General features: G+C 41.4%; 3 protein-coding genes and 1 long non-coding RNA gene across 4 annotated transcripts; 3 read left to right on the top strand and 1 right to left on the bottom strand.

Annotated features, from left to right (window-relative positions):
* Positions 1-19,466: 19,466 nt before the first annotated feature.
* Positions 19,467-20,505, bottom strand: TAS2R38 (taste 2 receptor member 38). The gene is given in 2 exon segments (XM_058723475.1): positions 19,467-19,731; positions 19,733-20,505. Coding segments are annotated over 2 exon segments (1,002 nt in total). The 5' UTR covers positions 20,470-20,505.
* Positions 20,506-35,245: 14,740 nt separating this feature from the next.
* On the top strand, positions 35,246-127,514 carry MGAM (maltase-glucoamylase). Its single transcript, XM_058724037.1, has 48 exons — positions 35,246-35,577; positions 51,003-51,129; positions 52,725-52,822; positions 60,911-61,031; positions 62,265-62,374; positions 62,928-63,079; positions 63,671-63,842; positions 66,070-66,169; positions 68,296-68,408; positions 68,933-69,058; positions 70,357-70,488; positions 70,652-70,768; positions 72,714-72,827; positions 73,920-74,004; positions 75,587-75,704; positions 76,826-76,997; positions 78,540-78,656; positions 79,209-79,363; positions 80,673-80,757; positions 81,499-81,555; positions 82,060-82,184; positions 85,458-85,546; positions 86,212-86,261; positions 87,737-87,904; positions 90,874-91,026; positions 91,365-91,565; positions 93,554-93,708; positions 94,689-94,857; positions 95,112-95,208; positions 96,811-96,923; positions 97,948-98,073; positions 99,017-99,145; positions 99,406-99,516; positions 99,837-99,899; positions 105,299-105,433; positions 106,209-106,296; positions 107,369-107,507; positions 108,344-108,477; positions 108,610-108,644; positions 108,738-108,854; positions 112,357-112,505; positions 113,117-113,201; positions 113,832-113,888; positions 121,268-121,392; positions 122,283-122,371; positions 123,884-123,933; positions 124,704-124,874; positions 126,592-127,514. The coding sequence occupies exons 1-48, from the start codon at positions 35,464-35,466 to the stop codon at positions 126,673-126,675; spliced, it is 5,592 nt and encodes a 1,863-aa protein (XP_058580020.1). The 5' UTR covers positions 35,246-35,463; the 3' UTR covers positions 126,676-127,514.
* Positions 127,515-135,579: 8,065 nt separating this feature from the next.
* MGAM2 (maltase-glucoamylase 2 (putative)) lies at positions 135,580-221,520 on the top strand. The gene is made up of 48 exons (XM_058724036.1): positions 135,580-135,710; positions 140,200-140,305; positions 144,458-144,537; positions 152,519-152,639; positions 152,745-152,854; positions 153,402-153,556; positions 154,408-154,579; positions 156,845-156,944; positions 157,705-157,817; positions 159,315-159,440; positions 161,521-161,652; positions 161,742-161,840; positions 164,222-164,335; positions 165,691-165,775; positions 168,410-168,527; positions 171,699-171,870; positions 172,631-172,747; positions 173,461-173,615; positions 173,743-173,827; positions 174,950-175,006; positions 175,820-175,944; positions 176,807-176,895; positions 177,694-177,731; positions 179,876-180,043; positions 181,232-181,387; positions 182,528-182,749; positions 184,849-185,003; positions 186,485-186,653; positions 187,187-187,283; positions 187,728-187,840; positions 188,243-188,368; positions 189,909-190,037; positions 191,460-191,567; positions 193,309-193,371; positions 194,180-194,314; positions 195,873-195,957; positions 197,022-197,160; positions 199,095-199,228; positions 199,508-199,542; positions 199,643-199,759; positions 200,320-200,468; positions 200,586-200,670; positions 201,321-201,377; positions 201,801-201,925; positions 204,023-204,111; positions 213,045-213,094; positions 216,393-216,566; positions 217,899-221,520. Exons 2-48 carry the CDS (start codon positions 140,200-140,202, stop codon positions 220,374-220,376), a joined length of 7,827 nt encoding a protein of 2,608 aa, XP_058580019.1. The 5' UTR covers positions 135,580-135,710; the 3' UTR covers positions 220,377-221,520.
* A 13,718-nt stretch (positions 221,521-235,238) lies between these two features.
* LOC131508859 (uncharacterized) lies at positions 235,239-241,659 on the top strand. Its single transcript, XR_009260181.1, has 3 exons — positions 235,239-236,190; positions 241,066-241,133; positions 241,553-241,659. It is a non-coding gene; the product is annotated as an uncharacterized LOC131508859 (long non-coding RNA).
* Positions 241,660-251,920: the final 10,261 nt, after the last annotated feature.

Below are 251,920 nucleotides of genomic sequence, written 5' to 3'. Positions count from 1 at the left end.
ATTAAAATATGGATTTTGGTAATGTATTATTTTAAAGTTTATTTATTTATTCATTTATTTATTTTAAAGTAATCTCTATACCCAACGTGGCCTAGAACTCACAACTCTGAGATCAAGTCACGTGCTCCACCAACTGAGCCAGCCAGGTGTCCTGGTAATGTATTATTTAATATACATATAGTATTTAAGTATAAACATATATGATTTAATTAACAATTGACATCTGTAATCCTTCAGGTAAAGTGTAGTGGATATGAAAAAAAGTTTTAAGTTAGTCCTGGGTTCCTGGTAACTTTAAGTTAGTCTTGGTTACTGCTTCTGCCATTTACTAGCTAGGATGTCCTTCACTAAGTTCCTTAATCTCTTTCTATTTCTTCATTTAGTAATAGGAGTAATTATAGTAAATGCCAGATAACATTGTTGTGAGAATTAGCCAAGGTAATGCTTACAATTTTATTAGCATGATACCTGTCACCTTGATATAATTTCTTAGTACTCTACCTATTTTGTAATGTTGACATCAAAAGCTTTTGGAGTCCACAGCCCATTTGGGAAGATTACTGGAAAGGGCCTTCTAGCTGCATGGTTGTAAGGAAGGTGTCATACATTGTTCTCTGAAAAAAGATGAGATCATTGTAATCCTCAATCATATGTTATAGGCTGAGATAAAAGATTTTCTGCTTTGTGGGTCCAATTAGACATTTTTCCTCCAGACCAACCCCTAAAAATACAGGAGAAAGTCTTTCTTAAAGAAGAAAACTGAGTTTAATGGGTATAGAGTTTGATTTTACAAGAAGAGAAGAGCTATGGAAATGGATGGTGGTGATGGCTGCACAAAATTATGAATGCACTTACCAGTGGTCAAGGTGGAAAATTTGATGTATATTTTACCACCATTAAAATATTGAAAAAGAAACCCTGAAGTGTGACTTTGGTAGTCTTCACATGATATTAAGGTGAAAATGCAGTCTTTAGGATGTATATTATGCAATATGATAATTGTCTTTCTAAGACAATGGAGTCCCCTGTAAACTGAAAGCACCAAAGAGATCAGGGAGATAGAAAGCCTTTCCCATACCTGTTTTTGGAAAAACTTTGAAGGGGACACAGTATATAGCTAAACAAGGCTTCTGGGTGTACTCTGGGTGTGTTGGGGGGAAAATAGCATGTGTGTGTGTGTGTGTGTGTGTGTGTGTGAGAGAGAGAGAGAGAGAGAGAGAGAGAGAGAGAGAGAGAGAGAGAATTGAAATGTATAGTCATTAACAGCTCTTCTAAGGAAGAACAGAAGTAGGGACAATGGAGTATCCCTTTCCTCAGCTTCCAGGATCAATGATTAAAGCGGCCAGAGTATGGCACCAAATAGATGGATTGCCTGTTTTCAGAATCTACACCCTGTGATGACAATGGCAGCAAAAATACCAGTGACAGTGGGGACTGTGACTGCCCTCTTTGGACTGATAAGCAACCATGGATATCGTGTGGAGGTATCTGGGAAGGAAATCTAGAAGAAGGGGCTCTTATGATTCATTGCTTGGTGTTTTGGAGTAGTATCAATATGACCGTTTACAAAAATGACTACATTTTATACCTCACACACAGAAAGACAGACGAATCCTGTCTCTTGAACTTTATTAGGCACATATACATTTAAATGTATGTATGTCCCTCACTCTATATTGCAGGAATTCTTTCAAGCAGTTTAATGAGAAAACTTGGAAATTGAAAGAGACCTGTTGTTTCCTCTTTTCTTCCCAGTCCCAATCTTGAAAGGATTGTCAGTTTTTACTGCCTCCTCTCCCTTGCCTCCCACTTCCCTTGCCTCCTCAGCTCACTCCAGTCTGAATCCCACCATGACTACATCATGAAGTAATGATTCCTACTCAATAGTTAAATGAATACCATTTGGTCTTCAAATTTCCTGATCTTGAACAGGGCCCCACAGCATCTTCTGTTGTATACTTTTCCTTGGCCTCCATGACTCCACATTCTCCTGGTTTCCCGTCTTTCTCTCTAGACTCTCTTTACTTTCTTCTCTGCCTATTCCTAAAATTATATATTTATCCCTCTTCTCTTCCAAGTCTCATGGTTTCAGTCACCATGCTCATGAAGATGATTCTCAAATCTTCACTCTGAATTTCAGATCTGTGTATCTTTTGACTAGTTTCACTTTTCACTGAGATGTTCCACAGACAATCTGGAGTCCGCATGTCCCTAAATATATTAATTAATTTATTAATTAACTCTCTTTTAAAACACATTCATCCTCTTATGTTCTCTGTCTCAGAATGTGAAGATCATCTATTCAGTTTCCCAAATCATAGAAGGTGGGTCTTCTCCTTGGCTCCTCTCTCTCTTCCCTCTCTCTTCTCTTCTCTTCCCATCCACTCGAACTCCACACCATGATGATTCTGTCCCCTCAAGTGTGTCAGACCTGTGTTCTTGTCTCCTTTTTCACAGCTTCCCCTTGCGGTCTCACCAGCTCTCCCTTCCATCTTCTCGACTGTCTCCAAAAAACCCTCTCACCATACTCTTGCTTCAACAGTTCACTCTGTAGTCAGGATGATTTTTCTAAAATGCAGACTTGATTAGATCATTTCCCGGATGAAATGTGTGAGTAACTTTCCGTTGCTGTTAGCATAAGGTTTGGGTTCCTCATTGTGGTCTATGAGTCTTTGTGTGTTCATTATTGCAGCAAATGTTGCTGAGTGCTTGCCATGTGCCGGACATGTTTCTTGGGATGTGCGTTCTGGTTTTTCTGTGCATCTCAGGATACCACATCTACCCATGCACCGTCTGCTAGCAACATTACACTTCTAGTTCTTTATTCACTCTCCTGGATCCATGTCTTCACATATTCACCTGACATATATTTATTGAGCACATAATATGTACAAAGCCGTAATTGAATCACCTCACCTCTCCCAAGGACATATACATTCTTATATATTCTCTTTAACTAGATAATTTTGACTCATTCTTTGAGTCTAAGGGGAAATGTGACTTCATTCAGGAAAATCTCCCTGATTCTCCTTTCTTGGGTTTAGGTGCCCTTTATCTGTGGACTCATGATATCATGTCCTTTTTCCCTGAGGGCTAAGGTAAAGGCATGATAAAGTACTTGTTTGCTTCCCCTGCTAGACTCTATGAAGTCATGAAGATGGGGCTGAGCTTATTTTCATCAGCACCGGAACCCTGGCATATCCACAGTGTGTGGAACACTGCACTGTGGCATTAGGCTTCTAGGCTTGCTGGATTTTTATCATGTACTTGTGGGAATGTGGTAGGGCCTCTAAAATACTTTTAATCAGTTAAAAATTTGTGTAATATTCTTTGTGCAAATTAAGTCATTTTCAATAAGGATAATTTAAGAGCCAGACCACCTCTGAAGCTATTGATTCCTGGTTAGAAAATGTCATATCTTACTTAAATAACCATCCTGAAGTATGGATTGTGACTATAGTACCTCAAATGATAACTAACCACCTCCTAGTTTATATAGAGTTCATTTATGTTCACATATATGTTACTAATACTGTGTCATTTTAAAGTAAATTGCCACTCAGACAATGCAAGCCCCAAAATTCATAGAATGCATGGAATAAGTCTGCTTTTGGAATAACAAGAAGAATCCTCCATTAGAACAGTATTATGTATACTCAAACCTGAAGAGTCAAGAGCTGGAGGTGAGGGGCGGCTGGAGAGCCTGGAATGGAGAAGATTTAGAGCCTCTGGGAAGGTTGTCAGGTTCTGGAACCTACCAGGAGCAGCATGGAAACCCTAACAGTTGGCTTCCACTTTGTGCAGTGACTCACTGAATAAATTAGAAGTCGTGCTGCAGAGGACAGTCATCCAATTGGATAATGAGGGCATTTCTGCATTACTAGCAAGCTCCCATGGCACAATAAAAAAGCACTATACTCAGTGGTTAGATTTCTGCTCAGGTTGTCTCTAGTTGGGCAAAACAGAAGTGAGGAGGTAAAAATAACTTTCTCCATGTTTCTTCATCAGACCCTATAAAATTTGACCCTTTCGATATTGATCCCATCCCATTGCGACCTTGAATGTGGGAAGGACGTCCTCATCTCCCACTTCAGAGTTTAACATAGAGGAGAATACAGTCACTCAAAATAAGTGAACCTTGTGAAGAAAGACATGCACATCTGTCTGTGCCACAAAGTCCTTAGGAGACACAGGAGATGCTGGAAAACATCTCTCTTGTGTTTTCATTGAAATTTTAAAGAACACTGACTGGTCCTATAAAAAGAATGTGCCCTAATATCGTGAAATGGATGAATAAATGCTTTGAGATGTATTGGCTGATGTTTGAAGCAATTAGTGGAGTGAAGGGTTCCAAATAGCAGATTAGATACTGCAGAAAAAGAATGAGAATATTTGAAGATAGTACTAAAGTGTCAATTCAGAATTCATAGAGAGAGGGAAAAAAAGAAAGAAATGTGATTAGAGGAGGAAGAGGATGTGGTGCTGGATCTAACAGAACTGTTACATACACTGTGCCTTGCAGAAGAGAGAACACAAAAACTTAATAATAAATATAAGAGCAGCAATAATCAAAGAAATTGTGGAAGAAATGTAAGCAAAAAAATAAAAAGCTGAAAGTTACACAAAATCAATGAAAAGGGATCCAAACCTACAAAACTGGGGATTTCTTTTAAAAAGTGTAAAATGAGGGGCACTTGGGTGGCTCAGTCAGTTGGGCGTCCGACTTCGGCTCAGGTCGTGATCTCCTGGTTCGTGAGTTCAGCCCCGCGTTGGGCTCTGTGCTGACAGCTCAGAGCCTGGAGCCTGCTTGGGATTCTGTGTTTCCCTTTCTCTCTGCCCCTCTCCCACTCGTGCTGTCTGTCTGTCTGTCTGTCTCTCTCTCTCAAAAATAAATAAACATTTTTTAAAAAGAGTAAAAAGAAAACACAGTCTAGAGGGCTTTGGGTAGAGAGATCTATGAAAGAAGTAACATACTAGGTTTGTTTGGGATCTTTGTTTAAAAAAACTCTAAGTCCCAGGAGATCATAAATCAACATCTAGAGTTTTGATGGGGATGCTCAGGAACTAATAGAAGTGAAATACATGACAGAGTTTAACTTAAACTTGCTCATGGGATATGGTTGGTAGAACTCCACATTGGGAGAGCCCAGAGCCTGTCTGTGGTCCCTGGGGTCCAATCCTAACTGATGGGAAGCCTGATAGGAGGCAGGAGTCTACCCTTCTTTCTAGTCTGGAAACTCAGCAACCTTCAGGAGAATTTCTCGGAGCGATGTTCTTGTTTTGTTACCCTTAATAGAAAAATGACACCTGAATAGAATAATTCACCATTACATTCTGGGTTATTCGACCCGAATAGCACCTTCTTAAGAGCTTCTCTCATGGTTCTTAGTCTCCTGTGAGCAAGTGCTCAAGCAGAAAAAAACGCTTTCACACCACATAAGAGAGAGGTTGTGAATTGGTAACACAGGTGGTCCACAGATCGCGTTCAGCATGTGGCTATATTGTGTTTGATTTGTTCAGTGTTTTAAGAAACTTGAGCCAACATTTTGAAATTTTGGAGCTTTCAACAGATAGCCAGGTATCTAGAAGTTCTTATGCTGCTGAGAGCACAATCCCACAAAGGGCAGTTGGCTGGAGGCTAGAGCAGGAGTCTGCTGACTGGGTCTGTCTCCAGTCTTGCCACCGAGGTGGCGAGAATCCAATTGCCATTGTCTTGCTTGCAAAGCTGTTTAGTGTTTCTTTTGTTTTGTTGTTTTTTTTTTGTTAGAGTAGAGCAAGAGTCAGGCCTCTACTGAAAGAGGGAAAACAGGATGAGGCCACATGCTTCTAGAAAAATGGGAGAGAATGCATTTCTTTGTGAAAAGTAAAATTTTCTTAAAAAGAAAATTAAGTACTGAAAATTTGAAATACGGCTTTGCCAAAAAAAATGTAAGAGACATTACAAAACAAATCAAAGAACAATTGCTATATAGAAAAGATATATGATGAAAATTCAATGAACTGAAAGAAAGAACTAGAATTTCCACAGGATTAATTTCTGAATGCAGATAAATTAGGTGACGGCTCTTGTAAAAAAAAAAAAAAGTGGCCATAAAATCTTTTACAATGCATTTCTGAAAGATTGTCTGTGGAGAGAATGAGAAATTATAACTTCTACATAGTCAAACATTCACGAATACATTATAGCCAGAAATACTGTTATATTCAGAATATTGAAGATAGCTGAGAATTTGCTGGATAAGAATGAAATAATCCATAATATTTTATAATTGCAGCTGATATAAACAAACATGTAAATGATAATTCCAAACAATAGCTATATTTACCTGTGGCACTGAAGAAAAGGTTTTGTACTAAACCAAACCTATAACATAAATATATCATATTGGATATAATATCTTAAATAATAAAAAGTACAAATTGAAAATTCAAAATGTTTAATTATTAGATTATGTTTTCATAATTTTATAGTGTTTTTGATTCGGAACTTGAGGCCTAATACTTTTTCTTCTACAGATTACAATTTCAGTTTAATTTTGTGCATTGAGATTTTAACCAGACGCAATATTGAATTGGATTCTGCTTCATAATGGAAAATAGTTGTTTTCAAGTAGATTTTTAAAGATATGAATAGAATGATAGCTGAACGATTTTGAAGTCAGAGAACATATGTTGAAATTAATCTTTTATTTTGTAACTTCAGAAATTTATTCCATGTCACCTGTTTCACTTCTGAAAATTATTGGCATAGCAAATAGGCTAGATTATTTAGTGTTAAAAAAAGTTTTCCAAAATCAGACTTTTTGTAGAAAGAGTGAAGCTAATTTATACACTTGTGTATCTATACATGAATGTTCCGGCAAAGAAGTGTCCAAGATGTTTGAATAGCTTGTAATGCCAACAAAAACAAAGCTGAGTCTTTGGTGCAATCTTTTAAAAAAAATGTATCTTGTTACGTTTCGTGTGCACAAAGAAGAATAAGGAAGAATATAATGAATGCCCATCTCCTAACCCCAGAAATGAAACATCAGAACATTAAATGAAAGTCCTTTTTGTACGCTCACCAAGAAAGAGCATTCTGTTTCACTTCTGCCACCAGAAACCACTCTCCTGAATTTGATGTTTGTGATTCTTGCGTATTTTTTCATACTTTATTACACACTTATTTAACTCTATATAATATGTGGTGGTGTTTTAAAGGTATTTAAGACCTACGTAAATAGTATCATAATGTACCAATTCTCCTAAAACATGCTTTTTACGTTTGACAGTATGTTTGTGAAGTGATCCGTGTCCAATTTCGTATACAATTGCATACATATATCACAACTTATTCATCCGTGCGTCTATGAAGAGACATTTTGGCGTTTCAAATTTAGTCAGCTGTTGTAGCTGAGATTTGAAACTGTCAGGCATTGTGACTCTGGAATATTCCCTAACTGCACTACAAATTGTAACTCTCTATGAGTTTGTATCCTAGAAGCAAAGAGTGGCTAGAGAAAGCATCCGTACCTGATATTTCTTCAAAGTCATTGCTCGAAGATCCAAATAGAAAATGAAAGAAAAAAGATGGTGCAGTAGAAAATCCCAGGTTCATTATGCCAAACTAAATTCTGTGTATAAACAATTCCTCAGTTCCATCTAGTGTTTAGACAAGCCTCAGAGGCCCTCAAATTCACCTCCCCCAGGGAGCCTGCTAATCATTCCAACGCTGGAACGTTTGAGATGAATGCTGGAAATCCTTAGTTCGTAGATGGGTGGTTAGGTTTCTTACGTTTCCTGCGTGTATGTGTGCTTTCACTTATGAAGATTTCCACTGCCTTGCTGGCCAAACTGGAAGGTGCCAGGAGACCTTAATTTTGTTTGCACTTGGCAGATGCTAATCTTCAGCAAAACAGGGAAGTGCACACACTTTGTCCCAGCTCTTTTTCGGTTTCCCCTACCTCCGCTTTTGGTGTGAATACCCCTCAGCTATATCAAGAAAAACTGCTGACTAATTAGGAGGAGAAATTATCTAGGGTGAGAGATTTGGGGGCGTTTCCACCAAGTACTTACAAAAGGAGTTGTGCATATTTAGGGCCTCCTTTGTATAGAGAGCTTAGGGTGGACTCCTATACCATCATCTCCTTCTCGCCCCAATTCCTTTTGAAAGCATGATAGCTTCTCAGGCAATATTTCAGTGAGTGGCACCATTAAATAAATAAATAAAGTTTATTTAGGCTCAGTCATAAACATGTTAAATTAACTACGCATTGTGAACGAAATAGACAAAATAGAATAAAATGTATTATGAAAGAGGCCCCGTGACTATTTATCTTTTTTTCTTTCGATTACTGAAGTTAATCCTCTGTTATTTAGATTTCCCACTGAGTCTGAGCCGGGACATTCTAAGAATAATGCTTTTTTCTTCCTGGTCCACAGCTAACTGAAATGTCATACCTTCTTTCTGTGTCTGTTCGTGGACTTACTGGTTCCATTTATAGATTGTGCATCACACATTGTATCATAGATCTTTGGGTTGCAAGTGTAAGAACTTCAATCCGAACACATTTAGACAAAAGTAGTATGTATTTGGTTTTTTTTTTAATTTTTTTTACATTGATTTATTTTTGAGAAACAGAGTGAGACAAAGCGTGAGTGGGGGAGGGGCAGAGAGAGAAGGAGACACAGAATCTGAAGTAGCCTCCAGGCTCTGAGCAAGCAGTCAGCACAGAGCCTGATGCGGGGCTCGAACCCACGAACTGTGAGATCATGACCTGAGCCGAAGTCGGACGCTCAACCGACTGAGCCACCCAGGCGCCCCAAAAAGTAGTATGTATTTGGCTCGTAGACTATGATAAAGGATTTCACAGTCAAACCTAACCAGGGCAAGGATGTAGTTGGACTTTGGAAACATCAAGAATCAAATAAAACCAGGTTTTGCCATTACCCACCTCTTGTTTGTGCTCATTTCTGCTTGGAACGGAATATGGCAGGAAACTAGCCATGAGAAGTTGCTGGATTTCATGTCTCACAAAGTTTTCTTGGATCAAGTTTAAAAGGTCCAACAGGTAGACTGTGATGGGCTTGGGTTCTTCAAAATGCGCTCTTCAAATATGGTCAGGAGCAAGGATCCTGGTGCACATCGTAGTTGTAGCATGAGGAGCAGGTGGTGGAGGCAGAGAAAGTGCCAGGAAGGCAATGAACAAAAATCTAGTCCATTCCAAGTATCCTCACTACCTCTTATCCACTTGCTCCTCCCATAAATTTACGGCCTCCAACCTTGACAGTATGTTTTTTTCTCTACCTTTATAACCCAATTCAAGATTTACAGTTTTCAGAATAGCTTCCCTTTTGATGATGACAAGTCTATTGGTTCTGTCTTCTGATCTGAATTTCAGTTCATTTCCAAAACTAAGCTGGTGTTTTCCAATTAAATAACATGATACCAACCCAGTTGCAGTAAGTTCCACACCACATCTACCATTTTCCTCAAATTCAACCCCACTTACTTTCTCAACTTCTTTATTTTTGTTAGTTATATCCTATTACAACACACTCACACACTGAAAACTTTGATTCTTCCTTGTCTATCAACCACCATATCAAGGTGCTAGTTGATGATGTTTTTCAAAAGGTCTCTCATATTTATTCTGTATTCTCCATTTGTACTACCACATCCTAGTCCAAATCTCTCATTGCAGTTGAAGTTCAAATGGTTCAAACCCTTTGCCTGCTACTCTTTGAATCAATATCAGACAAATCTTTATAAAATCACTGCTGTGATCACATCACTTCCCTATTTAAGGTTTTTTCATAACCAGTCACATGAACAGCCTCAACTTGTGAGTCTTGGAGAAGATATTTGTACGCTACACATGTGTTAAGGGATCAACATGCAAAATATAAAAAAGGATCTCGTGCAACTCAGTAGCAAAAGAATAAACAGCCTGATTAAAACAATGGGCAGAGGTTCTCAACATCACTAATTATCAGAAATGCAAATCAAAACCACAATGAAATGCCATGTCACACCTGTTAGAATAGCTACTATCAAAAAGACAAGGGGCGCCTGAGTACCTTGGTTGATTATCTGACTTCGGCTCAGGTCATGATCTCACAGTTCGTGAGTTAGAGCCCTGCACTGGGCTGTGTGCTGACAGCTCTGAGCCTGGAGCCTGCTTCGGAATCTGTGTCTCCTCCTCCTCTCTCTCTGCCCCTCCTTGCTTGTGCTCTCTCTCTCTCTCAAAAGTAAATAAAGAAACTTAAAAAAAAAAAAGCTGGGGTGCCCAGGTGGCTCAGTAGCTTAAGTGTCTGACTCTTGATTTCTGCTCAGGTTATGATCTCCCAGTTCATGAGTTGGAGCTCCTCATGGGCTCTGTGCTAACAGTACTGAGCTTGCTTGAGATTCTCAATCTCTCTCTCTCTCTCTCTCTCTGCCCCTCCCCCACTAGTTCTGTCTCTATCTTAAAATAAATAAATAAAATAGAAAAAAAAAGACAAGAGCTGACAGATGCTGGTGAAGAGGTGGAACATTTGTGCGCTGTTGGTGGCAACATGAATTGGTACAGCCACTGTGGAAAACAGTATGGGGGATCCTCAAAATGTTAAAAGCACAACTACCATATGATCCAGCAGTCCCACTTTTGAGTATGCATCTAAAAGAAATGAAAATAGGATATTGAAGAGATACCTACACTTTCATGTTTATTGTAGCATTATTCACATTGGCCAAGATATGGAAATTACCTAAGTATCTATTGGTGGATGAATGGACAAAGAAAATGTAATATATATTACTCAGCCATAAAAAAAAGAAGGAGGCCTTGTGATTTGTGACAATATGGATGGATCTTGAGGGTATTATACTAAGTGAAATAAGTCAAAGTCAAAGGAAATTACCTAAGTATCTATTGGTGGATGAATGGACAAAGAAAATGTAATATATATTACTCAGCCATAAAAAAAAGAAGGAGGCCTTGTGATTTGTGACAATATGGATGGATCTTGAGGGTATTATACTAAGTGAAATAAGTCAAAGTCAAAGGAAATTACCTAAATATCTATTGGTGGATGAATGGACAAAGAAAATGTAATATATATTACTCAGCCATAAAAAAAAGAAGGAAGCCTTGTGATTTGTGACAATATGGATGGATCTTGAGGGTATTATACTAAGTGAAATAAGTCAAAGACAAATACTGTATGATCTCACTTACTTTTAAGATCTAAAATCATTGGACTTATAGAAACAGAGAAGATTGGTGGTTGCCAGGGCTTGGGGGTAGGGGAAATAGGGAAGGTGTTGGTCAAAGGCTACAGACTCTCAATTATAAGATGAATAGGTTCTGGGGATCTAACATGAAACATGGTGACTAGAGTTAACAATATTGTGTTCTGTACTTGAAAGTTTCTATGAGAGTAAAGATTTAATACTTGTACCATGACCAGAGAAAACAACAAAATGGTAATTGTGTGAGACAAAGGAGGTGTTAACAAATTTTATTGCGGTAGATATTTTGCAATATATATGTGTATCAAATCATCACAGTGTACACCTTAATATTACAAATGTTATAGGCCAATTATATCAATAAACCTAGGAGAGAATACAATATATTGAAATTTGTGAGATATGGCAAAACATATTTAGCAGAAAACTTAAAGCCTTAAATGTTTATGTTAGAGCAGAAAAAAAAGATTTAAAATCAGTAATATAATTCTCTGCCTTAAGAAGCTAAATCAGGCAGAGAAATTGAACCTACAAAAGTAGGAGGAAGAAAATAGTAAATAATAGGAAATAATGAGTAGAAGAAAATAAAAGTAGAGGTAATAAAATGAAACAAGAAGTTTATTCTGGGAAATATTATCAATAAATTGATAAATCCCTAACTAAAATGATGAATTCAAAAGAGAACAAAAGTTACCAAAATTGAGAATGAAAGAGAGGATCTCAAAACAAATGCTACAGACATTAAAATGATAATAATGGGATATTAATCACATTTATGGCAATAAATTTAAAAACATAAAATAGACAAATTATTTGAAAAATATAACTTAAAAAAATAGACACAGTAAGAAATAAAAAATCTTGGTAATACTATGTAAATTAAGTAAATTATAATTATAATAATTTGGAAAACCTCCCTGAACAGAAAATTTCAATCCCATATGATTTCTCTGATTAATGCTACCAAATATTTAGGGAAAGAATAATACCAATTTTACACAAAGTCTTCAATAAAATTAAGATGGAGGAAACATTTCCCCACTTGTGTTATGAGGTCAGAATAACCCCAATACCAAACTTGAAAAAGGTATTAAGAATATATAGAAAGGTTAGTATTCTTCACGAACATAGATGCAAAAATTCTTAATATATTAGAAAGTCAAATAGAACAACACATAAAATAATAATACATATATAATACATTATGACTAAGTGAAGGCTTATCCCAGGAATATAAGATTGATTTAACATTTAAAAATTATTCAGTGTAAATCTTTGTTTTAACAAAGTAGAGGAGAGAAATTATACAATCATCTCAATAAATATAGAAAAAACTTTTGATAAATTCAACCCTTATTAATAATAAAAACTCTTAACACACTAGGAATGAAAATGGTCTTTCTTAATCTGATAAATGAGAATTGTAAGAGATCTATAGCTAACATTGTACTTAATGACAAAAATACTGATGTTTCCCCCTTAAGATCAGTCATGAGGCAAGGATGTATACTCATGTTACTACTAATCAATATTGTATTAAAGATCTCAGCCAGTGGAATAAGGTAGTAAATGAAGGGCATAAAGATTGGGAAGGAAGAAGTAAAACTGTCTCTATTTGCTAATGACATGATTATTTAAGTATAAAGTTTGAAAGAATCTACAACTACTCGAACTATAAATTAAGGAAAGTCTCAAGATACATGTTTAGTATACAAGAATCAATTATATTTTATATACTAGCAGCAAATAATTGAAAAAGGAAACTTAAAAAATTCCATACATGATAAGATTATAAAATATTAAGTACTTAGGGATAATTTTATCAACAGATATGTAAGACCTCTATACTAAAACCTATAAAATATTTCTGAGAGAAATTAAAGACTTAACTAAATGAAGAGATATATCATATTCGTAGATTATCAGACAGTATTTTTAAGAAGTCACTACCCCCAGATTGATATCTAGATTTAACACAATTACAATTCCAACAGGCATTTTTTTTTCATTTTTACAAATAAATTAATAGTGAAAGTTAGACCTCCTCCTGACCGATTTGGATGCCTTTTATTTCTTTGTGTTGTCTGATTGCAGAGGCTAAGACTTCCCATACTATGTTGAATAACAGTGGTGAGTGGACATCCCTGTCTTGTTCCTGACCTTAGGGGGAAAGCTCTCAGTTTTTCCCCATTGAGGATGATATTAGTGTTGGGTCGTTTATATATGGCTTTTATGATCTCGAGATATGCTCATTCAATCCCTACTTTCTTGAGGGTTTTTATCAAGAAAGGATGCTGTATTTTGTCAAATGCTTTCTCTGCATCTACTGAGAGGATCATATGGTTCTTGTCCTTTCTTTTATTGATGTGATGAATCACGTTAATTGTTTTGCAGATATTGAACCAGCCCTGCATCCCAGGTATAAATCCCGCTTGGTCATGGTAGATAATTTTTTTAATGTATTGTTGGATCCAGTTGGGTAATACCTTGTTGAGGAGTTTTGCATCCATGTTCATCAGGGAGATTGGTCTATATTTCTCCTTTTTAGTGGGGTCTCTGTCTGGTTTTGAAATCAAGGTAATGCTGGCTTCATGGAAAGAGTTTGGAAGTTTTCCTTCCATTTCTACTTTTTGGAACAGTTTCAAGAGAATAGGTGTTAACTCTTCCTTAAATGTTTGGTAGAATTCCCATGGAAAGCCATCTAGCCCTGGACTCTTGTTTTTTGGCAAATTTTTGATTACTAATTTGGAGGTCAAACTTTCACTCTTTGCAGATGACATGATACTCTATGGAAAACCTAAAAGATTCCACCAAAAAACTGGTAGAATTGATTCATGAATTCAGCAAAGTTGCAGGATATAAAGCCAATGCACAGAAATCGGTTGCATTCCTATACACCAACAATGAAGTGACAGAAAGAGAAATCAAGGAATTGATCCCATTTACAGTTGCACAAAAAACCATAAAATACCTAGGAATAAATCTAACCAAAGAGGTGAAAAATCTATGGACTGAAAACTATAGAAAGCTTATGAAAGAAATCGAAGAAGACACAAAAAAATGAAAAAAGATTCCATGCTCCTGGATAGGAAGAACAAATATTGTTAAAATGTCAATACTACCCAAAGCAATCTACATATTCAACGCAATCCCTATCAAAGTAACACCAGCATTCTTCACAAAGCTAGAACAAATAATCCTAAAATTTGTATGGAACCAGAAAAGTCCCTGAATAGCCAAAGCAATCTTGAAAAAGAAAACCAAAGCAGGAGGCATCACAATCCCAGACTTCAAGCTATACTACAAAGCTGTAATCATCAAGACAGTATGGTACTGGCACAAGAAAAGACAGATCAATGGAACAGAATAGAGAACCCAGAAATGGACCCACAAATGTATGGCCAACTAACCTTTGACAAAGCAGGAAAGAATATCCAACGGAATAAAGACAGTCTCTTCAGCAAGTGGTGCTGGGAAAACTGGACAGCGATATGCAGAAGAATGAACCTGGACCACTTTCTTATACCATACACAAAAATAAACTCAAAATGGATGCAAGACCTCAATGTAAGACAGGAAGCCATCAAAATCCTTGAGGAGAAAGCAGGCAAAAGCCTCTTTGATCTTGCCTGCAGCAACTTCTTACTCAACACATCTCCGGAGGCAAGGGAAACAAAAGCAAAAATGAACTACTGGGACCTCATCAAAATAAAAACCTTCTGCACAGCGAAGAAAACAATCAGCAAAACTAAAAGCAACCGACAGAATGGGAGAAGATATTTGCAAATGACATATCAGATAAAGGGTTAGTATCCAAAATCTATAAAGAACTTATCAAACTCAACACCCAAAAAACAAATAATCCAGTGAAGAAATGGGCAAAAGACATGAAAAGACACTTCTCTAAAGAAGACATCCAGATGGCCAACCGACACATGAAAAAATGTTCAACATCACTCATCATCAGGGTAATACAAATCAAAACCACAATGCGATACCACCTTACACCTGTCATAATGGCTAACATTAACAACTCAGGCAACAACAGGTGTTGGCAAGGATGCGGAGAAAGAGATCTATTTTGCACTGCTGGTGGGAATGCAAGCTGGTGCAGCCACTCTGGAAAACAGTATGGAGGTTCCTCAAAAAACTAAAAATAGAACTACCCTACAACCCAGCAATTGCACCACTAGGCATTTATCCACGGGATACAGGTGTGCTGTTTTGAAGGGACACATGCACCCCCATGTTTATAGCAGCACTGTCAACAATAGCCAAAGTATGGAAAGAGCCCAAATGTTCATTGATGGATGAATGGATAAAGATGTGGTGTGTGTGTGTGTGTGTGTGTGTGTGTACACACACACACACACACACACACACACACACAATGGAGTCTTACTCGGCAATCAAAAAGAATGAAATCTTGCCAGTTGCAACTCCATGGATGGAACTGGAGGGTATTATGCCAAGTGAAATTAATCAGTCAGAGAAAGACAAAAATCATATGACTTCACTCATATGAGGACTTTAAGGGACAAAACAGATGAACATAAGGGAAGGGAAACGAAATAATATAAAAACAGGGAGGGGGACAAAACAGAAGACTCATAAATATGGAGAACAAACTGAGGGTTACGGGACGGGTTGTGGAGGGGGCATGGGCTAAATGGGTAAGAGGCATTAAGGAATCTACTCCTGAAATCATTGTTGCACTATATGCTAACTAATTTGGATGTAAATTGTAAAAAATAAAAAAGAAAATTTAAAAAAAAGAGAAGAAAATTTGGAAAAATCACCATATCTTGTTTTAAATTTTACTATTGATCTACAGTAATCAAGAAAGGTGAATGGAACATAATATAGAAACCAGAAAATCAGAAAGAGATCCGTGAATACATAATCATATGTTTTTCAAAATAGGCAGTAATTCGGGGCGCCTGGGTGGCGCAGTCGGTTAAGCGTCCGACTTCAGCCAGGTCACGATCTCGCGGTCCGTGAGTTCGAGCCCCGCGTCAGGCTCTGGGCTGATGGCTCGGAGCCTGTTTCCGATTCTGTGTCTCCCTCTCTCTCTGCCCCTCCCCCGTTCATGCTCTGTCTCTCTCTGTCCCAAAAATAAATAAAAAACGTTGAAAAAAAAAATTAAAAAAAAAAAAACAAAATAGGCAGTAATTCAATGAAGAGAGGGAAGTCCTCAACAAATGGTACTGGAATACCTGAATACACTTATGGAAAAAATAAAAAGTTCAACCCTGCTTAACATTAGATACAAAAATTAATTCAAGATGAATTATAGTTGTAAATAGAAAAGTGAAAACTATTAAAATTCTAGAGGAAATCATAGTTGACTATTTTTGCACATTAGAGGCAGGCATATATTTCTTATAGAGGACATAGAAAGCACTAAGTATGGAAGGAAAAATATGATAAATTGGATTTTTTTTAAATTCAAAATTTCTGCCCATCAGAAGACACCATTAAGAAAATGAAAAGGAAAACCATAGTCTGGGTTACAAGTGTCACAATACATGTATCAGACAAAGGGCTTTTATCCAGAAAAACAACAACAAAAACTATACATGTTATGCACACACCCACACACACACACACACACACACACACACACATGCTACCAAATTCCCACCAATTAATAAAAAATAATAGAAAAAAGTCATCAACTATACTTAATGCATTTTGTAAAGGATCAAACAAATCAAAATTACTTTATAATGGAAGATATACAAATGGCCCAGAAACATGAAAAAAGTGCTCCATATCATTAATTATCAGAGAAATGCAAATTAAAATCACAATGAGACATTCATTAGATTGGCCAGTTCTTCCCACTAGAGTGGCCAAAATTTCCAAAGACTGACTATACCAAATGCCTGTAAAAATATGGAACAACTCTCTTACATTGTTGATGGGAGCACAAAAAGCTAGAGTCACTCTGGAAAACCCCTTTGCAATTTCTTATAAAGTCAAATGTACACCGACTTAATGACAAAGTAATTCTGCTCCTAGGTATTTAAGAGAAATGAAAAGATGGATTCAAGAAAATTAAGAAAAAAAAAACCCAACTTTATTCATAATAGCCCCAAACTGTGACCAAGACAAATGTTCATCAGTAGTGATAGATAAACAAGCTGTAACTCATGCACTATTCAGGATGAATCTCAAAAACATTATGTGGAGCAAAAGTAGCAGAAATAAAGGAATATCTTTAGGATTTATACAAGAACAGGCAAAACTAATCTATGTGAAGAAATTAGTATAGTAGTTGCCCATAGTGGATGGGGATTGACTGGAAGAGAATACTAGAACTTTCTGTTCTGATTAAATATTGATTATCTTATTTGGAGTGTTGGTTACTTGTGTGTATATGTTTATCAAACTTCACATCATATTCTGTTGTACATTTAGCATCTGTGCATTTTGCTGTATGTAAATTTTACCCAAAAATGAAAAAATACTATAAACAAATAATTGAATTCTAGTTATTCATTTTGCTTTTTGGAGTCCTATAGGATAGCAATTCCAAAACCATTTTTCTCTGTCTTCTAGGCATAACTGAATGAGAAAATATATCGAGCATAAATGGAATATATTTCTCATGGTTAGAGAAGGGAGTTACAAGTATGTAAAACGGAAAACTAAAGTAGACTGTGTATTACTGGATTGGAACTGGAGGTATCTGTATGGGGGAGTGGAGGGAGAGAGAAATGGGGTGAAATATAAATAATGAGTGAGTGTGGGCAACTTACAACTTTTCCATGAATTTGAAATTTTATCAAAATATGATGTTAAAAATAAAGCCAGGGAGAGGAGTAAAAGGTAATGGAGACCGGTATAAATTCTCCAGAGAGAAAGAAGGAAAGCAAAGTAAGAAGGGATGTCCTCTACTATTGTATGATTATACTTCTTCAAGTATGGAAAATGGAATGAAAAGGCCCACAATGTAGGTCCACAAGAGGGTCTGACATCATCCAGCTCAAGAAAAAGGGCATCGAGAACAGTGGTTCTCAACATTGGCTGCACCCTGGAATCACGTGGGGAGCTTTAAAGTGATCCCTGGGTTCTACCTCTCGAGATCTGATTGAATTGGCCTGGTATGTGGCCTGAATGCTGAGATTTTAAAAAGCTACTCAGGCAATTTTAATGTGCAGCCAAGAGTGGGACCCCTGCTTTTGAGGGAAACTAAAGAAAAGAGACCAGACGAAGTTATCAACTGTTTAGCCCAGTGGAGGTGACAAAAGGTTAGTTAGTTTGGGAGAGTAAGTAGGGGGAGGAATTAGGTGCCGGAGAGGAGGAAGCAGTTCCTCAGGGGTACCCACAGCCAGTAGAGCTACAAGCCTCTGTGGGTGACCTGCCATGCCTTTGAAGCCTGTCAAGGTTTATCTGTCTTGTTTATCTTTTTCTCTCCTGAGTCTTGTAGGATCTGATTTGAGGAGCTTTCCTGGCTAGGTTCCCATGCAGGCAGAGAACTCTGAATGTCCACAAACATGGCTTTTTAAGGCAGGCTGTTTTGGCAGGTTCTCATGCTTGGTGACAGGCAAAGCATTATGTTCAAGGGCAAATAGAGAAGAGCCAGAAGGCATACACCAGGGCTGGTGTCCAGGGCACCCACCAAGCAAATATCTACCTCTCTTCCCCTCCCCACCCTCACTATAAAGCAGGTTGAGTGTGCATTTCTTCAGCGGTGTATTTTTAGACAAAGACCCCTGTTCTCTGATTCATGTAGGAGTTTTGTGTAGTACCTCTTGAAGCTGAAGCAACGACAATTGATCTTCCACGTCTGTCTTTTCGTATTTTCTGTTTCCAAACTTCCGAACTTGTGGAGTTTGAAGAGGGTTATGTAATTGCCACGGTAGTGAATATTTTCCAATATTAAGTGAGCACCTGCTTTAAGAAATAGGTCAAAAGCCAACCATGCTATCTTGGGGTTTAGATATTATTTGGGAAGAGGTGATTTCTCATAGTTTGGTTCATACCAAACACTAATGAACTATAGTGTACAAAGCATTTACACTGAGTACCTCACCTCTCAATTTCACTCATTTTATCAAAACAAACTTGGGGAACTTGTGCCATTCTTGACTAGGCCATGATTAGAGCTTTGATTCTTTTATTCCACTCTGGGTGAGTTCACTGATGTAAAGTTATGTTTACGGAAGAAACTGGAATAGCTTTCTGAAGGCTTTCTGAACAATCAGAGGCATATTCATGAAGAGCTCATTTCATCTCGTGTCTGCTTTCAACATAGGTCTGGAGTCCTGGGATCTGCCTTGTGGTCTGCCCCTATCTTTAGGCTGTTCTGAACCCAGAGTAGAATGGTCTCCACAGCTCTCCTCAGCTTGGCATTGCCTGAGATCAGGATTGCTGCATGTATCGAAGGACAAGCTGCTAGGATCCCCACACAGATCATTACCCCGATCTTGTTGTGCCACAGCATCAGTAAAGGCACTGAAACGAGGGCAGCACAGAATGACACCGCATAGAGGCAGAGAAAGGAGACGAGATCTGAGGGCTTTGATATGGGCTTCCAGGCTGGGGTCGCGGGAGTCTTTGGTTTTGGCCCTCATTGTCCTCATGTGCCTCCCCAGGGAGACAATCAGCACCCCAGAAGAAACCAGAAAAAATAACAACGACGGGATGGACACCAGTGTGCAGAAGATGAAGGAGTGATAGAAATTGAGTTTTGCAATTTGCAGATTGAATTCTGTATTATTCACGAATAGCATAGTTGTGAATGTGAAGCCAGATCTGCTAAAAAAGTCCCCCAAACAGATGGCGGTGCAGATACAAGAGAAAAACATTGCACCCAGGAGCATCTGGGGGACCTTCCGGGAGACCCAGCTTGCCACACAGTGCAGGAGGGTGTGAGAGAAACGGGCAATCTTGGAGCAGCAGAGAAGACTGAGGCAGGTGGTGAGCCAGAGCCCAACTTGGTTTGTGATCATCCAGAGCATGATGATGGTCTGGTAGCTGAGGCTCAGCGGATCTTTCACCCTCTGGAAGTATGTAAGCTGGATGGCATCCAGAAACAGCAGCCCATGCAGGAAAAGCCGGGTGAGGCTGAGACTCAGAAGAATAAGATCACAGTTGCTCAGTGGCTGCTTCCTCACCACATCCCAAAAATTCACCATGAAAATGAAGGTATTGGCCAGGACCCCCACTGTAAATTCCAGGATTGAAAGGAATAGAAATGCACTCTTGACTTCATAGGACACAGTTATGACAGGAGTCAGAGCCAACATGATGTCTCTTCTTACTTGGTTAATCTAAGTCTCACATACCCCCCAGCAGAGAAGGGTCAGTGTACATTACAAGCCAGGACTTCTCCTTCACAAAGCATCAGGCTTTTGCCCTGGATCAATGCCCAAGTGAGTGCACAAAAAATTCGGCCAGCAAACTTAGAGGGATATTGTTGCTTTAGAATATCTCTTGGATACACACAAGAGCTCATTGTAAGAGTAGAAGAAGGACGGTTCTTTCTCTTGGGTGATGCAGAAGCTTTTAATAAGCCTGGGTGTGTCTGTACAGCAGCCCTCCCAGAGGGCCCTAGCATAGCATCAGGGATGCAAACAAGACAGGGTCTCGGTTTCCCAAGTCCAGTTTTGCATGCCCATCTGGACCTGCATGGTAGGAGAAGGGAGTGGGATTTGCTTATGGGTTTGAAGGGGACTGGCAGCAGGCAAATCGTATCTTCTTGATGAACTAAGGTTGGAAATGGTGCCTCTTTCCATTTGCATGCCTTCTTCTATCATCTCGGAGGAAGGGCTCTTACCATAGACTCTGTTTTTAATGTGGACGAATGCACAGTTCCTCCCCAGGCATCCGCACAGGAGTTGTGGCCAAAGATTTCGTTCAAGCATCATCCTCATTCTAAGCCCTGGGCTGGCAACGCACCATTTCCATGAACAAGGCCAGCAGCTGCCATGAAGGGAGAGGGTCGGGGGTGATCTGGCCTGGATTATTGCAGAAGCCTTTTAACAGCTTGCACTGTCTTTGTCCCCACTCCTTTACCCCGGACAGCAACGATAGTGATCCTGTTATAAATATAAGATCATGTCATTGCTCTGTCCAGGCCTTTCGGGACCTCTGATATCCCTCACCATAAAAGCGAAGTCCTTACAGTGTCCCGTGGGTCCTGCTGTATACCTGTATACCCCTGATATCTAATCAGGGCCTCTGTCCCTTCTCGGATGTTATTTGGGGTACTTGCTTCCCCTTTTGCTCCACTCCAGCCATATGGGCCTCTTTCATGGTCTGTGAACTCACCATGCACGCTCCCACTCACCAAGCACGCTGCACACTTGAACTTTCCATTGCCTGAATTGCTTTTCCTCTACTTACTCAGGTGTCTCAGTTTCTTCTCAAAAGTCGCCTCATCAGAGGGACTTCCTTGATCATCTTAGAAGTGGCATTACTTAGCCACATCTTGAATGCTTGTTATCATCGTTAACCCTATTCTATATTCCTGCATATACTCAGTTATTTATTGCCCTCTAAAACTACAAGCTTCATGAAGACACGTAGCAAGGACCCAGTACATATTTTTTGAATGAATGAAGTGTCCACAAATTAAGCATTTATTAGTCTTTAACATCCCCGTGGATTGTTAATCTAGTTTTAACATTCCCAGGCATTATATTCTAACATACACCTAACATACTTGGCTGTAATTTCTGACGTTGTAGCTTTCTCCCCTTAAACATTTTTTTTAGTGTTTATTTATTTTGGGGAGACATGGAGACAGAGTGCAAGCAGGGGAGGGGCAGAGAGAGAGGGAGACACAGAATCCGAAGCAGGCTCCAGGCTCCGAGCTGTCAGCACAGAGCCTGACGCGGGGCTTGAACCCACAAAGCGCAGGATCATGACCTGGGCTGAAGTCAGATGCTTAACCAACCGGCTGAGCCACCCAGGCGCCCCAATCCCCTTTTAAACATTTCCACATATTTGGTGTGCTTGGGCCTTCTGGCATCGCTAATTGTCCTTGATCTCTAAAGGAATATGAACTGATTTTATGATTGCTTCTGCAAGCTCTGTAAAAATTCAGCCTAGTTACTCAATGAAGATTTGGAGAACTGATCACTTAGAGACTGGATGTTGTTTTATAACACTTCTGCCTGATCTGGTGCTTCTTCTTCACTCTTACAAATATAACTTTTCCAGTTCTTTTTATTATTGTCCTTCTTGCCTCATCCAGTCACTCCCCCATGTTGTGGAGTGGATGATGGGGAAAGGAAAGGAGAAGTTGAATGGTTGGTTTGCAACCTGTCGTATTGTAACATTTCCTCTAAGAGGTGGACCCTTTCCACTTCTGCTCTACTGTGTGCTCCCAGCCTCGTGCCTCATTGTCCCTTTTTGCTAACTTTTCACAGCCTCACTCTGGGAAGACTGCTCCTGTGAGTGGGCTCACAGTTGCATAAAGCACCCTTGAGGAGGGGTGCTCTGTGCTGAAACTGTGGAACCAGGCGCCTGTGGAACCAGCCTCCCTAAGGTTGAGGACTGGCTCTGCCACTTACCCTCTGTGTGACCTTGGCAAGTGATGGAATCTTCTGTGTTTATCTCATATGAAACGGAGATGACAATCAAAATAACACCTGCCTCAGAGGGTTGAGAGGATTGCCTGAAGTGACACATACATCATGCTTGGCATCATGCGTGGCATAGGATGTTTGATCAGTAAATGTTAGTTATAGGACCACCATACTGCCTAGCAATCACTCTTCTGAATATATCACCGAGGAAATGAAGTCGGTACCTTGAAGAGGTATCTGTGCTGCCATGTCCATTGCATCATTGTTCCCAATAGCTGAGATATGGAAACAACCTAAGTGTCTGTCAGTGGACGGATGGATAAGGAAATTGTGGCATATGCATATTATGGAGTATTATCCGCCTTAAAAATGGGGATCCTACCATTTGCAACAACATGGATGAACCTGGAGAAAATTATGTTAAGTGAAAGCAAGAAAAACACTGCGTGATCTCACTTATATACTTCACTCTTATAAAAAGAGTTGAATTTATAGAAGCAGAGAGTAGATTGGTGGTCGCCAGAGGTGGAGGATGATGGGGAGATGTTGGTCAAATGATAACCTACTTTCAGGAAGTATGGAGGCTGAGGACGAGTCTCCATGTCTCCAATGTCTCCAGATAATTGGACAAAGAAATGGGTGCCAACAAACCAGAAGAGTCCTCCAATCACTGCCATTTTCCCAGAAGTTCAAACCAGCTTGAGATCCAGAATCCTTCTTGAGATCCAGAATCCAAAAGCAAGGAATATATATTATTCATGATTTAACAGCTCCCACCACGAGGGGGTGACAGACCGCTGTGAGGCCTGAGAGTCCTGGCTTGCTTACTATGCCAGCTCAGCCCAGGCATTTCATATTGCAAAAACGTGGCCCCATATTTTACAGAATTGAAATTGTTGACTCTACTCACTATTTTATAGGAGGATGAGTATAAGCTCACAGTTACCCTGTGAAGACCATAATGCCACTTCCATTTTATTTTATTTTATTTTATTTTATTTTATTTTATTTTATTTTATTTTATTTTATTTTTTTATTCTATTCTATTCTATTCTATTCTATTCTATTCTATTCTATTTTATTTTTGAGGGAGAGAGAGTGCAAGTGGGGAGAGGGGCAGAGAGAGAGGGAGAGAGAATCTTAAGTAGGTTTCACACCCAGTGTGGACCCCAACATGGGGGTTGATCTCACAATCCTGAGATCATGACCTGAGCTGAAATCAAGAATTGGACGCTTAACTGACTGAGTCACCCAGGCACCCCACTACCTCCATTTTATTGACAAACCAAGTGGAGTTTCAGGAAGGTTAAATTCACTATATCTGCCAGGATAACTAAAGTGCTAAGTGAGGAGCTGGGTCTCCAAGTGTAGATGTTCTGACTTCATGTTTGGTGTTCTTTCCGCTAAGTCCAGCTACCAATCTGTAGAGCAGGGAGCAATGGCTATCCTTATTTGAGTAAAATGCCTGGTAACATTCTTTCCAACCTGAGCCCTATTTGAATGGGCTTATTTTGGGGGATGGCTGCTGAACCCTTGTGAAGTGCCTTGTGAAGGGTAGAGGGAAAGGAAGAGGGAGGGATGAACTATCATCTCATTCTAAAGAAAGATAGGACAGTTGAGCCTGGTGGGTTCATATCTCAGGAAACCACTATTCTGGGAGGGAAGGGGGTGGGGGAGATCTCTATAGGCTCAGTTAAGATCACTGAAAGAAAATGTCCTTCTTCCCAGGAGGTTAACAGTGCTATCACCAACGTATAAACATAAATGAAATTCCTCAGAATTTCAAGTAGAGCTGGGCTGAGGCTGTCCTTGATTCCCTCCTATTGACTTCCTATATCGTCTTTGCTTCCATACCACCACTCTGTCCACAGCATTATTATATCACTTACCGTATTTATTAAACTATGTGTTGGTTTACAAGTGTGTGTCCCCAATTACACGGAGTTATTCAAAAGCAGGGATTATATATTGTTCATTCTTTGCTCCTCATGGCACATGACACATGATTTTTGTTCATTTATTTGGCCATTCGCTTTAAGCCCAGGGCAGTGATGTGATCAATTGTGCTTTCTTATGAATATAGTATGTAGGCCTTGCTTGAATGTAGATGAATTCACTGAAGGAATTCAAGCATGTTTCCTGCACTGAAGATTAAAGGCTGAAAGTCTCTCACAACCTGGTGTGTAACCATTCAGGAGAGCACTCATCCTAAGGGAAGAAAAAATCAGGCGGTGGAACTTGACCCAGTGACAACTGGAGCCACCAGAGTGCAGGCAGGGTTCTGAGCGACATGGTGTTTGTCATGAGACCTTGTTCCCCATCTGGTCTTATGCACTTCTGTCTATCCAAAGGGTGTATCAAGCAGTTTCTTTTAGCCACGAGAAGTCAAGATTCATTCCGGTGATCTCCAGTGATGTGAGTGTCCTATGAGTTATACCAGGCCAGGGAGATCAGCATCGGCAGAGAACTTGTTGGGAATGCAAATCTTTGGGCCTTACTTAGAACCACTGAACCCAAATCTCGAAGGTAGAACCCAGAAATCTGTGATTTAACTAGATGTTCACCTGATCCTGATGCACACTCACATTTGAGAACCCCTGGGATAAAAGGGCAGAAGGGATTTCCCAGAACACCAGCAGTCGCCACACCTCAGAGTCTGGAACATGGCTCAGGCACTGGAACTCTATTCAGAACCCATGTTGTCTTAGCACCAAGAATTGCCACTATCTTGACTGCTCCACCATAGATGAGATTCAGACTGTTAGAAATTGAAGACAGGTGCTGACGCTTGTAGATGGCACATAGCTAAGAAAGAACCCCAGGAATTCCCAGACCCAGCTCTGCCAGTCACTCCTATTCCGTGAGAACAGCAGTGAAATGGGATGGAGGGTGTGTATTATCTTATTAAAAGCTAGACCAGCACCCGAAGGCTCCCAAGGCAGAGCTGTGTGGTGCAGGTTGGACTGGAGCACAGAGTTGACTTAGGCAGGGTCCACATACTCGATTTGCCACCGTGATCATGGTAGATATTGCTGATTACCTACGCTTTTCATTACCAGCAGGACCCCTGTGTTACGGGGTATGTCAATATTCCTAACTAAAAGTAAATGACACTTCCCCTCTTTCTTGTAGATAGGAGTGGCATTTGGGAATCATGAAGAAGTGATTGGGTGGGATATTTTAGAAAACTTCTGTTGTCTTTTCTTCTTTCTGTGCCAGCATTTGAATGTTATGGTCAGAGTTCCAACAACGAGGGAAAAGCCAAGAGAATCGCAAAGCTGTCACCCTGAATTTTTTGAGTACTTGGAACCACACCAGCAACTACTCTGCTCCAGGCTTCTCGTTCTGTGAGAAAGGTAGTCTCTTTATGGTTTTAAGTCATAGTGGTTGAGACAACTTTCCTGGAAGATGAGTGCCACGATTAGCCAATAAGCTGCCTGCAGGCAGGGCCCTGGGAATCTCTTTGCCCATCTAGGCACGGAAGGGAGGGAAGGTCACCCTGCCTCTGTCTGGGTGCCTTAGTCACGAAGAGGCAGAAAACAGGAAGTTCAAGAGAGGAAGCAAAAGGAAGGATGTCTCTACTTCCTGCATTTTAAAACCTACTTTGTCTGCTCATAGTTGTCAAGAGGATGTGGGCAGAGCGGCACTGGTGTGGGGAGGGAAGGTTCAAGATGGTCTCACTATAGCTCTTATTTCTGAATCTCTGTCTTTACATTTTGCTCCTGCTACTGATTGATTCTGCTGCAAGTCCTCTCTCTGCCTCATACTCAGGAAGGGAATCTAAGTTGTCTTGTGATCACAAAGCAAGCCACTTCACAAGAGGCCGGTTGAAATAAGGATTAGCTGTGTTTGGGTTATGTGCTCATGCTGGGAAGCTGGTACCACCATGGGGTCTGGTGATTCAGGACATATATAAGATGGCTTTCCTCAGCAGGGACCTGGGGAAGGCACTCCTTTGGAGGGGTCTCTGGGCCCGTCTTCAACTTCACTTTTGCCCACTAAAATGAATTAAGGGAGAGGGGGTTTTAAGTAAAAGCTGATGGAGCTGTAAGGCATTAAATGAGAACGAGCCCAGTTCTGTTGCTCTGTAACACAACAAAGTAGGAGAATATTGTTCGGCACTGGCACCTAGCAGAGATGGGGGACGTTGTGGGCATGTTGCTTCCCGGAGAGCAGAGCAGACAGGGAAGCATGTGGAGATAGAGGCTGAGCCAGAGAGAGGGCAGCAGTGACAGAGAGAGCCTGTGCACGGCTCTAAGACATTGTCAGTGCCTTTAAGACATTTCCTGTGGCTTTCTTTTCACCCGTTTTCCCTCGGGGCGAGGGCCAAGGGGGAGGCATACTTACTAGGATCTCATCACAGGGGGACATTTCTGAAGACCTGAGTATTTTGTGTCAAAAAATATCATGCAAATTTGCATGCTATTACTTTATCCTGTCACTTTTTTCATAATTCAAAATACTGATCCAAATTATTTACTCTTCTCCAGCGCTCCTGGACTAAAATGGAATGTCCGAGAAAAGCATGTTCTGTACCTCTCAGCACATCACCACATCAACCTAGGTTGCATGTGTCCTGATGTAAAAATACAGTTCTGTGGGGATGCCAAACAATTCAGAGACTTTGTGGAGATTTCAAGGTGATTATTACAAGTGGTTGTAAAAGCCAGAACCACACGGATAGTAGCAGGGTACGTTTTGACTGGAGTGGGTCGGGATTTTTGGTGCAGATATTTACACAGAACAAAGGGAGAAAGTGAGAGCCTGCCACAGCAGGCCCAACGCAGGCTGTGTGGTTGCCAGGCAAGGAAGCGCCCAGAAACCGTCTGGAAGAAAGGACGACGACGACGGTGGGGGTGGTGGTTGGTAGTAGACGAGGTGATGGTAGTAAGAGCCGAGCTGACATTTTGGCCAAGAAGCGGGAGTATCAGGTGAGATTCAGTTGTACCTTGGCTTTCACAGAAATGGGAAAAATTGTGGCACCGAGTCTCTGCTGTTCCTTCTTTGGATTTGAGTGGTCTCTTATTTCTGCCACTCTCTCCGTGTTATTCCATCCCCTTCTGGGTAAGCAAGCGTTTTCAGTGAAGCTTTCGTTTCTCTCTTGATAACATGACACGGCCCCACCGACTTAGTGCCCAGTGCAACGTGATTCAGACTCTGTGTCTAAAACCCTAATTTCGGGGAGAGGGATTCCACTGGACCAGGTTGGGTCAGCTGTCCAGTGCTGTGACCGGTGGGTCGGGGTGATGCTGGGCTCCCTTGCCGGTGCGGGCAGGTGTTCTCTGGGCCTGGGGCAGGGGGGCCGTGGTGGAGACCATGGGACTCTCTAGTACAATATTTGGGCTTAAGGAGAAGTGGCCATCTGTAAGGTAAGGATGGGTAGAATTTGATAACCGATAGGATCCGAGATGTTCCCCTTTGGGAGATGTGGTCGAGGATGAACTTGGAATTGGTTGAATGAATGAATACACATTTAGTCTGAAAAAGAAATTTCTGTATTTGCTGAAGTATTTACCGACTTCAGAGCCTGTGAACGTCAGACTCCTGTATTGTTTATTTATTATTTTATTTATTTTATTTTATATTATTTTTGAGAGGGAAAGAGATAGATGGGGAGGGGCAGAGACAGAGGGAGACACAGAATCCGAAGCAGGCTCCAGGCTGTGAGCAGTCAGCACAGAGCCCAATACGGGGCTCAAACTCACGAACTGTGAGATCATGACCTGAGCGGAAGTCAGACACTTAACCGACTGAGCCCCCCCCAGGTGCCCCTGGACTCCTGTATTGAGATGAAATTACTGCAGGTTTGACTGTGCCACTCTTTGACCTTTACCGAGTCATTTTTCTTCGTGTCTGTTTCCTCATTTTTTCCTTGGGGATTAAAATACCTGCCCTATCACATGGGCTTGTTGTGATGAGAGAAATAATGCAGTTTAAAGTGCCCTGAGAACTACTCGGCGTGACGTAAATCGACGCTTTACGACTCACACGTGAATAATAGGTCACGTATTATTCCTAACAACGCCCTCCTTGGACCCACACCTGCGTGCGCACGTGTGTCAAACTGCTGACTAATAGGTATTTCCCAAGGGAAGGAAATGCCGTAATGCTCAGCACTGGTCACTTGTACCGCCCCCACCTTTCCTCTGAACACTTCTGAGCAGAGAAATCACTCCTACTCCAGCCAGGAGTTTTCCCACCCCCCCGGGTAGCCTCTGCTGTGAAGAGCTTATACTTGGAACAAAAGAAGGAAGACCAAGGACAATACGACAAAAGAGGTACAACTTAAAGCTTGTGGCTGTAGTGACCGTGAGAGACGACTTGTGACAGGAAGGATGTGGATGGCATGTGCTTGTGAGTGTGAGTGCCCTAGTGTGTGCGTGTGTGTGCACGGGGGGCGGTGGTCCTGTAGAACAAAGTTCTGGGCTAGGCCTGGCTTTCCTCCACCCTCCTGGGCCCTGGGAATGTGTGGGAGCCAGTGGTCCATGGAGGGAAGAGCCCACCTCTTCCAGCCCAACCCTCCCGTGGGGTTCTTCCTGGCGGCTGGTGGACTGGAGGAAGAGGATTTTGTTTCTTGTTTTTTTAAGGGGGGGGGAGAGGCACAGAGAGAGGGCGGGGAGTGTGTGTGTGTGTGTGTGAGTGAGAGAGAGAGAGAGAGAGGGAGAGAGAGAATCCTAAGCAGGCTCCACGCTCAGCCAGGAGCCCAATGCAGGGGATCCCATGACCCTGGGATCATGACCTGAGCCGAAATCTAGAGTCCAAAGCTCAACTGACAGGCCACCCAGGTCCCCTGAGGAGGAAGAATTCTAAACAGAATTGAAGCTAATGCCACTGCGTGTTGGATTTTCTTTGACTTTATTTTCAGAAAAGATCAGTTAGGGAGAGACTGGAAAACTGACACTGGATGTCAGGTGCTGACTATCTCAGCTTAGGCTCAAAATAATACCATGTCATGCATATTGTCCCCTCTAATTTACAGAGAATTAGGTAACTAGGCTTCAGAGGATTTATTTTTTTTTTCAACATTTTTTTTTTAATTTTTATTTTTGGGACAGAGAGAGACAGAGCATGAACGGGGGAGGGGCAGAGAGAGAGGGAGACACAGAATCGGAAACAGGCTCCAGGCCCCGAGCCATCAGCCCAGAGCCTGACGCGGGGCTCGAACTCACGGACCGCGAGATCGTGACCTGGCTGAAGTCGGACACTTAACCGACTGCGCCACCCAGGCGCCCCGGCTTCAGAGGATTTAAATGAGTATAGCAAGTAAGTAGAAACTCTGATAGTCAAGCCCAGGCTAGTTTGATTCCAAACACTATGCTCTTTCCAGGACGCCAGATGGGGGGAATCACGAAACCACCATCTCAAGATTTCACATGGAAACACTCCCCAAGAGATGACTTATCTCTAGTCAAACACTGCATGCAACTGTTTCAGATTAACGAGCTATCAGGGATAGCTCTTACCCACCCAGTTTATTGCTGCAAAATACAAGCGGATGCATATCTTGTTTTCTATAGGATTTTCTTCCAGGAAGGGAGAATCTGATAACGCGTTCAGTGCTAGGAAGTTGGAGACACACACTATCGGTGCTCAGCTGTCTCTTCTTAGGGCTGGCTCTGATGGAGCCTTTGAGGGAACTCAGCCAGTAGGGGCTTGATGAGCGGCTAGCACTCTGCAGAGCTCTTAGAGGTATGCACGTCTATAAAATAGATCCATATACTTTTTTTTTAAAGGAGGCATTTTCTTTAATTTTTTAATGTTTATGTATTTTTGAGAGATTGAGAGAGACAGAGCATGAGCATCAGAGGGGCAGAGAGAGAAGGAGACACAGAATGCGAAGCAGGCTCCAGGCTCTGAGCTGTCAGTACAAAGCCCGATGCAGGGCTCGAACTCACAAACCACGAGATCATGACCTGAGCCGAAGTCGGATGCTTAACCGACTGAGCCACCCAGGCGCCCCATGGATCCATATACTCTTGAACGTACTGTTACTTGAGTAGTTCAGAAAAGGGGAAACATACATCAACATGAATTGAGTGTTTAGAGAAATTTCGTGGGAAGTGAGTTTAAACTTGGCTTTGCAATAAGAGCAGAGTTTACAGGAAAGAGCAGGAAAACAGGGGACAAGGATATTTCAGGTGAAGGCTGTACCACATATGCAGAAAGAGCCGTGAGCCAGGCTGATTGGTGAATGCTGAAAAAAATATCGGAATGGTAGAATCGAGAATGAACAAGTGACCCTAAGGAGAAAGAGGCGTGTGAAATCTATCCTGGGGAACAGACTCTGACTATTTTAGGGTTTAGGAGAGAAGCCAGAAGCAAGTGTTTCGGGAAGGTCAGCACGGGGAGAGACAGGTGTTCTCATCAGTATCGGCCAGGTGGTTGACCACTCTCCTGATCTTTAGATCTCTGGGCGGTAGAGTTGCCCATTTCTGTGTCACGCCAATGGACAGGCAGCTTGTGCAGCTTCCAGAGTTCACTGCTGACACAAACTTGTCTGTTTGGAGGTGTGGGGGGACTAAATATCCTAACCAGAGATTTAAAGGGACAGATACTCCAGCATTGTGAGGCCTGGGCAGAGAGCTCGGAAATCTATTTCATGCTCTGACTGCTCTGGGCAGTTTCCTATCTGTGATGGTTCCCTGTGGCTCAAGACTAGAATCTCCACAGTGCGACTCCAATGCGTTTTGCCAGTAGTGTCCCTGACTTTCCCGCAACTGTCTTCGCTGGCCGTATCTTTTTGCTGCGGTTTCTAAAACAAGTCCTGTTCCTCCGAACCTCTGAGCCTCGCGTATGCCCATCCCTCGGCTCAAAATGTCTTTCCTTCTTCCCTGCCCACTCCCATCTGTCCATGCCTCCGCTTTCTTTCTCGTCTCTCCCAATGGTGTACTTAGTCAGTGCTGTCTCGTCTTTTGTACAGTAGCCACTTGACTTCCTACATTCTCCTGGCCATGAGGTTATGGGAACACCGCTCACATTCACGTGCTAGTGCGGGTTGGAGCAGACCGCCTGGGTTTGCATTGCGGTTTCACCTGTTGCTGGTTACAAAAGTTAGGGCAAGTTGCTCTTTGTGTGTCTCAGGTTTCTGGTCTGTGAAACTGGGATGACAGTTGCTCCTTCAGAGGGTGGTGAAGAGGAGGAAATAAAAACCCTGCATGTGAACCCTTTAACATAATGCGTAGGATCCAGGAAGCATGCGTGTTGCTGCTATTCTGATAGTGTCTTGTTTATAGCACACATGCACCTATCTGTCGAATTGGCCTGTGTTTTGGAAGTGGTCGGCGTTGTGTTTTCAGGGGGTGGAAGCAAGGACAGGAGGTGATGAAAGTCTAAATAAGGGTTCTGTCTAGGGAATGGGGGAAGGGGAGGAGGTCTTGGCATCACGTTATGGTCCCTGTATCTGCACGGCCTCCATGGCTCCTGAATAGACGTGTTTTCCTGACATCCTCAGGCCAGGTAAGGCTGTGTCGCTAGGGCAGCAAATGCCTCTACGCACCATGGTCCTCGTACCTCAGCCTGGCCTGAATCATCTCTTTTGTTTTCATCCAGAGGCTAAACTTTTATTTTTGATTTTTTATAGTTTATTTATTTTGAGGGAGAGAGAGAGTGTGCACACACACATGCACATGAGTGGGGGAGGGACAGAGAGAGGGAGAGAGAGAATCCCAGGGAGGCTCCGCACTGTCAGCGCAGAGCCCGATGTGGGGCTCACGCTCATGGCCCATGAGGTCAAGACCTGAGCTGAAGTCGGACGCTTAACCAGGTGAGCCACACAGGTGCCCCGGGGCTAAACTTTTAAACTGTTGCAGTCAGGCAACGACATAGATGTCAGTATGTAGTACAGGGCCTTGTGACAAGTAGGTGCTTGATGAGTTTTCTTTTTTAAACATCAGTGAGTACCTACGGCATTCAGAAACCTGATTTGGGAGCAAAGGAGGTATTGGCAGAGTTGAAGGTTGCCTTGGGTTGGGAGTGCAGGGTCTGGGCTCCAGTCATGGCTGTGAAGATGCAAAATAATCTTAATAAATGTGACTGGCTTAGTGAGTAGTTATTAGGTAACACCGAGTCTTCTACTTGTATTATAGCATTTGTCTCTCTATCTCCTTCTAATGTGACTGAATAGGATCGTTTCCGGCTTCCTGTAGGTTGAGGACATTGAGGCCTGTGCGGCTGTGCGTCCTCAGCCAGTAAGCAGACCTGGGCTTGGAATTCAGGTTTGCCTGATGTTGTATCTGGACCTTCTGTCACTACGCTTATGCAAACCTCACAAAGTTCCTGGGCCCCAGGTTCTTCATCTGTATAATGCGGGGATGGTAGCTGGTGTTCCTTAGACATAATACCAGATGCCCCAACCCACCTGGTCCCTAACACTGAGCAGACAAGCATTCGGATGGCATTTCAGGCCCTTGCTGCTGTGGGGCCGTTGTGAATCTCAGCCACATAATGTAGACAGAAGGCCTTGGTGCCCCGCAGGCCTCCTTGCTCCTTAGTTTCCCTTCCCTTCCTCTTTTAACTCTAAATTCTCTGACTCGGTGATGCCAAAGGAATATGGTAGGTGTGTGTTTCCCAAAATCTGGTCTTCAGGCTTCGTTGGCTCCTGACATTTCTCTGGTGGTCAGTGATGAAAAAAATAAGGACAAGTAAGTAAACTGTTCAAAAAGATAAATTGAGGGGCGCCTGGGTGGCGCAGTCGGTTAAGCGTCCGACTTCAGCCAGGTCACGATCTCGCGGTCCGTGAGTTCGAGCCCCGCGTCAGGCTCTGGGCTGATGGCTCGGAGCCTGGAGCCTGTTTCCGATTCTGTGTCTCCTTCTCTCTCTGCCCCTCCCCCGTTCATGCTCTGTCTCTCTCTGTCCCAAAAATAAATAAAAAACGTTGAAAAAAAAAAAATTTTAAAAAAAACAAAAAGATAAATTGATTCCATTTTAGTAGTCTATGTCCCCTATAAAATGGCAATGATCATAAATCATGACTTTAGCTTTTCCAGGTGATAGGCACAATTTATAGATTTAGGTCTAATGGCCCAAATTTTTCTGAATTTTCACTGGTCCATGAAAGCAATTAATTGTCTAGGAATCTAGGAATAACAGTTGGGTGGGGTTTTTTACACTCTCTATGCTGAAGAGAATTTTTTTTTTTTATTTCCACCATGTCACAGACTGAGATTTTTGTAAACTTAAGATACAAATGACTTACAAGAGAAAGGAAATGAAAAACCAGGCATACACAAACACCCACTCCATTTTTTAATTATTAGGGTCAAAGAACATAAAATTATTCTGTCATATTACAGCAAAGCCTTCTAATTTTAGTACTTATTTCCTTGGGGACTGGCAAAAACAGGCTTATGGGTCACACTTGGAGGGGCACATTTGAGGGGGGGATCTGCCAGGAAATTTTAGAGCAGCGCTCTAAAATCCTGGGATTCGTGGATATAATTCAGATATAATTCATGGATGTAATTCAGAAAGCAAGTGAACTTAGAAGGGGCAATATTTATGTATTTTTTTCTTTGCTAAAATCCAGCTAAAATTTGTCTTTTAAGTATAAAGTGAGGTCACAAACATGAGTAGTGTTAGAGGTACCTAAGAATTTGGTTCCAAGAGAAGCTGTAGTTACTTTTGTATCATGTTTTGACCACAATCTCAAGATACTATTTATACTTATCACTGTTTTGAGATTGTGATAGCGGTTAGTCCTCTTACTAGATTTGTTAGCTAATATATCATTAAAGAAACACATGCATTGTTATATTGCAATTAAAAAAAATCCTCGGGGTGTCTGGGTGGCTCAGTCTGTTGAGTGTCTGACTTCGTCTCCGGTCATGATCTCATGGTTTGTGAGTTTGAGCCCCGCATCAGGCTCTGTGCTGACAGCCTGGAGCCTGCTTCAGATTCTGTGTCTCCCTCTCTCTCTCTGCCCTTCCCCTGCTCTCTCTCTCTCTCTCTCTTTCTCTCTCTGTGTCTCTCAAAAATAAACATTAAAAATTAAAAAAAAATTAGTAACTAATTCAATCAAATCTGTTTTCTTTGTATCCTTATGTATTTTGTCTCATGCTTTTGAAAATATAATTTTAGGGATGCCTGAGTGCCTTAATCGGTTAAGCATCCAACTCTTGATTTCAGCTCAAGTCATGATCCCAGGGTCATGGGATCGAGCCTCGAGTCAGGCTCTGCACTGACAGCGTGGAGCCTGCTTGGGATCCTCTCTCTCCCTCTCTCTCTTCCCCTCCCCTCTTCAAAATACATAAATAAACATTTTTAAAAAATAAAAAAATAAGGATGTAATTTTAAGAGAGGTTCCCGGAGGCACCAGACTGCCAAAGGATCTCCATAGCATAAAAATGCTTGCGGACAACTCTTCTAGAGACCAGAGAAGACTATTCTAAAAACATTTTCAAAATTATTTCCTTCAAATCACAAATCAGAAGGTTGTGTTAGTGAATGTCAATGGGACACTGAGATGGTTTCTGTTTTGCTTTTTATCATCCACTGGTTGAGTCGGTCTGTGTTCTCTCGCAAGGCGCCTGAATGTGCTCACCTCTGAATGTACATTCGGCACCTGGAGGGGTCAGAGAGAGTCAGGGCAATCACGTCTTCCTCCAGGTTCTTAGGGATGTTCTTGGAGGAAGACCATGATTACTAATTAACTAGCAAATCTGATCTTGCGAATGAAAGCTGGACAGTCATCTGCATTTGAAACCCCTTAGCATGGACACAGTAACCACTCAGCAGGGCTGTGACTGCACTCTGTGGACTGTGCTCCTTGTTTCTCTTACTAGACCATCCTTCGGGAGAGTGGCAACAGTGGTAGGAAGTGATGAGGTATGTTTGTGAACAGTGTGTTTATTTATGGCTCTAGATGTGTGTGTGCAAGTGTGTGTGGACTGGTGCTGATCTCCTTTAGTCAGACCGTCCTTGCCACTGATGAAACACAGAACTACACAGCAAACATAATTACACAAACACACACTGAAAACAAGGTTCAACTCATTTAATTTTTTTTCTTGCTCTGTGTGTGTGTGTGTGTGTGTGTGTGTGCTTGCGTGCATGTGTGTGCCTTCTTCTGGACCAAGGCTGGGTCTACAAGCCCTACTGTAGCTAAGCCTTTGTGCATGTGTGTGTTGTGTGTGTGCATTTAGGGGAGGGTGATGAAAGAACAAATACTCAAGGTAGCAATTCTTCCTGATTCAGGAGGTGAGGTGGGGGAAGGGAGGCAGAGGGGTTAGAATAGAGTCCATCAGGACATTCCTTCTGGAAGGATGCTGAGTTGTGGTTGAGCGGTGGTAATTAGAGAGTCCATTGTGGTCAGGAAATTGAGAAATCTATTGCTACCTCCATGAGTTGGGTGCCTCAGTGATGGAATAAAGAATTATTCTAGGGAAGAGTCCAGGTAGTGTGTGAGTTACAGGGGCGTGGGCAGGCGTTGGTGTGCGGGGGGCTGTGGGGAGTGTGAGAGACTTCCTGTGGAGTCAGAGAGGAGGCACAGAGGGGAAGACACAGGGCCTGCGCTGGCAGCCTTGTGTGAAACAGAACGAAGTGCTGAGGGAAGGGGAAGGCGGCAACTTGTTGCTGATGGTCTCTCTCTGGTAAAGCCTGAAGAAAGCTGGGTCCTCACTGGTGCTAGACCCATGTGGGCATTTCCTGGTTACTGAGGTGGGAAGGAAGAGTTTCTGTTGGGGAAAGAGAAGGAGGCCAAGATCAGTTGCATGGGCTCACTAGAAAAGGCTACCAGTGGTCCCTGATATGGGGTCCGGACAGTGGCCTTCATGTGCCAAAGGGACCTCCCGCTGTCCACACTGGCTATTGCTCTGATGTCATGTTGCAGAACAGTGAGTGCACGTGTGCTGGGCCGGGTGGGAGTGAAAGGGGAGGGGTCTGTGGTTTGTTGTGCTGGGCAGGGCCAACGTGTATCAGTGACCACATGATGCGCAAGGACATTCTGTCCTTTACCCCACTTTTAAGACAGCTCATCACTATTTCACTCATGCTTAGACACGCGATGTCAGTGATGTTTTTGTTGTCAACCATTCCCTTGTAAAATGAGCTTTGATGAGCTGATAAAGTTACTTTACAAACTGCTCCATAAGCGTGGAATACCCGTGAGCTGGTGGACTTGGAAGAAGACAGTTTCCATTTAAAGTGGGTTCAGGAGTTAGCTGCAGAAGGTGACGAGGCAGAAAAGCCTTTGCCCACCCTGGTGCTGGGGTCATGGTAGGCCATATCTATCTTCTAGAGATGATCCCTTTGTGGTTCAGATGGGGAAACTGAGGCCCGGAGGGGTTAGACAGTAGCTGGGAGACAATGAACCAACCCAGTAAGTTTTGCCCAGAAATTTTGAGGAATAGCCATGCCTGGCTGGGCTCCTCTTTGAAAATTCTCAGTCTCTATAAAACTAACCCTCTCTTTTCCACTCGACCTCTTGCCTTGTGTTATCAAAGGATTTTTAAAAGAAAGGCTTAGATCATCATATGCAAATTCAGACACTGTATTTGGAAAATATGACAATAGATTATCCGGTTTTCTGGAATTACTTTTGATAGCTATTTCAATAGTTCAGGCCCCTACCTTGTTTAATCTACCTGCTTTGCCTAAATAGTTATAACAGCAGGAAAATGACCTTTGGCAATTATTCATATAACCAGTTTATTTTATTTTATTTTTGAAATGTTTATTTATTTTTGAGAAAGAGAGAGAGAGAGAGAGCAGAGGAGAGACAGAGAGAGAGAGAGAGAGAGAGAGAGAGAGAGAGAGAGAGAGAGAGAGAGAGACAGTGGATCTGAAACAGGCACTTCACTAAGAGCAGAGAGCCAGGTGCGGGGCTCAAACTCATGAGCCGTAATATCATGACCTGAGCCGAAGTCAGATGCTTACCTGACTAAGCCACCCGGGCACCTAATATAACCATTTTAATTCAAGAGGAAACAATGACTGTTGGAGTCTGCACAGTTTACGTACAGTAATCATTTGGTCTTTGCAAGTGAGCTCCTCTATGAGCAGCCTAATTGAAACTGCAACCCTCACCCCCACCTTCCTTATCTTCCCCCTTCTCCATTGCACTTACCACAGCCTGACCTGGATGACAGGTGCACTTGTTTATTGCATCTTTTTCTAACCACAAGAGCATAAGTCCCATGAGGACAAGAAGCTTTATCTGTTGTGTTTGTTGTCGAACCAGCTCCTGGAAGAATGCTTGGCACATTGTGGGAGCTTAATAAATAATTGAGGAGTGAATAAATACACTGCAATCAGATCTAGCCTCCCCCCAAAGACATAGCATTGATAACTTGATGATGAATAATTATGGAAAGTGTGCATCAGCTGCTCGTTCTTGGTCTCATGGAGAACTCGACAGAGTGCTGTGGGCCACACCCTTAAAGTGAATTGACTTCTATGGATGCTTACAAAAGCACTTTTGAATCCCCCAGGTGCTGTGGGGACTGAAATGTTGCAGAATTTTTGTTTCCTTTTCTCTCCATAAAGCTTCCAACCCCATGATTATCTCGGGAAGGACACAGCTATCTCTCATGTACCTCCTCTTAATTTAGCAGCCTTAATTATTCAGAAATACAGAAGTTTCCTGCATTGCTTGACATTTGGAATCAGACTCCCTGGTTTGAAGCTGAGCTCTGAGCGCTGGACCTTGGGCACCGTAACTTCTATCAAACTCACTTAACTATTGGTAACCTGGAGATAATTACAGTCCCTCCTTGTAAAGTGGTTGTGAGGACTGATGGAAATAATGCATGGAAGTATTTAGCCTTGTACCGTGCACATTCTGAGTACTTAGTTAATGACCCAGATACTGTCTGATAAAACTGCAATCTCACAAAAAGCCTGAGCTGGTGTACAACATGGGGCGTTATAACTTAGACTACAGAGTAATGGTTGAAAATCTGGCCGTGGAGTCCAAAGGCCAGTGTTGAAATTGTGGCTTTGCTTGTTATCCGCTGTGTGACATCAGGCAAGTTATTCGACCTTGCTGAAATTTTAATTTCCTCATCTGAAAGTGGGGCTGTCACAATAATTAACTTGGAGATGTCGTGAGGATTTCATGCAAAAAATTATGTAACCTTTTAGCACATTCACTCAATCATCATTAGTTATTTTTATCATGATTATCAAATTGCACAATTTTTGTTATGTGGAATAAAATATTTAAAGATTGATGACAGACTGCCAAATAACAGGTTTTTTTTAACATTTTTCTTTTTAAAGCAATTAAAAGCAATTTAAATTCCTCTCTTACTGTATTTGCCTTTTGCCATTTGTCTAGATTTTGTTTTCCTAAGTTGCATTCCTAAATTAGATTATAGATTTCACCATCAAGATCCCTGTGATTCAGAAAGTAATATCAGCTAGAAGATGCTGAAGGTTTTTTTTTTTTTTCAATAAGGTTTAAGGAAATGTTTCTCTTCTATAGGGAGAAAATAATTATTGTTGTTCCAGGGGTGCCTGGGTGGCTCAGTTGCTTAAGTATCTGACTGTTGATTTCACCTAAGTTTGTGATCTCATGACTCATGGAATGGAGCCCTGCTTCAGGCTTTACACTGAACAGAGTGGAGCCTGCTTGGGATTCTCTCCCTCTCTCTCTCTCTCTCTCTCTCAAAATAAACAAATACTAAAAAAATTATTATCATTGTTCCATAGAACAGGTAACCATATTTAAATATATGACACAAAAAGACTTTTGATAAGAGGCAGAAAGATTTATTTATTTATTTTTATTTTTTTTTCAGTATATGAAATTTATTGTCAAATTTGTTTCCATACAACACCCAGTGCTCATCCCAAAAGGTGCCCTCCTCAATACCCATCACCCACCCTCCCCTCCCTCCCACCCCCCATCAACCCTCAGTTTGTTCTCAGTTTTTAACAGTCTCTTATGCTTTGGCTCTCTCCCACTCTAACCTCTTTTTTTTTTTTCCTTTCCCTCCCCCATGGGTTTCTGTTAAGTTTCTCAGGATCCACATAAGAGTGAAAACATATGGTATCTGTCTTTCTCTGTATGGCTCATTTCACTTAGCATCACACTCTCCAGTTCCATCCACGTTGCTACAAAGGGCCATATTTCGTTCTTTCTCATTGCCATGTAGTACTCCCTTGTGTATATAAACCACAATTTCTTTATCCATTCATCAGTTGATGGACATTTAGGCTCTTTGCATAATTTGGCTATTGTTGAGAGTGCTGCTATAAACATTGGGGTACAAGTGCCCCTATGCATCAGTACTCCTGTATCCCTTGGATAAATTCCTAGCAGTGCTATTGCTGGGTCATAGGGTAGGTCTATTTTTAATTTTCTGAGGAACCTCCACACTGCTTTCCAGAGTGGCTGCACCAATTTGCATTCCCACCAACAGTGCAAGAGGGTTCCCGTTTCTCCACATCCTCTCCAGCATCTATAGTCTCCTGATTTGTTCATTTTGGCCACTCTGACTGGCGTGAGGTGAGATCTGAGTGTGGTTTTGATTTGTATTTCCTTGATGAGGAGCAACGTTGAGCATCTTTTCATGTGCCTGTTGGCCATCCGGATGTCTTCTTTAGAGAAGTGTCTATTCATGTTTTCTGCCCATTTCTTCACTGGGTTATTTGTTTTTCAGGTGTGGAGTTTGGTGAGCTCTTTATAGATTTTGGATACTAGCCCTTTGTCCGATATGTCATTTGCAAATATCTTTTCCCATTCTGTTGGTTGCCTTTTAGTTTGGTTGGTTGTTTCCTTTGCTGTGCAGAAGCTTTTTATCTTCATAAGGTCTCAGTAATTCATTTTTGCTTTTAATTCCCTTGCCTCGGAAAGATTTTTTTAAATGCAAATGATACATTATTCAAGAAGTCTTATTATCCATGCCTATTAATTATCTATTGCTGCATAGTAAATTACTCCCAAATTTCACAGCTCAAAACAAGAAATATTTTTTATTTCACAGTTTCTATGGGTTAGAAATGCAGGAGCAGCTTAGCTAGGTGGTTCTGGGTCAAGATGTCTCATGAGGGGCGCCTGGGTGGCGCAGTCGGTTAAACGTCCGACTTCAGCCAGGTCACGATCTCACGGTCCGTGAGTTCGAGCCCCGCGTCAGGCTCTGGGCTGATGGCTCGGAGCCTGGAGCCTGTTTCCGATTCTGTGTCTCCCTCTCTCTCTGCCCCTCCCCCGTTCATGCTCTGTCTCTCTCTGTCCCAAAAATAAATAAAAAATGTTGAAAAAAAAATTTAAAAAAAAAAAAAAAAAAAAAAAGATGTCTCATGAAATCGTGGCCAAGATGTTGCCAGGGGCTGTAGTCATTTGAAGGCTTGACTTGGCCTGGAGAACCCACTTCTGAGATGACGCCCTTCCTTGGCTATTGGCTAATGGCCTCAGTTTCTCGCTGGTTGTTGGACCTTCTCATAGGCCTCCTTGAGTGTCACTATGACGTGGAAGCTGGCTTCTCCAAGAAACAAACCAAGAAAAAGAGCAAGGAAATGATCCAAGAGAAATAGAAAGGAAGAAGCTGTAGTGCCTTTTATAACCTAGCCTTGGGAGTCATACACCATTCCTTCCACCACATTCTGTTTGTTAGAAGTGAGTCACTGAGTCCAGCCTACTCTCAAAGAGTGAGGGACAGGGGATTTGACTCCCTTTCTGAAGGGAGGAATATCAAAGAATATGTGGACTTTTTAAAAAAAACCACCATTATCAGGGGCACCTGGGTGGCTCAGTCAGTTAAGCACCTGACTGGCTCAGGTCATGATCTCGCGGTTCATGAGTTCAAGCTCCCCCATGATCTCGCAGTTCATGAGTTCAAGCTCCCCCTTGGGCTCTGTGCTGACAGCTCAGCCTGCTTCAGATTCTGTGTCTCCCCCTCTGCCCTCCCCCATTCACTCTCTGTCTGTCTCTCTCTCAGAAATAAACATTAAAAAAAAAATTTAAAAACCTACCATATCGTAATTTTGAAAAATAATGAATTTTATTTTATTGCAACACTTTACTCACTCCTATCTATGGATATTTACACTATTCTCAGTCTTTTGCTGTTATATATGTTTCGTATCAGCCGCAGTGAAAAACCTTGATCTTACCTCGATGTGCAAGTGTATGTGTGAGCTAAATGTGTACAAAGGAAATTCCAGATTGAGTGTACGTAGTTTTAATAGTTTTTGTCAAATCTTAATTAAGTATATGGTGTTTACGGTTTGACTGTGGGTACAATGTCTGGGTACCTTTTACTTCATAGTGTCTCACATAGTGCGTTTATAAACATTGGAGAAACTTAACATAAGCAATCTCCTATCTCACAGCTACTAGCAACCACCAAAGGGAAGAAGACACAACCACTCAGATAGGCGTTCTGATAACTCCTGTCCTTGCCAGTGGACATGAGATCACTCTTTTTTTTTTTTTAATTTTTTTTTCAACGTTTTTTATTTATTTTTGGGACAGAGAGAGAGACAGAGCATGAACGGGGGAGGGGCAGAGAGAGGGAGACACAGAATCGGAAACAGGCTCCGAGCCATCAGCCCAGAGCCTGATGCGGGGCTCGAACTCACGGACCGCGAGATCGTGACCTGGCTGAAGTCGGACGCTTAACCGACTGCGCCACCCAGGTGCCCCGAGATCACTCTTTACCTCACTAGCCAACTTCATTATATCAGGCATGGAAGGTTATTAATTTTTATGGAATTTTATATGCAAAATTAATATTACGGGATACCTTATAAGGCCTTTGGGAGTGTGAGGTATTGGGGACAGAACAGGTAAGAAAGATTGGAGTTGGGTAATTTAGTTTAGAAGAACCAAAGTCATCCTCATAGGGAAAGGTACAGCCGCTACATTTCCTTTCACAAAGTAAGAGGGCATTATATTGACAAAGAGCAATTTCTTTTTATTTTTTTTAACGTTTATTTTTGTTTTGAGAGAGAGAGAGAGAGAGAGAGAGAGAGACCTTGAGTGAGGGAGGGGTAGAGAGAGAGGGAAACACAGAATCCAAAGTAGGCTTCAGGCTCCGTGCTGTCAGTACAGAGCCTGACTCGGGACCCAAACTTGCAAACCATGAAATCATGACCTGAGCTGAAGTCGGATGCTTAACCGACCAAGCCACCCAGTGGCCCCAATAAAGAGCAATTTCTCATCAGTGTATAGGAAGCGAATCCTCTTGTCATTTAACCCTTTGGTGAAGGACCGTGGAGAATGTGGAGCTTGCATGTGGAGCTTGCTGATTGGGTAGAGAATGAGGCTACAAGGCAGAATGAAACAGTAAGTTTCAGATTCCCGAGCTGGGAGAGTTAGATTGAGGCCTGAGGGAAGAAGAACCGGGCTGTGCTTTTTGAGTGAAGCTAGCATGATTTACAAGACAGCATGGGAGAGGAGCTGTGGATGTGGGTGCAGAAAGTGGGTCTTGAACGGACAAGCCTGACACTTTGCCTCCCATTGTTTCCTCCTGACTTCGTGCACCTGTGACTCAGGTAGTGCGTGACTCACCCAACACGTGAGGCTCTAAAGCGCTTAGCAGCTAGGAGGGTAGATCAGAAAGGGTTCATAAAGACAGGAGCCAGGTCGTGAAACACCGAGTGAGATGCGCTGCCGCACTCACTGAAAATGGGGTGAACGTATGTCTTAGGAACATCCTGCTTCTTACCCAGCACCCACTATCTTCTCTAAGGCAAATAATAACATAATGACATGTAATGTTTTTAAATGTGAAGTGTTTATTTGATTTTCACAATAAGAAAATGATGATAGGTAATAATTACAATAGGTATTGTTAGCTTCACTTTTTACAGATAAGAAAACCAAGACTCAAGGGGCACCTGGGTGGCTCAGTCACTTAAGCGTGCGACTTCAGCTCAGGTCATGATCTCACGGTTTGTAGGTTTGAGCCCCACATCGGATTCTGTGCTGACAGCTCAGAACCTGGAGCCAGCTTCGGATTCCGTGTCTCCCTCTCTTTCTGCCCCTCCCCTACTCACACTCGGTCTCTCTCTCCTTCAAAAATAAATTAGCATCAAAAAAAATTTCAAAGAAAACCAAGACTCAGGACTATTAGGGAAATTCTTTTGACTGTGACAGCAAGAAATGGTAGGGCAGGAAGTCAAGCTCCAGTATTCTCATGCCCTATTCTGCATGTTCTTTGTTCTGAGAAGGAGAACTTGGGGATAAGATGAAGGAAAATACTAATGAAATATTTAGCAATCAACCAGAGAGTAAAATATTATTGATCAATAAGTATTGATTATGCAGATTCTACCAGTAGATACTTAAGGAAATAAAGAGGAAGAAGCAGGCATAATTTTTATGCCCTGGGAGCTCACACTTTGAGGAAGAAAAGGAGAAGAAAAGGGCGTGTCTAAGGAAGTAGACACACCTTTGGGAAGAACACCTTCAGAAAACTTACGTGCTTGACCACAAATGAGCTGGGGGTAGAGAGGGTACATTGACATACTAGGGGTGTTTTGATGGGGTTGATAATTTCACAAGGGACCATCCATCCCTTAAGACTCCCTCCAGATGTGTTATTTGGTTTTTTGTTTTTACAGTCTCCAACTTAATATTTGTCCCATTTTTCACCATCCTCAATTTATACCTGCCATTCCTCCTCCCACCCTATAAGATAGTGTCATATGATATTATTAAATACACTGATCAACTCAAAATTCCCAACGTGATTTTAAAACAGTAGTGGAGGGAACTGAATATCAAACTCATTTGGGGAACTTTTAAAACCTACCCAGAAAGGTTTAAGATGGTAGACGGATCATATGACTTTACCTGTTTTCCTTTCCAAACTTCCACTGATATTCTTATAAAGATGTACCAAATGAAATGAGTCTGTAACAAAATGGAAAAAGAAAAGCAGACATGACCGTTGTGCTGGGTATAGCAGAGCAGAGACTATCTCAGCTCATAATCAGCCTGAGGAAAGGGGTCTGTAGAGTTGGAGGCAGTTCTGCACAGAGAGATCACTGGGCCCTGAGCTAAGAGTAGGGGGGATAGAGCAGCAGAGGGGTATAACCAGTGTTCAGCTATGGTTGGACTTAATAAACAGGCTGTGAAGAGCATTATCTTCCAGAAAGTGGATTTACTAATGTATGTTTTCCTTATAAAGAGATGGTTTCCAGCTATTTTTTTTTATGTTTACAACTCATATGAAGGCTGTTATTCATATGAAAAATAGTTACAGGGGCGCCTGGGTGGCGCAGTCGGTTAAGCGTCCGACTTCAGCCAGGTCACGATCTCACGGTCCGTGAGTTCGAGCCCCGCGTCAGGCTCTGGGCTGATGGCTCGGAGCCTGGAGCCTGTTTCCGATTCTGTGTCTCCCTCTCTCTCTGCCCCTCCCCCGTTCATGCTCTGTCTCTCTCTGTCCCAAAAATAAATAAAAAACGTTGAAAAAAAAAAAATTTAAAAAAAAAAAAAAAAAAAAGAAAAATAGTTACAAAGGTCATATGGAGAGGGAATGGCTGTATATTCTGAAAAAAACCTCCCTAGAGATATTGATTATCTCTCTTTAATACTTCAAAAATGGTTGATTAAAAGAAACCTTGACTTGGATCCTTTTGTAAAATAAATAACTGCATTCCAATTTATATTATTTTTTATATCCATTTCTTTCTTTTTCTTTTTTTCACTTGGATTCCTGCGGTTACTGGCAAGATTCCTGGGATGAAGGCGCATGGTTTCTCATTTTGTCCCTCATTTTATCCCTCAGGAAAGAGGAATGAGGTCCCTGAAGTGCACCTGTGATATAGAGCATCTTATAGTGTTGTTTCCACTCAGTCTTGCTCCTGAATCAGCAAATACTCATTTACAGCACCTGCCAGGGGCATCCCATGAGGCACTGTGGAATTCTTCCCAACATTTTCCCCATCATAGAGCACAGAGAAAATGATGGTGGCATCATTAGGTAACTGAAAGGGCTCTGGATTCCCAAAAGAGGCAACTCTCAACAGGAGAATGGCCCAGTCCTGGACTCTCTATCAGTGCCCCCCCCGCCCAACCTGTCAACAGAACCAGGGAGTCAGTATCTCTGACTGTCAGGCTGAGACGGATAACTCAGGGAGGGGTGAGATATTCTCACTCACTGGCCTCTAGCAGCTTAAAACTTAGGAAAGGAAGACAGATTGTCCTCAGAGTTATGAGTATAGATACAGATAGATTGCTTGGGAGCAAGAGAGGGAGGAAGGGTTAATTTTAAGTCCCAGAGGAGATGTTGTTTGAACTGAAGAAACACGATTCTTGTAAGTGTAGAAGATAGGGTTGGGGGAGGGTGTGGGTTTTGCTGTAGTCATGAAGAGAAGCATGCCTTTGGAGTATAGACTTAGAGTGAATTTCAGCTCTACTGTTTATCACTGCTGATAAGTTTTATACCTTTCTGACCTCTGTTTCATTGCTCATAAAATAGAGATGAATAATACCTGTATTTCAGGATTATAAAGGTGACTAGTAATGTTTGGAAAATACCTGGAATACAGAAGCCCCAAAACCTTAGCTAGAGTGATTATTAAGAGTTAGACTATAGGGGCGCCTGGGGGGCTCAGTCAGTTAAGCATCCGACTTTGGTTCAGGTCAGGATCTCATGGTTTTTGGGTTCAGGCACTGTCAGTGCTTGGGATGCTCTCTCTTTCCCTCCCTCTCTGCCCCTCTCCTACTTACTCTCTCTCTCTCTCTCAAAATAAATACATAAACCTAAAAATAGATTTAGACTACAGATGATACCATTTCATCTTGTAAGTAACGGCAGCCATTACAAACTCATGAAGCCTCAAAACCGCTGGCCTTGCACATGGAGCAATTCATTCCTATAACTTAAGGGGATACAAGAAACTAGTTAGATCAATGAAACTCATTTTAGAAATTATTCCATCATACCATCCAATGTGACAATGGATTCGTTCCCTGCTTCTATGTGGGACCTTACAGGGAAATTTCTTTTTCCATTCTGCGTGATGTATTGATTGTAACTCATCAGCTGCACTGTCTGTTGAGTGACACATTTCTGCATTATAGTATGGCTCTACAGAGTTTCTCATGCTTTTGAAGCAGTGCTGTATCTGTGTCTATAGATGTACATTCTCACCCAAAATGTGAAAGACAGAGTGTGCCCTTTACCTAAGAGGCAGTGAGGTCATAAAGACAATCCTTAAGGTGGAAGTCAGGATCCCTAATTGTGCCGTGGACTTGTCCTGAGCCTTGGGAGTGTGTCATATAAACACATAGACCACCAGTCCTTCTTTCACTGGTAAAATAGAAAATTAGCCTGGTCATTCTCATGTGTCAGTATTGTTGCAAATATAGAATGCAACATCCTGAGTAGGATGTTGCTGTCTTAGGTCAACAGATAGGATATTGCTGTGGTTCTCAAAACTTAGCTCAGCTAATGGCATGAAATGTCAAGCTTTCCCTTTCAAAGACAGCAAACATTATTTAATAAAATGCCATTGGAATTTTACACAAGTGGCCAAAAGATACGACTTAGTTAGTGTTCAAGAGAGAATAACAAGAGAATAGTAGTAGCGGGTCAGAAGAAGGAGGTGGTAAATGCAGTGGCATCTGGGGTAACCCTGGGAAGAACGTGGAGTGGGTGACCGGGGAGTTATGTTCCTTGCTACTGATGCCACAGCTCAAGCCAGAATGAAAATTGTCCTTCACAAGGGACAAAGTCCCACAATGGAGGCACCGAGGGAAATTTCTAGAAAGGACTGTCTGCAAGGCATAATCCTCATCTGAACATGCACATGGTGTTTAGCTCCATGTCAGGAAAAAACCTTAAACGTGGTCTGTGCGTTTCTGGTCTAAGGGAACCTGCTCAGAGACCCAGTGACAGTGCCAGTCACGGTGGTTCCTGCTTTAACAGCTGCAAGTTCTTCCTTCCTTTAGTTCCTGTTTCTTTGTCAACATACTCTTAGGAATGTGGTATTTTATTTTTTATTTATTTTTTATTTTTTATTTATTTTTATTATTATTTTTAAATATATGAAATTTATTGTCAAGTTGGTTTCCATACAACACCCAGTGCTCATCCCAAAAGATGCCCTCTTCAATACCCATCACCCAGCCTCCCCTCCCTCCCACCCCCCATCAGCCCTCAGTTTTTTCTCATTTTTTAAGAGTCTCTTATGCTTTGGCTCTCTCCCAGTCTAACCTCTCTCTTTTTTTTTTCCTTCCCCTCCCCCATGGGTTCCTGTTAAGTTTCTCAGGATCCACATAAGAGTGAAACCATATGGTATCTGTCTTTCTCTGTATGGCTTATTTCACTTAGCATCACACTCTCCAGTTCCATCCACGTTGCTACAAAGGGCCATATTTCATTCTTTGTCATTGCCACATAGTACTCCATTGTGTATATAAACCACAATTTCTTTATCCATTCATCAGTTGATGGACATTTAGGCTCTTTGCATAATTTGGCTATTGTTGAGAGTGCTGCTATAAACATTGGGGTACAAGTGCCCCTATGCATCAGTACTCCTGTATCCCTTGGGTAAATTCCTAGCAGTGCTACTGCTGGGTCATAGGGTAGGTGGTATTTTATTTTTTATTAGGACATTTGCCATGTTGCTGGGCTCCATATCTGGACCGATGGCATCAGTATCCATCCCGAGAGCAGTTCAGCTGCTCTCAGGGCACAGGTCTCCCTTTATCTTCCCCTGGTATGACAAGGTTGAATGAGTGAGGATGACTTTGCCTAGTCCTCCCTTATTAGTGAGAGGATATTTCAAAGCCTACTTTATGCTCGACCTCTGAAGATGAAGGATTTAGAGTTTGAATTCTATGAATCTTTAAGACACAAATTCTGACTTAAAATACTGTCCATAATTAGCGCCCCAACAAGACCAGCTTCATGGTTGTCTCCAGCATGTAGTTTGTTTGGTAGGAAGCACTGAACTGGGGATCACAAGCTGCTGCCTCAGACTCCACAGAGGGAGGGTACCATCTGTGCGGGAAGTTCTCTGGTAGGAAGTTCTGGAAGTTAGATGTATTGAGGAGAAGGACACTCAGTTCCAAGACAGCTTACAGTGGCCATCAGTTGATAGGTATCAAGTCCTTTACGGTCTGGAAGGCAGTACCTTGAGTCGAATCTGATGGAGATCAAGAGTGGATTGGAAGAAGGGGACAGGAACAGGTTGAAGTGAGTTTTGAAGATCGAGGTTGTGGTAAGCTCAAGAATATTCTATTCGTGAGGGACCCACCAAGAGCTGCCAGGATAGGTACAGTAGCCACAGAGAACTACATTCAGCTGTTTGGAAAATTTGGTTCTAGTCCTTGACCATGTGACTCTGAACAAGGCGCTTTGCTTACTGTGCCTTAGTTTATTTATGCATAAAACGAAGGGGCTTGAGTAGCTATTGGCTCCACTTCTAGTTTTTAACTTCATGGACACCATTTCTTAATAGAGTTTGCCTAATAAAATGTGTTTATTACAGTTTATAAGCCTATAATAAGGTCACTGTTTCTGAAACATACTTGCATATCAGAATTATCTGTGGAGATTTTTTTTTTTTTTTTTTTTTTAAATCAGGTATCTAGGCCTTAACCCCAGAGATTCCAAATGCTGAACATCTGCTTTAAACTGCTGGGCAAAATATTTTAATCCCTAGTGAGGATTTATAACAACTTTAGGCATAGGTAAATGTGTTCTTTCTGTATTTGTTTGAAATTGACCATTCTCCCTGGGAATTCAGAGATAGCCACCTGGTCAGGATGACCCATCAGTTATATTCAGTTGTAGAATTCAACAGCTCTCATCCAAACTGTGGTTTCTAAATATTGTTCCCACTGAAAAGAACAAAGCCTCTTCAGAGACATTTGATTTGAGATTGGGGGCAGGAAATGTGCAAAATGAGCCTAGGTCATCAGTCATAACAGAGACAAGGAAACTATTAAAGACTACCAGCAACCAACTTGAAGAGACTCCCACTGGGTAAAGATGAGGCAAAATGAGCATTAATGATAATAATATCAATGTGTTAGTATAGATGTGTTTCAATCCATGAGTTCATAAAAATATTGGACAAATATTCTCACTGGTCCTCTTTGGAGGTTGCTAGGGCAACAACTCCTTCTGAAAGCCAGGAAATAGAGTCAAATGTTGATACTACCTCTCCTATATGCACTGAACCTTTATGATCCAAGTAATAGATGAGGGGAAATTTCTCTCTACAGTAATATTTTATCCAGTACATAAAGAATGGTAGAATTATAGTATCGCTGTCACAACTAATTGAATAATGGGTCTAAGAAATGCTCGCCAATGGCTATTAATATGACAAAAGGAGAATCTGCTAGATTTTATGTGTCTCCTGCTGTGAGCCATTCTTGCCAGAAAATCAAACCTGTATCTGGTCAAAACTCTAAATCTGATCATTAATTTACAGGAAATATAAGAGTAGAGAAACTGTTAGTTTATGGATGCAATCTATAAAATCCAGATTGTGGGGAAATCAACAGAACAAACCTGTTGATTAAAAAACAGTTAACAGACACAAACCAATTACAATATATAAATCTTGCTTGCATCCTGATGAAAGTAGAACAAATTATAAAATATCACACAAGGAAGGAAATTTCAACATTGACTAGATATTTGCTGATTAAGGAATTATTTTTAAAATATTTTTGGTATAACAACAGTAAGTTATTTGGCTTTCATGAAATTTATTTGTAATGCTTAAATATTAAAGAAAAAAATTTTAAGTAATCTCTACACCCATCATGGGGCTCAAACTCACAACGCCGAGATCAAGAGTCTCACGTGCCACCAACTGAGCCAGCCAGGTGCCCCAATACTTAGATATTTTCAGATTAAAAGCCATCTAAGTAAGATTTGCTTCAAAATAATCCTGAGTTAGGGAGAGAAGTAACTGGAAATAAAGACAAAATGAGATTGGCCATGATTTGATCATTTTTTTTTAACATTTATTTATTTTTGAGACAGAGAGAGACAGAGCATGAGTGGGGGAGGGGCAGAGAGAGAGAGGGAGACACAGAATCCGAAGCAGGTTCCAGGCTCAGAGCTGTCAGCACAGAGCCTGATGCGGGGCTTAAACTCCATGAACTGGGAGATCATGACCTGAGCCGAAGTCAGACACTTAACCAACTGAGCCACCCAGGAGCCCCTGAATTGGTCATTTTTAATCCAGGTGATGGGTACATCCATAAGGGTTTGTGAGTTACTCATATTATTTATGTTAGATTTAGATTTGAGCTTTGCCATTAAAAAATTACCAGGTGTATATTAAATAAAACTCAAATCTTAAATTCCCCCCTCTCCTTATTTTTGTAGATGGCAAGAAAGAAGTTGAAATATTTCACAAGTTTGGAGCTTATGCTCAGTGTTCTTCTGCTTGTGGTGTTTATCATCACTATTCCTCTGTTTGTGCTTTCAGCCATGGATTCTTCAGAATCTAAAGGTAACAAGGAACTCTGGTGTTCTCCCTCCGTGCGTTCGTTGCCCTTGTCAGAGCAGTAACCTCATAAATGACAGGGAAGTGATGCTCTCCTATACACTGGTGTGAGTATGTGTGAGTGTGTGAGTTTGTGTGTGTGTAGGGGGAGGGGGATGTGATATGTGCCTCGGTGAGTCCCTGACTGAAACTGTGGCAGCCACTTAGGTATTCTCTGTAGGCCTAAGGTGATACTTTTATTTCCCAGTTAGCACAGTGCAGGATTCCACAGCTGACTCTTGAAATAAATTTACTGAATTGCATTGAATAATTCTAACTTTGTTAACAATATTAATTAACCCTTACTAACTAATTACCCCTTATGTGCAAGGCAATCGGGTAAGTATATAATCAATTAAAATATTTTAGGCCAAAGTTCTGTTCTTTAAAAAATAACAACTACCAGAGTTATTTAATTAAAAGTTTATTGAGCTGTCTTAGTGTGAAAGAGGGGCTGGAGTGTGCTGAGTGGTTCATCTAGGAACAGCTTCTACGAACCAAGTGATGAAAGGTTAGTCTGTGGCTAGAAGACTTCTCTGCCCCTCCTACCTCCATCCCAGCCCTGACAATTTCTACTTTTGTGGGGAGTTAGAGCAAATGATCTCAAAGGTTGCTCAACTCTTAAGATCCTATGATCTCGAAGATGGAACCAAAATCCTTATGCAGAAACTGGCACAAATATGGAGTTCTCTTAATCCACCACTTTTGAATTGGAAAAGAAATGAAAGCTAATGGAAAGCCTCACTGTTTTGTCTTAATGTCCTTATTAACATTGTAGTGACCTACATAAATCTGACTTCCTTATTTTAGAATGCAGTAAATGTGTCTTTTTTTATTTGACTGAGTTTTAAATCTGAATCAAGGCGCTTGGGCAGATCCTAACTGCCAGTTTTTAGATTGGTGGCCTCCCTTTACATTTTTTGTCATAGGAGGCTTTTATATTTACATAAGTATGTCACCACTCAGAAGTATTCTATGTTGAGGGAATGAACGCCCATTGACTGAGCCACCAGAATTGAGGTTATGATGATTAGGGCAGTGACATTCAAGACAACCACATACACTGGACATGTCCTGTGTGCAAACCTATTGTGAACCAGCTGCTGGGGGTGAAAATAAAGGACCAGAGCAGTCTGCAGATGTTTCTGTTCAGGGGCAGATACTTAATACTTTAGATTTTTCAGGCCATACGGTCTTTGCCAAAACTACTTAATTTTGCCATGGTAGCACAAAAGCAGATAGAGATGATACATTAAAAAATGGGTGTGGCTGTGTTCCAGCAATACTTTATTTAAAAATCAGGCTGTGACCTGATTTGGCCCACAAGCTATAGTCTCCTGACCCCCAGACTGCAGAAGGTGGATTTGGTTCTTAGTAAATACAGTCGGCTAGAACAAAATGAAGCTTTCTAAAGTGAAAGTGTACATTTCAAGGACATCGGCGTGAAGCCCAATCAGCGGAGTTCATACCATTGGAGGCGTTGAGAACTGTGACGATACCGAATGCCTGTGATATTAGTTCTGTCTGATGGGCATTTTATATTTGTTTGTGGGATATCCCAGATCCTGAGACAACGAGTACCACCCCGGGTTCTGCTGAGTGCCCAGTGGTCAATGAAGTGGAACGGATAAACTGCATCCCTGACCAGCCACCAACAAAGGTTTGAATTATGGATCTTGTTTGCACTTAAGAGTTTATGCCAGTGGGTAGTTTCTGCTGTTGTTTATTTTTGTTGTTTTGTTTGTTCGTTATCTGTGTGTTGCTCCCAGAGAATTGCTTACATTGTAGCTACTGGTGCCTCAGGCAAACGAATCCTGTATCCATGCTTGTATGGCCGTACAGCTTTGGGAGAGGAAGAGCTAGAAGATTCCTTTGTGTTGACAGATTAAGTTAAATATGAATTTCAGATAAACCATGAATGCATTTTTAGTATAAGGATGTCCCATGCAACATTTGGGACTTATTTATACTAAAAATCGATTTGTCTTTTTTCTGGGCAGCACTGCTTGGTCACTGGTTCTCTCTCTCTCTCTCTCTTACTGCCTCTGTTTCTCGCCTTTCCTCTGTCTCTCTTTCTCCTGTCATGATTCCGAAAGGTTATCTAGGATCTACAATAAAAAGTCATACACATGCATAAAACATTATTTAAAATAAGGACCAAGTTTTAAGAGCCATGTTTGGGATGGATGAAAACAAATACCAGGGTAAGATAGTGCTGGCATCTCGGTATTTACCTTGGGGCAGTATTTCTTGATCATCTGCTGAAGTCCTGTTGAATATTATGATTATAAAATTCATTGTATGCACTGCGTCAGTCGCTTTTCACATTGAGAATGAATGACAGCCAAATGCAGCCATCTGAGTGAAGTCCACTGATGTCAAACGGCACATTTGTATCAGGCACAGATAGGATGCCCGCTGCATGTGATGCTTGGGCATGTGGCACTCTCACGTGTGTCTGTCCAGCCATCCTGTGGTTTGTACACTGGGCTAATCTGTGATGCTCTTGAGAATGGCTGTTTTGGTTTATCTGAAGGTCCTAGTACCAAAAGACATTTTTCTTTTCTATTTTTTTTCTCTCACACTTCTGGAGGCTAGAAGTCCCAAGTCAAGATGCTGGCAAGGTTGGTTCCTTTTGAGGGCTCTCAGGAAGAAGCTGTCCATGCCTCTCTCCTAGCCTCTGGTGGTGGTGGTCAATCCTTAGCATTCTTTGGCTTGTAGCTACATCACTCCAATTCTGTCTCTGTCTTCACATGGCTTCTCCCTGTGTGTGTGTCTGTGCTCAAATTTCCCATTTCAAAAATACTTGGCATATTGGATTAAGGGCTTAATCTACTCCAATATGATCTCACCTTAACTAATTACATCCGCAACAATCCTATTTCCAAATAAGGTCACAAGATGAAGTAGTAAGGATCAGGACTCCAACGTGTCTTTTTTGGCAACATAATTCAGCCTATAACATGGCAAAGTCACATACATGGGAACTATGGAAAGTGGGAATTGTTACAACTTTAGCCTTTGGTGTTGACTGACTGACTGGGCATAGATGCTGAGTCAGTGAGAAGCAACGCAGCATAGAAACCGACGAGATCAGCCATAAGATGTGATGGACTGGGGTTGAGGGGAGTGGGAAGTTAAGGCAGAGAAAGGAACCAGAGCCGGATAAGTAGCTTGGCCTAGAGAAGATGTCTAAGATTGGAGCGGAGTGATGGGATAAAACTAGTCAGGAAGTCCAGATGCTGTGTTGAAGGCAAGAGAGAGATCCAATCTGGTAGATAGCTCAGGATCAGGAGATCCCCTGGACAGGACAATGCAATGTTCTGACCAGCTGTCACAGCACTGAAGGGCAGCAGCCTGGACAGCAAGCCTGCTAAGGTAGGAAATAATTCCAGTTAGGCCAACCTCCCTTACCAAGACTATCATAGTGTTCAGTCCCCTTCATCTGGCATCTTGCCCTGGCTGAAATGACCTTGACCTTCTCTTGGATTAGAAAAGAGAGTTGCCTGCTGGGAGTAGGAAGAAATGAAGCTGAACAGAAAAGGCTGATTTAAATTTTAGACGACCTTGGAACTCGGATAGAGGAAGTTGAGTTTTGACGTGATACACAGCAGCGGGGAGCCACGAACCACCTCAGGCTGAATGGAATCATGTCATGAGAAACAAAGAAAAAAATGTAAAATGCAGGAATAAAGGACAAAGAAGATATCAGGGATAAAGAAGAACCAGAGCACTCTGGTAGAGGGCCACGTGTCATAAAGTTCAGCATTTGGGTGATAGGTTCAATTAAATTAAATATTTTTCTTTTCATACATTCTTGTCGAAGAGAGAAGCCGCATAAATAAATAACTGGAATATAAAACAACAGATCATAAGATACAAAAGAAATATGATGAGGACCACAGAATAGAAGAGATTATTATAAAGGAGAAGGTGACAATATGGAATTAAAGATGAGTAAGATTTTGACACATGTGGGAGGAAGGCAAAGTGAATTCGAGATAGAAGAGGCATGTGAACAAAGTAACGGAAGAGGAAATTGTGGGGCACACACGTGGCGTATCAAATGGTCCAGTATGGCCGAGATACGGGGTGGGTGCCAGGGAGAAGATAATGCCTGAGACTGGAAGGTAGAGTAGAGCTTGATGAGAGAGGACCATGAATGTGCTGCTTTGTTCATAGGAATGGGAAGTTGTGAGCTAGATAGGCTGCACCTAAGCGGGATGTTTGGCACACTAGGTTCGCAGAAAGTTGACCCACACCCATTCACTCGACCCCGTTACACTGTGCTGGGAGCCTCATTGCTCGGAAGCCCACTAGAAGACGAAGGCCTCCTAAGTCCGTTCCCTCTCCTACAACACCCCAGCTTGTCATTGGTTCTTGAACTTTGGATGTCATTACTGCCTCAGGAATGTTTCTTTGGTGTTTTATTATAAAAACTTTTAACAAATTCTGGGGTATCAAGATTATAGCTCAATAAAATGAACTTTGCCTTTTTCTATATATTGTGCTCAAACAAATTAATCCATGACCTTGGCATTCATTCCTTGGCCCACTCCTCTTTAGCTCAGCTGGAGAAAAATGCTCTGGGAGTATTTTCAATGGCCTGTTTTTTCATAGGAGGTATATCTTTGGTATTTTGTTGCATGTTTTAAGTATCCTCGTGACGATATGCTGCTCTGCACTGTTGTTGACAGGCCGAGTCTATGGATAATGATGTATTTGTATAATGTACAAATTAAAGGGAAGTATATGGCTGTATGGAGGAAAGAAATTATGAAATTATGAATATGACACCAGACTAGCAGAAGTTTCCATTGTTGAGGCCATTGCTGTACCATTTTATCGCTCCTATCTCTTTCTCTCCCCCAGGGTTACTTATAAAGAACTATAGTAGATTTCCCTTCAGATGATTCTTTGTTGTAGACCCCCTTGTTTTTCACTCCCAATAACGAGAGGGAATCCTATGAATCTATTTGTGAAACCACATGGAGTACTCTTGGGAGACATTTTGGGAGAGAATGAGCTCCAGGAGACCCATCCGTGAGTCTCAGAGGAAAAAAAAATACTACCTAGTCAGTATTATGTCTGGAAATCATGATAATTTGGCTTTATTCTTTTTTTTTTTAATTCTTTTATGTTTATTTTTGAGAGAGAGAGAGACAGAGACATGAGCAGGGGATGGGGAAAGAGAGAGAGAGGGAGACACAGAATCCGAAGCAGGCCAGACTCTGAGCTGTCAGCACAGAGCCCAAGGTAGGGCTCGAACCCGTGAACCATGAGATCATGACCTGAGCCAAAGTTGGGAGCTTAACTGACTGAGCCACCCAGGTGCCCCTTGGCTTTCTTCTTTTCCATCTTACAAAGTGTCTTTTTTTTCTTGGCCTATTGTGTTGTTGAGACCTTCAATATACTTTTAATTCTAGAAGTCACCTAATATATTTTTTTTAAATGGAATGTTTTTGACATTTTCCCATTTAGTAACATGCTTATTGTAGTTTTTTGATAGATACCCATTATCGAACTGAGGAAGTTACTTTTTACTCCAGTTTGCCAAGAATTTTATCATGAAGAGCTGGTGAATGTAAATGACTATAAGGTGTACTTTCTTTAATAAGTTATTGTGGTGAATTACAAAAGTGGATTTTCTAATATCAAAAGATCCGTGTATTTCTAGAAGGAACACTACTTGGTCATTACTTAATATATTGCTAAGTTCTGTTTTTAATGCCGTGTGTCCTTTTTCTTTTAGGCTTTTGCATTTGTGTTTATGGATACAGCTGGGCCCTAGTTTTCCTTTTTCTTTCATGTCTCATTTAGGTGTAAAATATCTCCTTCTTTGTTTCTTTTCTTGCTTTTTTTTAAAGACTACTTTTTTATGTTTATTTATTTTTGGGGAGGGGAGGGGCGGGGGGGGGGGGGCAGAGGACCTGAAGTGCAAGCTCTGTGCTGACGGCAGAGAGCCCGATGTGGGGCTCAAACTCACAAACTGTGAGATCATGACCTGAGCCAAAGTCAGATGCTTAACTGACGGAGACACCTGGGCGCTCCATTCGCTCACTCTTTTAATTGTTAAGAAACATCGAGGTTGGGGGAGACCTCAGTGAGGACTTGGGTAGAGCAGAGCTTGATCAGGTCTTCAGCAGTCCTCGGCATCTGGTTTCTCACCATCTCTGAGTCAACCTCAGTTCTCTTTGTGTTGGTGCAGGAGCCTGTATATATCCATCATGTAAAAAGTAAACTAAGTGGAAACATCTTTCCTTTTTTTGTGTACTTTGTCCATTAATTACTGAGGAGGCTCTTTAAAAATATTCCATTTTGTACTATCTTCTTCAGTTTTGCCTCGTTAGAGTCTTTAAAACCTTTCTGTACATATGTTCTGTAAATATGTGAAAAAAACTTCAGCGCATATCAAGTTTGTGATGTCATATCTCCCTGGAGCCTTTTGTCATTATTTAGTGACTCTTCTCCCTAGTGGTGCAATTTTACTTGAGGCCTATTTGTCAGGTGTTGCTGAAGTGACACTAGCGTTTGGTTAGCATCCTGCTCACATAACCTATTTCTGCCTCTTTTATGTACTTCCATGAGCTTAAATTTTAGGTGTGGCATTTCAGCTGAATTGATTTCTAAGCAGTCATCGCTGAATTTACTTCTGTAAATTTAATCTGTTTTTGTCTTTTAAGTTAAGTTTTTAAAGCACATGATATTTGACCTAACCCATTTTTTCCTAAGGTCTCATTTTGTGTTTTGCATTGGTTCTGTTTCTCTATGTCCTGCTCCCTACCCGTTCCCTACCCCACCCCCCACCTGCATGTTTTCTTTCCTTAGTTTTTGCATCGAGGATTTTTTTCCCCTGAGCTTTTAATTCTGTATTGGAAGTTACACGTGTTTTATTATTTTGTCAGTGCCTCTTAAGCTTAAATCCTCACATCCAACTTAAAGGACGTTCGTGTCTTTGATCTAATTCTTCTTTTTAGGGTTTTTCAATCCTATTCACATCATCAGTTTTCATAGCTTCTCTTTACAACTATTTTCCTAGGTTTCACATCCTTTCTACTTTCTTATTTATGTGCATCAGGCTTCTCTTTATGCTTCTCGTGACTGCTTGGTTCCACTGCAGGAACTGCTGTTTTCAAGTTGGCCAACAGAGACTGTTCACTTTTCTGGCTACTGCAGCCAATTCTTTGATCTTTACCCTTTCCAGTTCAATGAAGACATTAAGTGCTGGGAAGCATGCAAAAACCATTCTGTTTAACGCCCTTTTCAGCACCTTTCTCTTTTCCTGATGCACCGAGGCTTCATCTGAGTGGACTTGGAAAGGAAAAAACAAAAAAACTATTGATGGAAGTTGGGTTTGCAGTGACCCTGATCCCATAGCATACTGTCTGCAGATAGACAGTTTTCCCTTCCTTAAATTGGTATCCACATAAAAATAAGCATGGGGGCTCCTGGGTGGCTCAGTTGGTTAAGCATCCAACTTCTGCTAAGGTTATGATCTCGTGGTTCATGGGTTCAAGCCCTGAGTTGGGCTCTCTGTGGTCAGCGCAGAGCTCACTTTGGACCCTCCGTCTCCATCTCTGCCCCTCCCCCACACTCTGTCTTTCTCTCAAAAGTAAATAAATACACTTAAAAAATTAGCATGTCCGCTCTGGAAAGCAGTGTGGAGGTTCCTCAGAAAATTAAAAATAGACCTACCCTATGACCCAGCAATAGCACTGCTAGGAATTTACCCAAGGGATACAGGAGTACTGATGCATAGGGGCACTTGTACCCCAATGTTTATAGCAGCACTCTCAACAATAGCCAAATTATGGAAAGAGCCTAAATGTCCATCAATTGATGAATGGATAAAGAAATTGTGGTTTATATACACAATGGAATACTACGTGGCAATGAGAAAAAATGAAATATGGCCTTTTGTAGCAACGTGGATGGAACTGGAGAGTGTGATGCTAAGTGAAATAAGCCATACAGAGAAAGACAGATACCATATGGTTTCACTCTTATGTGGATCCTGAGAAACGTAACAGAAACCCATGGGGGAGGGGAAGGAAAAAAAAAAAAAAAAGAGGTTAGAGTGGGAGAGAGCCAAAGCATAAGAGACTGTTAAAAACTGAGAACAAACTGAGGGTTGATGGGGGGTGGGAGGGAGGGGAGGGTGGGTGATGGGTATTGAGGAGCGCACCTTTTGGGATGAGCACTGGGTGTTGTATGGAAACCAATTGGACAGTAAATTTCATATATTAAAAAATAAAATAAAAAAATAAAAAATAAATAAATAAATAAATAAATAAAAAATAAAAAAATTAGCATGTGATTAGATCTAATTGTTCATATATCTAAGCAAGTGCTTTTTGTCTTATCATTTACAAAGCATGGCCATGTTCTCCTGGCAACGTGCTTCACAGAAACTCAACCGGGAGTATAGGAAAAAGGCAACGGATACCAGAGAACTAAGTTTTGGTCCTTGCCTTCTCAATAGCTAACTAAGTAACCTTTGGCAGGTCAGTTCACCTCTTGAACCTCTGTCTGTCTGAGGTTCTTCATCTGTAAAATCTGTGTAGTGGGATGTATTAGTTATTTATTGCTTTGTGACATTATCCCCAAATTTAATGGCTTAACACAAAAACAATCTTTTCTCACATTTTTTTTATGGTCACAAATCTGGCTTTAATGTAGCTGGGTGCTTTTGGCTCAAAGTCTTTTAGAAGACTGCAATCAAGGTGTCTGCTGGGGCTGTGGTGTAATACTTTTCAGGTTCATTCATGTAATTGTTGGCAGGATTGAGATCCTCCAGTGTTGCTGGATGAGAACCTCAGTTCCTAGCAGGTCATTGGCCAGAGACCTCCCTTAGTTCCTTCCCATGTGGTTCCATCCACAATACGTCTCGCCTCCCAGAGTGAGGGCTCCAGTAGAGCAAGGGAAAGAGAGCAAGCAAGACAGGAGACATCATCTTTCTGTAAACTAATATTAGAAGCAATATCCCATTATTTTTGTGCTGTTCTATTAGTTACAAGTCACTAGGTCTAGTTCACACTCAAGAGGAAGAGGTTTCTTTGTACTTGTTTATAGTTAACTTGGTTGCTTCTCTCAAATAAATTAGTTGAAGTGAGAAAGGGATTGCATTCATTTTAGTCTCCACTGGATTCTGTCTTTAATTGTGGTATAAGGCAGGCACTTTTCTTAACTAAAAATTAGACTGTATTTGGGTTTCAAGGAACAATTACTTTCTACCTTTGGGGACGTTGAGAGATTATCTATCTATCTATCTATCTATCTATTATCTATCTTTCCATCCATATACCACACACACACACACACACACACACACACACACAATAGATGTGTTTAAAAGTCAAAGAAAACTGATTTGATTTCAAAGCTTCTGAATAAAGCAAGGTCCTTTTTCTGAAAAAGCAAAACCAGTATAAATGAAGCTTCATTTGTAATTTTGGGTTACTGGTGATATACCTATATTGTAGTTTAGGATATTTAAATAAATTTATCAGTTTTGTTGTGATGGCAGATATGGGACTGCATTGCATTCCCTATATCATTATATAATAACACTAGCAGGATAGGACATTGGCCATAAAAATTAGTCTTTGAGTACAAGGTGTGCATTGACTGAGATATGGCACAATGTCTCTAAATATCATTGTAAAACGAGGTTAATGATACCACAAGCTGAAATTTTATTTGTAAGTGATAATGTTCTATAAATTACTTGACAAATCTCTTATTTTAGGCCACATGTGATCAGCGTGGGTGCTGCTGGAGACCGCAGGGGACCATAAGTGTGCCCTGGTGCTACTATTCTAAAAGCCATGGTTATCAAATGGAGGGTGACCTTGTAAAAACAAATGCAGGTAAGCCAGACAATGAGGCAGGAGCTCCAGATCCTCTGGACGTTGGCTCTGTTTGCAGCAAAGGAAAGCCTTAGTGGCATGCAGAGTATCACCCTGCACAGCCACGCGACTGCAGGTGACAGAAAGTGGGCACTGCTCTAAGGCAAGGGTGACGATCCCTTTCGGCATCAAGAAAAAAAAAATCCAATCTTGGGAGTTAGAAGGCATGTTCTATTCCTGGCTCTACCTTTATGTCCCTTGGTAACCTTGTACAAACATTGTGAGCTCTTTGGCCCCCAAGTTTCTAACTTTTAAAGTTTGTTTGTTTGTTTGTTTGTTTGTTTGTTTGTTTAGAGACAGAGACAGCACGAGTGGGAAGGGGCAGAGAGAGGGAGAGAGAATTCCAAGCAGGCTCCGCACTGCCAGTACAGAAACAGACATAGGGCTTGAAACCATGAACTGCGAGATCGTGACCTGAGCCAAAAATCGAGTCGGACGCTTAATGGACTAAGCCACCCAGGCGCCCCCAAGTTTCTAACTTTTAAAGAGAGGGGTTTGAACTTAGTAACCTCTGAGACTGCTTACAACTCTAATATAACGTGATTTTGCTGATATGGAAACAATTCCAATTTCATACACATTTTATGTCAATGTCAGTATTTATGAACTAAACACCTTCTCTTCTTTCTCCCACCCTAAAATGTAGGGATACTAATGAACATTCTGGAGGTTAACAGAGGGTGACTACTTTGGGGAGGCTGTTAGCATAAAGGAAGGAGCACATTGCCCCTCCAAGGCTCTTGGCCTGATGGCCTTTACTAATAAGGTCTCAATTATCACCTGCCTTATCACAGAACCTGGGACATGGCATCAGTGTATATGATCACCTGTAATGTAACATGAGAATAACTGAGAATGAACAGAGTATATATATATAAATCGAAGGCCAAGTGTGCAAAGGGTATATGATTAACACAGAATGGCTGATGGACTGATTGAAAGAGAATTAGGCCTTTGCATGGGAGATTTCAAGCAGATTTTGTAAGAGAGGCATGAGTTTTAGAGGGAAGTGACAGTACCCAGATTCACAATCTGGCCCAAGGTAATATGTGCGTATGACAGGTGTATATCTATCTCTTCCCTTTTAAGAAAAAAAGGCCAACAGTCCGTTTGACATAAAGCTTAATTTGTATTAGCTATTGTTTGCTAGTTTACACAGACAGCTATGTAAACCTTTTCCCCTCTACATACTAGGATTCACAGCCCAGTTGGACAGGTTGCCTTCTCCATCCCTGTTTGGAAATGATGTCAACAGTGTCCTTCTCACAGCAGAATACCAGACAGCCAACCGTTTCCACTTTAAGGTTGTGATTTCTTTATTCTTTAAACATCTTTTTGAAATGTTCTTGTTCTCTACCTGATAACCACAGTTACTACAAAATAGGCAATGCTGCTAATGGAGGTTTTTTTCTCTACTGACATTATTCTTACCTAGTACCTATATGTTGAAGGCATCTGTTGCCTTCCTTCAGTGTGACTGCCTCCTGAATATATTTTACAGAGTCAACTGGTAAAACCTGGCTTTCATATATGTGTCCTTGAGACCATGTGAAATGTATTCAGGAGGGAAAAAGGAAAGAATTATCACAGCTGTGCAAACTCTAGAGATAGTCCTTCTCTGTAGACTTACAATGTGTATTTCTACCAAAAGACTAACTTCTGCCCAAGTGTTAACCATTTGACTTGGTAATATAATGGGTACATCTACCTCAGACATAATGCCATTTGGATCAGTTCCTGAGTTCAGTACTGTGAGCATAGACATTGGGGAGCACTGCTGTTGGTAGGGAGGCTTCTATCTTGGAAATACTGAGAAGTTTCCATTTTGACTTTCTTTTCCTTCATGTCTCTGGCCAGTTGACCGACCAGAGCAAGGACAGGTACGAAGTGCCCCATGAACATGTGCAACCCTTCAAAGGAAATGCTGCTTCTCCTTTGACCTATGAGGTTGCTGTCTCCAAACAGCCATTTAGCATCAAAGTGATCAGAAGAAGCAATAATCGTGTCCTGTAAGTTTTGAAAACCTTCTGGGGATCAGAGTAGGAAGGACGGGGGGGAGAAGGTTTGCAAGCCTGAGGAAGAAGGGTACATGCATTTCACATTCCTGAAGGTTGTAAGCCCACTGTTGGTGAACAGACTGTCTCCAAATGTATACTTTTGTCCGCCTTCCTCTCTCCTCCCCCTCCTCCACCTCTTCCTCCTCCTCCTCCCTTCTTTTCTTGTTGTTGTGGTTATTACTAAGCACTTATTATAGGCCAGGCACTGGGCTGTGTCCTTTTTTCCATTTTTCCTGCTGTGTGCTCAGTTTTTCCTCTTTATTTCCCCCTTTCCTCCATCCATCTGACCATGTGCCCACCAGTAACTATTTACGGAACATCTATTATAATGTAAAAATAGTATTTTGGTCATGCAGTAGGGTGTCTAAGGGAAAAAGAAGTCCTGATCTCTTGGCATCTATGGGAAAAAATCACAGAAGGGCAAATGGGGCCAGTTAAATAGGGGATATTGAGTCATCAAAACATAGAGGACACTTTTCTAAGAGGTCGTGTCCTTTCCACTCCACTTGCCCACCTGTCCCTGCATTTTGCATCGACGTCTAGGTTGGACTCAAGCATTGGACCCCTCCTGTTTGCTGATCAGTTCCTGCAGTTCTCCACCCGACTGCCCAGTCCTAACGTGTATGGTCTGGGAGAACAGGTGCACCGACAGTACCGGCATGACATGAATTGGAAGACCTGGTCCATGTTTGCCAGGGACACAATCCCCAATGGGGTAAGCTCTCAGGATGGCCCCCTCTGCACTGAAGGTCATAGACTCATCCTTGACAGTCACTGCTAGCAGTGTAGGATGATAGTTGAGTGAGACTCTGGGGTGAGGCTGTTGAGGTTTGCATTTTGACACTGCCTGCCACTCACCAGTTTTGTGGTTCCGGGCAAGTTACCTGTACGGGTCCTCAGTTTCTCATCTATAAAATGGGGGGAATATACTCCCCTCATAGGGTTGTGATAGGAATTAAAGGAATTTATAGATACAGAGTCTCTAGAACAGTCTGGAGAAAGGAGATCATTGAAATGATTGATTAAGTGATTCTTGCTATATAGCATCTCTATTTACCGAAAGAACTCTAAAAACATATGTCGAATTTATTCCATTTAACAGGTGAGAAACTGAGGCTCAGAAATAGCCCAATGTTTAAAAAAAAGTTTGAAGTAACAAAAATAGGATCTCATCCCTGGCCCGTCTAATGGAAAGCCCATGCCCTTGTTCTACCACATGCCTATCAGAAGGACAGAAAAGGTGATGAGTCAAAGCAGCTCATCCATCTGTGAATGACTGGTGATGGTTATCTGATGAAGACCCTCAGATCCTTGCTACTCAAATGGGCATCACCATGTGAGAAATGTGGGCTCTAAGCTCCCTCTTCCATCTATTGAATTAGAATCTGCATTTAGGCGTAACTGGGTGGCTCAGTTGGTTGAGCATCTGACTCTTGATTTACGCTCAGGTCATGACCCCAGAGTCATGGGATGGAGCCCTGTGTTGGTCTCTGTGCTGAGTGTGGAGCCTGCTTTGGATTCTCTTTCTTCCTCTCTCCCTCTTCCCCCCACCCCCCATTCCTGCATGTGCACTCTCTCTACCTCTCTCTAAAAAACAAAAAACAAGAAACAAAAAACTGCATTTAACTAACATTCATATATAATTTCTTTCAATTTTTTTTAATGTTTATTTTTGAGAGAGAGAGAAAGAGCACAAGCTGGGGAGGGGCAGAGAGAGAGAGAAAGAGAGAGACATAGAATCCAAAGCAGGCTCCAGGCTCTGAGCGTCAGCACAGAGCCCAATGCAGGGCTCAAACTCACAAACCACGAGATCATGACCTGAACCAAAGTTGGACACTTAACTGACTGAGCCACCCAGGTGCCCCCAATGTAATTTCTATGCACACCAAGTTTTGAGAACTGCTTTTCTAGAGCAGTGATTTCAAGGATGACTACACATTGGAATCACCTGGAGACATTTAACAAACTCTCCACCCACAGTAACTCTATTTTAACTGGGCTAGGATGCAGCCCAGGTTGAGAACTACTGTTCTAAAGTCTTAGAAAATCAGCTTAAGTTCTCAAGTCTACTGTTCTGAAGACTGGAAGACCAGCTATCTTGAGTAGAGCTCGATCTAGTTGCACGTTAGAAAGATGTTTGATTCGTATTAAGGCTTGATGGACCTTTTGCAGATGTGGTTAGGTTAAGCCTCTTTGAGAGAAGAGACCTTCTGAACTACAGCTTCCAAATTCTTGTTCTCCCACATTTTAACAGATATCACAGGCTTTCACATTTCTACTAGGTAAATGGTCATAGCTGGCTCATTCAATAAAAGAACTATAATTCACTTGGCTGACATCAACTAAATGTAGACTTGATATTTTATTTTATTATTATTATTATTATTATTATTATTTTAATCTTTATTTGTGTGTGAGAGAGAAACAGAGCATGAGTGGGGAGGGGCAGAGAGAGTGGGAGACACAGAATTGGAAGCAGGATCCAGGCTCTGAGATGTCAGCACAGAGCCTAATGTGGGACTCGAACTCGCGACTGTGAGATCATGACCTGAGTGGAAGTTGAATGCTCAACCGACTGAGCCACCCAAGCACCCCTGAACTTGATATTTTAAAGATTTATTTGTTGGGGTGCCTGGGTGGTTGTGAGTTCGAGCCCCGTGTCAGCTCTGTGCTGACAGCTCAGAGCCTGGAGCCTACTACTTCAGATTCTGTGTCCCCCCCGTCTCTACCCGTCCTCTGCTCATGCTCTGTGTCTCTCTGTCTCTCAATAATAAATAAGCGTTAAAAAAACAAAAATTTAAAAAAAGATTTGTCTCTTCTTTGACCTTGAAGTCCCTGTCAATTACTCACATGATTAACACTGATTTCTTAGGTCATTTCCAGCCATTTGCAGTTTAGATTGTTAGATGGTAAATTTTTTATTTTTCATTTTCTTTCTGCAGGATGGAACTAACTTGTATGGTACACAGACATTCTTCCTCTGTCTTGAAGATGCTAGCGGATTGTCCTTTGGAGTGTTTCTGATGAATAGCAATGCCATGGGTAAAAAACCAAGGGAATATTCATGAAAGAATGCGTAAGAGCAATTTTCAGGCCTGTGATAAGAGCAGTGGAGCCCTTTAGGAATGGCTGAACCACAGCTCAGGGGCTATGTTCTCTGATCGTCTCTTCCCTACTTCATTACCGATTGTTGTATGGTAGCCACGAATAAGGCTTTCTCTCCTAGCTTATGATTTTCCTGAATCTGGTTGCCTCTTTTGGAATATTTTTCTATTATAGAGTTAGAACAACTAAGCCTATTATTCTATAATCTACTCAGAGGCAGTTTCTACCAATTTGTTCTTTTCCTTCTTTAGACTCATCCAGTATAGTGGTTGATATAAACTCTGGTAGGAAACAGCCAATTGCCCTGGGCCTATGATGACAGTAGCAGGGCCTAACCAGGGAGCTACAACTGGGCAGTGAATATTTCATTTAGATAATCCAAAGATAGCAAGGTGAAGTGGAATGGCAAGGTCATCCACAGTAAGATCAGTTTGTTTAAGAAAAAACATTGTAACATCATAGGACTCCAAGAAGTCTGCTAGCTTCCCCATCTTTAAAGGTTTAGACTGGATCATTGGTTCCCAACTCTTTTTTCTGCTTGTACCAGTAACAGTGGATCTCAGGGGTCATGAATCAATCACTACATGGGAAGAGGAGATGTGTTAGAATTTTCCAGGGTTGATGGTATTGATCCCTACCCTCTTCTCAACTGAATCAATGGACCGGATAAGAGCTGCTCAAAGCATGGCCCACCGCTCATTCACAAACTGAGTCTAGAAATGGAAAGTAAACATTGCTGTAGCATCCAAGAGCATGCATGAACCCTTTCCTGTTAATTTTCACACTATTTTACAAAAGCATCAGGTTGCAAAGAATTAGAAATTAAAAAGTAAAGCTCTGATCCTTTACTACCAATTGTTTGAGACCCACTCTAGGTGACCTAACATGATTCTAAGATACCTAATAGTCTAAGAATAGACTGAGTTAGTGCAGGGATTGTACAATTATTTCAGGGTGTTGAAAGGAACCAGAAAACAGGTTGAGTGAGGCTTAAAGGGAAAGGTCCCAGGATCCTAGATATTCCATGTGAGTTATTCTTGTGACCGAAGAGTACATTTCAGTAGATCTTGAATGTTTTTATTCTTTTATTCCTAAATGCAAACCAAGGCTATGGGGAGACTTCACCTCTGAGAACAGTGACTGGGGCTTAGAGGGATTTTGAATTTATAATATAATCTCTGACTTTTTTTTTTTTTAACTTGGCTTTTGCTTGATGTGAGATTAACTGAGGCTAGTACCTCAGTGTATCTAATTGGGTTCCATAGCTGCAGTGATGATGGGGCATGGGGTGGGAGCAATGTGTTTTGTAGCTGTGAATGTCAGAGAAGAAAAACTTGTCCTCTTGCCCTCATCAGTGTGGTATTTGGGGGCCTGTGAATCAAACTGACAAGAGATGGGCTAGCAAGAGAAAAGACAGTTTATTTACATGTGCAACATGGGAATACAGAAGAATGCTCAGCCAAGAGTAACTCAGAGGGGTGTTTAGAACTTGGGGCTTCTATTCCACCCTGATACATAAATGGGAGGGGAAGAAAGGACACTTATGAAAAACCAAAGGACTTTTTGGAAAGATAATGAACCCTTAGTGGGAAGATAGAATATTCTTGTGACGATGTCTGCTTGGGTGTGGTGCCGAAGTTTTGTCTCTCCACGGGTGGGAATTTATGACAAGCGAGTTATTCTGGAAGCCCTGCTTTTTGGTTGATAAGGGATTTCGGAAACTCAAGTGTTTTCAGCTTGAAATAACTTCTGTGCTACAGTGGCTTATCTGGACCCTTTCAAGAAATTGATTGCTTTTTCATGAAAGCCTGAGTCCTGACATAAGGAGTGAAGACACTCTAATCACCAATTACTGAGATCTGTTCTCAGAACAAATGGTTTGCCTTTCCCGTGCTGTGAGGGCAGACTCGATCAGCAGAAGTGTGCCTCTTTGTATACAAAATTTGAGGCACTGGATTCACTTTATTAATATTCAGATGATTGAGGATCCTGCAGTCTAAAACTTTGTAATTAAAACTAGAGTAAATTCTAATATTTATTTTTTTCGCTTTTAATCTTGCAAGAGGTTGCCCTCCAGCCCGCCCCAGCTGTCACTTACCGCACCATCGGAGGCATCCTCGACTTCTATGTGTTTTTGGGAAACACTCCAGAGCAAGTTGTTCAAGAATATCTAGAGGTAAACTTATGATATCATGATTATGACTGAGGAAATAAATCCTAAATAGTACAAAGAAAAGTAAATTTAATAGGCAAGCACAAAAAATCTGCTATTATAAGTCGCTGCTGTAAATCTGCAACTACAAATTGACCCTCCCTTCAATGATTTATAAAAGGGGCTAGGAAAATAGACTAATATTCTAACATTAGGAAATGGTATCTTGGGAAATGGAATATGTCTTATGCCACCCAATCAATGCTTACAAAGTTTTGTTTAAAATAGAGCATCTGCGGGGTGCCTGGGTGGCTCAGTCAGTTAAGCACCTGACTCTTGATCTTGGCTCAGGTCATGATCTCATGGTGGTGAGATTGAGCTGGGCATTGGGCTCCCCACTAGGCATGAAGACTACTTGGGATTCTCTCTCTCCCTCTCTTGCTGCCCCTCTCTTGTTCCTGTACTTGCTCTCTCTCTCTCTCTTAAAATAAATAAAACTTTTAAAAAATAGAGTATTTGCTAACTTTTATTTCACATACTTCTATCAGCTCATTGGACGGCCAGCCCTTCCCTCATACTGGGCACTTGGATTTCATCTCAGTCGGTATGATTATGGAACCCTACAGAGCATGAGAGAAGTCGTGGAGAGAAACCGTGCCGCACAGCTTCCTTATGTAAGTAAGGCTTTAAACATCTTCCAGTAATGAAGGAATTCCCTTGGGGAATAAATAAAACTGTTTATACTGTCTCCCCCTGAATTTTTTTTTAAATATACAATACAAAGATTTTTATCTATTCAGAAGGCTAGACATTTTGTTGGGCTAGCCATTCCTTTAAGGAACTAGTTATTTTTAGTAGGAAATAGTAGAGACCACAATTTTGGAGTTAGGAGGCAATATGTTTGTCTCTGTTTTTCTTTAAAAAAATTTTTTTGATGTTTATTTATATTTGAGAGAGAGAGAGAGAGTGCGAGCTGGGGAGGGGGAGAGAGAGAGGGAGACACAGAATCTGAAGCAGGCTCCAGGCTCCGAGCTGTCAGCACAGAGCCTGATGTGGGGGGCTCGAACTCACAAACCATGAGATCATGACCTGAGCCGAAGTCAGATGCTTAACCAACTGAGCCACCCAGTCACCCCAGTCTCTGTTTTTCTTATAACATTTTATTAGCAAAACTTTCTTATGACTTTCTCTATTGACTACATTTATAGAATGTGTTTTTATTTGAATTCTCAAAGGATTTCTTTCCCTAGTTTAAGTGAGCAAAAGTGCATAGTACATACACATGATAATAGCATATTTTTATATTTTGGGTGGTCACATCTGAATGTATCTGGTATATCATGGAGAGTGAGGTTTTTCAAGAGTGAGGTTTTGCAATGGGAAAAACCCAGTAGTGTCTGGAATAACACTCCTCTCTCCCCAACCCCAGATACATACGTCCTAGAGCAAGAGTCCATTTCATTCCGGGCTCCACTATTTTCATACAGGCCAAATTAGGAAAAAATAGGTGCCAAAGAAAACTTGAATTACGAGAGAAGCAATGAAACAAAATGTGGGGCAGTACAATGTGGGAGACATGGGACAGACAGCCCCTTCTTCCCCCTTGTCTTGTGGATGGCGTAGGATATAGGTATGGATATGTTTTTGATAGCCTTAGTGATTTGTTGTAATTGTTGTGGCTTGTTTGTTAGAATGGCTTTTAAGGCCAGAGGGCCAGGCAGCAAGGTCAGATGATGCAGTTAACCTGATTCCAGGGGTGGGAGTCAGGTCTTAGGGAAAACAATGGGTCCTCTGTTTTTGAAATTACTATTGGAGGAAAAGCACCTAGATGCCAGGGACCGATCCAGAACCCGGTGCAGGGCACAGCACAGAGTCAGTGTGTATTGTGGATAATAACAATGATAATAGGACTGAGTCATTCGAACAGGGAAATTCCTGAGCACAAGGTTGTGGACTTTGTGTATTCTTTCAGGATGTTCAGCATGCTGATATTGATTATATGGACGAGAGCAAGGACTTCACTTATGACCCAGTAAATTTTAAAGGCTTCCCTGAGTTTATTAAGGAGTTACACAATAAAGGACAGAAATTGGTCATCATTGTGGTACGTGCCACCCTCTTTGTCCTCCAGGTCAGGTGCTTGCTCTTCCTTGTCGTTACATCCACCTCCCTCTCCACCACCCACCCCCCCCCGCCCCAATTCCCAACCTCCTTTCTGTGCCTCAAGCTTGAAGCTGGGTCCTTCATTGTATTTTTCCTCTTCTTAGGATCCAGCCATCTCCAACAACTCTTCCCCAAGCAACCCCTATGGCCCGTATGACAGGGGTTCAGATGCGAAGATATGGGTGAATGTTTCAGATGGGGTGACTCCGCTCATTGGGGAGGTAATTGAATGGGGGATATGGGGGCTGGTGCTGGCACAGGGGCTGTGGCAGTGTGTGTGTGTGTGTGTGTGTGTGTGTGTGTGTGTGTGTGTGTGTAGTTGTCTTGTTGGACACTTTCAGATGCCTTATACACATGGTGGGGATAAACTTGCCCCTGTCATCTCATCCCCAGACACCTACCAGCCATCTCACTCATGCATTCCCCTCACAGCCAAGTCCTTTAAACAATAGCCTGCACACTGAATACCCTGTCCTCACCCTCACGCCCCTTCCCTCTCCAGCTGACTGTAGGTGGCTGTCCTCCCCTCCATGTCACTGGTGCTGCCCTGATGGATACCGCCACATACCTCCTAACTGCCAGATCCAATGGAACCATTTCATTCCACTTTGTACTCTGTTTCTTTGTAGTATTTCACCAGTTTGACTACCTCTGCCTCAAACTTTTACTCGTCCATGTTTTCACAAGGGTGTTATCTGTTGGTTCAATTCCTTTCTTTTTTTTTATTTTAGAGAGAGAATGTGAGTGAGAGCATGGGAGAGAGAGAATCTTTTTTTTTTTCAATTATTCTAAAGTTTATTTATTTTGAGGGGCGCCTGGGTGGCGCAGTCGGTTAAGCGTCCGACTTCAGCCAGGTCACGATCTCGCGGTCCGTGAGTTCGAGCCCCGCGTCGGGCTCTGGGCTGATTGCTCGGAGCCTGGAGCCTGTTTCCGATTCCGTGTCTCCCTCTCTCTCTGCCCCTCCCCCGTTCATGCTCTGTCTCTCTCTGTCCCAAAAATAAATAAAAAAATGATGAAAAAAAATTTAAAAAAAAAAAAAAAAAAAAAAGTTTATTTATTTTGAGAGAGAGAGAGAGAGAGAGAGAGAGCGCACACATAAGCAGGGGAGAGGCAGAGACAGGGAGAGAAAGAATCCCAGGCAGGCTTTTTGCTGCCAGCATGGAGCCCAATGCAGGGCTCGAACACACGAACTGTGAAATCATGACCTGAACCGAAATCAGGAGTCAGATGCTCAACTAACTAAGCCACCCAGCACCACCTCCCTCCCCCACCCCCCTCCCGAGAGAAAGAATCTTGAACAGGTGTCACACTCAGTGTGGAGCCCGATGCATAGATCATGACTCTGGGATCATGACCTGGGCCGAAATCAAGAGTTGGATGCTCAACCACTGAGCCACCCAGGTGCCCCTCTGCTGGGTCACTTTGTTTTTGTTTTTGTTTTTCCTGCTGGTTCTCTTCTACTGCTTCTGTTGACCCTGTGTCAGAGAGAAAGCAGATAGCAGGGAATACAGAAGAGGAATTGATGCTGCAAACCCACAACTTGTAACAGCTCAGTTGACATTTCAATGGGACTCTCCCACATTTACCATCCTGGGCCTGGGCCTAGACAAAGTGAGTGGGAACGGTGAAGCAGAGGTCAGAGGTGAAGATTAATGAGATAGATGATGCTGGGTCCATGGATTCAATCATTTAGGTTTTAACCATTTTTTATTATTTATCTATTTATTTAATTATAATTTTTTAATTCTTATTTATTTTTGAGAGAGACTGAGAGTGTGTGAGTGGGGGAGGGACAGAGAGAGACACACACAAAATCCAAAGCAGGCTCCAGGCTCTGAGCTGTCAGCACAGAGCCCAATGTGGGGCTTGAGCCAAAAACTGCAAGATCATGACCTGAGCCAAAGTCAGACACTTAACTGACTGAGCCACCGAGGCGCCCCAAGGGCTTAACCATTTTTTAAAATGTGTTTTTCCACAAGTGACCAATCACATCCTCCTGATGTTTACTCTAAGTATCCAGAGTGCTTCACATTCCTAACTGGAAAGAACCTGTACCTGGACACCGTGATTGCCATGACCACATTAGGAATCTCTGCAAAGTGCTCTATTTTACTCTATATTCATTTAATTGACTCTGATCAATATTTTTTTCTTTTTCTCCTCTAGGTCTGGCCTGGAAAAACTGTGTTTCCTGATTATACCAACCCCAACTGTGCTGTTTGGTGGGCAAAGGAATTTGAGCTTTTCTACAAGCAAGTGGAGTTTGATGGAATCTGGATTGTGAGTTCTTAATATTTTGAATATTTGGTGACTAATGTTCACACGGCATGTATCTATATCATTGAGTCAAGGAACACACTGGGAATAGGAAGAAAGGAAAGCACATATGGCAATAATTCTAATATTCCCAATCCTAGTACGTAAATAATCTTACCAAAACATGTAGCTTAGGACCTAAATCAGATCATTAGATCTGGAAGTAAACTCAGAAACTTGTTTTTTATTTTCTGAATCCAGCTCTTCTTTTAAAAAGGAATGAGCTGAATGAAGTAAAAATAGGTCATAGATGCCTTACGTTGTCACAAAGTACACAGATTGTTTGATTGCCAGTTTGGGGCTCTTTCATTTGGACACGTTGGACAAATTGGCCAGAACCAAAGCACCCAGGTGCATGACCAAACTATGGCTGTGGTAAGGACAAATGTCATGTATAATACCAAAGGAAACCAAATGCAAAGCAGCAGATGTTCAGCAAAACTGGGGGAGCTCTAGAGCTAAACTTTTTTCTATTTATAAGAGAAATGTAGAAAATTCTAACAATACGGAACGCTAAAAAGATGACAGCAAAAACCCTCTAAGATGTTGTCAGCCAAAGACATCTATCATCGACATTTTGGTGTGTGTCTTCCCGGACAGCTCACTTGCCCATCTGTTGGCACAGGCTCTCCCCCTCACTGTCTCCAAATAGGTATTTGTGTGTGTGTGTGTGTGTGTGTGTGTGTGTGTGTGTGTGTGTGTATTGATATGTGTGTGCATTTGTAACTATATTTGGATATATAGAGAATGTGTAAGTTGATATATATGGAATCATATAAATTGAAATCTTTTTTTGCCTAATGTTTTTGGAAATCTTTCATTTTTTTTTGTAATTATAGACATACAGCATTTTGAAGGGATTTTGATTACCTTCTCTGTGAAGCCTTCAATGGGTAGAGAAGACAGGATCATCTATTTCCCTCCATGTGCATAAGGACCTCTTCAAAGACAAAATATCTGGAATCATTTCTCTGAATCCTCAAAAAAAGGGGAAGGCAAACATCAGTACAACATAGTTACTTTTCCTTAGTGGTAGTTTTGTTCTTTGTTTTGTAGGATATGAATGAAGTTTCCAACTTCGTCGATGGTTCTGTTTCAGGATGTTCCACAAGCAACCTAAATTACCCCCCATTCACTCCCAGTAAGTCTTGGTGGTAGTGTGATTAAAGTGGCGATGCATAGTTGGCATTTTTAATTCATAAGGATAGATATGAACAGCCTGGCAAGGGAGTTTGGACATAAATCTGCATAGGCAGGGGCTAATGTGGGTAATATATACAGGAAATTAGGAAAGAAAAATTGAAGCACTCCATCCTTTCCTGAATAAGGTATAAATTTGAAGGGGGCCATCTAGTCTTTCCACCTAAAGTCTGAGCTGTTTCTAGGGGAAGGTCAAGAGAAGATACAGTGCAGAAGCCAGAGGCTAGTGGTTAGTTTGTGTTGCTCTCGAGTGCATACGCCCGAAGGTCATCAGGACTTAGCAGAGAGAGACCAGGTAACCAGGCTTGGTCTGTGGATGACAGTGAAGTTTGGTGACTTCAAGAGTGTGAAGAACAGACATGAACCATAAGGACGAAAAAAAGCCAGAACCCATGGCCTTGAAGGTCAAAGTCAGAGTCAGTGAATATGATGCTGGTGAGCTCTGATGGAACTTTGAACACCACCATCGCTCAGGGTATGGCCCCAGAATTATGGCATTTATCATAGTTTGAAGAAAGCTAGAGGCTCACAGACACATTTCATCTTGATTAAGGGAAGAATGAGGTGCTAGCATTATAGTGTCTTAGGAATACTTCCAATCTGGTGAGAAAATGGGAAAATGGGGCTATCTGGGTGACTCAGTCGGTTGAGTGACTGACTCTTGATTTTGGCTTAGGTTGTGATCTCATTGTCATGAGATCAAGTTCTGAGCTGGGTGTAGAGTCTGCTTAAGATTCTCTCTCCCCCCTCTCTCTTTGCCCCTCCCAGCTCGCTCTCTCTCTCTCTCTCTCTCCCTCTCTTTCAAAAAAAGAAAAAAGAAAAAGAAAAAAATAGGAAATTGGGGCAGATGGGCCAGGAACTTGGGTGGGGGAGCTACAGAGTTAGCACTTCATTCTTTTGGTGACAGAAACTATTTATGTTTTAGTCTAAGGGAAATATGATAATCAAATGGTTTTAGAAATATTAATCTGACATTAGTATGAGTATGAATTAGAAGATCAGTCGATTGGAAGTAAATAAGTTATTAAGAAACCATTGCAGTAGTTAAGATGCAAAGGTAATTTGGATCAGAGTCAGAATGGTACAATGGGAGCAGAAAAGAACGGGCGCATGAAAGAGATTGGGGAGTCAGCCTTCATACTATCTTGTCTGAAGACAAGGGGTGAACAATGAATTTACTCTTTCATCCAATATTTCTGTTCTCGAACCACATAATTTGGCTCGGTTTGAAGAATTCAGATTCACTCTCAAATCTAATTGAATCCTCTGGCTTCCAGATGCCTGCCTGTAGTCACATGAGCACCCGGGGTGGAAGAATGTGCATGGGTCGGCACAATTTATTTATATATCAGAGAAACTACTGCAAATGTATAACCCTCTGGTAGTGAGGAAGTGGTGTGATCATTTACAGGGTGGCCACAATAAGCCCCGCCCAGAGTGCCACCATTTCAGGTTCTGCAGTAGTCAAGGAGCAGGGAACGTGCATCTCAGGCTCTCATTGACTGCTCCCTCTTTTGCCCCAGGAATCCTGGATGGGTACCTGTTCTGCAGGAGCCTCTGCATGGATGCAGTGCAGCACTGGGGCAAGCAGTACGATGTCCACAATCTGTACGGCTACTCCATGGCGATTGCCACCACACAGTAAGGCCCCTGTTGCTACGACTCAATACACCATGAAATTATTGATCGCGTTAGGTGCCAGCTGCCAGGGTGTTGTTTTTAAAAACTCTGAAAGATAAATATGGTTATTAATACTGAATGAATGGAGAAACCACCTGGCCCATAGGGAAGAAGAAATCTGATAAATATTTGTGGAATGTATAAAATAAGAGAATGGATGAATAAATAAATGAATGAATGGATGGTTGGAAGAAATAAAGAGAGGTGACTTGACCAAGGGCAAATAGTTGATACATTGTAAAAGCAAAATTTAAACTCAGTTTTGCATGAGTCCAAGGTCCATCTATTTTCCTCTGTGCCACACTGTATAGACAGGAGGGGATGTGCCTCAGGTTTTTAGATACTGGCTTAGCATCCTTATACATTGCTGTGTCCACCTTTGTGTATAGACTCAAATTCTACAGTGAGGAAAACGTCCTGAGAATTGACTGCACTTATTGTAGCTATGGCATCAGGAAGCCAGACTGAAACCACATTCAGTCATTAGCAAAGTCATAGCATAAGTTTAGCCTTCTTGAAAGATGTTTAAAATATTATAGAGTGAGTTTTTAATATATGCATAGACTTCTAAAATATAGATGATATATATTTATAGTTACTTATAAAAGTACACACATGCATCTATACATTTAAAATGTCTTTATACTACAAAATTACGAGTGAAGTGTTTCTACTTTAAAAGAATTTAAGTTCTAAAAGGCTGTTCATAAATTCATTTTTGTGTATGTTTAAAATCACACAGTGTGAAAGATCCATGGACATACATCTATGTAAAGGTAGATTTCACCTTTGTTCCATAAAAATTGTATACCTCTAGTTACTAGCCTTTTCGAGGCTGCTTTAAAAAATCTTGGGCATTATGGATTTAATAATGTACATAAAACACCTTAAGACAAAGCAAAACAAAATGTAAACATACGTAAAGGTGCAGCCTACTTCCACAGCAACTCTGACCCTACTAGGAAGGAGCTGAAAGAGAATGAGGTATGAACTTTTGAGATCCTCGGCATTATCACTGTATCTGCTAGGTTGAGACACGCTAAGGTCACACACTGACTACTTAAGCATTTCTCCCCTTCTAGAGCTGTCAAGACTGTGTTCCCTAATAAGAGAAGCTTCATTATAACCCGTTCGACCTTTGCGGGATCTGGCAAGTTTGCAGCCCATTGGTTAGGAGACAACGCAGCCACCTGGAATGATCTCCGGTGGTCTATCCCTGGCATGCTCGAGTTCAACCTTTTTGGTATCCCAATGGTGAGTCCACGTCCCAACCTCAATTCCCAGAAAGACTCATCCTAGAAAATTTTCAAAGTGTAAAGCTCACCTCTCCTACCCTTCCTGGCCCAGGGATTTAGTGTCTTGAGAACAATGGCTTCATCTACATCAGTATGACTCTGATACTACAACATTCTTTCCTGCACTATCTTATTAGGATAGAAAGTACAACCTTGAAGTGATATCATTGGAATATTTTTAAAAAATTTTTTTTAACGTTTATTTATTTTTGAGACAGAGAGAGAGAGAGAGAGAGAGCATGAACGGGGGAGGGGCAGAGAGAGAGGGAGACACAGAGTCTGAAGCAGGCTCCAGGCTCTGAGCCATCAGCCCAGAGCCCGACACGGGGCTCAAACTCACGGACCGCGAGATAGTGACCTGAGTTGAAGTCGGACGCTTAACCGACTGAGCCACCCAGGCACCCCCATTGGAATATTTTTCTATCAAAGTATAATATACACGAAAAAGTACACATATACTTAAGTATACAGTTGATGAATTTTACAAGCTGAACACATCTGTGTATCCAGTACCTAGACGAGAAAACATGACATTGCCAGGTCCCTAGAGGTGGTTTTGACATCTTTTAGTTAAATTCAACATATATATTTATGGAGCTCTTACTGTGTGCAAGGTATTAAGGTAGGTATGCATGGTGAGGGGGAGAGAAAAGCATAAATATAGTAACAGAAACACCTTCTATTTCCCCTGAAAGTTTACAAATTTTACATATATTTTATATATATATTAAATTATGAATGTTTGTATGTTTATATAAATTTATATGTATATAGGTAAGCTAGGGACATATAAATTAAATGTTGAGGGAGATCCTGAGAAAGAGACTTACTAATCCTGACAGAATTACAAGAAATAGGGAGTCAAGGAAGGGAGTCAGGAGAAACTTCATGCAAAAGGTTGCACTTGAGTTTTCCCTTGAAAAGTGGGTTTATGTTATCAGACTAATGGGAAGGTCATTTTCAGATTGAGAAAGAAACAGGAGGCAGAGCAGTAAGGGGGCGATTGATGTGGCTCTAAGGATTGGTTTGTAGGACTGGAGTGGTAAGTGATGCTAGAAAGGTATGTTAGAACCAATTTTGAGGAGCCACCAGCTCAGCTGTATGGAGACCCTGGAAAGTTTTGAATAGGTGAGTGATGGAACCCGATTTAGGCTTTGGAAAGTTAATTCTGATAGTGGTGTGGTCAAAATAATAATATCAACAGTATTTCTCATTCTGTTCATCAAAAAACTGTTGCATGTCAACTGTTTTACTTACAGTATCCACACTACAGAATCTCATAAAACTCCGTGTAGCTAATTAACGGCCACTTTAACACAGGGAGGACGCTGAGGCACAGAAGGGTTGAGTAGCTTACAGTCATCTGACAGTAAAGAGTGGACATGGGATGTAACCCATTTCAGATCACGCTATATAAGCCTTCTCTGTAAAAGTTGGCAAAGTTCAGTGGGAAGCAGGATGATGGAAGTGAGGTGTACATTCTGTCTGTGTGTCCCTCCAGGTCGGTGCTGACATATGTGGCTTTGCATTGGATGCCCCTGAGGAGCTCTGCAGGCGGTGGATGCAGCTGGGAGCGTTTTATCCATTTTCCAGGAATCACAATGGCCAAGGCTACAAGGTGAGGCTCCCAGGAGACACGATAAGTTTGGCACACGTTAGAGCTGGGTCTGTCCGCATCCTCGCCAAGACATCTGTTGAGCCGACCTTCTACCTGGTGCTTCACTTAGCCTAATTTGCAATTAACCAGGACCTCCGAAGATGCGCCATTAAAATGCCCTGCTGTCACAGACTCTGCTATTTGCACTGCAGCAGTCAGAGAGATGGCGAGTCTGTGAAGGTCTTTATCAAACGTCTGTACGTTCAATCTACATTGCTCATTTTGTAATGAGAATCAAATGGGGGAACTACTTAAAAACTATTGAAAAGGCAGTCTGCTGCGAGAACTGTCCTGAGCGTGATGGAGGTGGACAGGCTGCAAGGTGAAGAAGGGCACTTACTTGGTGAAGTGATCTCCCCCTGCCACCCGTACCACTCAGAGGCGAAGCTGGTACCCTAGGCCCCGGGTCTTTCAGGAACAAAACTCTTGGTTCTGATGAATGGTGTCTGGAGTTCTCCAGTTGCTTCTGTCATTCTAAGCTGGATCATAATCGCAACCTTTCCTTGCTCCCAGGCCCAGGATCCTGCCTCCTTTGGAGCTACCTCCCTACTGCTGAATTCCTCCAGGCACTACCTTACCATCCGCTACACCCTGTTACCCTACCTCTATACCCTCTTCTATCGGGCCCACAGCCGGGGGGACACGGTGGCCAGGCCCCTTCTGCATGAGTAAGTTACCCTAATCCAAAGGGATTTTGCTTTTTTTAATTTTTCTTAATGTTTACTTATTTTTGAGAGAGAGAGAGAGAGAGAGAGAGAGAGAGAGTGCAAGCAGGGGAGGAGCAGAGAGAGAGAGAGAGAAGGAGACACAGAATCTGAAGCAGGCTCCAGGCTCTGAGCTGTCAGCACAGAGCCCAATGCAGGGCTCAAACTCATGAACTGTGAGATCATGACCTGAGCCGAAGTTGGTAGCTTACCTGACTGAGCCACTCAGGCGCCCCCAAAGGGAAATTTGTTAATGCAACTGGTGACATGGACTGTTTCAAAATATTGGAGTGAACAGTGAAATACTTCTATTTTTAATATAGATAGAATAGTCCATTGGTATTTGCAAGGCTAGTGCTGCCTACGTACTGTTCCCGAGGTATATTTAAGTGTTTTAGCCTGTTCCCTTGGGGATAGAACTAGACCAACATCAGGGAACTTTGGGATCTTTTCTTTGTTCTGCCACCAGTGAACTCTTTATCTTAGACAAATCATTAAAGTTCTGTCATCCTTCATTTCTTGATTCCTAGTTTAAAGGATTTGAAATCTTGAACAGGATGGTCTCTTCTGTAATGCCTTATGTTCAGGCCCTGGGATGAACTTGTCATTTACACAAAAATAAGAATTTTACAGAGGATTTCTAGAATTCCAGAATTTTTACTGCCAGCCAATCCAATGAGCATCTCCAACTTAACTCTACAAAAGGGCACGGAACAGTCTTTCCTTGTCAAAATTCAGTGAACTCCCTTAAGTATCTGATGTTCTAGACCCTCAGGCACATATCTTCTATTATGATTATTATTATTCCTATTATTATACATTCATTATTTTGAATCAGTTTTTACCATCTCCTGGAATTCCCTGTTAAAATAAGGCAGCTACCCTACAAGAGACTTGAGTAGGATTTTATTATTTGCTATTTGTTGTGATTACATCCAGTTCTTTCTTGATGGTCAGCTGAAGCTTTAAGATGTATTGCTTCACTTTCATTGTATTTAAAGGGGCATATGGCGAATAGACTTCAGTCTGGACCCTGCCTAGCATATGTCCTGGAATAAACACCTGTGTCCAACCAGGGGGAAGAAAAGGAGGGTTCACGGATTGGGGGACGTGGGTCTGTCTGCCACAGTGGTGGAGGCAGGGGTCAAGTACATGTCCCAGAATAATTTAGGGGGTTACCGCAGGCAGGCAGCCTGCATGTTTTAGACAGTTGTGGGGAGAGTTGTCAGGAAACATTGACCCAGATCTCTGTGAACGTCTCTCTGATCTCCAGGTTCTACAGGGACAGCAACACGTGGGATGTACACCAACAGTTTTTATGGGGACCTGGCCTCCTTATCACTCCAGTTCTGGAAGAGGCAAGTGACCCACAGAGGCACACAGATGGCCTCCACTTCTGTTCCTGCTGCCCTCCAAACTCTTCTCTTCCTGGAACAATTTATCTTCTTTTTATCCCAAGCCCATTTCCAGCCTCCATGGCTGAGTCGGCCCTGAAGACAGTGTGCTGAGGTTTGGGGAAATTGGGGATCTGTTACTTACATATTTTTTTCTATGAGTCTTTTTTCTTGACCAAGAGTCTAACCAGGGTAGAAGCATCTACTGGGACTCTGTGTTTAGGGACAGTCCTGTTCGTCATTACATTCTCACAGCTCCTTGAGGTAGAGGCAGAATGGAGCAGGGGACCAACACCCTCTCTAAGGTTGGATGGAATTGAGGTGTGATCTCTGCCTCTTCCTCTTAGCACCTTGTGGTCTGGGATGGTTCCTCGGCTGGAAAGGTGAGATCATGAGAGTACCCGCCACTGGGGACAGTTGGGAGGATTTCGTGAGTTAATGTAAAGCTGGAATTTTTGCCACAACGTGTATTTCAATATTATTATTATTCCTAATGGGATTCCACTGGGATTTTTCTTTGGGTTTCCAAGTTATTGCTCCTATTATTCCTATTAGAAGAAAGGCACGGTTTGATAACAGAGAAAAGAAAGGCTGTTTTTGCTCTCTCAGTATATGGTTCAGAAGCTCCCTTGGGAATGCTAAGAAATCCATCTTATACCCTTCAGAGACTGGGCCATGAAGAACAACAGTTTGTTTCAATTTCAGGGTGCAGAGAAAGTGATGGCTTATATGCCCGATGCCATCTGGTATGATTACGAGACTGTAAGTAGCTTTGACTTTTCTTAAACTCCTCATGACCACAGCTGCATAGACAGGGTCCCTCCCTGGAGACAGGAACATCTATCCATGCACCTAGGAGTGTTTTTGCCATGTTTTCTGTAATTTCATAGCATAAGTCACTTAATGTCAGTCATGATGAGATCCGGAAAAAAACCCACTTTTATATACTTTATTCAACAGTAAGATAAGGGCAAATGGCAGAGGGTCCAATAGGGAATTTCAGCTTGGTCAGGAGTCAGCTGACTTGTTTAAAACTGTCAGTTCATCTGCTGTATGTGAACTGGTGTAAATGCTCCCCCAAATTCCTAAGTGATGGCAAAACCTGTTGCTCTTAATTGTTTTTCCTTCCTCTCATTCGATTGCCTAACTAGACAGTAACTCAGCTGGGTGGAGAAAGAGGAAGCTGTAGATAACTCGGCACCTGGAGAAGAGGGGGGGCATGGATGTGCTGTCGTAACAGGTGCTTGATTTGTGTGCCTGCCTCAGGGGGCCCGAATGAGATGGAGGAAGCAAAGAGTGGAGATGGAACTTCCTGGAGACAAAATCGGACTCCACCTTCGCGGAGGCCATGTATTCCCCACACAACAGCCCGCCACCACCACTGTGGTCAGGTACAATGCGGCGGGAGTTTCCTCTAAGGGGGGTGCTGCTGATAAAGTTGGTCATTGCCGTTCCCATCTGTTGCCCAGGCAGAAGATGCTGAAGCTTTATGTGGCGCGTGGGGAGGAAGGGGATGGGGGTGGGGGGTGTGGTCATCAGACACTGTGATTTACAAGAAGTTGTGGAAGTTGTGGTTTACAAGATGGATGTTGAAAGAATTTAATCCCTGTTCTTTAACTTTTTTTAATGTTTATTTATTTTTGAGAGAGAGAGAGAGAGAGAGAGAGAGAGAGAGAGAGAATGTGAGTGGGGGAAGCGCAGAGAGAGAGGGAGACACAGAATCTGAAGCAGGCTCCAGGCTCTGAGCTGTCAGCACAGAGCCCAATGCGGGGCTCGATCTCATGAACGTTTTTTTTTTTTTAATTTTTTTTTTTAACGTTTATTTATTTTTGAGACAGAGAGAGACAGAGCATGAACAGGGGAGGGGCAAAGAGAGAAGAAGACACAGAATCGGAAGCAGGCTCCAGGCTCTGAGCTGTCAGCCCAGAGCCTGACGCGGGGCTCGAACTCACAGACCGCGAGATCGTGACCTGAGCCGAAGTCAGACACTTAACCGACTGAGCCACCCAGGCGCCCCTCGATCTCATGAACCTTGAGATCATGACCTGACCCAAAGTCAGAGACTTAAACGACTGAGCCACCCAGGCGCCCCAATCCCTGTTCTTTCTTAAACCGCTGCATTTCTCCTCAAAACACACTGACTGCTGGGGTGGTCATCCTTCCTGGTTTTCCCAGGATCACTTCAATTCTAGCACTGAAAGTTTCGTGTCTTGGGAAGCCTCTCATTCTAGCAACAGGGGTCTGTTGATCACCCTACCTGGTTGGCCAGATCACCCATCCATCGTGCTGTGCTCTTGACTCATTCATCCTCATTTCTAGGGACAACGAATCCACGTTTTATTCCCCTATAATCTCAATTCCCCATTCCTTTCCTCCCATGAGCCATTTCTTTCTTATGATGCAAAACAAGGTCCAAAAATTATTTATTCAATTCAAATCACCCTCATACCCCTGTTTTCTCCTTTATAACTGTGATTCTGAAATTATAGATTCCATCTGTACTAAAGAGGTACACAGCTCTATCTGTCTCTAAAAGTATTAGCTTATTTATTTTTAACAGACTGGGCGTTCTTTGGAAGTTAGAAACCTTTCTTTTCCTTTGAACTTTCCTTACTACCTTAATTTTTCAAATTGCAGCCTTTTTTTTTTTTTAATGATACTTCTACATCTAATACCAAATGGTTTCCTTTTCTCTAGCCGTTCAGCTTCAGGCTATTCTGCATGCTGATACTAAAATTATCTTTCCAAGATGAAGATTTTTGACTTGTTGCTCCCCTGCATGAAATCCAGACTCTTTCATGAGTAGGGTGTTCAAGGCCAATCACAATCTGGTTCCAAGTTAACTACTGTGCCTCCTGATGCATCGGAATACACGCCTATGGACCAGCCACGCCCCAAACCTTCTGGTCCTCAGACATACCCATCTATCCAACTGTGTTTGGGCTTCTGCACTTATTACCATCTCCAACATCCTTCCCCCGTGCCTTCTTAACGACTCTCCAAAGATTTCATCTGCAAGATATCTTCCTCAATTCTTCCAGCAGAGGGAGTGCTGCCTCTCCAAACTTTTTAAATACTCTTTTGTATACTTTTAATTATTTTTTGCTCTTTAGCTGACTTTTTTTCTTTCCTTAATTTTTTTTAATGTTTATTTATTTTTGACAGAGAAAGAGAGACAGAGCTTGAGTGGAAGAGGGGCAGAGAGAGAGAGGGAGACACAGAATCTGAAGCAGGCTCCAAGCTCTGAGCTGTCAGCACAGAGCCCGACGAGGGGCTTACAATCCATGAGACAGTATGATGTGAGCTGAAGTTGGACACTTAACCGACTGAGCCACCCAGGCGCCACAATCTTCTTAATATTTTAAGCATTTCAATCATAGTTACTTTATACCTTGTATTTGGAAATTCTATTGTCTAAAATCCTTTGGAGAATCCAAATTATTTTTCATTGCTTTTGCCAACTTTCTTTCATGCTGGCTTATCACCTTGTGTGTTCCATAATTTTTTTGTGTGTTTCAAATGTAGTGATCTTAAGGATTCAAAAAAAGTCCCTCCAGAGGGGATTTGGCCATTTCTTCAGTTGTGGGTCAGAACTTCTGTCACCTGAGGTCATCTTAAGCTCCCTTCAAAGACCATGTGTTGGATGGGTCTTTTAGGGTGTCTGGTGTCCTTCAGATTATCTAATCCACCACTCCTGGAAGTCTTCCAACTTTTGTGTCTCTCTTTACTTTCTGCCTGGATTATTTAGTGAATATGTTTAATCTTCCTTATAATATTTAAGGTCATCCATCAATAGAGTTGTGATCTATTTATCTTTGTGTCTCTTGGACTTGCTAACAAATGAAAGCTACTTCATACATGTGTGTTGAGTGAAAGCAGGTGATTTGGTTGATAACAGAACCTGACTTGCTCAGGGCACAGTGGAGGGCTGACATGTGAAAGAAGAGAAAACGTGAGGTCAGTGATGGGCCAATGGTATCAGGAAACGGGGAGGTAGTCCAGGAGAGTCGTGAAATAAGGAGGGATTCCACATGAAATGGCCCTTTCCCCCTCCTTCTCTATGCCCACCTACTTCACCACCTTTCTGAGTCATGTTTTGTGCTTCATACTCTAAATTATGAAGCAGAGAACTCTAGGGTTTGATTTTGCTCTCAAAATGAAATAATAATGAATAATCAAATTAGGAAAGTTGCCATTAAACTTTATTGTATTTTGTTGCTTTCTGAGTCAAAACGGTTCTTAGGCAGGGAAAACAAATATATCCCCCCAACCATAATTAATACTTCCCCTGCACGAATCATCTCTAACATTAGGCTGAACCAATTATTGTCTAAGATCTCTTTCTCTTCTAATAGTCTGTTTTCTAAGGAATAGTTGCACCAGCAACTTTTATAGTTGCTATTGCAGGGATTTTGGCACCTAAATTCTGGCCTCCTACATAGATGTGTATTGCTAATGTTTGCAGTATTTCTGTCTCCTGTGACGTTATTGATTCTAGAGAAAGATGCGCCCGTTGATTTTGCTTTTGTGCCTGAAGAAGAGCCAAGCCATTTGCTGCTAGTAACCTTTCCCATGTGAAATCTCATGGAAACATTCCCATCTCTTTTGGCCAAGTTCTCTGAGTCTTTAGTCTTTATCTCCCACCTAAACCTTGTTTCCCACAGTCGACGGAACCCTCTTGGTCTCATCATCGCCCTAGATGAGAACAAAGAAGCCAAAGGCGAACTTTTCTGGGATGATGGGGAAACTAAAGGTAGGTACTATTAGGACAACCTGCATCTGTGAGTTACATCCTCTGGCCATTCAGCCGTGGGAGAAATCTCACCAGGCACAGCAGCGTTAATCAGTCAAGAGGAGGATTTTGGTTTCAGTTGCACTGTTCACAGCTAGTGGTAGGTGGACCACAGATGGAAGGAAAACACATTTCTACCTTTTAGAATGCTTCCATCAGACAAGCAGTATATACAGGCTCTCATTTTATTGTCAACAGGCATCTGAAAGAGATGTTTTCAAGGCTGTTCCTGCCATTCACTGTAGATCTCTTCCCCAAAAACGCTTCTGTACAAATATCAATGATATGAAACATACCCATGCCGGTGAGTCAGAGTGAGACTATATTCTTCTTATGTGCCTGACTCTGGCCATGCTTCTTAGCACATTTTCCTGGCTCCAGTATACTAACAACTCTTGTGACTCAAGCTTAGGAAACAGATTCACTTGGGGCATATGCCTTAGAAGCACTTGGAAGGGAATCTTTTCAAGGGCAAGGTAGGAAGGAAAAGGGAAAACAGTGGCCTGGCCTTGGAGACTGTTTATAATCTTGCCATTCTCAGGATGTAGCTTTCAGCACAACGAGGGTGAAATCTGTTCTTCTGGGTGGGCAGGCCAGAGGTTGACTCATCTTTCTCTCACTTGCAGATACTGTGGCCAGTAAAATCTATCTCTTATGTGAGTTTTCTGTCACCCAAGTAAGTAGCATATTTTTATGAATCTTAGGTGTGAGCTTTGTCTGACAGTTAGCTCATGTATGTTTGTGTATGTGTGTAATTGTATTCGTAGCTTCATATGCCTTTATGACTGTAGAGCACATTTCCTTTTTTTTTTTTTGAAAATAAAAGAAATTTATTTTTTAAATTATTTTTTAAGGTTTTTTTTTTTTTTTAATGTTTATTTATTTATGAGAGAGAAAAGGCACAAGCAGGGGAGGGGCAGACAGAGAGAGAGAGAGACATGATCTGAAGCGGCCTCTACTCTGACAGCAGAGAATCCGATGTGGGGCTCAAACTCACAAACCGTGAGGTTATGACCTGAGCCAAAATCAAGAGTCAGACACTTAAACGACCGAGCCATCCAGGTGCCCCTATTTTTTAAGTTTTTATTTTATTATTCTTTAAATATTTTTAATGTTTATTTATTTCTGAGAGAGAGATAGAGAGACAGAGAGAGAGACAGAGACAGAGCATGAGTGCGGGAGGGGCAGAGAGAGAGGGATACACAGAACCTGAAGCATGGTCCAGGCTCCAAGATAGCAGCACAGAGCCTGATGCGGGGCTTGAACCCATGAACTGTGAGATCATGACTTGAGCCAAAGTTGGATACTTAACCAACTGAGCCACCCAGGCACCCCTTAAGTTTTATTTTAATTCCAGTTCACATACAGTGTTGTATTAATTTTAGGTGTACAATATAATGATTCAACAATTCCATACATCAACCAGTGCTTAGATGAGTGCATTTCAACTTATGCCTTAACTCCCAACATTGAATTATCCATGTTAGTAAAAAGAGCAATCATATGGATAAATCAAAGCCATCAGCCTTTTAAAATACAGTTTAAAAAAATTTCTCAGGGCACATGGGTGACTCAGTGGGTTAAGCATTTGACTTCTGCTCAGGTCATGATCTCGCAGTTCTTGAGTTCAGACTCCGCATTAGGTTCTGTGCTGACAACTTGGAGCCTGGAAACCCCTGTCTCTCTCTGTCTCTCAAAAATGAATAAGTTTTTAAAAAATTTGGGGCGCCTGAGTGGCTCAGTCGGTTGAGCGTCCGACTTCGGCTCAGGTCACGATCTCGCGGTCCGTGAGTTCGAGCCCCGCGTCAGGCTCTGGGCTGATGGCTCAGAGCCTGGAGCCTGCTTCAGATTCTGTGTCTCCCTCTCTCTCTGCCCCTCCCCCGTTCATGCTCTGTCTCTCTCTGTCTCAAAAATAAATAAATGTTAAAAAAAAAATTTTTTTTAATTAAAAAAAAAATTCTCTGTGCATATGTGTGTTTCTCTCTCTCTTTTTACTCAGGGAAGTATTAAAATAAGTTTGTACTCCTCGAGCACATGTGAGTAGAGACAGCTAAGAGGTATTCAAAGCAGTTTTGGGTATTTGGTCTAGGACAGAATATTTGAGTGCCTTGACAATCTATCAGTGGATCTTTGTGCTTAATTGTTTTGCAGAACCGCTTGGATGTGAAGATTTTGCAGTCAACCTACAAAGACCCCAATAATTTAGTATTTAAAGAGATTAAAATTCTTGGGATCCAGGAGCCTAACAATGTTATAGTGAAACACAATGGTGTCCCAAGTCAGATTTCTCCTAATGTCACTTATGATTCTAACCTACAGGTAAAAATTCATTTTGTGGAGATAGTTTATCAAGAATTTATAGCTTATGGTGGTGCTTCTTGCCAAGGTCGCCTGGGTCCTGAAGGACCAGGGCACATTCTGAGGTCTGGAGTGGGGAAGAAGAGGGTTAGGAGAGAAAAAAAAGGAGGCAGTAGACCTGAGCTAGAATAGATCAGGGAGGTACTGAGGTACTGGAATCAGATAAAATGGCCTTTCCGTCCCTATTCTTGTATTTGCCCCTCAGTCTTCTGTTCTCTCTGACTGGGACAGAAGAGCAAAGTGAGGAGTGTGGGGGACAGGGTTAGAGGGAATGTGGGTCTGGCCACTGGTGGCTGAAGCAAGAAAGGCAAAGTGGGAGGTGGGATTCCCATTAATTAAAAATTTGAAGTGCATTTTTTTTTTTTTTACTGTGTTCAGATATAAAAACTTTCTCCAACACATACATTCTAAAGAAATATTTCAAGTCAAAGAATCTGATAAACCTAGCTAATGCTGCTTATTTGGTTAGAGAATATTAAATAATAATAATAAGAAAACCCCCACCACTTTTCATCAGTTATAATGAGACCTGATGCTTTTGAGCAGATTGTAAGCAGTTCCTCTGGTATCCCATGCTATGAGGAATCCTTCCCCATCCTCCTTCACTCCAGGCCCTGTAGGTGATCTGGGACTGGGGGCTGCTGGGTCAGCATGTTTGTGGGAGATCTTCCAAATTTGGAGTAAATGCGTAAATCTGGTATTCTCCTTTAATGTTGTATCGATGATGTTGGCCATTTTGCCTTACAACATATATTGAGGATGCCTACATTATGAAGTTAGAAATAAAGTACAGTTGACCCTTGAACATCATGGGGAGACACTGACCCTCCCACACTGTCAAAAATCTGTGAATAACATTTGACTCCCCAAATCCTTACTAATAGCCTACTATTGACCAGAAGTCTTACAGATAATATATGTTATCAATTAACACATATTCTGTGTGTCATATGAATGATAAACTGTATTTTTACAATACAGCAAGCTAGAGAAAAAATGTTATTAAGAGAATCATTCAGAAGAGAAAATACATTTACAGTTCTGTACTGTATTTATTGAAAAAAGTGCACATGTAAGTGGACACGTGCAGTTCAAACCCATATTGTTCAAAGGACAACTGTATCATATGGTTAGTTATGTGGACGGCACCGGGCAAACCATTTGAAGAGTGCATATATGAAAACAAACTCAGTAAATATTTGTTAAATAAGTTAATTAATGCAAGAGCAAAGCAATTCTTATTGCTTGAATTTTGGGTGGTGGGGAGACACAATTTGTACACATGAAACTACTGGGCAGGGGACAGGCAGTCCAAAGCAACACAAAGGAAATGTTCAGTTGCAGTATACCTAATTTCAGTGTCAAAGCCTAATGGACTAGCTGAGCAAAGCCATTGGGGAAGTCAGGGTTTGAGCTGAACTTTGAACGATGATGTATCAGGTAGAGATTCGTTCATCTACAAGTGATAGGCAACTGAGCTAAATGGGACTTTAAACAAATTGGAATTTTCTTCCTCACACAATAACAAGTCTAGAAAGTGGTCAGCTGCTGGCGTTGGTTCATTGGCTCAAGGCTGTCAGGGTTGATTGGCCAGTAGCAGAATAAAAGAAGAGGCAGGAAAGAAAAGGTGGAGGGAAGGAGCAGGCCCTTAAATCTGGAAGGAAACTCTGGGCCAGCAACTCCCAGTGGACTTGGACTTACCTATGAATGGCCACAGCTATGTTACATGGATTAAAAGGAACTTAATTAGGAGCTTAAGTTCCTTAATCAGGAACTTTAATATTCCAAACTGAAATAGTGAGTAAGAAAGGAACTCTTATATAAAGGAAGCGATTAGCCATGCATTCCACAAAAGGGCACCATTTTCCTAGAAAGAGTATTTGCCTAGATAACGTATTCAAAGTTGAGATGTCAGAATAAGCCAATCTAAGGATTGAGAATAGCCTTACATTATTTAGTCTGTGAGTATTGTATGACTAGAATAGGGAAGAGATCAGCTTGGACAAATAGTGTGTGGTTAGATTTGGGAGGGTCTTAGGCATCAAAGTGAGAAGGATCTGATTCTCAAAGTGTGTCATATGGATCCTTGAAACAAGGCTCTGGAGAATGGGATTTGTAGAACAGGGAAGTTTAAGGTGAATTTAGTCTGAGAAGAGCCTGGAAGAAGGGTGATTATCCTTAAAATGTGATTTTATAGCTCTGGACAAATGAGAGCCTTCACTATGGAAATTGCTAATTAAAGAAGAGATAAAAATATGTAGAAAAGTTAAATATTTGAATTAGTGGGACTCAAAGAAGCAGGTTTTAGGCTTTGAGGATTTGCTCTTGGAGAAATGAAAAGATTGGGATGTTAGAAACAGAAGGAACTGTAATGATGTTGCCAACTCCCCATTTTTGCCTTTGATGAAACTGAGGCCCACGAATTAGAATAATTTGGCTAAGTTTCCACAGCAGAATGGAGATGAGAACCCAAGCCACATGTTCTTACTCCTGTGTTCTTGCCACCACTCCAGACCAAGGTGGGACACTGGTCTGCAAAATGGAGGGCAAGAATATAAGCTCGATTTGGTATGACCCCGTGAGCTTGTGTGTGTTATGCTTCAAGGGGAAATGCTTGTAGGGAAATACTTCTTGACCAAGTAAGGATGAGGAAGGGGAGTCAGGGAAGGAAAGAAAATGGGTGATCACAGAAGATTTTATTCTCCCTAATTCTCTCCTGAACGTGATGTACAAGATTCGGATAGAGTTGGTACCTTTGCTCTCTTACCCCCCTCCCTCCATATAGCCCTGTTTATAGCAGCTCCAGTGCTGTGTTACTTGGATGTTGAGAGTCCGGTCTGGTTTCTATCTCCTCTCCTAAGAGAGGTTTCGGATCTTGCGAGGGTTTTGTCCTGAGCATTAATTTCCTTGTCACTTACCCATCCCTGCAGGTCGCCCTTATCACGGAACTTGATCTTGTCCTGGGAGAAGCATACACAGTGGAGTGGGGCCTGAAGATAAGGGATGCAGAAAAAATAGACTGTTATCCCGATGAGAGTGGTGCTTCTGCAGAAAACTGTGCTGCCCGTGGCTGTGCCTGGGAGGTAACCCTGCTGATGACGCTGACACACGCCAAAATCCACGGCACTTCATCTCCAGCTTCATGAGCGTAGCGCCAATCCCCATGTCACTACTTAAAACCCATAGAAAGGAAAGATTTCCAAAAGAACCCGAGTTTTTATCTGACTGTAAAGAATAGGTAGGGACAGGAGTAGGACCTTTCTTTTTTTAATAACTACTTTGCAAGGACACCAGGAATTTAAATGTAGGTCGCTACCGAAGAGTATCTGGCTTTGTCTCCCTGCAGATTGCCTTTTCTAGCTCCCTTATATTTGACCATTCTAGGAACACATACTGAGCTGACGTTAGCTTTCCTTTTCAGGCGCCTAGTTCTCCTGGGGTCCCATTTTGTTATTTCGTCAATGACCTGTACTCTGTCGGCGACATTCAGTACGACTCACGTGGCGCCACTGCTACCGTCTCATTAAAGTCTTCTTTATATGCCTCCGCTCTGCCCTCGGTACCCGTGACCTCCCTCCGTGTGCAAGTGACCTACCATAAGAACGACATGGTGCAGTTTAAGGTGCGTGTTCACAGTGCATCTATGTATCATGTACTGCCTGGGCGGTTGGCAGTTCCATTACTTTTGCTAGTGGAGGTTGCAGAGCACTAAAGTAAGTGTGCCCTTCTAAGCTAACCCTGCCCCAATATACTAGATCATTATCCTAGAGCACCGAGAAACCGTTGACGGAACAGTGCTCTCTGTTCTATTCTGAAGAGATCGCGGTGTCTACTGTAAGGAAAGTGGTTGGGAGAACAAGAGTGAAAAAGGAGGCTGCCAGTTAGGTCATCCACATGGGAGACCAAGTGTAGAGCAGGAATAGGAAAGGAGAAGAATGGCGGGCATCTGGGAGGACTGAAAAGGTAGGATCACAGGATCGGGTGATGCCTTCAAGTACGTGATGAGGGAGAGGGAGGCATCAAGAATGATTACTGCGTTTCCGGCATGTGTCTCTATATGGATGGTGGTGCTATTAACTGGATGGGAAAATGGGAAAGGCTTGGGCTTGGGCAAAATAAGAGATGAGTTCAGTTTGGGATGCTGAATTCACGGTGTCTATGGAATAGCCACACAAGTGTAGTGATCTTTTTTTCCTATGATTTAATCACAACTAAGGATTAGTGATAGGCTGTTCTTATGTCTTTCTCTACTAAATCGTCAGTTTCTCAAAGACAGGAATTTCTCTGTTCATCTCTGTGTTTCTAAAATCTGACATAGAGCTTGTATATAGTTAGTACTCAGATGTTTATTGAGAGAGTAAATGAAAGACATCAGGCGTTGCCCAAAACGTTCTTCACCACCTGCTATCAACCTGGACTCTGAGTCCCCTTACAACTTCTAATACAGGGAAAATGCTCTATTATCTTTCTGTCCTCACCAAAGCACTGGCCTGTGGTAGGCACCTAATGAGTTTGAAGAAAATGAACTTGCTTGCATTTCCTGCATTAACCCTTTCTTACTCTACCTCCTGATCATACCATAGCTCTCTGTCCAGGATTTGACTTTTTTTTTTTTTTAAGTTTATCTTGAGAGAGACAGAGACAGTGGGAGCAGGGGAGGCTCAGAGAGAGAGGGGGAAAGAGAGAGAATCCCAAGCAGGCTTCACGCTGCTGGCTGGAGAGCCTGACGTGGGGCTCGAACCCACAAACTGTGAGATCATGACCCGAGCCAAAACCGAGAGTCGGATGCTTAACCAATTAAACCACCCAGGGGACCCAGGATTTGTCTCTTTTTGACCCTGCTTCAATACTCTGTGCCTTTGCATTTATTTCTCTACCAGAAATGACTTTATCTCCTTGCTGTGTTTGGTTAATAATAGCTGCCAAGTTTTTAACACTCAGCCTGCATTTTCCTCGTGAAACCTTCTCAGTCTTCCAGTAACTGTGTTAGGCGTTTTCTTCTCTATAATCTCACAACACTCCTACATCGCTCCACATTAGCACATATCATCACCCGGGTATTGCGGGTACTTCTTTTACCTCCCAGGAGCATGTGAATTTCTTAAAAACAACAGTCGTGTCTTATTTGATTTAGTGTGTCTGGTGTCCAGTACAGCATCAGGCAGGAGTAGAGTAGGTATTCAGTGAATCAATCTAGACCCCATTTTTAGCAAGAACACCTATGATTATTTTAATCAAATAGTGTTTTTGATGGATTTTTTTTCAATCACAGTAGCTTTCAGATATTCACATACACCCACATGCAAAGTGATAAATAATATATTCATACATACCAAACTGATTTCTAGACTGATTTTTCCAAGATATCACCAATGTCAAAGGGAATGTGTTACTGTGATAGGAGCCTTAAAAATGAGATATGACAGACTCAGATCAGAATGTGAAGTCTATTGTTCTTTGATATTGTAACTAAATCCCTGGTATCATGAGCTTCCAGAGACAAAGAAATATTAGCATTCAGACTCTGTGTCAAAGATACCACGTTTCTGCTAAGGATATGTTTTTCTAGAGTACTATATTTTCCTAATTTTTTTTCCCCACTCACCCTAGATTTATGATCCTAACAACAATCGGTATGAAGTCCCGGTGCCTCTCAACATACCCAGGGTTCCATCCAGCACCACAGAGGGTCAGCTGTATGATGTCCTCATCAAGAAGAATCCGTTTGGGATTGAAATTCGCCGGAAGAGTACGGGCTCTGTAATGTAGGTAGCTCCTAGTCGGATTTGGAATTGATGGTTACCTATACATGCACTGCCAGGTCCATTGTCCTTGGAGATACCCTGGCTCAAAGCATCACACCATCCATTTCCAGATTTATGAATATGTTATTCCTTTTGGGTCTGTTCTTATGAGAAGTCTTTACTTCCCTGGCAATAATTACTGAGGCACTTACATGTATTAGGGATTCATTCAACCAATGTTTATGGGGTGGTTAGTATCTATTATCTCTATATTAGGTGGTTATAGAAGATGAGGTCTCTCTTCTCATGCCAAAAATTCATGGTAAATAACAAAGATAATTTAAGTTAAAATATACATAAGGAAGTTTAGATAGTGACAACTGCTATGTAGGAAAAAGAACAGGGTAATCAGGAGTTATGGGGGGTTGACTGCTTTTGATACTGTGGTCAGAGGAGGGCTCTCAGAGAAGGTGACATTTGAAATAGGACTCAGATGAGAAGGATCCACCCATGTGGATCTGGGGGAAGGGGAAGAACACTTCAGACAGATGGAAAAATAGGTGCACACGGCCATGAAGCAGGAGCAAGCTCGCCATATTAAGGGAGGAGATGTCCATTGTGGCTGGAGCATATTGTGGTCGGATCGCTCCAGATGTTATGTAGCAAGTGGACCGTAGAAGAGAAGGAATAGGACCCCGGGCTGGTGTGGAGTGGTAGCAACGGAGGTGGTGACATGTGATGGGATGTGGCATCCTGGGGACAGAACTGAAGGAAGGCAGTGGGAGAGGAAAATAGGAGAATGAAGGCTGGCTCCAGGGCTGGTAGCAAGTGCATCTAGGATCATTTTAATGAAATAGACTTTGCGTTTGTGTGGAAGATTAACAGGGCTCTTGGGGGGAGAGGGGACCAAGAGTTCTGTTGTCCTGGCAAACAGGGTGTTGACTGTTTGAAGCCAATAGGATAACCCATTTCTTTTCCAAATACACCCTTTTGTGTTGCAGTTGGGACTCTCAGCTCCTTGGCTTTACCTTCAATGACATGTTCATCCGCATCTCCACTCGCCTTCCCTCCCAATACGTCTATGGCTTTGGGGAAACTGAGCACACAGCCTTTCGGAGAGACTTGAACTGGCACACGTGGGGGATGTTCTCCCGAGACCAACCCCCAGGGGTAAGGAGAGAGCACTGGGGGATCTGTGTCTGCCTCTCTCTGCTCATACTGTGTGCACTTCATGCCCATCTTCCCTGGCTAACCTTAGATGGTCACATTCTGCATTTGGACAGAGGGCCAATTTGTTGTCAGGCTCCTTTGTTCTTATGTATTTAGTTCACTGCATGGACCTTATCAGTCATTTTTTGTTGAGTTTCTTTCTCAGCCATGATGTCTTTTAACCTCTTACCGCTTCTCCCCCACAACTCTCCCAGTACAAGAAGAATTCCTATGGCGTCCACCCCTACTACGTGGCACTGGAGCAGGATGGCAGTGCCCATGGAGTGCTCTTGCTAAACAGCAACGCCATGGGTAAGATGACACCAATATCTCCTCTTACTTCTGTGAACCAGTCATTCTTCTTTTTTTTTTTTTAATTTTATCTAAATCCAAGTTAGTTAACATATAGTATTGGTTTCAGGAGTAGAATTTAGTGATTCATCACTTACGTATAATACCCAGTGCTCATCCCAACAGGTGCCCTCCTTAATGGCCATCACCCATTTAGCCCACCCCTTCACCTAACACCCCTCCAGCAACCCTTAGTTTGTTCTCTGTATTTAAGAGTCTCTCATGGTTTGCCTCCCTCTCTGTTGTTATCTTATTTTTCCTTCCTTTTCCCTATAGTCATCTGTTTTGTTTCTTAAATTCCACATATGAGTGAAATCATGTGGTATTTGTCTTTCTCTGATTGACTTTTTTCACTTAGTATAATATATTCTAGTTCCATCCACATCATTGCAAATGGCAAGTTTTCATTCTTTTTGATAGCTGAGTAATATTTCATTGTGTATAAATACCACATCTTCTTTATACATTCTTCAGTTGATGGACATTTGGGTCCTTTCCATAATTTGGGTATTGTTGATAGTGAACCAGTCATTCTTGAGTAATGTTAGAATGTGTTTGACTGAGGGGTGCCTGGCTGGCTTAGTTGGTTAAGCATCTGACTTTGGCTCATGTCATGATCTCACAGTTAATGGGCTGAAGCCCCACATTGGGTTCTGTGCTGACAGTTCAGAGCCTAGAGCCTGGTTCAGATTCTGTGTCTCCCGCTCTCTCTCTGCCCCTCCCCTGCTCTCTCTGTCTCTTTCAAAAATAAATAAACATTAAAAACAAAAAAAACAGAATGTGTTTGACCTAGCTGCTCCCTAAAGTCAAAATTATTATCCTGGGGACAGTGTTTTTGTTTTTATTTTCTATCTAGGCTTTCTGTTTGTTTCAGTTCAGTAACATGTGGTAACAAGAGTTAACTCTTATTTGGAAAAAATGTAAGAAGGAATAGCAAGACCAAGGAAGTCCCAAAAATCCTGTAGGTCAGCCAGTGGGAACCATCTTTTTATTTTGAATTAGTGGTGAAGCTCTGGGTAAGAGTGCTCACCCTGGGGGTATGGGAGTGTGAAGAAAATTTGTATGGTCTCTTGGAAAGAGGGTGGGAAATCAGGAGGTGGAGGGGAAAGTATGCATGTCAAAACTGGTGGAATCAGAGTAAGGTCTGTTCCTGACTTCAGAGTTTTATATGAATGTCAACTCCTGGTTTCGACAATGTACAATGGTTACATAAGATGTTGTCTTTGGGGGAAATTGGGTGAACTGTACAAAGGACTCTAGTACTATTTTTGCAAATTCTCGTAAGTCTTAAACTATTCTAAAGTAAGAGTAGTAATTTGAAAAGAGCAGAATGACAAAACATATTATAAAATAATAATAAACCCAATGGCAAAAAAAAATCCAGGGGTAGCACCCTGTAGACTTTCACTTCTTTCAAGTGCCTAGTATGTAGGCATAGTAAAAATACTTTTTCTTCATATTCTATAATAAAGAGGCATTGGGAGAAGGAAAAGGTAAGAATTTCAGGGGTAATTCCTCCCCTTGGAAGCTTCCAGCTTGATTGATATTTTCCTATATCTTCAGATGTGACATTCCAGCCCCTGCCCGCCTTGACGTACCGCACCATAGGGGGAATTCTGGACTTTTATGTGTTCTTGGGGCCAACTCCCGAGCTTGTCACTCAGCAGTATACTGAGGTAGGAGGGAATTAAATTGATAATCAAGTATTCACGTAGTATCTTCTGAGTTCCCAAACCTACCTTTATTAGTATAGCTCTCAGATAATAACTGGAATTGTTGGTCTTTCTGGAAGATAGATATAGACTATAAAATGAGGAGACAAAAGACATCCCAAGAACTATTCAATTTGCAGCCTCTCAAAGCATTGAAGAGTAGCAGAAGTACTAGTGGTGCTACTGGTGGGGGTGGGGGTGGGGGTGGGGGTGGGGTGGCGGTAACAGTGATGGCGGTGGGGGTGGGGGTGGCGGTAACAGTGATGGCGGGGGTGGTGGTGGGGGGGTGGTAACAGTGATGGCGGTGGGGGGGGTGGGGGTTGCAGTAACAGTGATGGCGGGGGTGGTGGTGGTAATGGTACGTTAACGGTGATGTGTTGGAGGTGGTGGTGGTAGTGATGGAGGTGGTGGACGTGGTGGTACAGTAATGGTGATGGTGATGTGGTAACAGTGATGGTGCTTGTAGTAACGGTGGTCATAGGGGCCACGACAGTTACTTTGGCAGCAGCAACGAGCATGCACATAACGTACTGCGTGTCATGGATCATTTTACATATATTAACTCATCCAGTCCTCACGGGAGCACCATGAAGCAAATACCAGTATTATCCCCAATTTACGGGTGCAGGAAGTGATGAACAAGAGGTTTTTACCTTCTGCATAGGGCCACCTAGCCAGCAGGGATTGGAGCCTGGATGGTAAGCCAGGCATTTTGCTTCTAGATGCTGAGTTTTTAACCAGTAAGCTACAATGCCTCTAGGATTCAGAGTAAAATCAGATTTTCCAAACCTCTTAGGGAAGAAGGGAAGATCCAGCAGAAAGCTTTCTCCAAGGTGTCCCTGTGGCTTTTCATCCTCTTGGTTTCTCTCCGTATTTGAATTTGCTGCTTATCTAGCTTGGGACACTGGAAAGATGTTCTTATTAATTTGTTGACAATGTCAATCCAGATTCTCCTTTTGAAGGATGAAGTTTTCTGTCTATTTTCCAGTTGATCGGTCGGCCAGTGATGGTTCCTTACTGGGCCTTGGGATTTCAGCTGTGTCGCTATGGATACCAGAATGACTCTGAGATTGCCAGCTTGTATGATGAGATGGTGGCTGCCCAGATTCCTTATGTACGTTCTCCATATGTGTTGTACTGGCTCTGGGATCTTATGGCTAACACTAGCTGTCTCTGTATGGGGATTTGCTTGACTTGGGGGACAGGGGTTCTATAACTACACAATTTTAAAACATTTAGCCAAAAACATCATTGGTATCATAAAAATGAAAAGTTACTCAAACAGCAGTTTTGCTTAAAACAATAAAATGGCCCAAATTCAGCCATACCACCACATGTGTAGATATAACCTCAGTTCCATCACTCTGCTGGTACAGCACAGTCTTCCCTCAGCTTTGAGCTAAACTTGTAGATAGGGATCTGGTTTCCTGATGAAATACATATGGAAACAAATTCTGTCCTTCACTCGAGGGCAAGAGGGGTCCAATAGTCAGAGAAATTGATCCCATGAACTTCTTACATTTTTAATTTTCTTCTATTTTCTTGTTTACAATTGTTGCTATTAATGATAAGTATAGCATGCAATATTTCATTTTTAAGAAAGCTGTGTCTGGTAACCCCCAGGATTGGATATTCTAAAGCAATTACAGGGGATTTTTTTTAAAAGGTAGATTTGCCATCCATCCAGTTGTATTAGTACTGGGTAGGTTACATTATATTATTTTCTCTGAAAGTGAACCACTGATCCCAGGGCCAGCCTCCTGGGGCAGGTAACCACAATCATTCATACCAACCATTCACAAGGCACTTTCTCATCTTCCCTTTTCATTGATCCTCATAGTAGCCTTGACAGATATGCATTATCGTCTTTTTTTTTTTCTATTTTACAACTGAAAATTTGAAAATTTCCCAGAATGTAATAATACCTGATACCTGGGATTAGAAAAAGTAAAAAAAAAAACATCTGAAATCCACCATCAGTTAGTAGAGGCGTGTTCTCACCTGGAACCTGGCCTTTATAACGGGGAGCCTCTCACTTTCCTTGTGTGCTCCCCCAGGACGTTCAGTACTCAGACATCGACTACATGGAGCGGCAGCTGGACTTCACCCTCAGCCCCAAGTTTGCAGGATTTCCAGCTCTGATCACTCGCATGAAGGCCAACGGGATGCGGGTCATCCTTATTCTGGTTGGTCCCTCTGTGAATGGGTGAAGTTCGTTGAGGACAGCGAATGGGCTTAGTGAGGGGGGAAGCTTCATATTGTGTTTCCCTCCATGTTATGAGCAGAGAAGTTGAGGTTCAGTGAGAAAGTGTATTTCCCAGAATGCACAGAAGCCCTACAGTTCAGGAGGAAGCTTGTGCCCTTCTGTTTGAAGAGTTCTCCTTTTTTCTGTCCTAAGATGTTCTCTGGCTTTGGTCTTCTCACCTGATCTGAGCTTCTATTTCAGGACCCAGCCATTTCTGGGAACGAGACACAGCCCTATCCTGCGTTCACCCGGGGTGTGGAGGATGATGTCTTCATCAAAGCTCCAAATCGTGGCGGCATTGTCTGGGGAAAGGTATGACCAGAGTGGTGATCCGCTAATCCCCATCCTGGGGTTGGGTAACTGTTGGTGTGTTTGTGCATGTTGTTTTTGGGCCTTTTCCGTTTGGGTCCTGAGATCAGAAGGTCTCATTTTCTCAGTCAATATTTGTCAACACGGTTGACATTTTTAGAGAATGTACATGTATATGTGCATTATGGGATCTACTTTTCTCTAGAACAAAATCAAAGTATTACCATCCCTATGGTATGGACCTATGGTATATAATTTCTCAGGAAATACTATATAAGATAAATTATTTAGTGCATTGCTTTTGAACAGTTTTCTCTCCACAGGTGTGGCCTGATTTCCCTAATGTCATTGTAAACGGGTCTCTAGACTGGGAGAGTCAAGTGGAGGTAAAGGGCCCTTTGTGGATGTGGGTGAAGTCATGACTGCCAGGAGGGTGCAGCTGTACCCGGGATAGCAGACATCCCCATGCCATGGGTGGGGGTGTGGCCAGGAATACACTGAGGGATTTTGTCCTATGTGCCCATCTGTGTGCCAGTCACTTTACATGTAATATTTTACTCCCCGTTGGGATGTAGGTATTATCATCTTCAGCATAACTAGGATTCAATGAGCTTAAATTACTGGTCCATTGTTTTAGGTGACTGAGTGATGACTTCAAATCCAAGGCTGTCAGATTCCAAAAACCCATGAAATTTCCACCTCCAAGAAATACTGTTTGCCTAGAAATAGTATATTTGTTGTTGTTCTTGTTTTTGAGTATCCCTTTTAAACATAGTCTCCAAACCCTGTCTTTAGCAATGGGATCTTTTTCTCTGTAAATTTGTTTTCCGTGGACAAGCTTCTCCATCTTCGCTCTTATACATCCCTTATCCTTCTTTGGGTTTCTCAATTGTGCTCTTACCTTCCAGTTCCCAGCCTTGCGTTAAAACTTGCTCTCTCCAGGGTACAAGTGCTTACTTGTAATCGCTCTTAGATAGGGATTCAAGGCAGAGGACCTAGCTTCCTCTTCTCTCTGTTGCTTCTCAGAGGAAGCCACTTGAAGTTTATTGGTCCAGGCAGACCACATGGACACAGGAATCTGCCAGGCCAGAGAAGGTCAGGGTCTCCTTGGCAGACAGACATTCATTCATTCATTTGTTTATTAATTAATTCATTAATTCATTCATTCTTTTTTTTTTTTTTTTTAGTATTTTTCCCCTAGCACAACTGAAGTATAACTGACAAAATTGTATATTTATTTAAAGTGTACAGTGTGGTGATTTAATACATATATATCATGAAATGATTATCACAGTCTGGTTAATTAACATGTCCATCACCTCACATATTTATCATTTATCTATGTGGGGTGAGAATACTTAAGATCTACAGTCACAGCAATCTTTAAGTGTACAATACAGTGTTTTTAACTATAGTCACCAGGCTATACATTAGATCCCCAGAACTTATTCATCTTAACAATGAAAGTTTATACCCTTTGACCAGTATCTGCTCATTTCCCCCACCCATTCCCCCCGGTAACCACCATGCTACTGTCTATCTCTATGAATTCAACTTTTTTTTTTTTTTAGATTCCACATATAAGTGAGATCATATAGTATTTGTTTCTCTCTGTGTAACTTTTTCATTTAGCATAATATCCTCTAAGTTCATGTATGCTGTTGCAAATGGCAGGATTTCCTTCTTTCTCATGGCTAAATAATATTTCATCATATATATATATATATATATATATATATATATATATATATATATGAATGCATACATATGCACACCACATATTCTTTATAAATTCATCAATTGATGGATGCTTAGGTTATTTCCACATCTTGGCTATTGTGAATAATGCTGCAATGAACATGACAGTACATATATATCTCTTTAAGATACTGATTTCATTTTATTCAGGATACATATCCAGAAGTGGGATTGCTAGATCACATGGTAATTCTATTTTTTAAGTTCTTGAGGAACTTCCATATTATTTTCTATAATGGCCATGCAAATTTATATTCCCACCAACAGTATGCAAGGGTTCCCTTTTTTCCATGTCCTTGCCAACAGTTGTTATCTCTTGTCTTTTTGGTAAGAGCTATCTTAACAGGCATAAGATGATATCTCATTGTGGTTTTGATTTGCATTTCCCTGATGATTACTGATGTTGTGTACCTTTCCGTGTACCTGTTGGCCATTTGTATGATTTCTTTAGAAATATACCTATTCAGGTCTTCTATCTAATTTTTAATCTGTGTATTTGTTTTTTTAATTTTTTAAGCGTTTTTATTCATTTTTGAGAGAGCAAGAGATGGAGCATGAGGAGGGGAAGGGCAGAGAGAGAAGGAGACACAGAATCTGAAGCAGGCTCCAGGCCCTGAGTTGTCAGCACAGAGCCCAATGCGAGGCTCAAACTCATGAACCAACCACGAGATTGTGACCTGAGCCAAAGTCAGATGCTCAACTGACTGAGCCACCCAGGTGCCCCATAATCTGTTTATTTGTTTTGCTTTATGTTTTGCTATTGAGTTGTGTAAATTCCTTATATATTTTGGAAGTTAATTTCTTATCAGATATATGGTTTGCAAATATTTTCTCTTATTCCCTGGGTTGCCTTTTCCTTTTGTTGACTGTTTCCTCTGCTGTGCAGAAGTTTTTCAGTTCTATATAGTCCCACCTGTTTTTTATTTTTGTTTTTGTTGCTGATGCATGTGGTGTCAGACCCCATCTCCCCACATCATTGCCGAGACCAACGTCAAGGAGCTTTCCCCTGTTTTCTTCTGGAAGTTTTATGGTTTCAGGTCTTATATTTAAGTCTTTAAAAAAACTTTTTTAATGTTTTATTTATTTTTGAGAGAGAGAGAGAGAGAGAGAGAGCAAGCAGGGGAGAGGCAGAGAGAGAGGGAGACACAGAATCTGAAGCAGGCTCAGCACAGAGCCTGACACAGGGCTCTAATTCATAAACTGCGAGATCATGACCTGAGCCAAAGTCGGACACTTAACAGACTGAGCCACTCAGGCGCCCCTATGTAAGTCTTTAAAACAGGTTGAAAATTTTTTGTGAGTAGTGTAAGATAAAGGTTTTGTTTCATTCATTTGCATGTGGACATCCAGTTTTCCTAACACTGTTTATTGAAGAGACTATTTTTTCCCATTGTGTGTTCTTAGCATGCTTGTCAAAGATTAACGGATGGTATATGTATAGACTTCTTTCTGGGCTTTCTATTCTGTGTCATTGGTCTATGTATCTGTTTTTATACCAGTACCATGACTTTTAAATCACTATACTAGGAAAGGGCCCACTTCAGCAATGAAGAGGTTGCCTATCACCATACAAGCTCCACATTTCATCAGCCATCACAAGCATTTGGAAATCTGTGGGGCAGTTTGGATTATTACAAGGGGAACACCAAATTGCATTTATTTAGTGGGACGTGACTAGGGATGCTCGTAGCTCTGATGGCGGGGGATGTTCCACCAAGAAGTCTCCTGCCCCAAATGCCAGTTGTGTCTCTCATAAGAAGCACTCCATTAGGGGGCCATGATATGTATTTGATAGCACATAAGAGATTCTCGGTAGATAGAATAATTATGAGTATTTATATTAATGAAACCCATTCCATGAGGCCAATGGGGGCGAAGCTCCTGATATCCAGGTCAGGCTCTGCTGAGGGTAGTATAAAACAAACAAACATGCAAATAGCAGGAAGCCTGTGGAAAGCAGATTTCTGAATCTGACGCTTAGATTTAGTTCAGTAAGGCTAGGATTAGGCCTTAGAATTGCATTTTGGTAGCAGACACACAGTGGGCTCGAAAAGTGATCCTATGGCCAGGCGTGCAGGTGAGTGCATCCCGAGTTGAGACCAAGGAAGGTGAGGGTGGAAGTAAGAAGGAGGGAGACAGAGCCACAGCTTTGGGGAATGGCAAAACATTTATTTCATGGGTCAGAATCATCAGAGCACCTTTTAGTGAAGTTAATGGATTTGAGTTGGTCAAATTTCTCCCTTGGATCCCATATGGGATTCAGTTATGACTCTGGCATGGTGGGTATTGACTCTGTTTACCCTAGTCCTCTATCCCCCACCCCTACTCCATGTTTCTAACCCTGCCTGAGCTGGACCTCTGTTTCTGGTGAAAAGTTCTCTTCTTCTGGTTCCACATTTCTACCTCTATTTTCTAACAAGAAGGCATCTCTGGGATGCCTCCCTTTCAAAGCATTCTCAGTGATGTGGTTCACTACCTCTTACTACTTTGTGAGCTGGACCCCTGCATTCTGTTCCATTTCTGTTATCTGCTTTGTGTTCCTTTTTTGCCTTTTATCTAGAGATATGGGCTCCTACTTGCCTTTTGTCTGTTGTATGCAAGAACTGGAGGTTTCCTAAACTAAGTCCTCTTTCTGTGGTCCCCCCTCAGGACCTACCCCCTCTGCCACCAGCATTACTTAGCTCTTTAACTCTTAAAATGCACTGAGAAGCACAGAGGAACCTATTTACTGGGACATACAAAAGACCATACACTTACATCACAAGCAACATGGGCTGTATAGAAATTTATGAATATTTGCTGCTGCTCAGTGGTGTGAATTCACAATTATGCACCAAGCATTTATTTTATGTCAGGTTCTAAGCTAAGCACTGTGGAGGGTGCAAAGACCAGCCAGATGAGTATAAAAATAAAATGAGTTTTGAGATGCTCTCAAAAACCTTACAATATAGTTAAGCTTTCGATCCACTCTCCAGATTAAAATAAAGACAGATTTTAGGGGCGCCTGGGTGGCTCAGTTCGTTAAGCATCTGACTTCACCTTAGGTCGTGATCTCAGAGTTTGTGGGTTGAGCCCCACATTGGGCTCTGTGCTGACAGCTCGGAGCCTTCTTTGGATTCTGTGTCTCCCTCTCTCTGTCCCCCTCCCCTGCTCGCACTCTGTCTCTGTCTCTGTCTCTCTGTCTCTCTCTTTCCCTCTCAGAAATAAATAAAAAAAGACATAAAAATAATTTCAAAAAAAGACAAAAAGGAAGCTTTTATTATTTGAGGAAGACAAAGAGAAGGGTGTTAAACTTCCCCTTTAGCTCCTCCTAAATTACTTGACACTGTATTTCTCAAGTGATTCTGCAACTGTAGTAAACAGTTGCCCACTAGTTAGAGATCTTTTCCCTCATCTCCTTTTTCCAGTGAGAATGAGACAGGAGAGCACCTGGATGTTTCTTTCCAGCCTGTTGACTGTTTCAAGCTGTAGTCTCTCCCTGGCTCCTGTTTTGTCTGTCTATCTATCTATCTATCTATCTATCTATCCATCCATCTATCTATCTATTTAAATTCAGGTTAGTTATCATATATGTAGTATTGGTTTCAGGAGTAGAATTTAGTGATTCCTTACTTACATATAACACCCAGTGCTCATCCAACAAGTGCCCTTCTTAATACCCATCACCCGTTTAGTCCATCCCCCCAACCACCTCCCCTCCAGCAACCCTCAGCTTACTCTCCGTGTTTCCTGCGAAAAGTGATCCTATGGCCAGGCGTGCTTAGGCAATGGCAGGACAGAAGTTGAAAGTTAACCATCTAACATGTGAGACAGTGACTGCTACCATTCATGTTGATACAAAGAGGAAGACAGTCCATGGATGCTTTCCAAATGCTAAGAAGTTGTCTAACTTATGGTAATGTCTCTTCTGTGCACTCATTATATTTCAAATAAGCTGAGAAGGTTATCAGGAAGTGCTCTCAGGAAGTGCCTTTAGGCTATCTAATATCATTTTGGTGGACAAACCCACTATGTTTAATGTCTACAGCAATACCGAGCTTACGTGGCCTTCCCAGACTTTTTCCGTAATTCAACTGCCACATGGTGGAAGAGGGAGATGCGAGAACTATATACCAATCCACGGGATCCAGAGAAGAGCTTGAAGTTTGATGGCATGTGGATTGTAAGTGTGTGGGTTTATGTCTGTGCCCATGTGGACAGGTGAGTTTCTGTCTTTGTGTGTCTGATCTTATGTGATCATGACCTTTAATTAAGAGGGATAATAATCATCCAAGAAAGACCTTGGACATATCTGATTGCAGCTCCTCCAGTAAAACACCAAGGTGATTACTAAGGAATTTCTTGGAATTGAGCCTTGCCTCACACCCTGAGGGAGGATTTGTTTTTTTTTTTTTTTAATTTTCTAGCCAGTTATTCTGGAGAGCTTAATTGATCATTCTAGTCAATTCTCAGCTGGATTTGATGAGTCTCCCTGGGCTGGTATCTCCAGGATTGCTGGAAGGTTAATGATTTGTTCACTGCTTCCTTGTGTCTGAGTTGACAGGAGGTGATGATTTTATTTTTTTTACTTTTTTTATTTTTTTATTTTTTTTCCAATATATGAAATTTATTGTCAAATTGGTTTCCATACAACACCCAGTGCTCATCCCAAAAGGTGCCCTCCTCAATACCCATCCCCCACCCTCCCCTCCCTCCCACCCCCCATCAACCCTCAGTTTGTTCTCAGTTTTTAACAGTCTCTTATGCTTTGGCTCTCTCCCACTGTAACCTCTTTTTTTTTTTTTCCTTCCCCTCCCCCATGGATTTCTGTTAAGTTTCTCAGGATCCACATAAGAGTGAAACCATATGGTATCTGTCTTTCTCTGTATGGCTTATTTCACTTAGCAGGGATGTGATGATTTTAAAAAGTAAGATGTATCTGTGTTTGACATTTCTAGGATATGAATGAGCCAGCGAGTTTTGTGAATGGAGCAGTGCCCCCAGGCTGCAAGGACGCCACTCTGAACCACCCTCCCTATATGCCACGTAAGAGCCCTTGGCCTCCTCTGTTGGCAGAGTCTGGGCTGCAAGGAGTGACCTCTGCAAGGGCCCGGCAGCCAGGGTTTATCCTGACTGTTCAGGGCATACCTTAACTGGTGTTGTGTGTGTGTGTGTTTTTTTTTTAATATTTATTTATTTTTGAGAGAGAGAGAGAAGGAGAGACAGAGTGCAAGCAGGGGAGGGGCAGACAGAGAGGGAGACACAGAATCCAAAGCAGGCTCCAGGCTCTGAGCTGTCAACACAGAGCCCAGCACAGGTCTTGAACTCACGGACTGCGAGATTATGACCTGAGCCGAAGTCAGACACTTAACCAACTGAGCCACCCAGGCGCCCATGGTGCTGTGGTTTTTAGGGGGCCAAAGATTAGCACACATCAAGCACTTTACCCAGTTGAGTGTGTGTACAAGTTACTGACCCTATTGGCTGAATTTCTCAAATTTGTTCGAAAAAAACTTAACAGTGGTGATGTCCCCAAAGGATTCTAGAACTAAGTTTCTTAATTCTTCAGACTTGTGTGAATCCCTCCATGGGAGTTTGTTGTGCCACCAGTGGGGGGAAAGTAGCAGCTTCCCCTTATCGTGGAGTCTTTGGACTTTGGCGCTAACACTTGTGTTCATATCTTGGCTCCACAAATTAGATTCACTATGAATTGTATGACCTTCAACAGATTACTCGATGTTTCCAAATCTCAGCTGTTTGAATTGTAAAGGGAGATAGTGATATCTCTCTTTTTATAGAGTTACGATAAGAATTACCTGAAATGATTTACAAGAAAAAAGCTTAGACTACATCCTGTCACGTGGTCAGGTGTTTGGCAGCTTTGTCTTCTCCCCCTTGCCCCTGCTCGCTCCTGGAGAACTTTGCTCCTGTGAAAACACCCGTGGGCTCCATTGCAGCTCAGAACCGTGCACATTCCCCTGCCCCTGGGGAGGAAGGAGGAGAGGGACCCATGTAGGGGTCAGATTAGTCTTAAGCTCCAGTGTCCAATCCCTTAAAGGGAGGTCAGGGGTAAAGAGGATTGAGCATGACATTTATATCACTAGCTCTTTCTCCTCAGATTTGGAGTCCAGGGACCTGGGCCTTAGCAGCAAGACCCTGTGCATGGAGAGTCAGCAGATCCTGCCAGACGGCTCACGGGTGCGACACTATGACGTGCACAGCCTGTACGGATGGGCCCAGACCAGACCCACCTATGAGTGAGTGGCCCTCTCCCTTCTCTGGTCCACACGACCCGCAGGGCCAGCCAGTGGCTGATAGAGTTGCTCTGCTTTTCCTTTCATGCACCCTCTCAAGGGTTAAGATTTTAATTATGACTGGGTCACAATTCTTATTTATTAAGTGAACACGAGCATGGAGCCAGGCATTGTTAGAAGGACAGGTTTAAGCAAGACATGGTTCTGCCGGTGGGAGACTCGATAGTCCTCGTGCAGGAGGCACATATGGAGACCCAGGCAATGATCACACAGAGCAGCTGATGCTGTGATTAATTACAAGAGGTGAAGGGAACACAGAGGACTGGCTATCTCTTTCCTTTATTTCATAAGTGACTCATCTCTGTTGGGTTTGTTTGTTCGTTTCTATTTCTTGTTGGAGAGCCAACTGATGGTCTACTGAACTAGCACTATCCCATTTTGTGAGCTCAGTCAATGAATAAGAAGAATTATTCTAAAGAAGCCTTCTAAAGGAATTCGCCTTCTTCCTCCCCAAATATCAAACCTTAGTACTTAGTAAATACGTAGTTATTTGTTACTACTTGTTATTTTTAAGGTTACTTGTTATTTTTAGGCGATCCAGTAAGTTTACTATAAAGTTCTTTGTAAAACACTATGTAAAGGCACAACTTATTATTCTCTCTATCATCTAGGGTCAGTCAGTGAGGATGCCATTATGGCTCAGATTTCTGTATTTCTTCCAGTAATGCAGGAGATATTTTGTCACCATGCCTCATGCTCAGAAACCCCGGGAGGAGAAGCTCTGTGGCCTTTCCTCCCCTAATCTCCCCTATATCACCTCCTTGCTCCCCTCCATCCAGAGCTGTGCAGGAGGTGACGGGACAGAGAGGGATTGTCATCACCCGCTCCACATTCCCCTCTTCTGGCCGCTGGGCAGGTCACTGGCTGGGAGACAACACAGCTGCCTGGGACCAGCTGAAGAAGTCTATCATTGGTGTGTGGGCTTATCCCAAGGGGCTTCTGCTGGTGGGAAAGGGGGTTAGGAGTCTTGGTAAAGGATTCTTGAGTGGGGAGAAAAAGGCAGATCACGAGTACTGCCTCTGACACAGCTGTGGTCTCATTGCAGGCATGTTGGAGTTCAGCCTCTTTGGCATATCTTATGTAAGTGTCTTTGGGGTCACTTCTAATCCCCAAGCAGGTTGTAACATCTTTCAGAAATCACCAACAGGCTTGTTTTATTCTACCTTGCTTCAGACAGGAGCAGATATTTGTGGATTCTTTCAAGATGCTGAATATGAGATGTGTGCTCGCTGGATGCAACTGGGGGCCTTTTACCCCTTCTCGAGGAACCACAACACCATTGGGACCAGGGTATGATGCTAGCTCATAGCTCAAAAGTTTTATATCACTAGGAATACAGCCTCCAAATCTGAGCTACAATTAATGCATTCTGTATTCTCCGTGCCATCTTCAAAACCATTAAACCCTCATCTTTCTTGCTTGTTTTATCTGATACACTTAAGTGTTGTGAAATGACTACCACAGCAGGATTAGTTAACACCTCCATCACCTCACATAATTACCATTTCTTTTTTGTGGTGAGAACATTTAGTATTTACTCTTTTGACAACTTTCAAGTATATGATATAGTATTGTTAACTATAGTCACCATACTGTGCATTAGATTAACAGGATATATGCATCTTGTATCTGGAAGTTTGTATCCTTTGACTGACACGTCTCCATTTCTCCCATCCTCCAGCCCCTTGATAACCACTGTTCTTCTCTTGAATAGATGTGAGGTGATATTTCATTGTGGTTTTGATGTGCATTTCCCCGATGACACATGATGTTGAACAGCTTCTCATGTATCTGTTGGCCATCTGTATGTCTTTTTTGGAAACTGGAAACCAATAATAGGAGGAAAACTGGAAAACCCACAAATATGTGGAAATTAAACAACCAATGGGTCAAAGATGAAATTGAAAGAAAAATTTTAAAATATCTTGAAACAGATGAAAATGGAAACATAACATATCAAAACCTGCAGGAGGCAGTGAATGCATTTCTAAGTGAATGCATTTCACCTACATTAGAAAAGAAGAAGCCGAATCTCAAATAAACAACCTGACTTTATACCTCAAGGAACTAGCAAAAGAACGAAGTCCAGAGTTATCAAAAGATCAGAAGAGGAATAAGTGAAGCAGGGCCCAGAAAAACAACAGAAAAGATCAACCAAACTAAGAGCTGGTTCTTTGAATAGATAAACAAAATGACTTGCTAAGGAAAAAGACAAAAGCCTCAAATAAATAAAATTATAAATGAAAAAGGAGACATTAGGACTGATACTACAGAAATACAAAGGATCACAGGAGACTACAATTATAAACCAACAAATTGGACAACCTAGAAGAAATGAATAAGTTCCTATGAACATACAGCTTACCAAGACTGAATCATGAGGAAACAGAAAAGCTGAACAGATAAATAATGAATAGGAGATTGAATTAGTAATAAAAAAATCATCCCTCCCACCCCAAGGAAGCTCAGGACCATATGTTTTCCCTGGTGAATTGTATTGAAAATTTAAAGAAGACCAAGACCTCCTCAAACACTTCCAAAACATTGAAGAGGAGGGAGCACTCCCAAGCTCATTTTATAAGACCAGCATTACCCTGACACGAAGGCCAGATAAGAACCCTACAAGAAAACTATAGGTCAATATCCCTCATGAATATAGATCCAAAAATTTGCAACAAAATACTAGCACACCAAATTCAACACATTGGAAGAATCATACACCATGATCAAGTGGGATTTAACCATGGGATGTGAAGATGATTCAACATACACAAATAAATAAATGTAATACATCACACTAATAGAATGGAAGATAAAATTCATATGATCATCTCAATACATGCAGAAAAAATTTTTTTGACAAAATATAACCTCCTTCCATGATGAAAGCTCTCAACAAATTGGGTGTAGAAGGAATGTACCTCAACATTATAAAGCCATGTGTGACAAGCCCACACCTAATATTATGCTTAATGGTAGAAGCTTGAAAGCTTTTTCTCTAAGATCAGGAATAAGACGTGTGTGCCCACTCTCACTAGTCCTATTTAACATAGTACTGGGAAGTCCTAGTCAGAACAGTCAGGCAAGAAAAAGAAATGCAAAATATTTAAATCAGGAAGGAAGTAAAATTGTCTCTGTTTACAGTTTATATGATTTTATATGTAGAAAAACCTAAAGGTATCATTGAAAAACTATTAGAATGAAGCAATTCAGTAAAGTTGCAGAATGCAAAATCAACATACAGAAATCAGTTGTGTTTCTATCCATGAACAGCAAATATCTAAAAAAGAAATAAAGCAATCCCATTCACAGTAGCATCAAAACTCAATAAAAATGCTTAGGAATAAATTTAACCAATTTGTGTATTGTGAAGAATACACAAATAAATGGAAAGATATTCCGTGTTCATGGATTAGAATTAACATTATCAGTGTCCATACTACCCAAAACCATTTATAGATTCAATGCAATGTCAAAATCCCAATAGCACTTTTCACAGGAATAGAAAAAACAATTCTAAAATTCACATGGAATTACAAACAACCCCAAATAGCTAAAACAATCCTGAGAATGAAGAACAAAGCTGAAGGTATCACGCTTCCTGGTTTCAAACTGTATCACAAAGCTATAGTAACCAAACAGTATGCTATTGACATAAAAATAGATAAATGGAATAGAATCAAACATACAGAAATAAACCTTGCACTTACTATGGTTTGACAAGAGAGGTAAGAATACTCAGTGGAGAAAAGACAGTCTCTTCAATAAATGCTGTTGGGAAAACTGGATAATGACATTCAAAAGAATGAAACTGGACCCCTATCTTATACCACTCACAAAAATTAACTCAAAATGTAGTAGTAATTTAAATGTATGACCCAAAACAGTAAAACTTCTAAAAGAAAACATAGGGAAAAAGCTACTTGACATTGTCCTTGGCAATGATTTCTTTGGACATGACACTGGGAGCACAGACAACAGCAATAAAAATAAGTAAGTAGAACTATATCAAACTCAAAAGCTTCTGCACAGCAAAAGAAATAATCAAAAAATGAAAAGGCAGCCTATGAAATGGGAGAAAATATTTGTTGTTTTTTAATTTTTAAAAAATGTTTTATTTTAATTTTGAGAGAGAGTGAGTGGGCAAGGGGAAAAGAGAGAGGGAGACATAGAATCCGAAGCAGGGTCCAGACTCTGAGCTGTCAGCACAGGGCTCAAACCCATGAACTGTGGGATCATGACCTGAAGCAAAGTCAGACACTTAACTGACTGAGCCACCCAGGCACCCCAAATATTTGTAAACCATCTATCTGAAAAGGAATTAATATCCAAAATATGTAAGGCACTCATTCAAATCAGTAGCAAAAAGCCACAAACAACATGATTTAAAAATGGGTAAAGGACCCACACAGACATTTTTGCAAGAAGACATACAAATGGCTAACAGGTACTTGGAAAGAGCATCATGTTTTAGTGAACCAGATTCCTCAGTGTTCTTTACATTATTTTGTTTGTTTGGCTAGGCTGTGTTGTACCAAATATATACCCAAAAGAATGTCTTATAGAGAAATTTCATCAGCTGTATTGGGAAAGCGTCAGTGACTTCTTTAAGTATATTAAGAATATTCTTTGCCTCAAAAAAAAGTCTAAAAAAAAAGAATATTCTCAGTCTCATCTGTAATCAATTTTGGTTTAGCTATATATGATCTTCATTTGTAATAAACGTTCAGGGACTTCTTTAGGTCCCCAGGTTCCCTTAGTGAGCTCTAAACATTCTTCTTTTCTTCTTTAGAGGCAAGACCCTGTGTCCTGGGATGCAACCTTTGTGAATATCTCCAGAAGTGTCCTGAAGACCAGATATACCCTGTTGCCATACCTCTACACCCTGATGCACATGGCCCACACGGAGGGCAGCACTGTCGTCCGGCCTCTTCTCCATGAGTGAGTGTCAGATGGAATCCCAATGACTAATGAATAATATCATTCTATGTAGTGGCTCCTGAAGAAAAAATTTCCTCCAAATTAAGTTAAAGACACAATTGCCCTTTGCCATAAGCTTTCTGGGACAGACCATACATTATAATTCCTTTCAGCACAGTGTCAGTCATGCACTAAGTCCTTGACAAAAGGCTACTGAATGAAAAAAATTCAAAGTGATACAGTACAACACAGAATAATTTCTTTCTAAGTTGGACATATGAAAAGCTACCTATCTTTTGTAGCCGCTCAGGTCACAAGACAAGGCCAGATGTGAGGGCTGAGGATGTGAGGGCTGAAGGCCATTCTTGCATTTAAAATATGCCATGGTTAAGAAACATGGAGGTATTGATAGGTGAGAACATGTCTAAGTTCATCCATTTCTGGGGTTTGAAAACATGATAGACAGAAAGTAAGTATACAGCTGGTTAAGGGAGACATAGGGAAAGAGTAAAGGAAGACGAAGAACGCAGCTGGATTTCTGACTTGGGTCTGAACTTGAGGAGTTTTCTTCAGGGTCTTGGCCTGAAGCCCTGTTGGGTTCCTGATTGTGGTACCTTGGTTTCTCTTTCCAGGTTCGTGTCAGACCGGGTGACCTGGGATGTGGACCGTCAGTTTCTGCTGGGCCCAGCCTTCCTGGTCAGCCCTGTCCTGGAGGCTGTGAGTACGGAGGCATCTGATGACTAGAGAATTACAGCTCTGAGACCCAGTGACTAGAGGCAACAAAAGAGGACTGGTCTGCTGGGGCTCCTGAGATGTGGTCTCTTACCCCATTAAAACAAATTTTGCAGGATTGTTTGTACCATGTGCATAACCTTGTTGCCAGCTAGCCCTTCCCTTCCTTCTGTAAGACATCCTCAGGAAGCAAAAGCCATATTTCACTTTTTCTATTGATGTATGTAGGCTTCTGGTTAAAATACCAACCAATTGCATTCTCCCCAAAACTTACTGCACTAATCAGAATCCCTGAAGTACTGGTACCATAAAATCTACAAAAAAATTTTTTCTGCCCAAGACCCAACCTCAATTTATCTCTTTAGAGAGAATATGGGGTGACTGTCTAAGCAGATGATTTTTCCCCACAGTCCTGATCCCAAAGGGCTTTATGGAAACTGCCAGTCTGAGGCAGGCAAATCTCCCATTTGGGAAGAAGGGAGGGAAGAAAGGTTTCCCCAACATTGCTGGTCTTTAAAAAGATGAGCACGTTGGTCCAAGACCACCACTATTGTTTTGATCCTTTTACTGTACAAATGGGTACCTTGCCCAAGCCTTGTTTGTGTTTAATTTTAGAATGCCCGAAACGTCACTGCATATTTCCCCAGAGCCCGCTGGTATGATTACTACACGGTAAGTTTTTCTGATGATTTATACAATTTGGGGAAAATGGTAGAGTGAACAGGCTTTAGAATCTGATAGCCCACTGGTCGAATTCTGGCGCTATAACTCATTTGATGTATGATCTCGGACAAGTCACTTTTAACCTTGTAGCCTCAATTTTTTTTCACCTCCAAATTGGATAAGAGCAGTCTCCTCACAGAATTGCTATAAAATAATTTATTTTGTGAGTGTTCTTTATGTGTGAGTTTTCATCTTCCTCTATACCACCACTATTCACAATGGTGTGCAATGGAGAACACTGGAAGACACTGGAAATTGTTCTGTAAACTGTAGTTTTTGTTCATATCCTCCCTTCGGGACTGTCAGTTCATATGTATAGGAGCCTTTCCTCTCTGTCTTTTTATTAAATGTCTCCGTCTGTAGCACAGATGCTCAAGGAGTTGTTAAATATAATCTCCCGAGGTAAGCATAGTCTTGGGCAGTGTGTAAAATGCACGTGGAGGTACGGGACCCAACCGTTGTGTGTGGAAGCAACACAAGTGTATTCAGAAATGCAAGATGAACACATCATTCTCTGTCCTAGAACATCTGCAGGCTAGTCTGAGCCCGGGAGACTCAGCTGGGAAAATGGGGCCTCTCAAAGCAACCTCAGGGCCGTTTGCTCCCATGGGGACACAAGTCAGGCTTCGATTCTTGAGGAAAATCAAAAGAGGCGTTTCCTCTCCTTGTAACCGGGCCTACCTTCTGACTTTTCTGCAGAGAGCAAAGCAGAGGGCTCGAAATACAGCAAAAGGGGAACAGCAGGAGGGCAAGAGGTGGAACATACTCTGGTTCTTTCAGTCAGTGGCTTTGCAGTGGGATTAGGTGAAAACTGTACAAGGACAATGGAAGTCGTCCTCCTCGTCTCTGTTTCATGGAGCCCTGAGTCCTGACACTCACCCCACCACACACACATTTTTTTTTTCTGGGCTGGATCTGTCCTCTGGATGGCCCTACATTAGGACTCTGCTATGTGCTTCCCAACCAGGGCTTTCTAGGAGGGAACAGCCAACTGTTTTTAAGTGACCTAGCCCTTGTCCTGAATTTGCATGTTGACTGCCCCATTCACTGACAGTCCGTGATTCTGAGTACAGTGAGGTTCCCTGGTGCAGCAAGTGAGGTGCCTGGGCATGAAGTTTAAAAAGGTACTCCTTCTTAAGGCTGAGCCGGCACTTGCATGACCCTGAGAGTGAGCACTGCCTTAAATCGTGCACCCTAGGCACCTCGCTTATTTCATTCTAGTCCCAGCCTGGCCCAGGTGCAAGCCACCCTACTGAGCTCCAGGTACCGGAATACTGGAACAGTTTCCCCACGGAGTTCACCACCTAACCTGGAGCTGATATTTGTGTGTCTTGAACAGTAGTGCTTATGTACATGATTGTATGTACTATATGAAAGAAACTGATGTGTGAGAGCTAACAGAGGACGGTGTCCTGGAATTGTTGATTTTATACATGGCTTTTAAATAAAAGAGCTTTGGTTGAGGAAAGAAAGGGAAAAAAAACCCACTTAGGAAGCCACAGATTGATGGGGCAAGCCATTTGGGAAAAAAAAAGTAAGTTTTGATGTTAAATTCAAATGAAGATTCCATGGTTGGGATTAATGGAGAAATGTCTTCTTAGTTAATCTCCACACATTTCGGTGACTACTTTTGTAAAAGAGCAGAGGTTGGCAAACTACCACCCACAGCCAAATCAGATTCATACCTGTTTTTATAAATCATTTTATTAGAACACAGTCATGAACATTTGTTTACTTATTGTCCACAATAACTGTGCTCACAATACAACAGCAGAGTCCAGTGGTTTCACCAGAGACCATCTGGCCTGTAAAGCCTAAAACACTTACTCTCTGGTCCTTCATAGACAAAGTTTGCTGATTCCAGTTCTAGAGGACATACATACACTATGAGACCTAGCCTACCATCTGATCATTTCCTTTCCTGTGAAAAGGAACAAATTAATTATTCAGTATAAGGAGCAGTGTGGAATGTTAAAACATGGCATCAGAATTTAGAAGAAGAGGTGTAGATGTAGTGGTTAAAGAATGAAAGTCCCCTGGGGGAATATAAGATTGAAAAGGTACCTTGAAAGATATATAAGGTGCCAAAAATACATTAGGAAAGTAGAAACACCTCTACTGGTAAAAAGCCAAACGCTGGAGAAGGTCAAGCACTGGAAAATGGAAAGTGAAATTCACCATTCTCCCTATCTTCCAACCCTTGGCCCCCCTTCTAAAGCTAACCCCCATTAACAATCTGTTATATATCTTTGCTGATAAAAATTTGTACATAGACTAGCATTGTGTATTCTTTTTGTATTTACACAAGTAGTGTCTTACTGTACATGCTTTTTGGCTCCTTGATTAGTTCACTGAATAATATTTTGTAAAGATCTTTGTATATCAAAGGACTTTGAACTTGAACTCTTTGAATGTGAAGCTATCCCCCCCCACCTCCTTTTTTAAGCAACTTTATTATATTCCACTTATGCAATCATTTAGCAAACCCCTTGTGTTCTTGTTTTCTTTTTCTAAATAATGGTGCAAGTCTGCAGGAAACACCATTGTATCTGTATCTCTAAGTTTTTATCAGTAGGATTTCTGGGATTTAAAAATTTGACAGATATTGGCAGATTGCTTTCCAGAAAGGTTTTATCAGCACCCAGTCCCACTGACAGTTTACTGAAGTGCCAGGTAAAGATACTTAATATTTTAAAAGATGAAGAGGACGGATGTTTTTACAGATGCTAGCAAAAGCATGGAAGAGGCTTGCACTTGGCAAATAAGAATGGGGACTCGGGGCACCTGGGTGGCTCAGTCGGTTAAGCATCAGACTCTTGATCTCGGCTCAGGTCATGATCTCACAGTTTGTGAGTTTAAGCCCCGCATCGCGCTCTGAGCTGATGGCGCGGAGCCTGCTTAGGATTCTGTCTCTCCTCTCTGCCCCTCCCCTGCTTGTGCTCTCTTTCTCTCTCTCAAAATAAATAAATAAACTTAAAAGAAATTTAAAAAAAAGAATGGAGATTCAGGTCCCCTACTTGGAGCAGATGATTCAAGCACATCCTATTTCTGAACTAGGCTCCTTTGTTGTCACACAGGTTATTGTATGCTTAAATGAGGCAGGAGTTCAAGTGTAATTCATGCAATTCCAGTTTCTGGAGTTAGCCTAAGGCTCCGTCTCTTTCATTCAACAGAACTCTTCGTTAGCCTGAATTTCCATCTTGTGTATCCAAGGGTTCCATCTTACCTACCCTAGCATGGGCTCCACCCGGTAGTCATCTGAATTTCCAGATGGAGAAGATGCTTAATACAAGAATCCTCAAAGTAAACTGGCAACTTTCAAAAACAATTTACATTCCTACCAGCACTTAATAAGAGTGTTCATCTCCCTACATCTTTGTTGGGTTTGACTATTAGGTGTTTGTTTTTTTTTTTTTAATCTTCATATTCATCTTTGTATCACTCTTGGAGGCAATGTGGTTCCTAATGCTCATCATTGATTTGATTTGTGATTATCCTTGACAGGCTATTTATATTTCTGGGACCATTACTATTCTCTTACCAGTTTCTTATTAAGATATTTAAACTATTCACACTGATTTGAAAAGATCTTTAGATATTTAAGTCAATAACACTTTGCCATATTCATTGGAAATATTTTTCCACTTTGTCATTTGCTTTTTAATTGTTTCTAACTTTAGATAGAAATTTTAACATTTACATCATCAAATTAATGTTTTAAGTCACTGGAAAGAATTTATCAATAAAGGTCAGGATATAAATTTTTTCCCTTCCAAATTGCCAAATTTACCAATATTTTTTCTTTGCTAGACTTATGTTGTCATGCACTGCTCTTTTTTTTTTTTACACATCTCCAAATATGTATCCTCTTTAATGCTAATGAGATTATACACAGAGATATAATGAACACATCATTTGCGTTTACACATTATATTTTTAGAGTTTATCTAAGATTTCCCTTTACTATCTTTGATATGTTCATTTATGAATTGTTTATTCTGTCAGTCCTGAGCATTTTTAAGGACTGCATATTTAGACTACAGTTTGATATGTGTTAGACCAACATGCCATCCTTTTTCAGAAATGTTTTTGATTGCTATTTTTATATATTCTGCCAGATAACACTAAAACAATTTTATCAATCCAGAAAATAGAAATAAACTTGCACTACATGATATGATACATGATATCATACATATCATCATACATATTATATAGTATATAAATATTTTATATATGGGAAGAAATGAAAAAGTTACAGATTTATTCCTAGAGTGTATATATTGTTACCAAAAAAACATGTCCAAGAATGTTTCATAGCATTATTTGTAAACTAGCAAACAACTGGAAATAAACCAAATGATTAATAGTAAAGTAGATAAATAGATTATATTCTATTTTTAAAAGGAATACTATAGGTCAGTATAAGTAATGAACTATTGCCACACAAGTAAAAATGATGACTATCACAAACATAAGATTGAGCACAAAGAGCCAGATACAGGAAAGTTAAAGCATGTATGAAATATAACTTCAAAAACAGGCAAAAGTGACAGAAATCAGAGTAGTAGCTGCCTTTGGTGTGGTGATTATGAGAGGGAATGAGAAAGCCTCTGGGGTGCTGGTATATTCACTTCTTGATCTAGTTGGTGGCTTAAGGGGTCTATTCACTGGTAAAATTGTACTGAGCTATATACTTATGTTATTTCAAAGCTTAATGAGAAAATTTACATCCTCAGAGAGATAAGAAGATATACTGAAAACAAGAAAGCATGCTATAAGAAAAGGCATACTAACAACACCTTGGAAATTAAAGGCATGATACAGAAATTTAAAATTTTGTTTAAAAACAAATTATAATAGCACCTGCCCAGAAAATAGGACAAAAAAGCAAAGAGAAGAAAAGCAGGAGAGAAAACATAAGGAAGTCCCACTTAGCTTATAACTACCACTTTTTGCACGATTTTTTTATTCTGTCCAATGGAACTCGGGAATTAGCAAATGCCTTGAATGAAAGATAGGTGACGAATGTAAGACTCCTGGGGGGCCTGGGGACGTCAGTCAGCAAGCATCTGACTTTGGCTCAGGTCATGATCTCATAGGTTATGATCTCATGGTTTCTAACTTTGAGCCCCACATCAGGCTCTCTGTTGTCAGCACAAAGTCCGTTTCAGATCCTCTGCCTCCCTCTCTCTCTGCTCCTCCCCTGTTTTCCCTCTCTCTCTCTCTCAACAAATAAATAAACATTTTTTTTTTTAATATGAGACTCTTATCTTGGGGGATGGTTCCCATTTCTCCAGGAACATGACTCCTATCATAGCAGCCTTGGTAGCTATGAATTCCCGTCCCTGCACTGTCCCATCTGTATTCATCTCACTAGCAGAAGCAACAGGCACCCCTTACTGCTTGGCCTTTAGGCCTGGCTTGTTTTGTGAAGTGGCGGGTGCCTTGAGGCAGGAAAGGTTGACGTACTTCAGTAAGGCTGGGCCTTCATCTGCACTGACTCTTAGGTTCTCCAAATAAGCTACAAAAACCGGCACTTTCCATCTCCTTCTAGAGTTCTCACCCTGACTCAGGCATGCCGATGTGATTGAGCATGCCGTGAGGTGTCTTCTATCCATTCCCCCTCCTTTCTGTCATACTGGACACTGCAGTTTGTAGACTTCATTCAGGAGAGGGGGAGGCATGGGACTATTCTGCCTTGTCTTCTTGATTACCTGGCCACCTATTTTTATGAAGCTTAAGACCAGGCAGTGTGTACGAATTAAAGTTTTTATCTACTTGTGGCCATTTTCTTTGTTTACAGTGTAGAACATATGTTGGGTTTTTAAAACCGTGCTTCTCCAGCATAATCAATGACTATGCAGTTGATGTAGATTCCCCTGTGCAAAGGCATTTGGGTTGTCTGTTCTTATTTTAATAGGGCTGCTTTTAAATTTTATCTTACAGCCGTTATCTTAATGGATGTTTAAACAGGAATTCCTTACACTAGCCTGGTCAGAAGCCATCTACAGGAAAGTAGACAAGCTGGTGACACACTGGGTCTTAGAAACGGAATCATGAGATTAAAATCACATCATATTTACGTCATGTGTGGTAGAAGGGAAATACCGTGGAGAGAAGTAAAGAATTTGGTAGGGAGATAACTCGGACAGCTTTACATATGTCGAGTTTCACTTGACGGTGGGATAATCAATGGAGGAAATGTCCGGTGTTCATAAGATATCAGAGTGAAATGTCGTTAGAGATCACATAATCGAATTTTCTCACGTTATCAGTGAGAAACCTAAAGAAGCCCAGAGACGTGGGGCTGGAATTTTATTAAATCCTGTGGACTTTGGAGTCCTGAGGCAGGCCCGTGAAGCAGAGTCCGCCCCAGGGAGCATGGCACCCGTCACCGTGCATCCTCTTGACCACCTACCCCTACAGTTCCTACAGGCTGAATATGTCCAAAATGAACATAGGGGACCAGATGGAGGAGTGTTATGGTAGCTTTCCTCCTTATCTTTAAAATAGCAGTTATCAAATGGGGGTGTTTTGTCATGGGGACATTTGGCAATGTCTGGAGACCTTTAGATTGTCACGTGTGGTGGTGGGGCAGGGGGCATCTAGTGGACAGTCAGAGGTAAGCGTCTGAAAAGCATGGGACAGCCCCCACAGCAAAGAATGATCTGGCCCCAAATGTCCACAGTGCTGGAGCTGGGAAGCCCTGCCTGAGGTAGAAGAAATGTGGAAGGCTGGCTTCTTAGAAACTGAGCCTGGCTCAGAGTAAGAGAGCCCTGCCACACAGGAGGCAGGATGAAAACGTTAAACATAAAGATAAGGATTTGTAAAGTGAGTCAGCTCCGTTTAGTACTATCTGTCAAGTAGGAGTCAAGGTGTCAGTTAAGTTGGTGGGGTGGGGAGTGGAGGCGGTGAAAGGAGACAGAGCGGGGACAAAGTGAAAGGGAAGGTCTAGAAATGCCATTGCAAGGTGTGTGTTGGGAGCCAACCAGAAATAAGTAGGAGGATTGCTCAGCCGCCCCTGGCAGTGCTCTCTGGCACAGAAACAGGATGTGGGGGACGTAGGCAGAGATCCACGCTAGGATCTCTTGTCCTAAGTACAGTAGAAACCCCGAGAGACATGGGGTCCTGCGACGATGTTGTAGCAGCCGTGCAAGAGTCCACGCAGTAGCTGAGTGAATGTCAAAAAGTGTAATAGCAGCTGTGTGCTGAAGGGTCACGGACAGACAGCAAGTTCGGGAAAGCGGGCAAGACGTCTGGTAAATGCATCGTTCAGTGAGATCTGTTCACTCCCTCATCCTGTCTTACCTTCCTCTGGCCCTCAGGGTGTGGACATCAAAGCAAGGGGAGAATGGAAGGCCTTGCTGGCCCCTCTTGAGCACATTAATCTACACGTCCGTGGGGGCTTCATCCTGCCCTGGCAAGAGCCTGCACAGAACACCCACTTAAGGTAAATGACACGACAAGATTTCTCCTTTACCGCCAGTTAGCTCAGATCCGGGTGAAGCCTGACGATTTGTGTGTAAGCAATGCCTGATTCACGCTAGTTTTAGAAGACTTTCTGCATCTTAATTGACTCTGCTAAGAAACCTGTTGCTGGAAAATTGTGTAAGCCACATCGCCATTGATGCCTGAGGCATCATATATAGGATTTTGAGATTTTAAATCTAAGTCTATAGAATAATTAAAAATAGGTAACATCGAATGAATGCTTGCTCTGTGCCTAAAACTCGACTAGTATGGAGGTTTCTTTTTGGAAATTATTTTTCTTAACAAAAGGAGAAAATAAACTCTGTGACATGAGTACTCTTATCCCCATTTTACAGATGAGCAAAGAGAGGCTTCAGGTGGCTAAGAGATTTACTCAGAGTCACACACTTAATAACTAGTTGAGCAGGAACTAAAATCCATGTCTGCCTGATGTCAAACTAAAATTCTTGGGTCCATACTCATTTAATTCAAGAAATTCAGTTAAAAACTGAAGAACTTAGGACATTTGTGAGTGGAGCTCACCTTACATGTGCTTAGGAAATTAGGTCATGAAAAGAGAAAGATCACTTCAGGATTTTTCTCACAGATCCAGTGAGTTGGCTTGCAGTTTCTTGCCATACTTTTAGAGCACTTCTAAAGGAAAATTCCATTCATTCATTCATTCATTCATTCATTCCTGACATAAAGTAAGATAGCCACAGAACTAGAGACAGAACTAGAACCAGATGACAAGTCTCTTGAATCCTACTACCCAGTATTTATACCATGAAGCCCTTCTGTTAGGCTTCTATGAAAACCCTTGGTTTATGGTTTTGTTTTTAGCTAATGGCTCTTCCTACCCCATTGCAGCCGTCAGAAATTCATTGGCTTCAAGGTTGCCTTGGATGATGAGGGGACTGCTAAAGGTTGGCTCTTCTGGGATGATGGGCAAAGCATTGGTGAGTAAGGGTTGCCTTGGATTCATGTCAATACCACTGACTAGGGGGGCAGGCCTGCTTTTTTTTCTTGTCCATGTTAAAACAATGTTGCATTCTGAAACATGGCCATTTGTTACTTTAAGTGCATAATACACATTGTGTATGATCTTTATGCCTCATGTAGAGGAAGCAGAGCTCTGAATGTCTCACCATTACCCAACTGTCCTAATTCACTGTGGGAGATAGCAGTGTAGAAGCCATAGGAAAAGTTTCTTTGTAGCCAACTGAGATAGACTTCCCTATGGTTTATGTTCAAGGCCACATTCCCTAATTACAAGGCTTACTATCCCAATAAGAAAGGCAGTGCCTCTATCAGCTGTGCTATTTATCTGGAGGGATTTTCCATTAGGAGTTTATAGGAATTGGTAAACTCTCGGGAGGAAGGCTTAAGTACCATTAGCTATGTCTAAGCCAATGCTATCCAATGCAGTGATGGAAGTAAGTCAGTATCTGTGTTGCCCAATATGGTAGCCATTAGGCATAGGTGACTATTAAGCACTTGAAATGTGACAAGTGCTTCTGAGGAACTGAATTTTTTAATTTTGTTTAATTATAATTAATTTTATTTTAAATAGATACGTATTGTGCGTGGTTACTATCTAGGACAACACAGCTCTAGAGGGTAGCCAGTGCCCCCGGTTGAGTGGTAAGCAAATTAGAAAGAGTCCAGAATATGTGGAAGAGTGAGAAAGCCCCAAAGGTAGGAGGTAGGGTGGGGATACCTATACTAGATATACCGAGCTCATAGTTTCCCAGGACAAAGAAGTCTTTTTTTTTTTTCTTTTCTTTTTTTTTTTTTTTTTTTTTTTTTTGTATTCTTTGTTCTCTGGAGATTGCATTGAAAAAATTACCTAATACTCCTCAAGATAAGCTGACCAAGACACCAGTGTTGATGTTTGTGATGGGAGTGTACGTGCATGTATGTACACATATGTGTGCCTCTGGCAGGTGGAATCTGGAAATTTTGAGGTGACCAGGAAGATGTTGGGAATGGGAGACCATGAGTAGGAAACGTGGATTAAGAGTGGTGTCAGGAAAGTGCATTATGTGAGGTTACTCTGTTAGATATATTGATACTCTTTTCAAACATTTTGGGTGTGGGACACCTGGATGGTTCAGTCAGTTAAGTGTCTGACTCTTTATTTCAGCTCAGGTTATGGTCTCATGGTTTGTTGGTTTGAGCCCCAAGTTGGGCTCCGTGCTGGCGGTGCAGATTCTCTCTCTCCGTCTCTTTCTGCCCCTCCCTTGCTTGCACACGTGTGCTCTCTCTTTCTCAAAAACCCTTAAAAAAAACCACATTTTGTGTAAACAGAGTTTGGGGCAAAGTCTGACTAATCTCACAAAATGGAACCCTATAAAGAAGAAAAACAAAATGAAAAACAAACAAAAATCGTCCCTACTTTCTCAACAAGCAAGCAATTAGAATTCAAGAGCATAACTCCAGATCATGCTTACCTTGTTGCTTGTTTGCAGATACCTATGGAAAAGGACTCTATTACCTGGCCAACTTTTCCGCCAGCCAAGTGAGTGCAACTGATACTATGGGGGGTGAACAGAGTTCTGCTGGGTTAGCTGGATGCTGGATATCATAAGGGTACATAGAGTGCCTCCTTGAATCCCTTCACAGCTCATCTCGTTAATTTGCGTCTTTTCCTTCCTCTAGACTTCAGATGGACATTTGATATACTCTCAGGAAGTTTTCTGTGATTAAACCATTCGTGCTTCATCAGTAATTTATTCCAGTTCACCGAGGCACAGATGGACAGATTGTTTCTGTGTTATCTAGCCCTTCCTTGTTCCTATCTTTCCTTGGAATGGCCTGTATATTTTGTGACTTCTCTACATGTATAATATAGAATGTTCCAGATATATACACACACACACACACACACACACACACATGTTTATATACATACATCCATATTTATATATGGATATATATACATATATATACATCCATATATACATATATATAAATCCATATGTGTGTGTGTGTGTGTGTGTGTATAAACATACATATCCTTATATATAAAGTTCCTGATAGCTAAGACTCTTTGTCTTCTTAGAGTTCAGGGTGAGTCTAGAGATCCTGCAGGTGCTTAGCCAATGCAAAGTTGAATGGTAGTTGGAAGCAGGAGATAGAGGGCTGAAATCATGGTCTGCTTTATCCAAGGGCACAAGATGGTGACCCTCACAGTGTCTTACTTCGTGATTTACATTTGTGCCTAAAAACGAGGTTGAGAAAAATTTAAATGGATTTTTGCCTCTGGTTTCTTTTATTCCCAATTGACAGAATATGATGCAGAGTCATATAATTTTCAACAAATATATCACCGATACAAATCCTTTGAAACTGGGCTACGTGGAGATCTGGGGAGTGGGCAGCGTCCCCATTTCCAGTGTCAGCATCTCTGCGAGCGGCATGGTGATCAGACCCACCTTCACTTATAACCCTGCATCACAGGTTTGTGCCCCGTATTTCCCAATCCTGAGACAGCCAGAGCAGTTCCTGCCTACCTCCCTTCCAAACGACCCTCTCTCCTGTAGAGCCATTTGGGAAGCCCTCCGTGTTGAGTGCATCAGCAGTAGACAGCCTGGAGGTGAAGGGAAACTTCCTGACTCATCATCATTGGGAACTGAGAGTCTGGAGCCTTACTTGCCATGTGTGTTTTCTTGTCTGCAAATTTATATAAAGCTTTGTCTAGACTCCTTCACTCCGCCTCAGAGATCTATTTCCCAAACAGCCCAAACTACCATATTTCATCAAATATATGACACCTTCAAAGTTGCCCTATTATTTCATGTACCACGATGAAGAAAAAGAGGATTACAGAAGTATGGTGCAATGCTTTAGTATCACTTAAAATTTCTACTTTAAACACATAGAGAGTTTTGCAAACTTTCTTTAAACCAAGATTTCTATCCTTTTAATGTTAGTGATAAGACAGAGGAAAATATTGGGTAGAGACACACGGACATTGATAAATCTGCATCAAAGTAATTTAGATAAGGTAAACTCTGAACGTGAAGAAATATTAGAAATGCCTTAACCAATTTGTGTCCCATGTTTTATTATGAAAATTTTATGTAAATATTTTAAATTATCATTTTATTTATTATTATGTAAAATAAAAGTATGCAGCATGAATGGGTTAAGGTATTTCCTCTGTGCTATCAGAGGCACTGGTGATACATCATTTCATAAAACTTCCTCCACTAATGTCTATGGAATCGTCTCCAAAGCTAGCAACATATTTTATACAAGTTTTCATCCTAGCACTTTCTTGATCTCACTGTCATCTGGGATTCATATTCTTTCCTAAAATAATCTTTAAGTGGTCTATACCATCCATTCATAATACTGGTAATAGCAATGAAGTTCATGCTTGCACAGATAATAACAACTGTCACAAGTGCTGCTTAGCTCACAGTAATTCCAAGGCTGTTGATTGCAAGACACATTCTGAGCTCATGAATGTTGTATACATGGAAAATGTGCACCTGAGGATCAATGTAGTGTGGCATTTCCAACACCTAGCCTCATGGTAAATGGGTCTTTCTTTGTGTGCTTGCTTCTTGCTTTTTCCTAGACTCTTTTTCTTTCATAGTCCTTCCTGATTAAAAGGCCTGAAACAAAATTTTCCTTCTGTTTTGTATTCTTCATTCATTTCCTCATATTTGCGGCTTTCTTGTTAACCAATTGCCCCAACCTTACCAAGAGCTCATAAAGGACTTTGCCCAACTGTGTTGCTGACCAATGGACTGTTATACAAGCTAACACCTGCACCTGCAGTGACATTTATGGAAAACATTTGCCTAGAAAAAAGCTGAACCATTGGACTTTCACTGGGCAATCTCCAAGTCACTATTGGGGAACAGGAAAAGGAAGATCAAAGGAGCGTTGTGTAGAATGGAAATAAGGGCTTCTTCTCCCTGTGTCTATGCCCTTGTGTCTCTGCAGTCATTTGTATTGCGTTATTTAGGGCCTGTTGTCTTTTCCCTGTCCCTGAACTAGTTTGGTACTCGAAGGAATCAAGAAACACCCTCCTCACCTGAACATTTGAGGGCTCCCTGACAGCAATGCATTGTGAAAGTGGACCATAGCCTTGTACCTGATTTGCTTGAGTGCAGGAAGTTTCAATCACCAGATACCCTCTACTTTTCCTTTTGGTTCCCAACAGGTGTTAAGCATTGATATGACCAGCATAGACATCAGCCTCCACAAGTTCGTTTCACTGACGTGGAGAAGCACTCTGAATTTTTAGAGCAAGATACTGATGATGAACAGCTTTGAAACTACTTATACTTCATGCCCATAAGATTATTGTGTGGTGTTAATTGGCTCATGCCCAGTACGGGTAAAGTATTTTTATTAATTTTGTTATGTATTTTGTCTGTGTCTTAGCTCTGTGGGAAAAGCCATAGGGAAGTATTGGAAATCTGTGAGTTGTCTGACTGTTCCTGTGTGATTAACATGGTAATGATGGCTCATCACACAATATCCCCTGAAGATGCACTGGGTCCATGGTGAAGTTGCACGTATGTGTGTATATATGTGTGTAATCAGGGAATGGGCCCCACTCTTGCTAAATACACAAGAAAAAGCTTGCCAGGTCAGTTCCAGGCCCTAGGGTTGACTAAGGCCTCAAGAAAGTATCAAGAAAGAACATCCACTTGTTGGTTATAGGGAGAAGGGAGTAATAGCATGACATAAGGGAAAGGAAAGGTCAGCAGGAAAGGTGAGAGGAAACAGAAGATGGTGATAAAAACAATCCTCACATGTAAGAAGAAAACGCAAAAATCTCAGGAATAGTTAGCCTCATGGGGAGGAGGAAGGAAGGAGCCTACTCACGTGAAAGCGGGGAGATGGGGTGGGGTGGGGGAACACTTAGCATATGGGAAGTGGGGTGAGGATGAGATTTCAGCAGGCAAAGCTGAGTGAGGGAGTTTGAACGTAAAAAATGTAACTTATTTTTGCAGTGGTGTGCTTTGAAATGTGTAAAATTATTTCTTTGCTCTGTGCCTAACATACATAACCACAGTTCACACAAACGCATGCAACTTAAATGCCAGAGAAAAATAAAACAAGCAAATTTACAAGAAATTTTGAACTTTGTGACATTTTTACCTTGGGTAACCTCCCTTTGGGGTTAAGTCTTCTTGTTTGGCAAGCCCTTGTAAGTTGGTCTTGTTCTCCTTGGCATCAGAGTTCCTGGAGTCTAACCAACCAATGAGATGATCAGATCTGTGATTATCCACACTTTCCCTCACACCTCCAGCATCGGGTGTTCATGAGATTGAGGTGTGTGGTAGCATGTACATTAGTGGTTGTTGCTGTTTTACTCAACACAGCAGTTGCTATATCTGGTAAAATGTCAACTGGGAAAAACAGAATTTGCAACCCTATGGGTTATAACATGAGATGATTAAAATTTGGGATAAAATAATTACATATTAATGTTCAACAGAGATGTTTACTTTTGGTATTTCTTGAAAATGAGTGTGTTGGAAATGAGTATGTTTACTTCCCTAAGTCTTTCTTTCTCTTTTTTGTTTTAAAACACCAGGAGGCCAGAGTCTGCTTCTGCACTCATGTATCAGTGCCTGTCTAAGGTTAGAGAAAATGATATTGTTAAATTGGCTTAATGTTCTAATTAGCCAAATAAGGGGCTCTTGGGTGAGGACTTGAGCTAATTATGCAGCTAGAGAAACATGGAAAGATACAATGAGACGTCTTTGATCAGAAATATGGGATGCTCAGGGCACCTGGGTGGCTCACTTGGTTGAGCCTCTGACTCTTGATTTCAGCTTTGGTTGTGATTTCATGGTCATGGGATCAAGCCCCCCTCCAGTTCCATGCTGGAGTCTGATTTGGATTCTCTTTATCCCTCTCTCACTGCTCCTTCCTCCATAAAATATATATATATATATATATAGGGGGGTGCCTGGGTGGCTCAGTCAGTTGAGTATCCAACCTCAGCTCAGGTCATGATCTCATGGTCCGTGAGTTCGATCCCTGCATTGGGCTCTGTGCTGACAGCTCAGAGCCTGAAGCCTGCTTCTGATTCTGTGTCTCCCTGTCTCTCTCTCTGCCCCTTCCCCACTCACAGTCTCTCTGTCTTGAAAAATAAACATTAAAAAAAATAAAAACAATATGGGATGCTCAACATCACTCATCATCAGGGAAAAACAAATCAAAACCGCAATGATATACCACCCCACACCTGTTGAATGGCTAAAATTAACAACATAAACAACAGGTGTTGGCGAGGATGCTGAGAAAGGGGAAACTTCTTGCATTGCTGGTGGGAATGCAAACTGGTGCAGCCACTCTGGAGAACAATATGGAGGTTCCTCAAAAAACTACAACTAGAACTACCCTATGATCCAGCAATTGCATTATTAGGTATTTACCCAAAGGATACAAAAATACAGATTCAAAGGAGTACATGCAACCCAATGTTTATATCATTATCAACAATAATCAAACCATGGAGAGAGCCCAAATGTCCATCAACTGATAAATGGAGAAAGAAGATGTGGTAGATATATGCAGTGGAATATTACACAGCCATCAAAAAGAATTAAAACTTAACCATTTGCAATGATATGCATGGAGCTAGAGTGTATTATGCCAACCAAAATAAGTCAGTCCGAGAAAGACAAATATCACACGACTTCACTCATATGTGGAATTTAAGAAACAAAACAAATGAACATAAGAGAAGCAGGACAAAAAGAGAGAGGAAAGCAAACCAAAAGAGACTCTTAGAACAATCTGAGGGTTGATGGAGGGAAGGGGGTGGCAGGATGGACTGGATGGCAGATGGGCATTAAGGAGGACACTTGTTGGGATGAGCACTGGGTATTGAATGTAAGTGGTGAATCACTGAATTCTACTCCTGAAAACAGCGTTGCCCTGTATGTTAACTAAAATAAATTTTAAGACATGTGGGAAACTTGTTAGCTATCCTCTAATCCACCTAGGAAGGCTACGAGGAGGAAAGCATCATTCACTTAATATTTGAGAAATATTTTTATGTTATCATCAAGGACATCTTGGTAGGAGTTAGCTCTGGCTGCCACTGAAAACTCAAGAAGAGGATTTCTGTTAGAGAATCATGATCACCACATCCGGGAGTGAGGCTGAACACAGTTGTAGTGTCATCAACCCCACTGGCAGTCTGCTGAGACCTATGAAAGCTCTCTGAAGAATGATGTTCTTAGAGGCATAAAATAAAATGCGTACCATTTTAAAGGAATCCTGGGCTGCCTGGGTAGCTCAGTCAGTTAAGCATCCGACTTTGGCTCAGGTCATGATCTCACAGTTCGTGAGTTTGAGCCCCGCATCGGGCTCTGTGCTGACAGCTCAGAGCCTGGAGCCTGCTTTGGATTCTGTGTCTCCCTCTCTCTCTGCCCCTCCCCTGCTCATGCTCTCTCTCTCTCTCTCTCTCAAGAATAAATATTAAAAAAATATTTAAAGGAATCCTAATATATTAAAATACATTTATATGAATATTTTTAAAATTTAATATAGTAACACATGAGGAATTTTTAAATTATCACACTATATAATAAGATTGAGCCATGGGCTTCATAATATCATAATTTCCATGTGATGATCAGCATAAGCAATGTTTTGAGATATCTGCTACAATTTCATAATGTGATATGAAAATATCTGTGATTCTGTTTTGACTCATGTACTGCTGAAACTGCTGTGCTGTGCTATCCACATTTATAATGTAAGAAAATGCTAAATTTCAGTTAGAAATTAGTGAAAAAAGATGTATTTTTTCCCATCAATGCTTGCAGATTCCCTAAGTTATACCCCTTGGAGTTCTGGGGACCCCAGTTCAAGAATTCCTAGATTAAGGCACATCTGCTTCCCAGACTTCAGTTTAGCAACTCGGTCCCTTGTACCTATAACAACTTTAAGTGTTCCCAGGCCTCAGTCGCTCACTTGTCTCTTGAATTCATTCATTCTTTTGGCTTTTAAATAGCCAGTTCCTTAAGGACATGAAGACCTTTAGTCTAGGACTGAAAAGATTCTCAGCAGCTCCGAGAAGGGGGTCAGTGAAGGAAAGGATCTGCAGCTCCCTTGATTCTCTGAGCAGAGTTGTCCTTCTGTAGGTAGAAGGTTGCATCCTGCCTCACCCCATTGCAAGTGTTTCGTCCACTGGTCGAGCATTTTCTTTTCCTTTCAGTTGCGTGAGAACTCAGAAGCAATATTTAGGGTCCAGAGACTTGGTTGGGTCACTTTGTCTCTCTGGGATCATGTTTCTTCATCGGCTGGTGTCAGAGTAAAGCTGTGATTTCCAAATTCTCCAAAGGGGCTCTGCATTGCTCTCTGGAAGAGGGAAGAAGGCGGATTGGCAGGGATCTGAGCGCCCCACCCTGGCTTCAGTTATTTCATTCAATTACATACTGGAATTACATCTGAATAAAGAATTTTAAGGGGTGCCTGGGTGATGCTCAGTCGGTTGAGCATCTGACTTGGTTTTGGCTCAGGTCATGATCTCATAGTCATGGGTCGAGCTCTGCATCAGACTCCATGCCGAGCATGGAATCTGCTTGGGATTCTCTCTCTCTCTCTCTCTCTCTCTCTCTCTCTCTCTCTCTCCCTCCCTCCCTTCCTCTGCCTCTCTCTCACTCACACGTCCTCTTCTCTCTCTCTCTAAACAATAAAAAAATGAATTTTACATATATATGTAATATACATATATACTTAACATATAAAAATATATAATATGTACTTAAAATCTTTATCCGAGTGGAATATACATACCCTCATATACATTTTATATATCATATTTATGTAAGAAGTTTGAAAATCAGTATGCCAGATAAGCAGTCCACAAATATTTTGGTCCCAGAACCTGTTTATACTCTTAAAAATTATTGAGGATTCCAAGAGCTTTTGTTCATGGGGTTAGATCTATTGATATTTTTTATAGCTATTGATATTTATTATATTAAAACTTAAAATAGTTAATTGTACACCCAAAACTAATGTTATACTGTATGTTAACTAACTGGAATTCAAATAAAAACTTTAAAATGTTAAAATGGTTATATTTTCCAAAGAAAATTAGAAGAATTGCATTTTTACATTTTTGGAAATCTCTTTAAAATCTGGTTTAATAGAAAAAGATCCCAAAACCTCAAATATGCTTCTACATTCAACCTTTTGTGATATCACATGTTATATAGTCTCTTGAAAACTTCACTGTACACTTAGGAAAGAGAGAGTGAGAAAGGCAAATATCTTCTTAGTGTTTTTTATGAAAATAGTTTTACCTCACACACACCCTGAAGAGGTCTCAAAGACCTCCCAGAGGTTGGTCTCCAGAGCATACTTTAAGAACCACTTCAGAGGTTCCTCAAAAAGTTACAAATAGAACTACCCTAGGACCCAGCAATTGTGCTACTAGGTATTTACCCAAAGGATACAAAAAATACTAATTCGAAGGGATACATGTACCCAGATGTTTATAGCAGCACTATCAACAATAGCCAAATTATGGAAAGAGCCCAGATGTCCACTGACTGATGAATGGATAAAGAAGAAGTGGTATATATATACACAATGGAAAATTACTCAGCCATACAAAAGAATAAAATCTTGCCATTTGCAAAGACATGGATGGAGCTAGAGAGTACAATGGAAGCGAAATAAGTCAATCAGAGAAAAAACAAATACCATATGATTTCACTCATGTGTGGATTTTAAGAAACCAAACAAATGAACACAGGGGAAAAAGAAAGAAGAAAACCAAGAAACAGACTCTTACCTGTGAAGAACAAACTGATGGTTACCTGAGGGGATGTGGGTAGGGAGATGGATGAAGTAGGTGATGGGGATTAAGGAGGCCCCTTGTCATGATGAACACCTGGTATTGTGTGGAAGTGAATGACTACATTTTACACCTGAAACTAATATTACACTGTATTTTAACTAACTGGAATTTACATAAAAACTTGGGAAAGAAGTAAGAATCACTACACCTGGAGCCATATATATTTGTGGCTACCTTGAGGCAGACCCAGCAACATGGACCTACACTTGTAACTCCTGGCAAGCTATTAGCAGAAAGGTTGCAGTCTTTTTGAGATATTCTCTTCCCCAGAGATCACATAATGTCACTTTATGTCTTTGTAGGTATGTCAAAATAAAGAAACAGCCATCTGAAACCCTTTCACTAAAAGAGGAAGAAATTCATTCCATTTCTTATTGAAAGCATCCTTATGGGGTGCTTGGGTGGCTCAGTCGGTTAAGCGTCCGACTTCAGCTCAGGTCACGGTCTCATGGTCTGTGAGTTCGAGCCCCGCATCGGGCTCTGGGCTGATGGCTCAGAGCCCGGAGCCTGCTTCCGGTTCTGTGTCTCCCTCTCTCTCTGCCCCTCCCCCGTTCATGCTCTGTCTCTCTCTGTCTTAAAAATAAATAAACGTTAAAAAAAATAAAAAAATAAAAGCATCCTTATTATAACATTACTTAACATAAATACCTACAAAGACAAGGCTGTGTGGGCCCTGGCAGATATGTGTCTGCAACATTCCCTTCTTGTCAGTGCAGCAGTATCACTGAGATTTTTGCATCTTGTCTTGGAGGATGGTGCTTTGAAAGTTAAGGGTGATACATATTGTTGGTTTCTGACTTGGCCATTCAATCATCAGCTTGCTTTGATCACTTTATAAGTTCTGCCAGGAGCTAACTTCACCATGCTTTCTTGCTAAGAAACAACTGGAAGATACTGGTCACATGCTTGTTTTTTCCCTTCAAAATGTCTCTTTTTCATTGGTCGACACAAGCATGTGACCCAGTACCTTCCAGTTGCTAGTAAGCAAGAAGGGATGGCAAAGTGAGCTAATTTCTGCACTTCAGGAAACGGAGGCTAGCTGTGGTTGTTGGTCAACACTGTAATGTAAATGATGTCATAAATGAGCATGGGATATGAGGAGCCAAGAGTAAAGTATCACACAAAGAATAGAATGACCTTGTGTAGCAATAAATCTCCTTTCCTAATCTCTTGCCAAGATATCGTCCCAACTTGAAGTGAGATCCTGGTACATTTTCAAACAAAGGCCCTGTTTTACTGGAATGAAAGATAAGGTAGATATCTCATTTCTGAAGTTAATCAGGGTAGAAACCAAGTTTGTGTGTGTGTGTGTGTGTGTGTGTGTGTGTGTGTGTGTACTTGCCAAACATTGAGCATTTGAAGGAAACATGGACTGCTCTGTCTACTATATTACTTATGGATCTTAGATGCCATTAAAAGATGGCATGCCCTCATATTTTGTTATATATAGGATATGCAGTCTCCTACACATACTATATACCCTCATATATTGCTGGTGGGGATGTAAAATGTTGCCTGGAATTTTACATTTTGGAAAACAGTTCTGGAATTCTTCATAAAGTTAAGGACGGAGCTCCCATATGATCCTGAAATTTCACTCCAAGGTATATCCCGAAAGAATTGAAAATATATATCCACACAAAAACTTGTACATGCATGTTCAGAGCAGCATTGCTCATATAGCCGAAAAGTATAAACAACCCAAATGTACATCAACTGATGAGTATATAAACAAAATGTATTGATACAATGATATGATCCAGCCTTAGAAAGAAATAAGGTACTGATACCTGAGGGTGTCTAATACCTACAACAACATGGTGGAATTGTGAAAACATTATGCCAAGTGACAGAAGCCAGACACCAATGGTCATACATTGTATGATTCTATTTATATGAAATGTTTGGAATAGGCAAATCCATAGAGATAGAAAGTAGATCAGTGGTTGCAGGGATGGAGAAGAGGAGAATGGGGAATGACCACAGATGAGTGATATCTTCCTTTTGGGATGATGAAAATGTTCTGGAAGAAGATAGTGGTGATGGTTGCAAAACTCTGTGAATATACAAAAAACCACTGAGTTGTATACTTTGAAAGGTAAATGTCATGGTATGTGAATTATATTTCAATAAAAACCCACATTGGCTAGCTTAAGAAGAAAAAAAATTTTTTTGAAGATATTAGTCACTCACTGAAAGTCCAAGAGGGCTAAGAGTGTCAGGTTTGTAGGCTATGTGGCTAGGAACAATAGTCTTATTACCAAGTGGGGGGTTCCATTGTCCTTAGCCTATGTCCAGCAGCCTGTACTTTCAATACTGGGCATACGATGCCACTAGGTTGCCTGTCCCTACTGCCTCCGAAACAATGTCTCTTCACCATCCTGGATGCCACATGATACCTCCTTCTCTCCACCGTCTTCTGGGTCACAGGCACACCTCATTGGCCCAGCACAGGCCAGTTGCCTCTACCTTGGCTGAAAGGGAGATTGTGAAAGAGAATTTCTAGCCTTTTCCTTGGGGAGGCAGAATTCCCAAGATGCAAAGTTCCTTAAATATTAGAAGTTTTTTTTTTTAAATACCCATCAGTCAAAGAGCATGATAAATTTCCAGTGAAGGTGTCTTCTCACTTCAATATTATATAATTTCTACTTTAATGGTGCTTCTTTTATTTAGAATAATTGGTGGGAACACTTATTCAAATTAATGGATGGGCACCTGGGTGGCTCAGTCAGTTAAACACCCAACTCTTTATCTCAGCTCAGGTCATGATCTCATGGCTTGTGAGACTGAGCCCCACATGAGACTCTGCACCATCAGTGCTTGGGATTCTCTCTCTCCTCTCTCTCTCTCTCTCTGCTATGCTTATACATGTGCATGCTCTCTCATTGCCTCTCTCTCTCTCAAATAAATCAACTTGAAAAAAAGTGGAAAGCTGAGTTATGCAAGAGAACTTTGGGTGGCAAAATGGAGAAAGGAACAATGTAGTGAAGCAAAAGCTATTCATTTTTTCACTTACATATTCAACAAATAGCCATATATTTAAAACTATCTATGAATGTTAGGCTAAGCACAGGAGACACCAATACAAAAGTGAAGATCCAGCTCCTGAGCTCTTTAGGCGACATGGACAGTCAAGCAAGTATAATGTGACAAGCAAAGTAATTGGATATTAACAGGAACACAGAAGAGGCATAACTATTAGAATAAAACCCCACCTTCCTCTTTTATTAACAAACGGAGCTCACTCTAAGTTCCAGGGAAAGCAAGGGCCGTTTTATGGTCAATGGGAAAACCCTCCTCTCCTCCAATCACCGTCAAATTTACAGGGCAATAAATCAATCCTAGCCGAAGCTGGCTACATCAACCTAGTCACCTTTGCTCAGTGCTCCTCAAGAACCACCAAGGGATAGACATAGCAAATAAAGGGATACGGCTATGAGGTGAGTACTTTTCTCCATGCATGTGGTGTTTTGAGTAAGTAGTGTTCCTTTTTTCTTTTAAATGTCCCTGTCTCCTCTGCAAAATGATCTGAAAAACTCACACTTTTCTTTTGGACCTGATATTTTCTTCCTTTTCCAGAGACCATGAGGAGTGGGAATGAGATAGTGCATGAAGTCACAGGCTGACTGGAGAGATTGTGTGTGTGTGTGTGTGTGTGTGTGTGTGTGTGTAACAGACAGGGAGGGTTGAATCCAAGATGTTCCTCTCTCACTGGGAGAAAACTCTCACTGGGAGCTTCCTTCTGGAAGTTGGCTAAAAGTGCCATGGATTAGATGTACAATGAATGCATCTCTTTGGGCAGGGAGGGAAATGGTATACAATCATTAAGGTTTTTAATCATAATCTGGATTTTAATTATTCTAAAATTCTGTTTGATGAAAAGTGGCTCTGGGTAGGTAGGGTTTCTGAGTAGGAAAGACTTTCTACCTTTTGGAATCCCCACCTACCCACTTGCTGGCAGGATGGCAGTAGTCCCTGAGGCAGCAAAATGCCTAGGGTTGTCCTCAGAGGATCCTGAACTTCCAGAGCCTGCTCCCCTGGGAGGTGTTGAGCCTGCTCCCCTGGGAGGATTCAGAAGCTGTGGAAGAGGCATGTGCCTTGGGTTTGTAGAGGCTGGGAAGCAAAGTTTCCTCATGGAGAGACACAGTGCTTGGAGAAGGGAAGCTGAGTGACAGATAGAGTGTTTGCTGTGGTAGTGAGTCATGGGCTCTGTGTATAAGAAACAAAGTCATGTACTGGGTGAGCACATGGGGTGGGTCTCTCAGAATTCTTTCACTGCCTGAAATTTCACCATTGGAGATCCAGCCTCTAGATCTGTAAGCTCTACAGTCCAGGAGACATTGTGGAGAGAGTGAGAACACTCAAGGACTGGTTTAAGAAGCGGAGCCTCAGTGTTTGCCTCAGTTACACCACTAACCATGGTTAGGCACAATTCCTTAACATTGACATAAGATGGGCATCATGTTGCCTGCCTGGTCAACTTCAATGTAGGGGTATCATGGGAATATAATAACATGATATATATCTTACAGGGATTAGAGTAAACCTTTGAAGAGTTTAGAGGAGAGATACCTGATAGATTTAGGCTAATATGAAAAGATAGTTAATAAACTCCACCTTCAATCCCAAGCCTCAATCCTAACGCCCTGCAACCCATGGCAAATTATTTGTAGATCCTTGCTCCTTACCTCCATTTCAAAATTAAGGTGCTTTTTTGCTTGTCTTTTTACACATTAACCAAAGCCTGTCTCAATTAAAAATTGAAGCTATACAGGTATGAAAATACTTACAGAATACTTACAGAAATACTTACAGAAATGGCATTGGGCCAGGGCTGAGAAGAACAGGGGTACAGGGAAATGCAAAGTTAAAAGAGAGGTGAAGTTAAAAAAAAGTAAGAAATTATTTGTTCACCTGGATTTATAGATTATTATTACACAGTTGTTGGTTTGGTATAGCTGGAACATAGGGGAGAGAAGAGGCAGGGCGGCGGGCATAGGAGATGTCATGAAGACCTGTGAATACAAAGCTAAAGCATTTATATTTTATTTGGAAAACCACTGAGGACTTGAATAGAGGAAAACTAAATGACCCCATTTGTGCAGAAGAAAGAGCAATCCATCTGCAGAGAGGAAGCAGGGAGCCGGGAGGAAGCTGTGGTCACAGTTCAGGCCAGAAATGATGGCCTGACTAAAACATTTCCAGTAGGGATGGAGAGGAAGAAATAGATTTGAAAGATATTGGGAAAGGAGTCTGACTGAACTGGTGACTGGCTGGAAGGACTAAAAAAAAAAAGAGGAGTCAAAAAATTTACTTAGGTTTTTGACAAAATTGTGATTCTGTTCTTCAAGATATTAATCATGTTAGGAGAGGCCAACTGGGCAGAATTGGCATAGGCTGGGACTGGGGTGTGGGGAGAGATGAGTGCAGGTTTAAGCATGCTGAATTTGATGAAGTGTGTGGGGCATCCAGGTGAAACATCTAATAGGTGGTTGCACACATGAATCTGAATCTCTGAGCTAGAAATACAGATTACATTGTCCTCTGTTATATGAAGTCATGAGTCGTGGAGCTTGCTAAAGGAGAAAGGATAGTGGACCTATGTTGAAAATGTGGGACATATCAATAGTTAATGAAACAAGGGACTAAAAGGAAATTGAAGAGGAACCAGAAACATGGGTGAAAACCAAGATTGAATGATAATCAAAAAATCCAACCATGGAGAAATTGAAAGAGGAGGAAGTGGTTGATAGTGCTGGATGTTTAAGAGAGTGCCCATTGTATTCAGCAGCTAAATCCCTGGTGACCTTGACAGGAGAAGTTTCCTTGGAATACAGGAAACAGAAGGCATGCCAGTATTATACAAGGAAACTAATACAGGCAGGGTGGAATTATCTTTTTGGAAAGTTATTTGTGGAAGGAAAAAGAAAGTTACGATGGTACCTAGAGAAGAACACAGAATCATCACCAGAGTTTAGGGCAACTTGGGATATACTTTTGAGGGGGAAGGAACACATTCAGAGGGAAAGGTTGATAATTCAAGAAAGAGGAAGGATAATTGGTGGAATAAGATTTTTGAGAAATTCATAGTGTGTGAGATCTATAGGAGAGATACAAAGGTTATGCTTAGACAAGAGGATGGAAAACTCTTCCACTGAGAAGAGGGGAAAGGATAAGAATTTATCTAGATGTAGATAATTTTTATAGAAAAGCTTGGGTTGAGGGGCGCCTGGGTGGCACAGTCGGTTAAGCGTCCGACTTCAGCCAGGTCACGATCTCGCGGTCCGTGAGTTCGAGCCCCGCGTCAGGCTCTGGGCTGACGGCTCGGAGCCTGGAGCCTGTTTCCGATTCTGTGTCTCCCTCTCTCTCTGCCCCTCCCCCGTTCATGCTCTGTCTCTCTCTGTCCCAAAAATAAATAAAAAACGTTGAAAAAAAATTAAAAAAAAAAAAAAAAAAAAAAAGCTTGGGTTGAGAAGCAGGGAGACAAAATAGTTTCTGTAAACTAGTTGTTTTGTTTGTGATGTTGGAGATGATTGGACTGAGAGTAGCAAACAGCATAGGTGACAAAGGTTGGAGCTTGAAAACAAGGATCAATATTTGAAATTCCCCCTAAGAGAAATGAGAGAAAGTGGCAAGATTGTCAGTCAGCGTGAAGGTTCAGCATATTTGTCAGATTATGAACCCAGTGGCATCTACATTGGGCTGAGTGCATAAACCCAGAAGGGAGAAGTTTGGATCAATGGCTTCATTGTATAGATTCAGTTAGCAGATAAGGGAGCAAGGAAGATGTGGGAAATAATAGCTATTGAGGCCTCCATCGGGCAAAGACGGTAGCCAGGCAGGACTAAGAAATTAAGAGGGAAGGGAACACAACAGAAGCCTCAATGTGATCAAAGAATAAGGAAACAGTGTAATGAGAAGGTAAAAGGGCATGAGCTTCTGCCCAGGAAATAGGAAGTCGAGGCTAAGAGTTCGAAAGTGGACCAATTCTGAGGGGTGATAAGTCCCAGGGAATAGCCAATATGCAGGGGTAGTAAGAAGCGTAGTGATGGTAAAGAGTCAGCCAAGGAATGACATGGTGAAGGCTGTCATGGAATTGTGAGGCATTGATATAATGTGAGGTTTACTATAATTAGAGCAGAAGAATGAGAGTAACTCCAGAATCTGACTTCATTTTGTAGATGGAGAAATGCACATCCAAATAGCTAAAATACCCATCTGTTGGTATGCAAGCCAGGACAAGAATTGAACTTCTTTGGCTCCCAGTTCATTACACACTCTAATACACCAAATATTTTAAAACATGGGTCTATGCATGATCAACAGGGCTACTGTGAGCCACCAAATTTATATGGGTTTGTGTGCTGTGATCACGCAAACAAGCATTGTGCTGGAGATCAGAATTAGGTTCATTTTTGCTGCAAGAGTCTTAACAGGTTTAGTCGCTTCTGAACAATTAAACTCCTTACCATCATGGTATAGGAAGTGGAATAAGATGACTAGAATTCAGGTTTTCTTACTTTTTCCCTCCCTGAGTGTACCCTCTTCTCTACTGCCCAGGATGGGTATGAAGATCAAAGTGGCATCTAGAAGGGCTTTGTGAGCCACCTTAAACCCTCATCTCTCTCCTCTACTCCATTCCACTCCTCCCTTCCTCCAGTTCTTTACGTCTGATATATTCTTTCCTTGGACAATACTCAATCCCTCTGCAGACAAAGAAGACAGGAGGCTTAGAGGTGTTAGACGCACAGACTAGAGTTCATTGTAAACACTGTAATGGATGGAAACCAATATTCTCTTGATTATATAAAGAGGAATGCTTATAATCAAGTCATCTTGCGAATGAGTTCACATTCTAATCATGATGCCTATCTTTTGGATTGATGGGGTTTGTGGTTTGCTTAAATGCCATTATCTGTGTCCGTCTAGATGGCAAGGAATCTGAGTGTGTTGGAAGTCCTTCTGATCATCTTCTTCCTAACTATACTCGCCTTAGATATCTTCTTGATGCTTTTGGTGTTGGGAAATCCTTCAGGTAAGGAAGATGCTTGTTGCTTTGGGGTTGGAAGGATTGGTAAAGAAAGTCCTCTCTGGTTGCCAAAGCCATCATTATATTTCTTCACTGTTCAGCATGGCACCACATTGCATTATTCAAAATCCACATCCACAACTAATTTAAGTCAATTTTCAAAAGACAAGTGTTCTTTTTCTATAGCAAATGCCTTAATGATAGTGATGTTCAGGATCTTCTGATGAAAGTCTCATTTGATGAAAATTTAACAAGATGCAAAATTAGGCTCATTGGATTTCTGTCCTTCAATCCAGTCATGAAGCCTTCAAAGAGAAAGAACAGTTGAGGTAACAGTGCCAAATCCCATTACATCACGGAAAAGGAAATTAAGTTACAGGCAACTTGAGGGCTGATTAACTTGGCCTAAATAGATCTATTATAATTAGCTTCCAGCCCATATTCTGATTGAAATAACTATGATTTCTTCATCAATACCTTTGAAACTGTTCTCTCTCACACAGAAGCCTCAAACGGAATGCCCTCTCCTTCATGAACACATGATACTCTAAATAATATAATAATAGTGTGTAATACAAAACCCTAGCCCTAATTAAAACAGAATTTGAGGTTTATTTTGCTTGATGAAGTTCACTTTCTAAATGTAGGTTAGGTGTGCATTGAAAAGAAATTGTGCTGAGAGCAGAGCCTACCTACTCAGTCTGTTTTCACCACTGTCCACAGTAAACATTAGGGCACTTTCTAGGAACAGTTATGTCTTTGAAAGAAGATTTGAAAACCATGGATATAAACTGTTTTTAGCCTATTACTACCTTTTCCCTAGAAAACTTTTTTTGAGTATCAAGTCCCATGATATTACTATCCAATATACATGAATAAGTAGTTTCTCTTAGTTAAAATAGAACTACATCTTCACACCTGCATTTTTACCCTAAATCACACTCTAATTCATGCAGAATAGTTTCACTTTTAACTGTTGTATATACTGGGCTTCTCTCGAGATGCTTTTTGAAGATATGTTTACATGAATTGAAAAGGAGGGTTTTTAATTTAATTTTTTTTGTTGTGGTAAGAACACTTACCATGAGATCTACTCTCTTAATAGATTCTTAAGTGTACGATACAGTATTGTTATTGCATAATGTTGTACATCAGATCTGTAGAACTTATTCATCTTGCCTAACTGAAACTTTATACATGTTGATTAAGAACACCCCATTTCCTCCTCCCCCCAGGCCCTAGCACCCATCATTCTATTCTTTGCTTCTGTGAATTTGACTATTTTAGATACGTCCTATAAATGGAATCATACAGCGTCTGTCCTTCTGTAACTGGCTTATTTCACTTAGCACAATGTCCTCCAGATTCATCCATGTTGTTGAAAATAACCAGATTTCCTTCTTTATTTTATGCCTGAATAATATTCTGATACACACACACACACACACACACACACACACACACCACATTTGATTTATCCATTCATTGGTTGATGGACTCTTGGATTGTTTTCACATCTTGGTTATTGTGGATAGCACTGCAATAAACATGAGAATGCTTATATCTCTTTGATATTTTTATTTCCATTCTTTTGAATTATTCAATCATGCTGATAGCAGAAGTTGGATCGCTGGATCTTATGGTGGTTCTATTTTTAATTTTTTGAGGGCCCTCCATACTGTTTTCCCACAGTGGCTGCACCAGTTTGCATTCCCACCATTAGCATACAGGCATTTCCCATTGCTCCCATTCTCATCAACACTTCTACCTTTTATTTTGTTTTTTAGATTTTATTGTTAAGTAATCTCTACATCCCAAATGGGGCTCAAATTTACAACTCTGAGATCAAGAATCACATGCTCTACTGACTGAGCCAGCAAGATATCTCTTGTTTTCTTTATAATAGCCCTCCTAAGATGTGAAGTGATATGTAATTGTGGTTTTGATTTAAACTTCCCTGATGATTAGTGACATTGAGCATCTTTTCTGTTTGCCATCTGTGTGTCTTTAGAGAAATGCTTATTCTAGTCATTAGCCCATTTTTTAATCAAGTTATTGTTTTTCATTTTGGTTTTACTGTTGTGTTGTAGGAGTTCCTTATGCATTTTAGAATTTTGCCCATTTTCAGATAGAAGGTTTGCTGATATTTTCTCCCATTTCTTATGTAAACTTTTCACTCTGTTGATAGGTTCCTTTGGTATCCAGAAGCTTTTTAGTTTGATGTAGTCCCTCTTGTCCATTTTGGCTTTTGTTGCCTATGCTTTTGAGATCATATCCATAAAATCATTGCCAAGACCAATCTCATGAAGTGTTTCTCATATGTTTTCTTCTAGGAGTTTTACAGTTTCAAGGGTCTTACTTTTAAGTCTTCAATCCAATTTTAAAATAAATTTTTTTTAAATATATATACACACAACTGTAGAGCCATAAAGGTAGGAGAGTTGTTTTGAGGTCTTTTTTGAATAGAAACAAAAGGCACCAAAGGGTACCTATTATGTCCACTGTTAACTCAAGACTCAAATGCAATTCTGGGCTTTGACTGGCTCATGGAGCCTACTGAACCAGGTCCCACTTCTGATGTTACATTGATGGGTGGGGGAGAGGGGCTCGCAAATGTGATAAAGGCTAAAGGAAGAACAGCCAACGTTGAGTGAGGATCTTTGTTCAAATGGAGATTATAATATCTTCCTGGTTTACCTCATAGATGGCTGAAAGTAAGTGGGAAAAAAAGCAAAAACAAACAAACAAACAAACAAAAACAAATGTGTGGGACAACAGACAGCCACATGTAAAAAAATAATCCTGAATCCCTACCTGACATCACATATGAAAATTAACTTAAAATGGATCAAAATTTGAAACGTAAGAGCCAAGCGTATAAAATTCTAAGAAGAAAACATAGTTATGAATATTTTGACGTTGAGTTAGACAGCAGTGTCTTAGATATGACACCTAAGACATAACAACCAAAGAAAAGATGGGTAAATTTTACTTAAAAAAAAAAAAACAATTTGTGCTTCAAAAGACACCATCAAGGAAGTGAAAAGACAGCCCACTGGATGAGAAACATATTTGCAAATAACATATCTGATTCTTGTATCCAGATGTATAAAGAAATCTTACAATTCAAAACTTAAAAGAAAAATAATCCAGTTTTTAAAATGAGCGTAGAATTTGGACAGACATTCTTCATAAAAGATCAACAAATGGCCAATATGTCATGAACAGATACTTGTTATCAGTTTTGGGAAAATGTAAGTCAAAATCACATACTCTTCACTCCCAGGAAAATGTCTATAATAACAAGTGTTGAGGATGTGGAGAAATTGGAACCCTCACACACTGCTGGTGGGAAGGTAAAATTTTGGAATTTTAGTCCCTTTGGAAACAAGTTAGGCAGTTCCTCAAAAAGTTAAAAAGAAAGAGTTCAACCATATTACTTAGTAATTCCATTTCCAGATCTATAACCAAGAGAATTCAAAACAAATGTTCACACAAAAACCTGTATGCAAATGTTCATTGCAGAATTCTATGTCATAGTCAAAAAGTAAAAAACAGCACAAATGTACATCAACTTTGGAACAGATTTTTTAAAGTGTTATATCCATACAATGGTTATGATTCAGCCATAAAAAAAAGGAAGACTGAATTATTGTTATGTGTTGCAACATAGATGAGCCTTGAGAACATTATGCCAAGTGAAAAAGCCAGGCACTAATGACCGCATACTTTATGGTTCCATTTATATGAAATGTTCAGAATAGGCAAATCCATGGAGACAGAAAACAGATTAGTGTTTGCCAGAGACTGGGAGAAGAGAGGATGGGAAGTGACCATGAATGGGTATGTGATTTCTTTTTGGATGAAAATGTTCTGGAATTAAATAGTGGTGATTGGCAACACAACTTGATAAAAAACTGAAAGCAGTTGAATTGTACACTTTAAAAGGGTGAAATTTATGGCATGTGAATTATATCCAATAACAAGCAACCAAACAAAAAGCAAATGTGTTTAACACTTGTAGGCACAGATAGATACCAACTACTAGTGATCATTGACTAGAGAATTTGGCTGACAAGTCTGTAACTTTGCCTGCATCCTTTCTGAAATTGTGATTACACTACAAACTTTCAACTTTTTCCTTTAATTCCTATGCAGGTCATTCATTTGTTCCAGAGTGCCCAGAGATCCCCGAATCAGAGAGGATAGACTGTGTTCCTGGGCATGTGGTGACAGAGGTCAGAGAAATAATGCTCTCTGCTATTGGTCTACTGGAATCTATCTATCTATCTATCTATCTATCTATCTATCTATATCTATCTATATCTATCTATCTATCTATCTATCTATCTATCTATCTATCAGTTAAAATGACTTTATTTCTATAGGAATTTCATTGATAGTAGAACAGTTTGTTCTGTCAGTAGCTGGCTGGCATGGTTATTTTTGCTAAAGCATTACTATTCACATGTTGATTAGCTTGTTAAGTGTTCTTGCCTGTTTGAGGTGATCAGAAAAAGCCCTTTATAAATGTATATAAATCTGTGGACACTAAAAGGACAGACAGTGATCTTTGAACTTTTGAATGTTTTCCTTCTGAACTATCATTCTATTGTATTTCCTCATCTCTAAGTTTTGCATTGTATTATATTATTTCTATTCCCATTTTCATAATTTCCCCTGTGTGTTATTTTTTTTCAAATTTATACTTAAATTCTAGTTAATTAACACACAGTGCAATATTGGTTTCTGGAGTGGTATTCAGTGATTCATCACTTACATACAATATCCAGCGCTCATCATAACAAGTGTCCTCTTTAATACCCATCACTCATCTAGCCAATCACACACCCACCTCTCTCCATCAACCCTCAGTTTGTTCTAAGGGTCTCTCATGGTTTTTTCCCACTCTGTCTCCCCCCATATGTTCATTTGCTTTGTTTCTTACATTCCATATGAGTGAAATCATGTGGTGTTTGTCTTTCTCTGACTGACTTATTTCACTTAGCATAATACTCACTAGCTCCATCCACATTATTGCAAATGGCAAGTTTTCATTCCTTTTGATGGTTGAGTAATATTCCATTGTGTATATCCACCACATCTTCTTTATCCATTCATCAGTCTATGGACATTTGGGCTCTCTCCTTAGCTTGGCTCTTGTTGATAATGATGCTATAAACATCGAGGTGCATCTATTCCTATAAACATCGAGGTGCATCTATTCCTTCGAATCTGTATTTTTGTATCCTTTGGGTAAATACCTAGTAGTGCAATTGCTGGATTGGAGGGTAGTTCTATTTTTAACCTTTTTAGGTGCAGCCATACTGTTCTCCAGACTGGCTGTACCAGTTTGCATTTCCACCAACAGTGCAAGAGGGTTCCCCTATCTCTGCATTGTTGCCAACACCTGCTGTTTGTGTTGTTAATTTTAGCCATTCTGACAGGTGTGAGGTGGTATCTCATTGTGGTTTTGGTTTGTGTTTCCCTGTTGATGAGTGATGGAGAGCATCTTTTCATGTGTCTACTAGCCATCTGGATGTCTTCTTTGAAAAGTGTCTATTCATGTCTTTTGCCCATTTCTTCACTGGATTATTTGTTTTTTGGGTGTTCAGTTTGATACATTCTTGATACATTTTGGATAATAACCCTTTATCCAATATGTCATTTGCAAATGTCTTCTCCCATTCCGTAGGACACCTTTTAATTTTGCTGATTGTTTCCTTCATTATGCAGAAGCTTTTTATTTTGATGATGTCCCAATAGTTCATGTTTGCTTTTTGTTTTCCTTGCCTTCAGTGACGTGTTTAGTAAGAAGTTGCTACGGCTGAGGTCAAAGAAGTTGCTGCCTCTGTTCTCCTCTAGGACTTTGATAGTTTCCTGTCTCACAGTTAGGTCTTTTATCCATTTTGAATTTTTTTGTGTGTGTGGTGTAAGAAAGTGGTCCAGTTTTATTCTTCTGCATGTCACCATCCAGTTTTCCAACACCACTTGTTGAAGAGACTATCTTGTTCTCATTGGTTTTATTTAAAAGAAATAAGTATGTCAAGTGGGAAAAGGATGGTGGTAAAGTGGATTGTAGGCCTATGATTTGTTTGGAGTTATTTCTTTCTTGCCTTATTTGGATAAACAGCAATACTGTGGAAGTGGGGAAAGGAGGATAGGGTAAAGCGAAGAGGAGGAGGAACTAAGAGAGTGTTGGTTCATGGGGTCTAAAATCCAGAATAGAGGGGGAGTTCCCAGTGTTGCTAAATGTGTCATAAGTGTGACTCCAAGGATAGCCATGGGAAGAGTAAATGTTTGTGGGCTAGACTATGTATTCCTTGTGAATAGAGGCCATCAAGCACATATGGATGATTGATTCACTTGTAGAACTCAAGTGACTTGTTATAACAAAAGCCCTCTAAAATCATGTATTGGCAACAAATCACCCAAATGAACAGGTGCTAAAAACATATATATTTTTTTATGTTTATGAGTAGCTAACACAAGAATATCAGCTATTTGAACACTGCTTGGTTGTGACTTATGACTTTATCATAAAGGTTGTATGTATGTAGATTTTATTCCTTTCCCTCATATTCTACATTCTATATCCCATAATATCCTATTGGGATATTAATTAGGACTGCATTGAGTTTTGAGTTATATTTAGGCATTTTTTTAATGTTTGTTTATTTTTGAGAGAGAATGAGACATAGTGCAAGTGGGGAAGGGGCAGAGACAGAGAGGGAGACACAGAATCCAAAGCAGGCTCCAGGCTCTGAGCTGTCAGCACAGAGCCTGATGCAGGGCTCCAGCTCACCAACTGCAAGATCATGACCTGACCCAAAGTTGGACACTCAACTGACTGAGCCACCCAGTGATGCCTATCCCTTTTTTAAAATGTATTTAGGCAATACTGATATCTCAGTAATTTTGAATCTTCCCATTCTAAAAACACAGGAAATCTCTCCATTTCAACTCTTTTTTATATATGTATATTTCTTAGCTGGGTTTTATGTTTCCCTTAATATGCATTTTGTTACAGGGATACCTAGGTACTCAGTAGGTTGAGCATCTGACTCTTGATTTTGGCTCAGGTCATGATCTCACAGTTTGTGAGATGGAACCCTGCATGGAGGCTGTGCTGTCAGTAAAGAGTCTGCTTGGGATTCTTTCTCTCCCTCTCTCTCTGCCCCTCTTCCACTTATTCTCTCTCTCTCTCTCTCAAAATAAATAAATGTTTTTAAAAATATATGCATTTTATTACATATGCATTATGAAGATTTTCCCCTAAACCTTTCATATGCTTAGTTTCTATTATATATGCAATCCATTAAATTTTCTACCTGGTGCTTCTTTTATTACTAAGATTATTTTATACTTATTACATTTATTTTATTTTATATTTACGTGTTTATGTTTTATTATATCAGAATATATTAGTTAAATAATTGGCCAACTGAAATTTCCTATTTCTAGATGGTTTCTGTAGTTCTTCTTCTTGAGTTATTAAGTATATATTTGTATCCTAGTTCATCAAATATGTACATGTTTATCTTTCATTGATACTGCAAAATAGTTTTTCGAAGTATTTGTACCAATTTACAGTCCCTCTAGCAGTAGGTAATAGCACTTGCTCTGTATCCTAATGTACTCTTGGTGTTCTCTCCTTTTTCTTTGTTTTTCTTAATGTAGTTTTAACTTAAAATTTTTAATATTGAAATATAGTTGACACTATGATATGTATGTGATTCCACATTTCTACACATTACACAATGATGAGTATAGTCACCATCTGTTACCATACCATGTTATTACAATACTGTTGACTCTGTTCCCTCTGCTTTGTATCTCCCTCATGACTAATGAAGTTATATACCTTTTCATATACTTACTGGCTACATGGACAATCATATTTGTGATGTGTCTTTTCAACTTTTTTAACCAGGTTTTTCTGTTGGACTGTTCATATTTTTCTTGTTGCTTTGTAATCATTTATATATTCTGAGTGTAAATCTTTTATCAGATATATACATTGTAAGTATCTTTTCTTACTCTGTTGTTTGACTTTTAACCGAATGGTGACTTTTGATGAAAAGTAGTTCTTAGCTTTAATAAAATGCACGTTACCAAGTTTTAATATGCATTTTGTATTCTATTTAAAAATTATTGCCTACTTCAAGGTTAGGAAAATATATTCCTATGTATTCCTCTAAAAGCATTGTTTCATTTATCAAATTTAGATTTTTAATCAAACTAGAATTGGTTCTTGTGTATGTTATCAGGTAGGAGTCCAGAACATTTTTTTTCTTGAATCTTTAATAGATCCATCACCACTTATTGAAATAACCATCTTTACCCCTCTGCATTGTAGAGGCCCCCGCACTGTAAATTATGTGTCTTTACAAGTGAGGATCTATTTCTGGAATATCTATTTTGTTCCATTGTTAGCTTGTTCTTTTGCCAATACCACACTCCCTTTATTAGTATAGCTTTATAACAGGTCTTGATATGTGATTGTATCGGTCTTCCAAATTGCCTTTATTTTTCTTCAAGATTGCCTAGCTTATTCTTCACCCTTTAGATTTCTAAATACATTTTAGAATCAGTTCAGTCCATTGGTTTTCTTACAAAATCTGCCAGAAATTTTATTCTGTTCACATAAAATGTACAGATTAATTTTGGAAGAATTGTCATACTTTATAAGAGTGAATATTCTAATCTATGATCATGAAATATTTTTTCATTTATTGAGATTTTTAATTTTGAAGTTTTTGGTGTAGACATCCAAAAATTTTTTCCAAGTATTATCTAACTATATGATGTTTGATATTATTTAAATATTTTTAAACTTTAATTTTCCATTTAGCTGTTGTTGGCACATTGACTTAAAATTGATTTTTTGAATACTAATCTTGTAACCAGAAATCTTCTTAAATTTATTTATTATCCTAGTGTGTTTATAAACACTTTTTAATTTTTCTTAGATAATCATGATACCTGCAACTAATAACCATTAACACTTTTTCCCCAAAATGCATTTCTTCTTCTCCTTGTCTAGTAACACTAAGGATCCTTTTTCCTTCTTACTTTTCAATATAGTTTGAGATATTTTATCTAAAAGGCAATATGCAACTACAATAAGTTTCAGAGAATGGAACTTTCTGGGGAGTGATTTTAACTAAACATAAGAAGTAACTTTGTGATAAAATATTAACCATGAAGGTGAAATTTCTGATTTTGGAAGAAGTTAGAACACATCATTCATGGAACTTAAGCATCTTTCAGAGGCACTGCTGAAAGAATCCTTATATTAAATGGAAGTTGGATTACATAATTTCCAAGTTGATTCTCAAGTGTTATTAGTCAATAATTTGAGTGGAAAATAGCATAAAAGTCTATTTGGAAGATAACTGGTGAATACTCTTTGGGAAAGTTTGGTGTTAGGAGAAGAAAAGAGAAAGGGAGGCTTGTCATGAGTCAACCACTGTAGACCAGGGAAGAGTTTATGAAGGTCTGTATTACTGTTCGTGGTGGCAGTGGAAATGGAAAAGAAGGAGATGTATCTATGTCAAAGATTTGACCTTTGGTACCTGCAATACTGGGAATGGCTTAAAATTGAAGTAGAGATGTTATGGCAGACTGCATTCAAAAATACTGTATTTACCTGAGGGTATTGGATTTCTTATCTTATTGCTTTTTATACAGGTCTATAGATTCTGGAACAGTTTATGGCAGTGAAACTGACCTTTTGGACTTTACCAACCTCAGTTTCAGAGGTAGCAGAGGCACTGAATGTCTGCCTCGGACTTAGGAGTATCAGTTATCTGGAGGTTATCCAGAACTCACAAACTCTCCACTGATCCCCCTCCAGCTTATGTTGATGGTTATCTGGAGAGGATGGGGCAGCAATATCGACTGTATATATGGAGAATTAGTAGGCACATTTAAGAATATTTTATGGTTATGATGTGATTGCTTTGTTTATAACAGACATGAAACATTGATTTAAGCTGTATTCATGGTGTGGTTTTTCATAGCAATTACATCAGATGTTAGCATCTGAGATACCTTTTCCAAACAAGTAGTGTTGTGACATTATTTTGTTTTTCTTTATCACAAAATTTATACTGGATACATTTCTTTAATAAGAAAGATGGAGACATTATAGTTACGTACAGAGTAAAGAGAGAAAGTCATTCCTTATTCATAATGTTCTCTCTACCTCCAGAGACACTTCCCAGAATCAAGTCAATAACGTGGTGTGTATCCTTCTCTTGATCTTTCTATGCTTTTGCATATATTTATGATTATATTTGCATATGAAATTGATTATCAATACATAAGCAGTACTTTCTTTATGAATATATTTTTATATATCATGCACATATATTAATATCTTTGTTTTGTTTTAACACAAATTATAATATATATATATATATATATATATATATATATATATATATTCTTTTCTAATTTGCTCTCTAAGTTTGGTACCTACCCTGGTGTTGGTTTCTCTCATGTTTGGTGGTTCTCGACTGTCATTTTGTATTTAATTATCTATGACCACCTGCCCTATTTACCTTGGCTCGCACTGAGTATTTGGGAGGGAAGGAAAGGACTGCCAGAGAGAATGTGGGTACTTGTCTCACGATAAGGGGGGCTGGCTTATTAACTGGTGTATTGCCATGGCTTCCAGCTCCTAGCATCTTTCCTAACTCCCTTAACCTATGAACAAATACTTCAGGATGCCCACCAATTAGCCAGAGCTTACCAATAGCTGTAAGGAATGTCAGATTGGGCAGCTAAGTGTTCATACTGGAGCTTCCCAATTAATCATCCAAAACTATGCCCCCGGTTCTCTTCTACTTCTCCACATTGACTTGGCTTAGATTAGCCAGTGTTTTTCTCCTCTTGTGTTTTAAGCTATGAATACGTTTTTCCCTAGAGTTGATAAAATCTACTTCCTGTGTCTCTGGTCAGCCGTATTTCATTATAGCTGACTGTTTTGTGGTGGTTTTGCATTCTTTTCTTTCTTTTTTTTGAAATGTTTATTTATTTTTGGGAGAGAAAGAGAGACAGAACATGAGCGGGAGAGGGGCAGAGAGAGGGAGACACTGAATCTGAAGCCGGCTCCAGGTTCTGAGCTGTCAGCACAGAGCCTGACGCGGGCTCAAACTCACGAAGCCTGAGATCACCTGAGCTGAAGACGGATGCTTAACCAGCCGAGCCACCCAGGTGCCCCTGCATTCCTTTCTTAATGATACTTCTGTCACTTCATGTAAATTTAGTTGGTGAAGAGGTGGATGCCTATGTTTATTTCAACAATTTACCATCTATTTTATTTCTTTATTATAACAAAACCATTTTTATGGAAGTTAATCTTAAAGTTGTGGGACCTATAGAAAAAACATCTCACCAAAGGATAATCATTTCAAAAATCCATAATCAAACCACTCTGAGAAGCCATACGTGGTTTATTTTTACCTTGTGGACATTGTGAATATTTTCATCACCCTCTGTCCTAGTTCTATCTTAATCTCTATTTTCCTTTGCTTTCCTTTTCTTACATCTTAGAAATGCATTTCTTTATGCCATATTGTTAGTCATTTCCATGACTCTTCCTCATGAGAGAGTCTAAGCTGGTTGCTCTGACATCCAGCTCACTTGTGGTATGAGTATTGTGTGCCTCCAGCCTTGTTTCTCTTAGTTAGTGTTCTTGGTACAATGAACTTGTGGTTTTTATGAATCTGTCATACGTTGCTGCTTTCTCTGCTTGGAATACTGCTCCACCGTTCACTTATCTAACCCCTCTTGGTGCATTAGGACTGGACTCATCTTTCACCTACCTGGAAGCCCTCCCCACCCCACTTGCAGCCTTCTAGGCTGTGTTCAATGGCTGATGTGTATGTTCCCTCAGCCCCTGGGCACATTCTGTCGAGTACTCCCCTCGTACTGGAATTGTCTGCATTACTACTAGACTATGATGTCAGTTTGCTGAAGTCAAGAACTATGTCTTATTTATATGTATTATCATCTCCTTGTCTGGTAGGTAATAAATCCATATTGGATGGCTGGATAAATGTGTGAATAAAAGAAGAATGAACATATGACTGAATGTAAATTCTTGTCTTAAATTGTTAAATTCTTCTTGGAATAAAATTGATTATTACTCTTAGACAGTACTTTCTTTACTTTATTTCATAAAATGCTAACACCGTGCCATTGTTACAGAATGTCTGCAGATGGGTATATAAATGCTGCTGGAAGCCCGTGACACATACAGGTGCCCCGAGGTGCTTCTTCCCTAGGAACTGGGGCTATAAAGTCGACACGAGACAGAATGATACAACAGGTGAGTACTGCCCTAATGAGGTCCCAGAGAACAACTCTTGATGACTCAGATAAGCTAACTGCAAAATAAAGGCTAAAAGCTGCCTCCCCGCCCCCACCCCCCCAGGGTTTACCGCCACGTTGAAAAGGCTACCATCCCCATCTCTGTTTGGATATGACGTCCCTGACGCCCTCTTCGCGGCTGACTATCAGACATCCAATCGTTTTCATTTTAAGGTTGGTTCTGTGGTTACCTTTGAATACATCTCTGAAGAATGCCACGCCCCTACTCTGGTTTCAGCTCATTCTCCTTTAGACACTGCATAGAGGTATGGAGGCAGAACCTACCTCTGTTTCCCCCTGCAGGAATCTCCCAATGGGATGGGTAGGCTCTTTTGTATTTTGTGGGGGACATATGATTGGGTGATCTTTTTTTTCTCATAAATCAGGAAACACAGGGTTAAGAATTAGAAGCTATTCTCACTGAGAGTGAAAATCCTTCATAGCTCTACAAGGAAATTATCTTTTTATAGCTTATTTATTTATTTATTTATTTGGGGGAGGGGGGAGAATGGGTGGGAGGGGGGACAAAGAGAGAGAAGAGAGAGAGAGAGAGAATCCCAGCAGTGCTGACAGTGCGGAGCCCGACATGAGGCTTGAACTCATGAACCGAGAGATTGTGACATGAGCAGAAATCACCAGTCAGTCACTCAACTGATTGAGCCACCCAGGTGCCCCAGAAGTGGTCTTAATGGAGTTGTTTTTTCTCTTTTTATTCTGATAGATCACTGATATGGATAGCAAACGCTATGAAGTCACCCTTGAAAATACTGACTTGCTTGATAGGCCTCCTAAGACCTCTAATTTGAACTATCACGTAGAGGTCATTAATGAGCCCTTCAGCTTCAAGATCATACGGACCAGCAACAAAAGAATCTTGTGAGCTTTTCAACACCCTTTGTGTATCTTTGAATGAATATATAGTCTCAGTATCATTCACTCTGACTTACTAGGGGTGGGTAATGAGATAAGTATGATTTGGGAAAATATTTGGACCTCAACAAAATGTCAAAGCTTTTACTGTAGATCATTAACACTGTTCATCTGTCATGACTGCAGAGCACAGCATACTAAAAAATAAATGTGCTGGTGTGCTAAGTTAGATAAAAACACTTGCAGTTAATATACATTCTGAAGTAGGAAATGTCGTCGTTTTGGATTACCATTCACTTTGCAACTCAACTTCACTGTCTAGCATTCTAAATTTTTATGTCCTGAGAAACTTGCCATGAAGAACCTAACGGTGACCTGAGCATAAATCATAAACTGTACTGGAGAAAATACAAGGATTCGTGTCAGTAAAATTTGTATTCAAGTTCTGGCATCAACAAGCCACCAGTCAGCTTTGTGAGGTTAGACAAAGTATCTCACGTCAGCCTCAGTTTCCACGTCCGTAGAAAGGGAATCATAATGTCCACTGTTGCTCTGTGTACCGAGATACATTCTGGAGGCATCCAGAGTAGTGCCTGGCAAGAAGCAGACGCAAGCGTAAGGTTGTATCTGCTCTCTTCCTCCAGTCATCAACTTGAGCTTCTGGTGTCACGTCTCCGGTGCTACGCTCCTCTAGAAATAAAGAATCAGAGACCCCCTAGAAGGACCTTCAAAGGTAGTATGAAAGTGAATGAGAACATGCACAAAACAACTGTTCTCGAAGTCGATAGGGAGAGTAGCAGACAGTTTCCCGGCAGAGATAGCTGGTTGGTGACTCTCGTCCTTGCCCCGTGGCCCAGGTTGGACACGAGCATCGGGCCCCTGCAGTTCGCCCATCAGTACCTGCAGCTGTCTTTCCGACTGCCCAGCACCTCCGTGTATGGGCTGGGAGAACACGTGCATCAGCAGTACCACCACGACCTGACCTGGAAGACCTGGCCCATCTTCACTCGGGATGCCGCCCCCACCAAGGTGAGCTCCCCTTCCTCCTGCCTGTTGCTCACAGGAAGGAATCTTTCTCTCCTTTCCAGAACGTGACCTAGAGTCAAGCAACCCACAGAGTTACATCCATATATTATTTTGCCCGAGTTAGATCTGTTTGTGTGGGAGAATACTTGTTCTTGAGGCTTATAAACTCATGATTAGTAATAAATCCATTTTTGAAAATCTCCCTTTTAAGGGAAGATATAATTAATGACTGTATGATAGCCTAATATATATTAGAAAATCCTTCTGCAAAATAACTCCGTCTTTCATAATTGAGTTGTATCTAGGGGAGAGCTTCGGCAGGAGCTATCCTCCGTAGAACTTTGTGGACTAAAAAATACTTCTTTTAGCAGCTTTAAAATTATTCAGACCTACTGACCCATAATCTGCATTTTTACAAGGCCCACTGGGACCCACATGCATATTAAAGCTGTTCCGGGGCAGTGTCTCTCAACTTATCTGTAGTGAAGGATCAGTTCCTTTCTCTCTCTCTCTCTTTAATCCTAGGAAAATGAAATAGGATTACTCAAAGACATAAAAAATATATGTTTAAATTGAACAGATATAAAATCACTCTTTTAAATTGCTGTATGAGTTCCTGAACTCTTTCTCTTGATTTTTGTACTTTCCTTGTTGCTGACTTAAACAGTAAAGCGTGTGGGGTGGTACCAGTTCGTGAACAAGCTTTGAGCAGCATTGCTTTGTAGAGCATGTCCTGAGGCCTCCATTGTGCTTGTAATGTTTCCCAAATCTGTGCAAGAGGTGCAGGTTAAGTAGCCCATTAACTGGCCCACCTACCACTATCTGATGCAAGGAAGGGAGCTTACTTACTGAATGAAACAGAGAGAAAAAAGCAATGGCCAGCACATTCACTAAAATGCTTGCTCAAGGACCCTGACAAATAAGGAATGCTAAGCATCACACTAAGCTTGGCCTTCTATAGCTAAAAAATTCTTGAGTTATGTAATCACAGATTAAAGTCTTTGTGTACCTTCCTTCCTTCCTCTCTTCCTTCCTTTTTTTTCCTTCTCTCTTTCTCTCTCTCTCTCTCCCTCTCCCTCTCACATTTTTACTGTTATACACACTATCTTTTTTTAGATCAGTGTTCATCACAGCCCTGTGATGGGTTCAGTATCTTTTTCTTTTTCTTTTAAACCTATTTACTACCTAAGTGTTATATAGTAATTATAGAGAAAATAGAAAACACAGCTGGCATAAAGAAGAAATTAAAACTTTCTCATACTAACATCATCTTCTGCTAACATTTTGTTGTGTGTCTTTGCCAATATTTTCCAAATTAAAAAAATTTTTAGTGTTTATTATTTATTTTTGAGACAGAGAGACAGAATGTGAGCGGGGGTGGGGGGGCAGAGAGAGAGAGGGAGACACAGAATCCGAAGCACAGTATTTTCCAAATTAAAAAAAAAATAACTTGACTAAGATACTATTTATATACTTTATAATTCGCCTGTTTTAAATGTACAACTCAGGAATTTTTTAAGCACATTATCGAGTTGTGTAGCTATCATCATAATCCAGTTTTGGAATATGTTTTCCTCATACAACTAGGATCCCTTATACCTTTTTTAGACCTAATCCCCTTTCCCACCTCAGTGCCCATGTCAGCCCTGGGCAATCACTAATCTACTTTCTGTCTGTATAGATTTGACCTCTCTGGATGCTTCATATAAATGGAATTATGCAATATATGGTTTTTCACTTAGCACAACATTTATGAGGTTTATTCATGTTGTAGCATGGATCAGTTTTTCATTTCTTATTATTACTAATAGTATTCCATTGTATGGATATACCGCATTTTATTTATCCATTTTTCAATTGATGTTACCATTTCAATACCTTTTTTTTTTTTTGAGAGAGAGAGAGAGAGAGAGAGAGAGAACACAAGTGGGGGAGAGGGAGAGGAGAGAGAGAGAGAGAGAGAGAGAGAGAGAGAGAGAGAGAGAGAGAGAGAGAGAGAATCTCAAATAGGCTCATGTTCAGTGCAGAGCCTGATATGGGCTTGATCCCACGACCCTGGGATCGTGACCTGAGCCAAAATCAAGAGTCAGATGCTCAACCAACTGAGCCATGCAGGTGCCCCATCAATACCCTTTTGATACAATACTAAACTACATCAAGTATTGACCAAGTACAGGTTGTACACAGATTTTGATTTTGTTTGTTTTAGGATAAATAAAAACATTTTTAACATACACTACTATTATTTCCTATCATTTTTCTTGACAGGGCATGATTAATCTGTATGGAGCTCATACATTCTTCCTGTGCCTCGAAGACACCAGCGGCTCCTCTTTTGGGGTTTTTCTGTTGAACAGTAATGCCATGGGTACGAGCCATCTTTTTATCTTGGCAGGGATATGTTTTGCGATGTGGCTTTTATAAGAATGACTTTAATGGTCAGATCACTGTTTAACCAAAGGTATATTTAACCTACAATGCTTCTATAGAAACAGGAACCCCAAAGTAGGATAACCTGTTACAAATGTAGTTCATGCTAAAAGCTATTTACATTGAAAACTGCTTCAGGGTTCTCTTTTGATGCAATGTTATCCATAAGATTCTGTGGATAATAAGATCCATTGACAGGTAGGTCCCAAAGATACCTGTGGATTTCAACACGTAAACCAGGCTGTCTATCTATAGGCAGCAAGGCTGTGTTCTGCAGGCTGTCTCTCATAGCTCATCCCTACCCCACTCCAGAATCTTCCCCCTCTAGCTTCTGGACTAACAGAACCCTTAATAAGGACTTATTTTTATTTTTATCTGTAAGTTGTAATTAAACTCATCTAATAAGATTTTTAAATAAGTTATATCACTCGCAAATTCCAAATATTTGTATTGTTCCATAGCCAGATTAAAATAGAATTGGTTCTTTTTTCTCTTAAAAAAAAATCAGTTCTTCATTAGTGTTTTACTCACTTAATATTATGATAAACTTCAGCAATCACCTAAAAAAAGAAACATGTGATTTTCATCTCTTTCAAAATGAGACTACGATTGTTTTGAATAGCTCAGGTATTCACATTCTAGAGGAAAGTATATTTGCAACCATGAAGTTCTATTAACTCTCATTTTAATCTTTTCAGAGGTCATCCTTCAGCCTGCTCCTGCAATCACTTACCGCATGATTGGGGGCATCCTTGACTTTTATGTATTCCTGGGAAATACTCCAGAACAAGTGGTTCAGGAATATCTGGAGGTATGGGCTTTGCTTGTAGAGAGTTATAACTTATTGCTCTTATCTCATACACTCATTATAAATTAAGAAGAGAAAAATTAAATTTATGTAAGCTATGCATTATGAATGCTGGGACTGTGAGTCTTTCATTGGTCGTGTGTTTATTTTGATGCACATTTGTTGGGTGCCTGCTGAGTGCTAAAGAGACATTGTGCAAGGCTTACTAAACGCAAAAATAAGTCAGATACCATCCTGTTTCCAAGGATATCGTAGTCCATCCATATGTGATCCATCATTCCAAACATCAACAGCCACAAATCAGCAGAATTTATTCATTCATTCAATAAAGAAAAATTTAGTGAAAAGAAACTATGTCAAAGGAACTGTGCTATTTAGTTTTTATTCAATTTTTACAACAGGAAAGAACTTTAGATACCATTTAGCCTGAACTTCCTGTTATACAGATGAAAAACCTAGGTATAGAGAGATGAAGTGACTTGCTCAATATGACACAAAGTCATGTGAAATATGGTTCCAGATACCAGCTAATTTGTAATCAAATAGGGGAAGTCTGACACTGTCTGAAATAATTATAGTAGGAGACACCTTACAATAAGTGCCATTAACGAGGTGCAAAGAAACTGTGTGGGAATTCAGAGGCACTGTCACATGGGAGGGCAGCGGCTTCTAGGGAACAATGTGAAATGGGGCTGTGGCTGAGATTTTCTCGGAGTGTTGGCTTGAGCAACTTGAAGACCTGGACTTTTTTTTTTTTTTAGTTTATTTTTATTTATTTAGAGAGATAGAGAGCAAGCAGTGGGGGGCACAGAGAGAGAGAGAGAGAGAGAGAGAAAGAGAGAGAGAGTCCCAAGCCAACTCTACAATGTCAGCTCAGAGCCTGATAGGGAGCTCAAACTCATAGACCAGGAGATCATGACCTGAGCCAAAGTCAAGAGTCAGATGTGTAACCAGCTGAGCCACGCAAGCACCCCTGTAAACCTGGATTTTAAACATAGTCCAATGTTTTTTCACGTAATCACTCATAATCCTAGCAATCCTGATTCCTTTTTCCTTAGCACATACCACTATCTGAAATTATATTAGGCATTTATGTATTTCCTTTAATCTCTGTGAGAGCAGGAACTATGTTTGCTTTATGCTGCTATATCCCAAGTGCCTACATCAATGCTCAGCACATCATAAACACTCAGAAAACATTTACTGAGTGAATGATTATTATTTTTTTCCTTCCAGTATGACACCATTATTCAATCATTTTTGCTAATCCCATTATTTTGTGATGTTGCAGTTGCTGAGAATATGTTTAGGTACTTAGGAAAGAAAGATGTGAGTTGTAGAATTTTGCAAATTACCCTAGGAGATTTCTCTTGACTCTGACATTTTTAGATCTGGGGGCTTTATAGAAGGTGAAATGTAAACAGTGTTTTCTGTGTCAGACATGGTCCTCAAAACGGTAATTTTTTAAATGCTTAGCCGGGCCTGTATCTATTTTTTCAGCTCATTGGACGACCATTCTTGCCTCCCTACTGGAGTCTTGGGTTCCAGCTTAGTCGCAGGAACTATGGCGGCATCAATGGATTGAGGAAGGTTGTGGACCGAAATCGTGGAGCTGGGATCCCATATGTAAGTTGGAACTTATCAGTGTAAGACAGCATTTCCTATCTTTTAGTGTTTGCATCTAATTCAATTTATTAGGAACATATACAAAGAGATAGATGGAAAGTTGGATAGATAGATACATAGATAGGGACATCTACTGTCAGAAATTTGCATGCTAAATTACCTATATCATCATCAAAAGAGCTTGGTTTATGGAGTCAGATGGGTATGGTTTTGAATTTTACTTTACTTCTTCCTAGTTCTGTCAGTGTTGGGCTAGTTAATTAACATCTCTGAGTCCTGGTTTCCCCCTTTATAAAATGAGAATGTAAGGCTGACTTCGGTGGACTGATAGTGAGGATTGCCTTACACTTTATGGAAGACAGGCAGCACGGAGGATGAACTGTTGACAAAGTTAGCTGTTATTTTATAAAAGAAAGCAACATCTGGGGTGATATGGCTACTAAGAGCTGATGGCTATAAAAATGACTTAGAATAAGTATCTCATAGTGACCTTGCACACTCCTTTAAGATCTAGCAGACTCTGATAGCAAAAGCTCTCTTGTTCCAAAGCTCTGTTTATGATGTTCAATGTCCACCAGTAAATAGATAATTATTAAGTGTATAATATTTGACAAATTCATCCAGGAGATACATAACATTATTAGTGAGGTTATCAAAACAATTTATGTTGGGCTAGATCTTTGGAACTGTGTTGCAAGCATATATTTGACTAGGATCCAATTTGGCTAGGATATATTTGACTTTGGCCTGATCTCAGGACTTTTCAATCCCCTCTCAGGGCAGAAAGGGGAGCAGGCAGAGAGATGAATTTTTCCTGGGAGAAAACATGACCACTGTGTTGTTTTGGAGTAACTGATTATATGTTTCATTGTAATGCTCCCAAATATGCTGTCTGCAAGCATTCAATTCCAGGAGGAATCAGGCCAGGTCTCATCACGTCATTATGATTTTATAAGGTGCTTTCACAATCATGGTTAACCCTCATTTATTGGTATTTGGTACATAAGGTAATGGAGACTCACTGCACAGTTCATAACTTTTCCAAGGCCACTCCAGCTAGCTAAATGGGAGGACCAGGATTCAAAAATAGTGCTTTTGACTACAAGGGGTGTTGGTTTCAATCTGTCCCTGTACCTCTGATGGGAAAGGCTTTTCTGAGGTGTTGCTGATTCAGAAACAAATGAGCTTCTCTTCCATGGATTGGATCTTTCCCACCACGTGGTTCCCGAGGACACCTGGGTACTAGCTGACTGCCTTGTGTTAGAACAGATGTGCCACATTGGCAATAGGCCACAAGCCACATTTCCTTCAGGCCTGCAAGCCAGAGCCTTCTAATACACATGAGAAACACTTACTTAAAAGACCTTCGGATGTCTTTGAAGTTGTGGCAGGTTGGAAAAAAAGAGCAGCTGGGGTCACCTTTGACTCCTATCACCTATCACAAAAGCCCCAGTCGACCCCACCCACCCATGAATACGACCTGGGGAAATGTCACTCAACCCCTTTGCATTTCAGTCTCCTCCCTGAGAACAACACCTGCCCATCTCAGATTGATAGGCAAACTCTAAAATAATGTGTGTCTGAGAGTTTGGTCAATTAAAGCTCTGCCCTCTGTCATTGATCTTTGTGAGTTATTACTCTAGCAGTTTTATAGAACAAGATGACTGTTTTCTCCTCTTCTGATATATTCTAGCTTAATGTTTAGGCTCCACGTTTGCACAGTGTTATAACATTATGAATATACTTACCCAAACGGACATTTAAAGCACACCTGTTTTACGTCAAGCATCCAAGCTCTCGAGTTACAGAGATGAACAAGACACAGTCCCTACCATCAAGTTCCCTCCCAAGTTCCTCCCTTATAACATGCACCTGTGAGGACAGAGAGAGAGACAAAACTACAACGTAAGAGCACCTGCATCTTTCAGAAGGGGCTTATATACTTCTAGGAGGTAGCCAAGTCCCGGGAGTTTGAGGATCACTGAGAAACACAGCTTCAGTTTTAGTCAGCAAGTACCAGAGCTGTGATACCTTCCGTGAGCACAGCGGTATTTTCTAACCGGCGGGTTGGATCTTTCAGGACGTCCAGTACTCTGACATAGACTACATGGAAGGGGGAAAGGATTTTACGATTGATAAAGAGGCTTTCCCTCGTCTCGAAGATTTTGCCAAAGACTTGCACGGCCAAGGAATGAAATATATAATCATTATGGTATGTTCAAACAAATCTGTTGCCTCATTTTTCCTTTCAAAGTGTAAAAGAAATTTACAAAAATAATTGTTATCATGTTTATTTATTAGCATCCTGGAATATTAAGTGACTCTAACTACCAGCCCTATAAGACTGGAAGTAAGAAGAGAGTATGGATCTGGCAGGACAATGAATTTGCCATTGGACAGGTAATTTTGCAAGAAAATCACTAACTTACAGTCATCTGGGGAAGTCGGTACTTTTGTTATGAGAGTGAGTAGAAGGCAGTATCATTACTGTTTTCATGGCTTTAGAGGCTTCCTTTAATATTATTTTTAGACCAATAGATGTCATAGTAAAATAATTAAAATTCTGGGGGATTTAAAAAAATTGAAATATATTTCACATATGACATTGTGTAAATTTAAGGTGTACGATGTGTTGATCTGATACGTTTCTATATTGCAGTATGATTGTCGTTGTGAAAATACCATTTCTACCACTTCACATAATTATCATTTCTTCTTTTGTGGTGGGAAAACTAATATCTAGTCTCTAAAAAGCTAGCCCCTGAATTCCTAGACTATAGATATTGGAGAAGCAATGTATTATTAGAAGAAAATTCATGTATTCTTAAAGTCCTCCTGCACCCCAATTTCCTTGTCTTTCCCAAGACATTCAGCTATAATAATGCAGCAATATGCTCATAGGCTAATGTGCAACCTAACGTACTTTTCTTTTCCATGAGACTTGTAGGTAGAGCCTAGCCTTCATTCCAACGTAGCAGTTTCAGACATTGGAGTAGGCTGATTAGAAGCCTCTTTTCAGAGTACTTGAAATCAAATCATGTAGGCAACTTTTTATTCCAGTTACTTACAGGCTCAGCCCTAGATAATTGGATTATGTGAGGTTTCCTAAAACATACTTAATCTGAAAGTTTATGTGACTGCAAATTGTGTTGCTCCTGGGCAGTTTACTTTTCAAAACTCCTTTTCGAAGTTATCAATGCCCCTTACATAACTGCTCACTGAATTCCTATCGACTTTGTTTACAATACTTAATTCTATGTGTTTTCTTTTTCATTGGGTCGAACCTTCCAGGAAATAGTAGAGAAGTTCCCTTCCTTCCCCAAACCAATGCTTTGCTTGGTTTTGTTTGAAGAAAATTTCTAAAATATCAGGTAGACCAATAGTCATCTGTAAGTACAAAATCAGAGGCCATGGTCACATAAACATGATTTTTTTCATCTAAAAAGTAGGTTATCCAGACCTGTGAGTCATTTCAGTAGGACTCATATTTGAGTGGTATACAATTAGTAAGTTGCATGTAATTAGTGGGTGGAGGTTTATATAAAGGCATTTGGTTAGAATGTAGCTTGCTGGGTCTGCTCTAGATAGTGTTGCTGTAGGTGACTTCTTTACCGCACTGCCTATTTCCTGAGGTCCAAAATTACCTCTGGTTATTGTTTGTGCTCTATCACCTATTCACTCTTTGGTGCCCTATCAAATAGTTCAATCCATTTAAATTGAGAATTTTAAGCTCTCATCTTGAGGTTTAAGAAGTCTCAGAATTTTATGTATGTGTTTTTTACATTATATATTTATATTTTTATAATATTTATAATATAAATATATACATATAATATATAATATTTATTCATTATATATTCATATATGATATATATTCACTATATATTAATATATAATATATATTATATATATTCATATATATAATATGTTTTCATTATATATATGAATATATATTCATTATATTGCCTGAACATCATCCTAAATCATAACCTATAAATTCGTTGAGAAAATTAATAAGAATGTAAACACAAAAGCTTGTATCCTATCAGTTCAGGGTTTTCAATAATTTGGCTATAAGTTCTATCTTTGTGCTATTTCTGGAAAATGTTGAAAGCTACATTGATAGGAATAGATAGGAAGAGAAGAGAGGATAAGAGATATTGGAACTGAATAAGAAGCACAAAATTCATTTCACCATTTTATTTATTTATTTTTCGGTAAGTTTTTTTTTTTTTTAATTTAAAGTTGTTAACATAGAGTGCAATATTGGTTTCAGCAGAATTCAGTGATTCATCACTTACATACAGCACCCAATGCTCATCACAAGTGCCCTCTTTAAATTCATTTTGCCATTTAAAACGATTGTTTATATACCAAAATCAACATATTCTTTATAAACTTTGTTATTCCACACGGGTTTAAATGCTCTTTAATTAACACATTAAATGAATCCAATGATTCGCTCCTGAAATATTATCTAGTTAGACGTGTGAGAATTTTAAATAGTTCTTCCATCTGGTCTGACATGATGAATTGTTACTTTTGTGTTTTCATAGAAAAAAGACATCTGATAACGTCTCAGTTCTGTGATCAGCAATTGTTCCTTCTCTTTTTACTTCTTGTGGGTTCCTTGCATCTATTTTACTATTTAGTTTTGGAGGACATTTTGATTCTGAAATGATAAGATGCATGGGGCTCCTAACAGAAGAAGCAATAGCCTGCCATCAATGTGTGAGTCACCCACCAGCCACACCAACTGTGGTGCCTTCTTTGTTCTCTAGGGATATCCCGGATTGACGGTCTTTCCTGATTTTAGCAATCCAGTTTGTATTGAGTGGTGGAGAGAGCAGATCAGTGAATTTCATAAAACTCTCGAGTTTGATGGAGTGTGGATTGTAAGTTGTTATTCCCGGATCAAACTTCTTTTGGAAATGGATGTTCCAAGATTTGAGAATGAGTTTTGACCCTGATCTGTAATAAAATAGTCTTCTTGCCTTAGTGCTTAGGGGCGCCTGGGTGGCTTAGTTGGTTACACGTGGGACTTCGGCTCAGGTCACGATCTCATGGTTTGTGGGTTCGAGTCCCACATCAGGCTCTGTGCTGACAGTTCAGAGCCTGGAGCCTATTTTAGATTCTGTGTTTCCCTCTCTCTCTGCCCCTCCCCAGTTTGTGCTCTGTCTCTGTTTCTATAAATAAGTGAATGTCAAAAAAAAATCCTTTTACTTAATGCTGAGCTTCTATGCAGTGAAATAGACCCCTCAAAACCCTGGATTTTAATTCTGGATCTGCCACTGACTGATTATGTCTTTTGTGAGAAAGTCTTTTGCTTTCTCGTGGTCTCAGCTTTTTCCTCCATTAACTGTCTTTCAATCTAAAAATACTGGTTTATTAGAGGCTATAATTGCTATTATTTGTTGCACTGCTTCATTAAAATTTAAAGTTAATTAGAGAATGATTTAATGAATCCACTTTATTTTTAAGTGGGGATAGCAGGTGGAGATATTTCTTTGAAACTTGGGAAATTATCTCTGTTAACAGGATTAGGCATCACCTATTTTTTAATTTTTTAATCCATTTTGAAGAAATAGATTTGATCTCAATTATATCTTCATGTCCCTCACTGAGTGGATAAAAGGGGAAATTGTAAAATAGAAACATTCCTCTTTCGTAGGCTTTTTTTTAAAAACAATTTTTTAAATGTTTATTTATTTTTGAGAGAGAGAGAGAGAGAGAGACAAAGCATGAACAGGGGGTAGGGTAGAGGGAGAAGGAGACACAGAATCCAAAGCAGGCTCCAGGCTCTGAGCTGTCAGCACAGAGCCCGACGCGGGCCTCGAATTCACGAGCTCCGATATCGTTACCTGATCTGAAGTCGAACACTTAACTGACTGAGCCACCCAGGTGCCCCAAGCGTTATTTTTTTTTTTTTTAACACATCACTGAAATAATACCAGCAACAATAACATTTATGGGTAAAAATCAGCCTTTGGGATGGTATTTCCTAATTAACTAATTGAACTCAAGGTATAAAAAGTAAAACGTGCCTGATACCTGAGAGTTGGAGGGCAGTTTAGGCACAATTTAATCCAAAGGATGAAACAGAGGTCAAGAAAATTTAGGAAGATTACTCAAGACCCCTAAGTCAGTTGCTAAGAGACCCCAGACAGGCTCCTAGTTCAGGGGACATTCCCAGACAACCAACCCAACTGTAGGTAACCCTTTCCCTTGTGTGGCTTTTGTGTCTTTGCAGGAAATGGATGAAGTATCCAGCTTTCACCACGGGTCCAATCGTGGGTGTGAGTCAAACCACTTGAACGTTCCTCCTTTCACTCCCAGTAAGTTGTCACAAGGCTTGTTGAAAGCAGCCTCAGCAGCACTGGTTGTGGCAGAGCTCAGTCCCACTGTCCTGGAGCATGCGGCCTGCAGCCAGGTGGGCCGCTCCTCTGCTGGAGGCCCTGCCACCACATTGGTCTCTGGCCACCTTTTCTCGCTGCAGGAACTGAACCCCAGGGCGAGTGTGTGATGAAGACATGCCTCCCCCACAGGGTTCTGTGTCTCCCAGCCCCTTTGGGGTTCTTCAGAAAACCTCAAGTCCAAACTACCTTCCATTGAAGTAAAGCTGCAATTTTGTTAATTTTTTTTCTGCTCATTAGCCATAATTGAAAGCATCAATGGTCCCAATTAGGTCTCTCTTAATTTTTTTTAATTAAAAAAATTTTTTTAATGTTTATTTATTTTTGAGAGAGAAAGAAAGAGAGAGAGAGTGAAGGAGGGACAGAGAGAGAGACACACACACAGAATCCGAAGCAGGCTCCAGGCTCTGAGCCATCAGCACAGAGCCCGAGGCAGGGCTCAAACCCACGGAACCATGAGATCACGACCTGAGCCGAAGTCGAACGTGTAACCAACTGAACCACCCAAGTCTCTCTTATTTTTAAGTCTCATTTCTAGTCAAATTTTCCATTCCTGATTTTGAAATTGTGTGTGTGTGTGTGTGTGTGTGTGTAACAGCATCGAATAGATTGTGCTGTGGAAACAAGTAAGCCCCAGCATCTAAGTGGATTAACACAATAAACGTTTATTTTTTGCTCATATAATACTCCAGCATGAGATATGTGGCTGTCACTCAAGCAGTGACTCAGGGATCTAGTTACTTCCATTGAATGGTGCTCCCACCTCAGAGTCCCTTGTTTCTGGCTTCCTGGGTGAAGGAGAGAGATGGTAGAGGGAGTTTTATTGGCCTTGAAGTGAGGTGTGTTCAATTGGCTCACATTTCTTTGCTCAGAAAGCCAACCACATATTCTCAGTTTACCCTGGAGCAAAAGTGTGAAATACAACCTTCCTCTCCCAGGAAGAGAACACAGGCTTGGTGAACATCTGGCCAGTCTCTGCCAGTTTATTTTGGTTTGTCCACTTTCCCTGCACCCTGGACTAAGGTTTACCTGTTTCTTGAGCCCTTTCTGGTCACTGAAAGAGTGGAGAACTTTTTGGGAGAAATCTTGTCTTCAGATCACTTAACTTCTTGCAAAATCTATTTGCTTGCCCTGTTTACTCTTTATTCATCTCTGCTCGGTCTTTGTTCCCATTCTTTTCCCCACTGTGGATCAGTTTACTATGTTTCCCTTTTAAACTCTTAATATTCTTCTTAGCCAGAACTAAGTTGTTGTGTTGTTGTAGTTTTGTTTTGTTTTGTTCTATGAAAAAAACTGCAATGTCATCCTGTTCTGCCTGCTTCTGGCAAACCCCTCACTCCCTACCTCACAGCATTGTGTCTTCCTACCTGTGACTAGCCTCTGCCCCAGAGCTGCTCTGCTTCTCACCTTTTCAGGTTTGGAGAGCACAAACTAGCATGATAAAGACTTAGATATTTACCTTTGACCTTTAGACAGTTGTGGCATCTTTTCTTTTTTTGTTTCTAATATTTATTTATTTTTGAGAGAGAGAGAGAGAGAGAGAGAAAGAGAGAGCGCGCGCGAGCAGGAGCACAGGAGGTGCAGAGGGACAGGGGGCCAGAGGATCCAAAACAGGCTCCACACTGGGGCTCGACCTCACAAACCGTGAGATCATGCTCTCAGCCAAAGTCAGCCCCTCAAGCGACTGAACCACCTGGGCGCCCCTGGATTGTCTTTTCTTATCATGGAAGTGGTTGTGGGTCTCATTCCACGGGCTGAGCTGTGCCAAAAATACACATTTCATTATGTTTTGGAATTCAACTTAATTTCTGGTTCAGTTGACCTGGTGGGATTCTGTTGGGCTTGTGGGGAAAACTCGACCTCACAGTTTCCTGGTCCCACTGCTTTCTGGAATCGTACTTCATACTGCAGCCCTATGTCCACAACAGGGCTTCACGAAGGAGGGCTGCTATGTCTCAGTTACTGGTCTACCAGAGAAAAAATAAGGGAAGAACAAGATCCTAGGCTACAAAGCAGAAACTTTTGAGTATTTTAGGGAAAATACAGTCACAGTGGTGATTCTAGAGGCAGGATCTGAGTTCTCATTTGTGAAACCACCCAAACGTCATCTCTCATTTCTTTAAAAAGCCTACCCAGCATATGAGTGCCTATAATGGAAGAGTGAAAGCATTTTCCTTTCCACTGTCCCTCATGTCTGTTCCTAACACATTCAGTTCCTCTTGATCAAATATATGTAAAGAAATGTGTGTGTCTTATTTGTATTTAATCTCAGACCAACTTCCTGTGGCAATGAGCTTGTTCCTCAGTTACTCCATCCAGCACCATTTTTTTGTGACCTCAGTGGGCGTGCACATTAATTTTAATGATCTATCTCAGGGGCTTAGTGTAGATCCGTGTAGGAAGCAGCATTTAGGGTAGAATTTAAAATCTGGAAAGGATTTCGTTAGGCGGAGACTGGGTAGGAAGATAGAACAAGGAGGAAGCAAACAATTGGGTGGTTCTTTTGTTAGAGCCCATTGACAAGGAAGTGCCTCGCTAATGGGTATTTCCCCACAGGAGTTCTGGACGGCTTCCTTTCTGCAAGAACCCTCTGCATGGATGCAGAATTTCATCAGGGCCTTCACTATGATGTCCACAGCTTGTATGGCTACTCCATGGCAAAAGCTACACACTTGTAAGTACTTGGTTTTCCCCCTAATTCCAGCTTGGGGGAGTTAGGAGGCAGAGGGCTTTCAGAATCTTCCAGAAGTATGTTTTTCAAATATTTTTGTGCTGATAAGGACACAGAAACTCAGATCTTATAGGCTACTAAAGAGCTCTTTTCCTATAGCCCCTTGGTTTCTGTGGGAGATTAGTTTTGATTGGCTTGTGACTAGGACTTCATCAGATACTAGTAGGCAGTAAGGTGTAAGGTATTTAGAGCATTCATTTGGAAGCCATCCCTTGCTGAGGTCCTATTACCCAATGTTGCTGTGGTTAACACACTAAGGTTTCCTGAATTGACAAATAAAAATATAAGACCAAGTTAAAATTGTATTGGACATACTTACCCTAAAAATTATCTATCGTTTAAATGAAATTCAAGTTGACCTGAGTGTCCCGTGTTTACCTGGCAATGCTGCATGCAATACTTCTAGCTACTCTCCCCACTGCCTGCCCCAGTCTCCCTCTCCATTCTCCTGTCTGCAAACATATGCTTATCTTTAAAGCCTCTCTTCAGATGTTCATTCTGGAAACCTGCCTGTCGGTTCTAGAAAGACTATCTCCCTTTTTTTGTGCTACCTTTATTTGTATTGCAGTAGGCTTAATGTGCAAAAATCTTATAACTTTTAGATAACCCATTTTTTCTCTCTTGCTGGACTGTAAGTTTCTTGAGGGAAAAGCCATGCCTATATCCTTAGCCTGAGGAATAGTGTGTACTAAAGATGTGTGTTGAATAGCTGCTGGTCTGAGGGAGCGAAGTCAGGAAGGGCTCCACAGGGGGCCTGGTGAGAGAGGTGATTTAGACTACACCACTTGTTTTCCTGCTCCATTGTGCCCTCCAGACTTTGAATTATGCTGGATTGTCCAGGTGAGAGAGAGTCCTTGTCCAATAAATGCCAAAGTTTTGATCTCAATAAAAGAAAAGCTTCAGGAAAAAGGACACATTTCTAATTTTGTTATTTTCTCTTTCTGACCTCTGTCTCCCTCACTCTACCTTTCCTGGGAAATAAATTAGATGAATAAGGCTCAGTTTCCTCATCTTGGGAACGGGAGGCTGGGACTGATATTGGCCAGAGTTTCTTTTAGTTCCGATCTATTTCAACCCGTAGACGCTTCTAAGAATGGAAAGTGGGTGGGAGAGTGGCTAAGTGACCAGGGTAAGAAAGAATGGGCAGGAAGAGGGAAAGAGAGTTGCAGATTGCTTTATGGCTCGTGTCTCCATGTAATAAAAGTTCTGTAAGATCATGATGGGCTTGGTTCATAGATTCTAATAGCTATGATTAATAGTTAAAAGGTAACTGTGATGGAGAAGGTAGTAAGTGCCTTTCTAAGTTCTCTGGGTCAGACAGAGTGACCTAAGTCCCTGGAAATAAGTGGAACTTGGCCTTTGGATATGAGGCAGAGTGGTAGAAAAACAAATAAGATGTTTGTTCAGTGGAATCTGAGCATCAGGAAAATTTAAGTCATAGATCTGATGGCTATTTGGCTCAGGCTTCCTGGAAATATTGTTTGGGGGCAGTGATTACTGGTTTACCCCAAGAATGAACTTCTCCTCCCTCTAAGCTGAAAGTAGAAAGATCAGATCCCCTCAGAGATCAGGACTGGATGATAAGCAGACCAAACTTGAGGGATAGAAAGGAGAGACATGAGGATCTCTGAAGAAGATTGTCCCTCTGGGCTTGAAAACAGACTTATTTAATCTGTGGTACCATGAAGGTTGGCCTCTAGATAAACCTGTAACCTCAGATAACCTTATCCCTGTTTCAGTTTTACTCTGTACAACCTGAAGGTGTTTCTTTTATGATCCATGACTGCAGCATACAATAAACCCCCTAGTCAGTGGTAATAAAGGCAAAGTACCTGCTCATCGAGAGCCAAGTAGACGTGAGGGTAAGGGTGGAAGAGTGAGTTTTCTCCTTTATGTTACCTTTATCACTTGTTAAATTGTACAAATGGAGGGCTCACTCTTCTAAACCCATCTTCTTTTTCAGAATTTTCTCCCCTCTGCCCTTGTAAGTCATTTGACATTGATAGACTCCTCATACGGCGGTCCTCAGGATATGAAGTGGGGAAGAATTGGTGGCTGTGACAGGGTCTGTGAGGAACTGCCCGGTGCCTGCTGGCACACTTGTCTCAGACCATGTACCAAAAGGAAAGGGCTCACAGCAGTTGTGGCCAGGGTATCACTACCCCATAGTTGTAATTTTGTTTAATACGAGATCCCTAAAGGAAGGTGTGAGCTGTTTATCAGGGAAGGAGAAAGGAGGGAGAGGCATTTCGAGGAAGTGCCTATGCAAAAGAGTATTCAGAATAAAAGCTAGGAAAAGAGCCGTCATCTAACTACGTGTTCTTCCCACCCCATGCTCCCCTCCATCCTGAAGTCTTTATCTTTCTGCACTCCATCTTTTCAATTCCTTTGCTTTCTCTTCTATCTAGTCTTTTTTGATATATAATATCTTATATGTAGTATAATGCAAATAATATTTTGTATTTGGATTGCATTTAACTTTATAAAGAGTATCATATGTCATCTTTTGAGACTCACTGATCTCATATTAATTAAGATTTCCCAACATTGAGAACTGCTAATGATAAGTTCTGAAGCTTTTGAGGAACCCAGGTGCCTGGAGCCCACGTGGTGTACAAACTATCCTCCTAGGCCAGCACAGGCTACAGAGTTTCAACATGAACTGGTGTTATACTAAACAGGATGATATATGTATGGGCAGCAAAGCATGGAAACAAGGGCCATTGGAAAATCTCTGTCTGGAGGGAGAAGACGGAGCCAAAGACCCAAGGCACGGTTCCAGTGTCTTGTCGACCAGAAGGGTCAGAGGCACAACCAGATCCAACAAGATGAAGAAAGCATAATCAAGAGGACAGGAGTCTAGAGACATTTCTTAGGGCGGGGGGCGGGGGGCGGGGGCTGGACTATAGAGGTTTGTGCTGTCTTACATGAAGTCTAAAACCTTATTCAGAAGTGGGAAAGAAGCTCTTAATGCTAAACTAGTTTGCTCACCTAGCTTATGATGCCCTGATGCTTTTTCTGTTTGGTTGGAAAGTCCATTGCTGCCCTTGGATATAGGTGAGTCCTAGACATTCACAGCTCACTTCACATTCAATTGATTGTGTTCCTTTTCAGGGCCATGGAGGGTATTCCCTTGAACAAAAGTAGCTTCATCTTATCCCGTTCTACTTTTGCTGGGTCTGGCAAGTTTGCTGCTCATTGGTTGGGAGACAATGCAGCCACATGGGATGATCTCCGATGGTCCATCCCTAGTATCCTTGAGTTCAACCTATTTGGTATCCCCATGGTGAGTTTTCCTCTTAACCAAGGAAACTTAACTTTTTCTCCTTTGGCATTCTTTCCATTACTAGTCTTTGAGGTGTCTGAAAACCAAGAAGCATATATGTCTCTGTGTGGTATGTATTAGAAAATTCATTTTTAGGAAGGAAAAAAAAAGAGGTTAGAGTGGGAGAGAGACAAAGCATAAGAGACTCTTAAAAACTGAGAACAAACTGAGGGTTGATGGGGGGTGGAGGGAGGGGAGGGTAGGTGATGGGTATTGAAGAGGGCATCTTTTGGGATGAGCACTGGGTGTTGTATGGAAACCAATTTGACAATAAATTTCATACATTAAAAAAAGAAAATTCATTTTTATATGTGGCATGAACTGTATTTTGAAGATGAATGGTAAAACTTTATCAGTGGGTAGTCATCCATAGAATCTCTGAAGTTAGAATAGAGACACCATGAGTAAAATATATTAACATCACAGAAAATGTCCATCAGCAAAGCATCAGTGAATAGCAAAGGATGAAATTGGGAGCTGAATATTGAGGATGAGCCCTTGATATACCACCAATCAGTCTTCCTCTTGTCAGCTGATTCACGATGCCTATTTGCTGCTTTCTTCCATATGGCTGGGGGCTGGCCCTGAAAGCCTGGAGAACCCCTTTAAACATGGAATGGTGGAAATAAAAAAGAGTTTGTCCCCTTACTACATAGGTGTACAATCACTGCTGTCTCCTCTCTCACTGACCACTGTACTTGTATGTGTGCTAAATCTCCAGGTAGGTGCCAACATCTGTGGTTATACAAAAAATGTCACAGAGGAGCTCTGCAGAAGGTGGATGCAGCTTGGAGCCTTTTATCCACTATCAAGGAATCATAATGGGCCTGAGTTCGTGGTAAGGTCTCCAAGTGAAGGGATGGAAACTTCTTGGATTGTCTAATCTAGTTGTTCTCAAAGAGGATTGCAGAAAATCCTATAGGTTGGCCCTAAGTGCAGAAGGAGAATAGATAAATTTGGGGTCATAGGCCCAAAGAGCAGAATATTGGGATAAGGGTGTATGGGAAGGAATATATACATATTGAGTGATTTTATTGTGATTTATATTGATTTTTCTTTTACCCACCAACAAAGGTGAGAAGAGGTGTTAGAGTTTCTGTGGTGCTATTATGTCTGTCACTACCTTTTATAAGATGGGACCATTGGGGTCCACTGGTACTATGAAGTACTATGAGGAACCTCAAGGTATAAAATAAATTAGATCAGCTCTCAAGGGAGCAGGACCCTCTATAGCCCTTTTATCTTCATGGTAACCTCCATGGGCTTCTTTATCACCCTTGTGGCTGCCATAGACTGGGATCATAAGACACCTGTCAAATTTAAACTCTGCCACATGTTTGCAGTTTACATTGGTAAAACCATTAATCTTTGATACTGTTTTTTCATCTATGATGAAGAAGCAGGACCAAGATCCTTGTAGTTTGGGGAACCCTTTGCTATCTTCCAAGGTGGAGACCATAGCTACTTTTATCTGAGAAAGCTTCTTATCATAAGGGAACAAACTTTCAAAACACAATGGAAGTATCTAATATTTGCTTCCTTCTCTCCTAGGATCAGGATCCCGTTGCCTTTGGCAGCCACTCTCTGCTGGTGAATTCCTCCAAACATTATCTGAACATCCGCTACACTCTACTCCCCTATCTCTACACCCTTTTCTACCGAGCTCACACCCGGGGAGACACCGTGGCAAGGCCCCTTGTCCATGAGTGAGTTTCCTGACCCACCAAGAGTCCCTCTCAGATCCTGATCTCACCTGGTTAGTCAGGATCTTGTTGCCATCTAGTGTGCTGTTGTTCTGTATTGGAGGTTTCATCTGCCTTCTCTGTTTTCTAGGTTCTACCAGGACCCAGCTACATGGGAGGTGCATGAGCAGTTCTTATGGGGGCCTGGACTTCTCATCACACCTGTTTTATATGAGGTATCTTTATAATCTGAACAATAGTGTGGAATATCACACTTGTCCTCATGGCTCTCTGGCTGGATAAGCTCAGTCCCGAGTGTCTATAGCTGTGTTTAAATATCAATACAAATATGAATGAGAGAAAAATTATGAAAGTTTGGAAATTATAAAAATAGTAATTCTTGGTCCACTGCGTCACCAAGCAAAACAATTTCCATTTTGTAAAATTACATTAAAACTTGTTTTCTTAAGCCTATGGCCATGCATTGACAGGGGCTTTAAATGCCATGGGAGTTTCAGCTGGCCATCTGTCTGTACTTCCCTTTGACCAAAGGATGTGTGCTCTTGAGGTTGGATCGGGAAAAGAGAAGAGGCGAGAGAGAGAAACAGGGAGGGAGAGAGGTCTGGACAAGGGGAGGGTGTTACCCTGGAGACCATATATATGAAGGACCACACATACCCTTCCTAAGTATGAGTGGGGAAGTGTGGGGGAGGAATCAGGATTATGCTGGCCATTTTATAAACATGAAAGATCACCAGTGTATTCATGTCAAAGACCCGTCTCTGGGCAGATGCTGGGCAGCGGGCAGTCCTACTGGAAGGTTCTCCTAGAGGTTTGGCTGTTTCAGTCTCCTCCCACCCATCAGATTACACAAGTAGCTCAGTGAAAGAACTTTCTATGCTTCTCTTGGGAAGTTCCAGAGCCTTGAAGCAAAACTTATTTATTTATTTTTAATATGAAATTTATTGTCAAATTGGTTTCCATACAACATCCAGTGCTCATCCCAACAGGTGCCCTCCTCAATGCCCATCACCCACATTCCCCTCCCTCCCACCCCCCGTCAACCCTCAGTTTATTCTCAGTTTTTAAGGGTCTCTTATGGTTTGCCTCCCCCCCCCCTAACTTTTTTTTTTTCCTTTCCCTCCCCCATGGTCTTCTGTTCAGTTTCTCAGGATCCACATTTTAATTTCTGGGCACAACTCTGCTCTCAGTAAACTGCCCAACTTTCTAAGTATCTGTATTTGCACTTGTAGAATGGAATGATCCCAACCGTCTCTCAAGATGGTACAGACAAACATATGAGGCATTGTGTACTGTAAGGGGTGTGCTGATGTTGCTCATTGTTGGGGTTTCCCTAGGGTGTGGACAAAGTGAAGGCATACATACCGGATGCCGTGTGGTACGACTATGAGACAGTAAGTAAGGCAGCCCCGCTTGGGTCAGAGACCAGCCTCTAGCAGAGGGCATTTCTAAGGCAACGGTCCTGGGAGCTTGGGGGAGGATAATGGTGCAATGCTTTAACTTCAGTTGATAGAGAGTACTTCTCTGTGAAGAAGGTCTTTCTAGACATACTATGAAATGTGCATAACTGGGGTAGGTTTATAGGAATTTTCATTTTATGAACCTGGTTACTCTGCAGCTGTGAGAACTAGTAATTGGCTGGAGGCTGTGATACCCTAGTGAATGAAAGCCCAGTGGTGGAATCACCACATGGTACAATATAAAGAAATAGGGCAGATTGGAGTCTCAGATCTGCTATCTATTTTAATTATGCCTTGGGCAATCCTTTGCTTTTGGGGGTCTCTGCTTTCCTTTTTTTTGTTTCAAATTTTTATTTAAATTCCAATTAGTTAATATATAGTGTAATATTGTTTGGGGAGTAGAATTTAGTGATTCATCACTTACGTATAACACTCAGTGCTCATCCCAACGAGTGCCCTACTCAATGCCCATCACCCAGTCAGCCCATCCCGCCATCCAACACCCCTCCAGCAACCCTCAGTTTGTTCTCTGTGGTTAAGAGTCTGTTTTATGGTTTGCCTGTCTCTTCTCACCCCCCCATATGTTCATCTGTTTCGTTTCTTAAATTCCACATATGAGTGAAATCGTATAGTATTTGTCTTTCTCTGACTGATTCATTGCAAATGAGGTGACTGAACTAAATGATCTCCACAGTACCTTCTAGTCCAACAGTCCATTACGTGCTCTGTCCTCATTCCGTTGGCTAGGGAGTAGCTATCCAGTGGAGGAAACAACTGGTGGAGATGCAGCTACCACCCGATAGGATTGGACTTCACCTCCGTGGGGGCTTCATATTTCCCACCCAGCAGCCCAACACAACCACTGAGGCCAGGTAAGCTCCTCCCTCATTCTTCTACGGTGTGACTGCTCTGATGCTCCAAGGGGAGTGTGTTATGGGGCAGGCAAATGGACACTAAATGTGGAAAGATCATGGGAAAACATCTCCAGTCAGTAATCCATCTCCCCTCCTTTCAAGGTCAGCCCTGAAGTGGCACCTTCGTGTTCATTTAGTGGGTAAGGTAGCCTCAGCTCCTCCATGTTTCTAGAGCCTTTCACTTGGGGACTGAATCGGATTTTAAGAACAGTCAAAACAGTCATTCATGAGGATTTCCCTATGGCCAGCAACTGTCTTCAAGTAGATTCCCTTAAGCATGAGAGAATGCAAGGTAAATAGGAGGTAAGAGTTATCACATGGAAGTCAACATAGCTTCCAGGGTCAAGAGTCAGAAAGTTCAGGTTCAGGCTCCAGCTCTATTACACATTAGATGTATTGCCATGGACAACCTACTTTCTGTGTTGCTGCCTATCACTAGTCAACTGGGGATGACAATGGTTTGAGTTTTTAGTGTTATCATGCAGGTTAAATGAAAATATAGTAGACGTGGTTTATTGTCCATAGGGCACTTAGAAGAATGCTTGACACATGGCAAGCACCCAGTAAGTGCTGATTATTAGTAGTATTGCAAGCCCAGTCTTTGGCAGGAACGGCCTCCTTCTACCATTGTTATGCTCATTCACTACCAGCCTCTGTTGTCTACCCACACCCAACTTCTGTGTTTCCATACAGTGTCAATATCTACTCCATTTCTGGGATAGACTCTGAGTTCATCTGTCCCTAAGGCATAAAAGGGGTTGGTTGAACATAGTTCTATGTCTTCTTCATTCTCTGAAAATTGAGGGTTGCTCTTTCACAGTCGGAAGAATCCCCTGGGACTCATTGTTGCCTTGGACTATAAGAGAGAAGCGAAGGGAGAGCTGTACTGGGATAATGGTGAATTCAAAGGTAGGCTTCCCTCTGGTGCCCTCCCTGGGCTTCTCAGTGGAAAGTAGTCATTGTAGGCTGTCCAGAATGGCACTAACCCTGTTATCATCAGTGCTTGCTTCTGTAGCTTAGAACCAATTTATTCTGAAAGTTCAGTTAGCCAAGCACAATGCATTAAAATAGACTTCAGATAAGCAACTTGCATGTTATTGACTCTACCAAAGTGACACACATTATTTGGTTTAGTTTAATTATTCTCTTCTCTGGGTATCATTACCAATACCAAATAATACGTTTTGTAAATAGATTTGTAAAATATTGCTTTGATTACTATCAAGGTGGAGTATCTAATTTGTGTAGTGTGATTTTCCACTGTAAGATTTCCATAGAGGTAACCGACAAAAGCTTATGTGTGGCCTGTGATTATATAAAAGCCGTGCCCTGCGTGCGATTAGCATTTCTTAATACTCATTGGCTATTTATCATTGCACTGTATATAGAGGATATAAAGATGGATGAGCTGTAGACATTGCCCCCGAGGAACTCCTGGTCCAGCAGGATAGATACAGTGTGCACGCGGATGACTATAAGTGGAGGTCACCATGTTTGAAATGCCAGCAAAATGGCACGACAAAGTACCATGGGAGCTCAGAGGGGGATGCAATTAGTGCTGGTAGAAGCGGTCCAAGAAACTTGGAGGCTTGAGAAAAATGGGCAGAACTTGGGGAAGCAGAGGTATTCCACATGAAGAGGAAAGCATGACCGCACAGCTCCTCTGCTTCCTATAATAACAGGTACCCTTCTGTCTTTCTCTTTTAGATGAAAAGTATATTCTGTATGATTTTTCTGTCGCCTCCGTAAGTACTGTTATTGAGGAGAACACAGTGTGCATCCTTTTCTGTGATTTCTTCTTGAGTTTTTGGTTTGCTGTGATGCTTGGCGATGTGGAACAGAGACAGGGCTTGTGACAATCCCAGAAAAAATTAGAGTTAAAATGATAGTTTTTAATCTATGTTAGATATATAAATAAGTTTATCAAATATCAGTATGACTTCAGTGAAGAACTTGGATTTTTCTGGAAAAAAAATTCTTACCTCTGAGTCTGATAGGATGAGTCCTAGCTTCGGGGATGTGTCCTTGGTGGGGTGCAAGCATGTGTGGGATGTGGGTAGGGGCATGGGGCCTGTTGGAGGTTCTTCCATAATGGTCCTCTTTTCCAGCCCCCAAAACTTGGGCACAGGTATTAAGTGGTGGTTTTGAGAGGTTGGAAGATACAGAAAGACACAGAACATTACTTGCCTCATCTCTCTCCCGAGGGGACCAAGAGGAAGAAAGGCAGTGATGGTAGCGGGTCATATGAGAATTCTAGTTGGATTCTCTTAGAAGTCTGTGCATGGGTAGGGATTTCTTTTTTCTTTTCTTTTCTTTTTAAGGGTTATTTATTTTTGAGAGACAGATCATGAGCAGGAGAGGGGCAGAAAGAGAGGAAGACACAGAATCCAAAGCAGGCTCCAGGCTCTGAGCTATCAGCAGAGAATCTGACCCAGGGCTTGAACCCATGACCCATGAGATCATGACCTGGGCTGAAGTTGGACGCTTAACTGACTGAGCCACCCAGATCCCCCTATGGATCATGCTTTTTGGTGTCCACTCTAAGGACTCTTTGTATCCCTAGATCTTGAATATTTTCTCCTGTATTTTTTCCCTAAAAATTTGAGTTTTACCTTTAAGTCTGTGAACTGCCTTGAGTTAATTTTTTAATGTTTATTTATTTTTGAGAGATAGAGACACACAGACAGAACGCAAGTGGGGGAGGGGCAGAGAGAGAGAGAGGGAGACACAGAGTCCAAAGGAGGCTCCAGGTTCTGAGCTGTCAGCACAGAGCCTGACGCGGGGCTTGAACTCACAAACTGTGAGATCGTGACCTGAGCCAAAGTTGGATGCTCAACAGACTGAGCGACCCAGGTGCCCCTGCTTTGAGTTGATTATTATCAAGATGTGAGGTTTAGGTACAGGTTCTCCTTGGGGCCTCTGGATGGCCCACTGCTCCAGCACCATTTGTTGAAAAGGCTCCCTTTTCTCCATTGCATTGTTTTTACACCTTTGCAAAAAATCATTTGTGGGTTGCCTAGTCTTTTTAAACATCAAAGTGTCCCCGTTTTTTTTCTTCAGTCTTTAGTCTCACCTTGGTTAGAGGTCAACTACATCACTTTGAACTGTGGCTCCCCGGGTAGGTGGTCTGCCTACCTTGGCCTCAGTCTTCTCATCTGAAGAATGGGGCTCACGGTGGCTTTAGCCTCATAGCTTCCTGTCGGAATTCAATGAGATGCTTAGTACCGTGCCTGGCACACAGTAAGGGTTCAGAAATTTCAGCTCTTATTATCATTAAAATAAAAAGAAAGAGTCATCTAGGCCCTCTTTGTGTGTATGTGTATGTCTTCACCTTTGTGTGCCCACAAGTCTCTATGCATAATCATGTCTTTTTGTCTGTTTTATGAGTACCCATAGTGTCACTTGGAAATTCTGTGATGTCCAGAATGTATTTCCTGAGTGATAGAATCGATAAATAATCAGTGAACCCAAACAAACATGAAATGTTACTGAAAGATTGAAGACTGTTAAGAGTCTGGGTTAACAAATTCCCTGGGGATGATCACCAGGCACCAGTTAGAACTCCAGAGATAGGGGAGCCTGGGTGGCTCAGTAGGATAAGCGTCCAACTCTTGGTTTCGGCTCAGGTCATGATCTCACGGTTCTTGAGTTCGAGCCCTGCTTGGGGCTCTGCGCTGACCGTGCAGAGCCTGATTGGGATTCTCTGTCTCTCTCTCTCTGCTCCTCCTGTGTGTTCTTTCTCTTTCAAAAATAAGTAAATAAACTTAAAAAAAAGAACTTCAGAGATAAAGGACATAGCTTAGATGTCAGAAAGAAAATTGTTGAGTGGTATTTGGTGATGTACCGGGTTTCTAAGTAGATGTGTGTTGTTTCTTTTTTTTTTTTCCAGAACCATCTACAGGCAAAGGTTATAAATAATAACTATACGGACCCCAACAACCTCACGTTTACAGATATCATAATCTTGGGAATGGACAAGCAACCTATGAATTTCACTGTTTCATTGAAGAATTCTTACAGGTCCATTTTAAATGTTACCTACAATGTTTCATCAAAGGTACGAGATTGTTCCCTCCTTTCAGGGCCCTTATCGAAAGCCCTGGCCTAAGGTTCTTACAGACTGCTCTCCCTTGCTCTTTTGACCTTCAGCAGTTACTGGCTCACTGCAAAATCTATGCCATCACAGGGAAGTTGCTGAAGGAGAATCATATGCATGCTCAATATGGACTCCTGAGCTTTCTTTGCATTATAATACTGTAGAAGGCAGAGAAGGCAGTTCTTCTCTGGGCAGATTTAAAACTAGACCTGCTGATCCCAGATGTGATGTGGTCAAAATATGATTCAATACTTTGGCCTAGCCCTGGAGAGTATTCACACATTTGTCCTCCCATTTGAGTTAAAGACTCTCTTTGCTTCAGACACAAAGATATAGGTGTAAAAGGTATAAAAGGTATAAAGGTATAAAAGACATGCTAATTTTATACCATCTTAGAAAATGAGAGTTAAATAAAATACAAGGGGTAATCCAGTTCTGCTCTTATTGAAGGAGTCCCTTACATGATAATCTCTGACAAAAGATTCCAATTGTTAGTTGAGTATTTCAAGCACCAGGAAATCCACTATTTCTTAGGGCAGCCCCCTTCCATTTTGACAATGCATATAGCTAACAGTACGAGCCTGGTTTCTTGAATGAGGCAGGATGGGGTTCCAGTCTTAGCTCCACTGTCCCCTAGCTGTGAGATCTTGGGCAAAGAAAGCATTAAGCCCCTCTACAGCTCATTTTTGATCTTGTAAGATGGAGGTAGCCGTGGTATTTGCAGCATAGCATCACCTTCTAGGATTGATAGAAATAATGCATACAAAGTGGTTGTCACGGTGCTTGGCCCATATAAATGCTCAGTGTAGTTTTAGTTTGTGTGATTACTGCCATCATTATTAAAATGTATGCACACCACACCCAGGGGGCAAAGTCTGAAAAAGACAGCCCTGCCTGTGATCTGTACAGCCCTTCCCATTCAGTATCCCACAGGACTCCACGAGGTGAGAAAGGTCAGGAATAAGCCAAGTCCATTTTCCTGACAGGGAGGTCAAAAGCCCCAGAGGGTAAAAGCTAATGTTCCAAATATCCCATGACAAAGTGGTGTTGGATGAACTGGTATTGAATGAAGATCATCAGGGAAGGACATTATCCAGGTGGCTCAACCTCACCTCTTTTGTCACCACAGCCTCCTTTCTCCTCCCTCAGGTGGTGAAGATTACTGATCTCAAGGGACTGGTACTTGGACAAGAATTCTCCATTAAATGGGAACTTCCAGTCAGTGACCTGGAGAAATTCAACTGCTACCCTGATGAGCCCCCCCTCACTCTGGAGCATTGCAGGAAGCGGGGCTGCCTCTGGGAGGTAGTGATCTGGAACACATCACCACAGTGAGCGGGAAGTTGTAAAAACTGCCCCACGAGTAATTAGACACCTAGAAAACACTTTCCGAATGATGATGGGTTGAACCGTAATCATCCTTCAGAAGGAAACTGACACTCTGTCAACCGTTGAATTATTTTGCCAATTCTGTGTGATAGGTGACCAGTGTTTTCCTCAGATATCCTGAATCCAAATATACTTATTGCCACTCTGGCTGTCTCTTTCCTCCAACCACAACATTAAAAACCCCACTTTTATTTTTAATACATCCATGATACATTGGGTATGCATTGTGTATGGAGTCTTTTAAGCGATTCTTTCCCATCTATGAGAGGGTCCATGCAGGAAGGTAAGACTGTTTCTCATCACTTGAAAAACAGAGAGAATGAAAGTCAGAGAAAATAAGTGATTACCCCAAGATCACAATGGGGGCCGTGAGGGCAGTGGGGGGCAGAACCCTGCCTGAGATTCCAGTCTCCAGATCAGGCTTTCTTCTGACACTTCCCTGTTCACCGAGGGGAGGAAGCCAATGGGCATGTATTTTTAAATGGATCTATTCATTTGCTGGTGCTGTCATAACAAAGTACTACACACTGGGTGACTTAGAACAACATAAATTTGTTATCTCAGACTCCAGGGAGCTAGAAATCTGAGATCAAGATGTCAGTAAATATGGGTCCTTCTGAGAGAAGAGAGGGAGACTCTGTCCTATGCCTCTCTCCCAGCTTCTGGTTGTTGTCTGGCACTCTCTGGTCTTCCTTGGTTTATAAAAAAACATCGCCCTGATTTCTGCCTTTATCCTTATATGGCATTCTCACTGGGGGCAGGTCTGTGTCCAAATGTCCCCTTTTAATAAGGACAGCAGTCATCTTGAATTAGGCCTATTCTAAAGATCTCATTTAACCTGATCATCTGCAAAGACCCTATTTCCAAATAAGGTCACTCTAACAGATACCAGGGTAGGACTTCATATCTTTGGTGGGGTGGGTGGGGGGGCATAACTCAGCCCATAATAATGGGCATGGTGTAAGAGACTCAGGCCGTGTGAACCAACTTCCTTGGTAATTAGGTCCTTGAAGTGTGGGTGTTAGAGGCTGATGGAGGATTTCTCCTCTTATTCAGGACACAACTGTTCCTGGTGTGCCTACCTGTTACTATGACACCATCCCTAGTTATGCTGCCAGTAACATTCAGTACCTGCCTACGGGCATCACCACAGACCTCACCCACCTGATGACCCCTGAATCAACTCGAGCAGCCACTGCTGCTGGTTCTCTTTCTGCAACGATCAGCTTCCTCCGCCTGAGTGTCATCTACCACACAGAAAACATGCTGCAGTTCAAGGTAATTTTCAAGGCGTTGCAGGTTCTGATCCTCAACATGGAATTCTTACAGCTCCATATGGATGAAAGTCACTGAAACATCTTCGTGTCCAAATCCCTCATTTTACGGACAAAGGCACGGCAGCCCAGGGAAGTAAATGTCAGAGAGCTAGGAGGATGGTGGACCCAGGACATAACCTTGGATCCACCAGGGTTGTGAATTTCCTGCACCTCTGAGTGCTCAGGCATAAGCATCCTCAAAGGACCATTACTCAGCCCTGTGAAAAACGTGTCTGCTCCATGGGAAATTCACATAGTGGCATTAACCCACTTCTACCTTTAGAGTTATTTTTCTAGCAGTGGTTCTTAAACTTCAGAGAGCACCAGAATGACCTACAGGTCTTGTTGAAGCTCAGATTGCTGGGCCCTGCCCCCGGAGTTTCCAGCCTGAGAGGCTGCCTCTCTAACACGTTTCCGGGTGATGCTGATGCTGCGGGTTAAGGGGCCACACTTTTGAGGCCCACAGCTCTGGTCTGATGGAAGTACAGTGTGAACCACATAGACTTCCTGATAGCCACATTCCTAAAATATATTTGAAAAAATATCAAATGAAATTCATTTTAATAGCATTTTGTTGAACCAATATGCTGAAATGTTATCTTACCGTGTAGTCTAAATACAATTCTTGAGATATTTTAGGATCTTTTCATCATACTAACTCTTTAAATTTTGGTGTGTATTTTGTACTTATAGTGAGTCTCAGTTCAGATTAGCATATTTCAAGTACATAATGGCCACAAGTATCTTGTGGATCTGCTGCTTGGTGGGTTAATGAACAAAAGTGGGTTTGCTGCTTGGTGGGTTATAGACAGACTATGTCAGGTGGAGTTGCCTCACTAGGGTCATCTTTATGTGTACAAATAGGGAGACCCCAGGGAAGGATTTCCAAAGTCAGGGACTCCCAAACAGAGGTAAGTAGGCTCCTTTCGTTAGGGCTTGGGATGAATATTCAGAGGGGGGTTTTAACATTATAATGAAGCTAAGGTAACTGTCCCCACTGTCTTTTTTTTTTTAAATGCAGGTGTTAGGGTTTTTTTTTACATTTTTGTTACATTGATTTATTAAGTGCATTTACAGACATTATTTTATTTATTTATTTATTTATTATTAATTAATTAATTTATTTATTTTAATATGAAATTTATTGTCAAATTTGTTTCCATACAACACCCAGTGCTCATCCCAACAGGTGCCCTCCTCAATACCCATCACCCACCCTCCACTTTCTGATTCATCTGCACAGACCTCTCCTCAAATGTCCCTTTTCCTGTTCCAGCAATCCATTAGTTAATTTCTAAAAGATGAAATTGACAGTTAGGCAGAAGCTTCTAGGGGTTTCCTGAGTTCAGTGAGTCAATCCTGAATTCAGGGAGTCACAGGGTCTCGCTGGTGACAATACCGCCTTAGACAGCTCTTCTCTAGAAATTATTTTTCACACTGTAATATTGCATGAATCACCCTGGGGTCTTGTGGAAATGAAGATTCAGATTCAAAAGGGGAATGGGAGGGAGGCCTGAGATTCTGCATTCCTAACAAGACTGCAGGTTATACTGCTGCTTTGGGTCTGAGAAACACAATTTTGAGAAACAAGGCTATAGACAAAACTTGTCTTAAGTGTCTGAAGTTCAACCATTAAGATTTGAGTCCACATTAGAGAAAACTCAGTTCTCTATTTCTAAAATATACTCACATGCCCAAATGTCATCTCACACCCTTTACATGCACGTTCATATTCACATTCTCATACACACACACATGCACGCACACACACACACACACACATATTCTATCCATGAAATTCTATACCCATAATTCACAAACTATTTAGAGAAAGTGCCCTCCCTGCCTTTGAATAGGTATTTCTAGGAGCATTTTGAGTTCAGGATCCATATCGGGCACTGTAGGTGGGGAGGCTTCACATCTATTTGCTTTGGGATATTTGATGCCTCCCCCATGTGATTCAAACTGGCCAGAAAACATGGGAAATGAATTATATGAGCTGGCATGAGGGATTTTAGGTCTAAGATTATTCCATCAGAAAGTTTCTTTCTCTCTTGTCAGATCTTTGATGCCACTAACAAAAGGTACGAGGTCCCAGTGCCTCTGAACATGCCTCCCTCTCCTGTTGGCTCCCCTGAAAACCGTCTGTATGATGTCAGGATTCAGAACAATCCTTTTGGGATCCAGATTCGACGAAAAAGCTCCAACACTGTGATGTAAGCACAATTTACTTAGTTTTATCAAAGTGGTTCTAGATCTAATTATGGTGGTTCTAATTAATGCAGGTGAAATATTAATCTTAGAGATAATGTAAATGTGTGTGTGTGTGTTTGTGTGTGTGTGTGTGTGTGTGTGTGTTAAACAGGGAATTGGTCTATTACTCCATTTTCTATTAGGCACTAACTCAAAAAGAAAAATGGACCAGAGGTTTAAAATAGGTGTTGCCTGATTTCAGAAAAAGAAAAATGCATGTTCTACTCATTGTTTGTGTTAAGGAGAAAAGAAAGCTGTATTTAATAAGCACAACAGGGGCATTTGGGTGACTCAGTCAATTGAGCATCTGACTCTCGATTTTGGCTTAGGTCATGATCTCAGGGTCATGGGATCAAGCCCCATGTCGGGCTCCATGCTCAGCGTGGACTCTCTCTCTCTCTCTCTCTCTCTCTCTCTCTGTCTCCCTCTGCCCTTCTCCCCTGCTCACCCACTCTCTCTCTCTAAAAAAGAAAAAAATGCATGACAGATAACCTAGGACAGAAGTCAACTCTATATACCCTCATTTCAAAATAACAGAAGACTCAATGAGAGAGGGAAAAGTTTACTAAGGAAAGACACACCACTTCTTACAATTTTCTCTTCTACCAGTGCTGTAGACTTAAAGCATTTTTACAATGTTAAACATGAAAAGAGTTCTCATCTGTCATCCCTTGTCTTGCTGCTTAATGGAATGGAATGAAGGTCTGGATTTTGCCTGGGACCAAAGTTCCCCATCCTAGTAAATATCATCACCTGTGTATGCACATGTGGACAGCCTTTGCTCTTTGACTGTGTGCCTAACTTTTGTCAGTTGGCTTCTTTGTTAAGAAGTCCTTTGGCCAGTCCAGAAAAGTTTTTCTCTTTCTTTTCTTTTTCTTCTTTTTTAAAATATTTATTTATTTTTGAGAGAGAGAGAGAAAGAAACAGGGTGTGAGCAGGGGAGGAACAGAGAGAGAGGGAGACACAGAATCCAAAGCAGGCTCCAGGCTCTGAACTGTCAGCACAGAGCCCGACGCAGGGCTTGAACCCACAAACTGATATCATGACCTGAACCGAAGTCGGACACTTAACCGACTGAGCCATCCAGGTGCCCCCAGAAAAGTTTTTCTAAGAGCTCCACACTTTTCTGTTGGTAAGTCTGCTTAGACCTTGTTCATTTATTCATACATGTATTCAAACTAATACTCTGGACAATGACAACTAAAGAGATGAACGAGACATAGTCCTTGCCTTAAAGGAGCTCATGATCCAGAAAAGGAGTTCTCAGCCTTGCAAATCACAGATAAAAAATGCAAACATGGAACCTTGGTAGTGAGTACTTGGACCAGGATCCACACATGCCTTCATTCGGGAGGCTTCTGAATCAGCTAGAATTTCTGAACACGTCCTGTGTTTGCTCTGGGCTGTCATCAGTGTGGTGTTAAGGTATGCCTTTCTGTTGCAGTTGGGACTCTCAGCTCCCCGGCTTTACTTTCAACGACACGTTCCTCTCCATTTCGACTCGCCTCCCCTCTCAGTACCTCTACGGCTTTGGGGAGACTGAGCACACAGCTTTCAGGAGAAATATGAGCTGGAACATGTGGGGAATGTTCGCTCGTGATGAGCCACCTGCGGTAAGCACGGAAGAATAAGATGATCAATCCGTTTCTCTTGGTACATTTTAATCCAATAGCGCCCTAAGAATCAGCCTCACCTTATACTGATCAATTCTGTGCTCAGGTGAACTAGGCCACATGTTATGCTCTTCTGTCCCTAAAAGACACCCATATTCTTTTCCCACAGACTATGGATTTTACTTCATAAACTTTTATTTAGTGTGTTCTATGTGTCAGGTACAAAGAGACACTGTCTGTTCCCCAGAGGCTTATAGCCTAGAGAGACAGATGCAGAAATAATGGTAACCCAGTGTAATCAGTGCTTATAACAGAATTATGTAATAATAAACAAGGAGGGAATGGAGGAGGAGGGCACCTAGTTTTTTACTTGGGGCGGAAAGGAGGGTTAAGGAAAGCCTTATAAAGGACATGACGTGGTGCTCAGTCTTCAATATTGAGTAGAGGTTTGCTGTTTGGATTATGATGTAGAAACAATCCTTTGGATTTTTCTCTCTTTGATTGCTGCCTACTCTCCGCCATGACTCTCCCAGTACAAGAAGAATTCCTATGGCGTCCACCCCTACTACATGGCACTGGAGCAGGATGGCAGTGCCCATGGGGTGCTCCTGCTAAACAGCAACGCCATGGGTAAGACAGAGGCGCGTTTCCCATGTACCACCATAAACAGCAGTGGCCATTTTCCTGGGATCTGGAATACCAGTAGAAATAGGGAAATTCAAGGGTAGGGAAATGGGACAGATAAACTGACCATTCATTCATTCATTCATTCATGACTTATGAAGAGCTCTGGGCCAGGTATTAGGGGTCACATTTTGACCAAATTGCCTGACCTTATTTTACTGTGACAGTTTAACTTCCTTTCACAGAGTGATACAAGATGTTGAGATTAAGGTTATGTTTGGGGTATCTGCAAACCCATCTCTAATTCCACTTTGTGAGAGAAGGCTTTCCAGAGGAGGAGGGACTTAAAACAAGAGGGAGAGTGAAAAGAGCACATTTTAGGGCACATTCCCTGTCTGGGTGACGTATACCTCCAAGGACTCCCCGTCTTCTTTGTTTTGTTTTTAACAGATGTATCATTCCAGCCCACTCCTGCCCTGACATACCGCACCACAGGAGGGATTTTGGACTTTTATATGGTTTTGGGGCCAACCCCCGAGCTTGTAACTCAACAGTACACTGAGGTTGGAAGTCATTCTATCCATTAATGAGTCATCAATTGTCTATTGGGTATTACCATATTCTTAGCACTGAGATAGGCTGATTTTTGCTATTATGGTCCTTGGGTATTCCTATTACACTACTGCTATCTTCCCCCAAAGTCAGGTTTTAGTGTTGGGGGTATATAGGCATTCAGATACCCCACGTGTCTCTTAATTATTTGCTGAGTACTCTAAGAATCTCTAAGCAGTAATAATTCCACATGCCAGTGATCATTCCATATTTATTTGACTTTCTTATTTTTCTTGAGGGAGGCCTCTTAGATGGGACAGTGCTCAGTAGAAGTGCTCAAGTTGTATCAAGTATAAGGCTTTTCTTCTCTTTCCCAAAAAGTCTTCTGGACCCATTTTTCTTCTTTATTCTAGTTGATTGGTCGGCCAGCAATGACTCCATACTGGGCCTTGGGATTCCAGCTAAGTCGCTATGGATACGAGAATGATAAGGAGATCTCCCAATTGTATGAGGCAATGATGGCGGCCCAGATTCCCTATGTATGGATCACCCACTCAGCCTGTGGTCTAATTAGTTATGGGGAATTGTGCCTAATTATGGATTGAAAACATCTTCAGAGAAATTACTGTTGACTCTTTCAGTGTAAGGAAACTGTAGCTGTGGACCTAGTCTTATATGAAATACATTGCTTTTTAAATGTATTTCATGCCACCCTTTTAAATCAAGCATTCAGAATTGGATGCATTAATCCTTCAGCAAGTTAGCCCTGTGATTGGAGGGTATAGTTACTCACTGTCTTTTGCCAGGAATATCCTCCAGTAGTCATGGCTGGTCTTAAACCAGAACTTTGGGGACTTCTAAGTGAGTATCATGTCAAGAGTAGTATGACATTTCTAGATTATACTGTGATTGTTCTTGGAGAGGATGGATATAAAGTCCCAATATGAAAGAAAGCAGTTAAAACAAGTCTTCGTCTTCTCTAAAGCACGTATATGCATATCGTATAAAGACAACCTAGTCTCCTTCATAAGCCCCCAAAAGGGCAGTCCATTGCTGTCAGCATGCAGAATTCCAAAGACAGCATGCCCTTTCTCCTCCATAATCATCAGTTTCTCATCACTCATGCTCTTTTTCTGCTTTCAGTCCACCTCTTGAGAGTTTAGAGGACAATCAATGACTGGAGGATGAAAATAAAATCAAGTGTTATGATGTTCTCATCTAAGATAATTTGAAACATTCATCCAGCCTTAAGTGTTTTCTTTTTATATACTACTCTTCCATAAATTTATTAAATGTAAATCACAAAGGGGAGGAAAATTAAAAGATGAAAAAAGTCCAGAGATCTACCTCACCAAGGTGATCAGTGTTAATAATATATATGTCAATTCATTGTTTTCCAAGCTTTGGCTTATGCACAAGTCTCTGCTCCCTCAAACAAGTTTTACTTAGGGTCTTAAGGGTGATTTTTCATCTTCATACAAAAAGAAACATCTCTTTTTTTCAACTAGGTATTAACCGCTTTAGCCATCATCCCACAATCCTGGATTGACTAACTTTCATGTACAGAAGCCAGGTTTGGTAGTGTATAGAGAAAAAGGAAGATAAGGTTCTCATCTCAAGGACCATCTAGTCAAACAGGATGGCAGAAATATACACATTCGAGGAAGCTATACAATAATGTAATTCTAAATGTGAATAAATTCAATCAGGTTTACCAGAGGGTGAGAAATAGATACAGTTTTTTCTGTTTCTCAGAGAAGCCCTGCTTTCTACCCTTGAACATTCATCTAGCACTTGGTTTGATAGGCTCACTGAGTTTGAAGTTTGAAAAGTGGTAAAAACATGAATGGAGAGAAGGAAAGGAGAGGAAATTCCAGCTGGGGGAACAGGAGAAAGATGGGGACAGGTGATCTGTAGGTAGGAATCAGAAAGCAATCTCAATCAGCAGAATTGAAAAGTCAGTGTAGGGGAGTATGGGATAAAGTAGGAGGGGCCCAAGCTGGGGTTGGCAGGATGGTTTGTGTGCCCTGAGGCATACCGCCACAGGACCCCCAGTGTCTTGCTTGCTCCTTCCTGTAGGATGTCCAGCATGTAGACATCGATTACATGGACCGGAAGCTGGACTTCACTCTCAGCCCCAGCTTCCAAAACCTCGGTCTCTTGATTGACCAAATGAAGAAAAATGGCATGAGATTCGTTCTCATTCTGGTAGGTATTTAGACGACTAGAGCCCATTTTCTGTTTCTGTGCTCATGAGTTTAAAATAGAACCATTGAGGGAAACTAGATAAAGAGTAATGCAAGACCTCCCTGCACATTTTTTGCAACTTTCTGTGAAACTCTCATTATATTTTTTAAAGTTTTAAAAAGCAAGGGCACCTGGGTGGCTCAGCCGGTTAAGTGTCCGATTCTGGGTTTCAGCTCAGGTCATGATCTCACGCTTCATGTGTTGGAGCCCCGCATGAGGCTCTGCACTGACAGTGAGGAGCCTGCTGGGGCTTCTCTCTCTCTCCCTCTTTCTCTCTGCCCCTCCCCACCTCCCTCTCTTTCTCTCTCAAAATAAACAAATAAACTTAAAATAAAATAAAGTTTTAAAAAGCAGATAAACAAAGGACAAAACAAATGAAGAATGGCTTTCAAAAGGTGATGTTTTGCAATATTTATTTTTCATAACTGAGTGCCACTGGGATGTAATTTATTATGATGATTCTCTTGGTAGAGTTAGAACTGTGGATTGATACAATGAATATAGCAACAATACCCCGAAATCCTGTTTCAGGCTGTGCCTCAGAGGGAACAGCTATATCCTAGTCTTATCCTTACCTTAGGAGGTTCAAAAACCCCTCCAGTTGTATCATTACCCAGCAGTGGTGAGGCTCAGGGGACTTATTTCTTCTTAATGAACCTCACAAATAACTGAGCTAAGATCCAGAACATAAATTTATTATTTTGCGTTGGAAGCTGTTTCTTGATAAATACAGAAGTAGTTATCTGCAAATGATCCTCCCTTCTGGCATCCAAAAAATAGAGGATTATTTGCTGACTTTTATTCATTCTCTCATTCATTCAAGTATGAATTAAATACTGGTCTTTGAAAATCACTTCTACAAAGTATGTGTGTGTGTGTGTGTGTGTGTGTATGTGTGTGCATAATCTAAATTAATGACGATATCCTTTTTCTTACAGGGCTTTTATTCTATTGAACAGAGATGGCCAATAAATAAACAATAAAGAAAAATAATTTCAAAAAGTGATAATTTATATGACAATTGTGAAATAGGGTACTATAGAGTAAGTGAGGCAGGTATGGGATGAGGTGAACAGAGAAGCCACTTTTGATACACAGGTTGGGCCATGGAGACATGACATGACATGACATGACATAAGAAAGGAGCTTCATGGTCTGAAAGAATATTGATATTATACTGTAGAAGCACAATAAATTGGCTTTCTTCACATGAGGGTAATGTCTTATTAACCTGGTTTGTCTCCAGGAATGTTTTCAGATAGCATACTTTGTTCCTCAGTAATTTTGTAGACATAAGGCGAATTATCTATGGGTATCTTGGTTTTGTTTGTTGTCTTGGAGATGTGTGCCTCATGCTTGCTGTTTTAAACCCTTTCACTGCAGGACCCAGCCATTTCTGGCAACGAGACCCATTATCCCACATTCAAGAGAGGGCAGGAAAACAACGTATTCATCAAATGGCCTGATAACAATGAAATCGTCTGGGGAAAGGTAAGCCTTGGGAGAAGATGCCCATAATTAATTGGCACCAGAATGTCTTGATTGAAAGAGGCCATCAATAAGTCTTGGAAGTATATATTGGGTAATAGATAAATTATGAATGCATAGACGTTTGCCTGTTGCTGATTAATAAGACCAAGGTTACAGGTCTAATTGTCTAAAATATCAGTGAGCTTTGTTTTATTGTCTGGAAATATTCTAGTGCTCCACTCCTTATATATTCCAGCTGGTCATGTAACAAACCTAAAGAATTGCTCTGAGAATGGCTCTGAAATCTGTGTCTGGTAGTAACCCACACTCAAAACTTGCATTCGTCTTTAACCTATGCTCCTTAACACCCTCCATATCTAAATAAACCATTAAGTCCTATGGATTTTCCTCTTCCTCTTGTCTTCCTTAGTTCCTTTTTGTGACTCAATCCTCATCTGTTTGATTTATAGCAACAGGATTTTAGATGAACTTCCTGACCCTGGCTGACAGTGGCTCTCAGCCAGGATTCAGACTCTGCTCTGTAACTGTACTGTGCTACTTCCTGTTGTGTTAGGTCCAGGCCATGTTTACTGCGTCTTTGGATGTTGCCTTCTCAGCTTACCTAGATTATATCTGCACTTCAAGACCAATTCAAATTGCCCTCCTATGAAGCATTCAGTGACCAGTTTTGCTCTCCCTATTTCTTCCCTTTTCTATATTGTTTTTCTCAGAGAGTATAGCATGTAACACAGCATGCCTGTTTTATCTGTGGACTCTTAGAAAACAAGGACTATTTCTTACTTAAGTCTCAGTAGATACAGATTGTAGTAGAGTGCCTGTCACATAGTAAGTGCTCAGTAAGTGTCTGATGAATGAATGAATGAATCACTTATATAGTTAATGTCCTTCTAGTTAAAGATACAAGTGGTTAAAACTATGGATTTTTTAATGCTATGTATATTAGAGGTCCCCAATAAGTTACGATGCTGCTTAAGATTCCTGAGGCTAAGTTTATGGGTTGTGAATGGAAATCAACCCTATTTCTTTAGAGTCATGCTTTAAATTTGTTATTTATAAAGATAATTTTGTTATATGTCTATTACAGACAGCAAAGCAATCATTTGAAAGGTGATTGTTCAACAGATATATGTTTTATGAATATACTTTATTGTCAGATTGGCTTACATACAACACCCAGTGCTCATCCCAACAAGTGCCCTCCTCAATGCCCATCACCCATTTTCCCCTACCCCCCACCCCCATCCACCCTCAGTTTGTTCTCTGTATTTAAGAGTCTCTTGTGGTTTGCCCCCTCCCTCTCTGTTTGTAACTATTTTTTCCCCTTCCCTTCCCCCATGGCCTTCTGTTAAGTTTCTCAAGATCCACATGTGAGTGAAAACATATGATATCTGTCCTTCTCTGACTGACTTATTTCAGCATAATACCTTCTAGTTTCATCCATGTTGCTGCAAATGGCATGATTTCATTCTTTCTCATTGCCAAGTAGTATTCCATTTAAAGCAGATTTAGTTTATTTTCTTTTTGAACTTAATGAGTTTGAAGACTTATGGAATGAGTCAAGGGACCCCAGCCTATTTCCCCTCAACAGAATTCCATATATTCAGATCTTACAATTTAATTAATGACAAAGATCTCCAAGAATTATATGGAGAAGCATGTCAATAGAGTCTAACACATGAATCATCTCATGGTCCATATGCAATGCCTTGTGCAGGTTTTAATTTTTTTTCTTTTTCTCTAGGTTTGGCCAGACTTGCCCAATGTGAATGTGGATGCCACCCTTGACCATGAAACTCAGGTTAAGGTATAGTTACATGCAGATTTTAGTTCACATTGCCTAAACATCTGGATCCTTCTGAGTTTTATTCCAGTGCTTGGTTAAGGCATCTCCTTGAGTATGGTTGTCATCTGGCAATTTATTGGTAGAAGGAGATCCTCAAACAGAAAACACAATAAACAACTTATCTGGAAATATGTAGAAGGAAATCAAATGAAATATCTTCACGTGTGTGCCTGTAACGGGTTGCATTTTGTTTAAATCCAATGTTGTCTGAAAAACAATGAACGAAAGTCCAGAATATTTTCACCGGGGAGGTTATGAATGCACTGGCTTTTTAATGAATTGTCTACATCTGAAAAAAATGTGCCTGCCAGTTTGAAGGAGTAGTGGTTTTGATCTCAGTAGTTGCTGCCATATCAGCCTGGGCATCTAGCATCCCCTTCACTCTGCAGCTCACTTTTCCCTGGATGACTGGTCTCCTTTATTTGGCCAGTGTAGGAAAAACATTTGTGTTTCCAAAGTCCGATCATTTATACACAGTCATTTAATTTTCCAACTCATATGATTAAAGGCCCAGTCATAAAAGCAAATCTCACATTTAAAGGGGATTTAAGACTATGTAACCTCCTTCTAGAAGAATGAAAAATGCAATCAGCCTTCTCTGATCTTTTTGTGCTCACAGTAAACTCTGTAGCAGTAACAGCAGAGCTGAGGTTAGGTCAGACCCTGAGTGGGGCATTGTCTTGCACAAGTACCTGCTCATCGCCCCTTCCTTGTCCCCAGACTCCCCTTCCCAGACAGGTGAACACCCAACCATGTGTTACTCTTACAGCTGTACAGAGCCTACGTTGCTTTTCCTGACTTCTTACGTGATAGCACAGCTGCATGGTGGAAGATGGAAATACAGGAGCTCTATGTGAACCCTCAAGAGCCAAAGAAGAGCTTGAAGTTTGATGGATTGTGGATTGTAAGTACCCCTTAGTGGTTTTTCTTTGGAAATGCTGTCAGTCAAACCATGGAGAGGCAATTTCAAGACTAGCAAAGCAGGGAGCTAAGGGTGGAATAATGAGAGGAACACTGTTGCAGAATTGAGGTGCTGGACCCCCAGAGGCAAAGAGATGATTGTGGGTCTTCCCAGAAACATGCTGCAGAAGCTGGAGCCCATAAAAGAAATGTCCCACTACTGGAGATGCTGCCAGAGAAAGAGGGAGAGGGATAAATACCCCAGCTTCTCTTATCTCCCACCCTCCAGTTGCTGGCCAGTGCCTCCCATTGGCCAAACTACCCAGAAGCTAATGCTAGGGGAGCCCGAGTGTGTGATACAGGGCAGAAATGGGGCCAACAAGGCATGAATCCAAGAGAAAATAGATGCTCACCGTAGTGCTGGTGCAGGATCATCTTTAAAGGCCTGCTGACATGTTTGTTACACATGTCAGTTGGGCTTAAGAGTAGGGCTTCCTGAAATGTCTCTGGGACATATGGCTATTTGTGTTTTTCTAGGGGTGGGAGGCATATCAGTGTTTCAGTTTCCTTTACCACTGTCCAATGGCCTGAAATCCTGAGCATATTCTAGGCCAGCTGTCAAGAGCTTCACAGGTCTTGGCTAGGCTGAAAGTAGCTTGTTACTCATCCAGAGACAAACATATAAGCCCACTGGCAGCCCTGAGGTTTCTCTGGCCACTACCCTCAGGATAGACAGACACAGAGCAGACACATGAAAGATCAGCCCAAACAGGCAAAGCAAATAGTATAGAGATGTGGGTAGCTCTGAGGAACAGGGAGACTGATTACTTGGGGTATTTGTTTTGCTGGAGGGAAGACATGGGTGGAAAACTCAAAATAGTGAATAGGTCCCCAAATACTTGCCTTTGCCCTTAGTATGGCCTGTTTAAGGTAGTTCACTTTACAAAACGTTAGCCTTTCTGCTAACAAAGTAGGCAGTGAACATTCACTTCGGGAATCACTACTTCTTGCAATTAAGTGATAAATCGCCCCAAGTATGATTTGATTTCCAGCTTTGTTTCTGAGTTACCCACAACTCCTCAGGATTGCATCTACTGCAGAAAGCGAGACAGTCCTCCTTGTGCTTGGTCTCTGCTGGTGTCAGAATTAGTCCAAGCTAGTGGACTAAGAAAGAGGAGGGGAAGATAATGGCAACTATTGGCCACAGACAAAAAGTGAGTGATTCACACATAGGAAAACAAAGTTGGGCTTTTTGTGTGGGGAAATGGATCAAGAAATCTATCTTAGGTCATGGATCCAGTATATTCTCCATATTCTTGCCACTATGAAATAATCCTCACAAGGTTAAAAATGTCAGGTAAACTAGGAGTTTGGCAGTCTATTGACACCAATATGGATTCTTAGAGTCCTTTTGCGTCAATGTCTTAGAGTAAATAGAGTCCATGAAGTGACTAGCTGAGGGCTTAATTAAGATGTGTTCATCTCCATTAGGTCGGTGTCCTCCAGAGTAAAGACCACACTGCCTCTGACATCACACAATCTTTCTTGTTAACTCATTGCAGGACATGAATGAGCCATCAAACTTTGTGGATGGATCTGTCAGGGGCTGCAGCGATAAAAGTCTTAACAAGCCACCCTATATGCCACGTATGTAAACTGATTACTTCATTGAATTACTTCCCAACTCAAAAACTCTGAAAGTTTGCCTCTTATTGTCAAAGTGAAGCTTAATTTTAGAGAAAGATAACACTTGTACACATGACATAAAACCCCAAGTAGAATAACCTTGAACAAGTGTAAATTACTAATCAAGCGTAGAAATAATGACATGATGTATTATAAAAGAAACCAAGCAATACGTGATTACATTGATAACTATGAGCTGATTGTTCAAACTTGAACCCGCTGCAAACACACACACACGCGCGCGTGCACACACACACACACACAGATACCACAGTCTTTTCATTAGAGGGTGAAAATCTAGGCTCTGCACTCTTTCTGCCCATGTCCACAGATACTTCATGAAGGACATACCCTAGTAGTCCTGTGGTACAAACAGAAACAGAACATCATAGGACCTGACCCCCAAGGTATCTCAGAACATTGAACCCTCTCACCTTTCAAAAACCCAGGGGAAGGAAGCCACTCACCCTCTTGCCAGTAGTTTGTGAGACAAAATTTGTAGTCTAAGTTTCTTGAGGTCTGGGTCACTGGTCACTCACCAACTCCTGCCTCCCTTTCTCTCCTCCCTCCCTCCTTCCCTTCCTTCCTTTCTTTCTTCCCTCCTTCCTTTTTCTCCTTCCTCCCTTACTATTTGCCTATTAGACAAGTACTAACAAATCAGAAAATGCAGAGATCTTAAGATGGTTGCTTGAAAAGATCCATTCCCTTGAGAATGTTACCATCTAGTGGAAGAAACAATCATAACAACAGAAGAGTTGATTGTGCTGATAAGTGTGCGATTGACAGCACTCTATAAGTATCAGAGGAAAATGAAGCGTGGCTTTCCTAACTCTACACCCTGTCCTTACCCTTCATTAATTGTAATGTTACAGGATGTTTTTTTTATAGACAAAATAATTCTTGAAATTGGAACTGTCACTGGTAACAAAGTCGTTGATTGAAATGGAGAAATACCGAGACAATGGGCATTTCTAGTGAACGTACAAAGCAAGATGTTTGGACAGTAACTTGGCATTTCTGTTCAGATTTGGAGTCCAGGGACATGGGCCTTAGCAGCAAGACCCTGTGCATGGAGAGTCAGCAGATCCTGCCAGACGGCTCACGGGTGCGACACTATGACGTGCACAGCCTGTACGGATGGGCCCAGACCAGACCCACCTACGAGTGAGTGTGTTCCTAGAGCAGCTGGCTCAGTAGGAAGAGCATGAGACTCTTGGGATCATAAATTCAGGCCCCACACTGGGTATAGAGATGACTTAAACTCAAAAAAAAAAAAGAAAGAAAGAAAAGAAAAGAAAAGAAAAGCCTACCTCAAGTTTCGCCAAACTGAAAGCAACGTTAAGGCCTTCTTGGTCACCTTAGATGCCTTGACTCTATGTCTTTTACCCTTTGCCAAGGGGATAAATCTGAGAAGCCACACCTTCAAACTTGGGGAGGTTTCTTAAGACAGCATTACCTTTCACTTCCTGCTTACTCAGGACTTCAAGTTAAGCCAGGAGTGAGTCACTGAAACTTCCTCCTTCCATGACTCTTTCCTGGGCGTGCACAGAGCTTTGGGCATGTACAGTCTTTTCGATCCCCAGGAATACGTAGGAGTTTTACAAAGTTCTCCATGGTTCTACTTCTCCAGGATTTACTCTAAAACCAGCCAAGCTGTGTTTGTCTTGACTGAACCACAGCCTGAGTACCTGTGATGGTGCCAGAAAATTGTTATTGTTTTGGTAAATCCCTCGATTGGGAATTTTTTCTCCCTGCTGAGTTGAGCTCTGAGTCCAATCAAATGGCCACAACACCCTGGGAATAGAGATTTGCCAGGGGGCTGGAAGCTAGAAAACAGTATTAATTGTGCTCTGGGGATAGCGCTTTTAACAGAGCCCCAAAAGAGGTCAGACCTCGGAGGCTGCTGAGGCTGCTGGATTTTGGAGCCACTGAACTAGGGATGGGGTCAGCTGGGAAGAGCCCCAAGTTCAAATGCCACAGACCTCACTGTCTTGCCAAGACTTTATTGTTTTTCTTGGATAGATGATTTTCATTTCTTTCTATGGCTGGTTAATTTCCAGAGTTCTGAAATGGTGACAATCGAGCTTTTTGCCTCAGACACATCTACCCTTCCTCTGTATCCCTGCCTTGTTTCAGGCCTTCACATTATCTGTTGGATGTGTGTGTGTGTGTGTGTGTGTGTGTGTGCACGTGTAAGTGCATGTGTGTGTGTCCATCCATGTGCGTGGTTGTTTTGGTGTGAAATATTGGAAGCGACCTAAATGGATGAATCTCCACCACAGTAGCTAGCCCCTCTTCCTGACATCGTTTACTGAATAATTCATCGGTGTCTATTGATTTGCAATGCATTCTTCAGCAAATATGTGGATTGCATTATGTGCGAGCATCTGTTAATAGACTTCCCCTTTTGTTACATTGATTTTTCAGTCTTACACAATTGTTTTTATTTTCTCACTGAGGCTACAGGCTGAAGATCCGCCTTCCTTAGAGAGATATTTGAACATCTTTTGTGCATTTCTGTCCTTGTGTGCAAACTTTATCTGACCTAGTGAGGACTAGTGTAGTAGGGAGAATATTACCAAAGAGCTATAGTCATATATATTTTTATTTGGGTCCCAGATCTTCCTCCTTGCTCTTTAAATGTCCTTTGACAAATTGTCTAACTCTGAGTCTCAATTTTCTAACAGTAAAAGGAGGCCAAGGAAACCTTCTTCATGAGGTTGTGAGACAGTGTACGTGGGGGTGACCAGGATAATACCTGGGTTAGAGTAATTGTTCCATAAACACCTGTGTCACCCCTCACCCCACTCCATCCTCCCACCTCTATGTAGACAACTAGTTAATTCAGTTTTTTTAAGAAAGGGAATCCACATTTAGATGATAGATCTCCCGTTGTCTTGCCATGACTCTCAGCATCACCTTGAAATAGCAGATGCTTTCAGGGAAGAAGCTTTCTGGCTCCAAATGGAACACCATTGCTGCCTCACACTCCAGGCTGAAACTACTCTCTGTAACGTAAATGTAATGTAATGTAAAGTTCCATGACTGTTCATCCTCAAATTCACCCTCAGTTCACCTCCTTGTTCACCTCCATCCAGAGCCGTGCAGGCGGTGACAGGACAGCGAGGGGTTGTCATCACCCGCTCCACGTTCCCTTCTTCTGGCCGCTGGGGAGGTCACTGGCTGGGAGACAACAGGGCCGCGTGGGACCAGCTGAGGAAGTCTATCATTGGTGAGTGGGCCTCCTCCCGGGGGCCTCTGCTGGCGGGGAGGGCACTGGATCATGTGCTCTGTAGCCGCACTGGTTATGTCTGGTCATGATCCATGTGGGCAGGGGAAGCAGCAGGAGCAGAGTTCTCTTTATGCAGATGAGAGTGTTAATCCATACCCATCTTTTGGTATTTTCATCATGAACGGCCTGGGGCTTCCACATAGGGTATGGAAGAGACAGGTCAAACCTACCGTCCAAAAGAGCTACTTCACCCAACACGGCTGTTTCTTCTCATTGCAGGCATGATGGAGTTCAGTCTCTTTGGAATATCTTATGTAAGTTATAGTGGTGCCATTTTTAATCGTTCAGTCAGATGCCAACATGTCTGCAGCCTGCAAAAGTCCCACCTCATGCTCTGGTTTTGCATCGTCTCAGACAGGAGCAGATATTTGTGGGTTCTTTGGAAATGCCGAATATGAGATGTGTCTTCGCTGGATGCAGCTGGGGGCCTTTTACCCATTTTCCAGAAACCACAACACCATCGGGACAAGGGTAAGGCAGAAGTGGATGCCACAGTTTTGTGTCCTCAAATCACAACTTCTCTTTAACCCTCCAAAATATCATACTTATTTGTTGAGGAAAAGTCATAAATCAGCACCTCCGGTTCTTAGAAAATCCACAGAGTTCACAATCCCAGAGTTCTAAGCAATTTTCGAGAATACACTTTTGCTCATCTCTTGGGGGGATTCATGCCTATGAGGAAAGAAGGGTTTATAGCTCCCTATGGGGCTAAAAGAAAAGAAACTCATCTTCTTGAGAGAGTTTTTATTTTACTCAAGTCCATTCAAACTACGTCGGTGGGCACAGAGACCCATCTCTCTAGCCCTGTGCAAGCCAAGGCCACACCTGTGCAGAGGACTTAAGAGTCCACTTAAGAGTGGGAAGCAAGAAGCACGAGTTTAGTAGGACAGTAGGGGCAAGAGAAAGGGCAGGATAGCGATGAAGGGTGAGATTTATGTCACAGACACGTGGGATATGTGCCTGCTGACCCTTTTCTGATACCATTACAATGGCGTAAAGAGTATCTGCCCCGTGTGCCTTTATCTCTTTAGAGACAAGATCCTGTGGCCTGGAATTCAACCTTCGAGATGTACTCAAGAAAAGTCCTTCAGACCAGATATGCCCTGCTGCCTTACCTCTACACTTTGATGCATAAAGCTCACGTTGAGGGCAGCACTGTCGTCCGACCCCTTCTCCATGAGTGAGTACAGCCTGGTTCCCCAAGGAGGTTTGGCCTGTCTTGTGAATGGTCTTCTGCAAGAGTCCTAACAGTTTCCTGGATTTTTCATGCTTTGTTTTTTTTTTTTTTTTTTTTAAGGTTTACAAATGACAGAGTGACATGGGATATAGACCGTCAGTTTATGTTGGGCCCTGCTATCTTAATCAGCCCCGTGCTGGAAAGTGTGAGTTTTCCATCAGAGATCAGAAACCCTCAGTCACATAATCTAAAGTACAGGAAGGGCATTTCAAAGATCATTTTGTCCCACTCACTATTTTTGTGGCAAATACCTTTCTAGAACAAATAAAGGAGATCTTTTTCTTTTTTTAATGTTATTTATTTGTTTGTTTGTTTATTTAAGAGAGTGCATAAGTGGAAGAAGGGCAGAGAGAGAGAGAGAGAGAGGGAGAGAGAGGGAGACACAGAATCTGAAGCAGGCTCCAGGCTCCCAGCTGTCAGCACAGAGCCTGAAGCGGGTCTCAAACCCACGAACTGTGAGGCCATGTCCTGAGCCAAAGTCAGAGGCCTAACCAACTGAGCCCCAGGAAATCATTTTCTTTCAAAATCTCCATTAATGATAACTTCACAACACCAGCTGATTTTTCACTCTAGTGTCTTGTTACCCTGCATCTTATAAAATTTACCTTTTTAAAAAATGTATTTTTCAATGTGTCTGAAGAATTTTCCCAGATCTTTTTTTGACTACACTTCCCAAATTCTTAAAACCATTAATAAAATTACCATTTTTTTAGCCTAAGTTCTACAGAAAGAATTTTTAAAATCAAGATTAAGTTATTAGAATATACATAACAACGTGTCAATTTTATGTTTCAGAACACTTTTGAGATCCAAGCTTATTTTCCCAGAGCCCGTTGGTACGACTACAGCACGGTAAGAACAAACCTATTTTGTGAAGAACCAGATTGGTCCGTGCTGGCCAGAAGGGCAGCCAGCACTTTCTCCTGGCTTTGAGGCACATAATTTCTAGGCAATCATTTTCAACCTTTCAACCAAGCAAGGTTTGCTAAAATAAAAGCATCCACGAAAGCATAAATAGGCAAAATCTGACATCCTATATCACACTGCCTTCTCTCTTAACTCCATCCCCACCTTTTCTGGAGAATACAGAGAAAAGAATAGCTTTCCAGAGTTTTTAACAACGCTGAAAATCAGAGATTTTCCTGCTTAGACTTGTGGTTTCTTGCTGACTTTCCAACATGCTGCCTTAGAAAGGAAAAACTTGTACGAAAGCATGCATCTGTTCATTTCATCGATTTATCTGTCATCCTTACCTGCCTATCTTCTCTCTTCTAGGAATCTGGCAATACGTCAACAGGTTACTGGAAAACCCTGGAGGCTCCCCTTGACCACATCAACCTTCATATCAGAGGAGGCTACATCCTGCCTTGGCAAGAGCCTGCAATGAACACTCAGGCCAGGTAAGGAGGAGCAAAGGTGTTGCTGGCCTCACTTTGTCATAATGAGGCAGCCTTACAGGGGGCTGACCACCTTAACCAGGGCTCTGTGGGTAAATAAACCAAATAACAGACATTTCATTGATTCATTTCTGTAAATGCCTTCTGAGTGGAATCTGGGGGAGGATGCATTCATTCGTACAATCAGTCCTGGGGAGAACTTTTACTGTAGCTCTGTGTCCAAGGCCTGGGACAAAAATTTCCTTGAAGGCAGTAGTGTGTGCCTCTTTCCACACTACTAAAAAAGTTGGGAATATTAATGAGCTCTTTGTTTTGATGGCAACCCAAGGATGATTCAGTACTCCTTCCAAGGTCTACTTTGGTCAACTCAGGAGAGATTGTATACTTATATTTATGTAGTTATATTTTTATTTGTGTGTGTGTGTGTGTGTGTGTGTGTGTGTGTGTGTTAAATTAAGGAGAACACGTTATGTTAAGAGAGGCAGAGATAAAAAGACCAAGAACCATTCAAAAGGGGAGAAGTTAGCTCCACCTTGTGGTGTAAATCATGGTTTAACATGAAAGACAGCTTTGAGCTGAGCGTTAGATAAAAAGTAGGATTTGAAAACATGAAGACAGGGAAAGACATATTCTGGGAGTATTAAAGAACCAAAGGTGAAAAGTGAGTTTGGTTTGGGGAAGAGCAAACCATTCAGTTTAATTGGAGCGAAGATAAGGGAGAGAGATGAAAGAAATAAAATTCAAGCAGGTTAGGACCAGATCCTGGAGGGCTGTAAATGCCAGGACAAGTACTTTGCATTTTATTCTATAGCAATCTGGAAGCTACTGAAGGGTTGTTGGGTGGTTTTCTTCCTAAGGAATTCACATCTTATCCTATTACTTATAATATGTGTGAAAGTAGAGTATGAATATTTCATTTTTAAGTGTCTATTTTTAATTCACACAAAGATCATGAGTAACAAGTTCATATTCATTATTACAAATGAAATCTTTAAGGGGTGTGTGGGTGACTCAGTCGGCTGAGCATCTGACTCTTGATTTTGGCTCAGGTCCTGGTCTCGTGGTTTGTCAGATTGGGCTCTGCACCTACAACGCAGCCTGCTTGGGATCTTCTCTCTCCCTCTGTCTCCCTGTCTCTCCTCTGCTTGTGTGTGCGCACGCATGCACCCTCTTTCTCTCCCTCCAAATAAATAAATAAACTTAAAAAAAATTAAATCTTTAAGAAATTAAATATTTTGAGATGTATTCAAATTAAAGGACATTGATTATACATATTTGGTGTTTATTTACCGCAATTATAAGTCTCTACTATAAGAAAACCACCACAAAATTTCAAACAAATATTTTCTTTTATTAAAATAATTTAAATATGACTACACTTAATGAAAATTAGTTTGCATATACATCCTTTGAGATGTAATCCATTTCTATTTGCAAAATATATTTACATAGATCTATATCTAAGTACATCTCATTTTAATGATATTTATGTTTTCATATGTTATATAATATACATTTATGTGTAAAATTTTCAAAAACAAAATTTTTTTTCTTAATGTTTATTTTTGAGAGAGAGAGAGAGAGAGAGAGAGAGAGAGAGAGAGAGAGATGAGTGGGGTAAGGGCACAGAGAGAGGGAGACAGAGAATCTGAAGCAGGCTCTAGGCTCCATGCTGTCAGCACAGAGCCCAACGTGGGGCTCGAACCCAAAAACTGTGAGATCACGACCTGAGCTGAAGTTGGATGCTTAACCGACTGAGCCACCCAGGTGCTCCACAAAATTCTTTTTTAAACTGTCTAGGAAACTTTAATATTTAAGCAACATGCAATAAGCTCTTTTGTAAAGAGGATACATTTTTAATTATGAACTATTTTTGATTTTTGAAAGTCGAAGTTGTACCACATGTTTCATTAAATTTGTTTTTTTCTATTAGCTTTTAAGTATCTTGTATTTTATCTCATTTTACCTATTTTTAGAACTTTATGTGCAATTTTAATGTATTAAGTTTTTTGATTTGGTTGAGTAATATTTTCAACAGCATCTGTCCTTCATTCTTACAACCTATAATCTAGAGGAAAAAAAAACCCTTTTTTTCCATAGTCGACAAAAATTTATGGGATTGATTGTTGCTTTGGATGACAATGGGAAAGCTGAAGGTCAGATATTCTGGGACGATGGACAAAGCATTGGTAAGTATGAGCTTTCCAGGCTCCCCCTACAGCATATGCAGAAAAACCATAGCTCAGGATAGAATTGGCATGAACTGGAAATGTTTCTCTAAACCTGTTTCTGCCACTGTTAATAAAGCGAATGTGTTGGGAGAATGCTTGCAATTTTTTCTGCTCTTTATATTACATTGTAATTACTGTAGAACAGTGGATGGTCCCCAGCTTTGAGGTTCAACAACGTGATGTTATGGAGTTAGCCAGGAGTGATCTATCTCTGTATAACTAACTGCCTTGCTCTGATAAAAGTGTGGATGCAAATATCATCCATTCTCAGTGGGTCACAGACTTGGCTTTGTTATTTGGACCAGCCATCTGTAACCAGACACCCTTTTCCTCCTAAGTAGGTTCACTGAGGAGACAAATTAGAGCTCAGAAAATTTCTTGGTGTTTCAGAAGTAGGGTATTAAGTACTGTCAAAAAATGCTTATATCAATGAAATATTACTTTGTATGCCTTCTTTCTCCAATCTAGGGATATGACAGTGCTACCTTAGATAATTGGGGTTTGTCAATATAATCAGAGCATCCTCTTCCTTAGACGTTTCTGTAGACATACTGACACGCTGTTACCAACTGATGCCCATTTTCCATTCCTTATTACTGTAGACTAGAACATTCTAATCTTGCAACGGGTCACAGTTTATGAAATTATGGTTTGTTTTTCAGTTGTAATATACTCCTTTTTGTTTTCTTCATTATGAGGGTAATATATTGTCATTAAAAAAATATTTTAAAGACAGAAAACTAGAAAAAAGTAATAATATTTTTCCTATATTATTTTATATATTTCTTTTATATCTATTCTTTTATATATATTTTTTTGCTATATTCTTCTATATGCTTTCATGTGATGTAAGAAAATGTATAATTTTTTATATCGCTGAAAACATACTGCATATTTAATTTCTGAATCCTGTTTCTTTGCACTTAAAATAATGACAGAAATATGTCTAGATGTTATCATATACTTTTCATAAACACCATTATGATTGCCATATTCCAATGAAAGGATATGCTACAATTTATCTCACTTTCTATAATTGCTCTCTATATAGGATACAGGATGTTTTCTGTTTTCATTGTTAATCAGCAACATCGAGGATTAACCTTTGTATGTCATATGATTTCCATAGGGTAGATTCCTAGAAGTGAAATTATTTTTTTAATCAACTTGACTGAGCTGTATTTACACAAAATGTATCCATCCCACGTATACAGTTAAATGAGTTTTGACAAATATATACAGTTGTATTGCCACTACCACAGTCAAGATACAGAACATTTTCATAACTTGTAATTTCAAGACCCATTTGCATCTTTCCAGTGAACTTCCCCCTCACCCCTGCCCACTCCCAACCTCCAGTTCCAGGCCCTGCAATCACCGATCTGCCTTCTGTCACTATAGATTAGATCTGTCTTCTCTAGGTTTTACGTAAATAGAATTATACAGGGCTTATTCTTTTTGTGCTTAGTTTCCTTCACTTAGCAAAATGATGTGTGGTCACAAAATGTTTTGCCATATTGTGGCATGTAAAAGTAGCTTATTACCTTTTTGATTCCTGAATAACATTCCATTGTATGGGTATACCAGAATTTGTTTATCCATTTACTAATTGGTGAATATTTAAGTTGTTTTATGTTTTTTACCATTATGCATAAAACTGCCATGATTATTTGAGTATAAGTCATTTTGTAATCCTATGTTTGCATTTTCTTTGGGTGAAAACCTGGAAGTGAAATTGCCAGGCTGGGCCATGTGATAAGCATATATTTAACTTTTGAAGAAACAGCCCTATTATTTTCTAAAATGGCTATACTCCTCCCCCTTACTAATGGCAATATTTCAGGGTTCCAATTTCCCACATCTTCACTAACACTTGGTATTGTCAGTTTTTAAAATCTTAACTCTTTTGGGGGCACCTGGGTAGCTCAGTTGGTTAAGCTTCCAACTTTGGTCATCATCTCATGGTTTGTGGATTCAAGTCCCACACTGGGCTCTGTGCTGACAGCTCAGAGCCTGGAGCTGTTTCAGATTCTGTGTCCCCCTCTCTCTCTGCTCCTCCCCTGCTCATGCTCTCTCTCTCTCTCTCTCTCTCTCTCTCTCTCTCAAAAATAAATAAACATTACAAAATTTTTTAATTTTAACTATTTTAGTGGTACATAGTGCATCTCTGCCTGGACTTAATTTGCATTTCCTTGACATTGAACATCTTATGTTTATTGGCTCTTTGTATATCTTCTTATTGAGGTATCATTTCAAGTCCTTTGCCTATTTTTTATTGGGTTATCTTTTTATTATTAAGCTATTTATTATATTTATTATAAGAGTTATGTATACCAGCTTTTATCAGATACAATTTGCATTGCCCTGTCTATAACTCACCTATACAATTCTTCTATAGCATCTTGCAAAAAACAAACTTTAATTTTTATAAAAGTCCATTTTTTCCATGCTTTTCTTGACGAAAAGATCTGTACTTCTTGCGTCTTGGCCTAAAACGTATTCTGGTACCAAGTCTAACATGTGGGAGGAGTGTTTCCCCCATGCCAACTAGTAATTCTGGGACATTAACTAGTGTCCTTCAACTCAACCCAAATCCTACACTATCTACCTGGAAATAGCATCTGATCCCATAGGTTAAGTGCTCAGTCCCATAAAACTGCCTCCTCCTCCCTCTCCCACTTCACATTCCTCCCACTCCAGATTGGAAGTTCCAACAACTCCTGCTTGGGATTCAGACACCACTTTCAAGTCCACCATTACCTGTCCTTCAGACCAACTGGCTATAAATCAGAAGTTCCCACAACCGTCCTTCTCAGTTTCAGTTAATTTGCTAGAGCAGCTCCCAGAATTTAGAGAAACATTTTACTTACTAGATTACCAGATTATTATCAAAGAGTATAAGCCAGGAACAGCAAGTGGAAGAAATGCATAGGGCAAGGTATGTGGGAAGGGGCTCAGAGCTTCCATGCCCTCTCCAGAGGCAGTATTTTTCCCAGATCTCTACATGCTCACCAGTACGGAAGCTCTCCAAGCCCCATCCTTCTGGGGTTTTAAGGAGGCTTCGTTATCTTGGCATCATTGGCTACATTATTGGCCATTGGCGACTGATACATTTCTAACTCCTCTGCCCTTGCAAGGGTCTCATGGTGGGGCTGGAAGTTCCAGCCCTCAAATAACAGGGTTGGTTCTCCTGGCAACCAGCCACGACCCTGAGGTGCTTTCCAAAAGTCACCTCCTTAACATGACAAAAGATACTTTGTTTTCATCAGTTAGGAAAAAATCCAAGGGTTTTAAGAGTTCTGTGCCAGAAGAAGACCAAATACAAATTATACGTCGCAACATCACTTGGTCTAACTCAGGGTTACAGAGATTTTTCTCCCTCCTATATTTTTGAAGATTTACAGTTTTAGCTTTTACATGTAGGACTTTCAGCTATTTTGTATTAAATTCTGTCTGTACATAATGGTGAAGGCTCATTCTCCCCCCCACCCCCCACCCCCCGAGTGTTTCCATTTGATCCAGAGCCTTTCCCCTGTTGTATTATCTTGACACTTTTATCAGCTGTGAATAGGTCATGTATGGCTGAAAGTCTATTTTTGGATTATTCTGTTACATGGATCTGTACGTTTATACTTATGCCAATGCCACGCTGCGTTAACTAATGTGGGTTCAAAATTGTTTTAACAAGTAATAATTAACAAAAACTTGTTAGAATTTTTGCCTGCAATTACACTGATTCTATAAGTCAATTGGGAATGTCTACCTATCACTTTTAATTACGTTGGCCTGTTTATCTCACTGTTTTGTAGTTTTCAGTGCATGGGTCTTACACATATTTCGTTAAATATATCGCAAGTATTTCCAAGGTTTTGATAATATTGCAGATGGCACTTTAAATGTCTTCTCAGTAAATGGATACTTCTTATAGCCTCATACTCATTTAATATAGTATATAAAGAGCTATTTTTCAAATGACTCAGTTGCTCATTTAGAGGTGGAACCTGGCTAAAGAGAGGACTATGAAAGAATAAAATTACTCTTTTTCAAAGTTCAATTTAGTCTTCGATTAGTTCTGTAAAGTTCAATGTGATAAGTAAACTCCATGGAGAGGAACGTGGAATGTGGCATTCCATAGATCTGGATTCAGATACCATTTCAATCATTTACTGGTTGTGTGTCTTTTTTTTTTTTTTAATGTTTATTTTTGAGAGAGACAGAGAGAAACAGAGCGTGAGTTGGGGAGGGGCAGAGAGAGAGGGAGACACAGAATCCGAAGCAGTTTCCAGCCTCTGAGCTGTCAGCATAGGGCCTGACTCACAAACCATGAGATCATGACCTGAGCCTAAATCGGACACTTAACCGACTGAGCCACCCAGGCACCCCAATTGGTTGTATGTCTTTTGGAAAGATGCCTAACATTTCTTTGCCAGCATTTTCTCATCTTTAACATCTAGAAACCTTTGCTTATCATATAGACTTTCTTATGCAGACAAAATGATTTAATGTGTAGAGAGAATTCCTGGCACATGGATACTGAATAAAACATATCATTAATATACAAGGTAAATAAAATTCCAGGATAAGCCTTTAAGATGCATTACATTCAAATCAGTGTGGTTAATGTGACCACAGAAAGTCCATAAGTCAGAGAAAGGAGATTAACCAAGTACCCACTAGATTTTAAGAGAGTTACAGGCTTAAGGCACCTGGGTGGCTCATTCCATTGAGCACCCCTCTCTTGATTTTGGCTCAGGTCATGATCTCAGGGTCATGGGTTCGAGCCCCATGTAAGACCCTGAGTGTGGAGTCTGCTTAAGATTCTTTCTCCCTCTGCCCCTCCCCACTGGTTGCATGAGCTCTCTCTCTGTTAAAAAAAAAGAAAAGAGAGAGTTGCAGACTTGAACCTCGTAAGAGAATAATATGCTACGATGCATTTTTAAATTTAAGAACTGTATTTATTAATGACCTAGAATGTTCCCAATCTTAAACCTATGTGAAGGATGAAATTTCAATCAAGGATTTGTTTGGTGAGTGACAAATTTCAGCAAAAGGAGTTAGTTGCTGTGACGAGGTATTCAACACTGTATCAGTGCCCTCTTGCCAAGGTCACTGCCAACTATTTGCATGCCAGCTATATGCTTGGGTGATTGGGCAGGGAGCAATTCCATTATCATGGTATGGATCATGGGAAATAAAGTCAGTTTAGAGAATGATGAGAGATAATGAGATTAATTTTGCACACTTGGATTTTGAGATGCCTGTGGAGCCTCCTGGTGGAGCAGGGATTTGGAAATATGGGTGTGATGCCAGAAAGACTGAGGGACCCACAGAGTGATAGGCCTGGGAGTGTTATGACAAATAGAAATGATACACTGGATTGGATTGATCTGGTAGAAGATTTTTTTTTAATATATATTTTTAGGGGCACCTGGGTGGCTCGGTCAGTTAAGCATCTGACTTTGGCTCAGGTCATGATCTCACAGTTTGTGTGTTCGAGCCCCATGTCAGAATCTGTGCTGACAGCTCAGAACCTGACATCTGCTTCAGATTCTGTGCCTCCCTCTCTCTCTGCCCCTCCCCAGCTCACGTGCGTGCTCTCTCTTTCTCTCAAAAATAAACATTAACATAAATTTTAAATAATATATATATTTTTGTAAAAAAAGTAATACCCTATTTTTGTTGTTCTTGGGCCTTCAACTTTTTTTGGTAATGGCTTTATTGAGATATAATTCACACAGTGTGTAATTTACCCATTTAAAGTGTACAATTCAGTGGTTTTAGTATATTCACCAAGTTGTATACCAATTACACAAGCAATTTTAGAACAATTTATTTACCCGCCAAATAAGCCCTCCACCTTGTAAATACCACCCTTCAATCCTTCCTTACCCTGCCCCCATTCTTTCCAGCCCCAGGAAATGCAGTCCTAGGCATTTACTGATCTGTTGCTATACATCTGTGTATGCTAGATATGCCCTATAAATGGAATCATGGACTCATATAAATTGAATAAATGTGGCCTTTTGTTACTGGTTTCTTTCACTTAACAGAATGTTTTTAAGGTTCCACCATGTCGTAGCATGTATCTATACTTCATTTCTTTTATATGGCTGAATAATAAAACTTTGGATGAAAATACCACATTTTACACATCCATTTATCAGTTGGTAGACATTTGTGTTGTTTCTACTTTTTCATTATTAGGAAAAATGCTGCTATGAACATCTGTGTGCAAGTTTTTGTATAGACCTACTTTTTTTTTCAATTCTCTTGGGTACATACCTAGAAGTGGAATTTCTAGGCTATACAGTAAGTCTATGTTTACTTTTTTGGAAACCCCAGATCCTTTTCCAAAGAGGCTGTACCATTTTACTTTCCTTCAGCAGTGCATTAGGGTCCAGTTTCTCCACATCCTTGTCAACACTTACTGTCTTTTTGAGTCTAGTTGTCTTCGTGGGTGTGAAGTAATATGTCATTGTGGTTTTGGTTGATTTGCATTTCCCTAATCACTAATGCCATTGAACATCTTTTCATGTACTTACTAGCCATTCACATATCTTCTTTGGAGAAATGTCTGTTAATATCCTGTGTCAATTTTTACAATAGATTGTCTTTTTATTATTGAATTGTAAATGTTTTTATAAAAAAACATTTTAGATACAAGTCCCTTATTAGACATATGATTTGCAAATATTTTCTCTCATCCAGTGGATTGTCTTTTCACTTTGTAGTGTCCTTTTGAAGCACAAAAGATTTTCATTTTGACGAAGTCAAATTTATTTTTTTCTTGCTTGTGCTCTTTGTGGTATACTAAGAAACTATTGCCAAATCCAAGATCAAAAAGATTTACCCTTTTTTTCTTCTAAGAATTAAATAGTTTAGGGGACACCTGGATGACTCAGTTGGTTAAGCATCAGACTTTGGCTCAGGTCATGATGTCACAGTTCAGGATTCAAGCCCTGCATGAGACTTTCTGCTCTCAGCCAGAGCCTGCTTGGGATCTTCTGTCTCCCTCTAGCTCTCTGCCCCTCCCCCACTCTCAAAAATAAACATTAAAAAAAAAGAATTTTAAGAGTTTAAGCTCTCACATTTAGATCTTTGATCCATTTTGTGTTGATCTGTGTATATGGTGTGAGGTAGAATCCAAGTTCATTACCTTGCATGTGGATATCCAGTTGTCCCAGCATAATATGTGAAAAGACTATTCTCCATCATGAATTGTTTTGGGACCCTTAATGAAAATCAACTGATTTTAAATATGAAGATGTATGTATATTTTATATATATGTGCATATATTTATATTATACATATTAAATATAAATAGAATTATGGACAGAGAAATAAATCTTCATCATATTACTGTATATGTTTACATATACATATACACATAGTTACATATACTTATATATACATATACTATATTTATTACTATATATTTATATTACTATATATATTTACATATACATATACTATATATTACTATATATATTTGCATATATATACACATATATTACTATATATATTTACATATACATATACACATAGTTACATATATTTATATATACATATATTATATTTATTCTCATGCCAGTACTACAGTCTTGATTACAGTTGCTTTGAGTAAATTTTGAAATCAGGAAGCAAGAGTTCTCCAACTTTCTTCTTTTTTAAGAAAGTGCATTTTTTTTTGAACAGATTCCTTCAACCTTGGTAGTACTAACATTTGGGGCTAGATAATTCTTTGTTGCTCATGGTGGCATGACTGTTAATTAAAAGATGTATAAGGGCAAGAACAAAACATGAAATGAAACTGTCTTTTAAGAAATAGGAGTTACAGAAGCCACATGAGAAGAATGAGTAAAGTAGACATCTACTAAGGATGATTTCAAGGAGGGGATGTGTGGGGAAAGGTGTAAAAACCTGAATATTGTGAAGAGATATTTAGATTTAATATACTGTGTCACTGGTGACTCTGAAAAGATCAGAATCAGTAAAAAAAAAAAGAAACATAGGAACTGAAGTGTAGGAGATGTTGGACTGAATTATGAGTTGAGTACACGGACATAACAAACAGAGGCTACCTTTTTTGAGATAAGATGGCACTAAAAAGGAGATGTGGAGATGCGGTTGCTTGATATAGAGTCAAGTAAAAGGGTTTGTCTGAATGGAGTACTTTGGAGCCTAATTGGAGCCTGGAGGAGCAGAGAGGGTCTAGGGAAGAACTGATGGACTAAGTTTTGTAGAGGCAGGAGGGCTTGTGAACTAGAGCACTGTGGTGGGATGATCTAAGAGTAGGGAGAGAAGAATAATGAAGATGCAGATAATGATAGTGAACAATACATTTTGAGCACTTATTCTGCTCATGCAGCATGCCATGAACTAGGTACTATTATTATCTCCATTTTACAGGTGACAGAATGTTAAGTTACTTGCCTGAGCTTGTACAACAACTAAGTATAAGAGCAGGGATTTGAATCCATGCCAATCTGACTTGAAAGCCTGAATTCCTCACCACTGTCCTCTGCTTTGAGCCTTTACCATCATAGCCATGTCAACTCTCATGGCTACATGCTTGCTATTTCAGCACAGAAAAAAGCGATCACTAGCCTCCATGTTTCCTCATCTGGGGTATCTATCCTGAGTTCAACCAAGATTTTCCACTTTTATAACCACTTTTTATAACCACTTGACCCATACTTGAAACATCCTCTTATCTGTACATCCCCATACTACCCTGGGGTGAAATAGTCCCTTGGCTACTATCCTTAGTGTTCCTCAGAGAGGTCATGATTATCCTGATCAGTGACTGTGACCCCGTTGACTGAATGCAACATTATCTGCTATAGTTGAAGCAACGACTAGTCACTTACTCTTTTTTTCTTACTTGCAGATACCTATGAAAATGGAAACTATTTCTTGGCAAACTTTATAGCAGCTCAGGTAAGACTATTTTTATTGAATTTTATAAATCCATTCCCAGTCAGCTGCAGGTTAAGTGTTATCAGTTAACTGTATTGAAATAATACTCTGCCTCTTAGGAGGAGGAACTTCCTGCCTTTACATTTATAAATTGGGTCTGTTGATAACTAATATAAGGATAGTCCTTGTTTTGACAATTACCCAATATGCCATCATTCTCTAAAAAGATGCTTGTAATTCATATAATGCTGGTTACAAAATGAGTCCTTAAATGTACAACATGTTTTCTGGGGATGAAACAGCATTTCTTGGCTAATAATATTTTGCAGGATAAATGCTAGATCAGTTATCTATTGCTTAACAATGGTGTGTAACAAACAACCTCAAAACTTCAGCAGTACGTAACAATACATACTTATTTAGCTCATGAGTTTGTAGTGTTCGGAAGTTCTGGTCAGATGTTATGGGCTGGACCTGCCTGATCTTGGCTGGCTCACATGCATCTGCGCTCAGTTGCGGAACTGTTAGGCTACTAGGGTGATCCTGACTGTGCTCACTCATACCTGTCAGCTGGCTCTTCGATGGCCTAGGATGGCCTTATGGGCAGGTCTGGGCATGACCTTTTCATGACCTCAGAAGAGGACAAAAACAGTAGTGGAAATGCTTGAGCACTTTTTAAAATCTCCAATTTGCAGCAAGTTGACTACTATCCTATTAGCGAGGGAGAGTTACATGGCCAAGCTCAAAGACAAAGGTGGAATAGAATGCCCCATCCAGAGAGAGGGCATTGCCAAAATTACATAGAAAAGGGTATGAATAGGGAAGGGTGAATAATTAGAGAAATTAATACAACCAATCTACCAGGCATGTTAAATGATCATTCTATGTCAGACCTGGAATTTGCTTCTCTATAATTTTTACCTATTTGCATTTAAGGAATAGTATAACACAAATCTATTGTCTTTTATACATAATACTGCTTCAGGGATTTGAAGATGTCCATTGTGTATACTCTCTGTCTTCTCTCAGAATTATACATCTGCAGGCAAACTTCACACTTCTCCTGTTTTGTGCTTCTATGGGTTTCCAGATCTGATTATTCCGTTTTGACCACAATTAGTCTAGATTCCTCTTAAAACATGGTACCCAGGACTGAGAGAATATCTTATTAGAGCTGCATTAGCCAATATGATAGCTACTAGCCACATGTGACCATTGAGCACTAGAAATGTGACCATCTTAAATTGAAATATTTGAAAGATTGTAAAATACCTCACTAATATTTTTATATTGAATAAATGTTAAAAATAATAACATTTGGGATATATTGGGTTAAATAAAATGTATTTTTAAATCAATTTCTCCTATTTCTTCTTACTTTAAAAATATGTGGCTATGAGAACATTAACAATTACATATATGGCTCACATTGATTTAGAAGCCCTGGATTTTAGTTCTATTTCTACTGCTAACTAGTTATTTAACCTAGGGAAGGCACTTCCCCTGTTTAATATGTGTTTCTTGATGATAAAACGCCTGCAAATAGTTCTAACTCTAATATTCCATTCTTCTGTTATTCTAAACAAGGGATAAATAAATTTGTATTTCTCTGTGACACTTGATGGAATTTTTTCTAAGGATCAGTGGCTTGAAATGAAAGAACGCTTCTAACTTTCCCTGTGGGTAATTATCAGTGGTGTTCAGGGGTGCCTGGGTGGTTCAGTCAGTTACGCCTCTGACTCTTGATTTGAGCTCAGGTCATGATCTCATGGTTCATGAGTTCGAGTCCCACGTTGGGCTCTGTGCTGACAGCACAGAGTCTGCTTGGGATTCTCTGTCTCCCTTTCTCTCTGCCCCTCCCCCCCCCCGTGCTCGCTGTCTCTCAAAAATAAATAAATAAACTTAAAAAAAATTACCAGTGGTGTGCTGGCTGGTACGGGGTTATGCGGGTGTGGGGCTGATTTGTAGCATTTGCTAATTCCTATGGTGTAAGTACTCCCACCATTTTAGCCAATTTCAAGCTATCAACTGGCCTGCAAAATTCTAGGCAACTTAACCGTAGAGTCTCTTGAATCAGTAAGTGCCAACTGGCTTCAGCACACCCATTTACTTCAAGTTCTATCCATTTGTCTTAATTTCCCCTTGATTCTGCTTGTGCAATCAGTCTCAAAGTCTTATTAAATTCTCCATAAAGACAATTGAACATATTTTTTTTTCTTTCTACTGTTGCCAGTTAAGGAGTTTATACCATCATTCTATTGCCACTATCCCCTTGATTTATTGTATAAAATCTTCATTTTCCTATCTTACATTGTAATCAGTCTTATTCCTGTTGGCTCAGCACCAGCTACCGTAGCTCTTGCGCTCAATGAATGTGCCTTTCTTCAACGTGTCCCTGCCCCCATTCCCTTTCTCATTTCACCTTTCTAACTCCATCCATCCTTCCAGGCTTCCTGAAGTTCCATGTCCTTCCTAAGTCCTCTCTTGACCACCCTATCCCACAGTGATTTCTCCTTTCTCTCAACACCCATGACAAATATTCACTATGATTTTCTTTTTTTTTTTTTAATTTAAACTTTAGCTTGTTAACATATAGTGCAATATTGGTTTCAGGAGTAGAATTTAGTGATTCATCACTTAACATATAACACCCAGTGCTCATCCCAACAAGTGCCCTCCTGAATGCCCAATCACCATCTAGCCCACTCCTCACCTACTTCCCTCCATCAACCCTCAGTTTGTTCTCTGTTGTTAAGGGTCTCTTGTGGTTTGTTTCCCTCTCCCTTCTTTTTTTTTTCATTTAGGCCTTAATCATGCTCTACATTGCCACTTATCTCACATTGGTTTAACCCTTGTGTTGATGCTTAATCAAGTTCATGATTTAGTCAAGTCCCTATATTTGTTGCAAACTGTCCTTAGTCTAGGGACTGTTTGCCATAATTCTTTGTTCACCCTGTGTTAACTCACACAGTACAATGCTCAGAGCCCCATCATGATTCCAAACGTATCTATATCATTTAGCTGCTCACTTCACTCCCAGAGCCTGTTTCCTCATCTGTAAAACTGAGATAATGATGCTTTCTTTTCAAGATCCTTATAAGAATTAGTAACAGTATAGGTAAAATAACTTTCGTAATGTCGGCATTATCAAATTTGTTGTAGCAGGTACTCAGGAAGTGTTTCTTCATGAGGTGTTTAAGAATTAAAACAGCAAACCAGCACAACAATACTAATTTGAGGTTTCTTAACATTTTAAAGTGAAATATAGTCTATCAGCAGACGTATTAAGTATTTTTTTCTTTTTACATATTCTTTATAGAACATATTGCAAATCCAGACCATGCACAATAAGTATTTGAGTGACTCAAATCCACTGAAAGTTGGATATATTAAAATCTGGGGGGTAAACTCTACTTATGTGACACAAGTCACTTTTACTTATGACAACAAGCAATTCATGGAGAAGAATTTCAAGAGTGACCCTTACAATCAGGTATGTCTCAAAGGAATATTATCGTATTATAAGTTAAATTTATTATTCTGCCAAATTATCACCACTATTATCATTCTTTTATGTGCTTCTATTTGAAAGGCTATAGAGATATGTGCAATAGTATGTTCATGAAAAATTGTGAGTATCGAATCCTGTTGTGAAATGTGCAACATCGGCAGTCTTCCCAGTGTAGTCCAGGGATCAATGTTTAGTAGTCTGATGAAATCCTTTCCATGTGTTTCCCAGAAATGGTGCTATGTGTTAAGTAAAGTTAGCCTCTCGGGCTAGCATCACAAAATTTATTTGCTTCTGTGACAGAGGCTAAAACAAAAGAAGAGTGATCCCATAAAAATTGTTGGAGATTTTCTCCCTTCTTCCTGAAATTACTCCCAGGGAAATTAACCCCTGGTCAAATTGATAGATCTTGTAGGTTGGTGAAAATTGGCAGTAAACTGTGGTCATCATCAAAGTGAATATGTCCCACCTGTGATGTGAGGTAAAATTATTTGGTTAACAAAACGGAGTGACATAAATAGCAGATGCTACTAGACCCTCTAGCAGGGTCTGCTGTAGGAGATGCCTATGCGGAAGACAAATTACCAGCAGAGGTACCAAGAGTAACCACAGAGGGAAAGGTATCCCACGTTAGAACACTAGACCTGTCCTAAGTATGAACTAGTGACTCTTAGGTGGGATCATTCAGAAGGGAAAATAGGTAAGTATAATTCCTGTTTTCCAAGCAGTGAAAGAGTGACCTGCTAATATCTGGATTGTGGAAAACGCCCCTCTGAACCCTCAGATAGCTTCTCTCTCTCTAGTCCTTTCTAATTATCTACTTCAACACATTTTTCCTGGACTATTGTGTTCAAGACCACCCTGGTTAAGACTGATGCAGAAAATTTCTCAACACCTTCTTTTTAGGAAACTTAGTAGCATATCAGATGCCTATTATATGCCAGGCACTTATACTCAGCATTGGGGATGGTGAAACATGAAACCAGCCTGCCTTTGGGAAAGTTAAAATCTAGTGGCAAAGCAATGAGATTTTAATACATGTTGGTTTTTATCAAAGCCTCGAATACTTGAAAGCAATGTGGTTTGGCCTGATGAAGTGGAAAGACACAGATTTCCAGCACAGGGATCATGTACACAACACATCCTTCTGTTTATCTGTCTGGAATCAGTGACCTGGAAAGGAATCTATATCCTTTTATTACTCTCTGGAAAAAGAATGAATACATCTGTTTTTGTTAAATTATAATTTGAAATATGCCTTAAATATAATGTTTAAGTAGTTCTGAAACACCAACTTTATCTCTTATTTTCTGGCAGATACTAACAATTCAATTGACTGACAAGATTATCAACCTGGAAAAACTAACTGAGGTTACCTGGATATACGGTGGCCCTATAATTTCCACTACACCTATGACAAGTACCTTCCCGACAGAGTCTCTACATCCTTCTACAGTTACGACTAAGGCTACCACTTTTGAAACTGTTATCACTAGTTCTGCGAGTACTACTACGACTCTTCCTATCACAACCACTCCTTTCCCAACAAGTACTATGGAAGATACAACAAATACTACTATTACTAATAGCACTACACCATCCTCTACAAGTACCCCTACTGCTAGCACTAGTACTCTGCCGATCACAACCACTCCTTTCTCAACAAGTACTATTGAAGTGACAACAAGTACTGCTGGTCCTGATACCCCTACACCTGCTGCTACAAGTGCTACTACTAGCATTAGTACTCTTATCACAACCACTCCTTTCCCAACAAGTACTATTGAAGTGACAACTAGTGCTGCTGGTCCTGATACCACCACACCTGCCCCTACAAGTACTACTACTAGTAGTAGTACTAGTGCTCTGCCGATCACAACCACTCCTTTCTCAACAAGTACCATTGAAGTGACAACGAGTACTACCAGTTCTGATGCCACTACGCCGTCCTCTACAAGTACTCCTGCTGCTAGTACTAGTGCTCTGCCGATCACAACCACTCCTTTCGCAACAAGTACTATTGAAGGGACAACTAGTACTGCTGGTCCTGATACCCCTACACCTGCTGCTACAAGTACTAGTAGTAGTAGTAGTACTAATACTCTTCCTGTCACAACCACTCCTTTCCCAACAAGTACTATTGAAGTGACAAGTACTACCAGTTCTGATGCCACTACACCATCTTCTACAAGTACCCCTACTGCTAGCACTAGTACTAGTCCTTTGCAAACAAGTACTATTGAAAGTACCACTCCTTTGCAAACAAGTACTATTGAACTTACAACTAGTACTACTATTACTAATACCATTACACCTTCCCCTACAAGTACTATTTCTAATACTATGCTTCCTATTACAACCACTCCTTTCCCAAAAAGTGCTAGTGAAGCTACAACTAGTACTTCTGGACCTGATACCACTACACCTGCCCCTCTAACTATGAATGCTAGCACTAGTACTCTTCTTATCACAACCACTGCTTTCCCAGCAAGTACTATTGAATTTACAACCAGCACTACATATCCTGATACCACGACACCCACCCCTACAAGTATGACTGCTAGTACTACTCCTCTTCCTATCACTCCCACTCCTTTCCCAACAAGTATTACTGAAGCTACAGCTAATGCTACCTATTCTCATGTCACTGTACCATCCTCTACAAGTATTCCTACTGCTAACACTAGTACTCTTCCTGTCACAACCACTCCATTCCCAACAAGTACTATTGAACTTACAACTAGTACTATTATTCCTAATACCACTACACTGTCCCCTACAAGTACCACTGCTAGCACTAGTACTCTTCCTGTCACAACCACTCCTTTCCCAACAAGTACTACTGAAGTTACCACTAGTACTACCCATCCTGATACCACTACACCTTCCCCTACAACTACGGCTAATGCTACTACTACTCTTCCCATTGCAACAGCTCTTTTCCCTACAAGTACTATTGAAGTTACAACTAGTACTACTATTCCTGATACCACTATACCACCTGCTACCAGTACTACTGCCAATACTAGTAGTATTCATCCTATCACAACCACCCCCTTCCCAACAAATACTACTGATGCTAGCACCAATACTAGTGTTCTTATTACCGCTACTCTTTCCCCAATAAGTATCGATACCACTACCATTAATAATAGTGTTTTAATTGCACCCACTGCTTCTCCTATGAATGCGGGTGATAATACTACTAACAACAGTTTTCCTATTACGACTCCTTTTTCTGTAAGTACTTATGATACAAACACTGCTATTGCTATGGTAATGACTTCTTTTACAAGTACTGATGTTGCTAGCGCTGGCAACCACACTCCTATTACCAGTTCTCCTTCCCTTACGATATCCGGTGGGAATAGCACTAGCATTACTATTCCTACAACGTCTACTCCTTCTTCGACAGATATTTATTCTCCTAGCACTAGTGTAATAGCTAATACCACCACCAACACTGTAAACGGTACAGGGCATGCAGTAAATATTACTGATGCAGATAACTCTAACAGTGTTCCATATAACACTACCCATGTTTCTATTCCAAATGCTACAATGGCCTCAGACACATTAATGACTGTTCTTCTAGACACAGCAGCTCACAATCAGGTAACAGCCAACTCTGCAGTTAGTTATTTACCTATTGTTGCAACTAATGCTACCACAGATAGTACAAATATTACCATATATGCTTTAAACACTACCATTCTTGATAGAACAACAATGGATGCTTCTACTCCCGTATCTACCTACATTGCAAACACCGTAAATGCGACTCTAGTTCCATGATTACTACTCGAAGCAGGACAGTTACTATGGACATCTCTTTAAAAAAACTATTACAGGGGCACCTGGGTGGTTCAGCTGGCTAAGAGTCTGACTCTTGATTTCAGCTTAGGTCATGATCTCACATTTCATGAGATCAAGCCCTGCACTGGGCTCTGCGCTGACAGTGTGGAGCCTGCTTAGGATTCTCTCTCTCTCCCCCTTTCTCTCTGCCACTCCCCAACTCTCACATGTGCACACACACACACATACCCTCTCCAAATAAATACATAAACTTGAAAAAAAACAAGTATTACAGATATAAAAAATGAATGAACAGATACATGATCTTATGCTACGTAAGTTTTCACAAATGTTAACATTAGCTTTTACATATATGGCTATTCTGAGCACTGTAAACTTTGCAGATATGTCTAAAGATGTATCCATGACTACTTTTATAAGTGTAATTAAAGAAGGCATGGATACTTCTTTTGCAGCCAGAATATATACTCCTATTTTGAAAATTATAACTCCTGTAGTCCCAGCAATTAAACTGTAGATATGTTATACATCTTTGCTAGAGACTTCATAGATAATTTTGGTAGCTCAGATAATACCATATTAGGCTCTGTAAATACTATTGTTTTAGGTGTAGTTATTGAAGTAACCTAACTTATTCTTGGGTTGCAAGACATGATACCATAACTGACAGCACTGGTGATATGGGGCACTCACATGGCCAATAAAGCAACAGTTATTAATATCATAGTAGATTATTTAATTAGCAATGTTAAAAAATAATGCTTTATTTTCTTAGGGACTTTCCCACATACCATGGCTACCAATATAGCAATTCACTATTACACATCTTGAAAGTATTATTGCTTCTAAAGCAATCCTACATCCTAGCTATAACTATAGATATGGAAAGTGCTATCATTATAGATCTTGTACATACTTTGACTCCAGGAACTAAAATAATTACATTAAAAATATGATTACTTTTGGGGCGCCTGGGTGGCTCAGTCGGTTAAGCGTCCGACTTCAGCCCAGGTCACGATCTCAAGGTCCGTGAGTTCAAGCCCCGCATCAGGCTCTGGGCTGATGGCTCAGAGCCTGGAGCCTACTTCCGATTCTGTGTCTCCCTCTCTCTCTGCCCCTCCCCAGTTCATGCTCTGTCTCTCTCTGTCTCAAAAATAAATAAACGTTAAAAAAATTTTAAAAAAATGATTACTTTTACTACTATAGGAAATAAAATTGATTATAGATGTTAAAAACATAACTTCCTAAACTTTGCAACCACTACTTCCATAAGTGCTACTGATAGTCCTACTACAAATTTGAGAAGTACTTTTATGTGCAGATATTAAAAGTACTTCCAGGTAATTACAGTTCATCTTAGGAGATCATTTTAGGCCCTTGATGTTACCCTGAATGGCTGGATTCACTTACAAGTCTCTAACTCTTCTGTAGACCAGAAATCACGCAGATGGAGATGGATACTTAAAGATATGGCATAGGAGAGATAGTCTCTGCCCTGGGGTCAGAGTTCTTGTTTACTTTTTCTCTTACCTACCAGCGTTTCCATTATATTCCACCATGAAGAATCTCCTTCTGTGTTAGGACTTTCAGCATGTTCTTGGTCTTTCATATCCAAATTTACTATTTTTCCCTTGGTCTGTTACTTTCTTAGATTAGCCAGACCCCATAAAGAGACTCATAGTCATAACTGAGTATGACCAGTTGAATGCTATTGAAGGCTTAACCCTAGACAGTATTCTCAAAATGTAGTTTGGGTGCCCATGGGAGGCCACAGAACTCTTTCTGGGGTTCACAAGGCCAAATCTATCTTCATAATACTACGCCATTAATTTCCTTTTTCACTCTCATTCTCTGTTAATATACAGTGGCATTTTCCAGAGACTTTATGCTGTGTGCTATCACAGTAGATGAATATAGAAACAGACACAAGAATCTAGCTGTCTCGATTACGATAGACATTAAACAGATTTACAAAATACAAAATATCATTCTTTTCACTGTTTTATGCTTTGAAATATAGCTGTTTTTCATAAAAATGCATTATGTTAACATGTAATCGATACATTGTATTCTTGATGAATGAAAAAATAAATATTTCACAAAGTATTTTACAAATGACTCAATTTTAATTTCAAATGCAGTACATGTTAGCAAATATAAGCCACCTAAACCAAGCATAAGGTCTTCATTAAATTTGAACCTAAAGGGGTTGTGAGACCAAAGAGTTTGAGGATCACTTCCATAGGGCCACAATGGCCTGGATCCACTCTCGGGTCCAGGTCAAATACATTGAACTTCCCCAGCACTCAAAAACTCCAGCATCTGTGACTTGAGGTTCTAACCACACATGAATGTCTACCCCCTACTGCACACCTATCTGTGTAGCCTTCTGATCTAGCACCACACCTGTACTGTTGTCTGGCTGGCCTGACAGAGTTCCACATGAGGGGCACAGATTCCTCAGTTAGTTGCATTTGCCTTTTGAAGTCTTCCCACAAGCTGTGGCCTTCTGAATACAGTTGATAGACCTTCTACCAGGGTATGTATGCCTCTTAATTTGACCTTTCAACTCCAAACAAAACAAAACTCATAATTCCAAACTGTACTAATGGCTTTGGTCATAGACTCCCTCACTTGTTTCTTTACCAGGGGAGCTTCAGTGCACTTATCTGGTGGGCAGCACAAACCCTGATATGGGACAAAGTGCTCTGTGTCCTAAGACACATGGGAGTCCTGCTGCCAACCCACCACACTGAAGCAGATTAGTTGGCCAAAGGCTTCACCTAAAACACTTGGGATTTGGAAAACCGAGGATAAATTTGTTGAAACAACCATTGTTCTTTAGTTACTAAAATTCATTCCCTTTGTATAGAAATCAACCATAAGTGAAAATTTGGGATCTTGTAAAGGTAAGTACTCCTGAAAAAAAGAACAACAACAACAACAAACAGAACAGGAAAAAAGAAACCTGGACTTCAGAAGTTTGAAGGAACTTGAGAACTGAAACTTGAGAGTCTAGGCACAAGATATGATCCTGGAACCAAGTTGAGAACACCTGGAAAGAGAAGAGATAAAAGCAAGTGTCAGCTTGCTCCTTCTGGGTCTTGAGCTTAGCTGGACCCTGTGCTTCTGTCAGACCCTAACATGGATGATATACCCCATTGGGCCAGCTCTAAGAACACCACCTGCTACGAGGTTGCTGCAGCGACTATGGCTATAGGTAGACATGTCTTCCCTTGCCTCAGTTTCCTCATCTATAAGATGGAGGAAACATCAGAACTGCAATGTACATGGAAATGCATTTTCAGTCTGTAGAATGTCATACAAATTTTATTGTTAATCCACTGAGTGTCCTTATGTCTATTTACACTTTTCTGTTCTTCCTCCCCTATGTATCTTCCTGATACATAGCAGTTTTTCCTTTGAGCTGGTACTTTGTAATAAGGCTATTCTGAGTCTCTTTTTTCAAATGTTTTCAAATGCTTCACTGCTAAATTAAATAATGCCCATCTTTTCCTCACTTTATAAAATAAATAGATACAACTATCCCAGTTTTATGTTATTTTTCTGTATTTTTCTTAAACTTTTTATACTTGCTGCTATTCATATGTTTCCCTCTAGAAAGAACAAAATATATGAACAAAAACCAGACAAGAAAACTTTTGAAATCGCCAGTAGAGTTCATGTGCAGTGTGTATGTGTATCTTGTGTGTGTGTGTGTGTGTGGGTGTGCATGTATTTTCATGCACGTTATCTTACATAGCAAACATCATATTTTCTGCTGGTAAAATTTTCTCTGGTTTGTATAATGAACTTTAACATATCAGTGTTTCTTCATGCTCTTCAAAGAGCACTGTTATTTGATGGTGATTCACTGAATAAATGTGAGCACTATTGCTTGGAGAGGCTTTGGTTTATCTCCTATTCTGGCAGTGAGATATTGAGTTGCACGATGTTTTCCCCAAAATGACTTATGTTTAGTCTCTGCACTGAGGTGTGGACAGGGTGATCGTTGTCTCTCAACTTATCTGCATGTGTTTATACTTCTATTCACTTAGGTTTTGTTCATTGAAATAAAGCATACACATTTTTACAGTCACACCACAGTGAATGGGATGTGAGGCGAGATGGGGTTGGCACCGTGCTGGGAGGAGAAGAAACAATTCTCCATAGCTGGAGGCACTTTGATGGCACCTGGTGATGGAAAAACCTCAGAGAAGGTGATCTCAAACCGGACAGACACTGATTCATTTGGGCACAAGATGTTTAGAGATCTTTGGGAAACTGCTTTTACCCACAGCTGGAAGTGTTATCATATGTTAATTTCAAGAATAATACAAAATATTCTAATTTGAAATTAGATAAGATTTTTTGCATTTTATAAAGCATCTGTATTCTTATTTTTTAAATTTATTTTTAATTTGCATCCAAGTTAGTTAGTGTATAGTGAAATAATCATTATTAGGAGTAGATTTCAGTGATTCATCCCCTGTGTATAACACCCAGTGCTCATCCAAACAAGTGTCCTCCTTAATGCCCCTTGCCCATTTAGCCCATCCCTCCACCCACAGTGTCTCCAGCAACCCTCAGTTTGTTCTCTGTATTTGAGAGTCTCTTATGTTTTGTCCCCCTCCCTGTTTTTATATCATTTTTGTTTCCCTTCCCCTATGTTCATCTTCTTTGTATTTTAAATTCCACATATAAGTGAAGTCATATGATATTTGTCTTTCTCTGACTGACTAATTTCACTTAGCACAATACCCTCTAGTTCCATCCACGTTGCTGCAAATGGCAAGATTTCATTCTTTTTGATTGCCGAGTAATACTCCATTGTATATATACACCACATCTTCTTTATCCATTCATCCATCGGTGGACATTTGGGCTCTTTCCATACTTTGGCTATTGCAATTTAGACAAGATTATATTTTTCTTTCTGGTAAATTAAAATTTATAATTATAACATATCCTATGATCTTTATGAAGATATATATTTCTAATTCCAGCTTGAGGAAAATTTAGTCTTTTATTGGATTATTTAGATAGATGGTTAGTCAGATACAGAGTTGATAATATAGATGACAGGCTATGTTATGGATGTAACACAAGCTTATTTCCCAATATATGCCCAAATGAAAGCACACCTGAGTTGGAACAGACTTTAGGGATTATGTAGTTTAAAACTGTTACATCCTAAAATTTCCTCTAAACCGTATCTTTCCAGTCTTCATCAACATCTGACTAAATACTTTCTTGAAGGGTTGCCCATTCAATTATTGGGCAGTATTAATTTTTAAAACATTTTTTCTGGTACAAATATGAATTTTGGCTCCTCAGAGATGATTTCATGAGCTTTAATTTCACATCCTAAACCGTGTCTACGATAACCTTCCATTTTTTTTGATGGTGGCTACTATTTTCCTATTAATCACCTAGATCAGAGCTCCTTATTTCTCAAACATCACCCTCATGACCTGTAGTTTTATGAAAAGTCCTGCTTATTTTTATTTAAATGCCACCCTTTTCTGGCTATTTAAATAATTGTCTATAAAATTCTAGTGATTTGCAGCTCCAAGAAACATGTGTTATTACTCACTTATTATTTGTTGTGTTATGCACAATAGCTGTAATTAATCCAAATACTATAGCTTGCAGGCTGGAAGTTCTCTGCTCAGAGTAGCCAAAAACTCTTGTTTAGAAAAAACTTGACACTTTTCTAAATTGATTTTTTTTCTAGGTTACTCTCTATGTGCCGTTTGTTTGTTTGTTTGTTCATTTGTAACATTTCCTTGATATTTCATGCTGTCTCTCTATAGTTCTTGGGCTGGTTTCTTGTTTTAAATTGACTCCCTAATTTTGAAATGAGTTTGGAGAAAAGCTGCAAGAACAATATGAATAACTCCAGTGTAATCTTCACCCAGATTTCCCAAACATTATCCTTAGATTATGAATTATTTACCATATCTACTTTCTGTCTTCCTTTCCCTCTTTCTCACACACATGTATAGAATTTGAGAGTTTGTAAACAAGATGTCTCATCGGAACAAAATGCTTTAGTGCGTATTTCCTAAAACACAGGAACATATCCTTACATAACCACAATACAACCAGCCAAATCATGAAATTAACGTTCATGTAATACTAACACCTAACGCACAGACACCAGTAAAATTTCACCAATCATCCCAAGAATGCTCTTTATGAACAACACAAAACAACAACGATGACAACAGCAACAGCAAAGAATTTGGCCCAGGAGAGCACATTGCATGTTGCATTGGCCTGTTTCATTGGATTTTTGTTTGCTGCTTAGTTGTCTCCATGCTGAAACTATTCCTTAGTCCCTCTTTTTCATTCATGATTTTGGCATTTTAAAGATGACACACCAGCTCTTTGGAGAATATCCCTCATTTTAGGTTTGTCTAATATTTCGTGTGATTGCAATGACGTTGTACATTTGAGGCAGAAATAACACAGAAGTGATGCTGTGTCCCTCTTGGTGCACACATCAGGAAGTATGGGATGCCTATTTGTCCATTACTGGCAATGTTACTTTGGCTGAGGTGGTGCCTGCCAGGTTTCTCCACAGTAGTTGCTTTTTTTTCTCATAGTAAATAATAAATATATTGTAAGGAGAGACTTTGAGGCTATATGGCTATCTGCTTCCTCTTTTATATGTTTGGCCACCTGTTGATGAGTCTGGCCTGAATCAATTACTACTATGAGTTTGTCAAGTGGTGATGTTCCTTTTTTTTAATGTTTATTTATTTTGAGATAATAAAATAAATTACAAAGTAAATAAATGTTTATTTTGAGAGAGAGAGTGGGAGTGGGGGAGAGGCAGAGAGAGAAAGAGAGAGAGAATCCCAAGCAGGCTCTGCGCTGTCAGCTCAGAGCCCAATGTGGGGCTCAATCCCACAAAGTGTGAGATTGTGACCCGAGCCAAAATCAAGAGTCGGACTCTAAACCGACTGAGCCACCCAGGCACCCCTTAAATGGTGATATTCTTTAACGTTCCTTCTACATTTGTTACTTGGCATTATAAAGGCTCTTCTTTCTTTACTATTTATTTTTTGAGTAACTCTTGGTAAATTGCCACTTCCCAGAGCCCCGCTAAATGTGCCCCTATTCTGAGATCCCCACATAGTCTAACAATCCAGCAATGAAAACTCTAACTCCTAGAAATCAGGGGGCTTCCAGTGCCCTTCTTTACGGGGCCACTCTGATCGGTGAGTGCCTGTGCAATGGCTTAAGTGTATAAAGCCGGCACGTGATTCCTGCCTGTCCAAGAAATGGACAAATCAAGGGCAGTTTAACTAGTTCAGGGGTCCTCGGTCTTGGATCCATATTGGAAACACCTGGAGAGTTCCATAATTCACTAATGCCTGGACTCCATGCCCATCACCCAGTTAATTCTAATATGGAGTCAAGACTGGTAGCCACTGTGTTAGTGGAGTAGTGAGGTGGGGGAGATTTCCTGTTCAGTCTCAGCTGACTCAGAAGTAGCAGGAATTTGGACACTAATGAGAATTCTAGCCAACAGGAAAAAGAAACTCAGTGATCTGTTTCCCAAAGGAGAGAGAGAGACAGAGAGGAACAAAGAGAAAAGGGAGGAGAAAGAGGAAGAAGGAGAAAGAGGGAAAAGGAGAGAAGAGAAGGGAAGAAGGAAGGAGCAAAGAATGTGATAAAATATAGGCAATGGATAATGCTAGGTAAAAGATATAGGAGAATTCTTTCAACTTTTCTATTAATTAGAAATTGTATCAAAATATTCAACAAGAAAGACGAGAGCCACTGTAACATTAACCTATGGTTCCTCCTCTCCTCACAAAACCACAGAAAAAAATAATGAGGGAATAAATTCTTATTTACCCTCCACATTTAATATGGGGTTTTGAGTAGAGGAGGTGAGGTGGAAAAGGAGGTCTGACCTGACCTTAGAGACCCCTCAGGGATGAGGGATGACAGGCCCAAGTGACGCAATGTTGAGAAAGTTGGGGTCTTTCCCTTTCCACCTCAGTGCAGAGCATCTTCCTCCTACAGTGTGTCATTAGACCATCAACAAACTACAGTCACAAAGCACATGGATTGGAAAAAAGCCTTGAGGTATCTAATCAAGTCCCCCACCCTAAATATGAAGGTTTTAAAACATTTCTCCATACTACATGGCAATGAGAAAGAACGAAATATGGCCCTTTGTAGCAACGTGGATGGAACTGGAGAGTGTGATGCTAAGTGAAATAAGCCATACAGAGAAAGACAGATACCATATGTTTTCACTCTTATGTGGATCCTGAGAAACTTAACAGAAACCCATGGAGGAGGGGAAGGAAGAAAAAAAAAAAGAGGTTAGAGTGGGAGAGAGCCAAAGCATAAGATACTCTTAAAAACTGAGAACAGGGGATTGGAGGGAAGATGGCGGCGTAGGAGGACGCTGGGCTCACCGCGCGTCCTGCCGATCACTTAGATTCCACCTACACCTGCCTAAAGAACCCAGAAAACCGCCAGAGGATTAGCAGAACGGAGTCTCCGGAGCCAAGCGCCGACGAGAGGCCCACGGAAGAGGAGAGGAAGGGCGGCGAGGCGGTGAGCGCTCCACGGACTGGCGGGAGGGAGCGGGGAGGAGGGGCGGCTCGCCGGCCAAGCGGAGCCCCCGAGTCGGGCTGGCAAAAGCGGAGGGGCCGGACGGACTGTGTTCCGACAGCAAGCGCGACTTAGCGTCTGGGAGGTCATAAGTTAACAGCTCCGCTCAGAAAGCGGGAAGGCTGGAGGACAAAGGGAGGGAGAGCTGCTGAGCCCCCGGCGACAGAGCTCAGTTTGGTGGGGAACAAAGGCGCTCGCCAGAGCCATCTCCCCCGCCCATCCCCCAGCCAAAATCCCAAAGGGAACCAGTTCCTGCCAGGGAACTTGCTCGCTCCTCCGCGCAAACACCCAACTCTGTGCTTCTGCGGAGCCAAACCTCCGGCAGCGGGTCTGACTCCCTCCCGCTGCCACAGGGCCCCTCCTGAAGTGGATCACCTAAGGAGAAGCGAGCTAAGCCTGCCCCTCCCGCCCCCGTGCACCTTGCCTACCCACCCCAGCTAATACGCCAGATCCCCAGCACCACAAGCCTGGCAGTGTGCGAGTAGCCCAGACGGGCCACGCCACCCCACAGTGAATCCCGCCCCTAGGAGAGGGGAAGAGAAGGCACTCACCAGTCTGACTGTGGCCCCAGCGGTGGGCTGGGGGCAGACATCAGGTCGGACTGCGGCCCCGCCCACCAACTCCAGTTATACACCACAGCACAGGGGAAGTGCCCTGCAGGTCCTCACCACTCCAGGGACTATCCAAAATGACCAAACGGAAGAATTCCCCTCAGAAGAATCTCCAGGAAATAACAACAGCTAATGAACTGATCAAAAAGGATTTAAATAATATAACAGAAAGTGAATTTAGAATAATAGTCATAAAATTAATCGCTGGGCTTGAAAACAGTATACAGGACAGCAGAGAATCTCTTGCTACAGAGATCAAGGGACTAAGGCACAGTCACGAGGAGCTGAAAAACGCTTTAAACGAAATGCAAAACAAAATGGAAACCACGACGGCTCGGATTGAAGAGGCAGAGGAGAGAATAGGTGAACTAGAAGATAAAGTTATGGAGAAAGAGGAAGCTGAAAGAAAGAGAGATAAAAAAATCCAGGAGTATGAGGGGAAAATTAGAGAACTAAGTGATACACTAAAAAGAAATAATATACGCATAATTGGTATCCCAGAGGAGGAAGAGAGAGGGAAAGGTGCTGAAGGGGTACTTGAAGAAATTATAGCTGAGAACTTCCCTGAACTGGGGAAGGAAAAAGGCATTGAAATCCAAGAGGCACAGAGAACTCCCTTCAGACGTAACTTGAATCGATCTTCTGCACGACATATCATAGTGAAACTGGCAAAATACAAGGATAAAGAGAAAATTCTGAAAGCAGCAAGGGATAAACGTGCCCTCACATATAAAGGGAGACCTATAAGACTCGTGACTGATCTCTCCTTTGAAACTTGGCAGGCCAGAAAGGCTTGGCACGATATCTTCAGTTTGCTAAACAGAAAAAATATGCAGCCGAGAATCCTTTATCCAGCAAGTCTGTCATTTAGAATAGAAGGAGAGATAAAGGTCTTCCCAAACAAACAAAAACTGAAGGAATTTGTCACCACGAAACCAGCCCTACAAGAGATCCTAAGGGGGATCCTGTGAGACAAAGTACCAGAGACATCACTACAAGCATAAAACATACAGACATCACAATGACTCTAAACCCGTATCTTTCTATAATAACACTGAATGTAAATGGATTAAATGCGCCAACCAAAAGACATAGGGTATCAGAATGGATAAAAAAACAAGACCCATCTATTTGCTGTCTACAAGAGACTCATTTGAGATCTGAGGACACCTTTAGATTGAGAGTGAGGGGATGGAGAACTATTTATCATGCTACTGGAAGCCAAAAGAAAGCTGGAGTAGCCATACTTATATCAGACAAACTAGACTTTAAATTAAAGGCTGTAACAAGAGATGAAGAAGGGCATTATATAATAATTACAGGGTCTATCCATCAGGAAGAGCTAACAATTATAAATGTCTATGCGCCAAATACCGGAGCCCCCAGATATATAAAACAGTTACTCATAAACATAAGCAACCTTATTGATAAGAATGTGGTCATTGCAGGGGACTTTAACACACCACTTACAGAAATGGATAGATCATCTAGACACACAGTCAATAAAGAAACAAGGGCCCTGAATGATACATTGGATCAGATGGACTTGACAGATATATTTAGAACTCTGCATCCCAAAGCAACAGAATATACTTTCTTCTCGAGTGCACATGGAACATTCTCCAAGATAGATCATATACTGGGTCACAAAACAGCCCTTCATAAGTTTACAAGAATTGAAATTATACCATGCATACTTTCAGACCACAATGCTATGAAGCTTGAAATCAACCACAGGAAAAAGTCTGGAAAACCTCCAAAAGCATGGAGGTTAAAGAACACCCTACTCACGAATGAGTGGGTCAACCAGGCAATTAGAGAAGAAATTAAAAAATATATGGAAACAAACGAAAATGAAAATACAACAATCCAAACGCTTTGGGACGCAGCGAAGGCAGTCCTGAGAGGAAAATACATTGCAATCCAGGCCTATCTCAAGAAACAAGAAAAATCCCAAATACAAAATCTAACAGCACACCTAAAGGAAATAGAAGCAGAACAGCAAAGGCAGCCTAAACCCAGCAGAAGAAGAGAAATCATAAAGATCAGAGCAGAAATAAACAATATAGAATCTAAAAAAACTGTAGAGCAGATCAACGAAACCAAGAGTTGGTTTTTTGAAAAAATAAACAAAATTGACAAACCTCTAGCCAGGCTTCTCAAAAAGAAAAGGGAGATGACCCAAATAGATAAAATCATGAATGAAAATGGAATTATTACAACCAATCCCTCAGAGATACAAACAATTATCAGGGAATACTATGAAAAATTATATGCCAACAAATTGGACAACCTGGAAGAAATGGACAAATTCCTAAACACCCACACTCTTCCAAAACTCAATCAGGAGGAAATAGAAAGCTTGAACAGACCCATAACCAGCGAAGAAATTGAATCGGTTATCAAAAATCTCCCAACAAATAAGAGTCCAGGACCAGATGGCTTCCCAGGGGAGTTCTACCAGACGTTTAAAGCAGAGATAATACCTATCCTTCTCAAGCTATTCCAAGAAATAGAAAGGGAAGGAAAACTTCCAGACTCATTCTATGAAGCCAGTATTACTTTGATTCCTAAACCAGACAGAGACCCAGTAAAAAAAGAGAACTACAGGCCAATATCCCTGATGAATATGGATGCAAAAATTCTCAATAAGATAATAGCAAATCGAATTCAACAGCATATAAAAAGAATTATTCACCATGATCAAGTGGGATTCATTCCTGGGATGCAGGGCTGGTTCAACATTCGCAAATCGATCAACGTGATACATCACATTAACAAAAGAAAAGAAAAGAACCATATGATCCTGTCAATCGATGCAGAAAAGGCCTTTGACAAAATCCAGCACCCTTTCTTAATAAAAACCCTTGAGAAAGTCGGGATAGAAGGAACATACTTAAAGATCATAAAAGCCATTTATGAAAAGCCCACAGCTAACATCATCCTCAATGGGGAAAAACTGAGAGCTTTTTCCCTGAGATCAGGAACACGACAGGGATGCCCACTCTCACCGCTGCTGTTTAATATAGTGCTGGAAGTTCTAGCATCAGCAATCAGACAACAAAAGGAAATCAAAGGCATCCAAATTGGCAAAGATGAAGTCAAGCTTTCGCTTTTTGCAGATGACATGATATTATACATGGAAAATCCGATAGACTCCACCAAAAGTCTGCTAGAACTGATACATGAATTCAGCAAAGTTGCAGGATACAAAATCAATGTACAGAAATCAGTTGCATTCTTATACACTAACAATGAAGCAACAGAAAGACAAATAAAGAAACTGATCCCATTCACAATTGCACCAAGAAGCATAAAATACCTAGGAATAAATCTAACCAAAGATGTAAAAGATCTGTATGCTGAAAACTATAGAAAGCTTATGCAGGTAATTGAAGAAGATATAAAGAAATGGAAAGACATTCCCTGCTCATGGATTGGAAGAATAAATATTGTGAAAATGTCAATACTACCCAAAGCTATCTACACATTCAATGCAATCCCAATCAAAATTGCACCAGCATTCTTCTCGAAACTAGAACAAGCAATCCTAAAATTCATATGGAACCACAAAAGGCCCCGAATAGCCAAAGTAATTTTGAAGAAGAAGACCAAAGCAGGAGGCATCACAATCCCAGACTTTAGCCTCTACTACAAAGCTGTCACCATCAAGACAGCATGGTATTGGCATAAAAACAGACACATAGACCAATGGAATCGAATAGAAACCCCAGAACTAGACCCACAAACGTATGGCCAACTCATTTTTGACAAAGCAGGAAAGAACATCCAATGGAAAAAAGACAGTCTCTTTAACAAATGGTGCTGGGAGAACTGGACAGCAACATGCAGAAGGTTGAAACTAGACCACTTTCTCACACCATTCACAAAAATAAACTCAAAATGGATAAAGGACCTGAATGTGAGACAGGAAACCATCAAAACCTTAGAGGAGAAAGCAGGAAAAGACCTCTCTGACCTCAGCCGTAGCAATCTCTTACTCGGCACATCCCCAAAGGCAAGGGAATTAAAAGCAAAAGTGAATTACTGGGACCTTATGAAGATAAAAAGCTTCTGCACAGCAAAGGAAACAACCAACAAAACTAAAAGGCAACCAACGGAATGGGAAAAGATATTTGCAAATGACACATCGGACAAAGGGCTAGTATCCAAAATCTATAAAGAGCTCATCAAACTCCACACCCGAAAAACAAATAACCCAGTGAAGAAATGGGCAGAAAACATGAATAGACACTTCTCTAAAGAAGACATCCGGATGGCCAACAGGCACATGAAAAGATGTTCAACGTCGCTCCTCATCAGGGAAATACAAATCAAAACCACACTCAGATACCACCTCACGCCAGTCAGAGTGGCCAAAATGAAGAAATCAGGAGACTATAGATGCTGGAGAGGATGTGGAGAGACGGGAACCCTCTTGCACTGTTGGTGGGAATGCAAATTGGTGCAGCCGCTCTGGAAAGCAGTGTGGAGGTTCCTCAGAAAATTAAAAATAGACCTACCCTATGACCCAGCAATAGCACTGCTAGGAATTTATCCAAGGGATACAGGAGTACTGATGCATAGGGGCACTTGTACCCCAATGTTTATAGCAGCACTCTCAACAATCGCCAAATTATGGAAAGAGCCTAAATGTCCATCAACTGATGAATGGATAAAGAAATTGTGGTTTATATACACAATGGAATACTACGTGGCAATGAGAAAGAATGAAATATGGCCTTTTGTAGCAACGTGGATGGAACTGGAGAGTGTGATGCTAAGTGAAGTAAGCCATACAGAGAAAGACAGATATCATATGGTTTCACTCTTATGTGGATCCTGAGAAACGTAACAGAAACCCATGGGGGAGGGGAAGGGAAAAAAAAAAAAAAAAGAGGTTAGAGTGGGAGAGAGCCAAAGCATAAGAGACTGTTAAAAACTGAGAACAAACTGAGGGTTGATGGGGGGTGGGAGGGAGGGCAGGGTGGGTGATGGGTATTGAGGAGGGCACCTTTTGGGATGAGCACTGGGTGTTGTATGGAAACCAATTTGACAGTAAATTTCATATATTAAAAAATAAATAAATAAATTAAAAAAAAAAAAAAAAAAAACTGAGAACAAACTGAGGGTTGATGGGGGGTGGGTGATGGGTATTGAGGAGGGCACCTTTTGGGATGAGCACTGGGGGTTGTATGGAAACAATTTGACAATAAATTTCATATATTGGAAAAAAAAACAAAAAACAAAAAAAAAAAACAAAAAAAACATTTCTCCAGAAATATTGGTCCGAGCGCTCTAATATATAATGGAATATATACATATATATAATATATATAATATGTATAATGGAATGCATCCCTTTTAACTATAGATATAACTATAGTTATAATTACAACTATAGTTATAATGTAGTTATAACTATAACTATAGATATCTATAACTATAGATTTAACTATAATATATATAATATATATAATGGAATGAATCCCTTTTAACTATAGAAACATCATTCTCTGTAGATTGATATAGATATAGTTCCTGTCTCCAGGCATCGGGGGAGGAATGCTCAGTGGCACTGGGGAAAGGTCAGAGGTGGATAGTTGAGCCCACGGGGAAAATGGCCATTGAGATGCTTGTAGAAACTCAAGAACATCTCCAAAAGGGCAGAGAGGGTGCCTTTCCCATTTTCCATTCATATCAGTAGCTCCTGTTCTAACCTGATGTCAAGCACACAGATGGTGCTCAGGGAATATGTGCATGATCACAAAATGCTGAAGTCAGGAGATGGGGAGAAAAGTAAAACAAAAGAAGGAAGGCTAAATAGGAACAAGAAATTCAAAGAAGCACAAAAGAAAGCAGAGGTGCCTGGGAACTGCACTGGGCCACGAGCTGGGCAAAGGGAGCCAGTGGGAGATTCTGGCTCAGAACGTTGGGGTAGTTGCCCAGCTGGCTTGAACCTGTCAAAGTAGACCTGAGGGTTGGCTTCTGAAACCCAGCCAGAAGCGGTGCTTGGTTTTTGTTTTAACCTAGAAGATTGGGGTTGAAAGAATTTGCTTGGGAGCCTTGGAGTAATACAGATTGGAATAGAAATGTCAGATTTGACAAAACAAGGAGAAAAGTGGCCTAGTTGTTCTGTGTTTTTATCTATACCTCATCTTTATCTGCATGTTCCCTCATGCTGTGGCAAGTCATTTGTGTACTTCACACAGCTACCAAATGGCATCAACCATGTTTTAGAATCAAAAGGAAATCCTTCATTTCCTTTGGATGGTGGGACCACAGAAATACTCAACAGTGAACTCACACAACCCTCTGCTTCTGGTGAGCCTAGTTTTTTCCATAATCATAAACTTTGACAATTCTTTTTGATTTAAGGACACCAACTCCCTCTGCTTACACATCATGAGGCCCAGAAGTGACCCCAAGCATTGAAAATGTCCAGTACTGAGATTGCAGGAACAGAATGTGAACACTGAATATTCTGCATAATCTTAGGATGGAGCCTCCAGAATTCTCCAGAAGAAGTGACAGTAAAGGTAACGGGCTCGTTATCGTGCATACACCTCACCAATCCCAGAGGTTGCTGTGCCAGGAAGCAGGGCTATGATGTGAGATCAAGACTTGGCTCCTCGAGCAGTAGTAAACAATTTATTCAGGCCAGATCCCTGGTTTCTCAGGGATTAAGATCCCTCTAAACACACTGGGATAGCCAGAGTAGGGGTCCCTTCCAGAGCACATGAACAAAGAACAAGGCAATTCCTATTGTAGCATGGTGACTTTAAATCTCAAAGGACACGGTTCTACAGAGATTATTCTTAAGCTTAGAAGACAGAAATGTCCCCAGAAGCTCAGAGCAGCCACCACCAATAAACCTTTTCTGTCAACTGTTGTTCCAAATTGCAGTCTGACTCCACAAACCATTTGTGCCTACTCCCTTCTGTGTCCATGTGAACCTTTTTGACATGCCCTGGGCTCCAGAGCTAAGGACTACTCCTCTCCTCCTTGGCCTTGACCTCTTTTCAGAGCCCAATTCAGCCTTCCTGGTTAGTTAGGCTCTTGACACCTAGCAATCTGAGTGTTGAGAATGTGACACTTGGTGGGATAAAGATCAACTGATAATAGAGGCACAGGTGAGGAGAGCAAGGACTGCATTAGATGTTGCATTTGGGACAACCAGGTCCTTAAATGTCCTCCAGGTGCTTTATACTGAGCCATTCAAGAGACCTCCCAGCTGCCTCTCCTGGACCAAAGTCTCAAAGGAAGGAGATGGCAACAGGAAGCAAGTTCAGTTCTATTTAATCTGATGTCTTGAGTTTTGTCCCTTATAAACAGAGCCTCTCCCTTTCCCAACAATCATACATGTGGCTTCCTGCCTCTGACTCATAGGGAAGGTGAGGCAAGAAATGCCATAAGAAAAGAGAAACAGGAGCCCCCTTTAGGGTCAGCATGGGTAGAGGAGGGTTTACAGGGCTCTCCCTCTGCATTCAAGCTCCCACCTCCCCAAATGGTATCCCCTTGGGTAAGCTGGAGCATCAAACTTCTCAGAGAGTGGTGCACACCCAGCCTTGAATCCTTACTTTGTCAGAAAACATATGGTCCCAAATATGGACCTTTTTGGTCCCCAAAAGGATGAATTGTATCCCTAGGCATGGAAGAGTCTTTACGGAATAAGTGCAATCCCCAGGCCCACGATGTCCTCAGGCCTGGGTCATGGGAAGGGGTAACAGATGGGGGGCTTTGGAGAGCCCAAGCAGAGCAGAATTTCTGTATTTGGTAATAAGGGGAGGGCTGAGCAGAGAGGAACCTGAGTATTTGACATAAGGAGATAGTATCAGACTCCAACCTGCAGGGTGGCAAGAAGCCAAGAAAGAGCCCCCTGCCCAAACAAGAGGGCAGCCAGAGGGAGGCACCTCAGGGTAGCAGTGCTGGAGCCCAAGAGGGCAATTGGTGCAGCCCTGAAGCCTGCAGGGGTTTTGTCCTGGGGCTCCACTTTGCCTCCGGAGGACTCCAAGCAGGGTCCCCGAGGAGCACGGATAATTTCTGGAATCCAGCCTGTTGTGTTTTCCACTACCTCCTGTAGGAGAAGGAAAATGGGGGGAAATGGGTAAGGGCAGAAGCTTCTCCCACCCTCATTTCCTTTCTTGTGTACTTACTTAGTGATCCCCAGTCCTTGCAGCCTCACAAACCAACTGGGATATTCCAACAACCCCACAATCCAGAACAGCACCAGCCCGTCTCTCTGCTCCCCAGCCCTTGCTTCCCTGACCCAGTGTTCTTACCACTGCCATTCACCTACCTCCTTCTTTCTTTTCCTGGCTTTTTCCAACACCATTCCACCCCCCTCCTAACCCTGAGAGGGTGGTGTCTCTTGGAACACTCACATCAATGGTCTTTATTATCACTGTCTGCTGGGCCTCCTTGCAGGCTTTCTCAGCCTTCTTAATGTTCTCTGGGGTCCATTCAACATTGTTCATGGCCATCATGCCCTCCATGGAACTGCCATGGGCAAGGGGAACACACAATAAGATAGGGTCAACTTAAGGCTTTGACAAAATAGCCTCACTTTTGTTAGCATAATTTCTAGGTCAGCATAAACCAAAAAGAATGCCTCACGATTTCATATGACCACGATGAATTTGGCAGAAGGAGAAATATCAAAACTCAGAGATGAGCATTTTTTAAGTGAAAAAGAGAAACTCTTGACTCTTTAAAAAGTGGTTCTTAATCTGAGGGCCATGAAGTTCAAGAAAGTCGATGGAGTGACTTCAGGGAACCTATAAATGCCCTGAAATAGTATGTGAAATGTGTGTGTCTGCACAGATGTGCATTTTCCTTGGAAAGGATGATCAGAACTTTCATTAGAATCTCAGAGACAACCCTTACCCCTAAATAATTAGGGGTCACTACTTGAAAGTAAACAGTCTTTGACTGTCAGGTAGTGCATGAGAAAAAGGCAAAGAATTTGTACATAAGTGATCTAACTTTTACAGGTCAGTTCTTATCTGCTTTTCTGAATGACCTCACTAACATGGAAAAATCTTCTATCTTACATCAGAGCTTCAAGAGTCAGACGCTGACAGAAGCAGGCATTAAGAAGGCAGGGGCTAACCAGGGAGCCTGCTGAGGAATCCTAACTCACTAGTGTAGGGGGTAGTAGGTGGTCTTCCTTTTCCTCCTTCCTCGTCCTCCCCAAGACCCCTCCCACACACAATTGAAGGTCTTATCTTCCAGGATGACTCACTCTGATACCTCCTCCCCCAGCTCATGGGCCACGTGGATGATGTCAGGGTACCCCATGCAGCTGGAGATGTTGTTTCGGGGATAGTAGAAGAGGAAGATGAGGCACATCTCATTAATGGTGCTGGGACCCCCCTGGAGAAGAAAAGAGAGCCAGAAATGGAACAGAAAGATACAAAGGCAAGCAGAGAGAAGGGAACAAGGCAGGCAGAAAATAGGTTATGTGTCATTCTACCAATGATTCTGTTTTCCTTTTCCCTTAGCCTGCAACAAGCTCACTGAGTGTTAATTACTACTTCTTAGCTACCCTTTCCTTTTCTGATTGGTGGGCATTCATTGATGTTATTTTCAAAGAAATATTCCATATATCTGCCCTATCCACTACATTTCCACAGCCACTGCTCTGGTTTGAGAAGATGGTTGAGAAGATGAGAGAAGATACTGAGTTTCCAAAAAAAAGCCACTCCCTTCTGAGCTCTCCATCTCTATGTGTCTAAAGCAAGACCCATTCAAATATATCACATGTTCAGTTCACTGTAGTAGGACCTTATGGTTTTTCCCTGTGAATCCCCTAGTGCATTTTCCCCATCTGTCTCTTACAGTATATATTACTTTCTACTTTGCATCATAGTATATATGGCTATAGTTTCTTCCTCAATAGCGCACAACCCCTTAGGAATCCTATAAACACTGAAACTACTTTTGATATACAAATGGCTGGGTTTCCTTGTGACCATAAGAACAATAGCTAACTCATAGGGTGCCTGGGTGGCTCAGTTGGTTAGGCAGCTGATCTTGATTTTGGCTCTGGTCATGGTCTCACGGTTCATGGGTTCAAGACCCCTGTTGGGCTCTGTGGCTGACAGCTCAGGGCCTGCTTGGGATTCTCTGTCTCCTTCTCTCTCTCGGTGCCCCTCCGCCTCCTCTCTTTCTCTCTCTCTCTTTCTCTCAATAAATAAATTTTTAAAAACCTTAAGAAAAAAAGAATAATAGCTAAGTCTAATTGAACATCTATAAGTCAGGCAATGATCTAGATGTTTTTTTTTTAATTTTTATTTATTTTGAGGCAGAGAGAGGCAGAGTATGAGTGGGGAGGAGCAGAGAGAGAGGGAGCCTCAGAATCCAAAGCAGGATCCAGGCTCTGAGCTGTCAGCACAAAGCCTGACATGGGGCTCAAACCCATGAACTGTGAGATCATGACCAAGCCGAAGTCGGACACTTAACCGACTGAGCCACCCAGGTGCCCCATTGTTTTACATATGTTAATCAACTCTCACAACAATATTATGAGATAGTATTGTTAGTTCTTATATGAATTAAGAAACTGAGGCACAAAGAGATTGAATAACTTGCCTAAGGTTAGAAAACTACTAATAGTTGTGTTGGCATTCAAACCCAGGCAAAGAGACCAAGCTCTTGGTCGCTGTAACATGCTGTATGTCCATTGTCTTAGTGGGTCATTGACACCAGATAATAGGGAATCCTTGTACCCATCTTAAAATCACTGTGATGTGAGAGCATGAAAAGCCCCATGTAAATAATATCATTGGAGGAAGAAAGGGGCTTCAGCTGGAACAATCAGTCACTTAACAGCCAAGGCCAGGGTTGGGGTCTATTCTGAGGCTACTGTCCTTGACCATGGTGGGGAGGGAGGTACTCACAAAAGTCAAGGAGTCCCGGTCCAGCGTCTGGTAATGACACTCCACCAGCAACTCATCTCCCTATTCGGAGTGAAACATGAAGGACCCCTTCAGACCCATTCTGTGTCTTTCAAAACACAGAAGGACTGCTACTGCCTGAGAACCCCCTTGGCTGACAGGGATGAGCTCTGATCCTGCCTCCCCAGCCTGTCTCCAGTCACACCTCCCTGCAGGCTCCCACCTGTTTAATCTCCATTCGATAAGGTAAATCTCGAGTCTCCTGCAGATTGAAGTCGTAGAGATCATCTTTGCAGATTATTCGGAGTTGTGTTCCATTTCTAGAGGGAACAAAGCAGTGTAATGTGCTCATACTGTGGGCAAAGATTTACCGTAAAACAAAAAAGCTCCTCCTTCCACAGCTTTATTCCGGTCACCTCTATTCTATGGGTAGTTCTAGCTCCTCCTTACTCCCAACCAAGCATAACCTTAGGCTGCAGAATAAGTAACTATTCTCACATTTGTTCCCACATGCAGATGGGAAAGCTTCAAGTCCATGTCTTCCCTTACCTGTATTGCACAGCCTGCAGAGCACGGCCAGCCAGGTGGGTGTGGAGCAGGTAGCCATATACCTGTATGTCAGGCACTGGGACCCCATTCATCTGTGGCAGGGAGGAGAAGACACATCTGATTTGTTAAGAACTCTCATCTTGCCCTGTTCCTTGATTTTTCCCCGTTAACATTTGACATCTTCCTCCTATGACTGACACGAGCCCCTTTAGTTCTTACTGGGCCCTCCTGGACCCTCTTCCTGCCCCACCCCCTGGCCCCAAAGCCCTGACTCCTTCCTTCCCTTGCATGATCCAGATTATAGGTTTTCCTGAACATAGGTAGCTATTCTCCGGGTCCAGGGCTCAGGCTGTGTGTGCTTATGGACCAGCCCAGATCTGTGACGGGAAACAAGGAACCTTGGGGAGGATGTGCCTCCCAGCTTCACCTCCTCAAACTTCTCCGTCTTACACAGCCCATAGGACAGGAAGGACTCCGCGCCTGGGGGTATGAAGTGGATGGGGAAAGTGAAGAAACCCAGCTGGAGGACTCCCATGTCGTATTTGCGCAGCTTTGCCGTGTAGTATAATCGGATGCCTGAGGAGTCGTACACACCTGGTGCAGAATGGAAGAATCACAGAAGGTAAGAGAGCTGGTCACCATGTGGGAGCAAGAGGCCCAGGAAAGACAGGGCAGGGCTGTGGCCAAAAGGAGCCAGTGTGCCTCCTGCAGCACCTTCCCAACACCTCAAGGAATCAGCCAGGCACACCAGTTCTTCTATAAATGCTCCAGATGCTCACCTGGAACGTTGTGAAAATTGCTGTAATGAATCTCCAATCGGATCCACTGGGGGTCTAAGGGAGTCCCAATAGAGACACCCACATCATCTGGAAACTGGTAACTCTGTTGGATGGAGGAAGATTTGGCAGCGGGAAGGGCTTGGTGCTAGGTGCAGGGACCAGCACCTGCCCATGTTTTATGGCCCTCATCCCAGACCTCCCCCATCTCCTGGCCTTCCATCAGTCCAGCAATCCCAGTAGCCTGACAACATGCACACACTTAGCCACCTATTTCCCTCATCACAAGACTCACTGTGCCCCCGACAGCCCAGCCCACGATGACCTGCGAGCAGAGGGAGAAGGCAGGGTCAGCCCCGTAGCAGTCACTGATGCCCATGGGGAGAACACTGGCATTGCCACAGGCATAAACCAGGATGTGATGCACCATCGTCTCGTTGTGCTTGAGCAGCTTGGGCTCAAACTGGGTGAGGGAAGGAAGGCAGATCAGAGTCAAGATCTTCTATGTCAAGTCCTATTTCTCCCATCCCTTTGCCCCAAAGAAAACTATACCCATTTCCCACTTCTCTTTCTCTTTCTTTTCTATTTGCTCTCTGTTTTTTTGTCCCCAACCCATCACTTACCCCGACTCTGTCTGATTTCTCTCTCAGCCTCCACCCTTTTAAAGTCCTTCCCTGAGTGCACAACATGCCAAGTCTAGCAGAGAATATCCTCATGACTTCTGACTTTCCCTTAGTAATCTTACTAGTCTATAATATCTGAGCACATGCCTCATTGGATTCGCCTCTTAAAGAAAAAAATTGGCTCCCACACATTTGCTAGTTATTGTAAGATCAAAACTTGAAATCACTCAACTATGAAATCAGGTGGCCAAGTTGAAGTTTCCTCTAGCCAGACTTCATGGACCTGACAGCCCTTGGCCATGACCCCCAGCCTGAACTTCCTCCTGGGCTATGAGCACAATTCTAGGCCCAATGTGGGGCTTGTATTTTGCCCTTCGGAAACACTAATTTGTTACCTTCATCAAAATCTCTGCTGCATTGTGGGACTCAAATAGAACAGTGTTGGGCTCAAGAAATCATGAAACTACCACCTCCACCAAATCTGGCCTGGCCTCCCTGTGCTCCCAGCTACTTCTCTCCAGCTTCCTCTCAGCAGTTTTCTGAACATCATCCTTCCAGAGCTGGCTGCGCTCACAGCGCTGCTCAACTGCCTTAGCAACATCTGGTTCGCCCTACCTTGAAGATGTGATGCTTCTTGCTGACGATGGGGAGAGGGAGGAAGGTGCAGGCATATGTGGTGTCATCCTCTGGAATGAGGAACTGGAGAAGGACACACAGAGGCTGAGCTGGTTGGGAAATGAGGCTCTCAGAGAAGCCGGGGAAGGGACAGGCCAGGTTGGCAGTCCTCAGCGGACTGAGGAAGTCATAGCAATCTCAATTCAAGGAAGGTACTGAGTATTGGGTGCAAGAGGAGGGTCATGATTGAGTGGGAAGGGGGCTGGGAGATGGCTGGGTGGGGTGGAGGGCTCTTACATCAGTGAGTTCCAAGTCATGGATGATGGTGTCCTCAGGGATGTCAAGGTCATCAGGGTGGACTATTTGTAGCAGGAAGATGGACTTGACAAAAGTATGGTCCCGATCCAGCTTCAGAGTGTCATCCAGGCCATAGGCAGCCAGAACCCTTATGGTGTCACTCTGGGGGTGTGATTGGCATTGAGGTGCTTCTGCCCGTGAGTAGCACTTTGCACATACCTACACCCAAGGACTGACACAAGCCACTTGCTCACATCTACACAGTGGAATGGAAGGAGCTTCAGACTGGGGGATCGAAACCATTGAGTTCTAGTTCTACTTCAGAGGCCAACTTGCTGGAAATAAAAGCAAGTCACATTCCCTCTCAATGCTTATATCCACATCTGAGAAGTGACACACTAAAGTTCCGTAAAATCAAGCAAGGTTCTTGGATAGGGGAAGCCAGGGGAGGGTGGGGTGGATGCTGAATCAGTGGGAAATCAATCCCCTTGTAGAGGGCTTGTGGATTTGGGGAGGGACATGACTGGGGAGGTGCCTGGAAAGGCGCAGAGGGACAGAACCCCTGGGAACTGTGCCTGCCACCTGAGATACAGGCACATTCCGGATGGGGAGTGACTCTGCCTACCCAGAAGGAAAAGCTGCTTGTAATCGAATGCTTCCCTCCCCTTCCTATTTTACCGTAATGTCTTGGTCATGGGCATCACAGGAGCGGAAGGGCCTGGAGAAGCGCATAGTGGTGTAGACAGCGTCTTCTGTCAGCCCCTGCAGCTCAGCATCCTGGCTCCCGTCCTCCTCCAGGGTGTCTTCATCCACCAGGTGCTGATCCTGGGGTCCAGTGAAGGTCAAAGAGTAAGAACAGGAAACTCCAGTGGTCATGACTGTGGAGCGGCTAGTGACCCTTTAGCTCCCCCAAGGTACTAAGTTAGCAGAACCCAGGTCTTCTTCATTTTGTAGTTTGCTCCAGGGACAGAGCATGGCATCAAAGTGGATCCTCAGGCAGAGGGATAAACAAACTCTGATGGAATTTCGCCAGCTGACCCTGATTTACTTCTCCCGTTCCAAATCGCAAGTCCATAAATCCTAGTGTTCCTGCATCTCTAGCCCATGAAAAGTCACATACCCTCTGGACTCTCAATGCTATCTGTCCTCTCTTGTGGCTCATAACACTGACCCTTCCCCATACAAATGCAGTTCAGATGGGTGAGGTTGGGAGATGGGTGAGTTGCTTCTTCATCTGTAAAATAGGGTCATAATCATCCATCTCATAGTGAGGCTGTGAGGTTTAACAAGCAAAGATTGTGGAACAATGCGTGGTTAATCAAAAGTACATTACAATTTTAAGCTATTACTATGGTAGCTGCTACTGTGTTTATTAGACTATTTTATGTTGTGGTCCACCCAACTGAGCTTAATAGAAGCTAAGGCTGAAGACTGCTTCAGACAGCGTTGACTCTCCCTCATTGTCCTGCTTTTAGTCATGCAGGACCCTCTCTCAGCACAGTGGTTCCACTCCTTAGCACCTTAGGGACACGCAATCTGGAAGACCTAGTTTGAAACTCTCCAGTGGACCATTTCTACAGGGAGAGGTCAGAAGTCAGCTGGTGTTCTGGGTGTGTGCCTGGATAAGTTTGGAAAATCTGGATCCTTCCTGGACTCAGAGTCATCCTCAACCCAGCAAGAGACCCTCATCCTTGGAAGGGAGTCACCCTCAGACTTACCGAGAAATAGACATTGCCATCAGGCAGGACTCCTCCAACCACCAGATCGCTCCCCACTCTGGTGTAGCGATTTGTGACACCCAAGCCCACCCAGCCGGCTGTCCGGACCTGGAGCTCAAACGTGATGATCTCAGCCTCAAGGTCAAAGTCCCAGCGCAGGAAAATGACATTGGAAGGATCTAGGAACCTGGAATAACGCAGGCGAGATGTGGGGCCAAAGTGTTTGCCTTGGAAGAGGGCTGCCAGAGTCATAAGTAGGAGAAGCCTGAAGAAAAGGGCACAGGTCATGGCTCCTGGGGTCTGGAGCATCTCTCCTACAGATGGACACTCAAGAAGTATGGATTTATATGTGCCTCTACCTGTGCTAGGCACCGTGCCATAGGGGAGGGACAGACTGGGGCTCTTCTGATCTGATTATCCCCTGGATTCCAAGTGGTGCCACTTACATAACCCTGGAGGTTATGAGGTGTGAGGTGGTCAGAGAGGGTACAGAGCAGATTGCTCTTGCCCTGGAGCAGGCACCTGACATGAAATTCTCAGGAGTGGGTCATTTAGACTCTTCCACCCCGACCCCATGCAAGGGTCTTGCCAGTGGGGACCCTACAGAATCAAGGGGGTTGGGTTTCTCCCTGTCTCTCCTCCCTCACCTTTCTTTCTCCCTTTCTGCACCTCTGCCCCATCCCTATATCCTTGGATGTCCTTACTGAGCACCCTGCCCTCTGGCACCTGTCCCCACCCAGTTTTTATGGGCATTTTTCTGTATCTGGAATTGGTGCATAGCCAGGGGTGGGGGCAGGGCTGATTACATGCAGCAGAGGAAGGAGAGAAGTTTTTGATGGGGTGTTTGGGGAAGGCTACGATTTCCATCTCCCGGAGGAGTCTTTGCTACTAATCCCTGGAAGGACACACAGAGGTGAAGGAACCATAATCAGCTTTCCAGATGGGTGAGTCTGAGGCAGTCTTGAGTTTCTGCACATTCCTGGGGAGCAGCAGGGAGGAGGAGGAGGGGAAGGAAAGAAGAGGGAGAGATAGGGGTATAAATGTAAACTGGCCTTTGGGATGTTTGGTGCTTTACCCTTCCTTCCCTGAATTGCCTGCCAGAGAAGTCACGTTTAGTTGACTCTCCACTAGGGGGCTTTGGTATTCAAGCAATAAAGACACAGAAGGTGTGTTAGAATATTAGGACACCAGATTTACCGAGAAATAGACACTACTGCCAGGCAATGAATTTTAGAAAAAGGAATTTTAGTGAAAAGGAATTTTAGACACACTTAATTTTTCAAGGATTGCAATCCACTTAATTTTCAATGAGGAAAGGGAAATACCAAGAGGTAACATGAGGAGTGCCTGACCCCCCCCATCCAGTCAGAGGCAGAGCTAACACAAGAACACAGGGGCTCTGCCCCCAGGCCAGTGCCCGTTCCATTATTTGCTTAGGTTACAGACACCCACAAGGCACCCAGCCACCTGCCATGCCTTCCCCACAGTGGCTGGCCCTGGTGGAAGGGGTTATCATCTGCTGGTTGCTTCTTAGGGAGGGGACCCACATCTCACTCTATTTCCAGAGTTCTTTCTGCCCAAGCTATGACACAGCTGGGCCTGGGCCAGAAATCACCTCACTGACCCCCAGCATCCTTCCTGCGTCGGGCAATGGAGGGGCTCTGAAAAATTAACAAGGACATGCGTCCAGGGGGCATCTGCCAGCACAGAAATTAGACCACACATCACACAGGAAGTCAGCTCGGAAGTGGGTAGGAGCTGGGGCATCTATTTACGCCTCCATCTGGGACATGCATATTCTTTTTAGTATCAGTTAAGTTCATCAAAGCTGGTATGGACCCAGCTGGGGTGGTTGGCAGGCTCTGTGAGCACCTGAGTTGGAACTGGGGTGCAGTGGGAGAAGAAAACCCATTTCCCATGCCTTCTCTGAGAGAGGGGAGATTGCTGGCAGTCATCTGGAAGGAAGAGGTTTACCTTGGCCCAGGATGGGAGCAGGGCCAAGACCAGAGGAGGAGCCTTGGGACTCAATGACCTTGAGGAGCAGGAATCCAGGGAGGAGATAACAGGAGTATCAGAGACATTCTGATCCCAATCGCATTTGGGGATTAAGGCTAAGGGAGGGGGTGGCAGGGAGACAGGCAGCCCGTCCTATAAACCAAGATGGGGCCAGGATCCCTTATCCTGCAATCTGTCTACCGGCCAGAGAGCCTGCCTCAGGGAGAAAGCTGGGAGCCTGCGCCTGCAGCTCACGGTTTCTGTTCCTGGTCTCCTTCTGGCCACCCACTGGCCTTTTCTCTCCCTGTTCACCTGTTCCCCCAGTTATGGTTTGCTCCCTCTCCCAGCCCCCTTCCCTTCTACCCTCTGATCCCCAGAGCAACTCTCCCCCAGAATAAACTCAGAATGCAGTGCACGTGGCTTGCTAAGTGAGGACGTCTCTGTCCTGGCACGTACATATTTCTGGTATTCAAGATGTGCCATTTGGGCATTCTTCCCAGAGCTTCATCCCTCTCCGTCCCTGGAGAGATGAGGGTGGGAACAGGCAGGACAGCGAAAGGCAAAAGGAGACCAGCACGTGTTACTGAGAATGCAGGGCGATTGATATTTTCTTTACGATTAGATGATGCAAATTTGAAATAGTCAGATATAGAAAATATTAATGAACTTGGTTTATACACAAAATTGTACATAATGAAAATGTGGGTTTTTTTTAAATGAACAACCGCACAATTTTGAAGTCATCGAGCCAACTGAATTATAAACTGTATAATGCTGTCACCACATGGCATCAGTAAACGTTATCCTTTGCCAGAATCATGGGAACCATATTGTTGTAAGTATTTACACCTGAGCAGATTAACAAAATTAGTGAATCTGGGAGGCGCAAAGCCCCAGGACACCAGGCCACAGCTGTTCCCTGACATACAGTCTCCCCGGGTGGTGGGCCTGCAGTCCTATCGTGCTCCAGCTGTCTTCTTCATTCATCAAGTGTCTGTGACAGCGCAGACACCTCACTGGGAACACCGACGTGAATATGGTGCGGTCCCAGGCCTTGAAATTGTAAAGTTCAGTTGCTAGATCCCTATGTGTCCCCTTACTTTTGTCCATAAAATTCTGAGGGGGAAGAGAAGGTAGCTATGGGCCTTTACATCTGATTTCCCAGATCGCTGATTTCCAAACTTTCTGAAAAAACAAGGCCTCTTACCACTGTTGAAAAGTAGGGGCGCCTGGGTGGCTCGGTCGGTTAAGCGGCCGACTTCGGCTCAGGTCATGATCTCGCGGTCCGCGAGTTCGAGCCCTGCGTCGGGCTCTGGGCTGACCGCTCAGAGCCTGGAGCCCGTTTCAGATTCTGGGTCTCCCTCTCTCTCTGCCCCTTCCCCCATTCATGCTCTGTCTCTCTCTCTGTCTCAAAAATAAATAAACGTTAAAAAAAAGAAAAGTTACAAGATCTTGTGATTTTAATCTCAGCTGATGACTGAGAGAGAAGGTGACGTAAAAGCTGCTATTAATTCTGTGAAATTGGAATTGAATTGGTAGTTGACCATGGCGGTGACAGGAGTCAACTCTAAGTGCTCAGTCTGTGCCAAACTCTATTCCAAGAATTTTTCATGTATTAATCTATTTACTCCTATAAAATCACCTTCATAATTATCTCCATCTTACAGAGGGAGAAACACTCCCAAGGCCACCTGCTAGGTAGGGCCGGTGCTGTGAGTTGTCAGGAAGATGTAACTGAAAATCAAAGCTCCTCCCGATTCAGAAAAATCTCTCCCCTAAAGTAGGAGAGAAAGAAAGCAGTCTCATTACTGAATAAGCATTAAACTGATGTGATACACATCCCAGGCATTTTGTTAAGGGGTTGCAAAGACAGACAGAAATCCCGGCCTTTTATATAGGTAATCAGATACAATCCATTACATAAATGTTCTCGAGATAAACTATAGCCAGACCTCAAATAAGAGGCCGGGACAGGACTTTTGTTAACCCACAGTTCATCTTACAGTCACTTGGTGACTGGGGGTGTCCATCTGCGTTTGCTAATTTGCTTTACCCAAAGGCAAAGTAACTTGCCATATCTTTAGGACAGGGAATCGTTTTGCAACTTGGCGGGAGGCATCTGCTCTAAATTTAGTTAGCCTCATCCTGATACTTGTATTTCAAAGAGAGGATGGCGGGACCTTGTGAAAAACATTTCTGGGTGATTTACACACATTTCAAAGAAACAGAGAAAGAACTTAAAATTACAAGTTTTCTAAAGTAAATGCTCTGAGGGAACGGACAGGAGTTAAGTGTCTTTCCTTATTTTCAACAGGGAAAATGAAGCCTCTTATGTTTAATTTGCAGTTACCCTTACAGAGGAGAACACGTGTGATTAGAAACGAGCGGCCACTGTGCACTGACCAGTGTGGCCTCTTGCACGTGGGGGAGAGAGGTCTTCGCTGAATCCACCAGCCTGCTTGGTTGCATTGAGATGTTTTAATCCCTCGGGAAGATCTGAGGCACAGATTCAGAACCACTGTCGTCTGTGTCCCAGAATCCCAGAGATTCTGAGAGGGAGCAGGACTAAACTAAGTGCCCTCACCAAGGCACTCAGTGAATGTGGGGAGTGTGTGCACGCCCATGTGAGGGCTGTTGGTGTGCAGGAAACAGGAAACCGTGGGGTCTAAACCGCGGTGAGAAAATGAGACAAAATATTGAGTTTCCTGGAGAAGCCACTCCCTTTTGAGTTTCAGGCCCAGAGTGTCAGCTACTGATTGCCACCTTAGGGACCAGGACCCTGCTCTCCTGCCTGACTGGGCCCGTCCCGCTGCCGAGCTGGAGAAAGCCCGTGGGGCCCAGGCAATGGTACCATTTCCCATTCTGTGGGGCTGGGTGCTCATGGCCACCGTGACAACAGGTCAGATGCCAGGCCGAGAAGGCCCCTCCATGGGCTGAGGGAGGGAAAGAGGGACCAGTAGGCACAGAAAGTTTTGTTCCCTAATCCCAGGCTTTCCAAGATTCTCCCAGCCATAGCACCCTCCCACCTCCTACCCCCGAGGAAGCATCCCTTCCGTCTCCAGTTGCCATTGCTCATGGGCCCCCCTCTGAGATTTTGTGGCAGCTGATTAATTGGGGGAGGGGGGGTGGGTATCGCTACCCTCAGTACCTTTAGCCTGGCCTGACGGTGTATTTCAGATGCCTCAACAAGCTTGGTGGAGCAAAGGCCCAGGTGGGTCCTGGTACCTCGTGGACAAGCTAAAACCCTGCAGTGCATCCTGAGGGATTCCCAGTACCCCTGGATGAGCTGGTACCAACAGGATCTCCAGGGACAACTACAGCTGCTGGCCACCCTGCGGAGTACCGGGGATAAGGAGGTCGTATCCCATCCTGGAGCAGATTACCAGATGACACGGGTCGATAACACGGAGCTGAGTATGCACGTGGCCAACGTGACCCAGGGCAGAACCCTGTACTGCACCTGCAGCAAAGACACAGTGAGACACCCTCCTTGGACAAATGAATAAAAACCATCCTGGATTGGCAACCACAGACCCAACCTCCTCCCCCGCCCCGACAGCCCCTGTAAGCCTGCTTCCTCTCCCCCCCAGATCCTCCCTTGTCACCTCTTTTCTATAAACAGGCTCTTTTTTCCCCCCAGTTTATTTATTTTTGAGAGAGAATGTGTGAGAAAGAGGCTGTGCACCAGGGGGAGCAGGAAAGGGGTAGAGAGAGGAAGAGAAAGAGAGAGAGGCAGAGAGGGAATCCCAAGCAGGCTCCAAGCTGCCAACGCAGAGCCGGACCCGGGACTCCATCTTGCAAACCGTGAGATCATGACCTGGGCCGAAATCAGGAGTCGCATGGCCAACCGACTGTGCCTCTCTGTAGACTCTTCCTGCTGCCCTTTTGGTGAACACTCTGCCTGAGTAGCATGGCGATTTGACCACAGGCTCCGAAGGGCTCCGTTGCAGACCACTCTGCCACTTGGGAGCTTTGGGAGAAACTTGGTTTCTGTGCCTATAAAGTACAGACAGTAACTCCGCCCAGCTCAGAGCTTGCTGTGAGGATCGAACGGCACGATTCTTCACAATATGCCTGCATAACTAGCCAATACATTTTAATACCAGAGGAGCGCTGGAAAGAAATCTGGAGAAATTCTGGGACCTCAGAAAGGAGGAAGAATGCGTATCTCAATAGGTAGCCCCTTCATCCACACCCCTAGAGTAAACACCCGCTTTTCCAATTAGATCCCCATATGCCGTGCTCACCACCACCTAAACATCTTACACCCCAATCTCAAGTTGATCTCTTTTGAAGTAAAATCCTCCAGAGAGGGCCTGACCTGGGAAGGACCAGGGTCTGGAGCCACAGCAGAGGGCTCGCCAAACATCGACTAAAAAACCATAGCTCAGAACTGGGTTTGCAACCTGAGCAAGGCCATACACGGAGTGAGGGCCACACAAGGAGCCTAGGGCCCCAGGCAAATGGACCAGAACCAGCAGGCCGGTGCAGGGCCTGGAGAGAGGCCCGGGTCCTGGGAGCCCTGCAGAGACGGTAGGCCGAGAGGCTGCTGTTCCACTCTGCCGCGAGCTCGGAACATCTCTATCCCAGAGGGTGTGGACCAGACGAGCAGGTAACTGGGGTGCAAGGTGGGAGTGAACTAGAAGACATCTCAAAGGAACCTCAGTCCCGATGGTGGTCTGGGTGGCTGCGAGGCAGGGCCGCTGGCAAGTGTCCTTTCCTCAGTGCTTGTGGAGAGGGAGTTTGTCCACTAGGGGGCACCATCTGCCCGTAGTTCTCCATGATGGGCTCAGACCGA

This window comes from Neofelis nebulosa, chromosome 4 (assembly GCF_028018385.1).
Source record: "Neofelis nebulosa isolate mNeoNeb1 chromosome 4, mNeoNeb1.pri, whole genome shotgun sequence".
NCBI classification, from domain to species: Eukaryota; Metazoa; Chordata; class Mammalia; order Carnivora; family Felidae; genus Neofelis; species Neofelis nebulosa.
The sequence above is the reverse complement of the archived record's forward strand: the minus strand, read 5'-3'. Positions and strand labels throughout refer to the sequence as shown.

What these genes read in the sequence shown, in the direction of transcription:
- MGAM (XM_058724037.1), top strand. Translation starts at nt 35,464, where the DNA reads ATGGACACAGTAACCACTCAGCAGGGCTGTGACTGCACTCTGTGGACT. An exon ending in AGAAATTGGTCATCATTGTG is followed by an intron (nt 70,489 to 70,651) that starts GTACGTGCCACC and finishes TCCTCTTCTTAG; the next exon opens with GATCCAGCCATCTCCAACAA. An exon ending in GGATGATGGGCAAAGCATTG is followed by an intron (nt 122,372 to 123,883) that starts GTGAGTAAGGGT and finishes GCTTGTTTGCAG; the next exon opens with ATACCTATGGAAAAGGACTC.
- MGAM2 (XM_058724036.1), top strand. Translation starts at nt 140,200, where the DNA reads ATGGCAAGGAATCTGAGTGTGTTGGAAGTCCTTCTGATCATCTTCTTC. An exon ending in GCTGAGGAAGTCTATCATTG is followed by an intron (nt 199,229 to 199,507) that starts GTGAGTGGGCCT and finishes TTCTCATTGCAG; the next exon opens with GCATGATGGAGTTCAGTCTC. An exon ending in GGACGATGGACAAAGCATTG is followed by an intron (nt 204,112 to 213,044) that starts GTAAGTATGAGC and finishes TCTTACTTGCAG; the next exon opens with ATACCTATGAAAATGGAAAC.